Below are 288,358 nucleotides of genomic sequence, written 5' to 3'. Positions count from 1 at the left end.
CTTTTAGTATCTCTAGGTATTTAACTTCAGGTGTTTCTCATTCTACTATTCATTATTTGTATTCAGTCTCTTTTTTCTTCCTACTATTGCCAATTTATCAATTTTACTAATCTTTTCAAGGAACAAAGTTGTAACTTTGTTAACTTTTTCTAATATTGTTCTTTTTTTAGTTTCTTGGATCATTGATTTTTAAACTCATGTTTTTTACATTATATTCACATAAAATTACACATTTCCATTTAAAAAATGCCTTAGCTTCAACTTACACATTTTGATATTTTGTGTTTTCCTTTTCATTCAGTTAAAAATATTTTCTGACTCAAAAAGAAATGAACAATTGAAATAATCCTGTATATTAAGTTAAAGGAGACTCCCTATTCACAGGGTCCCCGCACAGTCCTCACAGAGGTTGCCAGAGGGAGTATCAAGTGGAGAAGGGGTCTTGGGCATGTGCCTCAGGTCTGGCAGCATGGGCTTTGGGGCTGACTGCTGGGCAGGGATAAGCCACAGATGTCCCCTGCTTGTTTGCACAGGAGAGGTAAGGGCTGCGTTTGTCTCCTATAGCTTCTGTAGCAGACCACCACACTTAGTGCCTTAAAACAGCAGGAATGTTCTTTCTTACAGTTCTGGAGACCTGAAGTCATTCATTGTCACCAGGTTGAAATCCAGGTGTCTGCAGGGCCAGGATTCCTCAGGAAGTTCCCAGAGGGAGTCCATCTGATGCTCACTTGTTACATTTTCTGGTGGTTGCTACCAATCCTTGGCTGTATGGTGGCTGTCTTGCTCTGGTTTTCAAGGTGAGTCTGTCAAGTAAGTCTCTCTGCTCCACCTGCGCCTTTTCCCCTGGGTGTGCCGCTTCTCCCTCTGCCTCCATCTCAGGAGGTTATGTGTGATTGTGTCAGGGACTGCCCTGAATCCTCAGCTTATGGTCTGGAACTTCATCATAGCTGCAAAGACTCTTCTTTCAAATCGGGTAATATTCATGAGTTCCAGGTGTTAGCACCTGATGTCTTTGGAGTTGTTATTCAGCCTTCCTGCAGAGGTCAGTGAGATAAGGCCAAGGAAGAGGATGTTCGACAGGACATAATCGGAGACCCACACCCTCAGGGGCCTGATGAGACTCACCTGGGGCAAGGAAGTCTAAGGGCCCTGCCAACTAGTAGAGGGTCCTGGGAAGGGGGGAGGATTTTTCTTAGGGGGCCTCATTCTTTGTGGTTTCACCAGTGGGATTCAAAACCTTGTCCAAGAGGGAAGCAACTTTGGAGCAAACTCAGAGTCCCCCAAGGAATTCAGGGCTGCAGAAGCACAGGTGTGAGGCAGGAGTTGTGAGAAAAGGCGGAGGAGGAAAAGGCAGCTCCAAGGTGTAATATTTCTCAGCATGGGTGGTGCCGCACCTCTAGCCCTGGGCTAGATGTTATGGAGCCATCCGAGGATGCTTTGGTTGAAGATGACCTGGGATCCAGAGTCCTGCTAAGCTCAGCTAACATCAGAACCACTGTCCATCGATGTGAACTCATACATGATTTCAAGACTTAAGTAAAAATAGACAGGTAAAACAAATTTTAACAATATATTTCATTTAACCTAGTATATCTAAAATATTTTCTGAACTTATATACTTGAACTTAAATCAATGTAAAAATCATTAATGAGATAGACTGTACTCTTTTTTGTCCCAGGTCTAGACCAACCACAGCAGCCAGCCACATTTTACGTGCTCAATAGCCATAGGTGCTAGTGACCCACGGCTGCCATATTGGGCAGTATAAGTTGAGGCCCTCACTCCATTTTATGTACAAAACTGAGTATCTTAGGAGTTTTAATGTACTTGAAGGTACCAGGAATGCTGATATCATACAAGTAGAGGCTTGAGACTTGATTGTATTTCTGATTTTTCTGAACTTTACCAAGATCTGTTCACTCTCCTGTTCAAAGTGTTTGAGTCCCCAACCCACAACACCCATCTGAATCAACTATGTTGGTCACTATGCACATGATAAAATTCTGTCTGTGGGCTCACACACTAAGTGCTTCACTATTGTGTTCTAGAAGCTTCTAGTGTACGTGCCTACTGAAACGCATGTTCCTTTATTTCTTCTTTATGTCATAGTGTATTATTACGTCGATTTCTAAAATTTATGTGCGAAGGTAGCTTATATTATGTATTACCTTAATATTAGGTTATTATAGGAGGTAGTTAAATAAATGTTACTAAATTAATATTTGGCTATTGTTAACATGAAATGACAGTTATAAGTAAAAATATTAGAAATACTAGTTATAAAAATGCTGGGGGCAAGGGAAGGTTGTTGGAGGACATTTAGCAGAGGAAGGGATCTGGATTGAGGTTTTAAATCTCTTTATCTCTTTAACACAACTGGTCTCTATTATAGGTATAGAGAAAAATAATTTGCTCTTTGATTACTTTTTCATGTCAAAGCCACATCAAACATTCTTAAAGTGTGGAAAACCTGAGATGCCTTCAGATTATTTTACAAGGCCTAGTCCTCCCAGCAAAGATCTCCCACCATGTAGGATGACTTTTTAAATGCCATTTTTTCTTAATAAGTCAAATATTTATTTTTAAATATCAGATCTTTACTCTTACCCATTTGCAATTCAATTCCTGGTCTTGATCTAATTACATCTTCTGAGTTCCCTCTGTTGAAGATTTCCCTCTAAGTCCTTTAAAGTATGGTGGAGCCATTAATGGTTTACCTAAAGATTCAAAGAATATTATACTGTTATAATGAAATGATTTCTAGTTATACAACAGTATGCTTCATAGGAAACTATATTCTATGCTGCTTTTAATCTTTCTTTCTTTCTTTTTGGTACTAGGAATTGAACCAGGGTGATTTGCCACTGAGCTACATCCCCATCCCCCACTTTTTTTTTCTTGTGAGACAGGGTCTTGCTAAATTCCTGAGGCTGGTCTCAAACTTGTAATTTTCCTGCCTTGGTCTTTTGAGCTGGGATTACATGTATGCATTACTGAGCCTAGCACCTGCCTTCTTATCTTTCTCAATACCAGTAAAAATAAAGAGAACCCCTTAGCTGGGAATTCATCTCAGTGGTAAAGAACCCACAGTGGTAAAGCATATGTGAGGCCCCAAGTTCAGTTGCCCTGTACTACAAAACCAAACCAAACCCTCATTAGTTGGAATGTAATAACTAGTAGGACAAAATGAAATTTATTTTTAGGATATTACAAATATAAATGCAGAAGTTTGAAGGCCCTTTAGCTAAGTTTCTTTCTCCTGTTCCTGTAACTTTCTGTTTTGTTTACAGTCTCTCTCACCTTCAACTGAGAGGCCTGGGAATAGTAGCCCCCAGTCCTCAGCACAAGGCCTGCCCCATGGCAAGTGACCAGTAAATATTTGTTGATTCAATTGCTCTGTTTGTCCTCTTCCTCTCATGCTTTGAGGGAACTGTAATGTCCACTGTTTGCCCAGCACTTTTTATGGGCCACGCCCTGTGCCAGGTGTTTGAATCCTTCCATCAACTCTTCAAGGTGAGAGTTATCATCCACATTTTACAGATGAGATGATTTATCTTTCTGTTTTCCACAGAGGCAGCCCTGGTGACTTACATGCAATCACTAACTAAAAATGGGTTGAACTAATTTAGGATTTAACCTCATCTGTTTTTGAAAACAATGGCCAATTCCGCTGTGCTAACCACAGGTCGGTGACCTCAGTGGGTTCCTCCTGGCCCTGCGTCTCATTCTGACCATGCAGCAAACATTTGTTGAGCACCTGTTCCATGAAAGGCCCAGAGCCAGGAAACACATGGAAGCCACCTGTGCCCTGCAACATGCAGTGGCCCAGGCTAGGATAACCTTGCTCCCCAGAGGCTGGCTCTGTAGCGGAGTGTGGTGTGACAGAGCTGCTCCGAGAGCATGGACCTCCACGCCTGACCTCCAACACAGGCCGGCTCCTCCTGCCCATTGCATATTGCAGTCACCTGGGGAGCCTTGGGCTCTAGCCTCAGTGACTGCAGTCCTTGGTCAGATTGCCTCCCCACACAGAACTTTAGAAGTCCCATCCCCCCAGGTTCTTCCAACATGCAGCCAGGGTTGAGAACTAGGGTACCTGGGTTGGGTTACGAGGTGCAGATGTTTGCCACTTAGACAATCGAATGAAACACGAACATCAGGTCTGGAAGGAGCGTCCCTAAGAAGTGCTCCGGTCACCTCCCTGCTGCAGCTGTCCCTGCCGTTTCTAGATCTGTTTCTTTTGACTGCTTTTTCTCCTGCTTATGGGTCACATTCTCCTGCTTCTTGGACTGTCTAGTGACCTTGACTGGATGCTGGATATCATGCTGTTGAGCGTCTGCATTTGTGGATTCCTTTAAGAGTGTTGACTTCATTTTGGTTGACACTTAAATTGCTTGCAGATCAGCTTGATCCTTTCAAGAATTATTTTTAAGCTGTGTTGGGATGAGAAGAGCCTTTATTCTAGGGCTGCTTTAGCTGTACCACGTAGGTGTGACCCTTCTGGAATTTTTACTGATATCTCAGGTGGTCAGGGAAGTTGTTGCTATGCTTGGATGGAATTCATGTGTCTCCAGCACTGAGCCTGCTCTGGTGACTAGTCAGCTTACAGATATGTGGTATTCCTTCCCGGGTGAAGTTTCGGCCTACACACACAACACTAAGTTTTTAGCAATGGATTTCAGGGAACCCCTTTCAGATTTCTGGAGCTCTTTCTTGGTGTAGATTTCTCCTTTCCAATTTTCTGACTCCTCAACTCCAGCCACGTCAGTCTCACCTAACTCTCTGGCTCCTCAACTCAGCAAACTGATGTGCTCCTCTTGCTTGCCCTCTGTGAGCTGTGACCAGAACATGCATCCAGGCCAGCCTTCCAACCGCTGCCCTCATTTGGTTCCCTTTTCTCAAGGACCCCAGCCCTGTACAGTGCCTGTTTCTACATGGGTGGAAGTGGAAACTCCTGAGCACTATTTTAAATTTTTTATCTTTTTTATTTTCTGTAATTGCAAACTCCATGGGCTATAAATGTTAATTTGTAAACAAGATCTGTAAACTGACTAGTCACCAGAGCTAGCACGGTGCTGGAGACACATGAATTCCATCCATCCTAGGTGTGTTTAGGCTTTGAAAGTGTAGAAAACGTGCTTTTTAAAATGATATGTCTATTACACTTTTGCAAAATGGAAATAATAAATCATGGAAGCTGTCTCAAAAACTAGAAGCTTAATGGAGAACAAAGAAAGCAAGGGAAAAGATGTGATTCCATTAATAGCTTAGGTAAAATAGGCATACAATTCATGAGTGAACCTGTATTACTTAAAAATTAAAAAAAAATTTCATCAAATCAAGCAATGCATTCAAACAAAGAATAGGTTGCAGGTCTTGATGCAGTAGTGCAGGGTTATAATCTGAGTTATCTCAGAAGCTGAGGCAGGATTGTAAATTGGGGGCCAGCCTGGGCAACCTGGTACACCTGCCCCAAATTTCAAAAATAAAAATAAAAAGGGCTGGGGATGTAGCTCGGTAGTAGAGAACCCCTGGGTTTAATCCCCACTTCCATCTTTTTAAAACTATCTAATATATACTTGGCACTACCTCTTAATATTTCTTTAGTTTCAAAATATTAATGAAAATTCTGATATATTTATTATTTCATATGAACTTCAGGTGTAAAGAACATTATATTAGGTTGTTGTACATAATCAAGTTAAATGTTAAAATTTTAAATCGGGTGCTGATATACTTACAGTTTGTTTATTTTTTAAATTCTTTTTGTTGTAGATGGACACAATATCTTTAATTAATTTATTTATTTTTATGTGGTGCTGAGGATCAAACTCAGTGCCCCACACATGCTAGGCAAATGCTCCACCACTGAGTTACAATCCCAGCCCTACTGTTCAGTTTTATTATATATTTGTATACCATGTATCTCATTTTAAAAGCAGTCCTAAGTAATATTTTATAATTTCTTCAAATAGGTCTTGAAAATCTTATTAACAAATCTTGAAATTATTGCTTATATTTTGTAGTTTTATCTCTATTGTGAATGGAAATATTGGTGAAATTAATTTTTTAAGTGTTTCTCTTTTTTGAAAGTTGTTCATTTTTATAGGCTTTTATAACCACTATTTTACTTAATTGCTCTTACAAATTTTTTATGCAGTTTTTTTTTGGGGGGGGGGTTGACATTTTCATCAGATTATTAATAATGATAATTTAATTATTATTATTATTATTATTATTTTTGCATTTGTCATCTGTAGGTACTGGGGATAGAACCCAGGGCCTTACACATGCTAGGCAAGCATTCTCCCTACCATTGCCTACATCCCCAGACCTTATTTTTTTATTTAGAGATAGGGTCTCACCAAGTTGCTCCCGCTAGCTTGGAATTATGATCCTCCTGCCTTAGTCTCCTGAATAGCTGGGATGACAGGCCTGGTACGAAGAAGAGAAACTCGCCCTGATTAGCCCATGTGAATAACAAAGTACCTTGAAAGGATGTGCTGAGACAGGAAGACAAAAGCTATGTGGAAACCAATCAGAGACCTCCATTTTCTTCACCCCCTTTCACAGTCCCCAGGATCTCATGGTATGCACATGGATCCACACCCCTCTTCCTAAGCATTAACCCATGAGAGGGTTCTGGACTAGCTTGATACTATCTCAAATGGAACTACCCTGTGGTAGTTACTGCATTGCCTAAACTTCTTTAAATTAAACTTCTTTAAATTTGGAAGGAAGATACCCATTTGCTCCCAGAATTAAAGAAATATCTAATATTTTATTATGCAGTATGATTTCCCATTAAGCTCTGTAAACTATCTTATTTTTAAATTGTTTCTTCATTTAAAATTTTTAAAAATCAAGAATAGATGCCATGACATATTTGATTTTTTGAATATATGAATATAGATTTCCAGAAAGACATTTCCCCAAAGATGGTATATGAAGGGCTAAGTACATGAAGAGATAGTCAATATCATTAATCCTTAGGAAAATGCAAATCAAAACCCCAAGAAGACACCCCTTCTCACCCACCAGGATGGCAACTATCATAAAAACAATAGACAATAGCAAGGGGTGACAAGATATGCATATACTTTATTTATAATTTTAAAATTTATTTATTCTAATTTGTATCCATAGCAGCAGAAAGCATTTCAATTCATAGTACACATATAGAACACAATTTTTCATTTCTCTGGTTATACACAAAATAGAATCACACCATTCATGTCTTCATACATGTATGTAGTGTAATGATGTCCATCTCATCCCACCATCTTTTCTACCCCCATGCCCTCTCCCCTCCACTCCCTTCCCTTTGCCCTATCCAAAGTTCCTCCATTCCTCCCATGCTCTCCCCCCGCCCATTAGGGATCAGCATCAGAGAAAACATTTGGCCTTTAGTGTTTAGGGATTGGCTTACTTCACTTAGCATGATATTCTCCTATTCTATCCATTTACCAGCAAATGCCATGATTTTATTCTCTTTTAATACTGAGTAATATTCTGCCGCAGTCTGGCTGGGCACAATCAGGAGCCACTTGTCAAAAGAAACTAACTTTATTTTTAGAACCAAACACGCCAAACAAACAGCCTCTCAGGAAAAACCCCTCAGAGCCTCAACTGCCACCACCGGCTTTCCACAAGCCTCTCTCTCCCCCCACAAGCTTCTCTCCACCTCCCACAATCCTCCTGCTCTTGAGGCCGATTGGCTGGGTCACGTGGGCAGAGCCAAAAAGTCCCCCAATGAGCAGCTCCGTGGTCTGAAAGGGCAGGGAAACAGTCCAATGAGCATCACCGCAGAGGAGCCAATCAGCTAGATGTTGCTGGGGCCGAGGAGCCAATCAGCTAGATGTTGCTGGGGCCGCTGTGAGCCAATCATCAGCCGGCAGCTGGATTGCTGGCAGCTGGAAGTTTGCTGGGGCCCCTTCGGCTGTGGCTCTCAACATCTCCCCCTCTCTGTTTAAACAACAAGCATGTGGCTTAGGGACCGTGCCTGTTAGGCAGTCCAATTCAACATATGGTCCTTACCCGTCATCGGATGAACTGACCTCTAGGCGTCAGCCTCCTGTCTTAGGTTGGTACCACTGCAATTGGATCATACCCGTCACTGACTACCGGTCCAGCATACAGCTATACTTGTGGATAGGCCTTTGCACCAGTGGGGGGGTGAGGTTCTTTGCCTCACCTCTGTTGGCCCCCAAATTTTAGACCATCACTAGTAGAGGAGGATGCAAAATGCCATGACATTAAGCCAATTGAGGGCTCCTTTGAAAAATTGTACCACCGGTGACATCATCAGCAAAAATACCCCAACACTACCACAAGTCGCTGCACCAACAGATAGTTCAAAATGCATACAGGTGAGCTCACAATGTGTCCAGGCAAGTTCTGCAAGCAGTTCAGTGATGGCTATTGTAGAAGGTGTAGATTGGTTTTATCTTTGACTTCACCAGCACTGGGATGAAGATAGGAATTCTGGCAATAATGGCTAAAGAAAAAATTATGTAACATTACAGAAGGCACTAAAAGAAAACAATTTTCTTAACAATTTACATTGTCTTCACCGGCACTGGGATGAAGATAGGAATTCTGGCAATAATGGCTAAAGAAAAAATTATGTAACATTACAGAAGGCACTAAAAGAAAACAATTTTCTTAACAATTTACATTATCTTTAAGAGAATTATTAAATATAATGAAAAGGAAAGGTGAAAGTAAACAAACAGATCTGTTAACCTTCTTTTTTGTTTACATATTAAAACAATCCTCAACAGTTGTTTACCCAATATAAATTAAACCATATAAATCACGTGAAAAAAAAATATTTGGATCCATTTTATCATGAGCGCTCATCATATATGATATATGGACATTCAAACATATAACACAAAACACAAGTGTGCACACATAACATAATACATACAACACATAACATTATAGTAAAGGCCTTATAACTTTTTACAGGTGAAATCTCCATTGCAATGTTTAAAAACTCTATAGTCAAAAAATAGAACTGATCAGCAAAACATTAACCTAGGTCTGTATGAGCTCAAAAAACAAAATAGAACTTCATGATATGGCAAAGGGCAATAATAAAATAGATATTGAAAAAAGCATCCTGGTTCTGTTGCAGATGTAAGAATAGCCAAACTGGAGTTTTGGATATCAGTTGTTATGGATTTGAGCCAAATCATCTTCTTTTTGGTCTGTAGAAATCGCTTTAGTTAATCTTTCTGGAATCCAAATCGGCTGCTGTTCTCCCTGTGGAAACACATAAACAGACCCCCGACTCCAGACAATCACTGGGTCAGGACCTTGGTTAATCTCTCTGGAATCCAAATCGGCTGCTGTTCTCCCTGTGGAAACACACAAACAGACCCCCGACTCCAGACAATTACTGGGTCAGGACCTTTCCATTGTCCTGTTAGAATATCCTTCCAAAGTACCTTGGGCTTATGTACATTTTTTGGACACACATGCCTTTCCGCAGCACTAAGTCCTGATGAATCCAAATTTAAAAAGTTTAGAGTAAAAAGGGTTATTTTAAGTTTATCTTTGGGGAATATATACCCCTTCCCAATTCCTTCTTTTTGCTTTAATAAGTACATTTTAATAGTTTGATGAGCTCTTTCAACTATGCCTTGTCCCTGTGGATTGTATGGGATTCCTGTTATATGAGTAATGCCAAATGTTGAGCAAAATTGTTTAAAAGAGGTAGAAGTATAACCAGGGGCATTATCTGTTTTTAACTGTTTTGGAACACCCACAGTGGCAAAATTTTGTAAGCAATGAGCTATAACATCTTTAGTTTTTTCTCCGGCATGAAGGGAGCCCATCAAAAATCCAGAAGAAGTATCAACTGTAACATGCAAATATTTTAATTTTCCAAATTCTGGCAAGTGTGTGACGTCCATCTGCCAAATATGGTTAGGTATCAATCCTCTAGGATTGACTCCAAGATTAACTTGTGGTAAAAAGGTCACACAATTTTGACATTGTTTTATTATTTGTCTAGCTTGTTTCTTAGTTATTTTAAAACGCTTTTGTAAAGTATTAGCATTGACATGGAACTTTTTATGAAAATTTATAGCTTCTTCTAGTGTAGAGAAAATATGTATGTCATGTGTAGTTTTATCTGCTAAATCATTGCCCAAACTAAGGGCTCCAGGCAATCCTGTATGTGCCCTGATATGTCCTATAAAGAATGGATCTTTTCTGTCCCAGATTAGACTTTGTATAGTGGAAAGCAAAGAGAAAACAGTAGAAGAAGGGGAAATCCTACCAGCATCTTCAAGAGATACTATAGCATTAACTACATACTGACTATCAGAAAATAAATTAAATACAGAATCTTTAAACATCACAAAAGCTTGTAAAACTGCATTAAGCTCTACCTTTTGAGCTGATTGTTTGGGTACTAAAAATGTAAAAGTTTGATCAGGGGTAACTACTGCTGCTGTACCATTATTTGACCCATCAGTGAATATATTTGGAGCATTCATGATAGGTGTTTTTCTTGTCATTTTTGGAAAAATTACAGGATGCAATGACCAAAAAGACAATAAAGGATTAGATGGTAAGTGGTTATCAAATGAAACATTAGATTTGCACATGATTATTGCCCAAGTATTTAACTCATTAGCTAACTCATCAATTTGATTCATAGTATATGGAGTAATAATTTTATTGGGAGAAATTCCAAACACTCCCTTTGCTGCTTTTATTCCTTTGAGTATTAATTGTCCTACAGCCTCAGGATACCTAGTAAGAATAGTGTTAGGAGAATAAGATAAATGTATCCATAATAATGGACCTTCTTGCCAAAATACTCCTGTAGGAATATTTTTTGTTGGTAGTACAATAAATAATAAAGGCAAACTTATATCAATTCTATCCAAATGCATATTTTCCATATATGTTTCAATGATTTTTAATGCCTTTCTTGCTTCAGGCGTTAACATTCGGGGTGAATTTGGATCTGATGGACCTTTTAGGATATCAAATAAAGGTCCCAACTCTCCTGTTGGTATACCTAAATAAGGCCTTATCCAATTTATGTCTCCTAATAACTTTTGAAAGTCATTAAGTGATTTGAGTTGATCTACTCGTATTTGAATTTTTGGTGGACGGACCATGGTTGAGGATAATAGAACTCCTAAATAATTAATTGGAAAATTTAATTGTACTTTATCTATTGCTATCTCTAGATTATAATTTTTTAATGTTTGTAAGTGTGGCATAACATTCTAGCAATGTGTTTTTATCTTTGTGTGCTAATAATACATCATCCATATAGTGAAATATTTGTAGTTCAGAATTTTGATTTCTAAGTGGCTGGATTGCTTTGTTAACATAAATTTGACACATAGTTGGGCTGTTAGCCATCCCTTGAGGGAGTACTTTCCATTCATATCTCTGATCAGGACCTTCATGATTCAGTGCAGGGATAGTAAATGCAAAACGTGGACTATCCTCAGGATGAATTGGAATTGAAAAAAAACAATCTTTAATATCTATAACTAAAACATACCAGGTTTTTGGCAAAGCAGACAATTGAGGAATCCCTGATTGAGCAGGTCCCATAATAACCATCTCATTATTAATGGCTCTTAAATCTTGCAATAATCTCCATTTACCAGATTTCTTTTTGATGACAAAAATGGGAGTATTATGGGGAGATACAGAAGGTTGTATATGTCCTTCCGCTAATTGTTGTTTGACCAGGTCATGGGCTGCTTGTATCTTTTCTTTAGTCAGGGGCCACTGAGGAACCCATACTGGTCTTTCTGATTTCCAAGTAATTTTTATTGTCACAGTGGCCCTTTCTGAAAATCCAACCCATGTCTGTCTGTTCCTTGATCTATTTGTATTGGTGCTGCTATACCTTGTTCTTGTTTTTCTAATCTTTTTCCTTTCCTAAAACCTTGTCTAGTCATAATAGTGGGTGCATTTTGGTTGATGTTATTTGTTAATGTCAAACCTAATTGATCTAGGACATCTCGTCCCCATAAATTTACGGGAAGATGATCCAATACATATGGCTGTATAGTTCCTTCACATCCTTCAGGATCCTTCCAATCTAATACCATTGCACTTCTATGGGGATTAGTCGCCACTCCTAGGCCTCGAAGCGTTTGAGTGGCTTGTTGTAATGGCCAATGTTTTGGCCATTCTTGACGAGAGATGATGCTAAGGTCTGCACCTGTATCCAGTAGCCCATTAAATTCATGTCCTTGAATATTTAGTTTTAGCATGGGGCGAGAATCTAAATTTAAAGAAAGCATAGCCCAATCTACACCTGTGGAACCTAATCCCTTGGAACCTCTTTCTACAGTACGACTGGAAAATTTATCATGTAGGCTGGGTATTATTAGTAACTGTGCTATTCTATCTCCTGGTGAAATTACTGATATACCCTTTGGAGAACTGGCTATAATTTTTATTTCACCTTCATAATCGGGATCAATTACCCCAGGACTTATCATAAGTCCTTTTAGAGTAGAAGAGCTGCGTCCCAATAATAAGCCTACTGTTCCTTTGGGAAGAGGTCCTTTCACCCCTGTGGGAATGATTTGAACTCCCATCTCTGGAGTTAGTACTGCTCTGGCGGAGGCACAGATGTCCAACCCTGCGCTCCCTCTGGTTTGTCTGATGAGGGATCTGATGGACAATGTGTCCTGGGCACTACCCTGATGGGGTTGCTGGGTTCCTCCAGTGCTCCGTATATTTGTGGTTTTGGGCCCCGGAGCATTGGGCCCCCTTGTCCATTTTTTGGCAATGGAGCCTGATGCCTTTCTCCACGATATCGTGGATAAACACCTGGTCCTTGTTCGTTTTTTGATAATGGAGTACCCTCTATGGTGGTTTGAGAACGGCATTCATTAGCCCAATGTCTCCCTCTACGGCATCGTGGGCAAATACCTGGTATTCTACTCCTTGGATACCTAGTTTTGTTAAACCCTCCTCCAATGGGGCAATTCCTTTTAAAATGTCCTGTTTGTTCACAATTGTAGCATGTTCTTGGCCTGGCATCTAAAGCCTGTTTTACTGCAGCTGCCACAATTTGCCCTTGTTCATTAATGTCTCTGGCATCTAAAGCCTGTTTTACTGCAGCTGCCACGACTTGCTCTTGTTCATTAATGTCTCTACATAATTTAATATATGTGTTTAAATCTTCATGTTTCCATGGTCTAATGATATCTCTGCACCAACGATTCGCTTGCTCATAAGCCAGGTGTTTTAGTAATGGCATTGCTTGTTCTGTATTCCCAAAAACTCTGGTAGCTGTTTGAATAAGCCTATCTACAAATTCAGCATAAGGTTCATTAGCTCCTTGTATTACCTTAGATAATTGACCTTGTAAACCTCCATGTCCTTGTAAAGTCTTCCATGCCTTAATTGCATCTGCAGCAATTTGTGCGTATACGCCAGGATCATATGCAATTTGTTGCTGCTGATCCTCATAAGGTCCCTTTCCTAACAACATATCTAGATTTCTCTGAGGATAACCAGCTGTTGCATTTCGCCTAGCCGTCTCCTTGCAAAATTCCTCATTGGCAACCTTCCATAACAGGTATTGTCCTCCATTTAGCATAGCTTTACACATATTAGGCCAATCTGCTGGCGTCATGTTCAAGTTGTTAATGGATTCGACCATGCTTACAGTGAAGGGTGCTTGAGGACCATAGGTTGTTACAGCCTCTTTTAGCTGCTTCACTGTTTTGAAATTTAAAACTTGGTAAAATCGCTGCCCTCCTGCCTCAAATACAGGGCATGTTAATATTTGAGATCTTGTCTCAGGATCCCAACTATCAACTGCGGGGGTTGGGGACCTCCCAGCATATGGAGGTGGCCTTGTTAGTTGGACACTTACGTCCTCTGGTGATAGAAAGGTGTTAGTAGCAGTCTCCTGTAGAGGTGGTGCTGTTGGTTGGACACTTACACCCTCTGGTGATAGAAAGGTGTTAGTAGCAATCTCCTGTTGTAACTTTCCCCCTGATGGCTTTTTCTGTTTTACACTTTCTTTCTCTGTCTGACTAACTTGAGAGGCCTTCTCTTTTACTTGAATCTTTTCCTCTGTCTGACTAACTTGAGAGACCTTCTTTTTTACTTGAATCTTTTCCTCTGTCTGACTAACTTGAGAGACCTTCTCTTTTACTTGAATCATTATGTCTTCTCCTTCCTCTACCATTGTCTGAACTGAAGGCTTTGGACTAAGCAAACAAGATACGAACGTCCACAATGGCAATGTGCCAACTGGCAGAGTCCCTGGGCTTTTCTTTTCTATTCTTTTTAAATCTTCACCATGATGGTTCCATTGTGATATATTTAACAACTCCTCCTTAAAAAGCCATGGGCTACATTTTTGTATTGTATCAACGTATGCCCTGACTGTTCTTGATTTTACTGAGATGCCTCCTTCCTCTAACAATTTACTTAACACTCTTTCAGTTTGTTTTTTACTAATTTCTGATCCCGTATTTCTACTATAATACAACCCAACAAGATGACGCCAAACAAAATCGAGACAGAATGAGATAAAAAGGGAACAACAAAAAGTCATTATAGCCTTTCTATCCTCCTGACATGTGCATCCGTCCTTTCTCCCTATCTGTTCCTCAGACGTAAATAGTTTTTCCTCAGATGTGAGTGGTTTTTCTTCCGTCTCACTCATCTCCAGGGACAGGCAACTTAAAACAAAAGTGAAACAAAATAACAAAAGAAGAATCTTAAAATGGCTACCCATCCTCTCGCCCTGCCCTCAGGGGCGAGCAGTTTCACTTACCCTCAGTCGCTCCCCGTGCGAGCCACCAAATGCCGCAGTCTGGCTGGGCACAATCAGGAGCCACTTGTCAAAAGAAACTAACTTTATTTTTAGAACCAAACACGCCAAACAAACAGCCTCTCAGGAAAAACCCCTCAGAGCCTCAACTGCCACCACCGGCTTTCCACAAGCCTCTCTCTCCCCCCACAAGCTTCTCTCCACCTCCCACAATCCTCCTGCTCTTGAGGCCGATTGGCTGGGTCACGTGGGCAGAGCCAAAAAGTCCCCCAATGAGCAGCTCCGTGGTCTGAAAGGGCAGGGAAACAGTCCAATGAGCATCACCGCAGAGGAGCCAATCAGCTAGATGTTGTTGGGGCCGAGGAGCCAATCAGCTAGATGTTGCTGGGGCCGCTGTGAGCCAATCATCAGCCGGCAGCTGGATTGCTGGCAGCTGGAAGTTTGCTGGGGCCCCTTCGGCTGTGGCTCTCAGCAATATTCCATTGTGAATATATCCCACATTTTCTTATCCATTCATCTATTGAAGAGCATATAGCTATTGTGAATTGTGCTGCTATAAACATTGATGTGTTTGTGTCACCGTAGAATGTTGTTTTTGAGTCTTTTGGGTATAAACCGAGGAGTGGAATAGCTGGGTCAAATGGTGGTGTCATTCCAAGTTTTCCAAGAAATCTCCATACTGCTTTCCAGATTGGTTGCACCAATACGCAGTCCCAACAGCATGTATAAGTGTGCCTTTTCCCCCACATCCTTGCCAATACTTACTGTTGTTTGTATTCTTAATAGCTGCAATTCTGACTGGAGTGAGATGAAATCTTAGAGTAGTTTTTGATTTGAATTTCTCTAATTGCTAGAGATGTTGAATATTTTTTCGTATATTTGTTGATTGATTATATATCATCTTCTGAGAAGTGTCTCCAGTTCCTTAGCCCATTTATTGATTGGGCTATTTGAATTTTTGGTGTTAAGTTTTTTGAGTTATTTATATACTCTAAAGATTAGTGCTCTGATGTGCGTGTGGTAAAAATTTGCTCCCATTCTGTAGGCTCTCTTCATTTCACTTATTCTTTTGCTGAGAGGAAGCTTTTCAGTTTGAATTCATCCCATTTATTGATTCTTGATTTTATTTCTTGCACTATAGGAGTCTTGTTAAGGAAGTCAGGGCCTAATCCAACATGATAAAGATTTGGGCCTACTTTTTCTTCTATTAGGCGAAGGGTCTCTGGTTTAATTCCTAGATCCTTGATCCACTTTGAGTTGAATTTGGTTCATGGTGAGAAATAGAGGTTTAATTTCATATTGCTGCATACAGATTTCCAGTTTTTCCAGCAACATTTGTTGAAGAGGCTAGATTTTCTCCAATATGTGGTCTTGCACCGTTGTCTAGTATGAGATAACTATATTTATGTGGGTTTGTCTCTGTGTCGTCTATTCTGTACCGTTGATTTACAAGTCTATTTTGATGCCAATAACATGCCATTTTTGTTACTGTTGCTCTGTAGTATAATTTAAGGTCTGGGATAGTGATGCCACCCATTTCACTCTTCTTGCTAAGGATTGCTTTAGCTATTCTGGGTCTCTTATTTTTCCAGATGAATTTCATGACTGCTTTTTCTATTTCTATGAGGAATGTCATTGGGATTTTCATTGGAATTGCATTAAATCTGTATAGGGATTTTGGTAGGATGGTCATTTTTTAAATTGTTTTAGTTGTTGATGAACCTTTATTTTATTCATTTATTTATATGTGGTACTGAGAATCAAACCCAGTGCTTCACACATGTGAGGCAAGTGCTATACCACTGAGCCACAACCCCAGACCAGTGTGGTCATTTTGACAATATTAATTCTGCCTATCCAAGAACAAGGGAGATCTTTCTTCTTCTTTAATTTGTTTTTTTAGCATTCTGTAGAGGTCTTTCACCTCTTTTGTTAAGTTGATTCCCAAGTATTTAATTTTTTTTTGAGGCTACTGTAAATGGGGTTGTTTTCCTTTCAAAGGGATTTGTCACTGATGTTCAGAAATGCCTTTGATTTATGGGTGTTGATTTTATATCCTGCCTCTTGGCTGAATTCATTTATTCTAGAAGTTTTCTGGTGGAATTTTTTTGATCTCTAGGTGTAGAATCATGTTGTCGACAGAGTGATAGTTTGAGTTCTTTTTTTCCTATCCATAAACTTTAATTTCTTCATCTGTCTAATTCTTCGGGCTAGAGTTTCAAGAACAATGTTAAATAGAAGTGGTGAAAGAGGGCATCCCTATCTTGTTCCAGTTTTTGGAGGGAATGCTTTCAATTTTTCTCCATTTAGAATGATGTTGGACTGGGGCTTAGCATAGATAGCTTTTACAATATTGAGACATGTTCCTATTTTCCCTAGTTTTTCTAGTGTTTTGAACATGAAGGGCACTATGTTGAATGCTTTTTCTGCATCTATTAAGATGATCATATGATTCTTATCTTTAAGAGTCTATTGAAGGCATTTGTTTATTTCTATATATTGAACCAACCTTACATCCCTGGGATGTCCCCACTTGATCTGGTGCACTATCTTTTTGATACGTTTTTGTATTCGATTTGCCAGAATTTTATTGAGAATTTTTATATCTATGTTCATTAGAGATATTGGTCTGAAGTTTTCTTTCTTTGATGTGTCTTTGTCTGGTTTTGGAATCAGGGTGATATTGGCCTCAGAGAATGAGTTTGGAAGTGTTCCCTCTTTTTCTATTTCATGAGATAATCTGAGGAGTACTGGTATTAGTTCTTCTTTGAAGGTCTTGTAGAACTCAGCCGTGTATTCATCTGGTCCTGAGCTTTTCTTGGTTGGTAGACTTCTGATGGCATCTTCTATTTCATTGGTTGAAATTGATCTGTTTGAGATATCATCCTGATTCAGTTTGGGTAAATTGATCTGTTTGATTGAGTTATCATCCTGATTCAGTTTGGGTAAATGATATGATTCTAGAAATTCGTTGATATCTTCGATATTTTCTATTTTATTGGAGTACAAATTTTCAAAATAATTTCTAAAATCTTCTGTATTTCTGTAGTGTTTGTCATGATATTTTCTTTTTTTCATCACAGATTTTAGTAATTTGAGTTTTCTCTCTCTTTCTCTTTGTTAGCATGGCTAAGGGTTTACCAATTTAAAAACCAAGTTTTTAATTTGTCAGTTTTTTCAATTGTTTTTGTTATTGTTTCAGTTTCATTAATTTCAGCTCTGATTTTAATTATTTTCTGTCTTCTTCTGCTTTTGGTGTTGATTTGTTCTTTTTTTTCTAGGTCTTTGAGATGTAGTGTTAGGTCATTTATTTATTGACTTTTTCTTCTTTCAAGGAATGAACTCCATGCAATGAACTTTCCTCTTAGTATTGCCTTCATAGTGTCCCAGAGATTTCAATATGTTGTATCAGTGTTCTCATTTACCTCTAAGAATTTTTAAATCTCCTCTTTGATGTCTTTTTCAACCAGTTGTTCATTCAATAGCATATTATTTAGTTTTCAGGTGTTGGAGTTATCTTCTATTTTTTATTTTATCATTGGATTTCTAATTTCATTCCTTTATGATCTGATAGCATGCAGGGTAGTATCTCTGTTTTTTATTTGCTAAGAGTTGCTTTGTGATATAATATATGATCTATTTTAGAAAAGGATCCATGTGCTGCTGAGAAGAAACTGTATTCACTCATTGATGGATGAAATATTCTATATATGTCTGTTAAGTCTAAGTTATCGATTGTATTTGTGAGTTCTGTAGTTTCTTTGTTTAGCTTTTGTTTGAAAGATCTATCCAGTGTTGAAAGAAGTATGTTAGAGTCACCCAGTATTATTGTGTTGTGGTCTACTTGAATCTTGAACTTGCGAAGAGTTTGAATGTAGATGCTACATTGTTTGGGGTATATATATTTATAATTATTATATCTTGTTGATGATGTATGGCTCCCTTAAGCAGTATGAAATGTCCTTCTATATCACTTTTGATTAAATTTGGCTTAAAGTCTGCTTTATTTGATATGAGGATGGAAACCCCTGCTTGTTTCTGCAATCCATTTGAGTGGCATGCTTTTCCCCAACTTTTTACCTTCAGTTCTGTGGGTGTCTTTTCCTATGAGATGACTCTCTTGAAGGCCACATATTGTTAGGTTGGTCTTTTTTTTTTTTTTTTTTTAATCCAATCTGCCAGTCTATGTCTTTTGATTGGTGAGTTTAGGCCATTAGCATTCAGGGTTATTATTGAGATACGATTTGTATTCCTAGTAATTTTTGTTTATTTTTGGTACTTGATTTATCCTTTGATTGGTTTTTCCTTTAGTGTAATACCTCCCTTTGCTGATTTTCTTTGTTGTTTTTTATTTTCTCCTCATGGAATATTTTGCTGAGGATATTATGTAGTACAAACTTAATTGTAAATTCTTTTAACTTTTGTTTATTTCTTCATCCAATTTAAAGCTTAATTTTGCAGGATATAAGATTCTTGGTTGGCATCCATTTTCTTTCAGAGCTTGGTATATGTTGTTCCAGGATGTTCTGATTTTCAGGGTCTGGGTTGAGAATCTGAATAGATCCTAATTGTTCCCCCCCACCATATGTAATCTGATTCCTTTCTCTTGTGGCTTTTGAAATTCTCTCCTTGTTCTTTTGCTAGGCATTTTTATTATAATGTGCCTTGGTGTAGATCTGTTGTGATTTTTACACTTGGTATCCTGAAAGCCTTTTGTATTTGATTTTCCAATTCATCTTCATGTTTGGAAAATATTCTGATATTATTTCACTGACTAGATTGTTCATTCCTTTGGTTTTTAACTCTATGCCTTCCTCTATCCCAATAATTCTTAAATTTGGTCTTTTTGTGTTATCCCCAAATTCTTGAATATTCTGCTCATGGTTTCTTATCATCTTCACTGTGTGGTCAACTTTATTTTCATGATTATATATTTTGTCTTCATTTTCTGAGATGCTATCTTCCAAATGGTCCACTCTGTTGGTGATTGGTTTTGATTGAGGATTCTGTTTGGGATTTTTTTCAGAACCAGTATCTCCTTACTGAAGTAATCTTTTACTTCCTGTATTTGCTTATGTAGCTCTACATTGAAATGATGTTTTGCTGCCTGTATTTGCTCTCTTATATCATCCTTTATTCATTCACAGAACGTTTTAATTCTGTACATCCTGAATTCCTCTTCTGTCATTTCTTCTGCTGTGCTGGCCATGGATTCTAATGATGTCATATTTGGTTTGTTTGGGGCCCGTTCATCCCTTGTTTTTTTCATGTTGTTCATGTGTCTTCCCTTCTAGCGCTGTGGATCCAAGGTGTTACACTTTTTACCCTGCAGGCTTATAGTGTCCTTGCAGGGTTCTAAACCTCTCCTCTTTAAGGGGAAGATGAATAATAACAGATCCCAATACAAACAATATTCAGCCTTAAACCAAATGGTTCCTCCCAAATCGTTCCTATTAAGATGTTTATGGTTTTGCCACAAGATACAGAAATGATGAGTTCAGTATTATCTAGAACATAAACAGTAGGTTTGCAAAAGGGTCTACAGTTTCTGATGGTGGACAAAGAGAGAACTTGGGGTGGGGTGTAGGATGAGATGTTAAGTAAGTAGGAGGTGAGGATATAGAGTTATTAGATTTTAGGAAGTGTGGAAGAGGAATATAAAGAAGTTGGCTAGTAGCAGGAGAAAAGAGAGAAAGTGATTTTGGGGAGAGACGTAAGTGGGAAGATAAAAGAGTACAAAAGACAAACAAAAATTAAATATGTAAAAATTGCATATAAAAGAATATACAACACCACTGTAATATTCTATTCAGACATCCCAGTCCTCAGTAGCCTATTTCATGAAAAGTACTTGGTTTCACAAATGGTGGGGGTGTGAGGATGGGAGAAAAGAGAGAAAAGAAAAAATAAAAAGAAAGAAAAATCTTGAAGGAAGAAACAAGGATAGTTTTTGTTGGAGATCAGTATCTTTCCTGCTTTTCTTCTCATCCAATAGGTGGGATTGTCTGTCATTTGCTGGTATCTCCGCCCTCAGGGTGATGAAGGTTATTAGGGTGGGAGGGTTGGTCTTTGGGGCAGAGCTCCTGGAGGTAAAGTATAGCACTTGCTGGTCCCCAATGGAAAACTCACCCCAAGGACCTCCTTTGGGGCCCCTTTGTGTGATGTGGTGCCTATTCTTATTTCCGTACATTGCCTGTAGACCTCACAATTCCTGGTCTCCAGTTGAATCTCTAAACTGTATCCCACTCACACCCTCCCTTTCTACCTCCCAATCAGGAACCTCTCTGGAGGTCTAGTGGGCTTCCCAATCAGGAACCTCTCTGGGGCTGTGCATCTGTAGCCAAGAGCTGTTTTGATTGGGCAGTTCAGGGCCAGGCTTTTGAGCTACAGACCAGCGGGTTAGCCACAAGCACTGTGCCAGGTTAATGACTGCTGGGGAAAAGGGAAAGCTGGGGACTATAGGTACCTTGATATTGCTTCTAGGCCCCAGTCGGAGTCCCAGCCTGGGAGTTGACCCAACTAAAGATGGTGACAAAGGGTGTCCCAAGATGGAGGTGGCTCCTTTCAGAGATGGGGTGTCAGGTTGGGTGGGGCCGGGTAGTGGAGTTGGGCGGTGTATTCTGAGATGCAGCTCTGCAGCAATAAGAGTTGTGGCTAGCGGCTGTTTCCAGACCCTGCCCTGGGTCCCCAGATGCAGGCTACCACATGGAGGGGATGATGGCAGTGGTTACAGTGTCCCAAGATGGAGGCAACTGGGGGAAACCCACATTGGTAGATGGGGATCCACAGGGAGTGGTGGCTGGTGGTCTTGCCTGAGGGAAGCAGCTGGGAGGTCCTACTCATGGGCAGTGGCTTTAGGGCCTGTGTGGGCGAGCGGCTGAGTGTCCTATGCTGACGCTGAGGCCTGGGGACCTGGGTGGGACGGTGGCCAGGATTCCTGCACGGGAGCAGCTGTCAGGGTTCCTCTTAATAACTCGCCAAGAAATGGTATTCCCACTGCTTGAATCCCAGGTCATAGAGCGACACAGAATGCAGCCTCCCTCTAGCCCGCCCTCTTGGCTCTCTTATACGTACACTTAAAACAGGTGAATTGTAACTCAATAAAGGTGTTAACAAAAAACAAGGTGTTGGGTATGATGTCATGTATGAATTCTTTTGTATGTGTCTGAAATTTGAAAATGGAAGTCAAAAGAATCTATACATCATGGCCATCTAGACAAACATGTGCTTCCTTCCTTAACCCACTAGTGTGCCAACCTTTTCTTAATAGATTTCCTTTAGCGATGAATGGTCCTTCATGCCTGAAATGAACCTCCCTTTTGGGTCATGATGTATTGTTCTTTTTAATACATTGGAAAGCCCACTTGAGAGTATTCATTTAGAATTTTAACAGTTTTATACTTCATTCAGCTCTCAGCAGTTAGCTGTCATCCACAGCGACTGTAGGTTTCTGACCGTGGTAACGGGGACAGGGTTACCAAAGCACACAGCCTGTTTGGTGACCTTCCTCCTCGCACCTTTTCTGGGTAATCGCACACGGACACCACGCGGGGCCTTCCTTATTCCTTTGGCCCAGCAGCTCTGTCGCGCCTGGGGTCGCGCGCACCTCTGGAGTCCCCATCTCCTTCTTGGCAGATGTCGACATCTTTCAGTGCGAGGAGCCGTTCTGGAAGCGCGCTCCGGGTCGCGACCTCGAGGACGGCAGAACCGCCTTCTTCTGGCCACCCTTCTAGGCGGGAGCCATCCCGCCAGGCCCCAGGCGGAAAGGGAGGCGCGGAGGACTGTGGGAGGGGAAGGCGTTTCAAGTCCAGCTTCCGGTCGCCCGCGGCGGGACGGGAGGTGCGGCCGGGGAAGGGGGGCGGCTCCCTCCTCCCTCGAGCAGGAGTTTTGCGGAGTGATGAGGGTGTGCGGTCCCTGGGTTTTGTTTTCCCTTCTTCTACACCTTGATTTCCAAGCTGGTCACAGACACATGGGGACACGCTGTTTTCCTGCCGCTGTGTGGCCAGGCCAGTCCTTGGTTGTAAGGTTCGGGCACAAGACAGAGGGCAGCTTCTGGGCGACAGGCGGCCCGTGGCCCTCACCCCACTCCCTTCCTCCTTCCCGTTCTGCTGCCTGGAGGTCAGATGTGCCATCGAGACAAGCCACACCATAGAAAAGGTGGCACAGTGAGCTGGAAGTCGCTGGGTCTCCAAGGACCTGGCATCTATTTTTAGTGCTATTTCCTTGATAATTATTCAATTGATTCTATTTACTCAGGTGTGTTATGGTTTAGATATGTAGAGTCCCCCCAAAGCTCATGTGTGACACAACGCAAACAAGTTCAGAGGTGAGAGGATGGGATTTTGAGAACCTTAACCCCATCAGTGACTCGCCCCCCTGAGAGGCATTAACTGAGTGGTAACTGAAAGCAGGTGGGTGGCTGGAAGCAGTGGGTCAGGGGACATGCCTTTGGGTTGTCCTTGTAGAGTGGAGCTCTTTCCTCTGCCACACCCTTCTGTCCTGAGCGCCTCAGGCACAGGAGTCAGCCAACTGTGGACTGAGACTTCTGAAACCATGACCTCCCCACATAAACTTTTCTTCCTCTAATTGTTCTTATCAGGTCTTTTGGGCACAGCAGAAAAAAAAGCTGACCAAAGCAGGTAGTCTATCTTTTCTAGAGTTACTATGCATTTTATGGAGGTTTATAAATTTATTAGCAGAGAAGGTACATATTATAAAATAATTTTAAAATCAAACTTCTGTTGTTCTTAGTATTAGATATTTGTTTTTATCTCTTTGTTTTGTTCTATTTAAAGATCTGCCAATTGGAGGAGTCTTTTCAAAGTACCAACTCATGGACTTACATATAAATTTTCAAGTGTTTTTGCCTATATATCTGTTAATTTTTGCTTTTAATCATTATTACTTCCTTCTTTATTTTGTTCTTGTTTTTCTATTTGATTTGAATGTCTAACTCATTAGTTTTCATTTTCTCTGGTGCAATAAAAACATTCAAGGCTATGAATTTTCCTCTGATTTCACCACTGGCTATTTTACAAAGCTTCTGCTATAAGTATACTCATTTTCATTAAATTTATCCTTTTTGAAAAATGTAATAAAATGTATGAGTAGTCATATTAAACTTGACTTTTCTTTTGGATTTTGGAAGAAATTTCTAATTTTATAATACTATAGTAGACTGTACAGCTTGGGCAATTCCTATTAAAATTTTATTGAGATTTTGTCAAAAGAATATATAATTGATTTTTACAAGATTTCCACAAATTTAAAAATACATATTTGCTATAAGAGATAAAGGAATATGGTGTGAAGATATATGCATAAACTTGTCTCTCGTCTATGTATGGATTTTGAATTTGGCTTTTGAATTTGGGTTAATACATATTGAGGTTGAAAACTTTTAAAACAAAAATGACTATATTTTGGGTTTTTGCTTTTTTTCTACCATCCTTCCACAGCTGTCTGAGAACATCCTTCTTTTGGTGTATTATGCACCAGTGTGTCTGGGTTGTTGGCCCAGCCTCTCCAGGTGATCCATCAGTGATTTCTCATTTGCAGAAAATGAGAAAAATTGGTCCTATTCCCTCAAGACCCAGCAGTTGTATCTAGTCTTCAAAGGTCTAGTCCTTGACCTAGATGAGAGGCAGTGACTCCTGAGAAAGGAAGTAACCACTTCCCATCTAATGGGATCCTTGCTGAGCAAACCCTACCTCTAGTGATTTTTTCCTCTGGAGTTTTCTTCACTAAGCCTCCCTGTGTTGAGCTTCAGCCTCAGCTGAATGTTTGTAAAGGGAACAAACAGAGGCACCAGCGTAGACCACAGGTGACCACATATCAAGCAGGTACTCTCCAGAATCAGACAACATCTTGCAGACAGGCACACATTGTGTCTTTGTACTTTTCTAAGTACTTATAATCTCTGCAGTATGGTTTTTAAATTTGATGTGCAGGGTTTCAGAGGGACTACCTGGGTTTAAGTATGCAGAACCCACAAAGTCAGAATGAGGGCATTCCCACTTGACCACAGACATTCACAGAAAAGTATAATAGTGCATCAGAGATCCTTGCCAAGTTTCAATTTCTGTTTGCCTTTTCCCTCCTTTCTCAAAAGGATGATACACTCCAATAACCTGCATTCGGGGTGAGTGTAATAATCAGCTTTGCTTCTATAAATTAGGTGCCCTTATGTTTCTTAGTGAAAGTCACATTCTCCGAACATCCTAGCTGGTCCCATAGTCTCAAATATAAATAGCTTTTCAGAGTGGAGAAGATACCGACCCAGGAGACCTACTCTCACCTCCGTCTCTTAGACCCACGTGCAGGATTTCCCACAACCACAGTGGTTATTTTGACAGGCCCAGGACCACAGAACACGTGTATTCAAAAGTCCTTACCTTCACAGAGTGTTTTCCCTGGTAAATATTTTGCTCTGTAATTTTTTCATCTTTACTCTGAATAAGAGTCCAGAAATAAGTGAGCTTGGATAAATACCATGAAAATAGATTTATTTGCATATAATTTTACTCTTGCCTTTTTGAAAATCAGCTGGAAACTACGCAGTGTCCTCAACAGTAGTGGTGCCCGTCCAGGAACGAGGCCACACCAGTGCTATAGCAAGGGTACTACAGTTCTCTCTCACTGGCCATGAAGTCAGGCTGGTTTGGGGAAAATAGCGACCAGAAATCAACTGAGCCACGTGGCTCAGGCACTTCCTCGCTTCTCCTTCACAGCTACAGAGTGGGAAAAACCAAGCCCTCTTAGGGGGCTGTGAGACTGAGAAACATTTCTGTGCTGATATTCTGCTCGGTGCCAAGGAGTCTGCACCAGAATATGATTTAGCTTGGACTTTGTGGTCGCTAGTCACGCACCTCAGTCCTAACTGGCTTCAGCTGCAAATGAGTTCCTTGGTCTCGGGACTTCATTTTTGTTTGCCTCCATTTTATCAGCTAAATCAATCAAAACCACAAGCAAGGGAAGCAGCGTCCCTGGCTCCTCTCAGCAGGTGTGGTGACACAGCTAGTAGCTGTCTCACACACGCAGGGGCAGCCACGCTGAAAGGCCCAGGAAAGCCCAAGCACAGGGCGGAGGGGAGGTGGGTGTCGGTGCAGGAGACGGTGCCTCCCTCAACACACTCCTGGGGGGCGTGTGTGGACAGGCACCTGGCAGAGTCACCCTCCTCCTGGGCTACAAACCCCCTACCTGTAAAACAGGGGTGGCAACAGTTCCCTCTCTGCAGGGCGCTGCCATAACTAAGATGGTAGACGCACAGCGCCTGGGTCAGGGCTGACCCAGAAGAACCACGCCTCACGCGAGTGCTCCTCAGTTAGCCCCAAATCCACAACTTGAAGCCACCAGTTGAGCTCCCTTGAGCAGAGCAACACTGTCAGTTGCCCTGGGCAAGAGGCTTTGGCCTCACTGAGAGGGGCACTCCTGTAAGCTTAGGGGACATGGGGACTGTCACTAGACGGCAGCACAACCCAATGAGCACACACCCAGCAGTGCCAGCTGCAGCGCTCCAGAAACGCAGGCTGCAAGGGCAAATTATGATTCGCATTACAATTTATTCTGGGTGCTAGATTGGCAGTTCTCTGGGAAATCCATGACTGACTCTTTAACCACCTTAACAGTGAGCAGCAGTGACAAGAGCCAGTGCCTTCCAGCTGGCCACAATTCCACTGGGAAGGGCAGGGCCAGCGGGGCTGAGGCAGTCAAGGGCAACCTACTGCAGCCCAGGAATCGCCATCAGCAAGTGGGGTAATTCCTACCCCCACTTATTAAAGGGCAATTCAGTCTAGGACAGGAGAATTCTGGTGGGGGCCAAAATGGACTGGAAGGTTCCATGGCCCCAGGGCTCCAGGACGGGTGAGTTCAGGACGCCCTTTCGGATGGCGCCAGGCTTTGGCTTCCTTTCACTTTCTCTCCCGGGTGAGGCTCTGCCTTTGCTCTGAACTCAACGTGGCTGAGAATTGGCACCAGGCTCTGTGGAGTCATCTCAGAGCCGAGCGAGCGCCAAGATGTGTCCCTGCCTCCATGGGCGCTTCCAGGAGCGCGCTTTAGACTCACTGTCCAGTCTTCCCTTCATCTCCCCTCCCTTCCTCCTCCTGGGTTTAACTGAGGCTCTGACAACTCTGAGCCCTGGACAGAGGCACCCTAACTCCAGGGAGCAGCTGCTGCCCATGACAGCCGACACCTGCGCTGTTCTGCAAGCTCTGATGGAGATGTGAGGGCCAGAGTGCGGGGAACGGCAGCTGGGGTGCTCACTCGGCTGCCCAGGCCTGAATGGAACCCTCAAGGTAGCTGGACGGCGGGCGGGCGGCTCTTCAGGTGATGACTTTCCTTATAGCACTCATCATGATTGTCTCAGTTTACTGAAGAATTATACAGCAAGGTGCACCCCAAGCCTCTTCTTAAAATTGTCTTTTAGCTTTTTTATTAAAAATGATTTATTCCTTAGAAATATGGCAGAAAGTAAAGGCTCTTTATTTCCAGCTACTCAGTTTAAACGTATCATCAAGGACAGATAATCTTTAGTTCATGTGCATATAAAAGATTTACAGAGCAGAAATGTGTTCTCTGGGAACCTACTTTCAGTAACTCGGATAAATCCCGCCAGTTTCACTGTAAAGTCCTAGGACAGGGCGGGGCCTCGGCCAGGCCAGGCTGCCATTCCTTCTACGCTGGACCTCCCATCTCTATCGTAGTTGACATAACAGAACTCAGGTGTTGGCTGTCGTGGGCAGGGCCTGGCTTTGCGCCAAACACATAGGGGACAGTGGGAGTGCAGCACCCCCACGCCTTCAGGAGGGCCCACCAAGGAAGGCCCCAGTTGCACAGCGGCATGGCTTATTTCTGAGGTCTTGCTAATTGTGGGCCAACAAACAATGGCAGGGTTTGAAGGAAGAAATTTATTGCAACAGACTCGCCAAAAACAGTGAACCATAATTCAAGGCTGAGGCAAAAACTGGCTGCATGTCAAAACACTTGGCTGAAAGCACAGGGCCCTCGGGTGGGTTAGGGCAGGCCAAGTCCATCAGCTCAAGGGTGTCCTCCTGGCACTACCCCATGGTGGGGCCTCCACTGCCCCGGGCACAGTCTCTTGCCACTCAGAACCTGCCCTGTAACAAGAGCAGCTCACCTGCATTTGCCTCCCACAGCCTTGCATCTTGTTCCGGGAATGTGGCAGCAGGGGATTCGTGCCAGTCCTGGACCCCAGCCCCAACCAGCGCTACCAGGTCCTCCCAATCCTGAGAGCAAGAGTGATTTTCCCAGTTCCCTAAAGCTTTTGGAGTTTATGGAGAAATGTTACAAAGAACTACAGACTCAGGTGGGACATCCTCCTGGGAGGGGTCCACAAACTCATAAGCAACGAGCATGCTAGTGGCTGTTCTGGATGTTACCTGGCTGCTGACCCTTTACTGCCAGGAGCCCCTCGCTATGTCTGTCCGCTAGCAAGTTAGGGGCTCCCTCTGTGCGCGTGACCTCACCTTCCAGCAAAGCCCAAACTGCAGGCACAGTGCTTTACTGAAACTGAAAGGAACAGGAACCGGGAGCCGGGTGTTCTCCTGGAGCATCTTCCATGAGGCGAGCCTGGGCGTCCAGAGGGCCTGCGAGCAGCACCTGCGTGAGCGGAGGGCCCAGGAAACCGGGGAGAAGGGGGGCACTCGAGGAGCCAGATTCGTTTCCAAGGCAGATCACAAGACACGTGTGCTGCCAGCGTGGCTCCGGCCCGAGTCAGGGGAGGAGCTGGCCTACCACCTGGCCACTCCGCTTTCCCGCCTCTGGCTACGTCCGGCAGAGCTTCAGCGGGAAGTTCTCTGTGATGAGGTGGTCGGCGTGAAGCAGCACCACGATGTTCACCTCGAACTCTGTGGAGAGAAAGGACGGGACTCGGCTCAGGAACAGGTAGTGGGCAGAGCAATGCCAACCTCAGAGGTGCAGCTCCACAGAGGGGGCCCGGCGCCACCTGCACAGTCTCCCCTGCAGCGTCACCCTGCCTTCCAGCCACCCAGGCCCTCGGGGCACACCTCTGCCTTGTCTGGGAACAGGGCTCTTGAGTCCTCACCTCTCTGTCCTCCTGTTCCAAACAGAACACCCTCGAATTCTCTTGATTAACGGATACTGTTTTTGCTTTATTTTCACCTTTCCTGCAATTCTTAAGGGAATTATCAAACTCTGAGTTGCCTGCAGCTGGCTGGGTGCCCCTCCAGTCCCCAAGTGATGAGCTTCAGGAAGAATGACCGTTTGTTATTCCTCTGGACGTTGCTAAACTCGCCTGAAGTGCTGTTTAAAGCTTGGCCCTCCCCTTTCAGCAAATAAGATTCTTTCTTCACCAGCTCTGTAGCTACTACGGACAAGCCTGACTGATCCCACAGAAGGGGTGCATGTGAGGCGGGTGCCTCCCCTGGCATCAAGAGCAGGGCAGGAAGGGCTCTGTGTGGCAGAGAAGTGCGCTGGGCCAAGGGGGCGCGCAGCACACCTGCAGAAGCTCGGCTCTGCATTTGGGGTCTGTGCCCCCGTGAGGTGGCTGCCTTCTCCCGTCATCAGTCACAACAGCAGTCAGGCACGCACTCTTTCCTTCCTTTGATAACTGACACTATAAGAAATGGCCTCTTGGCTGTCTTCTGAGCCCTGCTCACCACTAATCCCTCCAACTCCCCCAGTTGTCTTGTTGTGGCCCCCGGAGGGAGGAGTGTGAGGCTGCACAGACTGGTGCCCAGCAGGCAGGGGGCCTGTGTTCGGGGCTGGCACTGGCTTTCACTTTTAACTGAGAACACTTGGCAGAACAGCCGTTTCACCTAGGAGCTCCTGACGCTCTGAGCGCCGTCCCCCTGCAGCTCCTAACACTCCAGCAGGCCTCCAGATCAGGCCTGACCCTCACATTTGCAGCCACTTGTGGTTGGCAGGCAGAGGAGGACACGTGGAGATCCTGCCTTAATGCAGGACACAGTGCTCACACCTGACCTCCCTACCCGGAGGCTCCTGGACCTTTTCTGATCACTGTTCCTCTCCCTGAGAATTGGCCTGGCTTCTGGTGGCCATGCCTGCACAGTGTCCACACCTGCTTGGCAGGTGCATGAAGGCCAAGCGGTCCAGGGTCCCCGCTCCAAACTCTTCCCACAGCCAACAAGAAGAGGACCTTGGGGCTTCTGTGAGGCCACAGCTCCTTAACCAATGGTTACAGGTCACTTCTTTTCTACAGAGACCCACACTAACCACCTGCTACTCATTTTTAAGTTCTAAACCTGACTTGGCATCAGGCTGAGGACAAGAGAATCACTGATCTCCTGACTGGAGGACAGGCATTTTAAATATGTGTTGATTGATAGTTTCCTGGATTTGCTTCCTCTGAAAATTCTAGTGAATCTAAAAAAAAAAAAAAATTAGGCACTTAATATAAAGCACAGCAGAAAAAAAACAATTTTTGTACTTTTCTGCAGTTTATTTAGGAAAACCAAGCCAAGAATTCAACATTCAAGATCTTCTTCCTCAATTTAAATTTGAGGTATTCTGAAGTAGAAAACATTCTTTGGAATAACATGCACAGTGCCACAGAGTATAAAAGGAAAACCTGCCTGACACTGTCCTCCAGGAGGACACCAGGGGTCTGGGAGAGAGGCCGCCTCTGAGTGTGGAAATGGGGCTGTGAGGGAGGGGCCGCCGCCTGCCCCTCTGGCTTGGGCACCTGTGGATGTTGTGCCACGGGCAGGGCCATCTAATCGACAACCATCACAAGTGTGCTTTCGTAGTCAGCCATAGGGCCTTTGCATGGGTCAAGTCTGACCTGCGCAAGGCCTTTCTCCAGACTCTACTGCCCATGCGTCCTGGAGACAGTAGACTGACCCTGTGTCCTGACCCTAACAGGCTCTCACTATAATGTGACATCTCACAGAAGGACCCATAATTCTACAAATACTAAACTGTGCTTCCACCTGCACTGGCCAGCCCTGCCCTAGGGCTCACGTCCACAGCACATGCAAAGAAAATGCAAGTAGTGCTCAGTGACACTGTGGCAGGTGCCACCAACCTTCCCTCTGGTAATACAAGCTTGGTGAGGAAGCTACACGGACTTATGTTTTGAATTAAGTTATAATTAAGTTATAATTTAAACTCACGGTATAATTTTTAAAGTTCCTCATGGACTAATAATAATGCACAGTGACTCGGGGATGTGACATTAACACAAACATACTGGTCTTGGGGAAAAGTTCCCACTTCTCAATAGAGCAGAATAACAGCAAAAGCCATCACCAAAATCCCCTTGTCATACATGTTTGTCAGCGAGCCTCAGGCAAGGCTCAGAAGTGTTCCAGGAAAGCCCAGGGAACTCTTTGAGGTATTTTCAACCATCTGCAAAGTTGTGCCAGGAAGTGCTGAAGTCACTCGCAGACTCTCCTATGCTGTGTCTACCTCTTTAGAGTGGGTGACCTCCCAAATGAATCTTATCAGCATGACGATTCTTAACAGGAGGGACATGTCATTAAAATATCTAGTAGGACAGACAGACACACCTATGGTCCCAGCAACTTGGGAGGCTAAGGCAGGAGGATCACTTGAACCCAAATTTCAAGGCCAGGCTGGGTAACATGGCAAGACCCTGTCTCCAAAAAAAAGGACCCTCAAAACCAAAAAACATTTGGTAAAAAGACTTAAACCCACCGAAATGTTCATGATATGTTAAAGGAAAAAAAGTGGGATAGAACACTAGCTGGGACATGATTCGGATTGGTGGTCAAACATTCACACACGGATTCAGGGAAAATGCCCAGGGGCCTCCTGATGACTGACATTCATCCCAGGAGCGTCACTGTTCCCACCTGGCCCTAGCAGAGGAACTGACCTTGACGTCCCTTCCACACTACTCCTTCTGCCTGCCTGTCCCTCACAGAGCTTAGAGTCACCTGCCCTAGTCTGCAGAAACGTGGCTACCCACTGCTATTCCCCAGGCTGGCACAGCAGTGAGGTTTGGCTGAGGGACAAGGCCTGAGTGTCTGAGCTGCACAACCTGAGTGGCCCACACCTTCCCAGAACCCGGCCCAGCGGGGCTGAGGGAGCGCTACTTGCCCACTTTGAAGTTGGTGGTCTCCAGCGTGGGGCAGGTGAAGAGCCTGGGAAATACCATGTGTATAGGGACAGAGAGGCCCCTGCAGACGTCCCCATCGGCAATCTGAATGTTCTGGATCTCTGTGGCATCACGTGCATAGCCTTCTGCACACCCTGGAAACAGAGGAAACAGCAGATCACCAGTCCCCATCAACACTGCCAACCTGTATCAACACACTGGCCCACTTCTCCAGTTCTGCAGAATCCTAGAGGTCCACCTTCCATATTTCACTTTCCTCAAACACTCTGCAATGGTTAGGTGAGCAACTTAATGTCCCAAATTAACAGGTCAGTGGTATTTGGAGGTGGGGCCTTTAGGAGGTAGCTGTGCTGAGTGGGCTGTTGAGGGAATGGCTGTGTTATAGAAGTGAGTTATCTTTGGTATACTTGGTCTTTCTCGCCATTGAATGCCCTCCTCCTTGATAGGATGTAGCAAGAAGGCCTTCAACAGATGTTGGCATCATGTACCAAGAACATGAACCAAATTAGCCTCTCTATTCCTTATAAACTGCGTGGTCTCGGGTATTTTGTTATAGCAACAGAGAACAAACTAAGACACATTTATGGCAAAAAGAGACTAGATCTTATTTTGCCTCCACCCACATCATCTCTAGAGCAGCAGGCAGAGGCTGGGCGGTTGCAACCAGCAGGGCCTTACCACAGGTCTCCACGCGGACCAGCTGCAGCTCTATGCTGCGGATGGCGGCGTCCGAGTGCTCCACTACCAGCTCTCCTGTCAGTGGCTGTGTGATAACACAGTTGGTTGAGTTGAGATGTCCTCTAATGAGGAATTTGGGGAGCAAAGCTCTCTAAAACAAACAAAAACAAATATATCAGGAGTGTAAGGGAAAAGCCAAAATTACTAGATAGCTACTTTGGTGTAAATCCTGAAAACAAAGCTGAGTTACTGGTACAGGGTGCACGGAGTCCTGTTTTAGGAAACGGGAAGACAGGAGCAACACAACCACATCACTCATCAGCCTGCGCAGCAGGAGACGGGTTCATTCCACAGCTGCACATGTGCACACGGCACCTGAGCACCTGATGGACTATACAGAAGGACCCGAGGGCTCCACCCAGGCCGGCCTCCACTCAGATCCAGAAGTCTCCTGTCTCAGCCAGTAAGACATACAAGGTCTCAGGAAGTTGGCAAAGGGCATCCAGTCACCAAAAAAAAAAAAAAGGGGAAAGATCAACTTTAAATTGTTCCCTATATGGCAATTTTCAAAAAGCTAAGACATTTATTTTATTTCAAGGAATTTGGTTTTTTTCACTGCAAATTATTTTGCAGTACTGAGGACTGAATTCAGGACTTTGTGCATATTAAGAAAGCTGCTGGGCTGGGGCTGGGGCTGGGGCTCAGCAGTAGAGCGCCCGCCTCGCATGTGTGAGACCCTGGCTTCGATCCTCAGCACCACATAAAAATAAACAAAATAAAGTTATTGTGCCCATGTATAACTAAAAAAATATTAAAAAAAAAAAAAAAGGTGTCCTCCTTAAGGCCGGACAAACACTTCGGCTCTTTTCTCTATAAACAGAAAGCTGGCTGAGAGCAAGGGATGGTCACGAGGGATGGTCTTGTGGGAAACAGTCTAGAGAGTGAGACAGCTATTCCTGGCATCTGCACCTCTGCCATGTCCCAGTCACTGAGAGCATTTCAGAGTTTAGTACACCACTGTCCTGTAGAAATTCAACAAAGTCACAAATGTCATTTAAAATCACATGTGTAGCCAGGTGTGGTGGCATACTCCTACAATCCCAGTGCTCGGGAGGCTGAGGCAAGAGGTTTGTAAGTCGGAGGCCAGGCTCAGCAACTTTGTGAGACCCTGTCTCAAAATAAAATTAAAAAAAAAAAAAAAAAAATAGCTGGTGATGTAGCTCAGGCACACCCCTGGGTTCATTCCCCAGTACCAAAAAAAACTTTTAAAAGTAAATAAATAAAATTACACTGTAATTTTATTTGTAACTAATTTATAATTAATTACAAATAAAATTTGTAATTAGCTACATTATGTTGCTTAAAATTTTCTAGTAGCCACATTAAAAAGGCAAAAACAAAAGAAATTAACCAATATTTCCAAAATGTTATCATTTCCACATATAATCAATATAAAAATTTATCTATGATATTTTACATTCTCTTTTTCATACTGAGTCTTTAAAACTAGGCCAGTATTTTCAACTTCTGCTCATCTAAACTCAGACCAGCCATCGGAAGTGGCAATGGTCACAGGGGCGGGGGACCACCAACTGACCAGCACTTATCTCAAACTGAAGAGCAGGGAGCTCTCTACCTGATGGTTCCCAAAGATACAGCCTCTAAAAATGTCTTGGTTGAAGACAGAGTTTTAAAAATAACTACACATAAAAAAAAAAAAACAATTTGTTTGGAAAAATAAAAAAGCGGTAACAGTTCACATTAAAATTCTTTAAGGCAACTGATGAAATAGGAAAAGCTTTCTATGTCCACCTCAAAACACTCTTTTCCATCCTCCCGGTGGTGACATTAGCATCTGCAAACAAAAATCAATTTGCACTATTTTCTGAGTCTGATCTCCAGCCTTCCTGTAGTATCTGTGAGCCACCTTATCCTTCCAATAAATCCCTTTTCTACTTAAAAAACACCAAACAAAACCCACCATGGTATTTTTAAAACATTCTTTTTGTAGTTGTAGATGGACAGAATGCCTTCATTTTGTTTGTTTATTTTTATGTGGTGCTGAGGATCTAACCAGGTGTCTCACGCATGCTTGGCCAGTGCTCTCCCACTGAGCTACAGCCCCAGCACCCCACCATGGTATTTTATAAATAAGCAATTTTATTTTGATTTATGTTATTTTCTAACAACAAACATAAATGCTTCTGTCATAATGAAAGACGTTCTTTTTCATTTATAAATAAAAAGCAAAGAACCTTATACTAGTCAAGCTGCGAGGAACACCCCCTGGACTCCACCCAGTGAAGCATTTCCGTCAGATAAAAAGTGGATTATGGGGGTTGGGGTGCAGCTCATTGGGGAGGCTTGCCGAACTGCAGTGAGGCCCCAGGTCTGTCCCCAGCATCACAAAAAAACAAACACAAAAAGAACAAGTGATTGCCCAGGACACTGCAAGAGTGCAGGCACTGGGGCTGGGGATGTGGCTCAAGTGGTAGCGCGCTCGCCTGGCATGTGTGCGGCCTGGGTTCGATCCTCAGCACCACATACAAACAAAGATGTTGTGTCCGCTGATAACTAAAAAAAATAAATAAATATTAAAAATTCTCTCTCTCTCTCTCTCTCTCTCTTTAAAAAAAAATAATAATAATTTAAAAAAAAAAAAGAGTGCAGGCACCACAGACCTCCAGTTGGCGGAGAAGGCAGCATGCAAGAGTGCCCACTGGCTGCCTGTGATCACTGTGGGGGCCAAAGAGACATCTCAAGGTGACTCATCATAGGATGGGGAAGCAGTGAAGAGTTGGGACTTCCTACTTAGAAGACTCTGAGGGCAGATCAGGACAGGACAGGGCAGTGTCCCAAGTCATTTAAGGCCACAGTGTAGGTCAGCGAGCTCAACACCCAGAGGACAGGCTGCCTGCACACACCTCCCACTCCCCGTGTGACCCTCAGTGCAAACTCAGTGTGCACTTCTCCTGGGGAGCCTGATGCTCACTCAGGTGGGGGCAGAGTCTCCTTAACCAAGCCACTTACCAGGTCCTCACTCGTAAATTGGCAACCAAGAACCAATGAATTCCGGAGAATAAGAGCAAGAAAAAGAGGAATCTGCTCCACACACAGAGGAGCCACGAGAGAGGGAGGTGCAGCGTGAGCACTGAAGGGGCTGCCCAGGAGGACAGGGGCCTAGAGAGGGACCACGCTGCCGAGCTGGGGCACAGGAACCTGAATGGCCTCCTGAGCCACATGCTCCATTCTCTAAGGAGAAGGAGCCATGGAAAATGGCAGAGGAGTTGTGAACCTTCCAGAAGGTTCTGAAACCCATGACATACCACTTGCCTCATTTATACCTCCCCGGGGATGAGGTCATCCCAAACTTTCCCTCAACCCAGTTCTAATCTGTATTTTCCAGTGAGTAAAATGAAGAACTAGTCAAGAAGAAAGTTCTGTCCAGAAGGAGCTGTAGGAATTCCCTACTTCCTCAAGAAACAGATATCTTAAAAAAAAAGAAAAAAAAAACTGAGGAAAATTGGCAGCAGCGGATGAGTGCTGGTCCACGCAGGCCGAGGCAGATGGCCGAGAGCTGCTGTCTGTGAGTGCAGCCCTGCAGGGTCGGCTGGGCTGCTGCCCTGACTTCTGTGTGTCCCGGGGTAAACGCCCTGGTGTGGGGAGACTGCTGGAATCTTTGAAAAGCACTTGCCTCCTATTCTCTGCCTGCCGGGAATGCTGCTGGGAGAAACTACCAAATAAATATCAACAGAGGCTGACCAGAGGCCATGGGCAGGCAGACCTCGGCTAACCTGAGAAATGAAGGAGTAGGGGGTTTGGGGCTCGCGGTGCAGCAAGACTGAGATGACTACCCACGGTCAAAAGCAAGCTGGGGGTGGGCTTGTGGCTCAGCGGTAGAGCACTAGCCTAGCACATGTGAGGCCCTGGGTTTGATCCTCAGCACCACATAAAAATAAATAAAATAAAGGTATTATATCCAACTAAAAAAAAGGATTATATATATATATATATATATATATATATATATATATATATATATATATATATATATATAAAAGCAAGCTGGGCACCATAGGCCCAGCTGCTCAGGGGACTGGGGCAGGAGGATCACTTGAGCTCAGAGGTTTGAGGCCAGCATGGGCAACACAGAGGACTCCATCTCAAAAAGCAAGCAAAACCACAAACAGACAAGGAACTTTTAAACCACATTCTTCTCCTAAGCTGAGTTCAACATGAGATCAAACTGAAAGTACCAAATAATTAGTGTACAGAAACAATCAGGAATCCTCTCACCATGGCTCAGTTCCCAGCTAAAGAACAGTTGGTCATGGGGTCTGGTCACTAGGAAAACCCATGGCATCTGAGTGGAATGAGAGGAACCGGTTACCTCTTTGACGTTCTGTAAAGTTTCTGGGGTGATGGTGAAGTCCACAGGGCTCGGAGTCAATGTCCCCTTCTGAGGCTGGAATGGGAGGTAGAACTGCAGTCAGCAGGCTGAGGACCAGGGCTGAAGAGCTCTGCAGGCCCAAAGGTGTTGCCCTCTTTAAAAAACCAGGAGGGACTTGGTACTAAGGAAAAGACTTGGCTTCCAAACACAAACACAGCTCTGCAAAAAACACGGCTGTGCTCTTTGTCAAATTCCTCCGCCCCACCCAGCGTGAGGACTCATCTTTTCATCTGTAATATGAGAAGGGTGTCGAAATCTCTAAGGCGCTTTATGGGTTCAGAATGTTAGAATTACATCTATAAAGCAAAGCAGTATTCTGGGAAGTATCATCTTAAACCCTTCTCTGAGAAGGAGAGCTAACACTAGAGGGTCTACTGCGTGCTGAGTCTCATGAGGCTGTCCACTCCTCCCAGATGGTTACATCATACATGGGAAAGTGAGGCTCGGAGGTCGGTGCCCTGCTGGCTGCCTGTAGAGCTGTGAGTGGTGGTGGAATGAGGCACCTGGGCCAGTGCTGTCAGCCTCGGAGCTACACAGCCATTACCTGGAAGAATCAGACCTATAAAATGAACCGTGGATGCCACCCACATCAACTAACAGGGATCATCTCCACATTACATTCTCCAAGAATCCATCCACACAGCCATGCTGCAACCACGCTCGCCATGGGCTTCTACCAGGAGCCAGGATCCAAAAGGCCAGCAAGACCCAGGGAGTGGGCAGAGGAAGGGCAGGTCAGCAGGACCCAGGCAGCAGGGTGGGGCCAGGCACTGAGCAAGGCCAAGGTCACTCACTCACCATGAGTTCATGACAATGAATATTCTTCTTGAATACACTCTTTAACTTAACAGGTTCATGAGTATTCTTTAGTGAAAATACTCTTCTTTGCAGCATTTAAAGAAACATTGACCTTATAAACTATAGACCACAGTATGCTTTGGCCTTCTTCTGAAACCATTCACCCAAAAGACATGACACTTGAAGGCCACGTGGTGACAGACGGCCTGGAAGTACTCACTGCTACCCAGACAGAGCATGCCAGCAAAAAGGGCTCGGTGGTCTCAGTCTGGGGACTGGGGGAGGCATAACCTGGGGGCTGGCCCTGGGCAAGGAGCCACTTGGTTCATTCTTCACAAAACTTGAGACTTTTTATCAAGGACATAGAAGACTCTTTCGGGGAGGGTAATCCACATAAAAATTTTGTCTTGCTTCAATTTTAAGACTGGTGATGGAAAAAAGAGAAATAGCCATCTAAACCAAGTAACTTCCAAAAAAAAGGGAAACATTTTAAAAGTGTTTTATACAAATGTAACAAATGTATACAACATAGTTTATCACTGAAAGAGACTCTTAAGCACTATGAGTATTAAAAATTTAACAGGAAAGGGAAACTACAAAAGCTCTAAAAAAATGACAAAAAGAATGTAGGTGAACAGAGGACATCTGTGATTTTGCCAATCTCACACACAGCAGATTTAGGTCTTGTGTTTTTATTTACTACTTCAAAGATTCCATAGCTTGGTGCAGTGGCACATGCCTGTAATCCCGGTGGCTTGGGGGCCTGAGGCAGGAGAATCTTGATTTGAAAGCCAACCTCAGCAAAAGCGAGGTGCTAATAAGCAACTCAGTGAGACCCTGTCTCTAAATAAAATACAAAAAATAGAGCTGGGGATGTGGCTCAGTGGTCGAGTGCCCCTGGATTCAATCCCTGGTACCCCCACCCCCGCCAAAAAAAAAACCCAAACCACAGACATTTCATAATAGTGTAACAGAAATGCAAGCCCAAATTTTCTACAAAACCAAGCTGACTAGCCTGACACTCTGTGGTGGCCCCATTGGTTAAGGTGTGTGGCGGGGACTGTGGAGTGTGTGCAGGCTTCTGCTCCACACCAAAGTAGCCCTGGGAGCTGCAGCCTGGGGAGCTACGGCTCCCGAGCACTGCCCCGCCAGCCCCAGCCTGACTACAGCTATGGAAAGGGCTTTCCAGCTTCAAACAAAATTCCAGAGGTCTGAGCAGGGCACAGACCAGGGAGGGAGGAGGCATGGCCACTTCTATATGAGACAGCACTAGCAAAGCCCGAGAGAGTGCAGAGTGAGCACAAGTCTGTCACCATGTGTCACAGTGAGTATAGGCACTGATGGTCACTGCTGATTCTGCATGACCAAGGAAAAAAACTGCACTGTGAGGGTGAGGTGCTTATGCCACGGGCCACCTCTGACCAGGCATCTCCTGTCTTAGACTAAGTAGTTAACTTATCGCTTGTGCACAGGGTGCAATGCAGACCCGAGGAAAGCTTACAGCAGAGTGAACAATGAATTCACAGGTCTTTGTCAAGTCTTTGGCCAGCAGAGACCGCCTCATGTCACAGCGTAGCGTGTACTAGAAGGAAAAGTCAGAGAGAACAGAGTGTTAGTGGGCTTTGCACTCGTCTTGGCATGATATTCAAGGGGTAAAGGAAGTGACATATTTTAGGGAAACTTTGTCCAATGAACCTGTTTCATAAAGTAATGCACATAACGGGGGAAGTTAATGTTCAAATAAAGGCAAAAACAAAGAACAAGTAAAATCACTTCAAGGTTATTCCTCAGCCTGTTCCCACAGTCGTTCTGAGGCTGGGCCCCTGGAAAGCACACACGGTCTCCTTACCTACAACCTGGGCGAAGACCAGAGCAGGAGGACAGAAGAGCAATGGCAGAGGAGTGGAGCTGTCCCAGTGCAGCTGTCCACCGCGCTGTGTGAGCCCAGACACGTAACAACTTCTCTGAGCTTCCACTCGCCCCTCCATAAAATAGGGGTATCAATACCCACCTGCAGTGAGCATCAACTAGCTCACACATGGCAAGCACTGAGTGCCAGGCCCGGCACAAAGTGACATCTAGTAGAAAACACCAGAAATACCCGGAGCAGCACCCGGCACCTCCCAGCCCACAGCTCTTCCCTCACACTGCAGAGTGTGTGAGGCACCAGAGCCAAGTTCACAGTTCACACCTGTCACACCCGTAGGGGGCTTCTAGTTGACTAAAGAGAAGTAAAGGCAGAAGTAAAGATCCAGGACCTCAGGGATCCTAAAAATTAGCTCTTCACATCTTGATCTTAAGGAGGAATAAAGAAGGGGAAGTATTTTTAACATTTTTATTTTGAAACACTTCTAATCCATACAGAAGTAAAGGGAGGAGTTAGGGAAGCCCTATGTATCCACAAGCCAGCTCACTCGTGGCCAGCTCAGGACCATCTGACTTCACCATGGCCAGCAGCAGATGGCTGCTGCGGGTGAGGGACAGAGCCGTGGCAAAGAAATGCGGCCGCCGCACACCAGCTCTGAACCTGGCCGCTGGCTTCTCTGCAGTCCCTGGCTGGTTTTCTGAGCTGGCCACTGCTGGCTACTTACTGCAAAGGGGGCTTGTCCTCCCCAGACAGAGTACATAACAGGGCTGGTCACTGAGCTTGAAGCCAGCTTGGGACTGAGACAGCAACCTCACGTCCCTGTCCATGAACCTGGAGCAGCCTGGAAACAAAATTCCATGATATGATTACCTTCTTTTTGCTAGTCTTTAAAACAAAACCAGGGGGCTAGGGTGCAGCTCAGTGGTAGAGCTTGGGCAATACCCAAAGTCTGTCCCCAACATACCCCCAAATCCTACAACTTATGTTTAATAAAGCTAGCTGCTGCTTAATCATCCAGGAAAAATTTTAGAGTTACATAAAAAATAATTTCCATACCTAGGACCATATGCATAGTTGTGAATCTTGCATGAAATAAGTTCTTATATATCTAACATACTATGGGAGATTAGAACATTTTTTATAAGAATCATCCCTTGTCTGCAATGATCATAATATATATGTATGCAAATATGTATATCTTCTTTAACAAGATTTCAATCTAATCTCCCAGCCAGACAAGTTTAGTGAGGGCTGGTAGTGTGTTCAGGTGTGAGTGTGTGTGAGCGCGTGCCCAGAACTGGAAACTGTTCTACTGCTGTACATCCCACTCACTGTCAGGCACGAGCCACACTTCATTCTGGCTGGCCTGGACTCTGATTCTTTTCCTACTGCCAACTTCCCCTCCCTCTATCTCAGTCTTGGATTTCGGCTAGATGCCTTCCACTATCTCCCTACCTGGGGACAGAGTGAGCAGTAGGCCAAACCTCTTCAGAGACTACAGGAAAGAATTCTCCTCTGCTGAAACTGCCAGTCTAGTAGATTGCAAGCTGCAGCACCTATCGGCAGCCCACCTTGCCATGACAGGGGAAGAGCCTGCTTGAGGCCAAAGCTGGCACAGCAGAAGGCTGGCTAAGAAAGGGCTGGAGCCCTGGTTTCCAACCTGGACACACTGTTCCTTTGAAACTGCTGCTTCTACGATCCAATGTCTCTTTTGGGCCTAAGTTAATTTGAGTTGGATCTCTGTAACTTGTGAATGGAAGGGTGTGAATTACAGGCATCAACTTTGGCCGCTATTTAAGTGTGAAAGCATTAATTAGTAATTTAGGGCAGCTAGTGATCACTTGGAGAGGGGAGAAAGTAAAGAGGAAAATCTATGTTTGTTCTAGGAGAGGTGTCAAGTTCTTCTGCATGCCCTGTCCTGATGGGTCCTAACAATATTAATACAAGAACTACAGGGTACGTGTAGGGATAGTCATTAACTCATGTATCCATCACTCAGCAAACACTCACAGAGCACATTATGTGCCAGGCCCAGTGCCCAACTCTTCATCATTCCCTCATTAATCCCCTAGAAGCAAGATCAGGGAGGGCACTGGGGGGTCACAAAGGTGGGGTTTGAATTCACTCCCACCTACAGCCAAAGTCCACACTGAATCCTCCCACAACACCGAGGCGATCCCTCTCCTGGGAAGCCCGGACCTCATCTGACCACGATCTTTCCCAGGTGCTAGCTCGTCCATGTGGTTATGAGCTACGGGAAGTCAGAGGGCTCCAGGACAAAAACCTCAACAACACATTGAAAGGAGGTGCAAGATTGTCTTCTCTGATTATTGGTAAACAGGACACCAACAGCAATACAGAAAGATGCCGGTCAACAGTTTTAAAGTAGACTCCCGTAAAGGGTGTTTTTAATGTTTTAAGGAGGGCTAGAATCTCTGTAAATTAACCCCGAATGTGCCACATCAGCAGACTTGGCAGGGCTGGTACAGTCTGTGCTACAGTATACAATCCTGACAGTTTGTCCATAAGAGGGGAATATACATAATGAAACTTAACTATGATTTAAATAATTTTAAAATGAAAAGGCATTTGCACAAAGTGCAACTGGAAAGACTCATGGACTCTCACACGCAGTGCCTGAAAACGGAGGGGCACTTCAACGGAGCCAACCTGAGAAGAGCATGGGGCTGGGGATGTGGCTCAAGCGGTAGCGCGCTCGCCTGGCATGCGTGCGGCCCAGGTTCGATCCTCAGTACCACATACAAACAAAGATGTTGTGTCCGCCAAAAACTAAAAAATAAATATTAAAAATTCAAAAAAAAACAAACAACAAACTGAGAAGAGCAGGGCAAGCACCAGGCCTCCCTGAGAGGCAGCACCAATGGCCAGAGCGCCCAGGGAGCTGGGGGTTTAATTTGGACCGCATTCTAAACCCTTTATTGTCTAGTAATTTTTACATTATGTAACCACAATGCAGTTCAAATTATAAATGAAAACTTTATGTCTGTATGAGAAAGGTGATATTAAGGCTTAACAATAAAACTTTTATCCAAGCAATGTGCCTAAGTCAATATTCAGAGTGAGCCCAGTGAGCAATGGGAAGGGGTGATGGCCTGTGGACCCCTGTGCCAGGTTGGCCATGTGGCCCCAGGAAGTTGCTGTCCTCTCTAGGTGGCACTTACTGTACTACCGCTAGACAAGAAGACTAGAGAAAAACTGTCAAGTCCTTAAATCAAAAGAATGGAATAGAACAAAGAGCCATGATCCTACCTTCTCTTAGGCAGATTTGTTCAGAAGAACACCAAATGTGAATATAGAATGGGAATTAGATGACACTCGAGGATTTATGTTCATTTTGATAAGAATGAAAATGTTACCTATGATCTTGTAGGAGATGGCCTATTTTTTCAGAGATGGACATTGAGGTATTTTGACATGAAGTGTGTCAAGAATCTTAACTTTGAAATGATTCAGAAAAAATAAACACATATGGAAAAAAATGAGAGCAGGGCTGGGTGCCACTGAGTGGCAGAGCGCCTGCCTAGCACACAGGGCCCCAAGTTCTGCAGAATAGAGGATGGCCAAGTACCAATAAATGCTGAGCACGATAGGGTAAGCGTGATAAGCTTAATAAATGCAAAGTTAAACTAAGAAGAAATCTCATCTTTAGAATTTGTGAGATATTTGGAGACTTACACAATTCCCAATTACAGCATTCTGAGGTTAATCCTCAAATTGTCAAATCTGAGGACCAAAATAAAGAGGTGGGTAGGGGCAATGATTTCTTTCCTAGGAAATTTACCACCTGCTAACTCCCCTGCTGCATTTTTCTAAAATAATTTTTTAGTTGCCGATGGACCTTTACTTAACTAATTAATTTATTTATATGTGGTGCTGAGAATCAAACCCAGTGCCTCGCACATGCTAGATGAGCGCTCTACCACTGAGCCCCAGCCCTCCCCTGCTGCATTTTAAGCACCTTCTGGTTTACACACTCTGAGCAGGGACACAGCACAACTCTTGTGTGCACACCTGTATGTCTTTCTTGGCAACCTTTGGAAAAGAGTGAAATTTCTGATTCAAGTTTAAACAAGTTAACTTTTTAATAAATAATGATAAAGGAGAGAATAACAAGTATGACCAGTAAAAACCTGATCTCATTCCACTCAGTTTCTAATGGACATAACATAGCCTTAGAGCATTACATCAACACTGAGAGAACTACAAGCCAGTGGATAGTGACTCTGGATACAGAATAAAAGCAGTTTTCAACATGAAACACTCAAGATATTTCCAGTCTCCTTACATTTTCACTCACTTTCTTTCATGGTGGAAACACTCCCAGCCTAGAAAGCTGTTTGGAGCTCAGGTCTGGGGACCAGCAGCTGGTATGTGCATGCACCCAAGCGGCTGTCTCTGAACTGGACCCCATCACTGCTGCTACTCCTGAGGTCACCCCAAGCCTGTGGCTAGAGATGTATGTGCTGCCTGAAGCATGTACACTAACCATAAAGAACCACAGACATGTTTTTCCTTCACAGCAAGATGGAGTCATTGTCCTGCATATGTTTCTTCTTGACAGACCTCAGGCAGCTCAGAAACACATGCAGACCAACGATTGGTTACACCCTCCCAAGTGCTGGGAGAATTTCTGTTTTAAACTGGTATGTTTTCAGCAGGGCAGTGGTATCTACCAAGCCCAAATTATCAGCTAAACTTAAAAAATCAAACACATTCCTAACTTTCAACCCTTTTGTGCCTGGGCGAGACTGCAGAGTTTTTTGACTTCTAGGGAGAGACTGCTGCAAGGCACAGAGCAAAGTCCCTTTCTTCCTACTGAAGAAGGAAAGGCTCTTCCTCTCGCCTGGAGTCACCACTGGTCCACTCTGGAGACAACAATAGAACTGTGAAAGCCACCCGTCACCAGCAGAGGTGGACGGAAGTCACAAACTCACTTCCCCTCATTGACAAGGTTTGCTCAATGAAGAACGTGTGATTGTACTAAAGAAGCAGCCTTGGGGATTAAACAGAGGGATCTTTATAAGAGTAAAACAGACAATTAGTGCTGGTGCCAGAGAGAAGAGAGGGCATCTCTGTCACCTAACAATAAAAGTGACAGAGGTTGGTGCTGCCTCAAAAGAATGCTCAGGAAACAAAGGAATTTTAAGAAAGAAGTTATGGCTTGGGTCCTGTCAAAAATAATGGTCACACATGAAATGTAGTTAGCCAGGGGAAATGACTGAATTGTCAGAATATCCATGCAAGGACTCAGCAATAAGTCCAGTATGAAATTCTTGGATCCATTTATCAACTTTCAGTATAAACGACCAAGCCGATTTTCAGCAGAAAAATTCTGAAATCAACTGCATGGGATTCGGGAACTCACCTGAATGTTGACAAACACACCATGGTAGGTCTCGTGCAGGACTTTGTTACCCTTCACGTAGAGAGGAAATTCAAAAGGAATTTCTGTTTTGCCACTGGGAAACTTTCCTGGCTTCACCATTTCTATGGTGCTGTTGATAATCTGGATCGGCTGCAAACAAAGTCAGATGTCCCCTCCAATCAGAGCCGTCTGGTAATCATCTTAAAATATAGCACCCTGAGCTCCTGGACACTGCTGGGTCTGGAGATGAACAAGGAGTCTGTTCTTTTTTTTTTTTTTTAAGTCTCTTCCATGGATAATTCTTATTTAATAAAAATTTCAGTTTTGTTACAACATCAGACGTTGAGGGGCTTGGCACACAACAGGAACTAAGCCCACATGTTCCCCTCTTCTGCCCAAATCTCTCATCAGCTGTCCTCACAATCGCTATGTGCAGGATGCAGAGGGGGCACAGCACAGTGAAGCTGCCTGGCCATGGGGCACATGTGACCCACGGCTCCTCCTCATCAGGCTGTGTCCTCTCGGGTCACGCTGCCCCAGTTCCCATGGCCCTCTGGCCTTTGGAGCCTGGCGCTGCAGCTGGTGAGTGGAGCAGCCTCTTCCAGCCCTGGTTACCTACACACGACTTCTCTCTAGCCTCCCAGGAGGAAGGCAGCGCTGACTGCAGGGACTCGCTTCCTGTGCTTTGGTTCAGCAGTACCCTCAGAAAACTGAGGACTTAGGAAGGGAATCACTAAACAATAGTGACTTAAAAGAAGAGAACTGGGCAAAAAAATGGGAAACTCCTACGTCGGACCCCCATGTAGCACCCCCTTCCCTATTCACTCTTCTTCCTACATTAGAGTTAGTGTGGCCTTCAAGAAAGGGAAACTATAAGTCTAGAAAACAAGTTCACATTCTGGAACACAAAACTCTTCCCTAAGTGACAAGGAGAACTGCCACTTGCTCCATCTGCCTCTAACTTGGATGTCAGACCCAACAGGAGCAACATGCACAGCTGGGAAGTCAGTCCTGAATGAGGAAGGCAAGGGTGGCCATGGGCCACAGGCACCTTCTCAGAGGAGCTCCAATCTCTCTAATGGCTGAAGACAGTCCATGCATAGTTATCCTAACCCTATGTACGGAGTAGGGACAAATGCAAGCATACTTTGCATAAGGGGATAATTTTAGAAACAAAATATCTAAATGCTTTCATGCTTTGGGGTTGATTGGTAAGTATTGCAAGGGGGGTGACCCCCCCCCCTTGCAAGTAACAACCAATGCACCAATAAAGGCAGAGGGCAAGTGAAACATACCATAAACTTTCGAAGCCCGAGTTAAGCATTCTTACCTTAACAGAATTGTAAAATGCTTCGAACACTCCCACACTTTTGGCACTGAGCTGGAGGTTCACGGTTCCTTCCATGGTCAAAGACACTCCCTGGTGCTGGACGGAATCCTTACTAGAGACGACCACCACGCCTGAGAGCATTTCCTGGGGACAAGAGGCAGCCTCCAATCATATCAGAGCATCTCACCTCAATTGTTGGCAAAAGGAAGTCATCTTAATAATCAAATCATTCAAAGATTGGGAAGATCATGGAGACGTGGATTCCGGGATAGAGGGGGTCTGTCCCTAGGGAAGAAGGTGCTGAGGACAGCGACACAGCACAGCTGCACCCTCATCCCATGGCTGCCTGCCAGGCTGAGCTGGCTGGGGCAGAGCCCACTGTGGCTGACTCCAGAGTGCAACCCACCCTGCTGCGACAAAAGCATCCACAGTGTCCCTTCCAAGGGACTTCGGAAAGCACAGTCCTCTCGGCCTCCCAGAATGACTATTTCTGAAGTGACCTTCAGAACACTGTGTGGCTGCCATCAGATGGCAGAAAGCAGTTGACAAGAAACCAAAAAAGAAAAAGAAAAACAGCAGGAAGGAAAATCGGCATGCAGACCGACCATTTAAAAAACGTCTGCGCTGCTGGCGTCTGAACGTGCTCACCTCGAATTTCTCTAGTCACCCAGCAAAGTATCTCTCCCCCAAGTACTTATGTTATGTGAACTTTTGAGAGCAGGGAATATTCTGTGTGCCTTAAATGTGCTTCATGTTTTGTTCTGTGTCCCACTACCCACCCCAAAGCCCTGAAGTCTAGTTAGATGCTATCATTTCCATTTTAAGCCAAATTCAGAGAGAACTCATTTTGTTCCTAAACAACACAGAAACCTCATAAGCAGCAGATGAGAATTCCTCTGAAATAGCTTCTAAATTTAAATAAAATTAATTCTATTAACTTTTTGTACAACTCAAAAAGAAATTTAAATTTTTTAAAAATTTAAATCCACTAGTACATTTTCCAATAACTTAACTAGTATGTCCCAATGATTATGAATGAATACAACACTAGCAGATAGATTTGTTCCCAGGTAGCACAACATTTTCAGTTATTCTCCTGGGAACAGATCTCAGGCGGACTGCTGAGAGGCTGATTATAACTGTGGCATCCACACAGCCACCCTGGGGCGTTCGAAGGACAAAGCACTGGAGCACGTTGGGAGCGAGCAGGGTAAATATTTCATGATCTTGTTATTTTTTGAGTTAATTAAGAAACAATATAGTGGAGAAAATAAAAAATTTAATAATATATTTGTTGATAGGCATTTTCACAATATACAGGTCTAGTGAGTCCATACCAACAAAAAAAGAATATAGGATGAATCTAAGTGTAGCCCAAGGAGTTTAGAAGCAGAAGATGATTTGACAGAGTTAGGACCCCTGTTTGTGAAAAAGGACAATTCTTATTCTGGCAAAGGAGGGCAGGATGAACGTGGATGACTAAAATTAACAAAACCCCAAGACCTTACCAAGAACTTCCCCCTAACCTTTGTCTAGACTCAACAAGAAGAGAATAAGATATAAGGGTCGGGAAAGTACCAACACCTCACCCAACACAACAGGCAGGGCCTTCAGCTGGGGCCAGGACTCCAGGAGGGGGCACTCACAGACTTAAGGACACCGAGGAACCTGGAAATGAGAGACAGAAATCTCCACAGGTGCATGGCAGCTTGGGGGGAAGAGCCATGGCTTTTGACATGTAGCACATTGACATGTAGCACATTTCTGTCCTAAGAAAGGTGAGGCCATCAGAAGTCCTGTTGAGGAGGAAGGCAGGCCCCACACTGTGTGCTCTAGAAGACACTGAGGGGTGGCCCAAGCTCCAGACTGCACATCTCACCCCTATGCTGTTTGTCAAAGCGGCACTGCCGACACCTGGGACCCGTCAGCATTAGGAAGAGATGGTCCTGTCCTCTGGGCCAAGATTACCACGCAGCCCAGCCTCCAGCAGGGAAGCTCCATTCTCTGCCCCTTGCTAGGTGTGGGGCAAGGTTGGAGAGAAAGGTGTCTGTGAGTCCACCTTCTACCAGAGACCAACAGTTCACCCTGGGCACAGAGCACACCTGTCACCCCCCATCTCAGCATCACTGGCTATCTGGCAGAAAACTGCTACCAAGTTTGTCTGAAGGGTAGTAAAAGTGACTACATTTTCCAGTTTTGTCTTCTCTCCCTGTAAGAGGCCACTGCCAAACTGTAACATTTTTTCCTTTTTGTTCTGTGGAATTAAATGTCAAAAACATACTAGGATTTCAGGTCTGAAAACGAGGCATCAAGTCAGCATTCCCCGCTTGGCTTCCTGGAAACCATCCAAAAGAATAAGAAGCAACCACCAGCTCCATTGGGGCAGAGCTAGAGACAGTTCAACTCCACGAGACAGGTGGCAGGTCTGCTACAGGAGGTGAGAGGCAAGCAGGGCAGGAACTAGAAAAAGAAGAAATCTGCTTCTGGAAGCGAGACGCCTGTGGGAGCAGCTGAGCCGCACTCCAGGCTGCGTTCAGTGGGTGTGGAGCATGGTGACGCCTCTCCAGTTGGCCATCTTATGGGCTGAAGAAAGCCAACCTCAGCCTGCTAGGATGCTCCCAGCCAGCCTGGCCAAGCAGTGAATTCACCTGGTACAAGAAGGAGACACTAAAAAGAATCAGGGCTGGGGACGTAGCTCAGTGGGAGAGTACTTGCCTAGCATGAGCCAGGCCCTGGGTTCCATACCAGTCCCCCCCACACACACAAAAAAATCCAAACAAACAAACAAAAAACCAGCACAGGGACACATGACATAGAGTGGATTAAAAAAAAATAAAAGGGGAGAATGTGGGAGAGAGAGGAGGAGGAGAGAAATTCAAGTGGCAGATGATGACTGCAGAAAAGACAGATCATGTCTCCTGGTACTTAAAAGAACTCTAAGGGACGAGCCTCCCACTCAGGGTAAAAGCCAAATTCCACCTGAGGCCTGTCTGGCTCTCTCCTCACGTAGCCCTCTGAGATCCTCAGCTCCCCAATGGCCCTTTGCAAAGGCTTCAGTCACATCCTCGTGCCCCACATGCGCTCCCCCTTCCACCTGGATGCTCTTCCTCAGACACCTACCTGGTGTGCTACCTTATCCCCAAGTCACTGTCAAATGACAACATTTCAGAGAAGCCTGACTCCCTGCCCCCATTTAAAACTGCACCACCCCTCGCCAACACTCACTTCTCTCCTCCCCTAACGTTGCTCTTATCACCTTCTAAAATACTGCATAAGTACTTGTCCCCGGGCATAAACCCCACCAGGGTAGAGTGATGGGCAACAGCAGGCACTCACTGAACATTTACCGAATAATAAAGGATCATTCACCATAAAAAAAAAAGAAAAAATTGTGAATGTGCATTTCACCGTGAATCTTTAATATGTAATGAAGCAGCTACTTCTATACAGGGGTACACAAACACAGAGCTAAGGGCTGGGGCTGGGGCTGGGGCTCAGTGGTGGAGCGCTCACCCAGCACATGTGAGACACTAGGTTCGATCCTCAGCATAAATAAACTTTAAAAAAAAAAAAGAGCTAAGGGCTGAAATGTCAAGACCAAAAGAAGAGAGAAAAATGTTTATTTATTTTTATTTTTTATTTTTAAAGCTCAGAAAAGTAATGGAAGGAAACAAAACCACCAAAGAAAAGGTGATGAAATTTTTGGCCTCAAAATAAATAAAGAGAAGAAATTTTTTAAAACTCCAAATAAATTAAATAAAATTTATGGAAGATTTAAAAAGAACCACAAAGATAATGACAAATAGGTTAGAAAAGACGAGAAATACCACACAGATATATAATCAAAGTCCTAACCAAAAACTGAGATAATGGAAAAGAACAAATATTTACTAAGATAATTTTAAAATATTGAAAGGGCAAATAAATTAGGAATTATCAATGAAAACATACTGTAGTAAAATTATTATTTAAAAAAAGAAAGAATCTTTTACGAGTCAGGCAAAAAGATCAAGTTATTTATAAAAGGGAAAAAACCCAAATTTCTCTATGGAAAAGTATAATTAAAAATGAAAGGTGACTCTATGACCAGTGTGATTCTGCAATCTGTACAATTAGAAAAATGAGAAATTATACCCCAATGATTCAAATGTTTGAATTGCCAAGATCATTGTCATGTCATGTGTAGCTAATTAAAAAAAAAATTAAATTAAAAAAAAAAATGAAGGGCTGGGGCTGGGGCTCAGCGGTAGCGCCCTTGCCTAGCAAGTATGAGGCACTAGTTTCGATCCTCAGCACCACATATAAATAAATAAATAAAGGTCTATCAACAACTTAAATAAATATATATATATACATATATATATATATATACACCCACCCACACACACACATACATACATATATAAACTAAAGTGGAGAGCTGGGGTTGTGGCTCAAAGAGCTCACCTAGCATGCATGAGGCGGCACTGGGTTGGATCCTCAGCTCCACATAAAGTAAAATAAAGACATTGTGTCCACCTATAAGTAAAAAATAAATTTAAAAAAATGAAAGTCAAGTACTACAATGCTCAAGTGTGAGCTCAGAATTTTATATCTACCTAAACTATCATTCCAGTACAAAGGACACAGTTTTAAAAATGCAAACAAGGGGCTGGGGATGTGGCTCAAGCGGTAGCGTGCTCGCCTGGCATGCGTGCGGCCCGGGTTCGATCCTCAGCACCACATACAAACAAAGATGTTGTATCCACTGATAACTAAAAAATAAATATTAAAAAAAATGCAAACAAACAAAAACCAAAAAGTCTAACGAACCATACAAACCCCAAGCCCCAAGACTACTATATAAACATCCTTCTCCAGGAATTTACTGGATAGTGAAGTACAACTATGGAGAGATGACCGGAAAAACAATGTCAAATAACCAATTTGAGCATTAACTCCATTTAATTGTAAGAATAATTGTTCACAGTAGGGGATTAATATATAATGGCTAATACAAAAGATTTAAGATATAATAGAAAGTTTAAAGGGTGTCAATTAAGACAATTACAAAAGTCCATGACTATAAAATCATAAAAATAACATAAAGGAATTAAAATGGACTGTAGAGAGAAAAATGTTTAAAAACAAAAACCCAAATACCATTTCCACCAGGCTTGGTGGTGCACAGTAGAAACACAATCAGAGAACAAAGCATTAATGCTCAGAAAACAAAAGCCCCAGGAGATGCCAGGAGAAATGAAGTAGAGATGCTAGTGGAGGAAGATGTCAATTCACTCCTCTCAGGTGAAAAACACGCAACAAGGAGCAAAGCCATAGAAGACCTCGATCCACATCGATAAGTCAAGTGATTGGCATACACAGAACTTCACACCCCGAAAAGGACAGCAAACTGTTCACTAATCTAATCAAGAAAATAAAAAAGAGAAAAGCAAACATAAATATCCAAAAAAAAAAAAAAAAAAAAGGTAATCCCAGAGCTATGGAGGAGATCAAGTGATAAGAATATTCAACACTGTTCAATTGTGGATAAGCAAATTTAAAATGTTGATGAAGTGAATTATTTTTCTAGGAAAAGAACTCCAAAGAAAACATGAAATCTAAGCAAATCAATCACTGTTGAGAAAGATATTTATGAATAATTTCCTAAAAGCACCAGGCCCAAAGAGTTCTACAGATCATTCTGAATGTGTAAAGAAAACTCCATTCTATACCTGTATCAAAGAACATTTTTAAAAAATAAAATGTAACAATGATATCAGAGTAAGACACCATCTATAAAGAGAGAAAAAATATACATATTACAGTATTCTGACTTATAAACACCAATGCAAAGTCTTAAGCATTAGTAAATACAATCCAATGGCAACTTTAAAGAATAGTTAAGAAATCCATAACCAAGTGGGCTTACAGAGATCTATTTTGAGGGAAATTATATAATCATCTCTATAGATAAAAGACATCTGGTAAAATTTAGTTCCCATGCCTGATAAAATATGTGTAAAATAAGAAAAGAAAGTTTGAGGCTGGCCTCGGCAGCTTAGCGAGACCACAATAGGGTAAATGACTTGAATACAGAGTTCACAGAAAAGGAAATGAAAATTGCTTTTTTATCCTGTAAAAAAATGTTCAATCTCGACAAAAATATGAGAAACATTAATTAAAACAAAAATCAAAAAGTGTGATCACTCTGTGTTGAGGGTAGGGAGCAACAGGTATTCTCATATGTTGCTGAGGAGACCCTAAAATGTTATAAGAAACACTTGGCAACACCAAAACCACTTTAAAAACACATTGTCCCAGAGATACACCTGCAGATGGGAAATGACTTATTCAATGCAATACTGTTTACAACAAAAAAAGCTTATAAACAATTTAATTTCAACACGAGGAAAATGGCTTTTCCTTTAATAAGGTGCTGAAGATGATTCACATAAGCACATGTCAGGTGCAGGCTAGTATCCCTCCTTTTCATTCTTTTCAGAATTAATTTATTATTGCACATGAATCAGTTTGTCTGGTTTAGACTCCCACTGCCCACACGTGCCTCTTTTCTTTTTCTTTAGTTGCATACTGCACCATTTGGGAGAAAGGGGAGGACAAGGAACATTTGTACATATTTACTTGTACATGCATAAAACAACTTTAGAAGGGATCACAGAAATGGGCAGCTTTGCTTGTCAAGTAGGAGAGGACCCTGATGGGTGGGGTGGGAAGGAGGGAATGGTAGCTATCCAGAGATTCATGAATGCTGAGCCATGTGAACTGATGACCTGTTAGCACAATCAATCCATTTTTAAATAAAATAAAACCCCAAGGGGGATGAATCTAAATAAACAAAGCTCTAAATCTCTCAGATTTTGATAACACAAAGGTACAGTGGTCTTTCCTCAGGAAAAGAACTGTAGATGGAATGCTAAACAGTCACACTGCTCTGATTACTTCTTATTTTTTTAATATTTTTATCTATTATAAGTAGTTATACATGACAGCAGAATGTATTTCATAGTGTATACATATAGATCGCAATTTTTCATATCTCTGGTTATACACAAAGTAGAGTTACACCATTTGTGTCTTCATACATGTACTTAAGGTAATGATGTCCATCTCATTCCACCATTTTTCCTACCCTCTGCCCCCTCCCTTTCCTTCCCTCCCCTTTGCCCTATCCAAAGTTCCTCCATTCCTCCCATGCCTCCGTTATAGATCAGCATCCACTTATCAGAGAGAACATTCAGCTTTTGTTTGAGATTGGCTTACTTCACTTAGCATGATATTCTTCTATTCCATCCATTAACCTGCAAATGCCATGATTTTATTCTCTTTTAATGCTGAGTAATATTCCATATATACACCACAGTTTCTTTGTCCATTCATCTATCGAAGGGCATCTAGGTTGGTTCCACAATTTAGCTATAAACATTGATGTGGCTGCATCACTGTAGTATGTTTTTTTAAAAAAGTTGTAGATAGACACAATACTTTTATTTATTTATTTATTTTTTATTTTTATGTGGTGCCATGGATCAAACCCAGTGCCTCAGGCATGGTAGGCAAGTGCTCTACCACTGAGCCACAATCCCAGCCCTAGTATGCTGTTTTTAAGTCCTTTGGGTATAGACCAAGGAACGGGATAGCTGGGTCCAATGGTGGTTCTCTGATTACTTCTTATTTTGGACTTGGACATAATTGCAGAAGAAGCAAAAGCTTCTTACTTCAATGCCTCAGCCATTCTCTCTCCAGTCTCTTTCTTTCCTGCTGGTGCAAAGCAGGATGAGCCATGACAGCCACTGCTGTCCCTAGAGGCCTTTGCTCATCTAAACAAGTCCTTCCCTCCTGATGTTTCAGTTCTGTCCTCACAACCACCTGGTATTCTTAGACCACATTTGGTCTAAAGATCTTGTACACGATGGTGAAAGCTCTTTTATCTACCAATGGGGAATCAAATGCATTAAATAGTTAACTAACGTGAAGACGAATCATAGGTAAGTTACTGAGCCAAGTGGGAAAACAGGAATTAGACAATTAATTGCTTATTGAAACACTCTACTCTTCCTTAATAGCACTCAGAGACTCATTTGGGTTGGAAAATGGAGATCAGAGACATTGAAGAGATTTCAATGTGTTAGGTATCCCCATTTCCACTATTCTGTATAACAACTGTTTTCCATCTTGCTTGAAAAACAGAATAAACAATCACCAGATATTTCTCCACATTGTGAGTGATGGCCAATACTATGTGTATTGACTGAAATTCCAGAAAGGAGAGTTTTGTAGACAATGTTCCATCTCTGAGCTATCATTAAAACTGAGATAATGCTACCCAGCACTCCTATCCATGGATTTTACCCAAGTGAAATGAATGCTTATATTCACCCAAAAACCCCTGCACAAATGCTTCCAACAGCTTTATCCATAACCACCCCAACATCCTTATATGAGTGAATGGATGAACAACTGCAGTACATATACACTGGGTAGGCCACTTGGCAATGAAAGGTAAGAACTACTAACACACACAACTTGGGGGAATCTCACATGCATTAAGCTACTGACAAAGCCAGATATGCAGCAAATAGTCATATTCATGCTATTTATTTGACACTCTGGAAGAGCCAAACTCTAAGACTGATGGGGTTGATAGTAGTGGGAGAGACTGACTGAAAAGGGCACTAGAGAATTCTGGGGTGATGGAACTGTTCCATACCCAGAATAAGATGGTGGTTAGTATCAAAGAACTCAACACTGAAAAGGGTTCTCTATTATATGCAATTATGCCTCGTTTAAAAAAAATAACCATGGAGGGGCCAGGGCTGTGGCTCAGCAGTAGAGTGTTTGCCTAGCACATGTGAGGCATTGGATTTGATCCTTAGCATCACATAAAAAATAAATGAATAAATAAAATAAAGGTATCATGTTCAACTACAATGAAAAAAAAATCTTAAAAAATAACCATGGAGGTATCAAGCATAGAAGGAAATACAGTTATACTACCTTCTGGACATAGGGTCATTCTAAGTGACTAAGTAAAAAATCTATTTAAAAAATCACTATCAGTGGAACTGTAGCAAAATATCAAGCTATCAATTTACATGAGTTAGGCACACTGACTGCCCAGAAGATACAAGAAGTAATACAATTATTCATTCAGAAGCATTCTGGCCTACCCACCAGGAGGCAAGGACCTCAGGTGGCTTGGCATCTACCTACCCTCTCTTCTAAGCACAGCATAGAATAAGCACTGGGGAAAAACCCAGTAAAATGAGGTGGCAAAAAGCAAGGTTACTGTCCCCAGAGCAAGATCCCAAATTTCTAGTTCTGAAACATCTAGAGTCTGGAAAAGAAACCTGAGCCACTGGGTTAATGGTTGGGAAGAGGAAAAATAAAGATTATCAATACTGTTTACAAAAGTAAAAGTAAATAATGGGGTCTTTGTCAGAGGAGTATTAAATTCTAGTTCTGGTGTGTTGTGTGGTTTCAGAGGTTAGGTAACTAACTGCCTGTTAGCAAAATGACACATCACTAGAGATTACCTGAGTTTAGAGTTCAACAATATTAAACTTGCAGAGTGTAGAAATTGACATTGGGCCAGGAGCTCTGGTGCCATCTGTTATCCCGACAACTCAGAAAGTTGAGGCAGGAGGATCACAAGGCTGGGAATGTGGCTCGGTGGTTAAGTTGACATTGGTTGGAATTGCTGGCCTAAGTGCATGTGAAGACTCCAGACTAAACCAATAGCTCAGGAGGGCTCCAACTTCAGAGAGCTGGACAATGACATGCCAAAGTAATGACTGTGGAGAGAGAGAGACTCCGCCAAAGAAAAGCTTCCCACACCAGGGCGCACATTCTGACAGCCCAGCAGCCGTCAAAGGGAAATCCCAGAGTGAAATTACACATAAACAACAACAAAAGGGTCTACCATCCAAATCCAAGCCAGGATGCAGGCAAACTTCAGGCACAGAGGGTGAGAGGAGAGTCCAGCACAAATGAAGGGGACAGCCTGGGTGACCAGTCATGGGTAGCAAGGGCTCAGCTGGAGGGCACCTTGGCAGATCACCTGTACCACAGCAGCACCCATCAGGCTTGGGTTTCAGGCTCATCCGGAGGAGGACCCCATAGTGGGAGGCCAGGAGTGGTTAATGTTGGGGAGTGCTCCTGGGGTAGTAGCCGGAGAAGCAGAGAATGTTACTTTTCATTTGTTACTTCTTGGTATTACTTGAATTTTCTTAGCAATACATTGTATTCTTCCTCCTCTTTCTTCTTGCAGTGCTGGGATGAAACTTGGGGTCTCCTGCATGCTAGCTTTACCACCAAGCCACACCCCAGCCCTTATTTTTTTATTTACAAAACTACTTTAAAAATTTTTGAGAGATGTGAAACATATGGTCAGAATAACCTTTTTTAATGTACCTTTTTTAAATGAACAAAATTTTCACATTTCCCTGATTATTATTAAAGAAGGGAATTTCTGCCCTTTTACCCCTTAATTCAAGTGATGGGGCTTCTGTTCCTTTCCCAAAGATGATAATTTGGGTTCTAGGGTAACTGTCTGGAACAATCCTTTGTGATGAAACAAAAAAAGGGCCTGTTTTTTTGTTTTTTTTTTTGGCTGACATCATTCCTGGCATGTGAGTCAAACTGTTAAGTGTGAATAAGAACATCATCGAGGGGAGGAGAGGGGAGGCAGCATTGGAGGGTGCGGTGGACATAGCAGACTTGCCAGAGCACAGCTGGTATGGCCCTGAAGTTACGTAGAGGCAAGTTCTACCTGCACATCAATAACCAGGGTCAGGGCAGTTTGATGAAGTACAGGTTCCAATTAAGAGCCAGAGGACCACAGCCTTACCACCTTCTCAGCCCAAGTTCAAACTTGAGTAAGGATTGCAGCGAAGGTGGCTGGAGACTGCCCCCTCACACTGTGCACAGGCATGGACTCCAGTCAGGCAGTTACCAAGGAGAAAACTGGTAGAGACTACCCAAGGATGTCAATCAACTGGTGGTTTACATCCTCCAGTAAATGAAGTAAAAAGTCTTGTTCCGTGCTCTGTATTATTGCCTTGAACCTGGAAATTAATCCAACCTATAAATTCTGACGTGAGGCCAAATAAAATGGGTTGGAATGAAAAAAAAAAAAAAAACTTTAACCGTGCTAGCTGGTTCTGGCTGGTCATTATATCCTAGAACCAGAGCTTTTTTTTTTTTTTTGGTAGCACAGATGGAACCCAGGGCACTCTACTGCTGAGCTAAACCCCAGTCCTTTTTTGAGATAGGGTCTCAATAAATTGTGAGGGTCTCACCAAGCTGTAGAGGCTGGCCTTGGAACTTCCAATCCTCTTGCCTCAGCCTCCCAGTCACTGGGATTAGAGGTGGACACCACCAGGTCATACTGAACCTGTACTTTTCAAAGTGACCACTGGGCCAAGAGGCCTAAGCAGGCATCCATCTGAATAGTCACTTTAGGGTCTTGGAGTGCAGCAGGGGACTGGCTATCCTCACTTCAAACAGACCAGCTCTGGTTCATCAGTATGAGCTGTTTTGATGTGCATTATGTTCATAAAAATTGACATTAGAATTATATGTAAAATTTCATTTTATGTTTCATTATTTCAATTTTTTTCTGGTCAACCTTTACCCTAAATAATATTCATTTTCTTGAGCTATTTAGGGAGAAACATTCATTTGTAATTTATGGGATGAAAGGTGAATATATTTTCAATGGCCTTGAGAAAGAAGCCATTTCTCTTGAGCCTGAAATTTTTTTCTGCATATAAGAGAATAAACAGTCTCCTCACTGCAGACAATAAGAAAGCAAGGCAGTCTCCCCAGAGCTGCTCACCAAGAAAATGTGTCCAGAAAACCTTGTGTGCAAGGGACCTGGATGGCACCTGGAGTGAGGACTCTTCCTTCCACAAAGTGTTTACAACAAACCATTGTTAACATCTTTGTATGAAAACATGACAGGACATACCAATGAGAAGCTTTTACTTGATGTTTTATTTGTAGAAAAGTTTCAATTTTGCCATATATATATTTTAAAATGCAAATATGAGAAGAAATGAGGTTCCCCAAAATGTGGCCTGGGAACAGCTGATCTAGAAACCCCTCTAGAAGAGAAGGATCTGCACCCACAGGCCTGGCAGGCACTGAGCTCTGCATAGTGAAGGCTCTGAGCAGCCCTGCTGCAACCGAAAAGACCCCAGGTATACCCCCACCAGAGAGAAGAGGGCCAGGCACAGTCATCCACCACCACCAAGAGCAGAATCCCGACTTGGTCTGTGGCAGGTCCAGGCACTGACTGACCTCCCTAAGCCCTGGACACCCAAACAGGGCAAAGTTGATTTGAGCTTGGCCTGCTGCTGTCAGCTGCTGATTTGTTGATGCTCCTCTCAAACAGCCTGGCCTCGTGCACTCACTGGGAAGGGAAGCAGATGACCCCATAGCTGCTGGCTACCATGGCAGTCTGCTTTCTGAACAGAGGCTGATGCCTACAAAAGTAACGAAGGGAAATGGGGACTACAGCATGTCTAGGAAAAGAGGTGCATGCAGATAAAACAACTACCAGAGGAAAAGCAGGAAGAGGTGAAGAGCTACAAACCCTTCAGGTGTAGCTGAAATGAAAATGGAGAGGAAATGGAAACCCAGCTTCTCCATCCAACTTTTGGGAACCTTCCTTGCTAAGAGGTCAGCCATTGAGTGTGGGCAGAAAACTTCAGGGAAGGGAACTGAGGTGTGACACTGAGTGATGGGTATCAGAGGGTCTACCTCAGCCTAGTAGGATACATACTGGGAAGGGAGAAGGCAGCATTTTTTGGTGGGGGAAGGAGGGCAGCGGGAAAGTACAACAGCTATGAACTTGCTCAAATAGGCTGGGCACTGGGGCCACCTATAAGGAAAATCAGTGTTCACTGAAGTGGAAGATGAACATGGACAGACCAACTGGGCCACCAAGTGGGGAAGGAGCCTGTGAGGGGGGAGAACAGGACAAGAGAGGTGCCATCTCCCCAAACCTGCCGAACTGAGTGTCAGCCTGTGAGCGGCCCAGTGGGGCCATCAGCACTGGAGAGAGACAGCAGTGGGGTGGAAGATGAGGACCAAAGGATTCAGGCCACAGGGAGGGCCCGGCTGGTGACACAGCAGAATCCAGGAGGACAGGGCAGAAAGAGAGCAGCCCACCAGGTCACGAGCGTGTGGCGTGCTGAGACTTGTCCAGTCGCTGTGTCTGGAAGCAGACACACCCTGTTGTGGTGGAGCCGGCTCAGGCCAGCATGAGATCTGCTGCAATTAATAGAGAACTACAGGGACAGTTTTATTGCATCCCAGTTTCCAAGCAGGCTAGGATAATTCTGCAAATCCCCCTCATGCATTATATAAGGGTTAGATTATGATTTAGGAGACAAGCCTTTTCAGGAATATTAGTTTATCAGTGAAAAGAGACCCACTTATAATTCATTTGCTGAGAACTCAGTAGGACAAATAAAATAGTTAGGCTTTTTTTTTTTAATAGCACTTCAGCTTTGCAATTTTTCTTCATAATAATGAGCTGTTATGTACAGAGTTTCCACTCTTTATTTTTTTAAATAAGAAATTACATGCAAGCCAAGTAAGACAAAATGCAGATCTAGAGGTTTCTATGGTTATAGTAATCGGCCCACAGTACATAAATCCCCTGTCACTGGAACCTGGCTGCACTGGGAATAAATCTCTTATTTATGCATTTCACAACCATAATATTTAACAGTGTCATTTTCATGAGTACATGTGCCAGATTTAAGAATGTAAAACATTCTGAATTTATAAAAACAAATGAATTATATTTACATTACAGAAAGATTTACTGCAGGGTTCTTGTAACCAATAAGCTCCCCTAGTGCACTGAAGATGTAATTTCTAATGCATCTTAGTCAAACTTTTGATCAAGAACATATTACTATACCATGCAAAGAAGTATATAGCAACACCGAAATCACACTCAGCTTTGGGGGTGAAAAATGCTACAATATCTGTGTTCACTGACCCTCCTTCCTCCAAGTCCACAGTGGACGAGTATCTGACAATATGCAAATTGTCTAACAAGTACTTACTATGCCATCTGTGGGGTATACGAATGTGATTAAGGCATGGCACCCAAGAACAGTTCTTGTAGGTCAAACTGTCTCTGTGAGGCATGAGAAATGGAATAATATAACCACCCACCAACTGAGCCACCATTATGAGTCAGAATCCATGACTCTTGAAACATTAATTGAATCCTTCAACCTTTGAGTAGGAGCCATTTCCATCCCATAGATAAGAATGAAGATCCAGAGAAGGCACATGAGTCCTGGACTTGGAAATAAGAAGACACAGTTCAAATGTCTGCTCTCACCAGGGCCCAGGGTGTGTCACTGAACACTCCTGGCCTCTGTCTTCTCAACACATAGTGGGGCATCAGCACCTCCACAGAGCAATGGGAAGGATTAAAGCACTCGATGCATGTTCTCATAAGACAGTATTAGTTCAGTAACTTTTGCTGGAGATTTGAAATTAGGGAATTTTTATCATATTCCTGACTGTCTCATCCCAAACATGGTGCTTTGGGAAGAGGTTAAGTTTTTAGACTCAGTGGGAAGGAACTGTAGCAAGAAGGTGGCATGACAATAATGTTGGAAGTCTGAGGAAGGGTCTGTGCTCACCTTGGGCCCAAAGAGCTGGGAGGAAGACCCTGGGGAATCCAACTTTGGGAAACTATTATTTTCTATTCCTGAATGAGAAAACATATTTTTAGGATTTCTGAAATCTCTCCTCCCATATTTATTTTAATCATTCCCTTAAAAATGACTATTCTAGAGCAAATACAAGTAATGAGGGGCCCAATAGTTGCTTTGGGGCTAAGTCAAAATAGGAATAGTCTTACCAACATCTGTCTAGAACTGACACCTAGAATATTATTTATAATTACAAAGCAAACCCATAATGTACCTATAAGAAGAGTTCCCCCTTTCTGATTAATGTATTGGAAAAAAATATTAGTGTTAGAAATTTTGTTCAAATGTTTTAAGACTTCAAATCATCATTAAACAGTTTTTCAGCACTCTACCAAGTGGTAGGTACTGCCAGGCCTAGGAATACAAATATTAAAATATATATGTATTTTAATTGGGTAGACTCCTAATATACAGACAACAGAAGGCAATCCGTGCAATCGTGAAGGTATACACCATGAATGTTTGTAACTACTGGTTACAAGTGAATTATGGTAAACAGTCCCATATTACTGTCTTTCCCTGGCCATTCGACTTGACATTCCTCTTCTCCATCAAAATCTCATTTTCTTATTAGAGCTATAGTTTCCATAATTCTGCTCATAAGACTTTCTCAGGGCTGGGGTTGTGGCTCAGTGGCAGAGTGCTTGGCTTGCACATGTGAGGCACTGGATTCAATCCTCAGCACCACATAAAAATGAATAAACAAAATAAAAATTTTTTTTTAAAAAAAGAATTTTCTCAAATTTAAAGATGAGTCAGGTATAGTGATACATGCCTCTAATCCCAGCTACATGTGAGGCTGAAGCAGGAAGATCACTTGAGCCCAGGAAATTGAGGCCAGTCTGGGCAGCCTAGCAAGACTCCAGTTCTAAAAAGTTAATTAATTAAATAAAATTGAAATACTAATACCAGAAATTATTATAAGCCTGTGAGTGGCAGAGTTGTTGCCACATCACAAAGTAAAGCACAATAACTCATGTAAAAAAATTGTAACAAGATTAGAAGATATTTAAGTTGTACCATAATAAAAATACTACAAATCAAATCTTGCTGCAGACAATTTTGGGACATGACAGTACAGCATTTATGTTGGTGTCTTCCATGTTGCCACAGAGCAGGAAGCTACTCAACCACAAAGCTTCATCAGGGCCCCTGGAGCAGTGTCTGCTCCTAAATCTGAGCAGGTGATTCCACTTCTTCCAAATTCGTCCCATCTCTCCTGGTCCCCTGCCCCTTTCCAGGTGGACCAGATGGGGTTAAAGGTGTGTTCTTTATAATTTAAAAGCAAAAATTTTGTGGGATGCAACTTAGGTTCTCTAGTATCCATAAAAGTACTTAGTGGGAAATGTCTGCATTAAGAAGAGACATTAATATTACAATTGAATATGCTGAACAGCCAACTTAAGGAAGTATAATTCTTTTTTTAACATTTATTTTTTAGTTGTAGTTGGACACAATACCTTTATTTATTTATTTTTATATGATGTGAGGATTGAACCCAGGGACTCTCACATGCTAGGCGAGCACTGTACCACTGAGCCACAACACCAGCCCATGGAAGTGTATTCTTTTCTTTTTTATATATATCTTTATTTTGTTTATTTATTTTTATGTGATGCTGAGGATCAAACCCAGTGCCTCACATGTGCGAGGCGAGTGTTCCACTAGTGAGCTATGACCCCAGCCCATGGAAGTGTATTCTTAATAGAACAGAATTAACTTGAAGAAGAAATTGTTTGGAAAGACAATAAAGCCAAGTTGCATTAAAAAATATTGCTGTTGCTGCCAATTCAGATGAGGAAGAGTAACAGCAAAAAAACCTTTCACTGGACTGAGATCACGTCCCAAATGTCCACAAGTTCTGGTTCACTTTGCTGTCTACTCCTCCTGACTGAAGCCAACATGGAAATGGTTGTTATTCATTTCCCAGGAGCACTGTAAATTACACTGTGATATTTCAGTAAAAACAACAATGACAACAACAACAAAAATTGCCAAGGCTGGCCTTGAATTCACAATTCAGCAGCCTCAGTTTCTAAAGTAGCAGGGTTTAGACTCTGATTTAATACTTCATTTTCAAAATTAGCTTCAGTGAAGCTCCAGAAGAGCCCCAGATTCCTCTTCCCCAAAATGACTAGATCCTACTCTGTGTTCCTCTTTCATTTTATATATTTACTTATCTCTGCTTGACCTGCCGTCTTCCAGAGATCAACAGACATAAGTTGAATCTGAATGAATTTACTGCTTAAATAAAAATCCAAAAAAAAAAAAAAAAAAAGGGAGTAATGAAAATGTGTTGGTATGAAAAAAAAAAAAATCCCAGATAAGAATACACTATTAAGCAAAAAAGAACAAGCTGTCAGTTGCACATGGTGTGTATAAATGTTTGTAACAGTACACAAACCACCTGTGGATACCTCTAAGGGCAGGAAGGGAGTCCAAAAGAGCCTTTTCCCTTTACATCCTTCTTCTATGGCATGTATTGCACTTATATTTTCAAAGCTTCAAATTTAATAATTTTGTCAAAGAACATTGTTCTCCAGGAAAAAGAACCCAAATATCAATTTTAAATCCAAGTATAACTTAGGTTCTCTAGTATCCATAAAATCAAAACTGTTTTCAACTGCTTTCATAACTAAAAGTCTGAAAAACACAGTATCAGCATAATAGCAGGTGCAGTGGCACATGCCTGTAATCCTAGCTACCCTAGAGGCTAAGGTTGGAAGATTGAGTTCAAGGCCAACCTAGGCAACAAGCATAGTAAGAGTCTATACCTGCAACCCCCGCCCTCCAAAGTTAGAATCAGCTTATCTCCAGAATAGAAGCCATATCAGTCTTTTTTTTTTAATTGAAATATGACAATGTTATTTATAGCACTCCTAGGAAACAAATAACGGGCCCTTTCCATGTTACAAACTCCACCATTCTGCATAAAAATGGCCACTCCTGGGATGCAGTATAATAAGTACTGAGTGGACACAATTTGGAATCTGACTGATCTGAGTTGGAACCTAGCTCTGTCATTAGTTGGATGATCACATTCTTCAACCTGTCTCAGCCTCAATTTCCTCATTAGAAAAGTAAATGATACCACCTGTCAAAACCCCTAACCCATGTTTCCCAAGAACCTCCGCTGGGACATAAGATTGCTTTATATGGTTATATGGACAAACATGTTTCACTTGAATGATCTCAGGCCTGGGATGTTATTGCTTAGGGTCAGACAAAGGGGGTAACCAACGACAAGAATTGCATGGTCTTTAGTAACTGAATCTTCACCAAGGTGGATGGAAAAAATGGAAACTTCGTATGCCCTTAGCTCCACCTGCAGCCAACTGAAGCTGGGAAGGGTAGGAAAGAGGTGCTGCCCTTCCCTCAACCCAGGTGCAAACTACACTCAAAATATGCATTGTCCATGGTCACTGAGACCTTACCAAGCAACCAGCCAGCTCCAGGTCTTACACCTACATCTCAGGAAGCAGCCATGACAGTGCTGGCTGCAGAATCCACCTATTCTGAAGAGCAGATCCTGGGGTCTAGCACCTAAGTCATGTGTACACAGGGCCGGGTATATATTTTTGTCAACTGATTAGATCTATTGATTTAGTAACTTTTTCACTTTCTTTCTTGCCTTAAAAAACATAGGTGACCATTTAGTAGAAGTTAGGCTTTTCTTTACAATTATCACATAATAATCTCCTTTAAAAATACATTTAAACATAAAAAGTGACTGAAGATTGAGTAATACTGCTGTAAGCTAACTGGAGACTCTCCTCCTGGTAACAGCACCAAGGGATATGTTATGAGGCACAGCTGATCTCATCTTCAATTCTGCTCCCCACAGAGAACAGTCCTGGCTGCACAAGAGTTCTACTGGGGCAACTTCACCATCTCATTGCTTGCACCTTTTCTAAATGTACTTTTCATTACCGGTACATTAGTTTCAAAAAACATCTCAGCATCTCAGCAGGGGTAACATTTCTGAGTAAAATGTCAGACTTTTAAATGTACTTGTCATTGCCCCTCCTCCATTATTATTTAGAACAATTTCCAAGCTTCCAAAAAGATATATGGATACAAAGTATTAGAAAAATTGGGAACTTCAGATATTGCTGGTGCACCCTAAATGACTGGCATTTTTGAAAATAGTCGGCAATTCTTCAAAAAAAGCTAAACATAAAGTTACCAGGCAAAATCCACTCCCAGGAATATATCCAAGAGAAATGAAAACACGTTCACATAACAATTTTTACTAGACTGTCTATAACAGCATTATTCTTCAAGGTCAGAAGATGAAAATAACCTAAATGTCCATCAACAAATGAAAGGATAAACATGTGGTCTAGCCATACAAGGGAATATTATTTAGCCACAAACATGACTAAGGAATTGACACATAAAACTATATGCATGAACATTGACAACATTATGCTAGCTCAAAGAAGGAAGCCAGTAATAAAAAGCCACATCTTGTATTATTATTCCATTTATATGAAATGTGTAGAATAGGCGAATTCAGAGACAGAAAGTAAATTTGTGATTGCCAGGGGTGAGCAGGGAGAGGGAATGAGTGTAACTAGTAATATGTACAGGGTTTCTTTTGGGGGTAATGAAAATTTTCTAAAATTAGATAGTGTGGTGGATGCACAACTCTGCAAATATATATTAAAAACATCGAATTATACTGTAGAAGGGTGGATTTTAAGTTATTTGGATTTTATACCTACAAAGCTGCTGTTTTTTAAAGAATATAGTGTAGACCTACAAAGCTTTCAACAAGATCTGGCAATTTTTTAATATCTTACTACAATTGCTTTTTCTCTTTCTCCTGCACCACAAACAAGAACAGATACATGTGCACAATTTATGGTGGGACCATCTGAGATTTAGTTACTTTAACACTTTGCTTCTAAATACTGATGAGCATGTCGAATATTCTCCCATGTAACCAAAATACAAATAGCACACTGGGGAAATTCAACGCAAATAAAAAACATTATTTAACATATAGTCCACATTTAAATTTGTTTTTATCAAAAATTGTGCACAGTATTTGGTTCCCATGTTCCTTTAGGTGTGTTTTAATCTTGAAAACCTCTCCTGCCTTTTCTTTAGGACCAATGTTTCTGAGCTATTTTGGTCAACTGTTGAACTGAATGACCCTCAAGTGGGACATGCCTGGTTTCTTTATGAACCCATGCAGATTAAATATTTTTGGCAAGAATACTTCATAGGTGATTGTGTCCTTTTCAGTGCATCAGGGGTGTGTAACTTCAGTCAGTCTTGTCAGTGGTGATAGGAAGGTGGTGTTCTTGTTGATTTTGGTTCTGTGTGGTGACTAGAAGAGTCATCCATTATAAAGGTAGCATCTCCATTTGTTAAGTAATAACCTGAGAGGTGGTCATTTGAGTCTGTACAATTATTAGGTTTCCCCAACTCTTACCCAAACATTTTAGCATTCATTCAAGATCTTTGCCTGGTATTCTGCCCCATTTGACATCACTTTGCATTCATGTGACGAAGGAATGATATCAATTTTATTCCAAAGAGCATGGGAATAGCAATGTTCAACCCTAGCTCTTGAACATCAGCATCTCCCGTATCTCTGTAGTGGGACCTTGTCAATAATATTTTAAAATTCTCCAGAGTGACTGATTTTGACGTAGATAAGGGTTCAGATTCCAAGTTGAAGGAAACTTCCAATATTCTCATTTTGCAAATAAGGAAACCAAGGCCCGTGGGAGGCCAATGGCACAAAACTTGTTAACGATGTAAAGGTTTGCTTTGACTTGCTTTTAATATGCCATTCCTTCCCAGAAAAGGTGTAACTTGTATGTTATTAGAAGTGACCACTGCCTAAGTATGTTTCTACCAGATGTGCATACCTCTGCTTTCAAACTTAATTGTCCTTTTCGTTCATGAGCCCGCTGCGGCCACGTTAGGGGGTTGGGAAAGGGGCGTCTGTCTGATCATCAACTCCTCCGCCCGAGGGCTCCGTGTGACAGGTCAGGCCTGGGGACTTGCGGCGCACAGGACGTGCGAGGCCCGACAGCCGCAGCGCCGGCGCCGCGCCCAGGCCCTTGCGCGCCCCGCAGACGCCCTCCACGACCCTCACGCAGCAGTAAGCAGCGCGCGGGACACACCTGGCAGGAGCGCACCTGGCGGTGTCATTCCGCCTCGTTCAGGGTCGCCCAGAGGTGTGGGGGGCGCTAGAGACAACGGAATCCCCAGGCCCGGCCACCCCTCCACTTACCCCGGCGTGATAAACTTTATTCGCTCTTTTAATCTTGATGTCCAGGGAAGTCCCCATCTCAGATTCAACGGAGCGACCACCACTTCCGGTCGCGCGTGACCCGAAGGAGGGGTAGCCCCGCCCCCTCCCTCGTGGAGTCACGTGACTTCGCACTCTACGTCGGCGCGGCTCCCCAGATCCGATAGGGAGTAGGACCCACGCTTTCCTCCTTCCGGCGCAGGGGCGGGTCTGAGCGCGGGCAGCGGGACTCGCACCCTAGCCCCACCCCCGCCAGGAGTGGGGGGCGGTACTCAGATAGCCCCACCCCTTCCGCAAGGACTGTCTTTCTTCGGAAATACCCCTTTCTCCCTCCTTCAGGGAGGAAAGGGGGAGGTCGCCGCTCTCCCGGCGTGCCCCGCGGCAGGGGGCGGGGCCGAGGCCGTCTTGCCGGCGCGCCTAGTGATGGAAGGCCGGGTCTCCCATCAGGCTGTGCGGCACAGAGCTCTGCGCTGCAGAGGTGGCTTCAGGAGGTTACAGCTTAGGAATGCAGTCCTTCCTCACACCTGTTTCCTCCCTTCACTTCCAGCCTTCCCCCTCTTCCTCCCCGGGATTCTATGGAGCCGGCACCCGCTCTGCCCCTCCCCGGCCTGGCGCCATTCTCCGCCCTCCCACGGGAGCACCCCGGTCACCCGCTGGGGTGCGGCCCCGCGCTCGCGTCCTGCCCAGCGCTGATTGGCGGCCGGGCGCCCGCCCCGCCCCCGCCGGCGCCGGGCCAAGGTCTCGCGAAGCGCGGGGTGACCTCGGTCGGCTCGGAACCGCGGCGCTGGGTCAGCCGCCAGCCCACCTCCGCGCGCCGCGAGGGGTTGTGGGTATTCCCCAGGCGCGTGTCCTGGAAGCGGGTGCTGAATATTCAGCGTGCGCCACGGCGCGGGCCGCGACGGGGAGGGCAGGCACGCTCGCAGGCCCGGGCTCGCAGATTGGTTGGAACTGCACGATTCGAGCTGGAACAGACCTGCCTGTTCTCCTTTCTGTTCCCAGCAACAACTGACTAAAGTAGACAGCAGCTACTGGGGAATGGGGGTACTGCCTCCAGCCAGGGCAAGCAGTACAGTGTTGAGCGCAGACTACATTTATTGAAATAAGATCTCTTGTAAATGCTTACATAGAGATTTTCCCTGTAAGCGGAAGGTCAAATTTTGTTATTTTAACTGATTTAAATAATGTGAAGAAGTGGGGTTTTTAATAAATTCCTTGATTCTGATCTTTTTTAAAAAATGCATTACTTTTAAGATAACAGTCTCTCTATTAAATGATTTCATGAATTAATATCTCAGAAGATCCCCTCTTAAGCATTTAAAGTGTTTCTTGGGCGGACCGTGGTGGTTCTTTAGTTGCAATTGATTTTGAAGGTTACTAAATGTGGTGTTTCCCAGTGTTCAGTTGTCAGTGTTCAGCTCCTCTCAGCTCTCAGGGCTTCCCTCTTGTCTTAAAGATCTTTCCGTCGATTCAGACCCATCAATTCTAAAACAATTCATTAGGGACTTAATAATCACTAGTCTATATGCAATTCAAGAAATGGATTCCTCTTCACTAGACTCACCCATCATTTTTAAGTGATTAAAAAAAAAAACAACTTAGTAGTCTATGTAGAGAAATGGGAAAAGAAACGTAGCCACTTTCTAGGCTTGTTTTTTACAGCAAACCTACTTTGCTTAGTTTACAACTGTTCCTCGAGGACACCATATTTTACTTGTCTTTGTAAGTTGTACACAATGTTTGTGGAAGGCTGGTGCAATGTAAAGAGCTCTTTCCAGCAGTTAACAGTGTGACCTGTGGTGACCCCATTCCCCCAGTTCAGGACAACACTGAAGGTGCCAAACAGAACAGAACAGTCCATTTTTTCCCAATCACTGCTCTTCCTATCTTTTTCAGTCCTTAATCTCACCTTTGACATACCATAACTTTTGGTCAATTTCAGTTACTAAGTTATCATGCTATGTCAAAGTGTCAGCCTCATGGCTTTAATAGGACACCTATTCCTTTGGGTGGGAAGGGTGCAAGTTGTGGTTCTGGCTTTCAGACCTTCAAGGCCCCACTGCTGTTGAAGGGAAGAAGACGAGAGGAAATGAGGCAAGCATCCTAACTAGAGGCTGCTGGAATTGTCTCAGTTGACCTTGCTTATCTGGATAACTGGCCCCTATTTGAAACTTGATGTGGGGCACAGATGGGAAGTCATAGTGGGGCCCTCTTCCCTCCAGACAGTTCCATTGGAAATCAGTCTCAGCTTGATCTTTTCCAGCACCTAATGTCAGCATCCATCAGTACACCCCCATCTTAGATGAAGTTCCAGCAAAACAGTTTTGAACCACAAGAAATACACTTCTGCCATAGGAAAGCCTGGACTAAAGGCTGCCCTGTGTCCACCCTTATCTACTCTACCATCCTTCTTAAATCTTGTTCCTTTCTGAAGTACAGATGGGGAATCCTGATGAAACAGACCTGCTGGCAATAAATGGAATGCAGGCCCCTCCAGTGGACTTCACTGGCACCTTGGAGAGATCATTTTATGGCAGCTCTGCTATATCACTTCCCACCTGAAACACCACTGGGATCCACAAGGCCTGCCACCTCTTTTCATTTCCTCCACTGCCTTCCTGAATAGACTGTGACAGAGAGCACTGGCAAAGTTTTTGGTAGAAGCAGAGCCAGATCTGCAGCTTCTTATTGAGGTTTGAGGAGAGTGGCCCCAATTATAGGTATGTTATTGGAAGATGGAATACTGTGCCCTCAAGGTTCATTTGTAAGCCTAGGGTTAATTCTGAGACAACAGGAGATATCTCACTAAGCATTTTTAAGTGGATGCTGTGGGTTGTCTGTCCTGATCCTCACATTTGGTGAGCTGCTGGGAGTTTTAGTCTTAACTGCTCTCAGAACTTGCCCTTAGCACAAACTAAGCCTTGTCCAAGGTCATGATCCACCCCCGCTTTTTTTCTTTTCAAAAATGTGGAACACTTCACGGATTTGTGTGTCACCCTTGCAGGGCCATGCTAATCTTGTCTGCATTAGTCCAATTTTAGTATATGTGCTGCTGAAGCAAGCAAGTTCATGATCCCTTCTTACGGTATAGGGCAACCCATGTTTGATGACTAATTGTTGTAGAATATAAAGGCCATTTCCCCATTCCCCCAGTTCAGGACAACACTGAAGGACCATATAGGTGCCAAAGCTTTCTGTGTTATCAATTTGCTGTGTAACAAGTTACTTTAGCATTCAGTAGTTTAAAACAAATAATTACTATAGTGTCTGTGGGTCAGGAACTCAGTACCTACTTAACTGTGTGGCTCTGGCGTAAGGTCTCAGATAGTTGCAGTCAAGGAGTTGGACAGGGCTACATCATCTAAAGCTTAACTGAGGCTGGAAGATCCACTTCCAAGGTGGCCCTCGCTTCATCTCCACAGGCTGCTTGACAGTCCTCCCAGTATGGCAGCTAACTTCTAGACCAGGCAGTCCAAGAGAGAACAATTGGAGTTGTGTGGCCTTGTATGACCTAGTCTCTAAAACCTCATATCTACTCTTCTATTCATTAGTAAACAGTCACTAAATCCAGACCACTCAAAGGAATGGAGTTTGGTTTTTTTTTAACCTTTGGAAGGGAACATCAAAGAACTTGTGGACATAGTTCAAACCCACTCTCCTCCTCATTAAGTGTGGAGCCTTTGTTGTGATTGCATCACTGTTGAACTTATTCCTCTGTCCAATCATGCTTCCTACACCCCACCTCTCCATACCTGTTAAGAGTATCCCCCAATAAACTTCCTGCACATTAAATTTCTATTTCAAAGTCAGCTGCCTGGTAACCCTGAAATAGTCCTGAAATAATCCTGTTACCCTAGCTTTCTGACTTGACCTCCCATAACAATCTTAAGGTATAGGAGTAATTATTCTTCCCTTGTCTGTAAAATGGCAGCACTGAGGCAAAGAAAGATGAATGCACTTTCCTAAGGAGATGTAAAAACTCGGCGGCTTCCACCAAGAGTTCACATATAGGCTATCACTGTTCACGGTGCTGTGTACGCGTGCACTACAAATTCCTGGGCACATAAAACGAAGGGAGGCCACGATCTTAAAAGATCAGACAAAAGGGGACTGGGGTTGTGGCTCAGGGTAGAGTGCTCATCTGTTGTGTGTGAGGCACTCGGTTCAATCCTCAGCACCACATAAATGTAAAATAAAGATATTGTGTCCACCTAAAACTTAAGAATAAATATTTTAAAAATAAATTAAGCAAATAAAGACATTGTGTCCCTCTCTCTCTCTCTCTCTCTCTCTCTCTCTCTCTATATATATATATATATATATATATATAATTTTTTTAAACAGATCAGACAAAGGACTGCCAATCAAATGTGAAGGCAAACAGGAATGCAGTGTTAAAGGCAATTTTAAAGGAACAAATGGTGTGATTTTTAGCAACTGATAGTGAAGATAGAACATTAAAACCATTGAAGAATAACACAGTGCATTACTTTGCTAGGGGGGCCATAACAAAGTACCACAAACTGTGTGGCTTAAAGCCACAGAAATTTATTCTCTCATACTTCTGGAGGCTACAAGTTCAAACTCAAGACAGCAGAATTGATTCATTCGGAAGACTAGGAGGGAAAGATCTGTTCAGTCTTCTCTTCTTGGCTGTCCTCTCTCTTGTCTCTACCTGGTATTTTTAAATGTGTCTTCATGTTCACATGGTGTTCTTCCTGTTTTACTGTCTGTCTCCAAACTTTCCCTTTTTGCAAATACAGCAGTCATATTGTATTAGGTCACACTAATGACCTATTTTTAACTTGATTATAAACACTCTGTTTCCAAATACAGTAACATTCTGAAGTACTAGGGGTTAGCACTGTGAATTTTGCAGGAACACAATTCAACTCAGAATGTATAACAATAAAACATGTACAACAAAAGCCATAGAGATACATGTACTAAGACAGTTGATAGGAGATAAATAGAGTTTATCAGAGATTGGATAAAAAATAAAGACAGAGAATTTTAACAAAATAAGGGGTATAATTGGTTAATAAAACAGAATCAAAGGGAATTCACTTTTCAAGTGTCGATGATGTTTATATAAACATGATTGCTCATGAATTATGCTCTTCCCTCATGGATTGAGTACCCTATAAAAGGGACTGAAGGGACCTAGCTAATACTTTTCCCTTACATCTCTTCCTCCAAGTTAAAATATACAGTTTGGACCTTCCAGAGATGTTCAAAGAACCATCTTGGAAGCAGATACCTGGCCCTCACCAAGCAGCAAATCTACCAGTGCCTTGATCTTGAGCTTCCTAGCCTCCAGAACTGTGAGAAATAAAGTGTTTTAAAATAAATAATACAGTCTATAATATTTTGTTACAGCAGCACAAACGGGCTGAGACAACTACATACTGGTCACAAAGAAAATCTCAAATCCAATTAACTGAGTATGTTCCAGATACTTTAGCAAAACTTTAACCACTTGGCAATTAAGCTACACTTTCCCAAATATATCAGGTCAAGGAAGAAATAAAAAAAAATAATAAAGTGTGAATATTTGATACCCAAACCTCTGGAATACAGCCAAGAAAAGAAAAATTATTTGAAAAAGAGTTTGGCTAGAAGAGGAGTGTGGGGCAGTGGGAGGAGTTTTGGTTGGGACAAAGTGATAATCAAAGCACATGTTGGTCATTGTTGAAGCGGGGTGATTGGTCATGGTCTTGTGGACACTTGAATTTCATAATAGCAAGAGACAAGATAAATATACACCATAGGATAATATTTTGAAATATTAAGCTAACAGTTTTTTAATCCCTCAAAGTTCCTAATAGGTGCTTCCCAACTCTCCCTCTATCAGATTTACACCACCAAAACACAAAATGTGTGATAAAGAGCATTTTCTCAGATATGAAGATATCCACTATAGAGGAGGGGGTTTGGAAAGAGAGGAGAGCCAGAATAAGTGTTAGGGTGGAAACTGGCTACCCCTTTGGATTTGGGTCCCTGTCAGCAATGGAGATGGCAGAGCTGTGACCTGCAAGATTGAGTGAGAGATGACTCAGCCACAGGGGTTCTGGGCCAAATCTAGCAATCCCTGTAGCTTGTCTTGGTATGGCCTATGTGGAGAGATTGCAAACTCTCCAGCTGAGACTGTGGCAGACACCCATGGAGCACGACACTTAAACCACATGCCTCTCTCCACCCTAGACAGAATACTTTAGGTGAGGAGAATGGAGAAGTAAAAGACAAGTCTAAAACACTAAACTGAGTTCCACATGGATAGTAGGATTGATTCTCCCAACCTGCCCTCAGCAAAAGTGGTTGCTGGAGAGTTAGACTGGGCTAATTCATAGAAAAATAAAGACTGTTGATTTTTAGGCCATCTATGCATTGTGCCTGTAAATTTTAAGACAGTTACATATACAAAAATCAATAGGCTTTTCTATTTACAGCAATAACCCATTAGAAAATAAAATGAAGGTAGGGAGTGTCTTCTCAAGAGCAATAAAAATATAAAATATTTGGAGTAATTGGAATGTGATATATGCTTGTATCACATGGATAAAGCTATAATGCTGAATTTAAAAATATAAAATGTGAAAAATGGAGAGTTTTACAGTATTTCCAAATTGGGAATCAAAACAATTTTAAAGGTTCAGTGATATAAAATTAATTTTTAGGTCTAATTAATTCCTCTTAATATCCCAGTAATTTTAATGACAAAATTTATGAAATTATATTAAAGGAGCATTTTGAAGTGATGTATCTTTTTAAAAGTTGATTGTAGAGCCACCCTGCACACCTGTAATCCCAGCAACCAGGGAGATTGAGGAAGAAGGATCACAAGGTCTGCAACTTAGCAAGACTCTGACAAAAAAGAAAAGGGGCTGGGGATGTAGCTCAGTTGTAAAGCACCCGTGGGTTCAATCCCCAGTAACAACAACAACAAAAAAAGTTGATTGTAAGAAAAAAGGCCCTCCTAGAAGTAAAATACAGTAAGACTATAAGCATTAAAACAGCATCATTTTGACGTAAGATCAATGGAACAAAACAGATAGTTCAGAACAGATTTCAATATATTAGAGTATAAGATTTTGTTTTATTTATTTATTTTTGTATATATTTAAGTTGCACATAAGATTTTAATATATGATAAAAAAGGCATCACTAGAATAAGGGATTACTTGGTAAATTATATTAGACTAAGTGGTTTCATGTTTAGAAGAAAATTTCATTTAGATTTTACTATCATATCATAAATCAAAACAGACTGAGGGAGAAAGAAGAAAAGATCTAGTTGGATTAAAGAATTCAGGAAATAATAAAACATGTGAAGGCAGAGAAAAAACCTACATGAAAAAAACTGTTAAAGTCTTTAAAAGATGCAACAGTTGATTGAAACAGAAATGGAATAACATACCATACTTTTGGATAGGAAGACATCACATCAAAACAAATGTTAATTCTCCCCGACTTAATTTATAAATGTAAAACAGTACTAATAAATATATTGTCTTCTCTTTATATCTGGAGCCAGGTCAGTTGATTACAAAGTTTGTTTGGAATCATAAGTAATCAAAAGTAGCCCAAGAAAGTCCTACCTGGAGGTGAGCAGGTGAGGAGGGAAGTTCCTGGGCCATGTCCTGTGGATAGGAACGTTTGTGACCGGTTTCAACCAGCAGGGGTGAGAGCTCAGGACCCAAGCCCTAACAGGTGGGCAGCTTGAGCTTTTGCACTTTGGGGGCACCCTGAGCACCATGTAAGGAGCCCAGTGACCTTGATGGACAGACCATGTTGAAGGACCATGAGGAGAGGGAGCAGGGCAAAGTGGAGAGAGAAAAGGAAAATGGGGGATGACAGGAGGGAGAGAGAGGGAGAGAGAGACAGGGCCCCAGTGTCCCCACTAAGAATGGCCTTCCCTCCATCCCCACCAGGATCCAAAGTGAATGGAGCCACCTTGGAATTTCCGTCCCCACTGCCATGTGACTCCAGCCACAGGAATGAATTATAATGAGACCAGCTAAAGAACCCCCTGCTGAGCCTCAGCCAACCCACAGAACTATGAAAAATCATAAAATGGCTCTTTTTAAGCCACTAAGTTCTGAGGTGGGTTGTGGTGCATCAATAGATGACCAAATCAAATGATTGTTACCTTAGGAGAAAAGAGGACGAGATGGAGGGGGAAGCAATTTTAGAGCCATGTAAAAGTTCCTGTTAATTAAAATAACAATGTTAATTTTAAAAATTAAATTGCACAAAAAGCTAGAAAATGTAATTGAAATTTTACTTTTATGTTCCCCTCTGTTTTATTGAGGTATAAATTGACAAATAAAATTCTATACATTTAAGGTTTGCAATGGGATAATTTGTTATGCATTGTGAAATTTTCACCCAATCATAATTGAGTTTTTAGAACTTCAGTGGAACTTGAAATGAGGTTCTAACTGGAAATTGATAGAAAAATATCACAAAGGAAAAAAACAATCTATTAAATACATCCAAATTTGGACTATATAAAGAGGAAAATTCAAGATAAAAAGGAAAGAATATAATGGAAAATGAATGCAATAAATATGACAAACAAAGATACACACACACACACACACACACACACGAATATATGTATATTGTGTGTGTGTGAAGTTAGGGATTGAGTCCAGAGCATTCACTCTGCCCCTGAGCTATATCCCAGCCTTATAATAGCTGGATGACAGGGGATCTATTAGTTTTCTATAGCCAGGTAACAATTACCACAAACTTGGATACCTGAAAAAACAGCAGGTATGAGCTTGTAGTTGATCTGTAAGCCTGAGTGGGTTGCAATCAAGGTATCAGCCAGGCTGGACTTTTTTTTTGGTACCACGGATTGAAACCAAGGGTCCTTACCACGGAGCCACCTCCCCAATTCTTTTTATTTTTTATTTTGAAAAAGGGTCTCACTGGGTCTTACAGCTTCACTAAGCTGCTGAAGCCGGCTTTGAACCTGCAATCTTCTGCAGCTGCTGGGATTGTGGGCCTGTGCCATCACGCCTAGACAGGCCCCTCCAACATCAAGGCCAGCAATGGTGTGTTGAATTCTTCTCAGCCTTTGAATGTCCTTTTTTTGGGGTGGGGGCTGTTTACCAGAGATTGAACTCAGGGGCACTCGACCCCTGAGCCACATCCCCAGCCCTATTTTGTATTTTATTTAGAGACAGGGTCTCACTGAGTTGCTTAGCACCTCACTGTTGCTGAGGCTGGCTTTGAACTGAAACCCTTCTGTCTCAGCCTCCCTAGCCCCTGGGATTACAGGCATGTGCCACCTCACCCAGCTCAGGCTTTGAATCTCTTTGACTTCCTTTTCTGCCTTGCTTTCTGCTAACAGTCAAAGAAAACTTTCTGCATTTGAAGGAGTTATGATATTAGATTAGGCCCACCTGGAAAATCTTATTTCGAGGTCAACTACTACGTGTAAGTAACACCACATAACCTGGGAGTCGATAGTGCATCATACACACACCTTCTGCCCTCAGTCAAAGTGGTGGGGATGGTAAGAGGGTGAAGGCCAAGAGGGTCCTTCCTAGAGTTGGTGTGTGTGTGCTGTGCCTGTGGTACTAGGGATTGGGAACTCACCCCCTCACCCATGCTGAGCATGTGAGCGATACTCAGTCCTCATTCTTAGAATTTTGTCCCCAGAAGGGACAACATTCAAATTTATAAAAACTCTAAGACAAAAGACATGAATAATAGTTTCCAAAAAAGGAAGTCAAGTTGTAAGCAGACATATGGAAAAATGTTTAGCTTTAATAAAACACAAAGAAATGCCAGAAAGAATCTTCCATTCCACAGATTAACTTAGCCAAACATATTCACTATTGACAGGGACACTGGTGATGCAGGCATCTTCACTCACTGGTGTGGAGATGTAGATGATCCCACACAGGCAATGTGTCAATGTGCTATCACTGTCGCAAAAACTTGAGATGAACAATGAACTTAGAAGTAAGGAGGAAAGGTTTTGGCTCATGGTTTCAGGGATCCTAAAATCTCCTTAGGGACACTCCCAGCGACCTAACTTCTTCCAACTAGCCCTACCACTGGAAGGTTCCGGTGCCCCTCATAGTGCCACAGACATGAGGCCAAGCCTTCCACATACGTGTGTCTGGGGGATATTTCAGATCAAAATCATATCCTATGCCAAAGCCTTTGAAATGTTTATAATCTTTGGCCCGGTGATTTGACTGCTGAAAATCTATCTAAAGAAAATAATCTTAAATCTTCAAGCATACCCAGCAAACTATGAATAATGAAAAAGTGGAAACAATGTAATTAACAAAAAAAGCTTGGGTTGATACATTATACTTTCAAATCAATAAGATATTACACAGCCACTGAAAACGTTATGCTGAAAAAATAAAAGAAGATCTCATAAACAGAGAAACACTTCCCGGATATGGAGGGCACGCTTCAGATGCCCCTTTTCTCCCTCATCCAGTGATCCCAGCAGTTTTTCTTTCTTTTGTTCAAGAAATAAATAAATAAATATGCATATAGTAATGCAAAGCCAACATAATTTTGAAAACAACAAAGTTAGAGGGTTGAGGCTGTGTGACTTTAAGACCTAGTATAAAACAACAATGATCTAGGCTTCAAGAGAGACAAGTAAGGCAATAGAACAGATTGGAGAACTCAGTAATGAGCCCATATATAGGTGGTCAACAAGAATCAAACATGGCTTCCAACAAAGGTGCCAACGTGATTCGGTGGGGACAGAGAAGCCTTTTCAACACATGGTGAACAACTAGATATCCACACGGAGTAAAACGAGCCTTGCCCCTGACCCCACACCATATCCAGAAATTAACTCGAAGTGGATGATAGACCCAAAGGCTGATGCTGTGAGGTTTCTAGAAGAAGGTGTAGGATACTGTCTTCCTAATGCTGGGGTGGGCAAAAAGTTCTTAGTCAAGATCTAAAAATCATGAATTATGAAAGAAAAAAATCGGTAAATTATACCTCTACCATTCAAAATACTAAGAAAATGAAAAGATGAGCAGGAAATTTTAGCAGTATACTTATCTGACCAAGGATTTGTAAAATCTATATCTATATGTCTCTCTCTCTCTCTCTCTCTCTCTCTCTCTCTCTCTCTCTCTATATATATATATATATATATATATATATATATTATATACATATCATTGATATATAGATATAAATTACAGAGTCTATATCTATACATATTGATATATAGGTATAGACATACAGTGCTATATATAGATAGATAGATATCACAACTCATTAAATCAACCAAAAAAAACTAAAAATTGGTCAAAAAAGTTTAGTAGATGCTTACAAAAGCAGAAATGTGAGAAGCCACTAACATATTTAAAGATGACCAGCCTCAGAAACCAGAAATGCAAATTAAAATCACAATGAAATACACTATGCAGTCACTAGAATGGTTAAATTTTAAGTTTGACGATACCCAGACTAAATGGGACTCTGAAATATTGGTGGTGGCAATGCAAAATTAAACAGCCATTCTGGAAAATGGAGTGGAGGTTTGCTGTGAAGTTAAACATACACTACCCATATAGCTCCACAGGTTCACACCTAGGTATTTACCCAAGAAAATGAAAACAGGTCCACACAAAAATGTGTGTTCGAATATGCATGAGAGCAGTGTTCACAATAGACAAAAACTGGTAGATGCTAAATGTTCATCAAGCAATGAATGGACAAATTGTAGTCTAGCCATACAATAAACACTGCTTAATACCAAGAGGCAGCTACTGATATATAACACCACAGGTGAATCTCAAAAACATGCGCAGCAAAGAAGCCAGCTATGAAAGACTGCATCCTTAATATTGCATGTTCATTAGGTCCCAAGCAGGCAAAACCAATCAATAGTGACACAAAACGATCAATGGGTGCCTGAAAGGCATCCGCTGGGACCAACTGCAAAGAGCCCTGATGGAAACAATCTGTATCTCTCCTGGGGCGACAGTTACATGAGTGTATCCATTTGTCAAAACTCATCAAACTGGCTGGGTGGGATGATGGCTCTTCTGAAGTCCCAGCAACTACCTGAGGGAGGCAGATGTCTTGAATTCAGGAGTCTCAGGCCAGCCTCGGCAACATAGTGAGACCCTGCCTCAAAAGAACAACACACACACACACACACACACACAAAATCATCAAACTGTATAAAGTGGGTGTGTTTTATTTTATACAAATGATGCTTCCATAAGTTTGCCGGGTTTCTGTTCTCGAGACTAAAATGTTCAGGGGTCACTCTAGTTAAACTGGGCTAACTGGGCTGCACGAAATAACCACACAAGAGACACAAATACATTTTTCTTTGGGGTTGCTGTGACGGCTCCTCTGACCTTAAGGGTCCGAAGAAAGAGAGAGAGAGAGAGAGGGGCTGACCCCTTTTATTGAGGAGAAGCTATTCAAATGAGGCAAGGGGTCAGGTTTCAGGGGGCTGAGTCTATCTTCATGATGTCCACTGTCAGCAGGTTGACTGACACCTGGGTAGGCCACACCCCAGGGCACAGTAAGAGGAGGGGACACACACAAGGCACTTCCATGGAAGATTCTATCCTAAACAGGGCAAGGGGTTATATTACAAAGGAACAGGTGAGCATAGCTTCACCCATGGGGCTGTAGCAAGACACACCCATTTCTGTGACTGAGCGCCTCAGCACCCAGCTGGGGAGTGTAACTCAGTCACCCGTAAGGTTGGCCTCCCACATAAGTTGACTTCAAATAAATAAGAGTTGAAGACCATATTCTAGCTTAGGAAATGGTTGTATTAAAATAAAAATCTACCCAGGCATGGTGGCCCTTACCTATAATCCCAGTGACTCAGGAGGCTGAGGTGGGAGGATTGCAAGCTAAAGGCCAGCCTAAGAAACTTAGTGAGACCTAGTCTCACGATAAAAAATAAAAAGGGCTGGGGATGTGGCTGGGTGTTCCTTGGGTTCAATCCCTGATACTAAATAAATAAATTAATAAATAATTTAAAAGTACAAAATTACATCTACAATATGATTACAGATGTGAACAGCAGGCAAGAAACAAAACATAGGCAACTTTTAAGTCGTATGTGTCTCGCGGGGAGCCCAGGAGAAAAGAAAGTGACCTGGAAGGATGAACATCTGTACTGCGATGGTTAGGACTATGGCACTGGTTTTCTTTTTGTTCTCAACGTGGTGCTTGCCTGTAATCCTAGCAGCCTGGGAAGCTGAGGCAGGAGAATTACAAGTTCAAAGCCGCCTCAGCAATTTAGTGAGGCCCTAAGCAACTTATTGAGGCCCTGTCTCTTAATAAAATATTTTTAAAAGGGCTGGGGATATGGCTCAGTGGTTAAGTGCCCCTGGGTTCCATCCCCAGTACCAAACAAAGAAAAGAAAAGAAAGAAAACCCCCCCAAATGAATATGCATTATTCCCATTAAATTTAAAAAATGACCAAAGGCAGAATTAGGGTTTTTGGTTTTTTTTTTTTCAACTGCAAGAGCTAAAAACCAATTTAAATAATGATAAGTAGGGCACGGATATATTGGCTTTTCTTCTCTTTAGGAGATTATGAAGTGCTGGGGCTTGAACCCAGGGCCTTGCATGCAAGACGGTTTCTACTGCAGAGCTCAGCAGCACCCCACCAGCCACGGCAGGTTTGCTTTCTTAACTGAAGCCCAGGATCCAAACTGGAGTTGTTTTCAGCTAAGTTATGTACAAGTTCAATTTACTACTTTATGGATATTCTTCTATACAGAAGATCATCACCATTTATAGGGGACCTTTCAAATATCTCTCAAATAGGTAAATAAATGAAGACTACATCATAAATAGCTTCAGTATTAAATAAGCAAGGAAAAAAGGAAAACTGTATTTATTTATTTATTTAGAGGTGGATACTGGGGTTTAAACTCAGGGGCACACAACTACTGAGCCACATCCCCAGCCCTTTTTTGTATTTTATTTAGGGACAGAGTCTCACTGAGTTGCTTAGCACCTCACTTTTGCTGAGGCTGGCTTTGCATTCGGGATCTTCCTGCCTCAGCCTCCCAAGCCATTGGGATTTGAGGCGTGCACCACCGTGCCCAGTGGGAAACTTGTTCAAAGCATATATTTATCTGTTACATTAATTTCAACCTCACAGCTCATCCGTGACTCAGCTTAGGTAAAGTCGACATTTGGCGCCAGGTGCCCACTTTCCTAGTCAGTGTCGCTGGCTTACCCTCCTCTATCACGACACAGGTGGTGTTAATTTCCTTGAGCATATCCTCAGGACCATCGTGCCCTGAGAGTGTGTGTGCTGAAATTATTCCAAATTCTAAAATCTAAATCCACTAAGGAATGTCTTTATAATAAATGGAGCCTGAACTTACCAAAAACAAGTCTCCAAATTGTGTGCCATGGGAATCAAAGAATTCTGTAAAGACGTCACCGTGGGGAGAGTCACGGAGAGCAGCATGGTCTCCTGCCAGGGGTCACCAAGGTCTAAGAACGGGGCGGGGGTGCAATCAACCACAGTTTAGACGGGACAGTGCCCAGGTCTCTGTTCTGCTCCCGATGTGCCCAGGGCACGCTCTGGCTCTGCAGGATGCGCCCACTGTGGTGGTCGCTGGAGACACCAGTGCCTTATCAACCAGCTCTTGGCCGCACGCCCAAGTCGCCTCTGCTTTGGCTGCACCAAATCTTCTTTTTCCATTACTTCCAACTGCTCTTTGGTTCTCCTGGAATCCCAGAAGGCCCAGGAGGCAGGAGGTGTGAGGGGAAACCAGACCCGTTAAGAAAAGTCTACACGTGGCAGGATCCACCCAGTCTACACCCAGGATTATCTCTGTGGCCTTGACTGCGCAGGCCAAGTGCCCCAGGACTTGTCTTCCAGATGAGGTGTCCTTCAGTTCAATTCAATGGTGCTTTATTTCCTACACCATCACAGAACCTATCTTGGCTTACCTTAGTGGTTTCTATATTAATCCATAACTGAAGGCAAAATATTTTATTAGAATAGAGACAGAGAGAGCTGGGGACAGTAGTGCTCACTCCCATTTAATCCCAGCAGCTTGAGAGGCTGAGGCAGGAGGATTGTGAGTTCAAAGCTAGCCTCAGCAACCTAGTGAGGTGCTAGCAATTCAGCAAGTCCCTGTCTCTAAATAAAATATAAAAAAGTGCTGAGCACTGGGGATGGAGCTCAGTGGTTAAGTGCCCCTGGGTTCAATCCCCAGTACCAAAAAACAAACTGTTCTCTATCTATCTATCTATCTATCTACCTATCTACCTATCTATCTATCTATCTATACACACACATATGTATATATATAATATAGGCATTTATGAGATATATAAATAAATTTCAGATATATCTAAAAGTAGGTAAAAAAATTGCAATAAAGGAAATGGTAGATAACTTCACATGACTCCACTTTTAAAATTTCAGTTTTAAAGCTGTGAATACACATGATCCCAGTATCAACACACAGGGCCAAAGATGTGAATTCCAGGATCTTCATAGTTCATCGTACCAGGGACAACTACACAGACAAGTTTGCCAGGCAGTATGATTCAAAACTTGTAATTAAATAAGACAGATTAATGGACAGGTAGACATGTTGTAAAGCAAACAGTGTTAATTCTAGAATCTAGGTAGTAGGGATGTGCCTGCTCACTCTATGAGTCTTTTAGCTCCTCTACATGGTTTCATGCTTGTTTGTTTTTAATTTAATTTTATGAGGTTATAGATGAACAGCATGCCTTCATTTTATTTGTTTATTTTTATGCGGTGCTAAGGATCGAACCCTGTGCCTCACACATGCTAAGCAAGTGTTCTGCCACTGAGCTACAGCCCCAGCCCTCTGCATGGTTTTTTGTTTGGTTGGTTTTTGGTACTAGGAATTGAACCCAGGGGTACTCTACCACTGAGTTACATCACCAGACCTTTACATTTTTCATTTTGAGACAGTATCTCACGAAGTTGCTGAGGCTGGCCTTAACTTGTGGTCCTCCGGCCTCAGCTTCCCAAGTGGCTGGAATCACAGTCATGCACCACCAAGCCCCATTCCTCTCTTTGTTTGAAAGTTTAAAAATATAAGTTGGAGGTAGATATCATAAAAATTATTTATGAAAGAGCTCTCAGGGATTTTAAGAAGGGGTCATTTACTTGCTCAGGGGTTCCATATCCCTGTACTAGGTGCCAGTTAGACATTGTGCTGAATCCTAAAGAATCCCTGGTGAACAAAGCCAACATGTTCTTCCCTGGTTTAGCTGATGGTATGGAAGGGAAGGAACGGCGTGGAACCAGCAGCTGCAGTCAAGAGTTGTTGTGAGCACCAAAGTGTCTAGGCATTGGTCTCTTACTTGCCCTGCCCGTGACTTGAACTTGGGAGCAGAGTCCCAGCGGGCCGTTCTCACTGCTGATACTCCTCCTCCCTGATGGGGCCCCTCTACCAGGCCTCTGCTGGTTTCAAAGGGGAATTGGGACGGATGATCAAGGAGAAGCTCCAGTCCAGCCATGGTCCAGCTAGGTTTCTCTTTAATTACTGAACAGTGCTGTGCAAAACTACTACAATGTTTGTGGTTTACAACAAATTAAGTGTCTCAGAATTCTGGGGACCAGATGTCCCAATTCAGAGTGTTGGCAGGCCGGCTCCTCTGGGGTCTCTGAAGACTGTCTGTTGCATGTCTTCACCACCTTCTGGTGCGGTCAGCATTCCTGGGCTTCTTTAGCTCACGGACTTGCTGTATCTCTTCTTGAGTTTCCCACCTCCTTCTTCTCCGTGTGTCTTTCTTTTTCCTGTGTTATGAGTGTGAAGTCCACCCAGATAATCCAGGATGAACTCGTCTCAAGATCCTTAACTATACCTGCAGAGACCCTTTTTCCAAATCGTTTTACTTTCCAAAGAACACATTTTGGGGATTGGGAACCATTCAACCAGCAACAGGTATCCACAAATCACAACTAAGAGATTCACATAGTCTCTCCATTCTTTTTTAACAGGGTGGGGTCTTATTTTGCTAATGGGTATTTGCCTGGCTGAGTGTGATTTCTTCATTCAGTATCTAAAAAACATATTCTGGACGGATGCTGCCATCCTCCACAGTTTTCCTCTTTTGCCTGAATTTTTCTTCTGGGTAGCAGTTTATTCCTGTAGGTACAGAGAACTCTGGGAGGACCAGGAAGGTACTGTGGGATGAATGTGTCCCCCAAAGTCCATGCATTAGATGCTTAATCCAACACCAGGTATTGGAAGGTGGGTCTTCATGGGAGGTGTTCAGTTGTGAAGTTCCAACCTCAAGAATGGATGAAGGCTATTCTCCTGGCAGTGGGTTAGTTCCAGAGCAGATGACTTTGTTAGAAAGCTAACTTTCTCCTTCTGGCTGGTTGACACCATCCACCATGTCATGACGTAGCACAAAGAATCCTGACCTCTAGATCTAGAAGATAAGTTGGTGTTGTTTTAGGACACTAAGCTTTTTGTCGTTCGTTACAGCAGCAACAGAAAAACGTGTATACTTAAACTTGCTTCACTGACTGTGATTTTGTAATTTTGGATGCTGATTCCAATCCTAATACAGAACTCGTCATCTGTAAGTGGAAAAACATCCCTGACAAAACCTCACTTTTGGCATTGGTTTAGTGTGTAGATGGCAGGGACTCATATATTACAGGTAGGAAAAAATGGCAGCCAGTAGTATGAGACATTTGTTGCATGTTCCCAGGGTTTCTTGAGAAATGCTTGCTGACCAAAGCTGAGTGTTAGGGGAAAATGCTTGGGAAATTTCAGAATTTGGGGCACATTCCCCTGCTTTCTGTCATTTCCTGCAATGTCCAAGAGAGAGGTGAACTTGGGGAATCCGGCCAGTCTATGAACAGAATGGGGAATATTGTTTTGCCAAGGGAGCCCTCTCTGCCTGCAGGCTACAGGCAGATTTGACTGATCAACTGGTAACTTGGGGCCTTACTGGGTTGAAAAACCCAACTGCTTCCTGTGCCCTAAGTAAAGGCATTCTGGGCCAATGATTTTGCTGAGGTCTCAAAGTTTTACAAAGGGCTTCATATTTCAAATTTTTTTACCAGATATGGAGAACCAGTTTGGAGGCAAATTTCAGTTTAAGGGTGTTATCTTCTCAACTAAGCTCATCATTTCACATGACTTCAGGGAGCGACCATGAAATTGAAGAGAAAGGGGGTGGCCAGAGCACAGCAACCAGTAGCTCAAAGTCTGAAGTCTTCAGGAAGAAAAAAAAAAAAATCTCTTTCTAAGCAAGGATTTTGGCCCTGGTTACTCTAAAATGGACCAGGGTTGCCAAACCAAACACCAAATACCCAGTTGAATTTAAGATAAACAATATATAATTTTTTTTTAGTATAAATATGTCCAAAATATTTTTCTACCAAAGTATTATTTATTGTTCATCTAAAATGTAGGTCTAACTGAGCATTGTGTGTTGTCTTCTTTTCAATTTGCTAAAAGTGTCAACTCTCATGTGAAGCAGACTAGAAACAAACATATCAAAGCCTACTAAGTTTGTGAGGGTTTCAGAGTTATATTATTAGTTATATTACTTAGAAAGTCACACATTGGCCTGAAAATGCAGGTGACTAAACAAGTTGTAATGAGACTCCCAGCCCCTGAATCTGCTTAGCCCCCAATAAAGGTGTTCTCGCTAATGCTCACTTCCCACGTGACTTTGGTAGATAGATGAGAGACAAGGATGAGCCTCTCTCTCTCTCTCTCTCTGTTTTGTTATTGGTACCAGGAATTCAACTCAGGGACATTTAACCACTGAGCCGCCATATCCCCAGCCCTTTTTATATTTTATTTTGAGGCAGGATCTTGCTGAGTTGCTTAGGGCCTCACTAAGTTGCTGAATCTGGCTTTGAACTCGCGACCTCCTGCCTCAGCCTCCTGAGCACTGGGATTACAGGCCTGCACCACTGCTCCGGCCCCCAAAAGCTCATGTGAGAGGTAGTGTAAGAAAGTTTAAAGGTGAAATGATTGGGTTAGGAGTCAGTGCATTAATTCACTTAAATGGATTCACAGGGTGGTAACATAGGCAGGTGGGGTGTGGCTGGAGGAGGTGTGTCTCTAGGGGTGCGCCTTTGGGGTTGATATTTTGTCTCAGGTGGGCAGAGCGCTCTCTCTGCTTCCTGTTGCCCTGTCCTGAGCTCCCTTCATCTGCCATGCCCTTTGGCCTTGAAGTTCCGTCTCAGCTGGGCCCAGAGCCACAGAGTGGGCCATCCATGGGCTCAGACCTCTGAAACCGTGAATATGCCAAATAAGCTTTTCCTCCTCTAGGTAACTGTTCTCGCCAGGTTTTTTGGTCACAGTGACAAAAAGCTGACTAAAACATCCCCCTAAGCAAGGCTGTGGGTGTGTGCTACGCATGGGAAGAGAGGTGTGGGGACATCCGTGTGGCTGCCGGGGCAAGCTGTGGCGGTTCATGTGTCTCCTCCCACATTCCCCCCTGGTCTACAGAGAACCCCTGTTATAGCCGCAGCATGCTGGCGAGTCGTGACTGAGTTACAAGGGCGCTCAGATACTGCACCCTCAATCTCAGGGCAGACAGGTCAATCTCAGAGCAGAACACAGCCTTCAGGCCTGGTCAGCCTTGCCCTTTGGCTCCAGTGTGCTGTTCCAAGGAAATCACTGGGAGGCGCTGGAGTGAGAGTGAGCCCAGACCACACAGGATCCTGCTCTCCTCCTCCTCCTCCTCCTCCTTCTTTTTATTTATTTATTTTTAGTCGTCAATGGATCTTGATTTATTTGTGTGCGTTGCTGAGAATCAAAACCCGTGTCTCACACACCCCAGGTAAGTGCTCTACCACTGAGCCACGACCTCAGCCCCTCCTGCTCACTTCTGAGACCAGTTATAAGTTTGAGAGATTCCACAAACCACCCTCAGTTTCAGTGATTCACTAGAAAGACTCACAGGACTTCCTGAAAGCTGTTGTACTCACAGTTTTTTATGGCAAAAGGATGCAGGTTGAAGTCACCAGGGCAGAGGCACACAGGGCAGAGCTGCCATTGTCCTCTCCTTAAGAGGTCACGGACAGCATTAGGTGCCTGGCTTTAATGTGTGACAATGTAAATGGAGAATTGCCAACCAGGGAAGCTGAGCTCAGCTAGAGTCCAGGGTTTACTGGGACTCCATCATGTAGGGGTGACTGATTTCCCACATGGTTGGTCTCAGCCTCTGTCCTCTCTGAAAACTGAGATTTGCAAAACTTTGCCCATTTTTCACTAGATACCACCCAACTCATGCTCATACTATCAGATCAGGCCTTGTCTTTGTCCCTCTGCTGTAACCCTCACCCCTTTAGAAACTGCCTTTGTGCCCAAGTCTTTGTCGCATTCAGGCAGTTTATTTTTTCATTTGTAGCTGAGACATAAGGACAGGAAGGTGACTGTTTTCTGATTTAAAAATCCTCACACTTTTCATGGCTAACTGGCGATTTGACTGAACTTTTCATCTAAATTGATCAACATTCTATCTGAATTTTTGGGTCAGTTTTCTTGCTACACCTTAAAAAACTTTAAAAAAACCCATATTTTTAAAACCAAAGTAATATTTTAAAAAATCAAAATGAAGATTTATAGATCCTCTAAAAGCTGATACTGTGGTTTTATTCACATTTTGTTAAAATGTGCCGGTTTCCCTCTGTCCAGGTGTTTGGCATCCTTTTTACTGAAGACAGGGCAAACACCGAATCCCTGCCTTTGATCTTTGCTTTTTGGTATTTTCTCATTCTTGGTTCTTCACAGAGACCTTATTTCAACTTTTGCAAATATTTCTAAGAAATTAATCATTCAATTTAGAAATGCATCTACATTTTTAGAGATTTTAATCCTTCTTTCATTTAAAAATAGCAAGACACTGGCACACAGAAATCTCGAGATCTGTGTTGCCACCTTTACTGTTTATAGTCTTGGAGGCTGGGAAGAGGATGGAAGAAATGGCCAAGTTCTAATTGACCTCCTTAATGACTGGATTTTTCTATTTTCATGGCAAAGGGTATGTGTGTATGTGTGTATGTGGGTGTGTGTGTGTGCGCGCGCGCGCAAAGGAAACATTAAAAATAATTTTCTCGTTACAACACACTCAAAATCAATGTTTAAAACAGAAAAGTCATCAAGCCTTAGCAGGGTCACTTAACAGTAAGGAATCTGGCCAGGGACCTGTGTCCTCACTGGAAAAGTCCTTCTGGGGTGAATTGTCTCACTGATTCTTGTACCAGACCAGACTCATCAAACCAATGAAAGAAAGTCTCCCGGAGTTCATCAGCAACACACAGATCCCCCAAGGAATACTGCTGATCATGCTTCTCCCATAGGCTCTCAGGTCCTTGAAGATGAGAAACACTCCACTTGGGTCTCCAATGGCACCCACCACATAATCGGTGCTGAAATTTCTTTTTAGTGAGTGGAACATAGAAATCATAGCCTTAAACCCTGACATTGTGCTTCAAAAGAAGCACTAAATGACGTGTGTCTAATTTCCTGTGCTGTCAGAAATATTATTAAATCACACTGTTAAAAATAAATTAAAAAAAAAAAAAAACTCCAGGGCCCACTGAACTGAATTCTCCAAGCCACTAGATGCTCTTTCCTCTTTGGGCCACTCAGCTGTGCAGCCGGAAATGGATGGTGGGGAGAGAGAGGCCGTTCTTCTGCAAATACCCTGGAATGCTGGTTATGTCAGGAAGTGTTTGGAGAATGCCTGAGGAGCAGAAAAAGTATCTCCGAAGCAATATACACGCAAAGATATTTGAGGCAGAGAACATGCACTCTGAAATAGATGCATGGGGCACATTCACAGAATATCAAATTTTCACCAGGTTTGGGAGCTGCTGCAGCCCAGTAAAGAATTGAGGTAACTGTGAACCATGAATACAGCTGCAGACAGTTGTATTTGCAATATGTCGTTTAGTTGTACACTGATCTTCTTATGGAAAATACATATAAAACTGTGATTAAGCTCATAGGCATATTATAATTGCTGCCTGATAAATGACACTAGCTTGTTGCAGGAAAAAAAAACCTCGATAAACAATTACATCTTAAAAAAAAAAATCGGTGCAATGATTTCTTACTGGAACACAGATATTATTCATTGAGATCCACAGTGAGCTGAAAGCCAGGCACGATGGCGTATGCCTCTAGTCCCAGCTGTTTGGAAAGCAGAGGCAGGAGGATCACTTGAGCCAGAGAGTTTGAGATGAGTGTGGGCAAAATAGACTCTAAAAGCTGGGGCTGGGTGTTGAAGCAGACGGCAGCACTAAGACAACTCCCGCCGCTCCACAGCACACACCGTTAGAATGCCCAGAGTCTCCTCTATGCTGGCAACACCAGCTAGCCAGACACTGTCGAGGCTTGGGGTTTCTAGTCACAGGCAGCTCTACCCACACCCATGTGAAAAGATTTTAGTTCGTTTCAGAGAGTCAAAAGGGTAAATCAAGACATCAAAAGGATCCACGGATGGAATACCTCCTGCTAGAGCAGGGAATGAACCAGTGCCCTATGCCACGCCACCATTGCACTGAGAGAAGTCAGACACCAAAGACTATGCTGTCATTTGGATCTTGAACATCCTCCAAAGGTCCGTGTCTTAAAGCCTGGTCCCCAGGGTGGTGCTAATGGGAGGTGATGGAGCCTTGTAGAAGGATCTTTGGTCACTAGGGGTATGCTTTGAAGGGGATTGTGGGACCCCAGGCTCTTCCTCCATCTCTTTTGTTCCCTAGCTCAGGATAAGGTGAGTCGTTTTGCTCTGCCACGTGTTCCTGTCATGATGTGCTACCTTGCCACAGGCCCCCAAACAATGTGGCCATCTGACCATTGACTGGAACCTCCAAACCGTGAGACAATATTAACCTTTTCACTTTATAACTTTATTGTCTTGGGTATTTTATTATAGGGATGAAAAACTGTACCACACACTACATATTGGATGATTCCATTTGGGTGAAATCTACAGAAAAGGCAAAAGTATAGACTATGGTAGATCTGTGTGGTGGGGAATAAAGAATAACCACAACAAGAAGCTCTGGGGATGCAGGAAAGTGTTGGAAATCTGGTCCATGGTGTTGGTTCATGAGTGTGTTGGTTCACATGAAACTCATCAAGTCCTACCTTTACAGCAGCTGCTATTTATGGTCTGTAAATTATAATCAATAAAGCAGTTTTTTTAAAAAAATTAAAAGAAGGGATTTTTCCAAGACCAGCCTGAGTCTCCTTTGCCCAAATAGGTGGCGTCACCTCTAACATTCAGGGCAGCCTCCATGCCTTCCAAGGGTGGGGACTTTTCTGAGCAGGAGAACATGAGCTATGAATCTAGGTGCGCTTCTATTAAACCAGACCTGATGAAGTTTCAGAAATTAAGATCTGAAGTTTCTAAACCGTTCACAGTACCAATGCCAGGTCCAAGCATCTGAGTACATTAACCTCAGGGAGATGAACGGAGCGTTTTCTTCACTTGTGGGGCTGCTGTCATGACTGGGAGCCAACAAGAGTTTTGTGAGCTTTTCTTGAACAAGGCAGCTGTTTAGGGCAGCTCCTGGCACAGGGGAAGGTATTTAGGGTGTAGACTTAAATGCCTTCCCTAACAACTGTGGTCTTGCTGACGGCACATCACCGACACCACAGAAATGTGGGGAATTATATCAGGAACACTCATCTTGTTCGGGGGGCAAAAGAATGAATAGAAGGTTCTAAAACCAGCATTTCTGTCCACAGCAAGTGGTTCTCCAACTTGGCTGGGCGTCAAGATCTCCTGACCAGTTCAACAGACGGAATCCCGGGTCCCCAGGCTGTGGAACTGAATGCCTGGTCACAAGAGTCTGAATCCTTCCAGAGCCCCTGGGGTGACCGAGGTGATTCTTAGGTCCTCGGTGCACACTTGAAGAAACCCAGCTCTCCAGAAATACAGAGGACGGTACCAGCGAGACCTGCTCCTTAGGCACCAGTGAACCTGTGTCCCTTCCCTCCCATCCTCTGACCCCTGTCCACCTCTTGCTCTGTGCCGTCTCCTCTCTGACTCACAGGCTTGTTTTCGGAAGAGTCTTAGCAACAAATGGCTTCTGAAGAGCTTTCTCTTGGTGGCCCCCAACAGGGTGACACGAGAGGTGGATTAAGCCTCCACCCCCCTGGCCTGTGGAGTGGTTCTCACTTGAGGGTCACTGGGGAGGAGCTGGTCAGAGGCCTCATGGCTCTAACACTCTGCTGAGGTGGAAGGAAGCAAGGATGGGGTTGACTGGACAACCCAGCCCAGGACTGAGCCCTGAGAGGGAGAGGGGCAGGCCCTCCTGCCTGCACGTAATGGTCCACTCCATTCATGACCCCTTAGCCCCGGAGATGTCCCTACTTCAATCCTGGCAGCAGCAGGCTCATGAGCAGTGACCATGGGTCTTTCTCTGGGATAGCTACCACCCACCCAGAACCATCCAGACCCCAAGGGCACACCTGGGGCAGCCATATTGTAATCTGAGACCTCACCCCCTCCATCACGGTGGACTAGGCCAGGAGTGAACACTAACACACACTGGCCCAACCAGAGGCTCCGCTCCTGGAAATTCCTATCTCAGGGTGTTCTCAGGAATAGGAAGAATCCTGGGGTCTCCACACAGACTTTATATGACGCTCATAAAATGTTCCTTATACAAGTAAACACTTTAAGAGGCCACTGTTTAGGAGTAGGCACCTCCCCAGGGCCACAAGAGCCCAGACTGAGAATGGAATGAAGTCACCTGGGCTCACGTCACATCACCAACAGAAACTGAGTGGCTGACTTTCTGAGAGATCAGCCCCAATTCTGAACCAGGCCAGTTCCAATCCTGGGACAACACAGTTCCCTTGGCCTTAACTCCACATGAAAAAGGAGACCTCCTGCTCTCCCACCAGCTGTTTCTCTATGAGTCTTTCTCCCTGGCCCCCCGCTTACAAGGAAAGTGACTTTGAAATGACCAACGGGCTCTTTGTCCTTGTTTCCGCTTTTCCCAGCCCCTCTCTGCCACGCCAGCCTCTCGGCTCACCCCTCACTGCCCTTCCTTATTCTGTTTTATGGAATGAAGTGTTGCCCAGTTCTGGACTTGAAAATGAAGCCAACGAAGGTCTTTAAACTAAATTGCTGTAATTTTGTCCTATGACATAGCATAAAAATCTGGATGAGAAGGGGGAGGACAGAGTTCTGAGGTAGAGAGGGCCTCCTGGGGTGAGACTGACCCCTTCCCATCAGTCCCCTGCAGGCGGGCTGGCTCCAGGAGACACTCAGTAGGATGGAATAAAGCGAATAAAGCGTTTTTATTGTTGATGGAGCCAGCTGCGACCCGAGGTCAGAGTCCTCACCAGCACAGGACCCAGCACCTTGTCCTTTGCTGATTGTGTCCTCGTCTGAACAAGGTCGCCTTCTTCAGTGGACAGGGTAACAGACCACATCGCCTTTCTTAGGGTGCAAAGTGAGAACCGGACTCAAAAATGGATATGGGTTGAATCATTATTGGTGTTTGAAATTATCACCCATGTTTAGGTGCAAAAACAGAACTATGAAAATGTTTTACTTTTAGAAAGGGTATTTCTCTTTAGAGTTCCGTATTGAAATAGTTACTCCTGAAAAGATGGGACATCAGGATGTGTTTCAAATAATACCTGAGGATAGGAAGCCGAGGAGGGTATAAATAATGAAAGAAGGTTGATTTGGGGCAGATAATTGTTGAATCTAGGTGACCAGGTCTACTTTTGTATGTGCTTAAAATTGTTCATGATAATAAGTTTTTAAAATATTGATATGGAAGAAAATCTATGAAAGAATAGGCAACTAACTATCAGTTTTTGAAAAAAGAAGCATTTATTTTTACTTATTTTTGCTACTGGGGATTGACTCAGAGGTGCTTTACCACTGAGCTACATCCCCAGCCCTTTTTATTTATATTTATTTATTTAGAAGGATCTCACTAAGTTGCTTAGGGCCTTGTTAAATTGCTGAGGCTGGCTTTGAACTTGTGAATTCTCCTCAGCCTCCCGAGTTGCTGAGATTATAGGTGTGCTCTAGAGCTTCCGGTAGTGAGAAGCACCTTTCTACCTAAAAGTGTGACTTCCAAGGTAGGTAGCTACCCCAGGAGTCTGTGTCCAGCACTGCATGTGGCACTTGTGTGAATAAAAGCACACAAGGTTCCTTGGATTGAAACGAGCACTTGGTCTTTAAGTTCAATGCATTTCTCACCATGAGATCCAACGTAGAATATTCTAAGAGCTATAGATTTCTTCAAAATTATACACACACACACACACACACACAAACTATATGCTCCGTAGTTTTTATTTTGTTGAAAATTATTCGATTGATTAAAAAGTAAGAAACACTGTCTCAAAATGGAACATTGTCCTAATAGGCCAAGGGCGTGTGTCGGAAACCAAAGCATCTTGGGGATTCTCCAGCAGCTATAAAAAGCTCCCCATATCCACGCAGACCTTCTTCTCTGGAGTGAGAAGGAGGCAGGAGGTGACGGATGTTTGTGGAATCTTCTAGAACATTGGAGTGCATTTCTTAGGTACCTGTTTGTGATTAAAAGTGGCCTTTTCTGGGGAAATACTGGAAGTGTTCCTCTAAATTGTGATTTCCTTTCCCTCCATGCCCACGGTCCTCGGAGGGGCCAAGGTCTGCTCTCTGTATGAGGATCCATGACAAGCAGGCATCACATGATGACCATGCACGTCACTCTTAGGCCATGTGCGTCATTCTCAGGTCATGTGCACGCCCAAGGCCCACCTCGGAGTCCAGGAGTTCCCAGTGCCCCTCTGTGTCCGGGTGTCCACCTTCTAGCTGATGGTGTGCTTTTGCTGCATCGCCCCATTCAGCTGTTCTTTCCATTCGCACCCCACATTCCAGGGTGAGGCACTTGTACACTGATTCGAATGTCCTCTCCAAGATTCATGTCAAAATGTGACCACCACTGTGACAGTGCCGGGCAGTGGGTGCTTCAAGAGCTCCACTCATGAATGGATTATTGCTGGTATTATAGAAGTGGGCTTGTTATCTCAGGAGTGGTTTTGTTACAAGTGAGCTCTTTTTAGTGGCTGACCTGTCTGCCTCTCCCCTGTGATGCCCTCGGTCGTTTGATGATGCAGCAAGAAAGCCCTTGACCGATGTTGGCACCTTGATCTTGGACATCCAGCTGGCAGGACTGACAAACACATTTCTTTACTTTATAGACTTCACAGTCTGTGGTGCTCTCTTATAGCAGCAGCAAACAGGCTGAGACAGGCGCTTTGACTGGATTTGCAATGCTCCTCTTGTCTTTCTACTGTCATCTTTGGCCCTTAGAACACATTTGTATTCAAAGGAGGGCACCCCACTCCAAGCTGTGGCTCTCCTCTACACCTCATGGAGATAGGAGTTCACTGTGGGGACGGACCCTTTTCACCAAGACGTATTGGAGCAAAGAAGCCCCCATGTCTCCACTCACTGGTCCAATGCCCCTCTTCAAGGTATCTCCACATTTATGTGTTGAGGGAGACTGAAGATTTCAGAATGACAAAGGTTAGCCAGGCGCATGCCTGTGACCCCAGTACCTGAGGCAGGAGGACAGCAAGTTCAAGCCCAGTCTCAGCAACTTAGTTAGACCCTGACTCAAAATTAAAAAGTCAACGGACTGGGGACATAGCCCAGTGGTAAAGCTCCCCTGGATCCAATCCTCATACCAAACAACAACAACAACAAAAACCCAAAAACACACACACAAAAAAATGCTTTTGTTAAAATAAAATATTTATACTGAAAACAAACAAACAAATGATATAGCTGAGTCCTGGGCCAATTGATATCAGTTTTTCATGAAGCCAGGTTCTGTCATAGAGAGGGTAATATTAATAAGTAAACCCTAGGTCAGGTTAAATTTTAATTAAATTGCCAATTTGAGACATTAAAACAATGTTTTGGTTAAAATATTTTAAAGGAAAAGGCAAAGACCTTTCAAGCCATGATTTCCTGTGTGGGTTATATCTCCATAGACTAAGAGACAAAGAGCTCCGGTACAGCTGTTCAGGACGAACACTGCTAATTGCTTAAGGTAACACAACAAAATTCTGCAGAACTTATTTGTATGTTTAAACAATAATTTTACACATTAGGTAGATAGCCTTGGCATATTTTTGCCCATGACCTTCAGTAAGAAATGTATTTTATATAGCATTACAAAAACCTTGATGTACAAGCTATACAAGGAAGTATTTAACTTGCTACCTAAATATTCTGATATTTTCTATTTTATTTTCTTCTTTTTTTATTTTTTTTCTTGTATGGTGCTGGGTATTGAACCCAGGGCCTTGAGCCTACAAGGCAAGCACTCTACCAACTGAGCTATATCCCCAGCCCGATTCCTCTCTTTTTAAAAATATCTTGTTTTGACCCACAAAGATGATTTCACAATCCACTAACACACAGTGTGACCTACAATTTGGAGGACACTGCTTTATTAATAAATGACAGAATATTTAGTGACAATAAACGTCCAGGAAGTCACCACCCATTCAGTTTTAAAGATCCTAATATTTTACCATGTTTGCTTTCAAATATTTTTTAGATGAAATGAAAGTTTCCTCGCCATCCCCTCCCAGATCAAATTCATCTTCCACCCCCCCAGAGGCAAGATCTCTTCTGAATTTGGTGCTTATTGACCTCATACCTGTTTTTTATGTAATTAGCATAAAAGTCCGTAATCAATTAGTAACATTTAAAATAAATGTTATATTTATATGCAACTTATTTATTCTAATACATTGTTTTAAAATTTTATCAATGTTCATATATTATTCTAGTTCATTCATTTTAATTGCTCCCACGAAGGGGATCTTTCCTGTGGCTGTGTCAGCTGTGCCTACAGTGGGACTCTATCAAGGACCCCAGGGTCACTGATTCACTCTGTACCTTCTTGGCTGGGGTAGGTCCCTCCAGCTCACATCCAGATTGGATCTGTGGATTAGGCTTTCTGTAAACCTTCCTGCTCTGTAGGCAGGAAAGGTAACTCCAAATCCCAAGGACAACCCATACCTGCCAAGCTGACTCATTCGGCGTGGCAGGAGCCCAGGGTAGACCATTTGCTGCCTAGAGAGGGGCTCGTGGCCTTGAGGTGGTGGCATAGCAGGGCTCAGTGCTGGTCTCTTTTGCTGGCACTTGGAGATTTAGAGGTGGCAGTGGCTAGTCTGGCCTTGATAAGTGGGGGTCCATGCTGTTGGACCTCATGTAACCTTCACCTATGCCCAGGATGCTCTTTTTCAGGTTTCATTGCTATGGACTGAATATTTGGGTTCTTCAAAATTCATATGTTGACGTGTAGCCCCAAAGTGATGGTATTAGGAGGCTGAGGGCTTTGGGAGGCGAGAGGCTCATGAGGGGCAGCCCTCATGAATGGGATTGGGTCTCTTCTGAGAAGAGACAGGGGAGAGAACACCTCCTGTGTGCGTCTCTCTCACTCCACTATGGAAAAAACCCCGAGACACCACCATCAGCTAGGCAGGAAGAGAAGCCGTCAGCAGCACCCTGACCGTCAACTTCTCAGGTTCTGTAACTGTGAGAAAAAGACTTCTGCAATGTGTCACACGGCTGAACTGACTCAGACGTCCATCACGCCAACCCTGGAGTGGCCGCTAACATCGACCTGCTGGGGAATGTTGTCAAGGTCTTTTCCATGGAGAATGCTTTCCTCTTTTCTGCTCCAAAGGTTGATTGAGGTATAATTAATGTACCCCAAACCACGACTATTTGGAGTTATAAAAATGATGAATTTTTAATATGAATGTGTGTCTATGAAACCATCACCACAATCAAATAATGAACATATTCATCACTCCTAAAACTCTCATTGTGCCCTCTTGTAATCCCCTTCTCCAGCCTCAAAAACTTTTAAGGGCCACTTATTGAAACATATTTGTCATAGAAACTATCTTTTATAAATAGTTCAGAGAAACTGCCTGCTTTTCTATACCCTTGACACTCTCTCTCTCTCTCTCTCTCTCTCTCTCTCTCTCTATATATATATATATATATATATATATAGATATAGATATAGATAGCTATAGATATATATATAGATCACCATAATTACCTAGAATTATCCAAAAAGGTATTTTAAAAAATTTAAGAAGTTATAACTCACTACCATGAAATTCACCCCTGTTACATATAATAACACTTAGTGCACATTCACAAAGTTACGCAACTGTGACTATTGCAAATATTTTTATTATCCTCTGAAAGAAACCTCCATACCCATTAGCAGTCAGTCCCCAATTCCTTATCTTCCAAGTCCCTGGCAACCACAAATCAGCTTTCTGTCTCCATGGGTTTGCCTATTGTGAACATTGTATATAAATGTAATCATGCACTATGTGGCCTTTGTGATTGACTGGCTTCTTTCTCCTTGAAGGCTTTCCAGGGTCATCCCTGCTGTAAGAGGACTTTGCTCCTTTCTGTGTTGAACATCATTCTTCGGTGTGGATGTACCCCATTTTACTATCCGTTCATATGGTGATGGCCATTTGCGTAGTTTCTACCTTTTGGCTCTTATGAACAATGCTGCTATGAACATTCTTGTACATGATGGGATCATAGATTTTCAAGTCTCCAGCCTTTATACCTAGGAGTGAATGTAAGGAATTACATTATGTGGTATATACATGTTATATGGTAACTACATGTTTAACACTATGAGGAACTGTCAGGCTGTTTTCCAACACAGCTGCACCAGCTTACAGTCCCCCCAAAAGGCATGAGGGTTCCAACTTCTCCTTATCCTTTCCAGCGTTGGTTACTACTTCACTTGTTTATTCACCCATCCTCGGGTCACCTTTATTTACATTTTTCTAATAACTAATGATGTGCATCTTTTCATATGCTTACTTGACCATTTGTTTATCTTTGAAGGAACATCAATTTCTTTGGGAGGTGATTAGATCACAAGGGACATGAAATATCAACTTAAGGCCTTTGCCATGCAAAAAATTGAGATGTTTTTCTTTTCAATATTGAATTGTAAGAGTTATTTATGTATTCTATGTAAATGGCCCTTATCAGATATATGATTTGCATAGTTTTACCCCTGTATCATGGATTGTCTTTTGACTTTATTGATAATATTCTTGGAAGCACCAAAGATCTTAATTTTGATGGAGTCCAATTTATTTTTTCTATTGCTGCTTGTGCTTTTGGTATCAATCTGTCACCAAATCTAAGGTCTGAAGAGTCACCCTATATTTTCTTCTAAAAAAATTATAATTTATTCTTATATTTACCTCTTTGATCCATTTTCAGTTAACTTTTGGATATGACGTAAGCTAAGGCTAGTTTCATTTTTTTGCATGAGGCTATTCAGACTTCCAGCATTTTTTGTTGGATCTTTCTTTCTTTCTTTCTTTCTTTTTTGGTTCTAGGAATTGAACCCAGGGCCATATACATGGCGAGCAAGTACTCTAACACTGAGCTACATCTTCACCTTGTTGGATTTTCCTTAGCAATCAGTTTATCTTTTGAAAACCAATTAGTGTAATTCCTTACATAAATGGTTGAAAGGAGAATAATACAATATTAGACCAATAGAAGAAAGATAGCTAGAATCTAAAAAATACATTCGGACATTAAGGAAAACTCTTCTAAATAGCCAGTGGGTCAAAGAAGAAGTATAGAGAGAACCTTTAAATTATTTTGAACTAAGTGAAAATAAAACACAACTTCTCAAAATTTCTGGACTGCAGGGAAATTTATGCATGTAAATGCATATACTAGAATAGAAATCAGATCTAAGTATAATCTAAGCTTTCACTTTAGGAAAGCTAGAGAAATTAGAGAAAGAAGAGCTAAAAGTAAGCAGAAAAAATAAAAATTAGGTGAGAAATCAAGGCAATAAAAATAATGGAGAATACCAATAAATCCAAAAGGTGTTCTTTTGAAAAGATCAATGGAAGTGATTAAATTCTGGCCAAACTAACCAAGAAAAAAAGAGCAAACACATATTAATAATATTGGAAATGAAAAAGGGGGTTATCATTTTTGATCCTAGAAGTAATAAGGAAATACTATGGAGCTGAGGATGTGGCTCAAGTGGTAGCGCGCTCGCCTGGCATGCGTGCGGCCCGGGTTCGATCCTCAGCACCACATACAAACAAAGATGTTGTGTCCGCCGAAAACTAAAAAATAAAAAATAAAAGATTCTCTCTCTCTCTCTCTCTCTCTAAAAAAAAAAAAAAGAAAATACTATGAACAATTCCATGCCACAAATTTGATAACTTGGATGAAATGGGTGAATTCTTTAAGTATACAAATGGCCAAAACTCAAGGCAGAAGAAACAGACAATGAGAATAGTCTAATACTTATTAGAGAAAGTGAGTCAATGATCAATAAACTTTGTCCTCCCAAATACCAAGCCCAAATGGTTTCACTGGTGAGTTCCACCAAACATCAGGAAAAATGATACCAATTCTTTACCATCTCTTCCAAAAAATGGAATATACTAATGGTTTGTTTGTCTTTCCTCTTAAAGTTTGAAACATTTAAAGCTACAGAAAAGCACAACAAACAAAACAAACGCAAACAAAGAATGGAAGGGAAAAATCATAAAGCTTGATTGAGAAACGTAAAGAGATCTTAAATATATAGAAAGGTACTCTGTGAACCTGATTGGGAATATTTAATTTTGAGAAATAAATTTTCTTCCTGAATTGGTTTTTATTTTTTATATTAACTTCTATTATTAAGTTAATTGTTAATTAAATTTGTTGCGCACAGGTGTGAATTTTAATCGGAATGTAGAAGGCTAACTTTGGCCAAGACATTAGAAGAGAAGGTAGAAGAGTCTCAGTCTTGCTCCTCAGGGGTGGTAACAGTTTTAAAGGCAGAAAGAGAGCAAGCTGCGTCCCTTGGGCATTGCAAATCTCCACTTGTACCACATTTGCTCTGATCCAACTGAACCAAGCAAGCGGCACCCAGGGGCTGAGTTGAAGGAGACAACACAAAGGTGATTCAGACTGAGAGAAAGAATTTGTGGCCAGTTTCACAATCTGACACCAGGAGGTCCCACAGTCAAGGGGTGGGGAAGAGCAACTCCAAAGTGAATGGCTTTATCTAATAGTGACGCTATGTTCAACGTGGCAGTCACCAGCCACATGTGCATGTTTAAATTTAAGCTAAGTAAATTTTAATCAACTAGTGATTTACTTATCAAATAAAATCATCACATTTACCTTCTTGGTTACTCTAGCCATGTTTTGCGTGTGCTTGATACTGAGAGAGAGAATATTCCTGTCATCACAGAGTTGTGCTGGATGGCCCTGTTTCAGAATACACCACCCTCATGATGATACTGAAAGTAAGACTGCAGGTCACTGGGAGTCTTAACTCTGCTCTGTGAAGCCTGCATGCTCTTAGAAAACCTATGGAGTCCTAGAAAGTATGTAGACAGGCCTACCTGAAGAAGAATGCTCTATTACTGATATGAATACTATAATATGGCCACATATGAGCAATATGTAAGTGCTCCCTACCCAAAGGAACACCTGCATGCTGAAGGGCCATGCTGAAGGGTCTTTTCAAAAAGAAAAGGCATAGCTAAAGAAGGGGTCAGACGCTGGGTGTGGTCGTGCATGCCTGTAATCCCAGCGGCTAGGGATGCTGAAGCAAGAGGATCACAAGTTCAAAGCCAGCCTCAGCAAAAGTAGGGACTAAGCAACTCAGTGAGACCCTGTCTCTAAATAAAATACAAAATAGGGCTGGGGATGTGGCTCAGTAGTCGAGTGCCTCTGAGTTCAATCTCCGGTAGCCCCTGCCACCAAAAAAAGTATACCAATCAACGACTGAATGGATTTTGCATATTCTTAAAACTGAAAGTTCTGACACCTGAGACTACAAGCCCTGTGGTCTAGGTAGCAGTCATGAGCATTAATGGGATGTGACAAACACACGGTGCTGCTTGTTACACTCCAAGTCATCTCTTCTCAGTATCTTTCTTCTTAATGCAATTCCTGCAGAGACTGGGAAAGCTGAATATTCAGTTTCTTAGTCTCTCTTGAACCTTGTGGGTGGGCATGACATGGTTCTGACTCGTGAAATGGAAGTAGAATATATCAGTCTACAAGATTCAGTCAGTACATTTTACTGGTCTATAAAACAGAAAAGTTTTGGATATAGTCTAAACATCTTGTGGTTGTATGGGATTCCTTGTAACTAGAATATTGTAAGATGTATTTCTTATCTTTTGCTTCTATTTGGTTCAAAAACTTAAAGAAGATTTTGGGGGAAATAAGAATAGAACAGAAAAGAAAAGAAAAAAAAGTGGCTCTGTCATTTCTGGGTCTCTTTCTATTGACTGATTTTTTTCTTGGTCACATTTTCCCGCTTCTTTGCACATCTAGAATTTTTCATCTGAATGGTGGACACTGTGTTCGAGTCAGTGTCTGGATTGAACTGTCATCTTCTAAAGACTTTGTTGTGAGAGGCAGAAAGTTTACTCGAATAGATTTCAGGTTGTTATATTTAACCTCTAGGAGATGGGATGAAGAATATAGGAAGGGCTGGGTTGGTAGCTCAGTAGTAAAGCACTTGTCTAACATGTCTAAGGCACTGGCTTCAAATCTCAGCATCATATATAAAAAATAAAGATCCAGTGACAACTAAAAAATATTTAAAGAAAAAAAGAATATAGGAAGAGGGATTTTTCTTTATATATGCATATTAAATTTTTTTCAATGAGAATGCACTAATTTTTATAAAAGTTAATTTAAAATCTTTAATGAATATGAGAACATACGTGGTAATATGTTCTTCTTTTAGCTAAATCAAGTATAATTCAGTCTTTTTTGATGAGTCATCAAACTATGCTCTTTATGTTTTCATTTGTATGCACTTTCTCCTCTCTCTCTTTCTTTCTTTCGCTGTATTGAATCTATTCTGATGTGGAACATAACCTTAGAGGTTTTTTTAAAATCCAAACCCTTTGCAATGTGCTACAGTCTGGCTGGGCACAATTCAGGAGCCACTTGTCAAGCAGAAACGAACTTTATTTTTAGAACACACAGGCCACACCACATGAGCTCTTCAGGAATTCCCTCAGAGCCCAACTGCCACCACCGGCTTCCCACAAGCCTCTCAACCCCCCATTCCTCCTGCTCTTGAGGCCGATTGGCTGGGTCGTGTGGGCGGAGCCAAAAAAAAAGTCCCCCAATGAGCAGCTCCATGGTCTGAAAGGGCGGGTAAGCAGCTCAATGAGCATCACTGCAGAGAAGCCAATCAGTTGGCAGCTAGAAGTTTGCTGGGGCACTGTGAGCCAATCATCAGCTGGCAGCTGGAAGTTTGCTGGCAGCTGGAAGTTTGCTGAGGCCCCTTGGGCTGTGGCTCTCAACAGTAATGTTTATTGATTTCCCATTTGCTTCTCTTTTAAATACAGAATGTTTTTTTAAAGTTAATGTAAAAAAATCCACCCCCTAGGGTCATAAGAACATAAGTGTGCCTTCTTCCACTGACATTATTTAAAATTATTGTGGAAATTACAATCAATGCAAAAGAGAAAAACAATAGTGTTCTAGTGTAATAGTGTTCTCTGTTTAGAAAATCTGAAAGAATAAACTGAAAAACTGTTGGAACGAGCAGTAGAGGTCATAAAAACTACTATCTAAATACCTCCCATACCAACTAAGAGGGGAAAGAGTTACTACTTTATTAAAACATATTTCTAGCTGGGCATGATTTTGCACTCCTGAATTCTTAGACACTTAGGAGGCTAAGGCAGAAGGATTGCAAGTTCAAGGCCAGTCTCATCAATTTAGTGAGATCTTACCTCAAAATACAAAATAAATTAATAAAAAGGACTAGAAGAATGAAACAGACATTATTACTTTATGTATGTATGTGACTGTATGACCAATGTGATTCTGCAATATGTATACTCAGAAAAATGAGAAATTATATCCCATCTCTGTATGACATATCAAAGTATATAAGTGCATTCTACTGTCATGTATAACTAATTAAAACAAATAGAATTTTTTTTTTTTTAAAAAAGGACTGGAGACAAAGCTTAGTGGTAAAGTGTTCCTGGGTTCAATCCCTAGTCTTAATATTTCAGTATACTAGTAGTAACCAATTAAAAAGTATTCTTTAAAGGAAAAAAACTCCTTTCCCAAGAGCAACAAAAAAAGCTAAAAAAAATAAAAAAATAAAAAAAAATAAAACCCAGTAAAAGTTTAACAAGTGGTTTAGAACTCTAAGACCACAACTGTTAACCATCACTGAAAGACACTCTAAACATAGGACCAAGGTATATTGCTCCCAAATAAGCAGGTTATATGTATTGAGCACTTATTATGTGGCAGGCACTGTGCTATTCCTTTATATATGTTATCACGTTTAATTCTCACAGTAAGTCCACAACATGAGTGGTATTATTGCTTCTGCTTTAAAGAGAAAGAAACCGAAGATTCCTCAGATTAACCTGCCAAAACAGAAAAGCTGAATTTCCGGTGCCTGTCTTTTTAACAATAACTCATCATACTACCCTGTCATTTCTCCTCAAATGGTCATAGATTCAGTGCAACTCCTATCAACAACCCAACAGGAGGGTTTTAAAAATCAACTTAAAAGTCCATCTGGAAGAATAAATGCTAAATATCGTCAAGATATTTTGAAAAGAATAACAGTGAAAATGACCCTGCAAGGTATCAAAATGGACTATCAAAGTAATGAAATTAAAAGGGTCGGGCAGGAACAGACTCATGCCCCAGCGAGGTACATTGACATTTCAGCTTTGCAGTAAATTCAGTAAATGGTTTGGGGATGATTGGCAATCCAGTTAGGAATTGTGGAGAATAATAGGTTAGCATTTTTGTCACTAGGACAAAACACCTGAGAGAATCAACATAGAGGAGGACAGGTTTATTTGGGCTCAGGTTTCAGAGCTTTCAGTTCATGGTCAGATACCCCCATCACTGTGAGCCTTTGGTGGAGCAGAGCATCATGGTGGAGAGGAGCAGGTGCAGCCCTGCTGTTTACCTCAGGGTGGCAAGAAAGAGAGAGGAGAGAGGAGGGGGCCTAGTAACACGCTTAACACTTTAACACACTTTAACATTATTTTGATAACACATTGTCATAGATAGATAGATAGATAGATAGATAGATAGATAGATAGATATAGATATAGATTCATAACTTGTATTTTTGGTGGATTAAACCCTTGTCAATACATGGTATCCTCTTTATCTAATGTGCTGCCTCCAAAATCCAAATAGGCAGACTAGACATAGCCAGATGCAACCAACAGCTTTCCTTCACCCTAGAAGTGTACCTTGGCATGTCCCGTGACACTGGACTCAGAAATTTCACTGAGGCCCTTGAATTTTATTTGGATTTATTTCCCATCCTCTGATAATGCAAATGCTTCCCCAACAAGTCCAGGGTGGTTGCTGCCTGTCACTCACTCAGTCCAATCAGCATGATGCTCTCCATGCCACCGAGCAGCGGGGCAACTGGTGGAGGAGAGGCCATCAGCCTTCCTGCAAAGTGAGTTTTAACACAGGGAGGGAGAGTGGATGGACTCCCGAAGCAGGACAGGAAAGGTGTAGTTTTTGGCCTGGCCAGCTGAAACAAATGGCTTCTGGTGGGCTTTATGGACAGGGGAAGAGAAAAGGCTGGATCAAAGCGGCTACCAGGTGCCCGCAGAAGTGTTGACCTGCTCAAGCTAGGAAACTGCAACGGGAGAACCCACCGAGTAAGCTCACCAGAGGCAGCTGCCATTCTCCAAGATCCATCAGTCTTCCGCACAGGCCAGTAGGAAGGAGTTAAATAAGGAAGCCGTGGGAGGGGAGCCCGGTTGGTGGAAGCAGGGGTGTGTGTGAGAGGGTGCCTGGAAGAAACTCTTGTCCCAGACTCTCTCTGCTCCGTGGTGCTCCCACCAGGGTGTTCTGCCTCACCCCAGGCCCAGAAAGACAGAGCCAGCTGCAGTGGACTGACTGACACCTCTCAAATCATGGGGCAAAATGCATCTTTCCTCCCTTAAGCTGATTTTCTCAGGTATTTTCTTGACTAATACAAGTAGACAGCCACTTTACACACAAAAAATAAAAATAGAACAAAATGAATTAACATTTCAAACAAACTAATCAAGATAGGAAAGATAGGAACACATGCATAGGATAGTCTTATTAAGTAAGACATTAAATCCAGAAAAAAAAAAAAAAAAAAAACAAAGAAAACGGCATTCCTGAATTACATGAAATATTGACATTTCTGACTAGTATGGTTGGGGAAAAAGCTCAATTTCACTGGTGAACAGGAAAGTGCAACAAAAACAAGTAACTCACTTTCATCTATCAGATCAACAATATTTTTTAAGAAAAAAAAAAAGCCAATGTTGCCATCATGGTGCATTTTTGGAATCCTATCCACTTGGGAGGCTGAGCAAGAGGATTGCAAATTTGAGGCCAGCCTAAAATTTAGCAAGACCCTGTCTCAAAATAAATAAAAAAGGGCTGGGGCTGTAGTCAGTGACGGAGCACTTGCTTAAAATACATAAGGTTCTGAGTTTGATCCGCACAACTGCAAAATAAATAAATTAGAATTAAAAATTTTAAAAAAATTCTAAAGGCTATCTGGTGTCAGTGAAGAAAATGAAGAAAAACCCCACTATTGGTGGACATGTTAATTGGAGCAGGATTTTTTTCAGGAAAAATTAACATGTCTATCAAAATTTTAATACTGTTTCCTTTTTAATGAGCATGAATTAGAATGGTATATTGCCCATAAAATTGAACCCAATGCTGATAAAGAGAAAGTTCTCTTTCTTACTTCAACCTAAAAGGGTATTTTTAACATTATTTTGATAACACATTGTAATATATATATATATATATATTTTTTTTTTTTTTCATAACATATTTTTGGTGGATTAAATCCTTGTCAGTATATGGTATCCTCTTTATCTGATCATCAAATTGTATTTTATCTGATATTAATATTGCCACTTGTATTTTTTAGTTTATATATGTTTTTGTTCATTCCTTATTTCTAAACAATTTTTTGTCTTATGAATATCTTATTTCTGGATTAAAATTTTTTTTAATATTTATTTTTTAGTTGTAATTGGACACAGTACCTTTATTTTATTCATTTATTTTTATATGGTGCTGAGGATCCAACCCAGGGCCACGCACATGCGAGGCAAGTGCTCTACAGCTGAGCCACAACCCCAGCCCTTAAAAAAAATATTTTAATAGATTTTTTTTAGAGTGGTTTTAGTTTCAAAGCAGAAATTATAGAGTTCCCAAATACCTCTTTTCCTCCACAGGAGTAACCTCCCCCACTGTCAACATCCCATAACAGAATGGAATATATAGAGAGAAATCTATAGATACATATAGGAATATATGTATGTGGGGTGAGGTATTGTGGATTGAATCCAAGACCCTCTACCCCTGAACTATACCCCCATCTCTTTTCATTTTATTCTGAGATAGGACTTCATTAAGTTGCTGAGGCTGGCCTTGAACCTGGCCCTTCTTGCCTCACCCACCCGAGTCGCTGGGATTACAGGGGTATGCCACCGTGCCCTGTCCATCTTAGGCACGTTAATTGGACAGTGCAGGAATGTTAACTGTGTTCAGTGTGTCCATCCAACATCACCATCTAGCTCCAACGCCAACATCTTTACAAATGTTTCATCTCGAAAAAAGAAAACTCTTCACCCATTTAACAAAATCTCCCAATCTCCTCCCCCAGCCACTGACAATCACCATTCAGAGTCTTGTTTCTATGAATTTAACTGTTTAGGAAACCCCCAACCAGAGGAGACACAGAGTTTGTCTTTTTGTGACTGGCTGATTTCACTTAGACTGACGATCTCATGTTCATTGCTGTGAGTGGGGGGTCAGAGTTTCTGTCCTTTTTAAGGTTCAATAACTTTTCATTGTAGTGTGTACCACATTTTATTTATCCATTCACCTGCTGATAAACACTTGTGCTCTTCCATCTTTTAGGTATTCTGAATAATGCAGCAATGGACGTGGCTCTGTTGGCATCCCTTCAAGACTTGCTTTCAGTTCTTTTTTTACCCAGAGGTTGAACTGTTGGATCATATGGACACTCTCTTCCCAATTTCTGTACCTCCTTGCCAGCGTTTGATATTTTATGTTTTGTTGTTATTGCTGCTGTTTGTTTTAGTAGTCCTAATGGTGACTAAGTTTTTCTTTTCAGTAATGAGTTGAACCCATCATCTAATACAGTTAAGGATTCCTAATGTTTCATTTTTTTTTGTTGTTTACATTACTGTCAATCCTTTTCCTTTTCTATTAAATGTTTTTTCAAATTGACCCAAACTGCTGGGTGCAGTGGTGCACACGTCTAATCCCAGTGGCTAGGGAGGCTGAGGCAGGAGGATTGTGAGTTCAAAGCGGGACTCAGAAATTTAGCGAGGTCTTGAGCAACTTGGCGAAAGCCTGTCTCATAAAATAAAAAAGGGCTGGGGATGTGGCTCAGTGGTAAAGCACCCTTGGATTCAACCCTTGGTACCAATAAATAAATAAATAGACACAAACTTGTTTTTACTTCCCATTTTTTTTTTCCTTAGGGAGATTGAAATAAGTTTTTTTCCAACCATCTCTGGGTGTTTGAAAAGTTATACATACATGCTGCCTCTATTCTTATATCATCAGCCCTTAATTTTTTTCATCATTGCTAGAAGCTCATATTTATAGAATACCTACTGCGTTCCAGGCCCCACGAAGACCTTCTTATATTAATTATCTCACTTAATCCTTACAACAGCTCTCAGGGATTTTACTCTGTTTTTTAAATAGACTTTTTATTTTAGAATAATTTATTTTATAGTACATTATTTTAAAGTTGGAATAAATTTAAATCATTTAGGATAAATGATTTTATGTAGAATAATAATTTTAGAATTTGGATTTACAGAAAAATAGCAAAGATAGTACACGGAGTCCCTGTGTGCTCCAAACCTAGTTTCTCTTATTCGAATACTGTACATTAATAAGGCACATTTGTCAAAATTAATGAACCAATATTAAAACATTTTTATTAGCTAAACATCATACTTTATTCTCATTTCCCTAACTTTAGTCAAATGTCTTATCTCTGTCCCAGAACACTGTCACATTTAGGGATCCTGTGTCCTGAACTCCTGGCTGTGATAGTTTCTCATTCATCCCTTGATTTTGATGATCTTGAAAGGTTTTTGTTTGTTTGTTTTGTTTTTTTGTTGTTTGTGGAACAACCCAGTGGTGCTCTACCCCTGAGCTACATCCCCAGCCCTTTTCAATTTTTATTCTGAGACTGGGGCTCACTAGGTTGTCTCTGCCTCAGCCTCTTCAGTAGCGAGGATCACAGGCCTGCACCATCGTGCCTGGGTGCAAAATCTTATGCAGCTCACGTTTTGTAAGAATAATCTGAAATCTTAGTTCCAGATTATTGTTAAACAACTTTTTACCTTTCTTGCTTTTTAATTAAAAAAAAAAATCTCTTCCTAAATGTCTTGAGCAGAAGATTTCAGTATAAATTTTCTTAGTTTATTTTTCTTGCTACTTTTTCCATTTGGATTTCAGTCTCCTTCTTGGGTTCCTTGTTTATTCCTGAAGGGAATTTTTTTCAGAGAGGATAGGTGGGTGGTGAACTTTCTGAGTCCTTCAGGACCCTCCTTTCCTTGTAAGTAAAAAGGAGACCATAGTTCCTGCCCCACAGAGTTGCTGGATTAAATGAGACCAAACCTATGCTGTAGTGTGCCTTGCACTTGCCAAGCAATCAGTAAACACCAGCTCTTGTTACTATTGCAAGGAGCGCAGATGATTTTGTAATTATATATATAAAAAAAATATGCACAGACGTACACAAGGTAGGCAGAACCGGGACAAAGGCAGCTATAACAAGGACAGAGACTTGATAAAGCAAGAAGGGGTGACGTAGCCACTATTTTCAACTTGGTGAGTGTGGACAAGACCTGAGCCTCTTTTTGCCAACCAATGGAACCTGGCGGTGCTGGATCCATAGTCCAGAAAGCCACGTGGGTGCTCACAAGCCGAACAGCCCATCTGTCCCTTCAGAGGTCACTGGAGTTTATCAGCTGTTGTGTACCCTTAGCCATGAGTCAGAGGGTTCTGGGGACATGTCTTTCTAGTTACAAGGACCGATGATTTAGTTCAAAGATTAATACACAAAACACAACACTTGAAAAGCATATGTTGTGTCAAATGCAGAATGTGTCTTTCAGAGGGAAGGAAAAAGAAAAAAAAGCATCCAGTATTCTTCATACAGACCAAAATTTCTTTAATTGATTCTTTGTTATTTATGAGCAGGGGAGAGGGAACAAATTGTTATGCCTGACACCAGATTTCAGGACTGGAATTTTGTGGTGTGATTCATGTAGCTATATTTAATATATGCAGAGTCATTTGGTAACCCCTGTCAGAGCCCTGGGCAGCCCTCTCTCTGGGGCTACTCTGTCATCTGCCACCCTTGCTGTGCTTAGAGACCCTCGTGGGATGGTGTTGGTAGGACACATCATTCCTTGCACAATTGAATGGTGTCCTGTGACTCCATCAAGTCCGGTGTCTGCAAAACACACCAGGTCTTTCATATCAACTTAGGAATGTGTTATCCCTACAAAGATAAGGCATTTACTGCTGTTGACCTTGTTAAAGGTCTGTAACCCATTTTGAATCTTTAACATAAGGGTCGAATCTCTGATAGTTTCCTCTGTAGCCCAAGTACAGGGTGGTGGGGGGGAAGAAAATCAGATTTTAAAAATTCATGTTTGTGATCATTAAGGTAGGATATTGTGTTAAAATCTTCTTATAACGTACTTGTAAACGTTGATGGCATAGTATTTAAATAACAAAAGACATGGCTTCATCAATTTGTACTTTAAAAGCTTTCACAGGAAAGAGATAAAGGATAATGCAGCTAATAAAGGAAATGCTGATAAGGTATTAAAAAGAACAGAACACTTTTCTGATGGCTTCACACTCTGACTGGAAACACGGGAAATAAATGAACACCAACTAAAACAGTTGGGTGGACTCAAGGAAATAAAAGAGCCCTCCCCACCACGTTCCCCCAAGTAGAAACTAAGAGGGGAAATAAAATTGCTCCAACCAGATAGGGAACGTCTAATATTGTAAACAGACATCCAAGCAGAGTTGTCTCTGCAAAGCTAGAACAGGAAGTAAATCCTGAAGCATAAACTAAGAGACCCATAAAGAAGCTTAAAGTAAACAGTTTAAAAAAATAAATGCAAAACAACATAATCAAGACATTTTATCAGATGTCGTACATGGCGACAAATACACACAGCAGGCTTCTCCCAAGAGCAAATGAGAGATAAAGTACTTTGAAACTGCAAGATGTTATTGAAATGTGCGGCAATCTTAATGATATTTGGGAAAATAAAAGCATCAGGCTTCTCCCTTTCCCTGTTTCCCATTCCTTCATTTATCTTAAAACACAAGCGTTTACTTCTACCCAGCATACCTGAGGAGCTGCCTAAAGTTAAACAGAGCACGGAGATTTTGGCTTCTCCTTTCTCTCACATGGTTTGCTTGTGAAAAGATTTTTTTTTTCCTGATTGTCATTTAAAGTTTGTCATGGAAAACTTCACACAGATATAAAGTTTGATTTTGTTATGAACGTCAGGCACTTGCCCCTCAACTTCAACACCTAAGAGCTTTTGATCAATCTTATTCGTTACAGCCCTGCCCACTCCCCAACTTAAGCAAAAGCCAGACATCTTATCATTTCAGCTAGAATTCCTAAAGATAAGAACTTTTCAAAGAGCACATGCACCTTAAATCTAAGATGGCACCTCAAGTCAGCAGTACTTCTGTAGTATCACCAAAATATGACCAGCGCTCCGTTTCCCTGGTCATCCTATAACTTTCTAAACAAGTTGTCTGAATCAGGATCCCAAAAAGGTTTATTTATTGTGATTAATTGATAACTCTTGAGGTTTTTAAAATCTAGAGGTACTGCATTCTCTCCCTCTCCTTCATCTTTTTCCCCAGATCAGACCTAGGACCCAGGACCAGGAATAACCCCCAGGATCCATGACCAGGACCCGGAGAAGGACCAGAACCCAGAACCAAGACTGGGGATCCAGAAACCAGGACCCAGGACCCAGGATCAGGACCCAGGTGTCCACAGGACAAGGATGGGGACTAGAGCCAGACTGTAGGACCCGGAACTTTAGGCCCATAAGACTGGGGATCCAGGATCACCTGGCTCTTCTGCCTGGAAGGGTACTACAGGTCTCGAGTTACTTCCCCTTCTATTCTCCCCAGGCTTGAAGACTCTGAGGACTTGACAAAAGTTTTAGGATCTGGGAATAAATGAGAAAACTGTTTCAAAGCCTCCAAATCACTGCTGCGGTTTACTTTCCCTTAACCCTTAGTAAAGCCTGTGTTGATCACGGGTGTAAGAAGTGCCGAAGGCACTAGTGAGAATTCCTATTTAGATTCAGAGTCCTATCAAAAAAATTATCATTCCAGAGTGTCTGGGGGGGGGGGGAGATCTTTGCAAAGGAGAGGACAAACAAAACAGAATCAGGAGCAACTTAGGTTATTACCTTCAGGGTAAACATAATCTAAGCCAGATAATTGTTCACAGGCTCTGAAAACTCTGGAACAAGAAGCCCTGGCTATAAACCAGGAAAGAAAAAAGCAAAGTGGATGTTTTCTTAGAACTTACTGAAAAGAGGAAAAGTGACTAGGGGGTATACCCTGACCCTGTCAGAAGAAGAGAAGACTCTCCCTAAAGGTATCCAACAAGGTATTTGACGTGACCATAGTGCAAATGCTACAAAAAATAGTGTCTCTTGCTTTCCCCCCCGAAGTTTCAGAAACTGGCTCACTGTGTGTTTTGAGTAGCAGAGAATTTTAGAGATAACACAACTCGTCACACCATCTTCCCATCCTTTACCCGGTGACAGAACGCGGAGGCCTATGAGATGTGCCCAACCTGGAGAGCCCCTTTCCAGCATTGTGGGTGCTGAGACCAACTACCTGGTTCCTTTCATCCTTTCTCCCTCCCCCCGCCTTTTTTTTTTTTAGGTTTAGAGAGAGGATTTACAAAATATTTGCCATTATTTTAAGGAAAGAGCACCAGAGGTAACCTTCTGTCCCCAGTGGTCTTGAACCTGGAGTTTTAGGATGCGTGAAGTACTTGTTGAGCACTATTATGTTACAAGAATACTTGGAGGTTTCTTTTGCTTTCCACATAACCTGTTTCTCATATTATTTTCGTGCCGGCAGCTTGCTGTTGCATACTTTGCCGGGGAAGAGAGAGTTTTCTGTCATTGACCTTACCATCGGTGACCTTACACCATTCCCCCATATTTTCTCTCCGCCTCCCCAGTCCACCTCTTTCTTATCCGTCCCAACCACTGATTGACCCGTTTGTTCAGGGGTGGCCGTGTCTGGCTCTAGGAAGGTAGAGAGGCATGTCTACGGGTGTGTGCAGCCATCTGCCCTTGAACTCTTTCTCTTCTGCTTGCTTCAGAATCATGAATTGAAAGGTCCCTTTCATTATCAATTTGTTCTAGTCCCTTGTTTTTATAGATAAGAACACTGGAGCCTGGAGGGGCGGAGGGCTTGCTCAAGGTCACCTGAAGTATCAAGGGCTGCTCCAGGCACAGAACCCGGGACTCCCAGGTTCTCTGTCTTGGGATCTTGCTTATCACACAGGAGAATCGAGTCTATTCAGCTACCTAGGGATTGGTTCCGAAACAACTTCCATTTGTGGTTGAGATAACTGACAAGAATTTTCAGTAACAGGATTTCTTGGGTAGATGAGGGAATAAATCCCCACTGGGAACACATTTAAAATGAAAAGCTGCGAAAATGTATGCCTCCCTGAGAAAAGGTGTTTAACCTGCTTCCTGGAGTGACTTGTGTAAGGGAGGGGGTTGGGAAGCACATGCTGACCCAATTAACACGGGAAGGCACCCCGCTCCCGCAGCAGGCAACCTGAGACAGAGGGACGTTGCTTTTTAATAACTGTAAACAAATACCGATACAGCTTGGACTTGAATGTCCTCCAAAGGTCATGTGTTAAAGGCCTGGTCACCAGCGTGTGATGCTATTGAGAAACAGTGGACACTTCAGGAGGTGGGGCCCAGTTGGAAGAAGTTAGGTCATTGGAGAGTGCCCTTGCCCCTTCCTGCTTCTCTCTTTTTGCCTCCTGGACACAATGAAGTAAAGAGGTCTCATTCACCACATGTTCCCTGCCATGATGTATTGTGCCACCATAAGCCCAAAGCAACAGGGCCAAATGACCATGGAACACTAAGTCCAAATATACCTTTTCATATTTTTTAAATATTTATTTATTTATTTTAGTTTTCGGTGGACACAACATCTTTATTTTATTTTTATGTGGTGCTGAGGATCGAACCCAGTGCCCCGCGCATGCCAGGTGACTGTGCTACCACTTTAGCCACCTCCCCAGTCCACCTTTTCATATTTTAAGTTGCTTATCTCAGGTATTTTGTCACAGCGACAGAAGGCTGACTTACACAAATGCTGTATTTTCTTTTTTGATTTAATTTTATTTATGAAAGTAATATGCACATAGGAACAGTTCCAACAGAAACCCAAGTCTAATTGTGAGGAAACATCTAGCAAATAAACCATTTTACATGACTAGACTTTGGCTTCAAAAGAGTCATCATGAAAAACAAAAACGGCTTAAGAGCAAGGCATGATGGTTCACACCTATATTTCTCAGCTACTTGAGAGGCTGAGGCAGGAAGATCACAAGTTCAAGGCTAACTGGGCAGTGTAGTAAGATGGTATCTCAACATAAAATAAAAAATAGTCCTGAGTTCAGTCCCTAGACAGACATGCACACACAACACAAACACGCACACACAACACACACACACATACACTCACACACACACACACAGAGGGGACAGGAGCTATTCTGTATTTTAAAAGTCCAAAAGAACAAAACAAATGCAGTGTGAAACTTGTTTAAACCTGTTAAATGGGGGAAAAAAGATACATAAACTCCATTTAGGGGGCCATAAGGAAATTTGATAGTGGATAATATGTCAAATGATCATAGGGGATTGTTGTAGGTTCCCTCAATGTGAGGATGACATTCTGGGTATGCCAGAGCACGTCTTTGTTCTCGAGAGACAACCTCTGGAGTATTTATGAATGAAGCATTGTGACATTCTCAACTCACTTCAAATTGTTCAGAAAGAAAAGAGGGTGAGATAAAGCTGGTGTGAATCCAGGTCAAAGGATTGTATGAGTATTCATCATACTGCTTTCTAACTTGTATCTAGATTTAAAATTTTTCAATATAATAAGAAAAAAGTGCAGAGTCAAAAGGCTCATTGTGAACCATGTGGTTTTCTAGTCCCACCCCTTCCTCCTCCAAAGATTTCTGCCTTCATATTTAAATTTACCTCCAAACTTAAATATAAACACAGATTGTTATTTGTGGAATCCTAATTTCGGTGACAGCTAATGATTTTCTATTGTAGTATGGGGCCATTTTAACTCTTTATTGGTCCAGTTCCTTTCACTTATCTTCCAATGTTACTACGTCAAATTTAGTTATGACAGTTTCCTTGTTATAACTAAACTGAGTGGACAGTGGTCACAGTGTGTTTCGGATAAAACCTGCCGTTTTCCACTGGGCCTTGCTCCTCAGGGCCTGCTCTGCCTGTGCTGTTGTGAAGTGATTCCTGAAGCCCACTCACTACATTCTTCTAGGTGCCCTCTCCCAGGTCTGGGTTTTCTTGGGGATACCTGGCGTGGAGCCCCGAGGCCACTGGCTTTGGTTGGGACAGCACGCTCACCAGGTTTGCCCCATGGTCAGGACCTGGCCTGTTTCTTCAGCCCCCCATGGAGTTCCTGTGGCGCCTGTCCTGTGGATCCCTGGTTCCTGGATTGCAGGCTCTTTATGTGCTTGTTTATCTCCTGGCTATCAGTGTTTGTTGAGAAGCTGAATTCCATTCCAATTCCCGCCCCCTTTGGGGGTGACCTAGTCTATATCCCTGAAAATTCCTGGGATGTTTTCCTCTGTCTGATGTCCTGCATTTACTCCACCGAGTTCTTGGGTGTTGGCCTCTTTCACTCAGGGTGTTGGATGCTCAGTGGAATTTTTCATGGGGAGGTTCATGTTCTTGGATTCTGGGAAACTCTGTTAGGCTGAGTATTCAGAAATCTCCTTTCCATTCCTTCTGATCTGATCTTTCTGGGGCTCTTGTCAACCAGACATCGAGCTTCCACATGGACCTTTTAAATTTTTTATGATTTTAAAAAATTTTTTGCTGGAGGATTGTGTTATATTTGTTTTATATTCAGAGGCAAATCTTAAGCCCATTCTTGCCCATTCTTTCAGGTGTTTTATTATTTTTAAAATTTCTGTTATCCTGTTTTTGTTTGTATTGATATTAATCATGTGGTTTCTTTGCACGAGCTCTTTCCTTTCCGCCACTCTGTTCCATTTTAAGCACCCCTTTCTTGTTCCACAGATACAATATTTCTCTTATTTTTTTCTTGTGGTATATACTTTGGCTTTTTATCAAGGTTTAATTTATAGACAATAAATACATAAACTTTAATAAATTGACATATATTGTCATTATGTTCATATGTTTTTATGTGGCAAATGTCATGTGTTTATATATTTTATATTTACTTATAAGTTTCAAATTATGTCACTACATATAATACATTGTTTTATCATATATAATAAATCACATCACAATAAAATTATGTATATCATATATAACAAATGTACATATATATTAAATTAAAAATACCCACCACCCCCATCAAAATATGAGATTTCCAGCATACCAGCAGGCTGCTTATGCCTCGATCCTCATAAATTTACCCTATGAAATAACCACATTTATCATCTTTATTATATTATTCCTCTTTTTTCCTCTATTAACTTTGTGCATGTATGTGTGTATGTGTGTATGTGTGTGTGTAAGTGTGTGTGTGTGTGTGTGTGTGTGTGTGTCTGCATGTGTGAGGTACTGGGGATTGATCCCAGGAGCAAATCTACCACTGAGCCATATCCCCAGTCCTTTTATTTTTTGGTGGAGGAGGAGAGTACCAGGGATTAAACTCAGGGCATTTGACCACTGAGCCACATCCCCAGCACCATTTTGTATTTTATTTAGAGACAGGGTTCACTGAGTTGCTTAGTGTCTCACTTTTGTTGAGGCTGGCTTTGAACTCGCCATCCTCCTATATTAGCCTCCTGAGCAGCTGGGATTACAAGCATGCACCACCTTGCCCTGCTATCCCCCAATCCTTTTTATTTTTTTTTAATTTAACACAGATGTTTCTACGTTTCGGAGGCTGGCTTTGAACTTGAGCTTCTCCCCCCTCAGCCTCCAGAGGCTCTGGGATTACAGGTGTGTGCCACTGTGCCTGGCTTCTATTAACTTGTAAGCTGGATATTCTTGTATATTTATTGTGAGAGAGCATGCTAGGCATCTTTGACTTATTACAACCTCCTTTGAATTAGAACATGTACCACTTACAAACAATGCAAGAACCCAACGACATTTTACCTCTTTCATTCCCTCCCATGCTTTGTGCTTTTAGTGTCCTGCATCATACTCTTCTGGATATTATGGAACATATAAGACAGTATTATTAGTGTTACTGCCTTAAACACAAGGTTTTCATATTTCCCCATATTTACCCTTTGGGTGCTCTGCAACACTGTAGCAGTTCCACGCTTCTTTCAGTGACCATTTTACTTCAGTTTCAAGGTGTTCCCAAGGTATTTCATCAAGTAGATATCTGATGGCAGCTTTTATTTGTCATTTCTCAAAGGTATTTTCACTGGATATAGAATACCAGGTTGTCAAGTTATTTTCTCTCTTTTAACACTGTTAAGATACCTTTCCATAATTTTATGGCTTTCATAATTTTGTTGAAAAATCAGCTGTCATGTCTAATAGTAGCTTCTTGAAGATGTGTTTTTTACTCTCATTTTAAGATTTTTCTCTTTATGTTTGGTTTACAGTAGTGTGGATATATGAATTTCTTTGTATTTTTTTTCTGCTTGATGTTTGCTAAAATTCTTGAATCTGTAGTTTAATATATTTTGTTCTTAGACATTATCTCTTTAAATATGGTTTCTGCCCTATTTTCTTTCTCCTTTCCATTCAGGACTCTATTTTTACACTTATGAGAACTTTTGCTGTGTCCCACAAGTCTCTTATGGCATGTTCTGATTTTTTTTCCCTCAGTAAACTTCAGTTTCAACATTTTTGTACTAGTCTTTCATTCCATTCTATCTTTCGCTGTGTCCAGATGTCTGTTAAATTCTTCCCATAAATTTGTAACTTCAGTCATTATAATTTTCAGTCTTAAGAATATAAATTTCCTTTTATAAATGTTAACCTATAAATTCAGTTCCAGATTGAATTTCCCTCTTTTTCCATCCATTTTGTGCATTTTCCCTCCACTTACCTGTATATGTGATTACAGTTATTTTAAGGTCCTGTCTCTTAATTCCAATGTCTGGATTATCTGTTGGTCTACTTCTATTGTCTCTTTTACTTGTTATTGATTATATGGTCTTGTCTCTTTGAAATTTCTTTTTTAATTATATGGCAGACATTGACTATAAAAGAACTGCAGAGTCTCCAGATATCATTTTCCACCAGAGATGGCTTCATTTTTCTTATAAGAAGTGTATAGCGGGCTGGGGTTGTGGCTCAGTGGAAGAGTGCTTGCCTGGCATGCATGAGGCACTGGGTTTGATCCTCAGCACCACATAAAAACAAACTAATGTATCCACCTAAAACTAAAGATAAATAAATAAATAAATAAATAAATTTTTTTTTTTAAAAAAAAGAAGTGTATAGGATGAGGAGCTAATCACTTCAATCTAATTTTGTTGGGTTTTTTGGGTGTGTGTGTATGTGTGTGTGTGTGTGTATGTGTTGGCGGGGAGGTCCTGGGGATTGAACCCAGGGCCTTGTGCATGCTAGACAAGCACTTTACCAGTGAACTACATCTCCTGCCTTCCAGTTGGAAGTTGAGATGAAACAGGGCTGAGTTAGTTTGGGTAAGCTTCAATTCACTGCTGATTCATTCCTGAATCTTAGGTCATCCCCCAAAAGGACTTTCAGTATTTCATTGGTCTCTCTCATATGAACATTAAATTAACAATATGTGTGTGGTTGTGTGTGTGTGTGTATATGTGTGTGTGTGTGTGTTTGTGTGTGTGTGTGAGAGAGAGAGAGAGAGGGAGAGAGATTGAGAGAGAGAGAGATAGGGACTCTGAATTGATGCTCAATGAAGGTTTTCTTTCCTACCCAACTCATGAATAATTTGAAGCGAAATGAGTATTAAATCTCAGATTAGAGACAGGAGGATCACAAGTTTAAGACAAGCCTCAGCAATTTAGCCAGGCCCTAAATAACTTAGCAAGACCTTGTCCCAAAATAAAAAATGTAAAAAGTGTTGCTGATGTAGCTCAGTGGTAAGTTGCCTGTTTCAATCCCCAATACCAAAAACAACAACAACAAAAACACCTCAGGTTAGGCACACTTTCTTATCTAGTCCAAGAGTCCAAGAAATCTTAGCTAGGATGTGGTCTCCCTCATGGAATTCTGTCTATGCATGAGAACACAACAGAGAAAGTTTGGTTTAGGTAAGCAACTTCCTCCCAAGAAGCGGTAGGCAGAGACGTGCTGTGCACACTCAGTTATCTGCTTCCACTTTCCAGTCACATCAGTGGTTCTACTTCCCCAGATTTGGAGAATTAAACCCCCTCTTATTGTGGAAAATAAGAGGGGGAAGGTATTTCCTCTCTGAAAAACATGCCCTGGACTGCGTTCTTGACGGGTCTATAACACTGAGGTGGACCTCATGCTCCTCATTTGAGTAACCCCTTCCTGCATTCCCTTCCCACCTAAGGGCTACAGGATGCCTGAAAAGCTCTCATTTAAAGGTAGTCCTGTTGTTGGTCCTCCAAACATTCTCTTACATGAAGGGTTGGTGAACTGAGACATGTGTGCCAAATCTGGCCTGCTCCTTTTTTAGTACATAAATAAAGATTTTTTTAGAGGACCAGCTACATTCTGCTCCATCATAATGAATACCAACATCTGAAAATCTCTGAATGCTTCTGAAGGTTGCTTCTTGTTGCCTTTTATTTTGTTTTATTTGTTTATTTTTGGTACATCGAGATTGAACCCAGGAGTGCTCGACCACAGAGCCATATCCCAATCCTTTTTGTGTTTTGAGACAGGATCTCATTAAGTTGCTTAGGGCTAGCCAAATGGCTGAGGCTGGTTTAGAACTTACGATCCTCATGCTTCAGTCTCCAGAGCCACTGAGATAATATGCATGTGCCACTGCATGCAGCTTATTTCATTTTTTAAAAAACAATTCTTTTATTTATTTATTTATTTATTTATTTATTTATTTATCTAAATCTATCTTTCTATTTATTTATTTTAGTGCTGGGGATGGAACCCAGGGCCTCTTGCATGTTAGAAAAACATTCTTATCACTGAGCCACATTCCCAGCACTTATTTCTTTCTTTTAAAGAATATACAACACAGTTAGAAAATCCAATGCATGGTGTGGATCTAGGAGTTTGAAGGAAATAGGACTTCCACTATTAATGTTGTCTTTGGTTTCCCACAGGCAAGAGGTGGAGCAAGGGTGCCCATGAGTTCTCCATAGCAGCTCACGGCCGGCTGAGCTCAAACAAAGAGATGACCTTGGGCTGTTTCTGAAGCTTGATGATCTCACTTTGTGTGGGTCAGATTGATCTTTGTCCACATCTTCAAAATAGCTCTCCGATTTGGCTAGCGATGGCTTCTAGACTCTTTGGCAATCCCCTGACTCACTCAGCCAGGTAAACTCTTCAACATTAAGAGCCACGCTAGTTCAAATGTGCTGTTTCTCCTTCTGCAAAGAAAGCTGCTATTAGTTGTGGATCTGGGTATGGATTGGCCTCCTCAAATGTCTGCTTATACCAGCGTGAAAACAAGAACGCTAAGCATAGGAGTTACTCTTTTCACAAGTGGAAATATTACTTTTTATTATTAAAAAAATTTTTAAGTTATCAATGGACCTTTATTTAATTAACTAATTTAAATGCAGTGCAGAGGATTGAGTCCAGCGTCTCACACATGCTAGGCAAGTGCTCTACCACTGAGCTACAACCCTAGCCCCTCTACCTCTTATTTTAAAGTTATCCTTTCTCGTGGGTGTGGGAGATGTCACATGAAGGAGGCAGTCCCACAGACTGTGAGTAAAGAGGCAAATTCTCATGTGACATAGGCTCTGGCAGTGACCATAGCAGCAGAATCCATAAAGATGACATTACCTGAGTAGACCCAGTGACCGTTCAGTATACACATTGCCTCTCTGGTGGGGCTCATTCCCACAAAGACACTCCCCGCAGAGGATTTTCCTTCCCTTTTGACATCAGCGTTGGCCATATAACTTGTTCAAAGGAAAGCATGTCACATACAAGCAGAAACCTCAGGAGCTCTTTTCCCTCCACCTAGAGACTGGAATGTTTCATACACAAGTACAATACATCTTTTTTTTAATATTTATTTTTCAGTTTTCGGTGGACACAACATCTTTATTTTATTTTTATGTGGTGGTGAGGATCGAACCCAGCGCCCTGCGCATGCCAGGCGAACGCGTTACCGCTTGAGCCACATCCCCAGCCTACAATACATCTTAATATATAAAAGTTAGATAAATGTTGCAAATGCAAAGGAAATACCAATATATTTAAAAATGCATATAAACATATGTAAATATACACACATATATGCATATGTAATATATACACACTATATATAATTTATCATCTGATGCAGCATAAAATACTTAGCAACAAGGTAACTGGCAGCAATTATGAACCAACAAATTACTGAAGTACACAACATAGACATAGTGGGAAAAAATCTGGACACACAAGAGTATAGACTTTATGACTCCATTCATATGGAGCTCAAAAATAGGCAAAAATGTACTATGATGGAAAACAGGACAGCATGGATATCTATGCAGAAGATACAGGCTGGGGGCAGCCAGGAGGAAGCTTCCTGTCCTGAAAATGTTCTGTGTGCTGTTGTGAGTGATGGAAAAACAGATGTGAAACAGATGTAAAGATGTGAAAATCCATCAAGCTGCTCACTTGAAATTTTGCACAGACTCTGTGTAATTTATTCCTCAGTTTGAAAATAGCTTAAATTAACCTGCGCTTTGTCCTGAATGTTTGTGTCCTTCCAAATTCTTATGTTGAAATCTAGCCCCCGGTTTATTTTTGTATCAGGAGATAGCAACTTTGGGAGGTGATGAGGTTAGAAGGATGGGGCCCCCACGAATGGAATTAGTGCCCTGATAGAAAAGCATGAGAGAGCTTGCTTTGTTTCTCTTTGCTTTCTGGGATGTGAGGATATAATGAGAAGATGGCCATCTGCACACCAGGAAGAGGGGCTCCACCAGACACTGGTGATTGTGGACTTCTAACCTTCAGAACTATAATAAATAAATCTCCATGGTTTCAGTCACCCAGTCTATGGTGTTTTTGTTATAGCAGACAGAACTAAGACAATCTGTTTTCAGACCTACCAATGAAAGTCTGCCAGTGTAAGCACAGGGTGTTTTGTAAATGTTGATTGAAAAACTTATGGCCCCATTACTAAAACATTTAAAACAAGTATTTAAGTTCAACAAGTTTGGTAACAAATTGACACCCAATGGTGAAGCTAAACAGTTAATGGCACTAACTTGGTAGGACATGAGAAATGTCAGATTGCCAATTAGAAAGTAACCTTTATGCATTTTAAAATGTAAAAGCTCTTGTTGTCTCCCCAAAAGGATGCCATAGTAGAACTGGTAAAATTCAAATTCTGTGATCAAAGACTATATCCGGTTCCTTCATACATATGTAGAATATAGAGTGATTTGTTGAGATTGGGCAGTGTTAGAAAATGCTGTTGTAGTTTTATGTTTAAATCATGTGTCCCACAATTCACGATAGCCAAACTATGGAGCCAGCCTAGGTGTCCATCAAAGGATGAATGGATAAAGGAAAGATGGTATATATATACACAATGGAATTTTATTCATCCATAGAGAAAAACGAAATTATATCATTTGCAGGAAAATGGATGGAATTAGAGACAATTAAGTTAGGGAAATAAGCAAAACTCAGAAGGTAAAGGGTCATATGTTTTCTGTCATATGTGAGATCTAGAGAAGAAAAAGAAAAAGAAAGTTGTGTGGAGGGGTGGGTCTCCTGAAAATAAAAGGGAGATCATCAGACAAAAGGGATCAAGGGATGGCAGATGAGGAGGAAGGGGGGAAGATCTGGGCCAAATTATACTGTTAAACTGTGTGCACATATGAACAACAAATCCCATAATTATGTACAACTATAATGCACCAAAAAAATGTGCAAAGAGGAAAAAATTTATAAAAATAAATCATGTATGTGAAACATGTTTAGCTTAGTTAGTCAAATCTATTTGAAGTGTTATACTGGATAAGGAATGGATCTGCCTCAAGCAAAGCTAACCAGGAAGATGTGTCAGGTATCCTGTCCCGAATCCACTAATAGTGAAATTAGAATTTACTCAGAAAAAATGTGCTTAGAGTAAGATGATAGATGATGCCAACTGTAAGTCAGATGAGTGCAGTGCTGATGTATGTCACAGAGCAATTATCACCAAACTGGAGATGATTTGGAAAGTTTTCACAGGTTTAGGATTTGAATTTGACCTTAAAAGATGGGAAAAAATTCAAGTGGCCAGAGTTCTTCCAGGCAGGAAAGAGAGCAATGAGAACCAGAAGCAGAGGTGAGAAATTCCTAGGCAGATTTTGGCTATAGTCACAGTCTGTGGTTTGACCAGTGGGAATAGTTGTATAGGGCATGAAACGGGACCAGGCTAACAGCCTGGGTGCCAGCCACTGAGTGACAAACCCTAGAGTTTGGACTCTTCTGCTTATAGCATGGGATTGCAGAAGATTTCTGAATGATAAAAATGATGTTTTCAGGAGACCACTGGAGGCTGTCTACAGGCTTAATTGGACAGAGAAAAATCTTAGGATTCAGAGCACCCAAGCAGGAGTCCCAAGGTGCTCAGGAGGGTCTTCTGTTGTAAAGCCCACCTCAGGTCCAGGTTGGGTCAAGGGTGTTAGAAACCTGGCTCTACAGCAGCAGGGTGTTACGGAAATACCTCTCACTCATTTCTTCCTTGAATCTAGCAATTCTGTTCAAGTTACCCATTTGAAATCTTTAAGAGCCGATTTTTCTCATTTGTTCTTAGGGCTTCCAGATTGTGTTGTTGTCCGTACCCCCTGCCTGCCCACCTTCCTCAGCATGTACCCTGGGTTCTCTTTCCCTCTCTCTTTCCTCACACCTTTCTTATCTATCTCTGTGGCTTCAAGAGTCATTTGAGCACAGAGGTATTCATAAATTTAGTTTTAGCATACACAACTGTCTGTTCAACCTCTCCATTTGAATTAAATTGAGAAAATCCAAAATCAAACTAAAAAATGATGCCTTCACAAACGTCATTGCTCTCAACACGTCCTGACTCAGGAAATGGATCTATGTCTACCTGGAAGTCACGCCTGACAGTTTCTCCTTGACCCTTTCTCTTCTACCCCCAGCTGCTCCCCACCATAAAAGTCAATCACTGAGTGATTTCTCTGAGTTTCTCTGATCCTATCTCTCTATCTCCAGCTCTCCAAGTTAGTCACTTTGTCACATGGTTGGTTTGTTTCCACTTTGACTACTATTCCCAGAATCAATGCCCTTTTTCATTTTTTTTTTAATATTTATTTTTAATTTGTAGTTGGACACAATATCTTTATTTGTTCATATGTATGGGGTGCTTAGGATCGAACCCAGGGCCTCGCCCGTGCTAGGGGAGCGCTCTACAGCTGAGCCACAACCCCAGCCAACCCTTTTCATTTTTTTAAAGTACTTTTGGAAATGCTATGAACTGAATGTTTGTGTCCCCCCAAACTCATATGCTGAAACCTGAACCTCAATGTGACGGTGTTTGTGGGCCTTTTAAAGTTAATAAGTCAGGACAGTGGAGGCTTCATGGGATTAGTGCCCTTATAAAAAGACACACGTGAGTGTGCTTTATCTCTTTCTGCTCTGCTCCATGTGAAGATACAGATGGAAGGGACCTCCTTTGTCCTTTCACTCTGTGAGGTCATGGCAAGAGGCACCATCTGCAAACCAGGAAGCAGGTCTTCACTAAGCGCTGAATCTGCCAACACTTTGGTCTTGAAATTCCCAGCCTTCAGGACTGTGAAAAATAAACTTTTGCAGTTAATAAGCCACTCGGACTATGGTATTTTGTTATAGCATCTCAAATGGACTAAGAGAAGGGGCTTATTGGAGATAAAAACACAACTCAAAATTTTAAATGTTCTACAAACAGAAAGTAAGTTAAATCTTCTTTTCACTCTTGTAGCACAACCACCAGTTCCCCTCCAAGAGACAGTTTTTCTTAGAGATTTTCTGATGCAGCCTCCCAGAGGTAATCTGTGGACATAAGAGCATTTACCTATACACTTTTTCTTTCTTTTATTTTTTTCACTCACAGGTGGCATGCATTACAGATTTTTCTTCACTTGCTTTCCACTTTATACAGCTTGGGAATCTTCCCCTAAGTTATTTGAGCCATCCTTATTGTGATTGGTGGGAAGCATTGTACTTTATCGGTGTGCTAAAATTTATTTAATCAGAGCCTTGTTTATTTTTTCCAGTCTTCTGCTACAGTGTTGCAATGAAAACAGCTGTACATGAGACTTTATATATGTGTGACCATATTTCTGGTCTTGGGGCTGTCAGCTTTCTGTCACTACAACAAAATACCAGAATAATCAACTTTAAAGGGAAAAAGGTTTATTTTGGTTCATGGTTTCAGAGGTTTTAGTGTGAGGTCACTTAGCCACATTGCTCTGGGTCTTGCACCTCGTGGCAAGAGTGTGTAGTGATAGAGGGTACTCACCTCATGGAAGCTGGGAAGCAAAGGGAGGGGAAGCAGTCAGGGTCTCAGTATCCCCTTCAAGGACATGCCCCCAGTGACCTCCTTACCTTGCACTAGCTCCACCTCCTAAGGGTCCTTCCACATCCCAATAGCCTCTCAGGCTGGCTACCAAGCTTTTAATGGGTGGACCTCCAGGGACCAAAATCATAGCAGGGCCTTACAGACTTTTTAAAATTTTATGTCGTACATTTTCTCCATCTTCCCTTTTGTAGTTTTGGGGTTTTGTATTGTATTTAGAAAGACCTTCTATAGTCAAAAAGTTATTTAAAAATTCTTATGTATTTTCTTCTCATATTTATAAGGTTTGATTTCTCACTTCAAAATCTTTTATTCATCAATGATTAATTTTGGTGTAAAATTCGACTGTATTTTTAATCCAGGTGGCTCTTCAATTGTACCAGCATCATTAATACTAAGTCACTGGTTTTCTTCCCATTTAAAATTTGCTTGTTTGCTAAAAATTATTCCCATGCATGTAGCTCTGGACTCAGTCTCTCGTGTCTGTTTGTGCACTTACGCTGCACTCTTCATTGTTGTAGCTTTCTAATGTGTTTTATCACATGGCACACTAGTAGCCCCTTGTAACTGTCAGGATTTTCTCAGTCTTGGTAATGACCAATTATTTTATCTAAACTTTGGTATTAATTTAAGTTAAAAATACCATTTGAATATTTTATCCCTTAAACACACACACACACACACACACAACTTGAGGATGGATTTTAATTTTTATATTATTAAGCCTGCTTATCTTCAAATAAATTGTGGACATTCTAATAGCATTTTAAACATCTTATTTATATAGATCTTTCACATTTCATGGTGAATAAAATCTGAGCTGGAAAAGGAGAGACCATCTGGAGTGGGCATAAGCTTTGGTCCTCTTGTCCCGAGGAAGTCACGGGCTATTCTCTGCATGACGCTCTCTGAAGTGCTGATGACCTGGTATGAGTGCTTATCTGTTTAATTTTGTCTCCCTGCCAAGCTGCAAGCTCCCTGAGGACAAATATGACTCGTGCTCTTTGCCGTGGTCTGAGTACCTGGCCTTGTGCCGGACACACACTCAGGACTCACAACAGTGTTCCTGATTGAGAGAATGAGTGCTGTGGATGATGAAGGCCTACTCTGCCTTTGCCACTTAGCTCTGTAGCCTTGAACAAAGCACCCTGGTCTTGACAAGCGTCAGGCTTATCACCCATAAAATGGGCTGTTGTAAGAAACAGTCTTTATGAGCTCTTTTCTCCTCCTTTATTCTCATTCTCTACCAGGTAGTCCAGACCAATCTTACTGTTAAAGCCGTAGAGCACGAGTGGCAGATGAGCCCAAAAGAGAATAAAAGAGAAAAATTTCAGTCCATTGATCTGGGATTCTTCCAGACAGGGTTCAGCGGCTGCTTCTTTCCTACCCCATGATTTGTCATGGTAGTTGTTTCTGTTTAGTCTTCCTTCTGGCCTTCAGTCCTGCAGGGGGTGCCAATCACATGGTCTTGGTCCCCCAGCACGGATCACAGTGTCAAACACAGTGCAGCACTTATCAAATGCATGTGGAGTGAGTAGTTCTGCACTTTGCTGCAGGAAACCTGTAACTCGATTTGCAAAAGGCTGCGCAGGTTGTGGTCTGGAGAGGTGGCAGCTGCTTCCACGAGAGCAGCATCACTCCGACAGAGCCAGCTTACCGGGAGGAGAGCTCTGGCTTGGCTAGTAGAGACCTCTGGCTTTGGTTCCATTTCTTTGCCCATTGATGGGACATCCTTCTTGGAAAAACAACACCACCAACAACGAAAAACAACCCTCTGGCTGGCACATCATGCCTACTTTTCTCTCTCCAGAGCAAACTGTGCCAGTCCCTCTGGCTCTCTGAGATCAGAACATGGGCTAAACTCTAACAGGGATGTCATGGGTGTGGTGAAAGCATTCTACAGTAATATATCTTGGGACTTCAATGGCTTAAGAATCTAGCAAATTGCAACAATGCTGTCGTTCCTTCTAAGCTTGCCTCCTTAAAGAGAGGCGGTCCGCTCCTGCTGTCCGACTATGGATAGCCAGGGAGCTCAGATCAACAGCCCAGACGAGGCTGGAGGTGCAACTCTATCTTTTGTAATATGAAACAGAAAACAAGTCTGAAGAGGCAAGTGGGAGAAGGTGTCGTCAGAAGAAGACCCTAAGAGCTGTTCAAGTCCTTTGGGAAGGAAAGAGGTAAAGAGATCTGTCGGGCTCCCGGCACTCTGGGACTCATGAGAGTTCTTATATTCTAAAGCTTAAGGTTTTAGTCCAGTAGGTGAAGAACTATAAGGACACAGGCTCTATTTTTTCCGATTACCAATGGTCGATTACAGAAAGTTTGGAAAGGAAAAGGCCAAAGAAGATAAATATCACCCTTAATTGTACCACCCAGAGATAAATGCTACAACCTTTTATCTTAATTATTTAAAATCTTTGTTATAGACCTGAAGTGATACAAAGTACACTATTTTATAACTTCCTTTTGTCACCTAACAGACTGAACGCTTTTCTCATGTTGTAAAGAAAGCATTCTTCAGCATGTGTTCTATTTCCATAAATCGACATGGTGTATTTTTAAATTGAATCTCCATCACTGGACATTTAGGTTATTTCCAAGGTTTCACTACAGGTGACCTTGACAGGAGTCACACAGCATGTGGAGGTTAGGCCCAGGGAATATACTGGGTGAACAACTGTCTAAATGAAAGATGCTCAGCCTGAGCGAGACAACATTCTGGTATGAAAATCACAGTTTTCTTCAAATATTTAAAGGTTGTTGTTTGGAAGAGGATAAGATTTGATGTGTGCGGTCTCGAGTGGGGAAGATTTAGAATCAGAAGGTAAAACATGTGGGAAGATGGACTCATGGTAAGATGAATTTTCTGTAGTTATGAGCAACTGAAGAAGGTCTGGGCATCTTCAGGAAGTAGTGAGTTACCTGCTAGTGAAGAGGTTCAGGCATGGGCCAAAAAGTCCCTGAGGTTATCACAATGCGTCAAATACATAGAAGGACTTGTGTGTTCCTAGAACATGGAAGAAGGTAGACTATTTATTTACTTGCTTATGGAAGAAGAAGGGGTCTTGAAAAAGCTTTTAAAGTTAAAATTTGAATTTAATCCTCTTACTATTTATATCAGGACCCAATGTTTATGCAATGATTTACAGTTCACAAAGAATTATAAAGGAGCCCCCTTTAAAATTAAGGAAACAGGCACAGTGGTGTACACCTGTATTCCCATCAATTTGGGAGGCTGAGGCAGGAGGATGGTAAGTTCTAGGCCAGCCTGGGCAAATTACCTAGACACTGTCTCTAAATAAAACATAAAAAGAGCTGGGGATTTAGCTCAGGAGTAGAGTACCCCTGGGTTAAGTCCTCAGAACATAAAGGAAAAAAAAATTGGAAGGAAACAGTTTCAAAGGTTTCTAAACCTAGGTGGTTAAGACTAGGCTGGATCTCTGCCTTCTCTGATCCTACAACCATCCCCCCACCCAGTTGTTATTTATTATCATCAAAATCACCAGTCCTTTCTAGAAAATCCAGACTCATGGGATGTTGCTTGTGCCCTGCAAGAAAATATAATGTCTTCAATGACCAACGTGAACAAAATGTCACTGTACGGTTCTCAGGGAAGGTTTCCTGTGTGGACATTCTATTCTGTTCTGTCCCAGCTGCAATTTCATGAGTAGGATTTTTGACAGGTGAGGGTGGGCTCCTCCCAGCTCCAACATCTATGTGAGGTTCTGTGATGTTTCCAGGGCCTTCTGCTCTGAGCAGGGACTTCTTCCCTGGTGGTCTGAGAGCCTTGAATGACCACCTCCCAAGATGGTCCTCTGTGTTATCTGTGTCTCCTGCTCTGTCGGCTCAGAACCCGGGCTGTGAGCCTCCTGTCTACCTGTTCACGGGAATTTATTCCAGTGGCCCCGCTCCCCAGCAGAAAGACAACCTCACCTAGTGCTCCATTAAGCCTGCACCCTCTGCCTGGGTGGAAAACTCTCCCCTGAAGTCCCCTTCCTATCTGCAGGAAGCCGGCCTTCGCCAGGAAGGAGAGGGAGGCCGGAAGCAGATGGCCACCCCCTTCCGACCTGTGGTGAAGTGTATTCCTCTTGTTTTTAACCATTTTCTGGTTTTGGCTGCTTGCCTACTGCATCCAGCTCTTGTTGTTCTGCAAGTCTAGGGTGAGTCCATTCCTTAAAAAGCATTTATTTGGTGCCTACTCCACATCAGGCACTGGGCTAAGCACTGGGCAAGAAACCCAAGGGAGGGAAGAGGAGGCCTAGAGGAGCTTCCTTGTTTGCAGATGGAAAAGGAACCCACAATAAAACCCAGGGAGAGAAGAGCTTCAACACGGGAACGAGTTCTCCAGGGGAAGAGCAGCAGACAGGAGAGAGCAGTGGTGTTCCCAGCGCATACATGGAGGGATCCTCAGAGAGAAGGCCAAGCTGTCAGATGACAAGGGACAAGGGTGACAGACAAGTATAAATGTTCCACCCAAAGCAGTGAGAGGTCCTTGAAGCGTCTCAGCATGCAAAACTGTCAAAATTTTAGAGACAATCAGTCCCCTACCTCCTTGAGGAGCAGGGCAAAAGATGAAGGAGTCAGGGAGGCTGGGAGAAGGCTTGTACTTTTTATTTTTTATTCTTCCATGTTCCATTTGGATTTTCAAACCATGTACTTGAAAAAATTTTTTAACCTTAAAAGTAAGCAGTCATTAGCTGAGAAATAGTATTAGTGGCTCCTTCTATCTTACTCTTTTAAACTTTCTCATATATTAAGAAGGGAATGTAATGAATGGTTTTGGATTTTAAAAGTCTGGAAGTCAGTCAGACATGGGAATGAACAGATGTGCTTGCTGTCCTTCGTGAATAGACATTTTGCCATTTGACCCTGCCCCCAGGTCTCTAACAGTGTGTGCCCATAGAAGGCCATTGTTTTTGCCTTCTATTCTTGGGATGTAGAACTTAACGCACTGAGCCACTCCGAGGTCCTGTCTAGGCCTCTGTCCAGTGAGAATGACCAATTCTATAGTTTTTAAAACTGGATATTAGTTGGGACAATCTGCAGACTGTGTAGGGACATTTTGGTTTGAGAAACAAACCATAATCAAAACAGAACTCTCCAGCAACATGGAATCACTAAATTCCCTGTACCTCTTCAGTGGAACTTTTTTCTTCTGGCTTTGTTGACTACAACAATCTCCTCTGGCACTAGATAAATTTCATTTGAGTTAAGTGCAGGAAAAAAAAAATCCCTGCTTCTATACAAAACACTGGACAGTTTCCCGTAAAGTTTTGTGGTTGTGAAAAACCTGTAAATGTTGAAGGAAAATAGAAAACAAAAAAATAGCGGGAGCTCATGTTTCACTTAAAAATACAAAATAGGGCCAGGAGTGTAGCTTAGCAGTACATGCTTAGCATACATGAGGCCCTGGGTTCAATCCCCAGCACACATGCAAAAACACAAACCAACCAACAAAAATCTCAAACACACAGACACACACACACACACACACACACACACTTATAACACAAAACAGTACTTACAATATGCCAGATGTGGTTATTGTGAGATAAAGATGAGGATCCTAGTCCTTGAAAGCATTTATAATTTAGAAAGAGGCAGGAAAATACAAAGTAACGGAGTGAGAGCATTGCTATTGCCACATAAATGTATTTTGAATTCAACCAAAGCAAAAATAGGAAAAAGTTAAAGACAGTAGCAGTAACGTGCATGTTAATAAACTGTGGAAATTTTAAACGATGTCCACCACATTCTCAGATTAAAAAGCAAACACTCTCAAGAACGATTGAGCTAATGAGCCAAAGGAAGTGATTTTTGTAGAAGTCTACCTTCTGCCTGATTTAAATTTTTATTTTATTTGTTCTTTTTAGACATACATGACAGTAGAATACATTTTGGCACATTATACATACATGGACTATAAGTTATTCTAATTAGGATCCAGTTCTTGAGGTTGTACATGGTCGTATATTCAAATACAAGGCTAGGAAAGTGATGTTTGATTAACTTTACTGTCCTTGCAATTCCCCTTCCCCATCCCTTCCCTTCATTTCCTTTTGTCTAATCCAGTGGACTTCTATTCTTTGCTACCCCACCCTTTCTTAAGTGCGTTAGCAACTGCATATCAGAGAGAATATTTGGCCTTTGTTATTTGGGGACTGGCTTTTTTCATATAGCATGAAAGTCTCTAGTTCTATCCATTTACCAGCAAATGCCATGACTTCATTCTTCTTTATGGCTGAGATATATATATATATATATATATATATATATATATATATATATATATCACATTTTCTTTATCCATTCTTTCATTGAAGGGCACCCAGATTGGTTCCATAGCTTGACTATTGTGAACTGAGCTTCTATAAACCTTGACATGGCTATGTCACTGTAGTATACTGATTTTAAGTCCTTTGGGTATAGACCAAGGAGTGGGATAACAGTCAAATTGTGGTTCCATTCCAAATTTTCTAAGGAATCTCCATACTGCTTTCCAGATTGGTGCACCAATTTGCAGTCCCACCAGCAATGTTTGAGTGTGCCTTCCCCCCCACATCCTGGCCAACACTTACTGTTGTCTGTATTCTTGATAGCTGCCATTCTGACTGGGGTGAGATGAAATCTTAAAGTAGTTTTGATTTGCATTTCTCTAATTACTAGAGATGTTAAAAATTTTAAAATATATTTGTTGATCGAATGTATATCTTCTTTTAAGAAGTGTCTGTTCAGCTCCTTAGCTCATTTATTGAGTGGATTATTATTATTTTGTGTGTGTTAAGTTTTTTGAGTTCTGTTATAGCCTGGAGAGACCCAGAATAGCCAAAGCAATCCTTACCAAGAAGAGTGAAGCAAGAGGCATCACAATATCAGAACTTAAACTATACTACAAAGCTATAGTAACAAAAAATGGCATGGTATTGGCACCAAAATAGACATGTAGACCAATGGTTCAGAATAGGAGACACACAGACAAACCCATGTAAATACAGTTATCTCACACTAGACAAAGGTGCCAAAAACATACATTAAAGAGAAGATAGCCTCTTGAACAAATGTTGCTGGGAGAACTGGGAGTCCATATGCAGTATAATGAAATTAAACCCCTATCTCTCACCATGCACAAGACTCAACTCAAAGTGGATCAAGGACCTGGGAATTAGATCAGAGACCCTGTGCCTAATAGAGGAAAAAGTAGGCCCAAATCTTCATCATGTCGGATTAGACCCTGACTTTCTTAACAAGACTCTTAAAGTGTAAGATATAAAATCAAGAATTAATAAACGGGATGGACTCAAACTAAAAAGCTTCTTCTCAGGAAATGAAACAATCAACGGTGTTAAGTTTTTTGAGTTCTTTGTATAACCTGGAGATTGATGCTGTAGCTGAGGTGCAGGCGGTAAAGATTTTCTCCCATTCTGTAGTCTCTCTGTTGACATATTTTTAAAATTTTAATTTGTTCTGTTCATATTCTTGATTCTTTCCTTGGCAGTAAAGAAGATTTTTAGTTTGATACCATCCCATTTATTGATTCTTGATTTTACTGCTCGTACTTTAGGAGTTTTATCCAGGAAGTTAGTTCCTACACTGACATGATGGAGAATTGAGCCTACTTTTTCTTCTAGTAATTACAGGGTCTCTGGTCTCATGCTAAGGCCCTTGATCCACTTAGAGCTGAGTTTTGTGCATTCTACTACATGTGGGTCTCCAGTTTTCCTTTCACTATTTGTTGAAGAGGCTATCTTTTCTCCAATGGCTCTTTGTCTAAGTATGACATAAAGTATTTGTCTTCTGTTCTGTTCCATTGCTCTTCATGTCTGTTTTGGTGCCAATACCATGCTGTTTTTGTTACAATAACTTTGTCATATAATTTACGGTGTGGTATTGTGATTCCTTCTGCATAACTTTTCTTACTAAGGATTGCTTTGACTATTCTGGGCCTCTTATTTTTCCAAATGAATTTCATGATTGCTTTTTCTCTTTCTACAAAGAATGCCTTTAGAATTTTAATAGGAAAATGCATTAAATCTAAATAGTGCTTTTGGTAATATGGACATTTTGACAATATTAATTCTGCCTTCCAAGAACATGGGAGATATTTCCATTTTCTGAGTCTTCCCCAATTTCTTTCATTAGAGTTATGTAGTTTTTATATAGAGGTCTTTTCCTCTTTTGTTAGATTGATTCCCAAATATTTTTTTTTTGAGGCTATTGTAAAAGGGATAGGTTTCCTGATTTGTCTTTCAGCTATGTCATAGGAATGCAATTGATTTACTGGTGTTTATTTTATACCTTAATATTTTGCTGAATTTGTTTATGAATTCTAGAAGCTTTCTGATAGAGTTGAGTCTTCTCAATATAGAATCATGTTGTCAGCAAATAGGGATAGTTTGAGCTCTTCTTTTCCTATTTGTATCCCTTTAATTTCTGCCTTTTGTCTAATTGCTCTGGCTAGGGTTTCAAGGCCCATGTTTAATAGGAGTGTCCTACCTAATTTTCAATTTGATGTACTTGTTTTTCATAATTTCATTAGGGCATTTCCCTCAACCTGGTAATTTTCAGGAAACCATTATATATGTATGAATCAATATATGTAAAGGTGAACTTCTTTTCAAGGCTTGCCAAAATGTTGCAACATATAGTTTCAAGATATTATGAAATGGTGTGAAACACACCGTAACAATTTTATATTTTCTCTTCAGGCTTTATCTTACTATCACAGGAAAAGAAATGTTAATAATAATTTATGAAATGTTAGTGAACATGCTTACATGATAGGAAAGTAATGAACGTTGTCCTTATTTGAAAAAAATGGACCATATCTTGGCATAAAAAGACTTCATAAGCAACCTCAAGATGCTGAGAGATGTGGGCAGAGTGCTTTGTTCAGATGTATGGTTAAGAGGTAGGGAGGTGGGCTGGGGCTGGGGTGCCTGCCTTGTATGTGTGAGGCACTGGGTTCAACCCTCAGCACCAATAAAAATAAGTAAATAAAGATGTTGTGTCCATTTACAACTAAAAAAAAAAAGAGGTAGGGAGACTGAGATCAGGGAAGAGGTCTGGGCCAGAATGACTTGGAATAGAGCTGGCCACAGACGAGTTTGACTGGGGTGATGGATGCATGACATTGGTGTCTGTATGCTGATCTAACAGCATATGGCTCCCCCACTTTTCCTCTTTCTTTTTGGCAGTAAAATTTTTAAAAAATCAATAAAAAGATGATACTGTTGCCTGCATCTCCAAGTGGGCATCAGATATACACAAGGCAGACACAGATACCCAATAAACACATTTTAAGGACATTAAATGAGGCTGGAGGTGTATCTTGGCGGTGGAGCATATGCTCAGCATTCTGAACTCAATTCTCAGCACCTCCTAAAAAGAAACTGAATGGTCAAAGAAACGCTAATTAAACAAGAGAGTACACAGTAAGATGAAGGAAAAAGTTATTCTCACATACTACTTTCAGGAATGAAAATTGGCAAAATCATTTCTGAGGAATATTTTGGCAATATAAATTAAAAGCTTTTAAAGGATACAGGCCTTTATTCACAGGAAATAACTGGACAGGTGTGCAAATATATATATACACACACACGCACACACACACACACACACACATATACAGAGCATGTTTACACCACTTTGTCCTAACAACAAAAATGGAAAACTTCATTTGAAAATAGAGAATTGATTAAATGAATTGTCTCATTCAATGGATAGAAAACTAGTAGCTGTTAAAATTATCTAAATTCCAATCAACTGACATGGAAATGTGTTTATAGCATAACTGTAAGTAAAAAAAAAGAAAAAAAAACACACCTGTGTTGTGTGTGAGTAAACTCATGTCTCCCTGAGAAGCCTGGAAGGACATACACTAATATAGAATTGTAATAAGGTGTTTTCCTGGGTAATATCTATGAGTAAGCTTTACCTCTTTACTTTTTTCCATATTATAAAATTGTCTGTAATGTTACTTTTGTGTGTGTGCGTTCGGACCTCAGGTGTAGAGAATGAACGTCTGTGTTCATAGCATACTAACACTGTCAGTTTCTATAAGAATCCTCTCATTTTAATTAATTTTGTTTCATTTTAAACTGCTATATATACATAAATTACTTTAAAAACCAGAAGTCTATAAGAATGGCAGTAGCATCTGATTCTTGGCCATACCACCATGCAGGGATTAATGGTAAATTGTTCACCTTCTTACCTGGTGTGAGGGGCACAGATACATGTATTAGTTTGTCTTTGGAATACATGGTTTATAACTCCCAGCGGGATTCCAACCACTAAGCTTTAGGGCTTAACACAGTCTATCACCAAGAGTGGTTTTGAGGGATGGGGATCTATCAAATGAAATCATTGTCTTGGTGTGAATCTGTTTTCTTTGGTACCCTAATGACATACCAAAATGATGTGTGGCTTAAACAGTAGAAATTGTCTCAGAATTTTGGAAGTTATAAGTCCAAGATCAAGGTGTAAGCAAGGTTGGTATTCTCTCGTGGGTGTAAGCAGGAATGTTTCATGCCTCTCTGTAGGCATCTAGTAGCTTCAGACGTTCCTTGGTTTGTAGATGGCCATTTTGTCCCTGTGTCTTCACATGATCTTCCCCGTGTACATGTGTCTCTATGCCTAAATTTCTCCTTGTTATAAAGACACTAGTTACTGTGAATTAGGGCCCATGTAGAAATTGCACTTTAACTCAATTACTTCTATAAAGATCTTACTTCCATAAAATCTCTCATCATCATCGTGATATGGTGGAAAGAACAAGGGCTTTGCATTATACTTGGACTTAAATTTTGTCTTTACCACTTCCTGGTGGTATGACCTTGGGAATGTCATTTAACTATTCATGATTTGTTTTCTCATCTGTATATTGGAATGTGATGCTGCTGAGAGGAGTAGAGACACTGGAGAATGACCTGGGAGAAGGATACAATTTGGGTTTTTGCTTTTCCAAGTTAGCATCTGTGAACAGATAAATCTTGGTGAATCTGATGACAGCAAGGATTTAATCATTAAATTGGTATTTGTTCCAAAATTTCTATATGTATTCTGTTGTTGTGCTGGCCACAATTTACAGGTTACTTTTAGGTAAAGCCTATATGAAACCATTTAAATGCATTCCAACCAGCACATGATAGTTCCCTGATCAACTCTGGGTGAGGATCCCATGCTGGGGGAAAAGAGGTGCAACTCTGTAGATATGAAGACCAGCAGTGTCTTCTACTCCTGAATCTCCATAATCTCAAACTTTTGCATCACCCTGATAATTTCTGAGAATGTCATATTCTGCCCAGAAGATTAAGCAAGTTTCCTTCATTACTGGTAATAAAAATTTGACTCACATTTAATGTAGTGTTAAGGGCTGCAAATGCTAATAAGGGCTGACAGAAGTGAAGCCATGGCCACTGAGGCAGGGAGCTCAAAGAGGGGAAACCAGAGGAGGGAGGAAGGAGCTGGTTGTATAGGTGGAAGTTGGAGCTTGGGAGAAACAGGTAGCAACCTCTCCTCTGAATGGGGACTCCCTGGGCCACTTCCTCTTCCTCCAAAACAATTAAATTGAATGTGGACTTTAATTACATTAGCAGGGCAATTTTGAAAATGTCAGCAATCTGAAAGTACTTTTGTCCATCATGGCAATTTTTTGAAATCATGAAGAATCAAGTCTAAACCAGGTTCAGTCTGATTTCTTTCCCGGCCTGCGCTATTTTGAATGGTTGCCTTAGTGTAGGGAGGAAATTTTGTGGAAAGTCATTTAAAACAAGCGTCTATCTTGAACAACACCAGACAGAGACAAGTATTTTGGTTCTTTTAAACACCTAAGAGTTTATAAGAATTATATCTGTTGCATTTGTATTTGTGAACATCTGAAGGTTAAAAAAAAAACCCAAAAAACTGATATGGACACAAATAAAAGACAGCCAAACCAAACTAGGAAATCCAAAGATTAGTGCCTTTCGGTGTAAAAGAGTATATACACACTCCCTTTATAGCTATTCATCAACAGCCATTATTTTAAGTTGGTACAAAATACAATTTTTAGCTGGTGGCTCTCTACTAATTACAAAGTAGCCAGCACAGCAAACTTTGGTTTTAATGCCCGGAGAGCACACCCAGCAATATTTAGCCAGGCAGAAGGGGCAGACTGATTAAAAAAAAGAAAGCCATAATAGTTTCGATTGTGAAGGCCAAGTGGGCAAATTAAAAATCTGGACACTGAGGGTTAGGAAAGACAGAAACAAGGCAGTGAGCTGGACAAGGATACGGTAATAGCACACAGGATTAATTTAAGGGGCATTCCGATGGAGAAGGCTGGCGGCGCCCAGAAAGGTGGGGAGGGGCTCGCAGGAGATGGAAAGGCACGGGAGAGCGTGCACAGCTTAAAAAAGTTTTTATGATGGCTCCGTCCGTAATTTCGGAAGGCCGGGGCTGGGTGCTGGCATGATCTGAGCACGGTGGCGGCCGCAGGGACATCCCGGATCCGGGCGCAGCGTCCGGAATTCCTGAGATGTCTGAAACGCGGAGGCGGCCTCCTCCCCGCCCCCACCGCGGCCTCCGTGGGCATTTTCCGGCGAGGGGGGCACGCGAGCCCTTCCAAGAACAGTTTAAACGCGCGGACGACCGCGGCCGCGCGCCCCCCAGGAGAAAGGCAAGCGCCGCGCCGGAAAGCGGTGAGAACCCCCGACCCCGAGTGTGGGGTGGGCTCCCCGGGTCTTCGCCCGCGGCCGCAGCCCCGGCCCCTCCCCCGCCCGGCTGCCGCGCGCCCCTCCCCCCGGCGCGGGCGGGGCTGCGGGCGCGCGACGCGGAAGCGCGGGGCAAGGGGGCGGCGGCGCGGGAGGCCGCGCGCGCTCCCAGGGCCGCAGTCGGCGCGGGCGCGGCGGACGCGGGGCGGGGCGGCCGGGAGGCGGCCGGGAGGCGGCGGGCGCTCGCGCACAGACCAGCCGCCGCCTCGCCCCCCGTCCCCTTCCCCTTCCCTCCCTCGGCCGTCCGTCCCCCTCCTCTGCCCTCCCCCGAGCGAATCACGCGCCCTCCTCTGACACTCGTAGCGGGCCCGAGCTCCGAATTTATCCTTCACGTGACCTGAGGGGGTTGGGTGGTTGGCTGGGGACGGAGGGGAGAAGGAAAGGAGGGAACGGAATCTGCCGTTACCCGAGCAACAGGCCCCGCCCGCCGGCTTGGGGCCGGGGCGGGGGGGGGCGGGAGGAGGACGTCAGCACGTCAGCCGGGGTTTTGCGTTTTGATTGACAGTTGCTATAGCGACCGGGTCGGTCCGTCGCCATTTTGTTGGTTGGTTTTTTTTTAAACCCTTTCGCTTCCCGCCCGAATAATAATAAAAAGCCCCATTGGAGTGAGGCGGGGGTGGCGGCGGCAACCGCGGCGGGGGGATCCGGGGAGACTGCTGCCGTCGCTGCTGCCGATCGCGGCCCAGGTCGGGCTGAGGGAGCGGACACCCCGAGCGGGGGGTGCGGGCGCCGCCGCCGCCGCCGCCGCCGCCGCTGCTTCTGCTGCTGCTGTTCCTGCTGCTGCTGTTGGTGCCGCTGCCGCCGCCGGCGAGCGGGCGGGACCGGTGTGAGTGTGCGAGTGTGTGTGAGTGAGCGTGTGCGAGGGCGAGTGTGCGCGTGTGTGTGAGTGTGTTCGCGAGTGTCTGTCTGTCTGTGCGGGGACTCGGGGGCGGGCGGTTCGGGCTCTCCTGGCGGAGGAGCCGCCGCCGCCGCCGCCGCCGCCGCCGCCGCCGCTCGGGCCCCGGCGCTTCTCGCTGCGCAGGTTTGGAGCGCGCGCCATTTTGTGAGATTTACAAAATCCTCTTCGGGAAGAAGCCGCCAGGAGCGGCCGCCACTCGGCGCCCGGCCTCGTCGCCGCCGCCCTCAGCGCTGGGCCGGGCCGCGCGGCCCCGCCGCCGGGACTCGGGGCCCGGGGACTGCGGTATTTGCCGGGGAGGGGCTGTCGCCTCCCCGGCCCCGGGCGCCGCTGGAGCCGCGAGCCGGAGAGACACGGAGCGGGCTGCGGCGCGGACAGAAGCCGGGAACGCCGGGGGCGGAGAGAGCGGCCGGGGCGGCGCTGGCTGCGGAGGCCGCGGCGGAGCGAGGCGCGGGAGCCCGAGGCTGAGACTCACCGGAGGGAGCGGCGCGAGCGCCCCGCCATCATCCCGGTGAGTGTCCGGCCCGGCCGCGACCCCGCCCGGCCGGCGTCGGCCCCCGGCGGCCTGCAGCCGGGCCCGCGCCGAGCCCGGCCGGGCGGAGGGAGGGACCTGCCATTTTAGGAGGAGGCGCCGCCGGCCCGGGGCCGGCCGCCGGGGGAGGGAGCCCGCAGGCCGGGTCCCGGAGGAGAGGCGGGTGCGAGCGCAGGGAAAGTTGCGGAGGGCGGGAGCGGGGGCCGCGGCCTCCCGGGAGCCGGGGCCTGGGGGCCGGAGAAAGCGCCAGACCTTCACTGGTCGTCCGGGCGGAGGGAGGAGGTTGTCTTCCTCCTCCTCCTCTTCCTCCTCATCCTCTTCCCCCAGCTCCTCCCTCGTCCCTCCTCTCGGTCCCCACCAGTGTGGGAACCGCCGGGGTTCTTCGCAAGGACAATGCACGGGTTAAGAAAGATGGGGCTGGCTGCCGGCAGGCGAGGACGCAGGGCCGGGCTGGGCGCCCGCGAAGGTCGCCTGCTCGGCGGCCTCGGGGTCCGCGCCGGAGCGAGGGGACGCGGCGTGCTCGGAAGTTGGGCCGGCGGTGCGAGCCTTCCCGGCCCCCGGAGGTGCAGCGCTGACCTGCTTAGAGGCCGGGGGAGCTGGAGGCCGCGAGGGGAGAATTAGGATTGATACCTGTGCATTGCAACAAACTTCACGAGTCTATTTATAGGCACGATCCCACTCCGGCTTCGGAGCCACCAGAGCTGCTGCATATCTCAGCACTTGGCCAAGGCCCCTCCCTAGCCTGAAATAGTTAAAATGGCAAAATTAGTGAGTCAGTGACTTAAACTACTTGTGTGTGCCTTTTCGCCCAATCCTAGATAACACGAATCCTGTAAGATAGGTGCAGCATTTGAATGCCAGCACCATTTGGTTCTTGTTTTCTGTCCAAATTGTCCGAAAATACCTTATAACATTGTTTTCATACTCAACTTTAAAGATTAGTGGTAGGCACTCTCTTCAGACACACATCATAATCCGCTTAACCTATCAGTTGGAACTGTTACCCATTTTACAGATGAGGAGACTGAGCTTAGAGATGGGCAGTGACTCATCCAAGGTCATATAGCTGGGACTCTGAGAGCAAGGAGTCTGTAGGCATCCTGGGCTCCTGATAATAGGTTATAACTCGTTATAAATAACCTGCAAATTTTGGAGTGATTTGTGTGTGATGACTCAGGGTTCTAAACCTAGAGGTTGTTTCCACGTATAGTTTTTAGTATGAAGTTAACTTTGGTTTGCAGAAATGGAAAGGTTGTAGTAAGTTCTCTTACTGAAGCTTGTCAGGCGCCCCCAGCCCCAGGGAGGGAAAAAAAAAAAACAACCTATATAGTCAGTTTTTGAGAGGAAGGACTCAAAAAATATTACCTGGTGCATTTTATTCTTCACACTTAATTATAATTCTAATCATCCTTTGAGTACCATAAGAAAATTTCATGTGAAATTGCTTTTAGTCTTCAAATACTTAATTTCCTCCTGTGGTCCTTTATATCTTACTTCAGAATGTTAGGAATGAAAATATATAGTATTTTGATTTTGGGGTGTTTTAATAATTCAGCTTTTAGCTTTTGTTTTCTTAAATTTCTCATATCTTATTCTCTTATTTGAGCTTTAGGGTTATACATAGCAGTTGGACTCATTTATTCTTTAAGAAATAATTTTCAGATTAAATATGAGACTACAACTAAAATTTCATGCTAAGTTTCAAACAAGCATGGGTTAAGAAAAAGTTTACTTATAGTTAAGATTTTTCATTTACAAATGTACACTTCAAGGACCCCACTTTTAGAGGATTTGTTTGGCATAGGCATATGTCCTAATTTGTTTAGACTTCAAACCTTATCAGAAAGTTAGGGACAACTGTTAGTGTCTATACCAAGTTCTCTCCTAAAACTGGCTATAAGGAGCACATACTTACCTCAGAGAGGTAAGAAATTATTCTAGGAAGAAGGATCATTACCCCTGGTTAAGGTGAAGGCTTAACTCCTTTTATGCTGTGTGGGTTTTTAAGAGGGATTTCAGATTTGAAGGAATATACTTAAAAGGAATGATAATTTTTGGTAGGGGTTAAGAATGAACTGAAGGATCTGGGGAGGTGTTTGTTATTTTTTGGAATTTGAAGTTTAGGTATAAGATTATTGTTATTTTGTTTTTGCCGTGTTGGGGATTGAACCCACCACTGAGTGCATCTCTAGCCCTAGTTATGAGATTATTTAGTAAGCATTTTAAAGACATCTTGGTGGGACCTATTAGAAAATTAATATAGACAATTGCTGTGTGTTAGGAATTAAAAAGTTTAGTCCAGTTTGTAGAGGTGCTGACATTCAAGCAGATGAAGATATTCCATATTGGTATAGTGTCTTACTTGGGAATGTGGATAATAAAAATGGCCCTAGATTAGAGAATTTTTTTTCCCTTTGCAGTATTGTCTGAGGTCTGTTACTTAGTTCTGTTTATGGAGAGATATTGTATTTATGACTTAGCGAAATAGGGGTGGAGAGTGGTAAGCGAAACAACGTATTTAGAGACCTTAGGTTTTTATAAAAGTGGTGTGAATACTTGTCTACAAAAGCAAAATTCAAGATAGCTTGTTACAGATATGATATACCATTAACTTGGCACATGTTTTATAACTCTACAGACTAAATGTTAATTTGCATTTAATATTGAATATTACTTAAAAAACTTGGAAATTAGGCTCCCAGAGTTGTTTTTATGTGCATGTTATGGTTGATAGGTATCTAGTTATTGGAAGGAAATTTGGATAGCAGTAACTAATTATGAGCCAGAAGGAATGATCTTGTGCGTGACATTAAAAACAAAACTATAAGAAGATGAAGATTAATTTGTGAAATTTTTGGTATTTGTGATCAGGTGTGTGTCAGTTTGACTTTGCTTTGGCTATAGTTTTCCTCTTATTGCCAAGAGGGTTTTCATGTTATATGTGTGCTGCGTGAGCACCTACACCCACCCACCCACCCACCCACCCACCCAAGCAATTTTTCTTTTCTCCTACCCCAAGAATAAACTTAACTGTCCAAACCCAGCAAAAACCAAGAACTTCCAGAAAGTCTTTATCAAGTTCTTGATTTCCTCGATTTTATTAGTTTTATAATTTTGTGGTATTCCTGAACAGTAATTTAAACTGTGAGCTAAGACTGTTTTTACTTTCTGTTGAGGAGTGTTTTGGTGGTTTTACTATTGTCTGTTTTCAATTAAAAGTAAAGATATTACTTGAAACTATCAGACATGAAACTTAACACCACACATTTTGCCCTGTCAAAGTTAATTGTGCAACTGATATGGTAGCATTTTATATATATGGAATGGTTAGGTCTTTAGAAGGACTTCTGACTGTGGGTTATCTTGACCATCAGGCACTTTTTTGAGGCTAGAGAATTTTAGATTAAAAATTTGGGGGGCTTAAATTTTGTGTTTGATTGCTTGGGAAGAAATCATCAAATTCTTTTAAGTTGCCTAAAATCTCACCTCTATTGCTCCTAACTGAAGAAATGTTTTGAAATCTTGTCTCATGACAACTCTATAATGTTAAGCTGGAGTTTAAAGTTTACCATTGGGTGTGTGAAACTGAAACACACACTTATATGACTAAAATAATGAATATAAGGTTCATATTAGGTATTAAAGTCTAGTTTTGTTTAATATAGTGGCTACAGGTAACTTTGGTTCCATTTTTTTGAAATAAGAAAACAGTGACTTCGAAATATTCTGTTATATAAATCAGCTAAATATTTTTAAAAAGTTATTCTTTTGTTTTGAAACCCTTATTCCAGAGTTCTTTAACAAGTTAAAATTCTGTATTGGAGATAATATCTTCCGTGAAACATCTAAAATTATGTGGTTTCTTGTAGACATACTTTCTGCTAATATAGAACCATTTTGGTTTTTTGCTGTTGGTTCTTTCACCAGAGCTACGTTTCTTCTTCTTTAGAAAGTGATTTTGAAAATTTATATTACTGTTAAGTTTTGACAAGATTTATACATACTTTTTTGTTTGTATGCTTGAGGAACATATGCTTATATCTAACGTACAGTGAATAACAGTTTAAAATCTTGCTGATGAATCATTTTGAATTTTTTCTCCCCATAATTGTATTGCTTAAGTTGACTTTTTTTGGCTGGGGGCAGGGAGGAGTCCTAGTGAACTGGTTTGACATGGAACAAAACTGATTTTCAATATCAACTCTATAGCATCCCTGTTAATTAGGTAAACCCCCTTTTTTGTGTGGTCATAACATTTTTATTGAAAAGAGTTGATTTGATTACTAAAAATTTCATGGATGTTTATAGTTTGCGTCTTGCCACATGTGTTTGGACAAAAAGATGCTCAAACTGTGACAGCTATCCCAAATCTTCTTGATCTTTAGATATAGGTAGCAATTGAGGAAGCATGACACTATGGAGAGACAGCCTGTCTGCGAGGTGAGCAGAGATTTCCAGCTAGTCAGATCTGGAGTCTCTACAGGTCTGCTACTTTCTGACAGTGTGACTTTAGGCACAGCGATTTCACTAAGCATATTTCCTCATCTATGAAGAGAGGTTGATGGTAGTTACCATAGGGTTCTTGTGAACATGTCTTTCTCCCCTTTTCCCTCTCCTCCACTTTTTATTCATACTCATCCTTATGATTTCAGCATGAATACTACTTCAGAGAGGCCTTCCCCAAACCCCAGTCCAGGTAAGGTTCCTTGGCCATTCATTAATGTTCTAAGCAGGACCTTCTGGTTTTCTTTCACATCTGTTATTGCAGATCGCTATATAATCAATCAATTATGCTCAAATATAAAATTATTAATTTAATGTTTGTCTCTCCCTCTCCATTAGATTGTAAGGTCCATTGGGACAGCAGTAAGTGTTTCTTGTCACAGCTGTAACTCCAGTGCCTGTCACATAACAGGTGCAGATAAATGTATATGTTCATGGAAAGAGGAACCTGTGTACCAAATCCTGCCTCAGGACCACTCCTTAGCTGTTCATGGGCAAAACAACTTCTCTATGCCTCAGCTGCCCTACTCAGTATTTTCAGGATGTGAAATGAGATAGTTCAATGAGTGTTATTTTTATTTTAAGTGTAAAATGCTGTATAAATAGAAGATGGTTTAGTAGCAATAATCTTGGTAATGGGATTATCCAATAGGAAGCTTTATTTTGATTTAAAGTAAGAATTTATAATAAGAGGATAACTGAGTTGTTAGGGATTACTATTTTTTATAAATTAAACTTTGTATATGCGTAAGTTAGAATGCAGATTTAGGCCTGTGTTTGAATAAATAACGGCGACTTAAGCAAGAAGTTTACTTTCCTCTTATAAAGCAACAGTGTAAGTAATATGCCAGTACTGCGGTGCTCAACTGTAATCCCAGCGACCAGGGAGGCTAAGGTGGAAGCTCTCAAGTTCATGGCCACCCTCAGCAACTTAGCAAACCCTGTCTCAAAATTAAAAAAAGTAAAAAGGACTGGGGATATGGCTCTGTGGTTAGGTACCCCTGGGTTCAATCTCTAGTACCAAAGAGAAAACAAAAACCCAACAGTATTAGTAGGCCTGTAAGGTACATTGGTATTTTATGGCTCCATGATATGGGGAACCATGGTTCCATCTTTTTTTCGGTGTTTGAGGAGTTAGCCTTTCTTTATAGTACAGGGAAACGCTTACCAATCCACAGTCCAAGAACAGGTTATGGAGAAGGCCTATCTCTTCCCTTAAAGACAAACCTGCAAGTTGCATATGTGACTTTTGTTCACATCCTGTTGGGTATGATGTGGTCATATTTAGTCATGTGTCCATATTTAGCTGCAAAGGAAGCTGGGATATGTGGTTTTTGGTAGGGTAATTGGCAGTAGAAAATCTTTTTTACTGAAGAAGGGCAGGATGATGGGAAATTAAACATTGCTTGTCATACTTCCAAATGTTATGGAAGTAACTTTGAGAAATAAGTAAATTTATTGCATTAACTAGTAAATTTTATTTTCTGAATTTGGTTATTCATCTTTTGAACTGTAGTAAGCAAGTTCAGATAGATCACCAGTTATGCAATATGTATCTCTATAGACAGAATAGAAAAATATATCTATACTTTTTGAATAAAGGGATTTGGGGTCTAATAGCATATCGTCTTACACTTTATTTCCTGAGAGAACATAATTTTTTTTTTTTTCCAGTACTGGGATTGAACTCAGGGGCACTCGACCACTGAGCCACATCCCCAGCCCTGTTTTGTATTTTATTTAGAGACAGGGCCTCACTGAGTTTCTTAGTGACTCATCTTTGCTGAGGCTGGCTTTGAATTCAAAATCCTACTGTTTCAGCCTCCCTAACCGCTGGGATTACAGGTGTGCACCACTGCATCCAGCTAGAACATGATTCTTTATAGCTGGGATTATGTCATGGAAGTATTATTTAGAATCTGAGTTTTTGGAGTTAGTCTGGACCATAGTGTATATGTATTTCTGGTATCAGGTAATGCTAGACTAACACCTGAATCTAGTCAAGATTTCAGTAAATGTTGGAGTTACTGTGTGTTGTAAGAATAATAGCAGTGATGTTTAAAAATACATTGATTATCTAGAATTTTCCTCTAATTTCCATGAGTTTGAAAAAAGAAGATTTAGGATACCTTTGAAGTATGTTATTAGATCTAATAGGCAATTGGGAAAGTGAACGATTCTCAAAATTATCTTCTGGAGAACTTGTTAAAGTTGTGGAATTCCCAAGCTCAGATGCTTTTTTTCCCTATAGGTTTGGGATAGTGCTTTGGAATCTGCTTTCTTCATAAGGATCCCAGGTAATCCTGACGCAGAGGAACATTTTGAGAAACATTGATGCACTTCATTTCTTTCATATTATAGAATGAAATGGATGCAAACAAGCTAATTGACTAACCAATGTATTAGAATAAGTAGGCCTGGGACTAGCTGTTTTTTTTTCTTCTTTCTACAAAAGGAATAGAGTACAAGGAATATAAAGTGCATTGGGGTCTTTATAAGGGTAGCTGTTTTTCTAAAATCTGTTGCTTTTTATGATGTAATTCCTAGTGAATGGTTGGCTCACTTAATTGTTCTTTTAGTCCTATAGAAAAATAGCCTGAGTCAGTCAAATGAATATTTAAAGGTAAGAAATTGAAGGTTTTAAATAAGGTGTTGTTAGTGTTAGCACTATAGTGGGCAGCATTACAAGGTAGATGGATAGGTAGGTACTTGGCATGATTAGAAGGAACAAAGGCAAGTCTTGTCCCCAAATTATTACTTTCCTTTTTATCTGGTTGCTTGCAGTTTTCATTGTTGGAAAATCATTCCATTAAATTAAAGTAAGAGCTGAATTCCCTAAAGTGGAAATATTTCCAGAGGAATATTCTTTACCTCTTATAGGTCAACATTTTTATCAGTAAAAATCAGGGATTAGTACCTGCACTAAGAACTTTTGGGAGAGTGGGAGAGAAGAGTGAGGCACATGTGTCCTTTCCTGAAGAATGAAGGGTATGAGTAAGAATGATCAACTTTTGGAATAGTCATGAGAATGTTCACCTGAGGCTTTTCTGATGGCCCAAACTGGTAACATTAGCCTACCTTACGATGTTTCCTATCACTGAGTTAGTGAAGGCACTGAAGACAATTCTTTCAAGAACCCACCGGGCTCTGATTATTACTGTACAAATGGGAGTGTCCCATTTTTCAGCATCTTATTGCTTATTTAGGACTCCTATTTGACCAGTCTTACAACATATTAAACATAAAATATCAAGGTACAGTTCTGATCACCTACAAAACAATAGTTTTTTTTTTTTAATATTTATTTTTTAGGTGTAGATGGACACAACACAATGCCTTTATTTTTATGTGGTGCTGAGGATCGAACCTGGGTCCTGCCCATGCTAGGCAAGCGTTGTACTGCTGAGCCACAATCCCAGCCCCCAAAACAATAGTTTTTAAAGATCAATAAGTAATACATACTCACAGCTTTTATTTTTTTTTTTTAAAGTATCTCTATGGAATGATATCAGATTATCCCCCTTTCAGTCTCCATAGGTAATGACTGTTAACAGGTTTTCCTACTAGAAATGTTCTGTGCATATGCACGTGTAATTATATGTATAATATACTTTATATATATATATTGAGTTCCAAAACTGGCGTGATGATACTTTGTTTTTAAGCACATAGATTTGAGAGAGAGAGAGAGAGAGTGTGTGTTAGTTTATGTGTTTGTTTATGTACACAGTATCTATGCGCTTAAGACCAAAAGCATAATAAGTATACAGTTTTGCAACTAATTACTTGATCTATCTTAGAAATATTCCCTTATTAGCTGACAGAGCTTCCCTGTTGTTTTTAATGGTTGGGAAGTCTTTTCTCTTATTGGGTGTACCTTATTTTATTTAGGCTCCATTAAAGGGTATTTAAGTTTCCATACTTTTCTTCTTTTAAATGAAGCCGCAGTGTACTTTTTTGTACATATAATTGTAATTGTGACCTGTGACTATCAGCTGTGGGGTATATATTTATCAGGGAAACTGTGCACCTATGCCCATTTGAATATGTATTGCCAAACTGTTTTCCAAAAGATAGCCCCAATTTGTACTTTCACCACCAGTATCTGAGAGTGCAGTTTTCTCATTCTGACCAACACAGGTATTCTCAATGTTTTATATCATTGTCATTTTGATAGCTGAATAATGTCTAGTTGTTTGGATTTGTGTTTCTTTAATTCTGACTGATATTGAACACCTTAGATTGTATCATTAGTTTTTTGTTTTAAATAACAAAATACTCATTCTTTTTTTTTTAAATATGGTTTTAGTTGTAGATTGTCACAGTGTCTTTATTTTTATGTGGTGCTGAGGATTGAACCCAGGGCCTCACGCATGCAAGGCAAGTGCTCTACCACTGAGCTACAACCCCATCCCTCATTCTTTTTTTAAAAAATATTTATTTTTTTTAATTGTAGTTGGACACAATACCTTTATTTCATTTATTTATTTTTATGTGGTGCTGAGGATCGAACCCAGGGTCTTGCACGTGCAAGGCGAGTACTCTACCGCTGAGCCACAACCGTAGCTCCACAAAATACTCATTCTTGGTCAAATGTATAGTTAAAATATTTTCTGGTTTTCCTTTATTCTGTTGAATGAAAAACTGATGTCTTGATAAGTTGTTAGTGCCTGCAGGAAAGGGGACTCTTGTTCCTGTTGCAATTGAATAAATGGTTGCGTGTGCTGTATAAGATAAGTGAAATGGTGGTAGCTTTTGACTACAAGTGAGTGAGATTTGGGTACCTCTGATAAATGTGTGCTTACAGGGAAAATGAACACAGACAAGACCATGGCTGCTAATAGATAGAGGTGTTGACATATGAAGAACTAGAGCACAAGGTGGTAAGTCAGTTCTGGGAATTTGAGCATGGTTGTGAAGGAGTTGGGACTAGATGGTTGTGTGTGTGTCTTTTTTTTTTTTGTACCTGGGATTGAATCCAGGAGTGCTGAGCACATCCCCAATCCCTTTTATATTTTATTTAGAGACAGGGTATTGTTGAGTTGCCTAGGGCCTTGCTACGTTGCTGAGGCTGGCTTTTGCCTCAGCCTCATGAGCTGCTGGGATTACAGGCCTGCACCACAGCGCCTGATGGGACTAGATCTTGAAGAGCTTTTTATGGTAGAACCTGTGGACTTGACAGTCCATGGGGGAGGTAATGTGGGCAAGCTGTGTTGGTGGGGGACATAAAGAGTGACTTCAGAGAGTGACAGAATGTGCCTGGGGCGTGAGGAGGGTTGTGTACTCAGAAAGGGATAAGGGACAGTTGTAGTGGAAAATGAGAATGGAAGTTTCTCTGCAGGGGCCTGATGACAAAACAGTGGATTAGAAGAGGTGACACTAAGAAGGGAGGTTCAGAAGATGTAGAGGCACAGGGAATAACAAGAGGTAAAAAGATAAATAGGAATGCCTTCAAAATTCTTAATTATATTTTAATTTTCATCAGAAAAAAGTGAATATTTCTGGTTTAAACAGCAATGTAGCCAAGTTTCTGGAGGTGGAAAGGAAGGAATTAAGCTGGTGCATGCTTGTAGGCCAGCTACTTGGGAGACTGAGGCTGGAGGATTGCTTGATCCTGTTTGAGACTGCCTGGACAGTAGCAAACCCCTTCATCTTAAGAAAGAGAGAACTGAGCATTTGTGGTAGGATAGTAAAAGGTCCTATCTAGATGTGGTGGCACACACCTGCAATCCCAGCGACTTGGAAGGCTGAGGCAGGAGGATTCCAAGTTCAAGGCCAGCCTCAGCAATTTAATGAGACCCTGTCTCAAAACAAAAAATAAAAAGGGCTGGGGATGTAACTCTGGTAAAGCATCCTTGGCTGAAATCCCCAGTACCAAATAGTCAACAATAACAAAAACCAAACCCAAAACAAAACAAAACAAAAAATCCTAAAAGGTCCCAGAAGTGGGACAGTTGAGAATATTTCCTGCTGAGGACCTGAAGGAACCTATAAAGAACCAAAGATAGAATTTTTATTGTAGTTCAGGCCTTCCATTAGAAACAGAAACAATTTGCAGCACCATTAAGGATGAGCTGAAAAATGGGCAGTGGGAAAAGGCAATGTTCAAAGCTGTGAATCTGGAAAGGAAAAAATTGTATCATAATTTATGGTTTGGAAAATGTAGAGTAGTCAAGCATGTGAGCATGTAATTTATTCTGAATATCTTCGTATTTTCCTGAAAGACATATTTTGTTTATTTTTTACCTTACTTTTCATCTTATGGGGTGATAGAACTATTGTTGAGCACCTACTAACGTGGGGCTTGGGAATCAGTTCTAAAACAAAAGTTACCACGGTCTTTATGATCATGGGAGTTGTGTTCTGGTGGGTGAATATTTAATATCTCCTGTGTAGGCTTAAGGACCCAGTCTAGAGTAGACAATTAAATTCTCATTAAAGGGAACACAGAGTCTATGAAATTGGATAATTTTTGATGTTACTTTTTGAAAGTAAAAAAATGTTTGTCTTATTTTATAGTTCTTTTGATAGTTAATTTTGAGTTAAAAGCTTATTTGGAAATAAATAGGACTCTAGTTCTTTAGACAAATACTGTCTTTAAAAATTTGTTCTGATTTGATTATTTTCCCTTGAAAAGAACAAGTTTCATCACAGTGTTGATTTTTTTTACTTTACCTTTACATCAAGTACATTCATTATTGGTAGACATTACTTTTGTATTATAAAATATTATTTTGTAAAGTTTTTTAAAACAGCATTTCTAAGAAAACCAACAGAATCTCATTGAGTATTTTATAATACATTTTTATTTTTTTCCATTTTCTTATAACGGTTCTGTAGTACAGTTCACAACATTGTAATTCTAGGTAAATTTACCTAGGAATTGGCCTGAAGGCCTACAGTTCTCAGCAGTATTAGAGTCGGCTGTGCAGGAGGAAGAAATTGAAGGCAGGAGTTTAGGATTCATGGCAGTTTGGAAAAGGACTGCTTGCTGCATAAGACAAAGAGATAGACCTGTGAAGGATATGGGCATATAGGGAAGGATTGAATGAACAAAATTGGAAGAAGGATATGAGTTACTAGATGAGCAAGAATTCTCTGTTCTTAAGGAAAAACAAAAAACAAAACAACTCTTTAATGATTGATTATGACTTTCAGGGTAAAGACCAAACTAGGCGTAGAAGGTGTGAAGCCCCCTGCCTCAATGATCTGGCCTTTACAGTCTCATCTGGCAGGTCTCAGGGTCATGTGAATGGACTGGTTCCCTGTTTTTGCATGTGCTGCTTCCTTGGTCTGGAATCATCACCTCTTTTAACTGCTTCTCTCCTTCCACTTCAGCTTAGATGTCTTTGTCCGGGAAGGTTATCCAGCCTTCCTGAGTCAACTCTTAAAGTTTTTAAAATTTTATGACTCATTGTTCTCTTGCCTCTTAATGCTTTTTAGTTAGTAATATTTTAAGTGCTTATTTGATTAATCTTCTGCAGAAATGAGGGAGCAGTGATCTTTTGCTCTCTTTTGCAGTTTCAGGGGTTGCCAGAGTGCTTGACTTATAGTAAACCCTAAATAATCACTTGTTGGATGAATTGGTGAACTCTCTGTTTTGATCTTTATTATTGGTCTCATAGACTGAAGGACTTTAGCAGGGGGACATTAGCAGGGGGACATCTGCATTTGGAGTAAGAGCTGAATAGGGAATATGGGAGCCTTGAGGAAAAAGGAAAAGGTAAGACTTTTTAAAGACAGAATTAGAAAGCTCTGTGTAGTTTCGTAGAAAGGGAAAATTATTGTGGATTAACGTATATGAGTGTCTACAATACATTGGGAGCTAGCTGTTGTGAATGTGAAGTGGAAAGATTGTGCCATCTATATTAAAGGAGTACATCATTTTAGTAGTTTATTGAAATTGGTACAGGTCCTTAGTAGTCATTTGGAGTAGTTTTAAATTGTGGCAAGGGATCAGCTTGGATATCATACTCTTCATTCTTAGCCAACACAGCGAAGGTCATTCAGCGATTAGATCTGAAATGTAGATCCAGCATTTGCAGTAGCTCTCAGTTGCATATTTAGAATAAGCTCTAGCTTTAATTTCATTTAAAAAGTGACAAAAGGGCTGGGGTTGTTGTTCAGTGGTAGAGCACTTTCCTGGCCTGTGTGAGGCACTGGGTTCGATTCTCAGCACCACATATAAATAAATGAATAAAATAAAGGTCCATCATGGGCTGGAGTGGTGGCTCAGCGGTAGAGCGTTCGCCATTAAAAAAAATGAAGGTCCATCAGCAACTAAAAAGTATGTGTGTGTGTGTGTGTGTGTGTGTGTGTGTGTGAGAGAGAGAGAGAGAGAAGTTTAAAAAGTAGTTTGGATGTTTTTTGCTTTTACTTCCAAGTTCAGATGGCAGAGCAAGAATGAGGGAGTTTATTCTAGAGACAGGTTTTCAGAAGAATGAATTCTGCCACTGTAGTTAGAAAATTACTGAAGCTATTGATCTTGTCAGGTGAATGAGCTTTTTAAAAGCATGTAAGGGATTTGTTTCAATGTAGTTTCATAATTTTCTTAGCGACTAGTTTTTGTAATATTTGGAAATACTATACTATGTTCTGTATTTGGAAAAGCAAATATTCAGATAATTTGTTGAAGATCTCCCCTCTGTGGCCTGTCCCCATACTAGGCCTTTGGGACATGGCAATCAGGTGGATATATATAGTCCTTGCCATCCATAAGCTTTCAGTATAGTCAGAGCTTGCTGGAGAGAAATATAAGGAGGACATGGCTTGTGGCATAGATATGGTTCATTAATTAATTTATCCATTTTGGAACTTAGTTTTGTTGGCAACATTTTAGACTACTATAACCTACTTGTTGATTTATCTCTGGCACCTTGGAGAATGGGGATAACATTTGCAGTATCAAGGTAAAATAAAAACTTGGTTGTTCAGTTTGTTGGTAGTTTTATTTTTTTAAAATGTGTTCATGTAAATCTGAGTTTCTCTTCAAAAATAAGCCAGTATTTAGTAATACTAACAGTAGCTTCTGTTAATCAGTTACCTGCTATAGGCCAGCACTGCATATATTCATTATGGGTTATTTTTATATTCTAAATAACTTTACAAGTTGATATTATTTGTGTTTCAATATGCTAGAAAACTTAAGATTCAGGGAAGTATATTTGCTTTATGTTAATCAAAGTAGGTTGCATATTCTGCCTCTAGGAAATAAAAAGCCCAGTGAACAATTAATTGTCTGCAGTTAAAAACATTTAAAGAGAAAAGAAAGAGAAGCAGTAAGCTTCTGTAACCCATCAGTTGAAGAACTAGATTATTTTGACATGTTGGGATTGATGCCTTGTGCTACTTGTTGATTGGTCTTTTAGATGATATACAAAAATAACATTTTTCTGGATTTGGAAAATAATTTAGGAGTCTTGGTGGGGGGTAGAGATCTTCCATTATGGAAGTCAGTTGCTCACTTTATCTTCCTGTTAGGATGTCATCATGTGACCTGTGGTCTTTCTTCTCTCTTACCTGTGTCTTCCAACCTCAGAAGAAGGTGATTTGTAGAAGCAGGAAGAATCAGCTACATCTTTTTTTTTTTAAGAGGCGACAGTGACAGAGATTCCAGTTGCAACATTTTGTTTTTGATCTTAGTGGTATTAGTACAAACTGCAGTGACTGAATCTTGTGTTGTCTTCGCTGTACGAGATCTGAGTTTTGGGTGTTCTTGACTATGTAGCCTTCCAGCCTGTTTACATCATGGGGTTTTCTGTGAGTTGCCTAATACACTTTTATAACTTCCTTTTTGGTCTAAACAAAACCAGAGCTAGTTTCTTTTGTTTTGCAACTAGAACCTTTACTTAGATGGTGCTAATTTAGGTATTAGATGATTCAAAAACTCTGTAGAGTCAGACTTACCTGCATCTAATTAGAATTTATTAATGAGAAGAGTTCACAGCATATATTAAGTGAAATATCTAACAAAATATTTGGCTAATTGGTTTATTAATTTGCTGAATTTGAGTGCCTGTTGAAGGCCAGGATATATACTAGGTGAGGATACGGGGTGACAAGATAGACCAAGATCCCTGTACTCACAGAGCTTACATTCTATTGTAAGATGTAGAATAAACAAGAAAGCAGATATCATAATTAGAAAAAGTGACAAATGCTGTGAAAAAAATGAAGATGGGTTGATATTATAGATAATGGTGTGTGTTTAGGAGTTACATCTCATAAAACATTTAGTGTCAAGAAGTTGTGACTAGTCAGGCACGGTGGTGCATGCCTGTGATCCTAGTGGCTCCGGAGTCTGAGGCAGGAGGAACTCGAGTTCAAAGCCAATTTCAGCAAAAGCGAGGCACTAAGCAACTCAGGGAGACTCTGTCTCTAAATAAAATTCAGAATAGGGCTGGAGATGTAGCTCCGTAGTTGACTGCCCCTGAGTTCAATCCCCAGTACCAAAAACAGAACAAAACAAAACAGAAGTTGTGACTATAAGTTCTGAATTTACCCTCATAACACAAACATCTAGAAAACTGGTGGATGAAAACTGTTTTCAGATGTTGAATAATAGGTAGCATAGGACTGTGATTCTGACAGATGGCAAATGAATGAAGTGATTGCCCAGCTTTCTGTCTAGAGGCAATTTTCAGACCTCAGTGCAGAAAGGAGGGTGACCCCAAATATAACCATGTGGTTTTACTGAGTTGGGGGAACAAAAATTGGAGTTATGGGAGACCATGAGTTTCTATTTTGAGGAGCAAAGTTCTAGGGAGGAGGGAACTATGCAGAAGAATAGTTCTACGCATGTACTTAGTGGTCCTCTTGTTTGAGTGACTCTCAGTCTGCTCAGGTATTGGGTATGATTTCATAAAGGAACATTTTCAGGGGAAGCTGTAAGCAGTGCAATTCTTAGAACTTAAACAGGACTGAGGACTATTTGAGTATCTTCTAGCAACGAGGAAAGATCTCGTTAAATGCAGGGTTTGTTGAGACACCCCCCCCCCCCCCAGAAGGGCTAAACTAAAAAGCTTAAAAGTGAGCCTCAAAAGAAACAAATGAATCTGAAAATAATGCAGTTATGATATAATGTTCAACACTCTAAAGAAATATTATAGGGCCTAACACTCAGCCAGGCAACATATCCACCACCCAGTTAAAAATTCCTGAATATATGTAAAGAAGCAAGTTAATGTGACTCAGGAAATCAGTTAATCAACAAATCTAGAACTGACACAGATGTTAGAATTAATAGATAGAACATTAAGAAAGTTATTCAGAAAGTTAGGCAGAAACACGGAAGGGATGAAAAAAGGCCCAACAGAGTGGTAAAAACTAGGCGCACACAGCATGGCATGGCATATTAGATAGAAGAAAAGGTTAATGAACCTGAACATATAGAAGACTCAGTAGACACAGACAGATGACAGAGATACAGAACTACCAGATAAGAGTTGTTAAAACGATTATAAAATGCAGTATTAGGTCATGGTTAATGTTTTCATCTTGGTACATGATTTTTGCTTAAGAATAATTGTGTCTACAGCCTGAAGTTGGCTTGGTGTGTAGTTAGAGTGGCTGACAATAAGTATTCCAGCAGAATAGCAGGGTGTGGTGGAAGAACTTAATTATGCAACAGGTCTGTTTTTCTCTCACTGTATACCAGTATCACCACAAAGCTACTGGCTTAAAACACATACATGCATTTATCATCTCACACTTTTTTTGGCTTTGTTGGGAACAGGTTATTTGAGTCCTCTGCTTAAGAGTCTTTGGAAGCTGTAAAGATTTTGGCTGAGCCAGTAGTCTTATCTGAGATTTGATTGGGGAAGATCTCTTCCAACCTTGTGATGGTTGGCAGTATTCTGTTCATTGTGCATTATCAGACTGAGGGCCTCGGTTTCTTGCTGCCATTTGGCAGGTATCTGCCCTGAATTCTTTGCCATATGGTCTTTTCCTGCATGGCCACTTTATTTCACAAAGTCTGCGAAGGAGAGTCACCATGGCAATAGAGGTGTGCAGCCTGTGTCTCAGGGCTATGGAAATGATGTCCCATAACCTTTGCTATATTTAAAAGCAAGTCACAGGTTCTGCCCACACTCAAGGGGAAAGGTCTGAATACTAAAAGACAGGGTCTTGGAAGATACCAGAGAGTTTGTCACAGAAAGTGTTGTGTGGTGGGAAAGAGCACATCCTGTGGAGTCTGATCTCTGTGCCTGGCTTTGAATCTTAACCTCCCCCCCCCCCCCAGTTGTATAGACTTCTCTGAGCCTCAGTTTCCCCATCTGCCTAATAAGGATATTATTTTTTTCTTACTACTTATAATTGGCAAGAGTAAGTGAATACATATGATGTACTACTTTGTCCTCATCTTTAGATTGAAGCTGTCATGCTCAGGGAAATCTTCCTTGACTCTTCTTTGACTCCTCCTCTCCCCTTCTAGGTAAGGTTTCAAAGCACCCTGAACTTGTCTTTCTCATCACTTCATGCTCGTTAATTTGTATTTTATAGTTGGTAGGTTTATTTATTTGTTTCTGCTTTCTTTAGATCAAGCTGCTTGAGAGCAGGGTGTTTTGTAAATTGAAATTTGAATACAGACAATAGAGATCAAAATACACTTTAAAATTCATATTTGTACACATGGATTTCAGTCATGCTAGATTTAGATGTAGGGGTACGGACAAAGCAATATCAAATTTTGTACAGCTAGGGTTAGGATTCAAGAATTAAGATTAATATGGAGGTCTGGGGTGGTGGCTCAGTGGTAGAGCGCTTGTCTAGCGTATGTGAGGCACTGGGTTCGATTTTTAGCATCACATATAAATAAATGAATAAAATAAAGGTCCATCAACATCTAAAAAAAGGATTAATATGGAAAAGAGGAAGCATACCTAAGAATGTGCTTGTGAAAACATGTAAAAACATATATAAATATACACGATCTGACACAAAGAAGAGTAAAGTGTGAATTTTCTAAATGTCTGTTTTGTCAAAATGTTTTTTAGTTGTAGATGGACTCTAATACCTTTATTATTTTTATATGGTGCTGAGGATCAAACCCAGTGCCCCACACATGCAAGGCAAGCACGCTACCACTGAGCCATAACCCCAACCTCCAATAGCCTCTTCATAAGATTTTCTGTACAGTCAGACATATTAGATAATTAGTTGTTTTTTTCCCCCTCTGAAGAACTCTTTATGAAATTCTAGCTCTCTGGGCCTAATAGAATTATGTTGGCATGTCTCCAAAAGTTTTTGAATCTCCAGTTTCTTGGTTTGCTGGACTTTATCTTTTCTGTTTCTAGAGCACATCTTTCAATACATCCTGAGAAAAGGGTACATTAGGGAGACTCATTTTTTGAGACATTGTCTGAAAATATTTTTAATCTGCTTTTATTCATGATTAAAAGTTTTGACTCGGTATACAATTGCAGTTTGAATATCATTTTTTACTGAAAACTCTGTATTCGTGATGTTTTAGCTTCATATATCAGGTATAATTTGCATTCTGCATTCCATTAAAATAAAAATGATGGGTAAGCTAGAGTATAATAAATTTCCATGTACTCATTGGCCAGCTTTAATATTCACAGATTCATGACCTCTCTCTCTCTCTTTTTTTTAAAATATGTTTTAGTTGATGGACCTTTATTTATTTTTATGTGGTGCTGAACCCAGTGCCTTACACATGCTAGGCAAGAACTCTACCACTGAGCTACTACCCTAGCCCATGACCTCTCTTTAAAAAAAAAAAAAAAAAATTGCCAGGGCTCCTTGGTTAAGTGTCCCTGGGTTCATTCCCTGACCCATCCCCACAATAAATTGTTATTCCTATCTCCGTTCTCTGATTTTTTTTAAAAAAAAGAAACCCAGACATATAATTTCACTTTTGAATATTTAGTATCTCTAAAAGATAAGGACTCTAAACTATAATCCCAAGACCTTTGAAAGATAATTATAGAGCCAGGTATGGTGGTGGGCTTGTGCCTGTACTCCCAGTTACTTAGGAGACCAAGGAGGGAGGATCACTTAAACCCATCAGTTTGACATAGTAACATAATAAGACCCTGTCTCAAAAATACCAAAAAAAAAAAAAAAGAATATCATACCTCTAAAAGATTAACAGTTATTCTTTAAACACTCAATAAAAATTGCTTTAACTACATCATAATTGTATTTTAAAAATACATCTTATTTAAATCAGGATCCAAGTAAGGTCTATGAATTGTCATTGGTTGACACATCTGTTAAGTTTCTTTTAGTCTATTGTTTGCTCTTCTGATTTTTTTCCTTTGCAAATTATTTATTTAAGAAATTGCATAATCTGTCTTATAGTTTCCTATGGCCTGCATTTTTAAAATGAATATTCATATTATCACTGATTTGTTCCCTTCCCTTATATTTTCTGTTGCTTGGTAGTAAGATCTAGAGGCTTGATGAAATTAATTTTTCTTTTTTTAGGGGGAGCATGATTGGGGAGAATATATTAACAGGTGGCATATTACATTTGCTTTCAGAGGCACAAAATATCTGGCTCTGTTCAGTCAATAAATATGGCATGAATTTATTAGGAGTTTTGGGTTCTTTGTATGTGACCCCCTCTCTTTTTTCCTCATTTCTGGAACTTCTAAAGACCTTTTTCAAAAAGAAATTGGATCCATCCTTTTGCTTTGGAGGAACATATCTTTCAGTCCTGGGAAATTTTCTTGTATAATTTCCTTCATAGTTTCTTCTCTCTTGTCTCTTTCAGAGATATGCACTTTTGTTATTTTGTCTATTTCCTATTTGTTAATTTTTTTATTCCTGGGGAAATATTTTTCAAGTTTGATTTTTTTCAATCGGAGTATCTTTTTTGTTTTTTAATTTTGTTTTTTTTAGTTGTAGATGGACATAATATCTTTATTTTTATTTATTTATTTATTTTTAATGTGATGCTGGAGATTGAACCCAGGGCCTCATGTGTGCAAGGCGAGCGCTCTGCCTCTGAGCTACAATCCCAGCCCCTTGATTTTAATTTGGATATTGATAGACCTTTATTTTATTCATTTTTTTTTTAAAGAGAGAGAGAGAGAGAAAATTTCAATATTTATTTTTTAGTTTTTGGCGGACACAACATCTTTGTTTGTATGTGGTGCTGAGGATCGAACCCGGGCCGCACGCATGCCAGGCAAGCGCTCTACCCCTGAGCCACAACCCCAGTCCTAGACCCCATTTATATTATATAAAGACCCTTTTTTTGTTAGTGGCATTAGTTTATTTTTTTCTGGAATCTTTTTTCTGCTTGTCTTGGTTGTTGTCTTTTGTTTGTTTTTTTGAAACAGGGTCTTGCTATGTTGCCCATTCTGGCTTTAAACTCCTGGGCTTCAGTGATCTTGTGCCTCAGTTTACTGAGTAGCTGGGATGAATCTAGTGGACCAGGCTGTAGTTTCTGTCTTTGATATTAACACCTTTCCTCAAATATTTGGCCAGCTGTGGGCTAGTGGTGGGTATGTAGGTATAAGGCACCATAAAACTGACAACTGCTCTTTGTGAGGGTGAGGCTTGTTCACTGAAGGCTTAGTAGGGTGAGGACCCAGGAATATGAGTAACTCTAGCAGTTTACTGCAGGGCTTTTAGTGTCTCACTGAAAATTTAAATCCCATGTCTCAAGAAGAGGAAATGCATGTTCTGATATTCTGCAAAGAGAACTAGGGTATGGGGGATGGAACACACATTGCTGTTTAAAGACTGTTATTTACTTTTATTTTTAGTCTTATGCTGCAAACCTGTTTTGTGCTTGATTTCTCTAAGTACAGAGCTCTATATTCAACTTTTCCCCAGAGACTATTCCTCTAGTATGTTTGTGGCTAGGATATTTGCCAGCCTGTAGAGGGTTTGGGCTATATAATTTGGGGTCTATTGCATTTACGTGTTTTTGTTGAAATTAACTCAGAAAAGTTGCAGATGTAGTACAAATAACTTGTATTTTCTACATCATTTGAAAATTGTTGACATGAAGTCTCTGTTGGTTTGAATAGTATGGACCACATTTCCTACAAATAAGGACTTTTTTTTTTTTTTTTCCAATAACAGCAACACAACCAGTCAGCAATTCAACATTTGTACATTACTGCTATTTAATCCTGAAGATTGTTTAAATTTCTACGGTTCCCCAGAAGTGTTATTTCTAGGGAAAAGAATGCATTCTGGGGACTCTTACATATTTTGTTGTCATGTGTTTTTTCAGCTGTCTTATTCTAGGTCAGTTTATCAACTGTTTGTTCTTTTGTGATGTTGTTTTTGAGGAATACAGGCTAGTTATTTTCTGGAGTCGCCCTCAGTGTGCAATTGATGCTTCCTTATATTAGATGCGAGTTAGGCATCTTTGGCAGAAATGATGGTGTTTCTTGAATTTTAATGAAGCCTAATTTGTTAAGTTTTAATTTTATGGATTGTACATTTGTTGTCCAAGTTGAAAATTCTTTGCCTAGTGTGTTGGTTGTTTTTAATGGAGAATGGCATTTAAGAACCAAAATTTGAGCATTAGGTATGCTCACTGCTGTTAGTGTGTGGATATTTCCTCAGGTGCTCTGTGGACAGAGGTATGTATAGAATATGTGTGTGTCCTAAACCTTCCAATTCCTGAGCCTTTACAGGTTTGGAATACCCTAGCTAGTTCTCTCGACACCGGCACTATGGACACTAAATCTATGGCTTCCTTCTTTCTTCTAAATCTGTTACCACTGTGCTGTCTTCTTTCTGCTTCACAGTTATCTTTTTTGTTTTATTAGTTTTTAATTTCTTTACTGATTTTAGATGGGTTTTTGTTTTGAGTGCAGTTTTTTGAACAGAAATAAATGTGTGGATTACCCAGTATGTTAAATGTGTGCTTGTTGAAGCTTTAATATCCCCCCATTACATCAGTTTTTCAGTTTTATTCTTTAGTTGCATTATTATCTTCTACCCTTTTTATAATAGTTTCTCCCACCCTGGGTGTGCTGTTTTGCATCCTATAATTTGCCATGGTTCTGTTATTTTCATGAAATGAAAAATATGTTATCTGGGTAATTAGTACATAAAAGAAGTTTATTTCTCACTGTTCTGGAGGCTGGGAAATCCAAGATTAAGGTACTAGTAGGTTCAGTTTCTGGTGAAGATTTGCTCTCTGCTTCATAGATGGTACTTCTTGCTATGTTCTCATATGGTAGAAGGGCAAAGCAGTTCCCTTTAACCTGTTTTATAGGGCACTAATCCCATTCACTTCATTACTTACCAAAAGGCTCCACCTTTTAATACTTTTAGATTCTAACATAGAGTTTTGAGGAGTCTGCCAATATTTAGACTTTTTTAGTTTGTGCTGCTTTAACAGAATAACACAGACTGAGTAATTTGGAAACAAAAAAACCCCAGAAATTTATTTTCACAATTTTCAAGGCCGGGAAGTCCAAGATAAAATACTGGCAGGATCATTGGTAAAGGCCCAATCTTTGATTCCAAGATGGTATCTTGAATACTGCCTTTAACAGAGGGGAGGAGTAGTATGTATGTTCTTGCAGTGGTGAAAGATACAAAGGCAAAAGGGACTCATTCCCTCCATCCGGTTGTTTTATATGGCTATTAATCTATTCGTAAGGGTAGAGTCCTGGTGTCCTAAATTTCTCCTAGAAGGTCCTACCCCCTAATACTGTTGGATTAAGTTTCTACTACATGCATTTTGAGAGACACATTCAGACTATAGCAAGACCATAGTAAAGTCTTTGCTAATTGAGCTTCTCTGGGTAGGGACTGTCTTTTTTCTGATGTCTTGGATGCCTGACACATAGTAAATGCAACATTCACTAAATAAATTAGTGAAGGCTTAATTACCAATCTTGTAATTTACTAAGAGCAAGTAACTGTACTCTCCACTACTCGCTAAGGTCTTGGTGTAAGGACATAAACCAGTTTCAAAATTTCATTCTATTTTTAGTTAGAAGGGGATATTGTCAAAGAGGTCATCTGTGGGCAAATTTTTACCAAAGTTTAATAAATAAGCAGTTTTGTTTCTGTGTGTGTTTAAGTCTCTAGTCTGGAAATGGAGTCTTTGACCACTTCCCACCTCCCACCTTTTCTCCTCAGTATTAACTATCTGGTAGGAGTTATGAAATATTTTTTAAAGAATTATACTGGTACAGTATAAGAGGTCAGAACTTAAAAACCTCTTTTTGAAATGAGGAAATTATTTCAAAAGAGATAGAATTCTGACTTTAAAACATTTTGCAAACAGGTTTATGGTAATTTTTCTCATTTGTTAGTATACAAAATATTAAGGTTATTGCTGTTCAACAAACCATGGCAATACTCACTGGCTTAAAACAATAGTACTCATTTCTTTGCTCACAGTGGTATATTTGGGCAGGGCTTATCTTTATTCCACATGGCCTCTGCTGCTGCTGGACAATTCAAGATGGCTTATTTTCTCACATGAGTGGTGCCTTGGGCATCTTACCCATGTGGCCTTTTCACCTTGCTCTCAGGGGCTTTCTCACAGCCCAGTCTTGAGGAAGTTGAATTTCTTACAGGGTGACTGGTTTCCAGAAGTGCCCCAAATTGAAGCCACAATTTAGCTATTGTGAATTGTGTTGCTATAAACATTGATGTGGCTGTGTCCCTGTAGTATGCTGTTTTTTAAGCATACTTTGAGTATAGACCCAGTAGAGGGATAGCTGGGTCAAATGGTATTTCCATTCCCTGTTTTCCAAGGAATCTCCATACTGCTTTCCACATTGGCTGCACCAATTTGCAGTCCCACCAGTAATGTGTGAGTGTGCCTTTCCCCCCACATCCTCGCCAACACTTATTGTTGTTTGTCTTCATAATAGCTGCCATTCTGACTGGAGTGAGATGATATCTTAGAGTGGTTTTGATTTGCATTTCTCTAATTGCTAGAGATGATGAGCATTTTTTCATATATTTGTTGATTGATTGTATATCCTCTGCTGATGAGAAGTGTCTGTTCAGGTCCTTGGCCCATTTATTGATTGGGTTATTTGTTTGTTTGTTTGTTTGTTTTTTTGGTGCTTAACTGGAACCAACCTAGATGCCCTTCAGTCGATGAATGGATTAAAAAAAAGTGGCATATGTACACAATGGAATTTTACTCAGCAATAAAAGAGAATAAAATAATGGCATTTGCAGGTAAATGGATGGCGTTGGAGAAGATAATGCTAAATGAAGTTGGCCAATCCCCAAAAAACAAATGCCGAATGTTTTCTCTGATATAAGGAGGCTGATTGATTCATAGTGGGGTAGGGAGGGAGAGCATGGGAGGAATAGATGGAAATCTAGATAGGGTAGGGGGAAGGGAGGTGGCTGGGGGTTAGCAAGGATGGTGGAATGTGATGGGACATCATTATCCACAAAGTACATGTATGAATATATGAATTGGTGTCAACATACTTTATATACAACCAGATATGAAAAATTGTGCTGTATATGTGTGATAAGAATTGTAATACATTCCGCTGTCATTTATTTTTTTAAAAATCAATTAAAAAAAAGTTGAAGCCACAAGGTCTTCTTACACCTTATGCCTAGAACTGGCAATAAGGTCATTTTCACCAGATTTGTAGGTCAAAAGCAAGTCAAGGACCAGCCCAGATTCAAGAGAAGGGGGCTGGACAAGCCATGTGGACATTAGCAAAGATAATTTACTGGTGCTACCATGGAACACTTCCACAATGTGAACTAAGTGTTTTTCTGAAGGGGAAAATGGAAAAAGGTGACTTTCTTGTTCTTACTGAGCTATTCATTTTATAATGCAGTGATGTAGCTGTATAACTTTTTGCTGTAACTATATTGAAATAGCTGCATAATATTAATATAAATTTTCAAATTTGGTTAAACTGTGTATTTGTAATTTTGATAGGGTTCAAAAACACAGATTTGGGAATTGGGAAAAAGAGATAATGAATACTTTATGGGATACTTGGCTCCAAGTTGCACCCAAGTTAAAGTTCCAAAATATGAGATTAAAACCCTGAATATGTACTTGGTGAAATAAATGAGATAAGCCTCTTCTTGGAACATGTTACAGTCCATAAAATATTTCAAGTACTTCCACAGTGAGCCTGTTGTCTAAGTAAGGATGGTCTCACTCCCCAAGAGGGTAAAACTTGTTACTGGGAACAGGGTGGAAAATCTTCAATATTATGGTAATTTGTGGCTTTATAAAAGTCAGCCCTACCAGAAAAATCGTATTCCTTATAATTTGTGTAGATAAGTAGAAATTTAAGTTAAATTGTGAAACTTTGTTATTTTTCCTTCAGAGTGGACATAATAACAGACAAAATTGAGAAACATTGTCTTCTTAAGTATTACTCTGAGGCAGTCTTGGGTTCCCCTTGTAGAGGCTCAGATTTCTTTCTTTCTCTTACTTTACTAAAAACCTGTTACTTTGTTCTCTTCCTTTGTTTCCATGGATCTCATTCTGACTTAATACCTGCTCCATAGCACCTATGCCACTTTCCAAACTGTGTATAGTTTGTTATTTTGATAACAATGTTGGTTTTAATATTAAGATTTTACCTATATTAAATAAATATTTATTTTAAAATATTTAAGAAGGAGCGCATTTGCTTTTGTGGAATTTTGAATCCAAGCTAATGGATTTTTTTTTTTTTCTCCTTATGAACAAAGCACTGTTAGAAAAAAATTCTGTTCTGGAGTTTGGAACCTTTTATCTTTACAGTGGAATTGTACATGGAAAGATTTCACATTCTCCAAGTAGATAATGTACAGGTATCAGGGGTTCCTTTTTTTTTTTTTTTTTTCCTTTCCATAGAAAACACAGGAGGTATTCCCTCAGACTCATGCTGTCTCTCCTGTTCGAAAGGCCTGTCCACATGCATTGGTGTCCTGTACAGTCCAGGCTAGTGGGTGCAAGGGTAGAAGACAGGGCTCAAGTGCCTCAGTCCTCTAGGAAGGACAAGGAGTGTAGAGGAATATTGTTATCTGGGCTTGCTGTTTCTTTTTTTTCTTTGGGCTGGGTACAAGGAAAATGTTTATTTGGGGATAAATGGTTATTAGAGGGTAGAGGTTGTTAGTGGGAGAGGTCGAAGATAGGTTTCTAGTGGGAGAGGTAGAAGATAGGTTTCTACTGTGTCATCTTTTGTAAAGAAAATTTTGATTTATTTTTAGACCCTCTCAGGTAGTGTTAACTTTTTTGTCTTTGTTTTCTCTATAGTTTGTCTAGGCTCAGAAAAGTTCATAGTATAGTCAGAAAACTGAAGGCCTCTGTAAATCTCCATTCACCAGAAGATTCATTGCTTGGCAGCTAACATGCTGGGATAGATTGTTGAGTCAATGAATGAAATTAATCCAAGGGTTATTTTTAAAAATGTAATTCTTTTTTCTACAATTTCAGAATCTATTTTGAGGGCTGGAGATACAGCTCGGTTGGTAGAGTGCTTGGGTTCAGTCTTCTGCACCATGAAAAAAAGAATCTAGTTTGAGCTTAATTAACATCAAGGGAAAAATGAACTTGAGGTTACTGGGGTTGTGGCTCAGCAGTAGACTGCTCCCTTAGCACGTGTGAGGGCGCTGCATTTGATCCTCAACACCACATAAAAATAAGTAAAATAAATATTGTGTCCAACTATAACTAAAAGCAAAACAAAATAAAAAAAAACTTGAAAGTGAAGAGACCTATGGTTTAGTGTTCTTTCTACTTACTGTATTTTGAGATCTTGTTGGTCTTTAGTATCCTTGTCTATTAAGAAATCTGGTAAATGATCTTTTAAATGCTCTTTAGGATTCAAAATTCTGTTTATCAAATTTTGTTACCATGTTAGAATTGTCTTCACTTGATGTAGTTGTAAGAGGGAATTAGTTCCCCTGAACATGCAAAAGGTAGGATATTAGGGTCATGGCTGCAAGATCAGTCAGTCAGTCATCTTCAGAAGTATCCAGGTTGTTGGGGACAACTGCCTTACTTGGTCATACAGAGAAACATGCTCTTTTCTTCTTGTTGCTCTCTTATAGCCTAGGGTAAGGTCCTCATCTGTGTTATCCTTGCACCAAAGTGCAGGAAGTCAGAGGGACAGAGAAGTGCTCAGTTGGTGTCTGAGACCCAGAAGTGGAACTTTTCACTTTCCATCTGTGGGAACTTAGTTATACCCAACTGCAAGGGAGGCTGACAAGTTTAACTTAGTTGGGTTATAATGTGTTTGACCTGTTACCATTGAAGATGCCTAGTGTCTCTGACACAACTAGTATATATTTTCATTGTACACTTCTGGGGAAAGAGTTTTGCTTAACATTTTAGCAGTAAATTATGTAGTTAATGCAAAGTTCTATGAAGTTTTTTTGGCAAGTGATGGGTAAAAATGCTGAAAATAGTATGTTGAAGGACAAGTTTTGTAATTAATTAGAAATATACCACTAACTGGTCTTAACTGATTATGCTGTTGTCTCCTCAAGCTGCAAGCCAGGCAAAGAGGTGTTATAACTTTACTACACTTGATATATTCTTAGATGCACTTAGACATACATTTAGTCATGAACCACATCCCTCTTTTTCAGAGAGGTAGCCCATTGTTTTCTTCAGTAAACTAGTTGAGTAAAGCTTACATATTGTCAGTCCTCTTTGGGTCTGGATTCTTACCATAGATTCACAGATTTGGCCATGCATCAGAATTGCCTGGGGTTCTTGTTCAACATATTGTCAGGTCCTACCTTCTGGAGATGCTGATGAATCTGAATTTTTAACAAATTCCTCAGGGTGATTCTGATGCAGCTGTCAGCAGTAAGGGAACCACTTCCTTGGTACATGCCTCAGTGACCTCACATGTGAAAGTGCATAATTAACCTGCCTGGCTACCATACATCATAGGGTTCAGAGCGCATGAAATGAATTGTATTAGAAATTGTTTTATAAACTAAAAAATACCATAAAAATATCAGGTGATATTGTAAATCAGGTCTGTGCCAGGTATTGTGCTAATTTACACAATAGCCATAAAAGATAAGTGCTATTATTCCCATTTAGAAATAAACTGGGATATAATATGTAGAAATCTAGACTTCTTGATTTTGTATAATTGAGCAGGACTTAGAAAATGTACCAATAGCAGAACAAACCAAATAATACCCAGATACCTTTATTTTTACATAGTATGTAAGGTATCAGGTGCCTTGATGCTTTTGGTTAAATACATGTTCAGTGTTTTCTCTGTGAAAGGATATGGGCTTTGTAATTTGGTGAGGCAAAGCTGTGTAAGATGTAGTCTCCACCTGTAAGGAAGCTCCCATCTGATAGAGAAACTTATAAACAAGGCATGATAAGGTTCTTAAGAACTGTATATATATTTTTTTCTTTCCTAAGAAAGACAGGTTCTGAGTGTGATGTTCAAGTTCAGAGAACAGAGAGGCCATGTGAGGTGATCCTTTTGTGAAGAGCACAGCTTGAGACAGGAGAGACTTGCTTTAAAAAAAAAAAAGCCTCTAGAGAATAGTCTCTTGTCAGGTACTGGAGAATTATTCTCTCCCTAAAGTAGTTGCCAGGACCTCGTAGGCAAGTAAAATCATGGGGAAACTTGTATAAGTTGAGGGTACATCCCCTTCCTGAAGTAAATGGAAGCAGAACTAAAACTGCCCGTGCAAACCATGTGCAGGGTACTCTATGCATATCATTTTAATCAATCCTAAGATTTCACTGAGCTGAAAGAGGCAGTATCCTTTACTGGAAAGAGCATAGAGTTTTTAAAACCTTGGAGCAGTTGGTAATGTAGGAGTACAATTTGGAATGTGTTAGTTATATTCAGAATCGGTTGCTTTTTTGTGTGTGTGTGTGAAACAGTTGCTTCTTAAGCCTCATCAGATGACTCCTCCCTTTTTAGCATGTTAGGTTTGACTTGGTTTTGACAAGGACATGGCTGCTGCTAACCTATCATGACATTAGGAATAGAGATCTGTGGGTTCATTATCAAGAATTGTAGGCAGGGAAAGAGTAGTGTGCAAACCCCTGCAGCATTTGGTAGTAAGGGATCCTTACAGGAAATATGAAGGTTGATTTTTGTGGCAAATATTGTATCAGATGATAGCGATGAAGTAGTATAGAAAAACCAAATATGGTTTGCGCCTTCATGTCACTGACAGTCTTCATTTGGCTTTTTAGCCTATATTGTTTATAATAGAATATGTGAGAACTTTCTTGAATGATACAATTCATTGATACATTATTTGGTTTCACTGAGCATGATAGTGAAGGAGATTTTATATGTCTTTCAGTGGTTCTGTCTTTTTAAAGCTTGAAGGGACTCACCAAAAAGTAGTAAGATTGCAAATCATTCCAAAAGAGACACTGACATTAAGCATAGCTTTCTACTTAAGAATATAAGTCATCCAAGGATGTGAATAAAGGTTGGAGCAGTTTTTGTAAGTAATGCTTGTAGACTGAGTATATTTCAAGAAGATTTAAAAATATTTTTCTTAACCTTCTTGTGTTAGTTTCCTGTGGCTGCTCTAACAGATTGCTACAAACTTAGTGACTTAAAACAACCGATATTTAACTGGGCACAGTGGAGCAAAAGAAAGGCCGAGGCAGGAGGATTGCAATTTCGAAGTCAGCCTCGGCAATTTAGTGAGACCCTCTCTTGAAATAAACAAAAAAAGGGCTGGGGTTGTAGCTCAGTGGTAAAACTCTCCTGGGTTTAATCGAATCCCTAATACCACAAAACAGAACAACCCCTGCACCCCATGTCCAAAATTTATTCTCACAGTTCCGGCTGCTTGAATTCTGAAATTGGTATCACTGAGCCTCAATCAAGGAGGCTGCAGGGCCAGGGCCTTGCTTTCTTCCCCAGGAAGCTCTAGGAGACAATTTCTTTGACTTTTTAAGCTGCTGGTGGCTGCTAGCATTCCTTGACCCAATGGCAGCACCACTCCAATTTGTCCCTCCCTGGTCACCATTGCTTTCTCTTCTGTCTCTATTAGGTCTCCCTCTGCTGTTCCTTAAGGATGCTTGTGATGGCCTTTAGGGTCTACTTTGATAACATAGGATGATTTCTTCATCTCAGGGTCTTTAACTTAACATCTAATAGCCATGTTTCAGATAAAATCACATTAATAAGTTCCAGAAATTAAACGTGGATATCTTTTGGGAGACTCTTCAATTTGCCACATTCTATATACAAAGGTTGCCCCCCCCCCCTTTCTTTTTAGTAGTATTGGGGTTGAACCCAGGGATGCTTCACCACTGAGCTACATATCTAACTCTATTTATTTTTGGGACGTGGTCCAAAGTGCCTGGGCTGTCCTCAAATTTGGGATCCTTTTGTCTAAGCCTCCTAAGTAGCCAGAGTTACAGGAGTGTGCCACTGTGCCCCATAGAATGTTGCTTTTGAGGTAACTTTTAGGTGTATTATAAATAATGCTTCCCAGGGTTGAATTAATTCTGTATTTCACAACTTTTCATTGTTAAATTGATCCAGATTTCGGATCTGAATTGTGAGGCAGCTCCCAAAATTTTACCACCTTCCTTGTTATGGTTTGTATTTTTATTATACCTCAAAAATCTCGTTAACACAGAAATGCTTGGAGGTTCTAAAATGATTATATTACGAGGGCTGTAATCTCATCAGTGGATCAATCCATTTGATGGGTTAATAATTTGAAAGGACCATTCTGTGGTAATTGTAGGCAGGAGGTGTGTGATTGGAGAAAGTAGGTCACTGGGGGCGTTCCCTTGAGAATATCTTGTCCCTGGCTCCTTATGCACACATATTCTGCTTCCCAGCTGCTATGAGCTGAGCAGCTTTCCACTACCTTTTGCCATGTTGTCCTGCCTCAGCCTTTGGCCCAGAGCAGTGGAGTTGGTTGCCCACGGTCTGAACCTCTGAAACTCTGAGCCCCAAATAACCTTTTTCTCCTCTAAGTTTTCTTGTCTGGTGTGTTGGTTACAGCAACAAAAAGTAACATGTTATTTATAATAATAGATTTGAGCTATTTTTTCTTAAATAATGGAAGTTTCCTTTTTTTTTTTTTAAAGTCTGCCTTAAACTGGCAATGGTAATTTTTATCAAGTATTATTTTATCAAGTAATTTTTATCAAGTAAATTTTATCAAGTATTATTAAAATAAGTCTAAAATTATTGGATCTTGTTTTAGAATGCTAGGAATTTTAGTGACTCAGAAGAAGATTGCAGGAGAATATTGAAAAATACATTATACTTTTTCTTAATATATTGGTAGAATCAAAGATGAAAATACGTCTTGTAATTGAACTACGTTTTTCTTATGTTATATTCTAGGTAGATAATTTTGGACTGGCCTAATTGCTCCTTTTCATTAAGACGAGCATGCATTCAATGGTAGAGTTAAGAAAAGGAAAAGAGGTCCACATTTTGAAATAAAAGGTACCAATGGAGAGTTTTTGCAGTCATGAACATAATTTTGTATGTGTGTGTATCATGCTTTGTTTTTATTTCTCTAAGCATTCTAATACATATTTTGAGGTTCTTTTCAGATAGTTGCTATTTCTAGTTTCTTGGGTGTGAAATTTGATTGCTTGTTGATTCTCTTGTGATGGAGGATCTGTGTGTGTGTGTGTGTGTGTGTGTATGTGTATGTGTATGTATATGTGTGTGGTAATGACTATGAGCACTTTAAGATAAACTTCTGAAGGTGTTCTATATTGGAGGGACACATCTGTTTTCAAATATTTAGAATCAATTTTCTTCCAAGTCCCAGTTCACACTTGACATTTTACACTTGCCAGTCCCCACTTCCCAAATTTAAAAACCGTAAACAGTATTGACTCTCTCTAGCTGCCCCTCTCCTTTGTGCAATTTTTTCCATGTTTTGTATTCCTCCTTATATCTTACATTATTTTTTGACTTTAGCATGTTTTAAACAACAATTTATTTTTGTTTTAAACTGTCAGTTGTCTTTTTAATGAAATTAATGAAAGGCAAAAATGCTATTTGTGAATATTTACTCAACTATCTACAGTTCTGGCTCTCTTCATTCCTTTGTGTAGTTTTAAATTCTCCTTCAGTCTGAAGAACACTTTAGCATTTCTTGTAGTCCAGGTCTAGTGGCAAAGACTTTTCTCAGATTTTTTGTTCTTTAATTTAAAATTTTTTGTCTGCAAGTGTCTATTTCACTTTTAGGTTTAAAGATTATTTTCTTTGGATACAGAATTCTGGATTAAAAAAAAACAAGCAAAAAAATTTTTTCCCTCTAGTACTTTAATGGAGTTTTACTGCCTTCTGGATTTTTTTTTTTTTTTTAAAAGAATAAACTAGGTCTCACTGTGTTGCCTAGGTTAACCTTGAACTCATGTTCCTCCTGGGAAAACCAGAGTGGTTGGGATCACAGGTCTACACAGAACCACCTCTTAGCTTCTGTCTTTTCTGATGAGATGTCAGTGTTAATTACCATGTTTATTCCTCTGTATATAGAGAATCTTTTTTTCTCTTTGGCTGTTTTCAAGATTATCTCTTTTATCTTTGATTTTAAACTGTGGAACACTTGTGATTGGTTATAATTTGAGGTATTTTTAACTGTGATGGTTTCAAATATTTGTCTGCCCTTTTGTCACTTTCTTTTTCTTTGATTTCATTTACATGTATGTTAGAAAATTTGATACTGTTCCATAGGTCTCTAAGGGCCTCTTCTTTTTTCTTCACTATTTTAAATTGGATGATTTGTATTGGTCCATCTTCAAATTTGCTGATTTCTGCTATTATTCTGTTAATTGTATCCGGTACATTTTTTATTTTGGTTATTGTATTTTTCAGTTTTAAAAGTTTGTTTTATAATTTTTGTGGTTATAATTTTTCTGCTGAGATACCCTGTCTGTTCACACATTCAAAGATCATGTCATTTCATTAAATTCATTTTTTGAATATGTAAAATAGCTTCTCTAAAAATTTTTGTCTGCTAAATTAGCCTCATCGAACTCGAGATTGACTCGATCATATTTTTCTCTTTGCTTGCCTACTAATTTTTGATTGAATACTGTGTCTTCCTTCTAAGAGTGTTAGTTTTTGTACTTGAAGTCTTATTTAGTCATCTTGAATTTGTATAGGCTTGATTTTATACTTTATTAGGGAAGATCTAGGAAAAGTTCAAGGTGACTCATAGCCCTTTCCAGTATGGTCAGGCATGATTTCTATTCAAACTGAGTCTTCCTGTGAATGTAGTCTTGGTTTAATCCTGAAAAAGGGAAGGGAGTGTTAAGGAGGTGTGTGGTAGTTGGGGTTCTCCAGAAACACAGTAGTAGCAATAGAGGATTTATATGAATTTATTGTGAAAAATTGGCTCATGTTTTTATGGAGGCTGAGGATTCCCAATATGTAAACATGCACAGAATAATGGTTGACTAAATGGGGACCCTATGGCTCAGTCAAGTTGACAAATAAAATTGACTATTACAAGGTGTTTTTGAGATTTTTCCCACTCTGGCCTTAATATTTCTCAGTCTTATTTATTCTTCAGTTTTGTTCTGTTTTCAGCTTCTAAGCAGTTTATGCTAATCCTTAGGTGGTTTTACCCTGGTTATATGCACTCATGTCCTCCTCATGGGTTCCCTACACAGGCTTCTGGAGATGTCTTTCTACAGAATTCTCTTCTCTTTCATCCCCTGTCAAAGATTTCTAGCTGTGTCAGCTGCCTGGAATTCTATTCTTCACTTTCACATCTCAGCAGGATTGCTGTACTTTCCTTGGATGCTAGTCCCCTCCGCCATGTTGGGAAATTGTCTTTAGAGAACCAGGGCAGTCATAACCCCTTCTTCAGAGAGCATACTCTTCTACTGTCATTCGTCCTTTGTCAGGAGACATTGAATTTAAATGTTTTGTTCTGTTTCTTGTTTTTTACAGTAGGAGAGCCAGTCAGTGCTAGTGCTTTCTCATAGCCCAAAGCAGGATATCGAGGATTACTATTGCCTGTAAGGTGTACACTCCTTTGTAGGTGCCTGGAAGAATATATAAATTATCACAGTTAGGGGCCTTGTTGAGGAAGGTTGGGGTGGGACTGTGAACTGGGAATGTGTGGCTTCAGAAGGGTTCAATATTAACAAATATCCTGCCTCAAGATTCCAAGCTATGTTTTTGCTCTTATTGTGTAACCATTCTGAGCAAGTATAGAAGCTGAGGAGGTGGGGGAAAGCTCAGTGGAGGAGGCAGTTTTCTTTTAAATCTTAAGCTGTTCTCCTGATTATATTTTGTGGAATAGGCAAATTTTTAAATACAGATTGAACATCCTTAATCAAAAAGTCTGAAGTCCAGAATGCTCCAAAATCTGAAACTTTTAGAGTGTTGACATGATGCTGTAAATGTAATGATGGAGTACGCATAAATTTTGTTTCATGTACATAATTATTTAAAATATTATAAAAGTCACTTTAGGTTTTGTAAGATGCATATAAAACAAATTAATTTTGTTCTTAGGCTCGAGGCCCACCGTCTCTCATTATGTATGTGAAAATAGACTAAAATCTGAAAAATTTAGAAGTATAAATCACTTTTGGTCTCAAGCTGTTTGGATGAGGGATACTCAGTACATTAGTGAAATGGGTGATAACGCCTTTGAGTGAAAGGTCATGTTAGCTGAGTGGACTCATGGGGAATTGAATCCTGTTTCTCATCTAATGTTGGAATCTTGGCCAAAGTAGATGTTCTAGGTCCCAGGCTCTGCAGAGGTGACTGGGAACTGCCATCCTTGAAGCATCTGTCCCATTACTGATGCCTTTATTCTTTTTATTTATTTTCTACCTACTTTCCTGTAACATCATACTTACTCTTGGTTGTAGTTCTATCTTAAACTACAGGGAGCAAGCCTATTCACTCTGTTTACTATTCCATCTATAATTTGAAGGCATTGATTTACTCTTGTCTTGACTGAAGTGTCCCAGTTCTTCCAGATCCCTAATTACTTATTTTTTGGAAGTTTTAAATTTTCTTACCAAATGTTTTCATGTAGATCTGGAAATTAAAAGAATTGTGAAGCTTTATGTTAACCTTACCTGTAAAGTCCTGAGAAGGTTAGTTCTGATATTCCCTCTTTTTAAATCTAAATTGTTTTCCCTCCATGTTCTCCCCTTTGGCATTCTGTACTTAAGTTATACTCTTAGTACAGTTTGTAGTTACATATCAGTGTGATTGACACACACACACACACACTTCTGTTTCCTACATTGTACTGTGAAGTCTATGAAGGGAGGCATAGTGACAGAAAGTACCACCTCATGTCTTCAGTGTGTGGCATGTATTGTTGGAGAAGTGAATGAATAATTTAATATTTATTGTCATGGACATCATTGGTTTTTAGAATATTGTGTTCATTTATGTAAATTTGTCTCTCAGTTGAATCACTGGGCATGTATATGTTCTCATTGTTGAAGTTATTGAAGTGTAAATAGATGTGTGTCACCATCTTCTCTCTCTCAGCTCTTCCCTCATTCTTGTCCCATCATATCCATAGTCCCACTTCCTTGTCTGGAAATATTGCTGTTAAAGATCGATTTTAATCTTTCTTGAAATTTTCCTTAGCATTTTCATTTATATATATAAGGCTCATATTTTGGGGGGGAGGGGAGTACTAGAGATTGAACTTGGGTGCACTTAACCACTGAGCCACATCCCCAGCCCTATTTTGTGTTTTACTTAGAGATAGAGTCTCACTGAATTGCTTAGGGCCTCGCCAAGGCTGGCCTTGAACTTGCACCTTGAACTTGTGATCCTCCTGCCTCAGCCCCCTGAGGTGCTGGGGTTACAGGGGAGTGCCACCATGACCCACAGGCTCATACTCTTTATTGTACACACATGTATATTTACACATCTGTGTGGCAGTGTACTTTGAATACAATGTTGAATATTATTTTGCTTTTATCATTGGTTTGATAATCATACCTTTTTAATATTTGTGTAACTTTCAGATACTCATAAGTAAGGGACACAACCCTCTAAACCTCATTTCCACATCCGGTAAAAAGGATTGATCTGAATGAAGTGAAGTTGAAGGCCTCTTAGCTCTAAGTCTGATAATAAATTCAATATGTGTAAGTAATTGATATTAGATTTCATGAAGAATGTGCTATTCTGTGTAATGTGAGAACATGTGAAGCTAAAAATTGAATACAACTTTGGGTAACTAAAAAAATTGTGGGGGAAATTGTTAGACTGTGCAATTATTTTCCTCCAGGACTGGTTACAGAATTGTAAGCTGGTTCATATTGGTAGAGGGATTTATCTCTATTGTGGACTTTGGCACTAGGAAGTTTGAGTTTTATTGATCCTATAAAGCTAGCTGATGGTATCTGAATTTTACCTCAACTCTCTAAATTTTCATATCACAGTTCTACACTTGTAAACACATTCTAAGAAACTTACAGAAATCAAAGTGTACATAGGTATGTTTTTATTAATGACATACTTAAAAACAATATTTCATGGAAGTTAGTTTTCTAAGCAGTTTTCATCCTTTCCTCAGAAAGAAACAAAACAAAAACACTCCCACAGATTTTGCTCAGTCATAGTAAGTTTGTAAGTTCTCTCATCATAAAATTATTACTGAATTTCAAAAGTTTTTTTTTTTTTTTGTTAGCTGCTTTGGTCTGGTAGCCCCCCCCCCCCCCACCTTTGATTTTTAATTTTTGCAATGCTGGGGGTGCTCTACCACTGAGCTATCTGGGCCCACCCCCTCTTTGAATAATTTTAAAATTTGGAACAGGATCTCAACAAGTTACCAGAGGTTTGCCTTGAAATTCAGATCTTCCTGTTTGAGCCTCCCAAGTTGCTGGGATTTTAGGTGGAATTTCAGGCCTGCACCACTACACCTGGCGCTCTCACAGTTTGAAGATTGCTGTACTTCTAACACTTTTCTCATATTGCTTTAATTAAGAAAAAAAAAGTTTATGGCAAACTTAAAGCATATAGTAAAATATAGAGAATAATATAATGAGCTCTCATATCCCTCTCTTCTGCTCAACAGTTACTTATATTTTTACCCACCTGATTTTCTAATACTTTATTAGTAAGTCCACATTTAAGAATATTCTTTTCAGAAAATATGCTTGTTGCTTAAAAGAAAAAGAAAAAAGCCAAAGCATTTTCAAGCTTTATCTGATTACAAATGTTTATGTAGCATATAATTATATGAAATATTTTAAGGCTCATATTAACAATTATCCTTTAGCAAAAATACCAGCCTTTGTGCCATTTGCACTGGATTGAATTATGAGCCAAACCACAGCAAACTCATTCATTCTATCTTTGGGTTGCAGGTATCATTTAATTGTGCTTATTATAAAGGCTCATTATAAATATTTAAAAATTTAAACTGTTTAAATTGTTTTAGTGAGGCAACCTAAAGTAGATATTTTAGGCTCTGAGTTAGTTTGACAATTACATTTTCTTTTTATCCTTTACTTAGTATCAGCTGTAATTGTGGAAGCTGGGCTTTTGGAGGGTGAGGTGAACAGAGTTTCCCCTGCTTTCAAGGCTAGAACAGTTACAGTTCAGGGCAGAGTGGGGGTGATTATCATGGTATAAATACCATTATGTCAGGGTTTAGGAGACAGTCGTGTCTGTAAGTGTGTGGTATGGGACTTTCTGGGGAAGAAATCATTGATTGGCCTTGAGCTTTAGTGGGTATTGACAGGCAGAGATGGCTGTGGAATTCTCTGAGCTAAAAAATCTAATTTGGGGAATGAGACTTTGTCCACTGCAGCTCTACCATGGATTTGGGGAGAATGTGTAGTAGGAGATAAGACTGAAAAGGAGGAGGTAATAATATAAACTATAACAGCATACTGGGACTGATGAGCAACACAAGCTTGAATCGTTCATATTCATTTATCTGCAGAGGGTTTTTTGTTTTTTAGTTTAGATTTCTTAACAATTTGAAAATATCGATAAATGAGTAGCCTAGATATATTGGAAAATGTTAGTTGTGAGATCTTTGTAATGTACAACTTGCCCCCTTATGTACTGTGGTTATAAGAATTTAAATGATTTCATGGTATTTTATCATGTAGGTGTACCATAATCTTTGTTGCAGAGACAGAACATGAGGCAAAATAGAGTACAAATGGAACATAAAGTAAGTGCTACAGACTTAAGAATTATAATGGAGAAAACTATATAGAAATGTTAGTGTTGCCGACACTATATTTATATTGTGTACACATTTGGAGATCATAAATTGAGAATCAAAGCATAAGATTTGAGCAAAAACAGTTCAATGAGATTTATTAAGATGAAAGATTGAGGTTTGATGTTCAGTTGGAGAAGAAACCAAGGAATACGTCTGTGTCTCTGAAGAGTGTTTTGTAGACATTGTATAGCTATTTTCAGTTTTTGTTTGCCCCAGAGCATAGAACAAACAGCATAAACTTAAGTTGGTATAGAGGATTTAGGATATAATTTGTGACTGAGGAGTGAGAGTAGAATAATTTAACATGAGACTTATTCTTTGAAATGGATAAATTTTCACTGTATTTAGGTTTTTACTGTGCTTAAGAAGAGGGTAATTAATAATGGTGTTTTAAAGGTTTTCCAGGCTTTTTTACTCCTGAGACTTATTTTAATATTAATTCTGTTTTTTTCACCTATTGTGTCACTTCTGGTCTTATAAACAGTTATTGTATGTTTTTGGTCTATAGAACTGACTGAAAGGACAGCCCCACACAAAACAAAACCCTGCCTGTATTAATAGAGGAATAGCATGCCTGTGTGTAATTGATTTGCAAGATTGTAAATGGGGTCTCAAAAGTAGAATATTCTGTTTAATGAGACCACTGGAATTTGAAGTTTAAATGTGGGAATCTTGACATTAATAAATAAGTCATCTTGTGTGATTGATGATACAATATTATGCCAGTCATTCTTACAGAATTTCCATTGATCGAGAAGATTCTAGATGGAAAATTTTAAGGTTTATGTTTCTAGGTTTAAGAAAAAAAATGTTCATTTTTAGAAAATTTAGAAAATACAGAGGATAAAAATAAGAATTCCTTGCAGAATTCTCTCCAGAGATAACTACATTTTGTTCATAACCTACCACTCTTTCTGTGTATAACTTTTCTTTTAAAAAACAAATATCATATGGTATCTGTGTACTGCTTTATAACCCACTTTTCTACATAAAACAATATTTTCATTGTTTCTTTTCTACCATGACAGTCTGTTCACTGGGGTGAGTATGTAACATAAAGAGTTCACAAGATATAAATGCAGGTTCAGAGAAGAGGGTAGAGTGACTTTAAACTGGACTTAAGGTGATTTTGAAGAAGGGACAAGTTTTAGGTCGGGCTCAAATGACTTGAGCATTGATGCAGAAGGAGGTTAAATGCATTTTATGGAATGTCCTGTTGAACTCTTTGAGAACAGGGCAAAGAGGTTTGAATGAATGTCCCTAAATTATAGAGCTATTAAATACAGATTGAAAGCCATTTGTTTCAGGAAGATGATGTGTATTGGGTCAAGTTATAAGATGTCTTTAAGTACAGTAGTACTCAAGCTTGGCTGTGTCCAGGAATCATCTGGAAGTTCTTGTTATCTTTATACATGTTTAATGAATTAGGATCTTTGGAGTACAATCTCTCAGTTTTTTTCTCTGAAAAACCATCAGGCTTGGGAGACACTCATTTGTAATAGGGTGGGTGCAGAAAGGACCAGGAAGAAAGTCATTAAAATGGGCATGGAGAAAAACAGAAAGGCCCAAGGCATTTTGCAAATCACTAAGATTATTTAGTGTAGATAAAGACTGTGCGAAGTTATTGTAGAGTGATGGTCCTGGGAGTAGAAATGGGAAGTGGACTGTAGTTCAGACACAGTGAGTTGAGGTAGTAGCAGTAACATGGCAGCCAGCCTGCAGCTTATTGGAACTAGATATTGAGTGAAAAGTTAGGGGAGAGAATAGAGTTCAAATATTTCTTTTGGAGGGAGCGAAAAAAAGAAAGTGAAATGAATATAGAAACCAGGGGGCAGAATGGGAAGAAGTAACATCTGAGGTTAGTGCTGAAAGTGAAAGACATGGACTATTTGGAGGATAACAGGTGTCCTGAAATATAAGAATTTTTAAGAAGGTGGCCATTTTGACAATATTAGTTCTGCCTATCCAGGAACATGGGAGATCTTTCCATCATCTGAGGTTTTCTTCAATTTCTTCCTATAGTGTTCTGTAGTTTTCATTGTAAAAGTCTTTCACCTCTTTCATTAGATTGATTCTCAGGTATTTTATTTTTTTTTCTTTTGAGGCTATTATTAATGGAGTAGTTTTCCTAATTTCTCTTTCAGTGGATTCATCGCAGATATATCGGAGTGCGTTTGATTTATAGGTGTTGATTTTATATCCTGCTACTTTGCTGAATTCATTTATTAGTTCCAGAAGTTTTCTGGTAGAATTTTTTGGATCTTCTAGATATAGAATCATGTCATCAGCAAATAGTGATAGTTTGAATTCTTCTTTATCTATTTGTATCCCTTTAATTTCTTTGTCTAATTGCTCTGGCTAATGTTTCAAGAATAATGTTGAATAGAAGTGGTGAAAGGATATCTTTGTCTTGTTCCAGTTTTTAGCGGGAATGCTTTCAGTTTTTCTCCATTTTAGAATGATGCTGGCCTTGGGTTTAGCATATATAGCTTTTACAAGGTATGTTCCTACCATCTCTAGTTTTTCCAGTGGTTTTTTTTTTAAATATCTTTGTTTTATTTATTTATTTTTATGTGGTGCTGAGGATCAAACCCAGGGCCTCACACATGCTAGGCAAGCGTTCTACCTCAGAGCTGCAAACCCAACCTCTTTCTAGTGTTTTGAACATGAAGGTATGCTATATTTTGTCAAGTGCTTTTTCTGCATCTATTGAGATAATCATATGATTCTTGTTTTAAAGTCTACTAATATGATGAATTACATTTATTGTATCATGTTGAACCAACCCCGCATCCCTGGGGTGAATCCCACTTGATAGTGTTACCTTAAATTAGGTAGAAGGAAGTGATGCGAGGGGGAGTGTGGATATAGGAAGGATACTAGAATGAAACAGATATTATTACTGTTATGTATCTATGTGACTAGGTGACCAATATGATTCTGCAACATGTACACTCAGAAAAATGAGAAATTATATCCCACCTATGTATGATATATCAAAGTGCATTAATGTATTCTACTATCATATATAACTAATTAAAACAAATAAAAAATTTAAAAAAAGAAGGTGACATTTCTCTATAAGTTTTTCAAAAGTGTAGCAAGGTAAAGTAAAACTAAACTAATTTACTACTCTTAGTAATTGGCTTATTGGAGGAATGTAAGCTGTTAATGACTGTGTTTTTGATTTTTCTGGCCTTGTTATTTTTCTGTATTTCTGAAACTCAAGGATAATTAAAAGCAATGGTTTATAAAATTATATATAATTATACATATAAAAGTGTGTATAACCAACTAAGTATATGTATGGACACACAAATGTAAATTATACATAACATTTTATAGATAAAATTATACATGTGTGTATCTATTATACTTTAGACAATCCTATTTAGAAAAGTTAGTACTATTAGAAAAGAGAAACAGGGCACTTTCTTAATATGTATCTTATAAACTAATCATGAGAAAGGCTTGCAGGCTACTGAGTCCACATATTCTTCCTAAATATCTTTTGTCTGGTAGATACCACTTTGTTTAGGGAATGCATAGTAAAGTGAGAATACCCCAGATTTAAAATTAGGGAGGGGAATATAGTAGCAGATAGTATGAATTACTGCATTTGAACCTTGTTTGATCCCATAGCTCCTCAAGATCATCTGCCACTCTCTTAAATTCCTCGTATTGTCTAGAATTGATTTGAGTAATGGAAAGTTTGAATACATTTTGTGTAGGTGATGCAAAATAATACTTGTCAGTAGAAGAGATTTTGAAAAATCATGATGGCTTTGTATTTTGTTCATATCACTTTGCTCTTAATTTCTATTAGCATATGGTTAGAAGCAGATTCCAAGGTTTAAAATTCATGATAATGTAAATTTGGAAACAAAACACATCTCTCAATAGGTGTTTGCTCGAAAGACATTTACATCTGTGCAGTAGAGTACTAGGTACCCATTAAAAATAATGATTGCTGGGCACAGTGGCACATGTCTTCAATCTTAGCACCTTGGTAGGTTGAGGCAGAAGGAGTGTAAGTCCCAGGCCTGCCTTGACAACTTAGTAAGACCCTGTTGCAAAATAAAATGAAAACAAGGATGGGAATGCAGCTCAGTGGTAGAGTACTTGCTTAACATGCATGAGTCCCTTGGTTGGATCTCTGGTACTGCACCTCCCCCCCAAATCCCCCCAAACAAAAACCAGATGATGCAAATATAAATTGTTGATACACAATTTAAAAAGGAAAAAAAAAAAAAACATATAAATTCCACTGCCAGACTTTGGTAGAATTTTGTGTGACTTCGGTGTTTTATACCTATTTTATATCCTTTGGTTTCTTAAAAACAATGAGCACCTAATTTTTTATAATCATAAAATAGTGTAATTGAAATAAAAATGGTGGGAAAAATTTTGAAATTTTGAATTTGAAATGGAGAAAAGATTTATTGTTCAGCAATTCTAGCTTCTGAACAGCATAATTGCATATAATTGGATTGGAATGAATGTTCTAAAGGTATATAATTCTGATGAGAATGGTCAGTAATGGGTGAAGACTTGAGTCCAAATACGACCAGAATCTTGACCAAGATGGAATTAATAGAAGTGGAGTAATTGAGGCCAGTTTGAAAGACCTTTCTAAGGTGAACTCCACCATACGAATTTGTGAATGGATGTTGTACACACAAAAGGAAAGAGTCCTGGATGGTTAGGGCTGTAGCCCTAAAGTGATATTAGTCTAATGGTGACACTAAATAATCAAGTCTGAGAATACACAAAAGAGAAATGGCATTTCCCCTTTCTTCCTGGTCCTTCCTCCCATCTCCCCCAAGTATGGGAAACTATGGGTACATGGTAAATTCATTTTAACTTAGGGGCTGAGAGCAGTGGCTTTGGAGTTAAGTTGCTTTGATTTTTTTTTTTTCATATTTTTTTGGTTGTCAGTGGACCTTATATTTTATTTATTTATATGTGGTGCTGAGAATTGAACCCAGTGCCTCACAGATGCTAGGCAAGTGCTCTACCACTGAGCCACCATTCCAGACCTTGGATTTGATTCTGATCTCCTCTACTAGTCATGTGTAACTTGGCGTGACTTGTTTTCTCTGGGCCTTAGTTTTCTTTCCTTTAAAAAATGGAGATGATAGTTGTATTTATATAATTATGGAGACTAAGTGAGTTAAAGTAAAATATAAAGTGCCCATTAAAGATATCTAGGTGCAGTAGAACATAACTGGGACATGCAAGCTCAGTTCACTGAGCTCTTAGAAATGTGGGCGTGGAGCCCTTCTATGAGGGCTGGGCTAGAAATGAGGCCTCTGGGACTTAGGTTTACGTATGATAGACGTACTAACTAATATCTACTTTATATGATATACTCTCCAGTATTAGAAGTTAGTTGTACACATCATTATGAATGTTACATTCACTGAAAGAAGACAAAGGACAGCAAGCAAAATAGTTGACATATTTTGAAAGAATGACCGGGTTTCTGTATTATTATGTTACACTTATCCATCATAGCTTAGTCCTAGAAACCATGCAGTGTCTCCCCTCTGGTTGTGTAAAGAATATTTGTCAATGCATTATGCATTGAGATATTTCTCTCTTGAGTTCCTGTATTTTTGGGGATGTCCAAATACTTAGTGCTCAATGTAATCTTTTCTGGGTCCAGATGAGAGTCCAGAGACTGAGTAATAATTTGGTGGTTGAGATAGCAAATATTGTGGACAACATTTTATTTAACCCACTTAGTTGTTCTTTCTTTTTAAAAATATTTTTAGTTGCCAGCAGACTATTTATCTGTCTGTCTATCTATGTATCTATGTATCTATCTATTTATGGTGCTGAAGATTGAACCCAGGGCCTCATACATGCCAGGCAAGTGCTCTATCATTAGCCAAAACTCCAGCCCTAGCTGTTCGTTCTTAAACTTCTCCCTGGTGCTTATTTGGTTATATTAGTTCTTCAGAACATGATTCTATCTCCATTTAACACTCATTTCAGGTACTCCCCCCTTCCAAAATGCCATTGAAGTGCTATGATCTAAGACCTATGTTTATAATTCTTCATGATCTTTTCTCTTTCCTAAGGATTTAGGGCAAAAATGATTCTTCTGCTATTGATTTTTACCTTTCTCTCTCTCTCTCTCTTTTTTTTTTTTTTTGTGGTGCTGGGGTTTGAATCTAGGGCCTTTGGGATGTTAGACAAGTACTCTACCAACTGAGCTACATCCCCAGCCCTATCTTTTTTTGATTTATCTCCTTTAACATTTTGGGGGTGAGAGTAGAGGGAATATATAGCACACTGTTGTGGGTTGGAATCAAAATGTCTCTGTTAGACTAAATTCTCCCCCTAACTTCCATCCCACCCTCCCTCGTTCTTCCCATGTTGGGGATGGTTGAGGCAGAAGCATGTTCTAAATCAGGCTCAGGCATACTTGGATTTTTGCATCTTTTTAATGGTCTCTCATAGCCATTTTAGTGATCATTAATGGGGAGTATCTTGGGGAGGTGAACTTTGGTGTATTACCAGTTTGCAAACTGTGACCTTATTCTAGTTAGTTTCTTTAATCCCTGCTTTTCACATTGATGCAATGGAAGTAACACTATTTACTTTGAAGGCTCTTAGGAGATTACTTGAATGTCTTAGCTGAGTGCTGGGTGCACAATAAGTGTTTACTTTACAAATGTCCTTTGTCCTGTTGCTCTTATTAATAACTTTGGTTTGTAACCACATTCCAAAGTCTTGTGTTTTTTGCCATTTTTACCCCCTCTTAAAGGTTGTGACTATTCCCAGGCTTTTGAGGGGAGTAATAAATGTCCTTTGTTTTTAGAATTTCACTTGAAATCCCAGTTAATGCTATTGATTTTTCTGCAATGTAACTTGATCATCTTATAAGGAAGAATGAAGAATTTTTCTCTTGTATTAAATATTGAAAGCATGACACTTCTATATTTTCTTCCCTTTAACTCTTGCCTATTATAATTCTAGAAAATATGTTCCTAAAATTTCTACATGGGAAAAGACCTACTTTTTTCTCTTTAATCAGTTGGTGTAAATAAGTAAAAGCTCATAAGGAATGTTAGTCACAGAACATAATTTTTAGATAACTACAATGTAATTTTAATCCATAGAATCAGATTTTATATTTTTTATGCACTATTTCTTTTGATTTTATTTTTGTAGCTTTTTCTTTTTGGTCACTTATAATTAATTGACACCTTCTGAACTACCTAAATTGTCCTTATAAATCTCATTGTGCATTCAAATTTTTTCATGTAGGTTAAAAATTTTTAATTGTGAAATATGGATGATATTTCCAGGTGTCAGAATTTTGTGTGTATTTTACCTAAAGGTATTTTAAGCAGTAATGAAATAATCTTTTAATTACTAATATATTTTTTAGAAATATTTTTTTAGTTGTTGGCAAATTTTATCTATCTATCTATTTATTTATATGTGGTGCTAGGATAGAACACAGTGCCTCACACATGCCAGGCAAGTGTGCTACCACTGAGCCACAGCCTCAGCTCTCTAATAATTAAAAAAAAAATTTTTTTTTTAGTTATAGGTGGACATAATATCTTTATTTTTATGTGGTGCTGAGGATCGAACCCAGTGCCTCACGCATGCTAGGCGAGCGCTCTACCTCTTAGCCATAACCCCAGCCCTCTAGTAATTTTTAATAAAATAAAAAGAATACTGTTATTTTGTTCTGTTTCTAATGAAGAGCTTTTTTTTTTAAAAAAAATTAGTAATCCCATCTATTTCTGTTGAAACCATTCCAGCTGACAAGGTGTATGTAGCAGTCAGTATAACATTTTATAGGTGACAATGTGGTGTTGAGAACCTAAAGGATTTCACAATATATATAGGTCATAGTTAGAGACCTTTTTTTCTTTTTCTTCTTTTTTTTTTGGTAGTGGAGATTGAAGGCAAGGGTGCTTGATCACTGAGCTACACCTCTAGCCCTTTTTATTTCACTATGACAGGGTCTCTCTGAATTGCTTAGGATGGCCTTGAACTTGGGATCCTCTTGGCTCAGCCAGAGAGATGCAATCATAGGCTTGCGCCTGGCTCTGAATTGATATCATCTTTCCCTATGGTGTGCCAGAATTTAAAAGAAGGACTATTTTTTATTTGGTCTCACAAACTTGTCAAGGCTGTCCTTGAATTTGTAATCCTCCTGCTTCAAACTCCCAAGCAGCTGGGATTACAGGTGTGTGTCATCTTGCCCCAAACTGACTATTTTTGAGGGATTTTTTTTTTTTTTTTTAAAGAGAAAACTCTGATTTTGGAGTAAAAATGATTTAATCTCGATGACTGATGATTCACTTTATTTTTATAAATAAAGCTGTCCAGATGAGTACTTTTCTTTTTTTTTTTAATTAGTTACACATGACAGTACAATGATCTTGACAATTCATACATTTGAATCAAATGGGGTATAATTTCTCATTTTTCTGATTGTACAGGTTGCAGAATCACATTGGTCTTATAGTCACCTATATACATACAGCCATAATAATGTCTATTTTATACTGCTGTCCTTCCTATCCCCCCTTCCCCTCCCTTCCCTTCCCATCACATCTCTCTACCCAAATAAATGTGACACACTTTTTTTTTTTCTCCTTACAACATCAAACATGTATTCTGTATAATGATGAGGGTCTCCTTCCATCTTCCATGCAATTCCCCTTCTCCCTCCTTTTTCCTCCCACCTCTCTTCCCTATTTAGTGGTAATCTTCTTCTCATGCTCTTCCTCCCTATCCCATTTTGAGTCACCCCCCTTATATCAGAGAAGACATTCGGCATTTGTTTTTTAGGGACTTTTAATGTTCATTCATACATCCATCAATCCAAATACCTTCAAAACTGGGTGCTAGTTGGCTACAGTGGTACTTGATAGCATCAGAGCAGGAAAGATAGTTGTTCAGGGATGGAGTCTCAAATATAAGTAATGATTTCAGACATAGGCAATTCCTAATTTCAGAAAAATTCACTCATTTCATTCCTTCCCTGACTTTATCACTCAGTGAAGTATGTTCTGTTGCTTTACTGGGACTACAAAGTTGGGGCTTTTAAGAACTTTTTATTAAAAAGTAGGAGAAATAAGTAAAAAGCAGAAGTATGGAGGGGTAAATACAGATTTAAATATATATTATGACCCACTTGCCTAAAAATGTTTTTCTTCAAACTACCTGAATAGGTTTTGACAAACTTTTGCAGCACTATTTGGATTTTTACTAGTAAAAGCATCATTTGGGCTAATTAGCATACTAGTTGGAAATTGCAAATATTAATGTGAACTATTTCAATTTCAATTTCTTGTCTATAACTTACCAAAAGTGAACTATACTGAGGCAGTTGGAGTTTTGGATGGTAATTTAGGAGTGTGGAATAAGTTAGAGAAAAGGATTATTAAGCCTGGTGATTGGGATGCCATAGTATAAAGTGTAGGGAATTATAAGCATTGGTAATTGAGCAAGGAAAACAACGTATTTAGAACTTTTGTTAGAGGATCTAGAATTGTGTAAAGCTTCTGTATTTCTTTTGCAGGGTTCTTAGTGCCTATGACCAATAATAGCTTTTAGGATAAATATGTTTCTTTTGGCTAGCTTGGGAACTTGACCAACATAAGCAGCATTGTTTCTGATAGAATACTCATTGAATTTCAGTGTTTACTTAAAAAAATAACTTTTTTGACTCAATTCATTTGTAAGTTAGGGCTTAGCCTGTATTTGTCCCTGCCTTTTTGCTATTATCATGTGTTCTCAGTCATGAAATAACAGTGGAAGCAATAAATACGAAAGAGGAAAGTAGTGTAAGAGAATTATAATAAAATAAAAAGAAACCACTTAATGAGCAAGAGGGCTTGTGAACTTGGGGAATCAGTTGAGAGGTATCTTTGAACTTAATTTGCAAATAACATTGGTAGCTTGATATCCTACCAATGTTTCCTTTGAAGTAACTTTCATTATCTCTGCCTTGATTGTAAGTCACTATGGAAGGTGAATTTGCATACATATTAATTTGTGAATTGATGGAAGATTACAAAATGTAGGACCCCCCCAATTATATAGAATAATGGAACCTTCATGTTTATTTGATATCTAGAAATTCAAATTTTTATTGGTGGTAGGCACATTGTAAAACCATTTTTCTTTTCCCTGGCAGCTGAATATTTTGTGTTTTTATATGCAGTTGATTTTGATTAATGAAGATTAAGGTAAATTATTTAAGTAAGCCTAAATGATAGTAACCCAATTTCACAAATTTGAAGTGATTTTAGCTATGTGTTTTGGGGATTGTAGTTATATTAGATATCCCTCAGTTAGGGGGTAATTGTCTTGCATCATTATCTCTTATCATAATCTGTTTTTCTTCACACAGTGTTATAGTTTTGCTGCTGGACTCTTCCCTCCCTTCCCCCACCCCATCAGGATGATATGAGACTTGAAAGAAGACGATGCATACAGGTGACTCAAGTTTTGAAATACAGTAAAACTATGGTTATCTAAGAAAATGTGGGAAATGATGGTATATTTTGAATGGGGGAGCTTTCTGATAGGTGGTATTTAGTGTGTGGGGGAATTATTTAGTAAATGCAGAGGTAGTTGGGATATGTATTAAACTTGGATTTGGGACTCAGTTTGATAATTTTTTTTTTTTTTTTTTTTAAAGTAGCGGTGTTAATACAAACAGCTTAGTAATTGCCCTTGTTTAAGCTTTTAAAAAGTTGGCTAATACTTTGGCGGGAATTGGACTTTCAGTTAGTAAAATAAATATTCACTTTTATGGTTGAGTATATGTCTCCTTTCATCCTATTAGAACATAGCAAATCTCTTATAGGAGTTGATGCTTGTAGTGTATTTATTATTAAGACTGATGATGAAATTAAGAATTTAGCACTCGTGTATGATTCTCTTAAAAATGTGGTCTTTTTTTTTTCTTTCCTCATTCCCTCCTTCCCCACATTTGTTTCTGTCCTTTCCCCTCCTTCTTACCTTCCCTTTCATCCTCTTTTATCCTTTATATTTATATAGGAGAAGCAGTGTGAGGGCATTTGGAGGGATGTTTTTGATTGTTTTATAACTTATTGAAGTGATCTTATTTGTATATGGAAAATGGATGCTATTCTAAATGTGGATGTGTTTAAGGAACATTCTTGAAAATATAGTTTAGTTAATGGATAAAATGTAATTAACTTTTAAAGTTGTATGTTCTTAAATCAAGTAGATTGTGAGGCCTTTTGTTAAACTAGGAGACTTATGTTTGAGATGATCTTATTTGATTGTAAACTAAAGTCTGAAACTGGAAAAGAAGTAATTATAAACCTTGAAGAGATAACTAATTGAATTAGTGATGTAGCTATTTTTTTGTGATGGGTGTTTTCCTGGTACACATTTTCTGAATGAAAATAATTATCACATTTTTATTTTAGAGTGATATATTTAAAATCATATTTCATGTAGACTGTTTTATATGAAGAAATTTGTTAAATATAGTATTTGTACTTTATAGATCAAATAATATGTTACATTCTTGAGGGACTTACTGTTTGTAAAACTATTGCTAATTTTGGTGTAAGTCAAAGTGATTGATATCTCTGTAATACAGTTCTCTCACAAGTGCATGTAGAGAGGTGTGCACGTGTATGGTTGCCTGTACATACGGCAGGTATGCTAGGAACACAGTCTTCTGGCCCAATGGCTGATTGTTAAAATCAACATGATGCTGATGCTGAATCTCGCCATCATAGAAAATAAATAGAATTACTTATAGAAATAGTTTTAGAATTTTATGAACTTTTAAAAAATATTTTTAGTTATAGTTGGACACAATACCTTTATTTTATTTATTTTTATATGGTGCTGAAGATTGAACCCAGGCCCTCACATGTGCTGGGTGAGCACTCTACCACTGAGCCACAAACCTAGCCCCTTATGAACATTTTTTGTTGTCACATTTTATAAGTTTGAACTTTTGGTGCAGGAATGTCTAAGCCATGTGAGTTCTCAGATTGCTCCTTAGGCACTAAACTGCACATTGACTTTACCAAGTAGTACTCACTTTTCAGTGAAGGTCAGTAGAGGAACAAAGTATGTTTGGGGTGTCTCAGATTTATCTATGATGATTATGACTTTGGAGATTTCCTTCATGATAATTTGAAGTAGCAAACTTGCTGTTTATTCTCACAAGGTATGAGGGATTCCCAAGTAGTTTTTACTTGTGAAAGCCTTACAGCCTCAATGGAATTAAAAAAGTAAAGAAGAGTAAAAATGGTTTGTAAAAGTTATTTACTTAATTTTATAAAAGGTAGAACCTAGAAGAATTCTGTAGATTAAATTTGTGACATAATCCAGTTTCTTATTTAGCTTTATAAAGATTATCAACATTCATTAATTTTAACTGAGGTGATGGATCTGTTGATTAACTTGATTTTAGTAATCATTTCACACCATATACATTATCAATATCATATTGTATGCTTTATATATGTAACATTTTTATTTCCCAGTTATACCTTAATAATGCTGGGGGGGGGGGGGAAGAAATAGAGTTTTACTGAACCCAAGCTAAAGCCAAACTTTAATGTATCTCTAATTCACATGAATATAGATCTTCCTGCTGTTGTTAAATTTGAGAGTTTTTTCGCATATTTTTAAATGTAATTAAGAACACAAATGAAATGAATTTGGATTCATTTTTGATTTTTTTGAAGAAAAATCACTGTGAGCAAATATTTATTTGGCTAATGTTTGCTTTGTGTCATGTACTGTGATTGGTGGTCTGCAAGGATCCCTGTGCTTTTAAGGATCAAGCCACACTTTTCATTTGGAGGACAGGGTAGATATGTAGACAGATAAACTGCATTTATGGTAGATTTTAAAGACTTGAATTCAGTGCATCTAGAGCAACCCGAAAACTCTTCTGGGTAGTAGCATCCATTGTAATGGTGTCAGCTGACCCATTGATGTTCAAGTGGTAAAAGTGTTGTATGTCCTCTCCTCTCTGGAGCTCTAGACTCAAGTAACTGTCCTGGATGACTTTCCCATATAGTCCCTTCCTTGCCCATTTAATCCTCTTAGTGATGAGTGATATCATCTTATCTAAGGACACTGTCATTCTGTGAGCCTGGAAGTAACCAAGTTCAGTGTTTTTAGGATTTGGAATCATTCCCGAGCTTAGGTTTGGAAAAAGCACTACCTCGGAGATTACCAAGCATATTTACATAAAGGCTTCTGTGGGAAGATGCCTGCTTAAGCCAGCACTTTTTTCAGTTTATTTGAGTAAGAGATCTCCCTTTCTGTACTTTTTTACTTGTACCCACTAACATCTCATGGAACATTATTTGGGAAAATCTGTTGCAATGCAGTAGTTGATGTCATTCTTTGTTTTGTTGAAATAGCTTTCTTTAACAACTAAAATTGTTTTTAATTATAGTTATATGTTAGCCACTTTAAAATTTGGAATGGTTTCAGAGTATATATGTTTTATAAGTAACTATAGTAATTTTTAAAAATGTACTGATTTGGGGCTAGGGGTGTTGCTTAGTGATAGCTTTTGCCAAGCACATTTGAGGCCCTAAGTCCAATCCTTAGTACTGCAAAACAAAAACAAAAACTAACAAAAAACCATAACTGATTTGTTCACTGTCTTTGTCATCATTGTTATATGTGAATTTTAAGTGCTTAATACCATTTGGAACAGTTTTTAATATTGTATTCTCTAATTCATTTTAAAATGAATTTTGTAGGATAAAAATCTTCATTTAGAACAATTAGATTCTAATGAGCATAGAAATTGTAATATTTATTACAGAATAATTAGAAATTAGATCTATAAGTTTAAAAGATCCAATTTCTTTAATCCCATCACACACAGGGCATATTGGAAGAATCAAAGGGTGTGTACATTTTAATATTTTGATACCTGTTGTCAGTTTGCCTCCTTTTGGAATTTTTTTCCATATGCTCCTATACACCTCATCTTTTCCTGCATCTCTCTCCTTTTCTCTGGCTTATATCAGTTTTTCTCTTATTGAGTCAGTGATTTTTGTTTGTTTGTTTGTTTAGTAAATGATAAATCTACTAGATTTATTTTTAGCTCTCAGGTTTCTCCTTGTTTTATACTTAATACAAAATCAGTGAAATTTTTTTTTTTTTTGGAATTTTTAAACATACAGGTAAGTACAAGTAAATATAACCAGAGTTTTAGTCTTCACTGCACATGGCATATTTTTCCAGCTCTCCCTGCCCTTCATGCCGGTTTTGATTAATTGAGATTATTGTGAATAACCATTCAGGTTGGTGAACTGGTGGTAGATTACATTTGATGTCCTTATTGACTCTAACATATTATCAGTGCATAAATGTTTGGCAGTATGTCAAATTTTGTTATAATTGCTTCCTAGGAGTTTAGCTTTGGGTCATAGGGCTTGAAAATTTTTAAGAACCTTGATACAGAAAGGTGTTTGATTAATGTGTGCCAGTTTTTACTCGGTGGTATTACAAGATGTGTTTGGTATTAACTGTGTCGGCATTGACTGTTATAATGAAAAATAAAACTTAATTCTATAGACAAAAGATCTTCTGTTTCGAAAAATAGAAGTGATAGTGCATTCTCAGTGGAGGAGAAAGTTCAAATGCTTCATATATGTATAAAATAAAAAGCAGCAAGTACTTCCTTTTTCCAATAGTGTGGAAGTTATTCTTCTCTTAGAATTATTTCTTTCTAGCTAGTGGTTTTTACTTAATGCTTTTTCTGGCATTGCATATATTTACTTGGAAGTTTCAGGCCAGTCTGATGGTTCCTCAATGCCACGGGGCGCTATGGCTTACCTTCTTTGTATGCCCTTGGTCTAGCAGGATCCTTGGGATTTAGGAAGCACTTTAATACTTGCAAAAAAGAATGTTTTTTGCCACCGAACACCCAAAAATAAATACCTTAATCTGGATGCTTATTTTAATAAATTTATTCAAATGGGCTTAAGAGTTCCTCATTAACTTCTGTTCCTTCTTATCTTTCATGTTTTTATTAAAAAGCTTCTATATAGAAATAATTGATAATAATCATCATGTAATATAAATGAATGTTTGATTAAATTTTTTTTTTTTTTAGTTATAGATGGACACAATACCTTTATTTTATTTATTTTTTATGTTGTGCTAAGGATTGAATCCAGTTCCTCACATGTGCTAGGCAAGCACTCTACCACTAAGCCCCAGCCCCAGCCCCTAGAGTGTTTGATATTTTTGTAAAAGATAATGGGAAACTTTTGAGGTCCTCCCCCCCCCCCCCCTCCAGCCCCTTTGGTGCTGGGGATTGAATCCAGGGCCTTGTGCATACAAGGCAAGCACTCTACCAACCGAGCTCTACCCCCAGCCCTTGGTTAGCCCCATTTTAACACTGAATTTCGTAGGTATTAATTCCTTTATTCAAGGTCCAGGTGAAAGCAAATGTTAGCTTTTAGGGATATTTCCCAAGTGTACCTCTGAAAGAATGTCTGCATTCTAGGAAAATAACAGTGGACATAGTTTTCTAGTCTCTTTAGTTTTCCCTGAGATGGAGCATCTAGTTTGGTTAAAAAAAACTCATGAACAACATCTGTAAGATTAAGTGAACAGTGCTCTCAGAGATGTATACAAAAGTGTGTGGAAGCAAATCTTAGATAACTACAAGACCTGTGTGGTGTCAGAATTTGCTCAGAAGGAAGCAACAGGTGCTACGGATGGTCCTGAGACTAGAACCCCAAGCTAGTCCACCAAGACTCCCTGGAAAGTTTGGCAGGCAAGTTTGAGTACAGCAGCTGAAGCTGAGGAGATGTTTCAAGTTCCCTAGAGTATATAGTAAGTTCTGAAACAGAGCTGTTCCCTATGAATGCTCAAAACTAACCAGTTGGTGCTCCTTTCCTGGCTAAAACCCCACATTTAGGAGACACTGCTGGGAATAGAATCTGAATGAAGTGGTATGGAGATAGTCGGGGTAAAGGAAAAAAACGTCAGATGAAAGTGGGGAAGATCATATTCATGAGTCTGTAGTGTGGTATGCTTCATGAAAACAGAAGAGGACACTTATTAAAGTCAGAAAAGCTGCTTTCTCAAGAATTTTTTTATTTTACATAAAAATGAGTCACAGACAAGGATCACAGTCAAATTCCCACCAGAGTTTTTATAAGAAAAAAGAAGTAAGGAGAAGAAAATAATATTGCAGGTAGTGAAAGCATGCCAGAAAGAAATGCCCACAAAACAAATAAAACTTTTAACCCAAATGTTTCAGAAGAAACCCGGAGAGATTTAGAAAATGGTACAAATATGAAAGATCAACATAAATTTAAATAAGGAAAAATTAGAAATGTGTTGATAACTTTGAAAAGAGAAATAAAATTTAAAAAGTCTTTAAATGAAATCTGAATTAGAAGCTTGAATGTGAAAAAGAAAAATCAAAATAGAAAATTTCTTTAGAGAAATAGATGGTGAATAGCAGGAAAAGTTTAAACTAGAAAGAAATAAATACAGATCAAGTAGCAATTCAGAGAAAATGACAGCTATTAAAAAATAGGCAAAGAAATGTCAATACATAAAAGAGTTCCTGAAGAACTAAAGCAGCAAAACTGATACTACTAATTAGAATCAGGAAAAATTTCTAAAATGAAAAAGATTTGCCATTATGTTTGGAAAGGGTAGAGTGTGTAATTGGATAAACTGTTCCAGAATTGATAAACCTGTAGAAACTTCTATTAAAAATTACTGGACTTGAAAGAAGAAAATTGTTTGGGCATATAGACACAAAGACCCAAGGCATTATTGAGGGAGAATATTATGATCTGATTTTGATAGTGTTGCTTTATGCCAGAAGTAATAGAATAATGTCTAACATACTCAAGGGAAACCAGGGAGAATCAAAAATTCTATATCCAGCCAAGGATACCTAAAGTAAAGAAAAATGTCGAGAACATGAGTGAGAATTTTGGACTCTTGTTTCTATGATCACTTCTTAGAAAATCCACTAGAGAACAGAGTAAAGCAACCCAGACTGCAGGGACATCAAATAGATACTTAACAGACCCTAACGATGGCTGTCAATGAGTTTGGTATGTAATGGCTGCATTCTCTATAATCAAAGTGAATATACATAAAATACAAAAAAGTAGATGCAGTTGCTGATTGCTTTATAGGCATTAATTGGGACCAAAAGGATATTAGTTCAGATCTAATTCTTGAGAGAGTGGGAGACAAGGGTACTAATTGATTTTCAGTGTTGTTCCTAAGTAGGGAATCAGTAGGTCATATTCTTCTACCCTTAGTCACATTGCAAGAGCAAAAGAGAAGGCTTTGGGTATGATAGAAAAGTAACCAAGAAAACAAAAGTATGAAGTTCTAAATTTGTTTCTTTCTAGGGAGAATAATAGAATAAAGGTAATAATACCTCATATGTAATGCACAGAGCGTAATAGCACATACCCAGGAGAAGTGCTTTATTTTTATTCATATTTTATTATCTCCCCTCCTAGCTGTTACCAGACTATTTATACAAGTTTGGAGCTTGCATTTTCTTTAATTTCCCATTTATTTGAGAAACTACTGTCTTCTCAAATTATTTGTTTAATGTCCCAAATTTTATTTGCTCTGCCTGTATTATCAGTTATATTTAAGTTCAAAATCATATCTTGTTTACGTAATTTAAAACTTGTGTCACCTCATAATGTCATTTTCTTATGTTTTTATGTACCAGTTAAAGTAAATTACAAAATAAAATTTGTGTTGAGGCTATTTTATTCATTTGGTTATTAGAATTATGCTGATTTTTTATACTTGACCGCTAGTACTTTGTGCCTATGATTTGGATTTTAGCTTTGTTCATAAAAGACTTATAAGGACAAGGTTGGTAGGAAAAACCATGTGACCAGGGTGAAAGGTTTCTGGGAACCACATTAACTGAAAAGTTAGCCATTTTGTTTTTCATATGGATTTATTTGGACTTACTTGCTTCTATATGAACATAAGAAAATTTTCATATGGAATTATGCACATTTATTGTTAATACAAGTAAAATATTTTAAGTTTTCTCTGTCCCCATTAAGTAAAACCCAACATGTTTGTATCTTTTCCCCGTCTTTGAGGTCAAGCTTTTCTCACACATAACCTTTTCATAACTTGTATATATAAAACTTCCTTGAAACATTTATATACCATAAATTCACCCACAATTACAGAAATTTTATTTTTTAGTGAATGTATAGTTACCACCACAGTCCAATTTTTAATTTTCACTAAAAGTAATTCAAATTAGTTCAGATGTGATTTATATTATATTAAAAAAGGAAAAAACACCAATAATCCTAGTGTTTAGAGAATATCATTGTAGTTTTTTGGTGTATATATTGCTTACATAAATTAGTTTCCCTTGATGATAATGCTAATTTCCATGCTTGACTCAGCCAGAGATTAGGTAACCTGCCCCTGTTCACATAGCATGTAAGGGATGGAGCTTGAATGCAAACCCAGTATAACTTCTAGTGTTAACTCATGCTTTATTACTTACTACTGATACATTTTCCAGTTTGCATTTGTCAGTTTTGTTTATAGTATGTTATGTAGTAGCTTTTAAGTTTTTATATGGGAGTGACTAGGTCTTATAATAATTCCTGTAACATAATAGATTTTTAGATTTAGCCATTTTATATGTGTGTGTGTGTATTTTATATATATATATATATATATATATATATATATATATATATATATATATGAATAAAGCCATTGATAGTCTTTTGATGCTGATGACCTTTTATTTTGTGTTATATTTCTCCTTTTAAAGGGATTCCCAAGAATTACTTTATAAGTAATTTCCTCCCTGGTAATAAGATGTAAGTAAACTTATTAGCATTAGCTTTTTTGGGGAAAGTCTGGAAATAGTCACTTTTTTTTTTTTTTAAAAAAGGAACATGTGTTATTAAATAGGCAGATATGAATTTTGAAGATTGTATATTATTGACAGTGATTTGAGTCATTGAGTCAAGTGAAATAAAGTGTTCATTTGTTTCTAGATATAATTTGTTTTTTGTATTTCCAGGAAGTGGATACATATGGCCATTATTTATTGTAAAGTTTTAATTAATTTTTTTGCTTAAGAAATTAGATTCTCTAAAACAGAAAACCAGGGCAAGAAACCTGGTGTAAAAAGTTATGATTGCTTAAAGTCTGGATAGTATGGGTCAGTTTTTCAAAAGATGTAATTCAGGGTTTTTACTTTTCTCTAAGGGCTCTTTCTCTCTTTTCCTTTGGTGGCTTACATGAAACTACTTAGTGGTGCCTCTTTAGTTTGATTCAGACCTGGGTATCTCTTACTTTAGTTTTTAGAAAGTGTGGAGATTCATATTAATGGATCTGTGTTAGAACCAGAAATAAGTTCACTTCCATTTTTAGAAACCATCCATAAAATATACCTAAAAGGAATTAATTTTATAATATTTGTTAGCTCATAGAAGTTCTGAAAAAGGTACAGAATGGATGTGCTACCTGTGCTGGTTCTAAGCCATGGCTGACAATTCATGGACCACTCCTCATTAAAAGTGAAGTGTGATTCTCCTCCCCTTGAATTGAGGCCAGTCTTAGTAACTCTCCTAATGAACAGAATATGGTAGAAGAGATGTTGCATGGCTTCTGAAGGTAGGTGATACTGCTTCTGCCTGATTTTCTCTTTTCTCTCTGTTTCTCTGTACTCTGTGTCTGTCTCTCTTATTTTGTCTTTTGATGTTTGCCCTTGGAATCTTGCCTCCATGTTGTGAGAAGTCAAATGGCCACATGGGAAAATCATGCATAATATCTGGCCATAGTTCCATCTGAGCTACCAATCAACAACCAACATCAGCTGCCAGTCTTGTAGTGCCCAGGTTGTAGTAGTCCTAGCCACGCCAGCCTTTGAGCCACTTCAGTTCTGAGTGGAACAGAAGTGATTGTCCCTGCGAAGTTTTGCCCAAATTGTGGGTTCATAAGCAAAATAAACATTGCCAAACACAGGAGTGAGACAAGTAATAGAAACAAGTGAAGTGGTTAGAGTATTTGCAGGTCAGTCACATAAGAATGAAGTGATCCTCTTGAGTTTGGTGTGACAGTGTTATAACCAGAACAGCAGCCCTGTAGCTAGTAGGGTTGACCAAACAGTGCTGCAGGAGTGCTGCAATAAAGGTCTCAGGGCCACTCCTGAGACCCCCATGATGCAGAATGGGTTGCAGGACACCTCAGTCAGTGCTCAGTCTTCCCCTGCAGCTGCCACTGTTGTGGCCCTGAAGGGAAAGAAAAAGTCAGGGTCAGGCCATCTAGGTATACGTGTGCTGTCTGGAGTGGATGGCACAACTCTGCTGGTAACTAGCTTTGTGTCCTAACCACTCAGGGCCTCAGTTTCTCTTCTCTAAAGTGGGTTAACAGTGGTACTTAGTTCATAGTGTTTTGTGAGGATGAGACAAGTGGATAGAAGTGATGGCAACAGTGTGTGCACAGAGAGTGTTTTTTTCTACCTAACTTCCTCGTCACTCCGTGACCTTAGCAAATGTATTTATGAATTTGCGAGTTGGCTGTTCGCCCTCCTTCCTGTGGGGTTGTAGGCTTCATGCAGGAAGGGGATTTATTCTGATGTCACTGAGTCTTCAGCACCTGGAAGCGTGCAGGGCACATACCGTGCCCTCGGTCAGTGCTTGCTGAGCAAGTGGCTGAAGAGGATGATGATGTTCTCGCAAAGACACAACACAGTGTGCAGTGAGGCTGGGAGAAGGGCACAGGAAGCTGCGGGCCTCCCAGGACAGTGAATAAACCAATAGGGAGTTCTGGGAAAGGCTTTGGAGAAGGGGCCCCAGGGGCTGGGGCTCTGAGGAAGAGGATCTCGAGATGGAGGTGTGGTGGAGAATGTGGCTGAGGCGGAATGAGTGAGAGCCGAGGCTGGAGCAAGCTCAGGAAGTGGTCGGGGTGTCCTCGGGCTGGTCCCCAGGGACAGGGGGGCTGAGGTGATACCGACTGGCTGAGACTGTTGTTCCAGGCTCCCAGCATGTGCCACAGATAGTCCCAGGGTCCCAGGTGGGTTCTAATTCTGTGCCTGCACTTCCTGTTCAGCTCCAGCTGGTGTTTCCCTGAGAGCTGGGAATGACCCACAGTGAGGCCCTGGTGGCTGAAAGGGACCCAGTAGCTTTGTTTTTTCCAAGAATATAAAGTGTAGAGGTCGGATTTTCAGTTCTGAATTCTAAAGAGAAAAGATGTCTGACCCTTAAAGCCACAAGGTTCCTCCAACATCATAGGGCACCAGGACGAAAAAGCACATTTCCAAGAATGAGCATTACATATCCAAAAAGTCCAAATTCTTCTGGCTTATCAAAGGAAACTGCCTTATCAAAGTAGGAATGACTGGTAAAAAATGTGTTTCCTATCTTGTTAACACAAATCTAGGTCTTCCTTATACAAAAAATTACAAGGACTTTAAAAAAAAGTTGTTGAGGGCCCAGTTGATAGAATGCTTGCCTCACAGATGCATCAGGTCCTGGGTTCATCCCCAGCACCACCAATTACAACCAATGTCTTTCTCTCCTGCTGGTCATACTGACATGTGAAATTCAGATTTGTACCTTTCTTTTATGTTAAGCATTAATCACTCAAGCATGTTAATAAAATTTAATCCATTCTGGAAGTAATATATAAAACTTCAGTTTTCCTCAATCCCACTCCTAGGTGTTAACCCTTTTTAATCACTTCACATTCTAAAGTTTTCATAATTACTCCCAACACTGTAAGTACAGTGATTTGTTTATACTATTGACTGTCCTCTCTGAAAGGAAAAACCAAATAGTTCAGTATGCTCTTTTCCTGTAGATTTTTGTATTATTTCTTAAAGTTTTTCTGTTGATTATTATTAAAATTTTATAAAATTGATTTAGACCTTTCTTGACCCATTAGTTTTAGACCATTTCTCTTGATTTTTCCAAGATAGAAAATAAGAGCTTTGGAACTTCATATTTCTTTATACTTCACAGCATTTATCCATCAGTTACTTTTAATATTGTACATAGGTACATATGCTTAACATACATTTCAAAATTATAGTCTCATGTTTTTGTCTTGTATTCTTTTGAAAATTGGAAACTAATTTACAGGAAAAACACAATGTATTATATCACTAGGTTTGTGTCATTCATAGAAGAAGTTTTAACACTGGGAATGAGGTGACATACCATGTAATGATAGCTTTAAGAATGTCTTAATTGCATAATATGTGCTCAGCTTTTACTAGGAAAGTTTTTAAAAATCTCAGATGCAGAGTAATAGTTTATGGTGCTTATCATCTTTAGGGCTATGTATGCCTTGTTTTATAGAATTATAATAATAAATACCTGTGAACCCCTATTACTCCACTTAAGAGCCAGAACTTCCTCTGCTTTCATCTGCTTCTCTCCCAAGTGAGAGGACTCAGTGCAGATTTAGTGTTTGTGGATGAAACATTTGGACTGACAGTCTTCAATTGAGTGGGGTGAATTCCTGGCAGGAAGAATCCCTTATTTGCATTGCCAGGTTGAAGAGATCTTCTGAATAGAATGAACCTATACTGCTGCCTGTCTAGTCAGGTGGCTTAGTATGCTTATGGGCATGTCTTTGGACTCATCCTTGGGGGACTATTCATCTGTGTTTGAGAAACTGATGCTGTAGATATTACTTTAAAGCCATTGTGGGAGTCTGACCATGTTTGGGAGGAGAGGAAGGAAAAGAGAAAATTCCCTAAACATGAATTAGCTGACCCATAAGAGTAAAGAATAATCCAGTACATAAAAATTAATATCTAATATGAAGATTTGAATAATAATTTACCCTTTAGTTTTATAAGCAAGCAAATAAAAATAATAGGCAAAAACATCAGTATAGCTCTTAAGTTTGGGTAGTATAAGAACCTGTTGGGCTTAGTCTTTGGTAAAAAATGTCCAGTAAAACATGGTGGTAGCTGTCTTATTTTACAGAACAGGGTATCAAAAACTTGATGGTTGCCCACAATTTTTGGAGCATTTTTTCAAAGCATATGTCTTAAAAAAGGAAAAAGTATTTTTTATCCATTTGCTGTTTTTTCGAAACTACAAATACGTTGTATTTCACCCTAAACTGTGTTCTTGATTTGTCATTTGAGATAATCTTGGATACTGTATTACTGGACATAATAATAGCTTTTATACATTGAGAATACAAAGAGTCTTGTTTCTGTATTAATAGTAGGTAAGGTGTTATCAGTTCTAAAAATATTTCTTACAATATAGGGGAGAAAAGGTAACTGGACTTTTTTTTTTTTTTGGTTCCAGGTACTAGACCAGGGGCACATCCCCAGTCCTTTTAAATTTTTTTTTGTTTTTAATTTGAGACAGGGTCTTGATAAATTGCTTAGGATCTTGCTAAATTGCTGAGGCTGTCTTTGAATTTGTAATCCTCTTGCCTCACCCTCTTGAGCTAGCTGGGATTACAGGCACGTGCCACCATGCCTGACTGTAGTAGTATATTTTTAAAAAGTTAATGGTTAATTGCATACCTAGGAAAGTTTTTTAAATGAGGAAATTTTAAAATGTATATTTTATATAATGATTCTAATTCATCCTAATAGTGGGGTAATATTTTTAAACATCTTAAATGTTTAATTTCTGATTGTATAAGTAGTACTTTGATACTTTGCTAAACTCCACAATTTAAAAGGCTTTAAAAAGAATTGATGCTAAGTTGACAACATTTAAATTCAGGATGTTTTATCCGAGAGCATCTGTCACCAAGCAGATGATGTTTCCTTGTGTCTCGACTCCCCAAAGGAAAGTAGAAGTGCCAAGGTTTAATTTTTTTTCCATTTCATGGATGGAAAAATCTTGTGATCTGAAGAATATTTGAGAGGTGAACCAGGAACAGTCCATACTTGTATGGAAAATGCCCTTTTACTGCTGTGGTTGGAAGATAGGCTGAGTTTGGAGTGCTTTATCAGTGTTGAGGGCATAAGAACCTGGAAGAACTAACCAGAAAATAGAAGATTCATGGGTAAAGGTATTCATGAAATTGACTTTATCGTCTTTTCCTTTTTTTTTTCCTCTCGCCTATATCCTTTGGAATTAAAGGAGGTTCATAAAGGTTCCAAGTAGTTAAAACACAGGCCAAAATGATGTTGGAAGTTTGAAGTACTTGAGATTGAGTGTTTCAGGGAATGGATTAAATTCATGGCGTTAGAGAATGATTTTCAAATCTTTCTTAAGCTTTGATTAGTAGATGGAGGTGATAGCATTTGGAATGATTCTGAACTATCTTATTTGAACACTTAGATTTAAATACACTTTCATATGGGTAAGTAATCACTTGACTTATTGATACCTGACTGATTGTATTGATTTTTCATAAATGCTCTTCGAAGAGATTTTGTGAGGGCTTTTTATTTTTTTCTGTAGGATCTTTATATTATACACTGTGTTTCTAAAAATATAGTTTATTTGTAGAATGAGGAGTTATTATTTAATTTTAAATTTCCTTTTAGCTTTAAATTAGAAGTTTAGTTATTGATCCCTCTCCCTCTTTTTTATTTTAATATGTATATATTTTAGTTGTAGGTTATTTTAATTATTTAAAATAATTAAATAACGTGGTGCTGAGGATTGAACCCAGGGCCTCACCACAACCCCCGCGCGCCCCCCTAAGAAGCTGACTTTTTCAATCTTGGTTTCATGGGCTCTGAGAGATTCCATCTAGAATTCTTGAGAGAACATGGGAAGAAATTGGGGTATATACATGGTCGGTGGTTGGTGGAGACAGATTGAAGATACTGGAAAAGTGGCTTCAGTTTTCTTAAAGGGGAAGATAAATTGCAATGTTAGGGATAGGAAGAACATAACTTTCTCAGAATTTGATGCTCAAGATCTGATCTGTGTCTCAATTTTATTTTACATCTACTAGGAGTCTTTCTGGAGACATTTGCAGGATTTCTTTGGAAAAATTATTTTAAAATTCAGTTAACTTCTTTCTGATGTGGGATTAATCTGTACTCCATTTAGGTGGAGATAATTGCTAGGATAGGTGGAACAAGTTGATATATTTTAAAATAAAATTTTATCTTTTATAAGGCACAAATGGGAACTGTGTCTCCTTGACATGTTTTAAAGCATTTTTTAAAAAATATTGTGAGATTAAAGAAATTCTCACAACCACCAAGAATTGTCAAGAGCACTGATGTTCTTCAAGGCTATCTTTGTAGCTGTTAGTATGTATTGACAGATTTGGGGGGTTTAAATGTTTTATTCATTAATAGAAAATTTACATGTGAATGTAATATGTTTATATTATGGTTACATCTTAGTTGAATTTGGTTCCCTGACATGAGAATTATTTACTTGGTTCTAATCTGTATATTTTAAGCCCTGTAGGTTTAATACTTAATTTGGGTTTTAACATTTTAAAATTATTTTTGAAATTATGTTATATAGTTAATTATGATATAATACAATTATTTACTAAAAGGTGTCATAATAAAAGATAAAACGTTATTTTTTTCCAACCTGAGAAAGCTTGAGACTTTGAGGCATGCTTGCAGTTACACCTGCCCCTTTAGTCTTTCCACTGTAGAATAAAAATGGCTTTGTGGGGTTTCTCTACAATAATAATGTTTGAGAATGTATTTGAATATAGAAAGACATTTACATATGTTTTTGAGTAGGGGGACTGGATTGAAATGTTGATGGCAGCAGCCTAGAAAAAAATCTTATGTCTGTATATTAAAATTATAATAGATATACTACTTTTAGCTGTATTTTTGTGTGTTTTATCATTGTATTGTCTTTGAAGTAAAAAAGTGGAATATGATTCTAATTCTGTAGTTGCCGTTAATTTTGTTCTAAACCTGAAAGTGTTAACAGCAACTTGAAAATGTGACAAAGCTCAATTTCATTTCTTGTTTATTGCTTGTTTTCCTATTGGACAATTGGAAGTAGCTCTGCCCTGGCAACTAAAATAGGCTATTTGCATAACCTAGTTTGATTGGCTAGCATTCTGACTAACAGTTCCAATCATATGATGTCGGTTTAGTGGTAGGCTATGCTAATTAGCCGCTGTTGCTGGGGTTCAGGACCGTTTCTGTGTGCTATTCTGCTGCATTGTGTTGCCTGGTGAGAGACATTGATAAATGAGGGTTTAATGATCTGCAGCAGTTCCCACTCACTGCGGGCAGGCGGATTGTAGAACAGAAGTGGAAATAAGGATTTTAATTGCCCTGTTAAATACCTGTAACCAAAATATATGTATTAAATTATAGAAAATAAGTTGTACAGAATCTTTATTTAATTAAATACTTTATAACAATAAAGGGAAATAATTTAGCTTTGTCTCTTAAAATGTAACTCCCAAATAGCAGCACTATGCACAGGTTTTCTAAAACCCTGTTCAGTAAAGTTGATTGTTTCTAGATTAAAAATATAGTACCATTGCAATGAGCAGCATATTTGATTTTTCTACTGATTTTGATCTTTTATAAAGGTGTATATTAGTTTTTGTAAATTGGTACAAACTTTTGGGCAGAATTTATCATGTACTGCCCATGTAATCTAGCAAACAGGAACATGAACTTGGATCCATGGTTCTATTCTTCGGTTCAGTTTGAAGGTCATGTTATCCACTACGCTCAGTTACTATTATCTTTCTGTAATAAGTCAGATATTTTAACTATTGCTTGTACAGTTATCTTTGGTTTACAGTAAGTCTTTATTTAGTACTGGTAAGTGGAAGGTTCTATAGGAAATAGAAAACTCAGGTTTTTTTTCAAGAAAATATGAGGCGAAGAATAAATAACATACAATATTAGATTAAAATGCAAGACGATCATGTGGACAAGTACTATAAGGATTTATCTGGAAGAGTACAGGAAGAAAATCATTTGATGTTTTGATGATAGAGATGTAGGAAAAGGATGTGGTCTGGGAAAGGCTTAAAGAGGAATCCTTTAGAACTTGATGTTATGGTAAAGGATGACTTAAGATTCAGATAGTGAAGAGTTATGGAAAGGAAGAATGTTTTAGTGTGAGGCACAGATGAACAAAAGCAATGTTTATGGTATTATTTTTTTATTAACATAGGTGATAACCGTGATCAAGGCATTCAGTGTCTTAGATGTTTCTATGCCTGAGTTTCTAAGTCTGGTATCATTCATTACTTTAAGATCAGAACTGGTAGCTAGCATTGTCTTCGGCCTTTCTTCACTTGGTTTTTGTGGTAAATGGTGATCCTCACTTTCATTTTCTGTTTCTGTTGATTCAACATAGAACTTTTACCTTTTTTTTTTTTTTTAATCCTTTCTCTTGCCTGAAAGTCTTGAAACGCAGGCACCAAAAATAATCTGTGAATTTAGATATTTTTATCAAATATTCTAAGAAGTTGAAGTGTTGTGTCCTTAATTTAAGAGCCTAGTTAAATCAGATAAGCTGATTGGACAATCTTATAGACTTGTGAAGAATGAAAACAAAAATTAAACTTTAATACTTGATTATTAATAATACTTCCATATTCCACAACAAATTTATAGAAGTATTTTATTTAGCCATAGAGTCAAAGGGACCTAGATTTGGAGAATTCACAATAAAACAAATGTATGTGAGGTTTTATCTTTATGTACCTAGATGGAGGGTCCTTCAAGAGAGGTGGATATTCAGAGGAAGGCACTGTTTTTGGATGGGACTAGGGAAAGATTTTTTTTCTTTAATTCTTCCATATTTTTTTTTATTGGTGCATTACAGTTGTACATATGGTAGGACTCATTGTTACATGTTCATACAGGCACACAGTATAGCAGTATAATTCGACCAGTATCATCCCCTAGTATTTCTGTCTACCCTCCCTTCTTCCCCCTCCCTTATTATCTGGAGGAATGTCTAGGATTTTTAAAAGGTGATCCTGTAAGATTGCAGACTGTTGAAGGTATACCTGTAACATAAATACTAGAAAATTTCGATTACTAAGGTGGATAGAAAATGGAGACTGTTGTTCTTGATGGCTTTCTTGTACTAAGTGAGATTTTTGAGATGTCTATAGCAATGTTTCACAATTGTTTAAAAAAACATTATTTTAAAAATGCATGCCTTTTATAAATATTTGCATCTTTGAAAAGAGACATTTCCTTGATTATTAAGGTGGGAAAATATGATTGATTAATATCAAGGTGTTTGGTTTAAGCAGTGGGGGGTTTGAATTGCTTTCCCCTGTACTGGGATATGTTGTAGAAGATTTCATGGGGTAGATATACCTATAAAAGATCATTTTTTGAGCCAGATGTGGTGTACACACCTGTAATTCCAGTGACTCGGGAGGCTGAGGCAGGAGGATCACAAGTCCAAAGCCAACCTCAGCAATGGCGAAGTGCTTAGCAACTCAGTGAGACCCTGTCTCTAAATAAAATACAAAATAGGACTGGGGATGTGGCTCGGTGGCCGAGTGCCTCTGAGTTCAATCCACGGTACCAAAGAGAGAGAGAGAAATAGAAATAGAGATCAGTGTTTGAAAAACACTTAAAAACAACAACTGTTGTGTTAGATTTGGCATACAGTGGACTTCACATAACTGAAGTATACAGTTGGATGAATTTTGATACCTATCACCCAAGATATATTCACTCCCCCCCCCCCAATTTTCTTGTCCTTTTATGTAAAATCTGCCCCCCACCCTGGTTATGGGTACCTCCTGTTCTGCTTTTTGTCATGATTTATTGCTATGTCTTTCCTATAATTTTATATAAATAGAATGATATAATATGTTCTCCTTTTTGGATCTGGTCGTTTTCAGTTAGTGTAATTCTTTTGAGTCATCTGTGTTGTATTAATAGTAGTATTTCATTCCTTTTATTGCTGACTAGTTTTGCATTATATTATATACCAGGGCTTATCTGTTGAGGGATATTTGGGTTATTTATGATTTGGGACTGTTAGTTTTATGAATATTATCCACTCTTTGTGGATATATTTTTATTTCTCTTGGGTAAATATGAAACAGTAGAATAACTGAATCATAGGGCAGTTATATGCTTAAATCTGTGATCCATTTAGAGTTAATATTTGTAAATGGTGCTGCAAAATATAATTGTTTATTGGTACTAGGCATTGAGTCCAGGGGCACTTTACCAGTGAGGTACATCCCCAGCCCTTTTTATTTTTCATTTTGAGGCAGGGCCTCAACTAGGTTTTTTAAGGCTGGCCTTAAACTTGGGATCCTCTTGTCTCAGCCTCCCAAGTTGCTGAGATTACAAGTATGCACCACTGTACCCAGCATAACTTTTTAAGAAACTGTTAAACTATTTTCCAAAGTGGTTGTAGCATTAATCATAGGGCAGTTATGTACTTTTACATCCCCATTGGTGGTGTTAAGAGTTTCAGTTCTTCTGTCTTACCATAGATGTTGGTCAGTCTTTAATTTTAGGCATTCTAATAGTGTGTAGTGATGTCTCATGTTGTTTTGCAGTGATTACTGAAGTAGAGTGCCTTTGTATGTACTTATTTGATCTCATCTTTGCTGAATTGTTTCTTCAAAAAAAATTTCTTTAAAAATTTTGGTTGTTTCCTTATTATTGAGGTTTGAGAATTTCTTATGTATGTAGATACAAATCCTTTATCAGGTTTATGGTATGCAAAGATTTTCTTCTACTTCATGACTTGTCTTTTCATTCTCTTGAAAGTGTCTTGGAGATAAGATTTTTTTACTTTTTATGTAATCTCATTGATTTTGTTGTTTTACGGATCATGCTTTTGGAAAATTTTTGCCTAGTTGCCCCAAGATCAAAAAGGTTTCCTGGGGCTAGGGTTGTGGCTCAGTATTAGAGTGCTCGCCTAGCATGTGCGAGGCCCTGGGTTTGATCCTCAGAACCACATATAAATAAATAAAATAAGTGTTGTGTCCAACTACAACTAAAAAAATAAGTAAATATTTAAAAAATATTTCCACCTATGACCCCTCCACATCCAATTTATAGTTTCCGGTTTTACATTTAAATCTGTGGTCCATTTTAGAGTTAATGTTTGTAAATGGTGCTGCAAAATATAATCAAAGGCACTATTTTTGGATTGACAAATATGTAAGCAGTTGTTATAAAATCATTTGTTGGAAGGACTGTCCTTCCTTCACTGAATTACCTACTGATGTCAAAAATCAATTTTCCACATATGTGTAGGTCTATCTGTGGGCATTCTATTCTGTTTACTTAATCTATTTGTCTTTCTTGATGCCATCCCATATTTTCTCAATTATGATGAGCTTAATAAGTATTGTGTTAGGTAATGTTAATTCTACAACTTTCTTTTTCCTTTTCAAATGTGTTAGGACTACTTAAGGTCCTTTGCATTTTCACATGAATTTCCAAATCATTTTGTTAATTTACCTTAAAACAAAACAAAAGCCTGTTAGGATGTTGATTGGAGTTATGTTGAATCTACAGATAATTTAGGGAAGAATTGAAAAAGTATTGATTCTTCATATCCTTACATATGCTATATATTTTTTAATTTATTTGGATTTTTCTCTAATTTCTTCAAGTTTTCTAGTTTTTTTAAAATTTATTTTTTATATTGTAGTTGGACACAATAACTTCATTTTATTTATTTATTTTTATGTGGTGCTGAGGATTGAACCCAGCGCCTTGCATGTGTGAGGTGAGCGCTCTACTGCTGAGCCATAACCCCAGCCCCAGTTTTCTAGTTTTTAGTGCATAAATCTTCTATAAATTTTGTCAGATTTATGCTTTAAATATTTCATATTTTTGATGCTAGTATAAATGGTTTTTAAATTTCAGTTTTGATTATAGCAACTAATACATAGATAAATTGATTTTCATATATAGATATTATAATCTTCAACCTTACTATTAAAATCATTTATTGATTCAGCTCAGATACCATCAGATTTTCTATTTAAATAATCATGTTGCCTGTAATGAGGGACAATTTGCTTCTTTCTAGTTTGGTTGCCTTGTGTTTCTTTTTTTTTGCCTTATTGCACTGGTTGGAACCTCCATGGAACATAGAAGACATAACAACATTGTTAAATAGTAGTGGTGAAAGAACTCTAAATAGCAATTATGTCAAGTCTGTGGATAGTGTTCAAATTATCTGTCTCTTTATTAATTTTCTGTCTACTTGTTCTATCAATATTGAGAAGGAAAGATTAATAATTTTGCGTATCCTTGCAGTTATTTGTGGCTCCATGTATTTTAAAGCTCTGCTAATGGGTTCATAAATGCTCAAGATTAATTAAGGTTCCTAAAAGCTCTTGCTTGGGCCCTGGTAGGGCACGCCTGTAATCCCAGTGGCTTGGGAGGCTGAGGCAGGATTGCAGGTTCAAAGCCAGCCTCAGCAATTTAGCAAGACACTAAGCAATTTGGAGAGATCCTATCTAAAAGGGAGGGTGGACCTGGGGATGGGATGGTTTACTGTCCTTGGGTTCAATCCCTGGCACTCTCCTCCTTCCAAAAGAAGTTTTTTGGGTGTTTAACTCTTTTATCATTGTAAGATGGCCTTCATTCTTAGTGATATTCTTTACACTGCAGTTTACTTTCTTTGATATTAATATAGCCATTCGGTCTTAATTTTGATAATTGTTAGCATGATATATCTTTTCCAACCTTTGACTTTTATCCTACCAGTGTCTTCATGTGTTTTCTATAGGCAGCACATAGTTTGTTCTTGCTTTATGATTATTTGTATTCTAGGTCTAAAAATCTCTGCTTGTCAATTTTGGTATTATAGACCTATTGCATTTAATGAGATTATTTTATGTTTTGGTTTAAATCAATCACTGCTGTTTCATACTTGTTCCATCTCCCTATGGACCTGCCCCAACCCCTTTCCCTTTTTTACCCTGGTTTATTTGGATTAGTTTTTTTGTTTGTTTGTTTTTATAATTTGATTCTTTTTCTTCCCTTGTTGTCTTATTCATTTTAGCTATTTTAAAAAAAATAGTTATTGCTCTTTTTCTTACTACAGTCTGCTTACAAAAATCATTTATCAGTTCACATCTGATGTATTGACCATACCAGTTATACAGTTCATTTCTGTCCTCCTAATTTGTTTACTATTTTCTCATAGATTTTATTTGTACATTTTTATCAATTCCATACTATATTTTTTTTGCTTAACAAATTAATTAGATAAGCTTTAAATAAGAAAATTTCTCATACCATTAACTGTGCAGTTATATTCTCTGGTATTCTTCATTCCTTTGTGTAGGTCTATATTTTCATTGGTTTAATTATTCTTCATTTTGAATATGTCTTTTAACTTTTTTTGCAGTGCATGTCTACTGTTGGCACATACATTCATTCATCTTTTATATATCTGAAAATGTCTTTATTTTGCTTTTTGTTTTGACAGATATTTTCACTGGGTGTAGAATTCTAAGTGACTTTTTTTTTTTCTTTTAGCAGTTGAAAGATGTTTATTGTCTACTTGCATTATTTTTTGCAGGAAATCTTCTTTCATCCTTTTCTTTATTCTTTTGTATAGAATTTGTCTCCTTTTTTAAAGATTTTCTGTTTATCATTGGTTTTGAGCTTTTTGATTATGGTGTGCACTGATGTAGTTTTGTGTGTGTTCGTGTGTGTTGTGTGTGTGAGTGTACATGCACGTGTGCGTGCTTGGTGTTTATTGAGCCTCTGAATCTGTACATTTGTAGTTTTTGTCAGATTTGGAAAGTTTTTGACTGTATTTTTTAAAAAATATTTTGTTTTTCCTCTTCTCAAGAATTTTAGTTACATGTATATTTGGGTGTTTTAGATTCTCAACTTGGTAAAGGTCTGCTGATTTTTAGAAATCTTTTCCATGTGTTTGTTTCTTTTTTATCCAGTCTTAGTTGTTGAGTGGTCAGTTGAATTCTTAAGTTTTTATTGCTGTGGTTTCAAAATCAATACTCTTTTTCCCCCCCTGCATATCTGTTATGTCACTAATCTCCAGAGTGTTTTATATATTTGAGATGGTAGTTTTTCATTTCTGAAATTCACCTTGAGTGGTTTTTTTTTTCTTTTAATTTCAATTTCCTTTAAACTTTGAATACACACACACACACACACACACACACACAGAGTTTAATACCTCCTTTAAATAACTGTATCCGTTGATTTTAACAGCTATGCTAACCTGGATTGGTTTCTCTCTCATTCACACAATCACATGTTATGATTTCCTACTTTTTAGCATGTCTGTTAATTTTTGATTGTGTGACAGGCATTTGTGAATTTTTAGTTTGTTGAATGCTAAGTATTTTTGTATTCCTACAAGTTTTCTTAACTTTTGTCCTGCAGCAGTTAGGCTACTTAGAAATAGTTTGATCTTTTGAGTCTTAGTTTGATCTTGTCAAGTGGATTCTGTGCAGTGTTTAGTCTAACTGTCATTATTCTTCACTACTGAGGAGCTGCTGTGTGTGTAATTTATCTAATGCTCTAAATCTTGATGAATCCCAGTTTAATTGGTGGTCTTTCCTCTGGCTTCTGGCTGTTTTGCTGGTAGTCTTGGGTATTTCTTGGCTTCTGCTGCATCACCCTTAGGGGGCTCTTCCTTTGTGTATGTGAGCCTCTGTGTCCAGATTTCTCCATTTGTAAGAACACTAGTCAGATTGGCCTAGTGCCTAACCTAATGACCTCATCTTAATTAATTACATCTTCAGCTAAACAATTTCCAAATAAGGTCACATTCTGGGGTCCTGGGGCTAGGAGTTCAACAAGTGAGAGAACATTATTCAACCTGAAACTCCCTTACACACCAGCGGTGTTTCCTGGTGCCTCTTCTCTTTGTTCTTGGACACTTAACTCATTGTCTTCTTTCAGCTTGCAGTGCCCCTTTTCTTTTTTTCTTCTTTCTGTTTATCTTACTTAAAAGCCACTTAGTAATCAGAAGTAATCAGTAGAAGGTTTTTAAAAGTGTGGCTTTTATTAAAAGCATCTATGTGGCTATTTCCTGTATATACTTGCAATATTTTTGAGGAAGTGAGAGGATTTGTTTGTGGTATTGTGCCCCAGTTCATTGCCCCCTGTACACCTGTAATATTTAGTAGCTGATGGTTACTTGAATTGAATCCATAAATGAGTGTGTGACCAGACAAGTTGTGTAGGAATGAGACATATTAAGAATGATAAATAACATTAGGGAGGATTGGTGGTTTTAAGAATCTGGAGCCAGGGAATTCATTTTTAAATAAGGCATGCCTTAATTTTAAAGTTTGCCTACTGATTTTGGAATTCTTCACTGGGTGTTGGAAATTGACCTTTGATAATTTCATAATCTTGCTTCTACCCTCATGGGCCAGACTGAAGACTTATAGGGTAGAAGAATAAAGAAGATGTATAGAAAGAGTTTTCTTAAGGAATCCTATGGAACTTAGAAAACATTTATCATGCAGGGTAGAGGATGAATAAAACAAGAAGTGATGCCTAGATGAATGGAATTACATTGTTAGTAGAAATGGGAAGTCAGGTAAAGCCACTCTTTTTTGACTTTGCGGGGCAAGATGAATTAGTTTGCTTCTAGATAAGATGGGTAGAACATCCATGTAGAAATTATAGATTGGCCATTCAGTTCTTAATTTTCTGCAATCAGCAGTGTTGGTCTTGCTTTGCATGAGCAGTTAGTTGGGTAGAAAAGCTGATGGTAGACAAGAGAGGGATTTTTCTGGGCAGGTGGTGTACTGAAAATGTTGAAGAGCCAAAGTTTTCGGAGAACGAAGCAGTTGCATATTCATTTTCAAATGCTCATTTCCTACAAAATGAGGAAACTGGGTGACAAAGAACGGCCTCCAAAAACAGCTAGTAAGTAATAGAGCCAGAGTTCAGACCTAGATAGTATGGCACCAGAGTCTGTACTCTTAGGCTCTGCTTTCTGCTGCCTCTAATATTTTTCAACTTATACAACTTATGGAATGCATACTGAAAATGTTGTAATTTACTCTCAGTTAATAACTAAGGGATGTTTTGTTAAATGTCAGAAAGTACAGACCATGATCAGATGTTCTGGAAGATAAACAGCAAGTATTTGTTGAGCATTTATTGTGTCAGGTCTTTCCTTTTGGCTGGGGATCTAGTAGTCAATAAGAGATAGTTCTTGGTTTTGTGGACCTTATTTTCTGATGAAGTGAGATACACAGTAAATATCTAAAAAAGTAGATATTTGAGGGAGAGGCAGTTATTGCTAGGAAGGTTTGGGATGGTCATTCCAAAGACAAAGTTGGGAATTTAGCACTCTGTTTTTAACAGTATTAGGAGTTTTAACATTCTTATTATAATAATTCACTTTGGGGATAAGTATATATATTTTTGGTGTGCGCTGGGGGTTGGACCTAGTTCCTTGTGCATGCTGGGCAAGTGATGTATCACTGAGCTGCATCTCCAGCTCATAAGAATAAGAATGTAGTGGGAACACTGACTCTATTTTAGATGCTCAACTCTAGAATGAAAATAAAGCCAATTAAGACCTTTAAATCTCTCTCTCTCTCTCTCTCTCTCTCTCACACACACACACACACACACACACACACAAATGTCAGGATGCCTCAAACTAACTTGGCTTCCTTGAAATCCTCAAGATCCCAAATCCACCCTGTTGCCTCTTTTTGTAAAGAAAGTTTTATGGGAATACAGCTGTACTTGTTGGTTATGTATTATCTGTAGTTGCTTTGTGTTACAAGGGCAGAATTCATTAATGGCAGAAAGTATGTGCTCTGCAAAGTCTAAAACACACTCTGACCCTTTAAAAAAGTTTGCTGGTCCTTGTTCAAGATATTGCCAACCATTATGCTCAAAGATATGGGTCAGTTTCAGATCTAGAAAGTAAAATTTGATCTGAGTAACTAAATAGAAGTGGTAGGCGGTCAGAACTTTAGAGGGGAGTGGGTAATTCCCACCCTCTAGGTATGGGATCACTATGGTGGAAGAGCTTACGTAATCTTTCCTTGAGGTGTGGAACCTGTTGTGCTATATAAGAGAATGTATTATTGGTGACTTGTGTATGTGTATATAAACTAGACAGTGAAAATTACTCCTTTTTCCTTAAGTCCCAGGCTTGAGAGGCGTGATTTCAAAGAGATGTTAAGGGTCTCCCTTTCAAAGAAATGTTAAGAGATGGATTTTTCCCCCTCTAAGTATTCCCTTCTGCTAATAACTTAAAATATGTGTTGTGTTTTAGGTTATATTTTCTTAGATTGTGATCCCCTAAGCTGCCTTCTTCCCAGAAATGGAAAGAGTAGGGATTGTCCAGTTTGGTGTGTGTTGAATATAAGGTTAATTCAAGATATTTTAGAAAGAATTTTAATAGATTTTTCTTGTCAGTTGATGGGTTAGCAGCATTTGTTCTAAGTTTTAAAATTATTTTTTCATGCTAAATATTAGAATACTTTCATACTATATGCTTACTGTTTTAAATTTTAGTATATCTTAATATAATATCTTGTTCTGAGGGAATGGTCCATAATCAGAATCACCTGGGAAACCTCAGAAAAATGTGACCACGTGGTCTGTTTTAGAGTCAGCAAGTCCAAAACTCCAGGGGTCATGGTGTGTTTGATGTTTTTAGAAGCTCCCCAACTGAGCTGTGGAGTAGGTGGCATTTTTTTATAACATAACTTTGTTTTTATAATGAAAATTGGTGATAAAATAGAAAAATTTAATATGAATAATGTAGACATGTTTATGCTTCAAATATAGGTTATGATTTATGCTGAAACAATTTGTATACTGAGATTTTTTGAATTCAAATATTGAATGAAGGAAGGAAATACATATCAATTCTGGATTGTATAATTTTTGAAGCTTCATACCAAATCTCTCAATTTTCTTTTTCCTTTTCACTTTATACTTTGGGATCTCTTCTTGAAGAAATAAACTACCCACTTAAAACCAAAAAGCATGTTACTTAAATTTTGGGAGGTGATTTTGTATTAGTCGAAATTGTTTTGGGGGGGGTTGAGAAATAATAATTCTGTTAGGTATTGTTTCTAGGTAGACATTAATTTCTGTACTCATTAAAGTAGGCAAACTGGTATAGCAAATATACCTAACATGTCAGTCTTTCTAACATAATATCCATTGGTTGTTATTCAAGATGATAGTCATGTTTTATATAGTTACTCAGAGACTAAACTGGACATTTTTCCTATCTTAACCCATTTTCTTCCATTATCTCAGATGTGGAGCACCTATAAGAACTTTATATGACATTATTTACTAATAAGAATATAAGTGTGTTATATGTTAACTGTAATAGTATTAATGTAATACATAGAAGATCTAGATTATGATTTCCTATTTTAATTCACCTGTGTCAGTTTTATTGAAATATTTGCAGAATTGAAAACTTGGGACTTAATGTATTAACTATAAGTGTCCTTTAACTAATAAAGTGTTGTTCTGAATTTTGGCATTCAGTTGTTGAGTGGAGAAAGAACTGAGTGATGTACACAGGAGATTTTTATGAATCAGGCTCAGTAATGCTACATTTTACTTCTGTTGACATTCCATTGGTTAAATCTTAGTCACATGGCCATGCTAACTGCAAAGGAGACTGGGAATGTAGTCTAGTTGGCCCAGTGAATAAAAAGAAATGCCTTTGGCTATCAATTAGCAAGCTCTTCAGGTGGTAGAGTAGTCACCATAAACATCATCAGCAGGACACTGGCTTATCTGTAGTTAGCATATTTCTTTCTTTCTTTCATGTTCCTTATCTGATTTGTCCATATTTTTTGCAGTTACTCCCCCCCATATTATTTTTTTGGGGGGTGTCTCCCATTGCTCATTTACATGTACAGTCAAATCCCTTGGGTACAGAGATTCATCCCTGGCTAACTTGGGCTAAAAATGAATTAAATGGACAATTGTAAATTACTCCATAGAAAAGATTAGAAAACGGGAGACTATGCTAGAAAAATAAGTAGGGTCCTACCACAGTTTGAATCTTAAAAGTCTTCCACAGGTCCATGAGGTGAAGACTTACTCTCCAGGGGGGCTTTTGCGAGGTTGTGGAAACTTGAAAATTGGGGCCTAGTGGGAGTTCTTCAGGTCATTGGAGGCATGCCCTTGTAGGGGGTTGTGGGACCCTGGTCTCTTCTCTATTTTGTTTTCTGGCCGTTAGCCACCTTCCTATCATGATGAGCCACCACAGGCTCAAAGCACTAGGGTCAATTGAACATAGACTAAACCTCTAAGATTATGAGTCAGTAACAACCCTTTTCTCTTTAGAAGTTGTTGTAGTGAAGGAAAACTGACTAACACAGGACTAAAGTGCCAGGCAACTGGGGATACAGCTAGGATTGACATAGGATCAGTCTTCTTGGGATGACACATCTGGCATTTTGACTGGAAATGCTGTGTGAGCCTCAGCTTTCCTCTCTGCACTATGAATATCCTTTGTCTCTGTGTCTTGCAAGACTCACTGCTTACAGCTTTAAACTCTGAGCAGAAGAATGTGACTGTCCATGCTTTGGTCTATAGCAAAGCCCTTCTTCGCAAGGGGTCAGGAAGAGGAGATTTTTGTTATTTTTTGAGAGCACAGCAGAGTTTTGGGTGGAGAGAACAGTTGTGCCCTGGCACTGTTTAACGTTTATGGTGGGAGGCATGGCTCTTTTTTTTTTTTGTTATTATTATTTTGCCTTCTATGATTTCTGTGTGAAGGGTGTGCAGATATCAAATGGCCAAAAATAACAGATGCCTACTCGAGAGCCTTTTTTATCAGAAGTATGTTGTGGTGAGATGGGAGGCCATGTGTACAGTCTTGATTTTTGCCACTGATCTTTTTGGACAAATTGTTAAGCAACTCTGCATTGCACTTGCCTCCTTTGTAGAGTGAGGTGGGGGAACTGTGGATGTCTGGTAATGTCTGTTTATTCACTAACTCGTTAAATAAATATCTAGTGAGTATCTTTTATGTGTTGATATAAAAGGGTATGACACCTTTGCTTTTGCATAGTTGGGCGGGTGAGCAGAGAAATCATTCTCTTGCATGGTAATTATGAAGTGTTCAGATAGTTCCCCACAAGGTGTAGGAGCTTGGGAGGAATCTCTCACCAGTTTTAGGGGCAGTGTTAGGGGCAGAGATTCAGTGATCACTCTTCACTTCTCTCATTCATTGTGTCTATTTGAAACATTTATATTGTACTTATAAGAACACAAAAATAAATAAGACCAAACCTTTCCTCCAGGGCATCAGATTTAAGAGCGAGCGTGCTTGCTGGGGGAGCTGGGAATACAATGATAAGGGAAGGATAAAACAGGATTCCCTGTAAGATTCTTGGAAGGGTTCTTAGATCTTGATCTGGGTCTAGAGGTTTAAGTTCAAGGTTTCTAGGGGTTGGGAAGGGGGAGATGATGCCATCCTACCCTGGTCTTATTTTTCCTGTTTCATTTTCTTTAGAAGACTCATCTTTTATATTAGTCACATTCACTTGTTTATTGTCTGATGATTCTCCACAGAAAGGAGAAGAGCACAGCAGAGTTTTGGGTGGAGAGAACAGTTGTGCCCTGGCGCTGTTTAAGAATGACGAGGAGGTCAGTGCAGCCGAGGGAAAGAATGTCCTGGGGGGTGGACTGGAGACAAATGGTGGGAAATGAGGTGACAGAGGTATAAACATTTAGCCCAGAAGCTCTGAATGTTCAAACTGTTGATGATCTTGAGAGGTTTTTAAGAACATGAACTTTGACAACAGTGAACTGAACTCATGGAGACTAGGTTAAGAGACCCCTCCTCCCTCTCTTCCTCTCACCTCTTCTCCTTTTCTGGATTAAGATCTTGACAGAACATGAAAGTAAGCAGTGATTTGTGAGATATTCCAGATGCCAAAGTCTCAGAATGTAGTTAGATTGGTGTGTGTGTGTGTGTGTGTGTATGTGTGTGTGTGTGTTTTGGGGGTAAGGGTGTTGGGGAGGTGGAATAGGAAAGTGAATAAACCCAGGCAGTTTTTAGCTTGAGCGGATGGATGGGTGGAGATCCTGCTTATAGAACTGGGTCAAACTTGGCACTTCTGCCTGCTCCCAAGCCTGTGCAGACACAGTTAAATATAGCATGCTGTGCTTTCCAACTGAGACTGCAGTTAGCTTTGGAATCTTTTCTATAACTGAGTACTCCAGACAGCCACTGCTAGTCTATTGAGTTTGTACTGGAGAGGAAACCTATTTGCCTTGCCTGATGAAAATGGGGATGGGGAAGGGGGAGATGATGCCACCCTACCCCAGTCTTATATTTCTGTTTCATTTTCTTCAGAACACTCATCACAGTCACATTCACTTGTTTATTGTCTGAGGATTCTCCACACCACACATGCAATAAAGTACAAACTCTAGACCTAAGACTTTAGTCATCACCTTTGCATTTATGTCCTTAATGCTGAGACCATTGTCTAGAACACTGTCCAGTAGTGAGATAAGCCACTTATATAATTTAAAATATTCTAGCAGTCACATTTTAAGTTTTTTTAAAAAGAAAAGATTAGTTTTAGTAGTATGTTGTTTTCCCCAGTATATTTAAAATGTTATTTCAACTTCTAAGCCAAATTTTTAAATATTAATGAAATATTTCTTTTTTAAATTTACATATTTTTATCTTTATTTATTTTTATGTGGTGCTGAGGATCAAACCCAGTGCCTCACACGTGCAAGGCTGTACTACTGAGCTAAGCCCCAGTCCTGAAATATTTTGCTTTTATAGCACATTCTGAGTATCCACTTTTCAGGCACTCAGTAGTCACATGACTGTTGGCCCCTGCAGCAGACTGTGCAGGTTGAAAACTGAGCATGGACTCAGTATTTGTTTAATGAATAAATGAACAAATTAGAAGAAGGGTTTGTTGTAAAAGATTGCCTGTAGAATTGAAGAAGGAGTTTGCTTTCACTGTGAGGCAACTGAGCATATTTATTTTATTTAAGAAAAAACTAGTAGAGGGGTAGAGAGGGCAGGGTGGGGGGAGGTGAGAGCTACCTGTTCACTTCTACTTTGAAGAGAATATTCCTCAGTTTTATTTTAATAGAATCAAATCCAGTCTGTTGAGCTTAAATTTCTCATTGACTTTAGTTATAACTATTCCTTCTCATTGTTTACTGGCTATTAGGTGATTAAAGGCCATTTAAAAATCTTCAAGTTTGGTAATAGGTAGAGTATATGCTTTAGCATGTGCAAGGCCCTGGGTTCAGATTCCATGCACATGCAACCCCAACAAAGTCTCTTTTTAGGTGGTAACTAAGAAAAGTGTTATTGGCATGTACTAATATTTTTGATATTTTTATTTTAGTGTCATTCAGTTAATATTTTCTGTATTAAGAATTATTGAATCCATTCTTAGCATTATGATTATGTTTGAAATTATATAAAATTATGTACTGTACATAATCTGACTATAAAGTGAGCTTATTTCCTCAAAATTATTCCTCAATGTATGCATACTTGAGTCCTTAAAAGAGTATCTTTCATAGACTTTCATATTATGGGATGTTTTGACATTGCTCTACTTTGAATAATAAAGTTCTGTGTGAGGATGACAGACCCAGGCTCGAAGCAACCTTCCTTTAGCATTGTGTTCTCAGCTGAGGGAAGGATGGAGCGACCTTTTTCAGTAGTAGTTTTGGAAACTTATAGAGGCATTTGATGGCATGGCTTTGTAAAAGATGAAGCAAATAAATTTAACAAGTCTGGTCAGTTCACTTTCACAGCATTTATTCATCTATCTCTTTGCTTTCTGATAGTGACCTCCTAGGGGTTCTCATAGTACCATGGTCAGGCTGCTGAAGTAAGCCTCTGATTCATCTCTGTTTGTAGTCTCTCCTGGTCCAGTCCATTTTACATATTGTTTCTGTTATTTTGATGGGTCAGGTACCATTTTAAATTTATAATTTTCTTAATGTTCTTAAGGTTTAAGTTCTGCAGATATAGGGAGGCACAGGTCAGTGGACATGTCACACAGTAAGTAGATAACTAGTAAGTCACACATTGAATCCAGCCACACCAGTGTTTATTACTATAATTACAAATGCAAATGAAATTGTGTTTCTCCTTGTGTACCTTCCCTGACACCTTATTTGCTTGTTACACGAAATCCACACTCCTTAGTTTGTTTCTCTTAAGACTCTTTTGGGCCCAGCCTGCCTTTCTAACCCTGACCTGCAATGCATCTCTCTCTGTATTCTGTTCTTCAGTTGAACTTAGGTAACATTTAAGATGCTCTTTGACGGAGAAGTGGGAGCCAGGCAAAGCAATAAGGGAAAAATATTAAAGGCAAAGAGTGCAAGAGTATGGGGGAGTTGTGGATGAGCTGGGCCCAAGAAGAAGGAGGCTGCAAGTGCAGATGCAGGTTGAGGCCAGATTATGGCACACTTATAGTCCTGTTGTCTTCCATAGGACATTTTTGCAAGCAGACCACATGATTTGTTACTAGTTGTTGTTGTTTTTTTTTTTAATGGTCTTTCTAAAATTTGATTTAAAGTTCTTTTTTTTTTTTTTTTTTCTGACTCCCTTGTTTAATTCCATTCTTCTTTGGTCAAAGCCACCCAGTTGTTTATTTTCACTCAAATCCAAGCAGGTTGTACTTGGAAAGGACAACCTGTCTTCTGGCGCCACGTGTCTTTCCTGCTAATTCAGTTTGTCTTTATTCCTTAGTAGGGATTCACCAGTTTTGTCTCTTAGGAGGCATTGCTAATGTTCCTTGAGCACTTTCACACTTGTCTTTGAGGCATAGATCAAAGTACTAGTGAGGCCTGTTTCTGGAGATAGAAAACTGCTCTATCTTCTGGTGATACTGTTGGGCATACAGTGTCGACATGGGACACTGCAGTGGAGCTCTTTACCTTGGTGTCTTTTTATATAAAATGTAACAAATTCTGTGATAATATCTAATTCATGGTATATTTGTGCATATAAGGGCATACTGACAGTTGGTGGAATAACTACCCATAGATTTTCTTGTAAAGAGAATTAAGAACCTGTTTTATCCATAATATCCTTTATTGAGGATGGTCTTTCTGGTTTGGAAAATTTGCTTGTTTGAGAGGTAAAAATGAAATCTAATTGTTATTTACTTTTTGACTATTAGTAAGTTTGAAGGGTTTCTCATACACTTTTGATTTATGAGAATTGCATCTTTTACATGCATGGGGTGGAAAATAAGACAAGTGTTTTAAATCATTATTAGCTTGTTTCATATATTTAGGATTATTATATCACCCTTTGGACTGTAATATTTTCTAGGCTGTTCTGATTTGGTATAGAATTAAGGTACAAAGTCCCTCCCCCCACCAACCCCCCGTAGTGGTAATTGATCCCAGGAGCACCATACATGTTAGGCAAGTAGTCTACCACTGAGTTGCATCCCCAGACTCAGCACCCCCTCTTTTTTAAATTTTTAGTTATAGATGGACACAATATCTTTATTTATTTATGTGTTTATTTTTTTAAATGTGGTGCTGGGGATCCAATGCAGTGCCTCACATTTGCTAGGCAAGCCCTCTACCACTGAGTCACAACCCCAGCTCTAAGCCCTTTTTAAAAAGTTTTTTGAGGCAAGATCTCACTAAATTGCCCAGGCCGACTTTGAACTTGAGATCCTCCTGCCTCAGCTTCCCAAGTTGCTAGGATTACAGGCATATACCACCATGTCTGGCTTGTTAACTACTCTTACATAGAATATACGGGAGAGGGAAAAACAAAGAGGTTTATGTTTAATTGCTACATAAATATGCTTTTAATGAAGGGCTACGTTTTACTAAATTTTATAACCATTGAATAATTACTCTGTGCTAACCTTTTAAGTTATCTTGGGTCAGATAAATACCTTGTCTTTTGAGTGTTTTGTAATGGAAAATTTCTGTAAATATAGAGTGTTTTAATTGGAATCATGGAGCCAAATGATTGCCTTATTGAATAATTTTAAGTATTATGCTGCAATTCAATATAGATATCCAGTACTTTACTAGGCTTAAAAATATCCTGTGTATATAACAGCTGTTTGGCTAGAACTAAAAAAGATTGAGGAACATGTATATTGTTCTCCTATTTTTCTCCCTGGAATGGGAGGAGGGATAAAGATTTTTTAGAAAAGTTTTTTCCTCAGTTGCTGTTGCAGAGCTTGCTTTAGAAGAAGGCAGAGGTGAAGATCAGGGAAGGTTTGAGACAGCTTTCTTTCCAAAGAAACTTTTGAGTGCCTGAAACTTAGATGAATCTTTAGACGTCTTAACATTTCCTTTCAGGGCTTAGACGAAGGCCCGGTGGCTACGGTAGGTAGCATTTCTGTTCAGTCCCAGCTGCCTTTGTGTGTGTGTGTGTGTGTGTGTGTGTGTTCTCTTCTCTCCAGAGGGAAAAGCAGCTAAGCAGCCAACTTTCAGCTTTTTAATGGCTTCATAATATTTCAGTTTTTAGATGGGTTTTAATATATCGGTTTCTTTCCTTTAGTACTTTAAAGGTACTAGGAAGGCACCTTTAGTGAGCTTGTAGGTTCTGACAAAGTTATGGTCAACAGATATGAAGAAAAATCTGAGGGTTGGAGAGGCAACTCTGAGTATTCATTCATTCATTCATTTATTTTAAAGTATATATGGGGCTGGGTATTGCACAGTAGTTGTAGCTCAGCACTTAGTTAGCATGTGTGAGGCACTGGGTTCGTTCCCCAGCACCACATTAAAAAAAATAAATCAAATAAAGCTTAAATCCATCTACAGCTTAAAAAAATTTTTTAAAGTATATATGTGTGTGTGTCTGTATCATATATGATATACACACATACACACATTTGCATGTATGTAAATATGTCTGTACATATACAAGCGTGCATCACATGTATGTATATAACATTAAAATCTTTTTGGTAAGTGATATTTTGCTTTGTGTTTAAATTTTTTTTTTTTTTTTAAATGAACTTAAGTTGGAATCCCAACTACCATTTATATATATATTTTAAGTCCTAAAAGATTCCACATCTGGGATACAAGCTTTTCTGCCCCCAGCAAACTGTCTGTAACATTTTCCATGCATGGCAGTTAAAGGAAAGGAGTATTTGGATTTCTGTGATCAAATGTGATGATGAGTTGTCATGTGTCATGTACTGAGGAAGCTGACTTGGTTTGTCACTATGCTGCGTTGATGCTGGTGCTATGGCAAGCAAGAGATGCTCTTAAATTCTACCCAGTGTATTTCTATATAGCAAACTAAGCTTGCCAAATGGGTTTCTTGTTTTACCTCTTTTATAAATTTGTATGTTGCAGAGGACTCAGCTGCAAAAAGCAGCCCCAAGACCTATAAGTTACACCATCTAGACTGTTCCAGGGCTTTCCCATAACTGTCCAGTGTCCCACAATTGACTGTGGCCTGGGAGGAAGTAAATGAAGACCTAATTTTCTGACTAAAAGTGATATTTTTTTCAATGTACTTGTCATGTTAGTGACAGTTCTGCTGACATTTAACTCTTTCATGTGCTGACAACTATTACTACTCTACCTCAGGTGCCTGTAGTTGCTAAATCATAGGGAAGAATACACCATCTGATAGATATTAATGTTTGAGACAATTTTGAGATCAAGACTGTCTTGACAGCTTTGAACTATGTGGTAACTGGTATTATTTTCACTTCCTGAAATACCCTAGATTCTTAGGGTCTGGCTCACCTAATCTAGTCTGAAAGATAATACTTGCTTTAAAAAATAATTTATTATAGGGCTGGGATTGTGGCTCAGTGGAGAGCGCTGGCCTAGCACGGGTGGGGCCTGGGTTCGATCCTCAGCACCACATAAAAATAAAGGTATTGTGTTGTGTCCATCTATGCCTAAAAAATAAATTAAAAAATAATAATTTATTATATTTAGTACAGTGCGTCAACTTGAAGGACTTGAGTAATTGTTTAAAAACTTCTGATATGCATTTATGAAAGTTAAACTTATGGAAGGCTGAGTGACTTGCAGTGAAAGTATAAATCTTTTTTAATTAAACAAGTGGTTAGCTTATAAGCAGTTTACTCAGGATCCCAATGATTCGCTCATTTCCTTAGAATGTGTCCTGGAGTAATTGTCATTGTCCTATTTTAAGTTTAGCCTGAGTAGTTGCCTGCTGAATAAAAAATATTACTCTAGTATTCTGCTAGAAAGAAATTTATGTAATTTAAGTTCTGACTTCTATGCAGCATCGATTTTTGTATTAAGACACTGATACTACCAAAAAGGCTGTTTGAGCAACTGTTGTCTGGTGGACTCTCCTTGTGTTGTTATCCGGATTCTGCTAGTCTACAAGACAGCCTTTTCTACCTCTTTCAGGACTGTCCAGTGAATCATCTAAAATTAAACTTTTACCAGAAATGAGTTTACTCTTTGTTTCCCTAAGAGACTGGGATGGGTGAGTGAGTTTGAGAATGTATAAATTTAAGTGTAAATTCACAAATCAAACCAGCAAGGATCATGTGACTACTGTTGTTGAAGATAAATTTTTAAAAAACTGAATTGGCCTCAAACTTAAAATGTTTGTGAGCATTTTGTTCAAGTGACCAGTATTTCAGATGATTTATTAGATAATATTATTTTCTTTCTTAGGGAATTTTTTTTAGTATACTGTTTTCAGTTTTTCAGAAATTTTGTTGCAGTGATTTAAAATCCCCTATCAGTTAATTATAATTGTTATAACATGTAAAGATTCTTCCATTTTGTCCAGCCTTTCTGATTCTTAAGGACAGATTCACTTGTCTATGTGTTTTCTGTGTACTACCCATTGAGTCTGTTAGATGACAGATAATTTCTGAGCTTCTTTGTATGCTGGGGCTATTCTAATCCCTGGGAACTGACAAAGGGGTATGCTTGTCAGGTAGCATTTACCTTTTGGTAACAGTGCACTAGCAAGTGGACTTCTTCTAATTCAGTACCCAGCAGCCTTCAATTTAAAGATCCACTGATTATTATTTTAAAAATTATGTTTCATTTATTGATTTTTCTATCTTATCAAGTGGTTGGACTTCATCCCTTCAAAGATTTACTCTTGCCTCAGACTTCCTCTTAGAACATAGTGTGTCTTTGTTTACCAGTCTTGTTTTTAAGTTCTCTCCACCCCTCATTCCTAGATATGGGCACAAAGACTGCTTGATATTTTGTTTTCTCCTAAATGGGGAAAAGTATCTCTAGATTTTATTACTGTTTAAATGGCTTAAAATTATTAATACTGTAAGAAAAACAAAGTGTTTCTTTCTCCATTTGGAATTTTCACTACTGCTAATAACCCATAAAATACCAGGTGGTATTATCTGTCTTATTTATTTTTGCTGTTTAAAAATTCTGTATAATTTTATACTATGAAGGAAAATATAAATTTACCTATATTACATGTTGTTCTGTGAACATTGAAATAATTTGTGGAATCCAGCAGCAATATATCTTGGTTGACTATTTTAATCTTTTCCAAGTTCCAGATGCTGTTATTAAAAATAATTTCTTGGCTTTGCATTTCAGCTCTAAAAATTGGGTTAACTTCATAATTAAGAGTTAAGGTCTCATTTACTGTAATTTAGTTTTTGGGATAGTATAGTCCTTAAAAATTATAAGTGCTTGTTAAATATACAGTAAATGACTGAACACATTTGTATGGTAATCTCAAAGTATCATTCTGGTTGCTCATTAGTAACTATCTATGTCAGTGCTTTCTCTTGAGTTTATTGTATGCAACTTTTAAGTTATGCTGAGCTCTGCTTCCACTTTAGTATGCTTGTCCTTTGTGCCACCATTGTCATCTGCTTTATTTTTATGTATGTATATAAGCTCTACAGTACATTACTTTTGCTTTAAACAGTTGTCTTCTATCTTCAGTGGTTCCCCTATATGAAAAATCCTCTGACTGCTTTTGGTGGTATGTATATTTTTATCATTGGTTATCAGTCATTTGGTTGAATGCCTCAGTGTGATTTGTGTACTGTTAAGTTCCATTTCTCTATTAAGGTTCACTGTTTATTCCCTTATTTTGTCCATGTTTTCCTTTATCTTTTAAAACATTTGTAAGAGCCATTTTTATCTGCTGGTTTTATTATTTCTTAGTCTACAAATGGATTTTCCCCCTCTGGAGTATGGGTCTTATTTCCCTACTTTTTGGCCTAGTAAAATTTCTTTGGACATGGGCATTATGTGTACTAGGCTGTTGAGCATCTGGATTTTGTCTTCCTCTTTAAAGAGTATTTAATTGTGTCCTGATGGGCTAATTTACTTGCAGACTACCCTTTGAGGTTTGTTTCTCTCTGTTAGGAGAGCATTACTTTAGAGCCAGGTTAACCCTGCTCCTACCGCATGGGCTTTCTGGGGTCTCTGTTGGGTGTCCGTAGTATTTATCAGAGTTTCTCTATGCTACATGGTTGGAACATGTCATGTCTCCCAGGTCCATGTGATTTCTGATAGTTGTTTGGTCCACAGCTTCCTTGTAGTTTTTCTTTGCCTGACCTCATAGGCCTTTTCCCAGGGCCTGTGCAGTTTAGCATTAGACCAAAGAACCAGGAGGATCCCTGTGTTTAAATTAATAGAACTCCTTTCTTTTCTGCTTCTCATTTGATAAGTTCAAGCCAGTAGTATCTTTTGAATTTTGTCTCCTTAACTAGTGACACTGCCATGTTCTATTTGGTTTCCCCTTCTATAGAGTGTACTCTGGATATGCCTCCAGATATAAAGCCAAGGTGATTGTGGCTCACTGAGATTGGTTCCTTTTTCTCAGTGGTCACAAATTTGTACTCTCTTTGTCCAGTGTCTGAAAACAGTTGTTTCATGCTTATAATTGTTTATGATGTATGAGGTAGTCTGGTACCAGGGACTCTAAAGTTGTCAGAATGGAAGCCTGATATTATAGGCTTTTAAAGATACATGTTTTTATCCATATCTTATTGTTAACAATTCAGTATACTGATAAATGTTTCATACTAAAAAATCTGAGCCTTTACTTTGGTCTTTACATGAACCATTTCATCATGTCTGTACATAATTGAATTTTCTGTTTTGGTAATGGGTTAAGATTGTGTGTGTGTGTGTGTGTGTGTGTGTTTGTTTTATAACTGTCTGTGTTCTGTAATGACATATATCACCCACTAGAGGGTAATAAGTCATTTCATTCATCCTTGTCATTAGATCACTAACCTTAGACTCTGCAAAGTCACAGTTATTACAAAGTTTATTTTTAATACATGTTTTTTTAACACCAGCTCTGGAGCCAGGCATTGCGCTGTGTGCTTGGCATTATCAAAGCGAGTAACAGGAACTGACTGTTTATCAGTATAGTTCTAGCCTGCTCTTTATATCTAACACATGAGTCCATCATTTTAAAAACACTTTGCTCATCCTTACCACATTCAGCTTCTCCCTCCCTCCTTTTCTCAAGTGTTTCTTCATAGTATAAAATTTTCTGATGGGCTGGGCACAGTGGCACACACCTATAATCCCAGTGACTCAGGAGGCTGAGGCAGGAGGATCACGAGTTCAAAGCCAGCCTCGGCAACTGTGAGGTGGTAACCAAGTGAGACCCTGTCTCTAAATAAAATATAAAATAGGGCTGGGGAACATGGCTTAGTGCTTTAGTGCCCCTGAGTTCAATCCCTGGCACTCCCCACCACCCAAATTTCCTGATGGATTCAGTTCATTCTTTCATTGAATAAATATTTATTGAATGCAGGCCATGTGTCAGGCACTGTTCTTAGTGCTAGTGGTAAAGCCCACTTACTCATGGGCTTAAATTCAGTCACTTTCCTAATCCCATACCTTATTCAGTACAGCTGTATTTCTTTAATATTTTTTCCCTTCATTTTGATAACGGTCTTGCCGTTTTCTTGCCACATAAGCTTGGTTGCCCCCTTTGTTTCTTAGGGCGATTCTGTTTTAGAACCTCAGCCACATAAGAGTTTCCATATTTGGGTACTTCAATTTTAATTAACTTGAATTACTTCCATTTTTTTTTGTTTGTTTTTAGATTTATTTATTTATTTCGTATTTCATTTAGCTGTTCCCTTTAAAGTCAGATGTGGATTAATATTATTAACCGAGGGCTGGGGTTGTGGCTCAGCAGTAGAGCGCTTGCCCAGCACGTGTGAGGCCGAGTTCAATCCTCAGCACCACATTAAAAAAAAATAATAATAAGTAAAATAAAGATTATATTGTGTCCGACTAAAAAACACATATTTAAAAAAGGTAAACACAATATCTTAAAAAATATTATTAACGAATGATATCCCCATCAACACTTAATGATGAAGAATTCAAGATGGCTAAATAGTATATATTCAGACCTATGGTCTCTGACACATTTTTTTTTTTTACAATATTTTTTTAGTTGTAGATAGACACGATTTTTATTTTATTTTAATTATTTATTGATTGATATTTATTTTTTAGTTGTAGGGGGACACACTATCTCTATTAATTTTTATGTGATGTGGGGATCGAACCCCGTGCCTCACTTGTGCTAGGCGAGCACTCTACCACTGAGCCACAAACCCAGCCCTTATGTATTTATCTTTATGTGGTGCTGCAAATCGAACCCACTGCTTCAATGTGCCAGGCAAGTGCTCTAACATTGAGCTATAACTCTAGCCCTCCTAGAAGTCTTTTATCAGAGATTAAATGATTTGTTAGTTTTACTCAGGGTCTTCTCCCGTGCTTATTTGAACTTTACTCAGTGGCTACCTTTTGAGTTTTATCATGTCCCAATCTCATAGATCTGTTCATGAAATGTGTTTTTCCATAGAGTTAGTGCTTCTATGGTTTCTAGTAGTTTTCTTGCTACAATATAGTATCTTGACTAGACTGAGAAAAATCACTTCATTTTTAAGTTGTTAACAATTTTAATAAATTATTAAATAAGTTAATCATGCTGTTACTGTAAAAAAAAAAAATCTGTTCAGAAGGATATACAAAAAAACAAATCTGGACACCACATGCATACTTCTCTACAACTTGCCTTTTATACTTCTTGATAGTGACCCACAATAGTATTTTGGAATTGAACTCTGAATAGATTTTTGAGATAGTTTTGAATTACATATTATAGGTATATCATGAAATTATTTGATGTTACAGCATGTATTGTGGTACATTTTCCGCTAAAATACTAACAGCTAATTATTTGGGTGAATAAAGATTATATGTATATATAATGGTGGATGTCAGATTGACCCATATGAAAAAGGCATTTTCTAACCCAGATTCAGCCAAATATTAGCACTTTTGTATGGTTCACCCTAATACTTCATTATTTAGTCATCTCTGTCATAGGATGAACTGAAAAATTTCCCCTTAATTGAATTAAAAGAGAAGAAACTTAAGGAAAAATTAAAATATGGTGATTTGCTTAATTATAAAATGTGATTGACTGGAAGTACCAATATTAGTTTATCCTCTTGAAATATTACCGTAGGAAAGAAAAGAATGAGTGGTAACTGTAAACATTTTTGGCATCATGGGAGAAAATTGAACTTAATGTCTGAATTAATTGAGCTAAGGAGACAGTGCACATGTGGCAGACAGACATATACGTAGTACAGTTGCAAATCCCCACTAGTGCAGGGGGCCTAATTGTTCTTTCATTTCATGAAAAACTCATTTTACTAACAAATTATGATAGATGGTATAGGAAATAGCTAAAAAAGTCCTAGGAGTGAAAAATATATTTATTTCTTGTTAATACACATTCACAGATTACCCACAGCAAATTAAGAAAGAACATTAGAAATTCTTTGTCACCTAGCATACCATTCTTTTAAAAAAATATTTATTTTCCAATTGTAGTTGGACACAATACTTCTGTTTATTGATTGATTGATTGATTGATTGATTGTAGATGGACAGAATGCCTTTATTTTATTTGTTTATTTTTATTTGGTGCTGAGGATCGAACCCAGTGCCTCATGCATGCTCCGCAAGTGCTCTGCTTCTGATCCTACAGCCCCAGCTTACCTTTATTTTTCTTATTTGTTTGTTTGTTTATTTATATGTGGTACTGAGGATTGAACCCAGGGCATCACACATGCTAGGTGAGTGCTCTACCACTGAGCCACAACCCCAGCCCCTAGCTAGCATATCATTCTTATGCATGGAGTGTATATTGGTTAAAAACAAAACAAAACAAAACAAAAAAAACACCCCAAAATTTAGCAAATGGGAGATTTTCAGTATACCTCTGTTGATTACAGATATACAAGAACAGAAATATAAAACACATTTAAAGAGAGAATACTTAATATAATTAATAAAACTTTGGTGAAGCTGATAACAAAGAGAAAGCCTTCCTAGCCAATCATGAGGTGAAGGGGGAATATCCTGCTCACAGAGAAAACTTAAGGTTTAGAGGGTTTTTTTTGTTGTTGTTGTTTTGGGTTTTTTCTGTATCTGGATTGAACTCAGGGGCGCTCAACCACTGAGCCATATCCCCAGCCCTTTTTTGTGTTTTATTTAGAGACCGTATCTCACTGAGTTGCCTAAGCGCCTCGCTTTGTTGAAACTGGCTTTGAGCTCGAGATCCTCCTATCTCAGCCTCCCGAGCCACTGGAATTACAGGCATGTGCCACCGTGCTCGGCAAGATTTAAAGGATTCTACCAGTGAATCTACCACCAGAATATAATCATGACCAAAGCGTGCAGCCCAGGATTGCAAAGTTTGTTTAACATCCAGAAATCAGTGTTAGTTACCACCTTAACAGAGTAAATCTGAAAAGCCTTATCATTTCAATAGATGCAGGAAAGGGATTTAATAAATTCAGTATCCATTCATGAGGAAAAGGTCTTGGAAAACTATAAGTAGAAGGGGAACTTTGTTAATCTGATCATTATACTAGGAAACTTTTGAAAGCTTTCTTTCTGAGATAGGAAATAAGACATGGAACCTATGCATTCTGTAATCATCATCATAGTGGAGCTTGCATCAGGTGGAAAAAGGCAAGGTAAAGAATGAAAACGGGGGCTGGGGATCTACTCAGTTGGTAGGGTGCTTGCTTGCCTTGCATGCACAAGGCCCTCGGTTCAATCCCCAGAACCACGAAAGAAGAAGAAGGAAAAACTAAAACATATGGCTCAGTTAGCTATATTAATAGTGCAGATAAACGTATGGTTGCAGACTGTTCTGTTGGGCAGCACTGTTCCAACTAGATGTCCAATGTGGGTTTATTTTGGAAGATTTGGAGTTGATTTTGAAACTTACATGGCTACAAAAAGTCAAAATGTACTTGAAGAACAACAAAATTCTCTATTGGATATTAAAACTTCTAAAGCTATTGTGATTTAGATAGTGGTTCTTGAACAAAGAGGTTTAGGAATGTCTGTACCAGTAGAACTGAATACAGCATCAAAAAAATAAGTCTACACATAGGTGGGTACATGATTTGTGATAAAGTGGCATTGCAGAGCAGTGGAGAATGTTAACCTTTTTTTTAACATTTTATTTATTTATTTATTTATTTTAGTGGACCTTTATTTTTTTCAATGGACCTTTATTTTATTTACTTATATGCTGTGCTGAGACTCAACCCAGGGCCTCACACATGCCAGGCAAGTGCTCTCCCACTGAGCCACTACTCCAGCTCCAGTGTTAGCCTTTTCAGTAACTGGTTCTCAATCAAAATTGGATATCTACTAGAGGGAATATGAAACTTGATTCCTACCCTACATGTGTACAAAATCGAGATAGATTGCCAATCTAGGCGTGAAAGGTCATGTCCAAATTCTAAAAGATATTACATGGAATTTCTTCATGACTTTGGTATAATGAAAAAAAAAAATCTCTTAAACAGACACCACCAAAGTTCTAAACAAAGCAAATGTTGAAAAAAAAATGAAGAACTTCTGTTTTCAAGGAACATCATTAAGAGTGTGACAAGGAAAGCTACTTGTGCAATTAGGTGCTCCAATCTAGACTATTGCTTCAAAAAACAAAAACTCCTAGAACTTTGTAAGAAAAAGACTGCAATTCGATAGATGAAATGGAAAAACTGTAGAGAAGTAGTGTCCAGGTGGCCAGTATTCATGAACAGGTGCCTATTTTTACCAGGAAAATACAAGTGAAAACCATAGTGGAATTTCACTATACACCTATCATAATGGCTGGAATTAGACTGATTCCAAGTGGTAAAAGAGTGGGACTGTAGGAATTTTCATAGACTACTAATGGAAAAATAGATTCATTAAAGAAAGGAAAAAAACTGGAAAAAAGAGCAGAACACCTCTGTGTATGTGTATCGATAATTTTTTTAGAGAGAGAGAGAGAGAGAATTTTAGTTTTCAGCGGACACAACATCTTTGTTTGTATGTGGTGCTGAGGATTGAACCCGGGCTGCACGCATGCCAGGCGAGCGCGCTACCGCTTGAGCCACATCCCCAGCCCGAGAATTTTTTTTTTTTTTAACTGTCAATACTCATTATTGTCTTGCGGTGGAAATAATCTAGATGTTAATCAAAAGTAGAATGAATAGCTGAGTACTGTGGCACACACCTGTAATCCTGGCAACAGACTGAGGCAAGAGGATTGAGTTCCAAGTCTGTGCCAGCAATTTAGCAAGACCCTGTTTCAAAATGAAAACTAAAAAGGTCTGGGGTTGTAGTTCAGTGGCAGAGTGTGTGCCTTGCACGTGTGAGGCACTGGGTTCAATCCTCAGGACCACATAAAAATAAATAAAGGTACTGTGAATGTCTGTACCAGTAGTCCATCTACAACTAAAATAAATAAATGAATAAATAAACAAATAAAAATAAAGATATGTGTCCATCTACAACTAAAAATAATATTTTAAAAATCTGAGGTCCTTAAGACAGAGCTCTTAAAAACAATAAAATGATTAAGACTGTAAATGGCAGATTATTTACCACTCTAGATCTTAGATTTCCTATCTATAAAGCAGATATTATTATAGTAACCCAATTCTATAATTATATATGTATTTATATATGTAGATAAATATATATTAAAAATCTGAGATTTTTAATATATATATATTTTTTACCTGCTTTTTTGTTTTTAACATACAGATTTAAAGCTCCCCACATACACTATTTTACAAGTAGATTTCCTTTTTGTTTTTGCTGTGACAAATATGCTTAACAACCCTGAACATATTATCAGTTATTTTCTTAGGATAAATTCCTAGATAATTTTTTTTTAATGGAACAAAGTTTGCGTCACATATTGAATTGATTTGAGTGTATTTTTCATTATGAAAAATGAAATTTTTTAAAAAAAGTTATCCCATCTCTTTTACTTAATCGAAGCGTGCTTTTACTTAATCAAATAGTATTGATCAGTTAAAAATATGCCATACTGGGGAGAGAAACTGAAGTTAAGATCTGAAAGCAGTGCCAAGGGCAGGTGATAATTCAAATTAAATAGGAATGAGGGACTTGAAACTTGCATTTTAGATCATTCCAGCCATTTTTAAAGAAATACAGAGTTGCAAATGGGTAGATCAAGATAGAATGAGCTGTTAAGAAATCTGTTGGTAATCCTAAGTGAGCTATGTGGTGATGGAAATGGAAAGGAGAGGTTTTTGAGTGTCCTGTAGAAAATGGAATCAGCAAGATTGAGTGCCTATTTGCATGAGAGTGGGCTATTGGAGGAGAAAAGGAAAAAAAAAAAAAACAAAAAACCATGATTCTCAGAGTTTTGATTCTGGTTAACTGGATAGGAAGTGGTGTTATTAACTATAGTAGAAAATAGAAACAGAACTTAAATTTGGGGGTAATTGGGCTTTGTTCTCTTCAGTATGCAGAGTCTGTTGAGCAGCATTCAGTGTACACTGCAGAAAAATAGCACCATGCCTGTCATCTTTATTGTACATTACAGTATATTTAGTGTACTTGATTATATAGTAGTTACAGATAATATTGGTCATTTATTAATTAACAAAGCTCTACTTAACCTTCACAACAGCCTTTTCAGGTAGATATTATCAGGAAAAATGAAATGTACAAGGTCATGTTGTCAGTGAATAGTGGAGCCAGAATTTCAAATCCCACAGCCTGGCTGAGAGTCTCTGCTCTTCATGGTTGGGCTGATGCTGTTAGGTGTCTCTAAAATAGTAGACTTCAAGGGTATTCTGGAGCTGGACAGTATGGTCTGTTGTGTGGTGCCAGTTAGCTGGTTCATTGAGGAAGAAACAGTATTTTGGATCTGGGGTTTGTTGTTCAGAGTTTTTTTGCCTTGACTTTTGACTGCAGTCTTCAATTACAAGTTAGGTTGGACATAAGGAAGAAAAGTCTTTTTTCTTTTTCTTACCCTTCTTTCTTACCCTTTTTTTCCTCTTATTCCTTCTCCTTCTCTCCCACTCCCCCTAATCTTTTCCCTTAGCCAGTTACAATACTTCTGCAGACCAAAAGTATTAATATTCCGTATCTACCATGGATATCATGATCCTTATTTACTTGTGGAATGGTTATTGATTGTTCTGTTTTTGTGGTGAGTTTGCCATGTGTAGGTTCTCTTAGGACTTCATTGGAAGGGATTTGTTTCCCTGTTTGCATGATCAGCCTTTGATTACCTGTGTCATTGGAGAGCACCATTAGGACAGATCTTTGATCTGTGTTGGGGGATTCCAGAGATACTGTTTGCTATATATCTAGCAGGTGCAAAGCAGCATCTCAACAGTATTCTTTTGAGTTAGTTTGTGAGTAGCTATCCATTGGCAGAGTGTCTCTCAAGATTTCAGTCTGTAACTTATGGTTCTCAATTGATAAAAACCTCATAAGTGAAAGTAAGTTATAAAGGTTATTATAGTTGCTTTATTTTAAACTTTTCTTTAGATTTTCTCATTATAGATTTGATTTATAGATACTCATCTTAATATATATTTTATACCATTTAACGTATAACTGTGTCAAGTGACATACACCTGGTTGTAGTTATAAAGGTTTTTAATATTATTGAACATTCTGAAGTCCTTATTAAAGAACTTTCAGATCTGTCAAATGATATAAACATTAGGATATGAATACTTCCTTTAAACCTCACTTATCTTTTCATAGGAGGAGAGACTTCAGCATGCAAACCTTCATCTGTTCGGCTTGCACCGTCATTTTCATTCCATGCTGCTGGCCTTCAGATGGCTGGACAGATGCCCCATTCACATCAGTACAGTGACCGTCGCCAGCCAAACATAAGTGACCAACAGGTTTCTGCCTTATCATATTCTGACCAGATTCAGCAACCTCTAACTAACCAGGTAAGTTCATGAAGTATCAGAAATGATGTTGAAATTATAGTTTATTCCTTAAAAGTGTTAGAATATTAACTGGGAAAATAATTAACTAGTTTTCAGTTTTATATTTACATGGAAATCTGGATTGACAAAATGATGATAAGAAGTTTGTATTTAAAGTTCATGATTTTTATTTTTATTTTAATTAGTTAAAAGATACCCAGAAACATACCACTTTCTCATTCTGGAATAGAGAGGAACAGTTACTTCTAAAGAGTATTAGACAAAAATGAAGCTTATGAAAGTTAGTGAAGTTAAAAAAAAAGTTATAGGAAAGCAAGATTCCCATTACAGGAAAGTTAGAGGACTTGTTTTATAAAAAATAAAACAAAACTCCTTAAAATTCAAGAAAAAAAATATATGCATGTGAACAATGCTATTCATTCTAATATTCAGAGGAGAGATATTCATCATTATTAGGGGGTGTGATTATATATATTATAGTAAGATTTTTGTCTGCAGTTAGCTGGCATTACATTGATAAAATACATATGAGTGAATAGCATTCATGGTTAAATAGTTAATAAGTTGAATTGTGGCAAGACTTAAGAATTCATTTTATTCAGTGAGAAGTTTACTTTCACATTTGAGAATTGGAGCACTTCATCAAAATGTAAGTTTAGGAAGTGTTTACACTTGTGTACAGAAGAAAATGGTGGAACACCAATAAATAATAATGGCAAGATAGTCCATTTATATTATTGTACTTTGAAGAAACAGTATGTTTTGAAAAATTATTTTGCTTGTTCAAAAGCAGCCCATAAAACAGGTGCTGTTTTTGATCTATTTTCTAGCTAATGAGACTAAACCCCAATTTGTGACTTCTTCAGGTATATTTGTAGTAAATTCCTGGGTCCAGCCCTGGCTTCTTTCTTCTTAGATACAGTGCTCTCTTACGTCTAATGCTTGCCATATATGGAGGGCTAGAAAAAAATTCCTGTTGAGTATTTTTCTGGTTATGTTATTTTATTTTAGTAAGTATTGTTAGCAAAGTGCCTATTATTTTTAATATGCAGCTATCATCTTGTTTGTCTTTAGATCCTTTATAAAAGGTATTTTACTTAGGTTTTCTGTTTTAAATTGTGTTTTTTAAAAGATTGACAACACAGAGCTGGGGCTGTAGCTCAATGGCAAAGCGCTTGCCTAGCATGCGTGAGGCACTGAGTTTGATCCTCAGCACCACATAAAAATAAACAAATAAAATATAGGCATGCTGTCCATCTACAACTACAAAAAGAATTAAAAAGATTCATAAGACATAAAAAGACTGTCTTTTGAAGTAATCATTCTTGGCCAGATATTTCTGCCAGAGTCTATAAATTTCTGAACCAAGAAGAGAGTTGTATTAGAAGATATCTTAGAACTGAAGTGTTTTGTTGATGTGGCATGGAATACAGGACATAAGGCATGAGCTCAAGTCTTGGCCCAGGATTTGTTGTAGGGCTTAAAGTAGATCCCATCGATCTGTCAGATCTCTTCCTTGAATGTAAAATTGGAAATCTTAGATTGTACCCCCTAAAATGCCTTCTAGCTATAAACTTCTACAACTTTATTATGTGGTTTCCATTGTTTGGTAATCATTCTGGCAGAATCTTTTAAATAAGACTTACTATAAAAATAGTATATGAAATGAACTGGCTTTTAAGATTTTTGGTTCTAGTAGTTAATCTTTCCTGTATGAGTATGTGTTGGACAAATGTAAAATGTTTTTATTGAGATGAATTTAGGAAATGAGAATATAATAAAAGTAAGTGTGAAAGATTATGATTGACTGTATTAGAGTTTGATTAGACTGTTCTGGTTTTCACAGTACCTTTCATAGTTCTTAAACTCGCCAGGTACCCTGGATATATGTGATATGTACTATTTAGCTATATTAACAGCTCTAAAAAATAGAAGAAAGGCAGAATTGCATATGAAAATACGAGGTAAATGTAAATAAAATAGGTATTGTTACACTAATAAACAATTTTTTGACTAACGTCCTAGATCTTGCACTGTGGAATCTTTTCAGGGGAAAATAATCTTTTCAGTTAATGGTCGTTTTAGCTCTTAGAATTAGTTTAAGCAGGAGATGCAAACTTCTTCTGTTGAGTGATCTGTAGGAAGGGAAGGGGCAAGCATTGTGGTTAAGATGTTTCCAGCTCCCAGAGCCAGATAGCTGAGAGGCAGTATTATGACATTTCACCCACTTTCCTTTCTTCAGGTTACTCCCCTTTCAAAAGGGGCAACACATGCAGCTAGGCAAGCTCTTGGGTTCTTTGAATACCATTATCTTGCTTTCAGCTGTGGAAGTGGGGAGGAGCACTTGCTGCATTCCTCTCCATTCTCTTGGCACTGTGGATATGAGAAACAGGAAGTTAGGAGAAGGCATCAGATCTGCAGGGCTGGCCTTAGGGCTTAGTATACCTGTGTAACTGTGTGTCTTCTGATTCTTCATTTGTACTTAATGGCAAAATAGAAAATTTGGTTAACCTGAAACTGCAATGAAAGAAAAGGAAGTGTTACTTAGTAAAAATCAATGTGTTCTTCCAGTGTATTTTGAGCACCTCGGTACAAGGTTCTTTTTGAAGCACTGAATTATATGCTGTAGTCTGAGGCCAATTGTGTGTGTGTGTGTGTGTATGCTTGTTTCAGAAAGCTTTCTGTTTTATATATACAAGTGCTCCTAAAATAGTAACTTTTATTGTCAGAAGTAGATAAGAAAAATAAGGTACTAAGAACCAACTTGTTGACTTGGCCTTATGGGCAGAGTTTGAATGGTGGTCGTAAAGGTTATTGATAGTCTGTGAAGTGAAGCACACAGAATATCAATATTGAGTGCAGAAATTTGATTATTAGCTCATAGTTATGTGTTTGACTTCATGTATGTACTATACTTTCTTTTTTCCATTTTCTTATTTGTTCCCTTGAGAAGGGTTCTCACTATGTTGACTCAGGTTGGACTCACAGTCGAGTTCCTTTTTTTGTGAGCCTTTTGGATAGCTTGGACTGTACCATACTTTTTAAAGTTTTCTTGATTGACCATTTTGATGTTTTGAGTGAGCATAATTATTCCTAGATGTGGTTACTAATTCTTTTTTGAAATAACCAGTGGAATTGTGAACAGGCAAGGTTTTTTTAATGCATTTTAATAATTGCTCATGCTTAGTTCATGCATGCCACAATTATTTTGCCCAAAAATAACCTAAAAATGTCTCAGCTAAAAGGGTATTAAAAAGACCTAAAATTGACAGAGAGCTCCTGGCCCACTGTTGGTGTTAAGACCCTGAGTTAGGTATTGACCATCTCAGCTCTCAACCTAGCAGTACTACTACTACTACCACCACCACCACCACAGTTACTGGGGTTTGAACCCTGGGATACTTTACCACTGAGGTACACCCCTTGTCCTTTGTATTTTATTTTGAGATAATCTTGCAGAGTTGATAAGGTTCTTGCTAAATTGCTGCTGATTCTGGCCTCAATTCTGTGATCCTCTTGCCTTAGCCTAGGATTATAGGTGGTGCCACTACACCCAGCTTCCTAGCTGTATTTTTCAACCCCCTCACCCTGGGCTATATTCTTAACTGGCTTTGTGTCATTGGAATCTCAAGTTTCTAATTTGTAAAATGGTCATGGCAATAGCACTTACTCTCATGAGATTGTTGAAAAGATTATATCAGACATGTAAAAAATATGCATGTTAAAACAGTATTTTGTAAATACTGTATTATATTTATTATTTTACTATCAAGTTATTTAGTTTGCTTTGTGAATAGTATACTTTGTGCTAGTGTTAATTTTACTGGTAATGAAGCATTTCACTGGTTTATACTTTTTGAAATTTCACATTGAGGCTGCACTATAGCAGTTCAAGAAGAGGTTTGCTGATTAGATTACCTCCATGGCGGCGGGGGGTCCATGAACTTAAAATTAAAAAAAAAAAAAAAAAAAAAAACACAAAATTATGTTCTTTGGAACTTCTTTTATTACTGTTTATAGCTTTCATTCACATAAAAAGAATTGACATGTTTATTACCAATATTATCTATTTAGTAAATTAAGCCCCCAAGGAATGTTACTATGTGAATTTAGTTTTATCTACTGCATGTACATTTGTGTGGTGTGTGTGTGTGTATGTGTGTATTTTTTCCCCCCAGTACTGGGGATTGAACCCAGGACCTTGTATGCTAGACAAATACTGTACCATGGATGGAATCATGTGCCCAGCTACTACTGTTTATATTTTTTAAAAAGCAATCTGTTTTTTGAAAATTAATTCAGAATTTGTTAATTCTGATGATCACTTCAGACAAATAGTTTAGCCACTGAGATTCCTTCTCCCCACCCCACCTTATTTGGAACTTAAAAAGGGAGAAGGTCTTGAGAGAAATTAATTCAGTAATTCAGCAAATTTACCATCTGGATAACAATTTGAGAGTTTGAGTATACCTGCAGAAGAAACTTTTAATATTGGTTTATGAGAAAGTATGCTTCAGTAAATGCAGTGAGTGGATAGTAGTAACTCCATCTTTACAGACCACAGGGATGGGGATAATTTTTGTTTCACCTATAATTATAACTTTTCCTTCTTTTTCATTTGTGTGGGTTAGAATAATAAGTATACCAAGACTCCAGATGTTTCTATGAGGCCTTGGTATGATATATTTTCTGTTGCCCCTCAGATTAACTCAAATGTCCTTTGAGAGGGGCTTTGTTAGGGCTTTTGACTCAAATAAATTTCCCCTGGCATAAATGTCTATAAGAGAAGTCAGGAACACAAGGATGAGTGAGTGGTAATGACTATAGGTACCTTGATTTGACCAACTGGCTTTGAGGATTTGTTGATTGCAAGAAGCTCTGTGGAAGACGTTTGGCGGGTGATTGGTGCTCAAAGAGCAGTCCAGTAGCATTGGTGTGCTAGTTGCAGCCCTCATGGATATGTGTAGAGAGGGTCCATGCTCCTGCATTATCCTGTCAATAATTTAGTGAAAATTTTTAGCAGGAAACTCAAAGTTGAACTTCTTATAACCTAGAGAATGCTGAAGGGAGCCATGGATTAGGATTGAGTGAAGGGAAAAGGAAATGTGAGGGTAAAATGGGAGGTATTTAATGTGGATGGCATATTTTATTTCCTTGTGTTAAGGAAATGAATGAACATTTCAGCCTTGCTCTGGAGCAGGTACTTGTTAGGGAAAAGGGTCTGGTGGTGGTTAGAGCTGTGCTTCTAGAGCACTTTCCAACAGTTGGAGGCAGGGAGGCGTTGCTACCAATTCTTTTTGGTGCCACCAGGGTCTTGAAATCGTATCTTGGAAGCTATAGGTTGCCTCCAATGATTGGGTTTGTCTTTGCGAGCCAATTATAAACCAGCTCATCTTAGGAATAATTCTGAACAAATTTTGCTTTGGGCTCATTGTTTTAGAGAAGCCCTCTTGAGCAGCATTCCTGTGTCTCTCCTGGATCCAGGGGTGTGTCTATAATTCACCATTTAAGTGTGGGGAACACATTAAAAAAACCTTGGGCAGCTGGGCATTCCATCTTCTATTTAATTTATTTGTTCCAGTGGTTGTGTCTTCATTGTATTCCAGATGAAAGAGAAAACTTTGAGAGAGAATGTGTAATATTGTAATGTAGATATCTTTTTCAAAACAGATATACAGGTTACAGAAGAGGGAATTACACCCGTGCAGAATAGTTAAAGTGCTAGTCTTTTCTATTTAAGGTGATGCCTGATATTGTCATGTTACAGAGGCGGATGCCCCAAACCTTCCGTGATCCAGCAACTGCTCCCCTGAGAAAACTTTCTGTTGACTTGATCAAAACATATAAGCATATTAATGAGGTAAGATCATTGATTTTTTTTTGTTGTTCTTATATTAGCATCTGTCTTGTAATAGATCAAGGGAAGAAAGTTATTTTGTGCTTGTTTAAATATCCTAAACTTGTTTTATTCCCAGTGGTTGTCATGTTATAATTTTTATGAAGAACAGTAAATGAATGATTTATAGATATATAATTACAATTATGTAAAAGAAAAGATATTAACAAGGAATGCAAACATCAAAGAAAGTTGTGGATCACTTCCCCTTTTTCAAAATTGTATTTAATATGTTGAGTTTTTCTATAATAACTCTATCCCAAAACAAAGAAGGTGAATACTGATTGTATAAAAATAGACATATATTTGACTTTTGCTTAAATTTTGATTTATCTGTAACTTTTGCTCTTGGTGTTGAGAAGCTCTGAGATATATTTAACCCCCAGTTACAGGCATTTGGTGTACTTTATTTAATCTATTATTAAGTGATCTTTTCTGGAGAAGAGAAGAAGAGCCCATGCTTTCTTTCCTCTTTAATGGGGAATCCTGCATCCTTTCTGATCAAAGACTTATGCCCCTCCCATTTTAGAGCCACTTAACTACAAATGTCTGTATTTTTAAATATGCAAAATTTATAGCAGTTTGGTCCTGTTTATTGCCAGTATTATTATATTACTATGACATTGTGGTCAGATAAATTTAGAATTAACTCAATGAGGAACAGTTCTTAGATTTTGTACATGTTTATGTATTATAAAGGATGGACTGTACTAGCTTGTGATTATCTGAAAAATATCTCATAAATGGTTTCTAACAGTGTGTTGATAGCTAGTTTGTTTCTTTCTGATAAGTTGTTAATAAAATTATAGTTTAACTGTTCTTTATTGTAGCTTTGTTGAAACTTGTTTTTAAATGTCACCTTGTAAACTAGACTTTTTCATCTGTTCTATGGAATGCAATTTATAATGTCTTCAAAGTTAGTTACCAATTACTTGGACTGTTAATCTAATTTATCTTATTTTTATCAATCTTTGGAAACTATATTATAAGATAATATAATATATTATAAGATAATATAGGTGTTAAGAAAAATAACTTAGCCTGTGATTAAATATATGTTTAGGAATTTAGTGGGAAGTGAGGGTTGGGTGGGTTGGCTGTTTTTCAATAATTATTAGATTATCATCAGATTAAAAACTGGGTGATTTTAGTAAAACATTTATACTTCCATTTTTTAGTCTTTTTTTGCCTAGAACACAAAATATAAAGTTGGCATTGACTTGGACATATAAGGGAATTTGAACTTGAAGAAGATGAAACTTATTTATTTCATTTGGCATTTGTTGTTTATATCAATGTATGTATTTGTCACAATTCCTCATACTATATTTTTAAGATCGGTGCCATCTCATTTTATATAAATTTTACCCTAATTTATTAAATAAATATTTATATTCTTCTTGAATAGGATACTCTGGACCAATCATTTAACATCTCCTGTTTATAAAATATACCAACAACCCAACTATATAGTAAATTTCACTGTAGGCATTTTTCCATTGGTTGCATCAACATTATTTTCTAATTCAAATGTCAACTGCAGAAAATTCTTTTATTTTTTATGTTATAAAGAAAAAAATTCATCAATTTCCTTATAGATTTGTCATAATACTGTTTATTCTCATTTCAGGTTTACTATGCAAAAAAGAAGCGGAGACACCAACAGGGTCAGGGAGACGATTCCAGTCATAAGAAGGAGCGGAAGGTTTACAATGATGGTTATGATGATGACAACTATGATTATATTGTAAAAAACGGAGAAAAGTGGATGGATCGTTACGAAATTGACTCCTTGATAGGCAAAGGTTCCTTTGGACAGGTAATTGAATGAAAAATGCTGAATTTCATTAATTGGAAATTATTTGTGAATTATACTATTTCACCCTTTCCTCAAAAGCACATTTTTAAAATATTTGTAAATAGATTTTAATAATGGATATCTGAGTATCTAGATGATCATAGATCTCCAAAGACAAGAAAACTTCATCCTCTATAAAAACTCCATTAGGATTTTTTTTTTTTAACTTCATATCTTTGGCTACTATTTTTTTTAAACTTATGACTAAGTGGTTAATTTTAATAGCTAAGAGATATTTTTTAAAATAAGTATATTACCTCTTTTGTATGGGCTTTATATAGTCTGTGGATTGTTCATTATGTGTATTAGAGATGTTTGCATTTCTGTCTGTTTTAATTTCTTCAAGGAGAAAAGAACTACCATTTTCAAGAAATAGCAGGCATCTTCCCTTTTCTGGAGGCTCGTGTTGTGCTCTGGGTTTTCCTCCCACCTCATTTCCTAATTGCATTAGGCCTCTCTGAGTGGGCAGATAAGCTTCAAGATGTCCTTTTCTAGTCCTTAGGGCACCAGCATTACCCGTGCTCTGATTGGGGTAGTTCCTGGGGACCTGTGTTTTTCCTTTTTATTCCCAACCTGTTCTTTTCTCCCATAACTCTCCCCTTCTTAGTTGAACACCCAGCTCCATTACAGAGCACAAAACTCTAAAAACATGTCTCTTGGATCTGTTGCATCCAGATTCAAGAGCTCATTCCCATCCTCCTCCTCCTCCTTGTATAAAACTTTCTATGTTTCCCTGGCTACTCTTCACTTAGTAAATCCTCTTGGTTCTCTGAGTCATAGTGCTGTTTTGTTTGAGGTATAGTCCTTGCATGGTGAGTTAAATATTAACCTGAGATTCAGCTACTTCTGACTTTTCACTGACAAGGCTAGACTGAGAGTTTAAATTAAAGACTTCTTGAATTGTGCGTGTGTATGTGTTTTAAATTATGGAATATGTGTGTGCTTACTTCTCTGTTCCTGCCCTGACCTGAGAGCAAATTATATTCTCCTTTTTAGCCTGAGGGGAAAAATTCTATCCAATGTAACCATTCCATGGTCAAAAGTATACTGTAAGCCATTAACAGGCACAAGTGTAAACCCCCCAAAAACCTAAACTGTTTACACACATAAGGAAAAATGAATAAGCATGTTCAAAGCCTTCTGTATCTCCAGTGTGGCTTACCAGGTTCTGATGACACATGTACAGTGTATGTGCTCCTTCCCATAATGTGAAGGAACTTTTCCTTGATTTATAAACTCTCTTTCTTCTGAGTTGGGCTCAGTGTTTTGGGGGCCTGTCTTTATGCAAGTAATCCTGCTGTGTTGGAAGCAGCTTTTGCTTCTTTCGCAGTCCCTGAAAGAACGGCATTCTTGAGGCCCAGCTGTTAGCCAGAACTATAATCACCTTATAGTTGTAGAGATCGCGCCCTCTACTTTGAAAAGGGCACCAATATTTCGGCAGTTGCTCTCAATAAGACATTTTTCTAACTTTGTGATATCCAGTGTGAAATTTGTGGGCATATAGATATTCTCTAAACTTAGTTGTCCCTATTCATTCTTTCAGCGCATATGTTTTGCTCCTCCCCTTCACCTCAATTTGCTTATCCGCTAGCTCCTCAGAGCAGGTAGGCATAGTAAATCTGAAAATATGGGCCTGTTTGACCTCAGACTCCGTCATCCTGATATTTCTCAGGCAGAGATATGCAGTGTGTATGTTCAAGATTCATCACTCGTCAGAATAATTACTGTCTTCCATATTGACTTAGCCATACTTTCTCTAAAATTTCTGCCAGGTCCTTGTCAAATTCAGGGTCTTGCTATTTCTTTAGATGGTGGTTATGAGTCCTATTGCACATTGAAATTTCTGATGGAGCTTTTAAGAAAGGATTGATGGTAAAATCAGAATTGAGCCAAATTTTGGGCATCAATATTTTTTAAAACTCCCCATTAAATGTGTAATTCAGGATTGAAAACTACTACTTTAGTTTTAACCAGTTAATTATTTGTCAAGTCATTAAGTACTTGGCCCCCTGAGATTGGCCTTTGTCTTTGAGACTGTCAGGGATCTGAACACTGAACTACACCATTTTTGCCACACTCAGTATATTCAGGGAGGTAGAAGATTATCATACTACTTGATCACATGTTTACAAAGATAGCATCTGATCAAAAAGACAACAGACAGTATCTTTTAAAATTGGGTGAAAACAGAGATACTGTTCATTCCTTTCCAAATCTGATTTATAATTTAATTTTACAATATATTTAGCCTTAACCAATTTGGATCTTGTAGCCTATGTTCATCTCTGATCACTGGTTCCAGTCTTCACATTGAGATCATTTGGAGTTCTACCTCAATCCCCATGCTTTTTGAATGTATGAACTTTTAGTGTATGGTGGAACTTCTCTGGTAATTTGTGTTTTTTTTCTTAGCATAAATTAATTATTTTATAAACCTTTGTTTTTGTGTATCAGAATAAAGTTAGAAAGTTATCTGTTCTCTGAGATGCATCAGAATTTTTAAATATTTTATTTATATTCTTGGGATTTAAATCAAGTTTTTCTCATTCAAAGAATGGTGAGGTGAATTGTTTTATAGTAAGAAGAAATAGTTTTCAGTAAAAGAGGTTAAAAAAAAAGCCAAAGCATTTGTCAATATTCTCAATTTTATTTCTGAAGAAGGAAAAAAGTTAAGTCTAATTTTGTTAAGAAAGTTATCCATTTTGTAGATATATAGAAATATTAAAAGGATATAAAAATTCAAATTTAGTTCAAAAGATGGACTTAAAGTTATAGTCTTTGGGAAAGAGTAACTTTTATAAATACTGAATTGAAAGAGGATCTTTCCTAATTCAGAAGGTCAAAAAATATAGTTATATGAGAATTCAGTAGGTTTGCAATTGGGGGAAAATGTAAACTGTTGTGAAATTGTTGACATTAATGCAAATAATTACTTACCTTTCTTCTCTTTTAGGTTGTAAAGGCATATGATCGGGTAGAGCAAGAATGGGTTGCCATTAAAATAATAAAGAACAAGAAAGCTTTTCTAAATCAAGCCCAGATAGAAGTGCGACTTCTTGAGCTCATGAACAAGCATGACACAGAAATGAAATACTACATAGGTAAACAAATAGGCAATCATGCAGTGTACCTACTCTAGGCCAGAAAATTGAATCAATGGTTATTTTTGTATCAGAACATGTTGATTTTTATTTTAAAGTGATCAAAATTTTTTCTTTCATTTGGAGAGCATAAATCTGTTTCTTAATTTGAAATCTTTGGGAGTAGTACACTCCAGACATTACAAATGAGAATAGGACTTTTTTTTTTTTTTTAAATTACAACTTACAAGTTATATCTTTTTTTTTTTTTTTGCATTGATAGTTAATGTTCATCCACAGTCATCCTAGTAGTTCTATTCTAGCTCAGAAATTAGATGCAAGCCATTTGTTAGTTGTTGTAGAACCTTTTTTGGAGTGTCTGGACCAAGGTCTCAGGCACTTTGTCAGTTTGTCAGCATTAGAATTTGTTGTATTTACTATAGCAGAAAAGAGGTAGTAGCCACTTACTAAACTCCTGTCACATTCCTTATTATTTTCTTCCGTCATCTCTAATAATTATGACAGTCCTATAAGGAAGATGGTAGAGCATTTAAATTATAGATATAGAATAGTACTTATAGTGTTTTAAATAAAACTGTTTAAAATTGGCACCATGTGGAGGGGCATTGACAAAGGAAAGAATTGAAGGACCCAAATTTGTGGCAAATTCTGTGGCAGTTTTGAATTTAATTTCTGGGCATTGTCAATACTTGGATGTAGGAAAGGGAAATAACATTGCACTGTATTGTAAGTGAAAAATGCAATGTCTTAATCTGCATTTAAAATTGGAACCATTAAGAAAAGGCATGGGAATGTGTTATGATTCCGTAGTTCTCCCAGAATGGTAAAAATAAATAATGGCTGGTTACCAGCAAAGGCCTCAGATAGTTAAGGTCATTTCATTTCATTTATGAAATATCTCTTTTCACTTTCGTAAAAAGAAAAATATGAGCATGCACTTTTTTCTTCTTCCTTGGTTCCTTTGCAGATATATGATGTTATCTAAAATAAAGTGGTCTCTGTAGATACCTCATCCCTTCTTCCTCCTTAATTCTCAAGGATTAAATTTTGAATGTTTGCTTAAATAGCAGAAAAAAATGTTGGTAACTGTAACATTTTAATTCTGCTTTATTGAAAGAAAACATGGCTGGCCTAGAGAGACTACTCAACTTGTTAGGTACCTTATAAGGGCTGTCCTTTTGTTGTGGTGGTGGTGGTACCAGGGATTGAACCCAAGAGTGCTTTACCACTATAACTATAACCCTTTTTTATTATTATTATTTTTTAATTTTAATAAAAGGCTTCAGCCTCCTGAGCTGCTGGGATTATAGTGTGCCCACTGCTCCTCACTCCTTTTATTTTTAATAAACTGACTTTAATAACCAATAAATATATTCGTTATTGTAAATGCACTTTTGGGTAAGGATGATGATGATGATAATAAAAGAAGATGGTAAATGTAAAGGATCTCAAAAAAAATCATGAGGTTCTGTATTGGAAAACAACAATAAAAGAACTTTAAATAGAGGTATCTTTATTTAAAGTGTCTGAAAGTTGTGTTGCTTTTTCATAATATGATTTAATTTTAAGATGTTCGAATATAATTTATTCTGATGAGGAAGTATTTTAAATCTTTGTTTGAACGTTAAGAAAATATCTGCATATAGCATAATTTTAATTTTTAACTGACACCTAAAAATTATGTACCTTTATGTGATGTTTTGATAAATGTATACATTATGTAGTGTTCAAATCAGAGTAAACATATCTGCACATTTATCACTTATTTGTGGTGAAAACATTCAAAATCCATGTAATTATATTGAAATACACATATTGTGTAATAGTACAACAAAACCTTTTTTTTCTTTCCCTAACTCTCTCTCCCTTAAATAGCATAACTTCTTATTTGGGTTATTTGGTACCTCCCATTGTCTAATTAAGAGAAAATTCAATTTGGATCTAGAACAAAGTATTGCCAAACCTCCATTCTCCCACAAAACCAGCTTAAAAAGCTGGAAAAATAGTTTGAACTTTCCTTGACAGTGTTTTTAGTGCTTAGCACATTGTAGGTACTAAGTAATTGAGTTATGAATTGGGAGGTCAAGTGGAAGTGAGTAGATCTCTCATTGGAGGAACATTCTAATTGCAGAGTTTCTTAAAGGGATTTTTGTAATCACATTGGAATTCTGACATCAGTTATCTTTTGTATTCCTTTTGGTAGCTACTGCTTAACCTGAGATTAAAAATCCATGCATTGGCCATGTCTGTGAAGTGTCATGGAGTTGTTTGTAGTTTCAGACCTGTGAACCATAATGACTAAGTAGATGTTACACCTTTTTATGTAACCTTTTAAGGATTCTTTTTTTGTGTGTTTGCAGTGTCAGAGAGTGCTATAAACTCATGAAAACTATGTAGAAGTTTTAGTGTTACTTAGCCCAATTTTAGATCAAAAGCAATACTGATGCACATTGTTGGAAGGCAGGCAGCCTAGGGCTATCTCCAGGAAAACACAATGTCTGTGTAGTGACCAGATACTGAATACTGACAGTTATTCAGGATAAATTTGTAGAGAAACATGCTTTGGTGATACTATAAGACCAAAGTGAAGGTAGCCTTGTCATCCACTTGGTGTGGTACATGTAAGAATGTTTATAGCTAAAGGCAGCACTTTTTTTAATTGAATATTCTAATCTCATCTGATGTGAAGTAAAGTGTTAAGAACTAAGCACCATTTTTCAAGCATTTTAGTGATTATTAAGCCTTCTTAGATGGTCACCTAAGTGGTTTCAAGTTACGTGTTCTTGTACCATTTCCCCAGTCATAGTCCTGCTCATACTTTCTTCTTGTGGCTGAGCTTTATTTTGGTATTTTTCCAAACCTTCTAGTCTTGCATGAGATTTCCCTTTTATCAGTTTCATCAACATAATCAAATGACTTGATTATGGACTTCCCAATTCCTTACAAAAGCATGATTTTTAAACTCTTGCTTTAAGTACCAAGTACTTTCACAGTTGTTATGAAAATTACTAGCAAACACAGATTTTGTGTTTAAACAGGGCACTTTGCTGATACTTTTTACCATATATCATTTATTGATAGACATTATACCTTTTTAGTAGAAAATCAATTTAGATAATCTTTTTAACTGTAAAATGTACTGTTCATGTAGAATGGTGATCTCCAAAACTCTTCCTGGTTTTTGCTTTGCATTTTGATACTGTGATGTCATGTGTTGTTGAGTACATGTCATGTATTGTTGAGAGTACATGTATGTATATGTTACTTTCATTTTATGGATTTGTATAGTTGAAAATTAAACTTTTCTCTTTCAGTGCATTTGAAACGCCACTTTATGTTTCGGAACCATCTCTGTTTAGTTTTTGAAATGCTGTCCTACAACCTCTATGACTTGTTAAGGAACACCAATTTCCGAGGGGTGTCTTTGAACCTCACAAGAAAATTTGCGCAACAGATGTGCACTGCACTGCTTTTCCTTGCGACTCCAGAACTTAGTATCATTCACTGTGACCTAAAACCTGAGAATATCCTTCTTTGTAACCCCAAACGCAGTGCAATCAAGATTGTTGACTTTGGCAGCTCTTGTCAGTTGGGGCAGAGGGTAAGTATTTCAGAATTTGTGAATTAAAATAGAATTATAACAGAATAGGTCGACACTGAAATGTTGTTAATAATTTGTTTGTAGATTGAAGGCAATTATAGTATGGCTATTTATCTTTAAAATGTAGTACTTGAGTCACCTTGATACTGATCTCTTTTAAAAAGTGAGTAGCAGTACTTTGAATTAGAAGATGCTGAATTTTCAAAGTGAATGTATTTGAAACTGTATGTATACTTAAAAGAGTAAGAGAATAAGAAATAAAAGAAGTAAATATTAGGTGATTCTAGATATATTCCCAAATAGAGGTTTTAGTATAAATTTGGGGGGGATTCCAGTACAGTGTCTTGAATTTTTGCTATAGTATATTTCTCTGAATCCCAAGATTATTATTAATTTTTTTTAACCCTCAAAAACTGCCAGGTTGTGGCTCAATGGTAGAGCACTTGCCTAGCATGTGTGAGGCACTGGGTTCGATCCTCAGCACCACATAAAAATAAACAAACAAAATAAAGGCATTATATCCATTTACAGCTAAAAAAAATATTAAAAAAAAAAAAAAAAACCTGCCAGGTAAAAACAAATGCAGCGATCTCTGCATTAGTCATGGTACTATAGTATAGAAATTACAGTTGTTGGACATATTTGTTTTGATAATTGTTTAAATTTTTCCTTCTCTTCCCCACAAAATTATAATTTAAATAAATTCACACATGTCCAAACATGTTTTTTTTCACACTGTTAAAAACAGACGTGCCTGTAGTGATAAACAGACTAAGTGTAGCTGATGTAGGAAAGCAAAATTTTCCTACCATAAGTTAGTGAAATTTCCTGTCCTGTCCAACTTTTCTCCTCCAGGTTTTTTTTTGTTGTTGTTGTTGTTGTTTTGGTACCAGTGATTGAACTCCATTAATTGAAATCACTGAGCCACATCCCCGCCCTGTTGTGTAATTTATTTAAAGACAGGGTCTCATTGAGTTGCTTAGTGCCTCACCTAGTTTTTTATTTTGAGGCAGTGTCTTAGTAAATTGCCCAGGCTAGCTTTGAACTTGTGATCATCCTGCCTCAGCCTCCAGAGTATCTGGGAATAATAGGCCTGCCACTACCGTGCCCAGCTGTGAAGCTAGTGTATTGAAGTAATTTTTAAAGATTGGAGTAGGAAGCAGCATTTGCAGTTTCAGATGCCTCTGAAAGAATCAAGAGATACTCACAGCTAATACGGGATAAGGTATATTAGGAATGAAAAACATGCCTATTTTTAGAGTAATTTCAGTAGATTTTAAACTTAGAAATCCCGTCCACCCCATTTAAACCAAGTCTCATAATGTTCTGTCCTAATATCAAAAGTATTATCTCTGTCTAGCCAACTAACATTATTCCATTAGCTCAGTAAGTTTTTAACTCTTCACCTCTTTTGGTATTGCATGGAAGTCATTTCCAAGATAGGTATGTGTGGCCCTGCCCCCTGGATCTATTGATCAGAGTCAGAAGGTAGGGCAAGTGTATTTCAAGGAAAATTCCTCATGAGATTTTGGTGCTTAAACTGACAGGTGAAAGAACCACTTCTTTGAACAAGTTTGGATGGGTAGGTGACAGACTTTCTTGCAATAAGCTGTGAGGTGAGACCATCTCTCCATAGTAAGGAGCTTGGGGGTCAGCAATGTTATTAGCTTATAAAAACTTGGAAGTGTAGTACAGGTTGAAGTGCTTGCAACCAGAAGTGTTTCAGATTTCAGAGTCTTTTTTATTTTGGGATATTTGCAGTCTTTACCAGTTGAACATAACCCTAATTTAAAAATATGAAACCTGAAATGTTCCACAATCTTAAACTTTTGTGTGCTGTGTTTAAGATTTTGGAATATTTTGGATTTTCAGATTTAGGAGTGACCAGCCTATACTTCTTCCCAATTCTTTGTGTTAGGCTTTCTTCTTAGAATGCCTGAAGATTCTTGACTTGCCTACAGAGGCCTGAGATTGTTCTTTAAGACTTGGCTGGAGTTCTTAGTGGGAGTCACAGGAGAGTGCATGAGTTTGCATGGCTGAAGTGTTAAGAAGTTTTGTTAGAATTTTGTTTCTCTCTTTAAACAAGTTTGTTTGCTTTAATAATCTAGTTATAAATTTATAATAGAGAAATCATGCATTTCAAGATTTTATTTCCCTAAGAAATCTTGAATTGAGGTGGAGAGGGCAGGGTAAAGAAGTGATTAGTCAGAAGTATTCCCAGTTAAATCTTTTTAAAACAGCATTTTGTCTGTGAGACAGTGGAGTACAAATGTCTGAATTTTAGGTTTTATAGTATTTGAGAGTTATATGACCTTTTAATGCTGAAATTCATTGTTTTGATTGATTTAAATACAATTTATTAAAGTAATGGTAAACCCAGTTGCTAACCATAGCAGGAAGGACTAAATTGATAGGGAATGTGTTAAATTTTTTTTTTCTAATGAGGTGTGATTATTTGTTTTGAGATTTATCTTAATTACCATTTAGGAGTAGACGACATGAAAGGGTCAAATTTTTATGTATTTTACATTTCACATTTGGATTAACCAGTCCTTTGAAATGTTTAATTCTTTAATCAATATTCAAAGTTTAATGTTGAAATTTTCTTTTAATCCATTGTTGACCGTAATTATAAACAAAATTCATATTGAACTAATACTATTTTGAAATGTGTTTCAGATATACCAGTATATTCAGAGTCGCTTTTATCGGTCTCCAGAGGTGCTACTGGGAATGCCTTATGATCTTGCTATCGACATGTGGTCCCTTGGGTGTATTTTGGTTGAAATGCACACTGGAGAACCTCTATTCAGTGGTGCCAATGAGGTATATGATTTATTACTTGTAACAGTTATGATTCTGTTTTCATCCATGGCAGTGTAATCTGAAAGTTTTTTTCAGGGGAAGACATCTAAGGACCTGTGTAGTCATTCAAACGTGAGGTCAATTTTGAACTTTTTTTTTTGTACTCTATTTGTCTGTCAGTTGTTGTATAATGGTGAATTTAGAATTACGAGATGGTGATTAGGATATTTTAATCTACTAATGAAGGAGAACAATCAATTAGATTAGAAAGAATTAAGTATAACACCCCGTTCACTTTTACTGGTCTTAAGTATAATAACAGAAAGCTTAAACACAATAATGAAGGAATGGGGGCCATCCTGACAAGTGGAGTAACATTACTATAAATTTTGAGACTCTGATATAGAATTAAAAAAATAATGACCAGTAGGGTTGATAGATATAGTGTCTGAATAATTTAAAGTAAACTAGGATTATAGGGTCTAGGGCTATAGAATCTACAAGTCTGTGGTGCCTGGGTTTTTAGTCTGTGTTCCTAGGAGGATTTTTGGAAGTCAGAAGCAGTAGCTGGGAGTGCAAGGGAGAAGCAAAGACTACTGCAGTCAGAAGAATTGAACCTTCATTTGTTTTAAAACTATCTACTTGTGGAGTAATATTTGTTAGTTCTAAATAAAAGTTGATCATTGTGGATCTTGATCAGAATATTCACTTACAAATAAAAAAGGCAAAAGACAAGTGACTTGTACTAGATTTTATAGTTGTTAATGGTAATGTCAGAAACTCCTCCTTTCTATCTCTCTGTTTAACTTATTTCAACTTCAGCTAGTGAGCTCTTCCATGGCAGCAACTACTATAGGATTTGTTTTTGTTATAGTATAAGTAATAGTACCCTGTGAATTAGTAACTTTGCGGGGCTTAAATACTATGAGGATCACTTGAAAAACACCAGAGTCCTTTGAAGCATTCACACATCCTTCTGATATAGTTATCTCTGCACTATCTTTTCTCCCCTCCCTCTCCCCCCCATTCTCTGGTCCAGCACACAGCCTTCTCTGTTGTCTCTTGAAAATACCAACCACAGGCCCATGTCAGGCTCTTCTCGTTTGTTCCTCCAGGCCTGAAAGTCTTTCTTTCAGGTAGTACTTGGCTCCTTCCCTCACCAACTATAAATTAGTGAGCTCACATCACCTTTTCAGTGAAATCATGTGTAATACTCTGTTCAAAGTTGCAGCACCCCTTCTTCCTATTCCTTTTTAATTTCCTCTATACTGCTTATCATCATCTGATAGAACTTATTTAATTACTGAGAGCCTTCCTATTTGTAGGTTCATATCCTTGGATTCAACTAACTGCAGGTCAAAAATATCTGGGAAAAAATTGTGTCTGTACTGAACATGTATAGGCTTTTTTTCGTGACACATTTCCTTAGAGGATACAGTATAACTATTTATACTGCATAAAACATTTACACTATATTAGGAATCATATGTAACCTAGAGGTGATTTCAAGTATATGGGAGGATATGCATAGTTTCTATGCAAATACTGTATCATTTATTTAAGTGATTTAAGCATGCATGGATTTGAGTAGCCAGGGTTGGGGGATAGGGCTTCCCTGCCTGGAACCAATCCCCCAAGGATGCTGAGGGATAGTGATTTGTTCCTTGTTAGTCTCTCCCCACTGAAATATAGACTTCTTTTTGAAATATTTTGTCTGTTTATTGATATATTCTATTACTGAGCATAGTTTCTAGCAGATAGTAGACACTTGGTATTTGATGAATGAGTCTGTACTTTAAAAAAATACTATAAAACTTTTATTGGATCCACACTTTATTCACCTGTGAGATTTTTATTGATTACTTAAAACTCTCCAAAAACGGAAACTAAAACATCCATCCTTTCTTATTGTTCATTGTATCTAGGACACTTAACACACTACACATTACAAATTCATGTGTTTGTTAATTGCCTCCCTTCCCTGCTGTGAAGTGTTTGGCTCCAGGAGGGTAGAGAATTTGATTCTGTTTGGTCATTATTATATATTTAGTACCTGACAGATAGGAGATGCTGTTTATATATTTATGAATGAATTGATGAGAAGAAGTAGGATGAACAGTAAAAAATATATAATTTATTTATTTATTTTTAATACAGGTAGATCAGATGAATAAAATAGTGGAAGTTCTGGGTATTCCACCTGCTCATATTCTTGACCAAGCACCAAAAGCAAGAAAGTTCTTTGAGAAGTTGCCAGATGGCACTTGGAACTTAAAGAAGACCAAAGATGGAAAACGGGTAAAATAGGGATTCAGTTTTTGTGGCGTTTTCTTCCATCTTCCCTCCCCCACTTTTCTCTATTGTTTTATAATCTTTTGACTTAAGTGTTAATAGTCAACATTTTTATTAATTTATAGATATTTCGTTCAGAAGTTTGACCTGAACTATCTATATGGACCAATGTGTTTGGTTAATCATCAGGATTCTCTTTCCAGCTTCATTTAAAAAAACCCCCCAAAAAACTGTATGCGTGCATTTGGATACAGCTGACCAAATCACTATGTTTTGTTCCAATACTAGAATCAATATGTTTGATGTTGAGAGCCACAGCCAAAGGGGCCCCAGCAAACTTCCAGCTGCCAGCAAACTTCCAGCTGCCAGCTGATGATTGGCTCACAGTGGCCCCAGCAACTTCTAGCTGCCAACTGATTGGCTCCTCTGCGGTGATGCTCATTGGGCTGTTTCCCTGCCCTTTCAGACCATGGAGCTGCTCATTGGGGGAAAGTTGAGAGGCTTGTGGGAAGCCGGTGGTGGCAGTTGGGCTCTGAGGTTTTTCCAGAGGAGCTGTTTTTGGCGTGTGTGGTTCTAAAAATAAAGTTCGTTTCTTTTGACAAGTGGCTCCTGAATTGTGCCCAGCCAGACTGCGGCATTTGGTGGCCCATACGGGGAGATACAGAAGGTTGCATATGTCCTTCCGCTAATTGTTGTTTGACCAGGTCATGTGCTGCTTGTATCTTTTCTTTAGTCAGGGGCTACTGAGGAATCCATACTGGTCTTTCTGATTTCCAAGTAATTTTTATTGTCTCAGTGGCCCTTTCTGAAAATCCAACCCATGTCTGTCTGTTCCTTGATCTATTTGTATTGGTGCTGCTATATCTTGTTCTTGTTTTTCGAATCTTTTTCCTTTCCTAAAAGCTTGTCTAGTCATAATAGTGGGTGCATTTTGGTTGATGTTATTTGTTAATGTCAAACCTAATTGATCTAGGACATCTCGTCCCCATAAATTTACGGGAAGATGATCCAATACACATGGCTGTATAGTTCCTTCACATCCTTCAGGATCCTTCCAATCTAATACCATTGCACTTCTATGGGAATTAGTCGCCACTCCTAGGCCTTGAAGCGTTTGAGTGGCTTGTTGTAATGGCCAATGTTTTGGCCATTCTTGATGAGAGATGATGCTAAGGTCTGCACCTGTATCCAGTAGCCCATTAAATTCATGTCCTTGAGTATTTAGTTTTAGCATGGGGCGAGAATCTAAATTTAAAGAAAGCATAGCCCAATCTACACCTGTGGAGCCCAATCCCTTGGAACCTCTTTCTGCAGTACGACTGGAAAATTTATCATGTAGGCTGGGTATTATTAGTAACTGTGCTATTCTATCTCCTGGTGAAATTACTGATATACCCTTTGGAGAACTGGCTGTAATTTTTATTTCACCTTCATAATCGGGATCAGTTACCCCAGGACTTATATCATAAGTCCTTTTAGAGTAGAAGAGCTGCATCCCAATAATAAGCCTACTGTTCCTTTGGGAAGAGGTCTTTTTACCCCTGTGGGAATGATTTGAACTCCCATCTCTGGAGTTAGTACTGCTCTGGCGGAGGCGCAGATGTCCAACCTTCCTCCTAGCCAGACTGCGGCAGTTTGACCTTTATTTTTCACAGCCTGGGCATATAGTGAAGCCACGGTTAATTAACAGCACCACAGCTGTGAACAGAAGTCATAATTGCAGTAAATTTTTTTTTCTTTTTAATAAAGTTGGTAAAATATGTAAGAAAACTATTGGGCATGAACAATTTGTGATTTTTCAAGGATATGAACTAACCAGAGGGTCCTTTGATAGATTTTGGATTCCCAATTTAGATCTAACTAGCAAGAATTTCAGCCTGGTGTAGTGGTGTACACCTGTAATCCCAGCAACTTGGGAGGCTGGGGCAGGAAGATCAAGAGTTCAAACCCAGCCTCAGCAACTCAGTAAGACCCTGTCTCTGATAAAATATTAAAAATGGCTGGGGATGTGGCTTGGTGGTTAAGCAACCCTAGGTTTAGTCCCTGGTACCCCTCCACCCCCCAAAATCAAAATCTGTGAAAGTGAGGCTTTAAAATGTTTACATTTGTTTTCTATCCAAAGACTTCTTCCTGATACTTAGAGTATATCCATTTAATTGAATAAATGGTGGTAGTGTTACATCCTGACTTATACTTTGTTTTAGATATCTATAAATTACCATGCATCTTGCAATCTATGATGTTTTTGTTTTAGTTAGTTTTTTTTAATTTCTTATTTTTTCCAATTAGTTATACATGACAATATAATGCATTTTGACACATCATACATAAATGTTAGTTAATATATTATCCTTGCATTTTAGTGGTGCTGCCACCAGGTGTCATATTTAGTGAACTGAAGATGATGGTTGTTCCCTTTAATTCACTTCTACTTAGCTGTGGGTCTTGTAACATCAGATGATTCTTAGAATACCTAAGAATATATTTGTAACCATTTGTTTCACAATTGACATCTAATTTACTGTACTCTGCCTTATTTTCTAAAATTGTAGACAGTGTGATTTCCAGTTGCTAAGTTAGGCCTATTTCACACAAGGAAGGGATGAAAGTTACCAGGCAGACCCTCACAGAGTCCCTCTTTTACATTTATCCACATAGCTTATCATTCACAATATCCTGTTGAGCCAGTATATAGGCTTGTCATTCCGCTTGTTATTTCTATTATCATATAGTTAGTTAAACAGACAAATTTCATATACATTAGAATCTTAACAGTTTTTATTATTTTGTTTTCATTAATTTATCAAAACATTATTTTGGAGGACTCGTTTGTATTATTATGCTTCAGGACTTACTTTGTTGCTTTGTAGTATTTCATTGAATGACTGTCTATATTTTCTATATTAGGCCGGGAGTTGTGGCACATGCCTGTAATCCCGGTGACTCTAGAGGCTGAGTCAGGAGGATTGCAAGTTTGAGGCTAGACTGGATAGGTAAACAAGACCTGGTCTCAAATTAAAAAGGGGCTGGGGAAGTAGCACCCCTGGGTTCAATCGCCAGTACCAGATAAATAAAATAGTTTATCTATATTCACTGTCAGTAAATATCTGGGTTGTTTCTAATTCTTGACTATTTGAATAAGGCTTCTGAGAACATTCCTGTATACGTAAGTCTTTCTACCCATAGTTTTTTTTCCTTCGGTGGTACTGCCTAAGAGTAGAATTGCTGAACCATAGGGTATATGTATGTTTACCTTCATAAGAAAATACTAAACAGTTCTGCAAAGTTTTTATATTATTTTATATTTTCATGATATGATAATTCCGGTTGCATGGCATCATCCTCACTGTTTGAAATCTGGGTTTCAGCCATTCTAGTAGATATATAGTGGTTTGTATTTGCATTTCTGCATGATTCGTGTACCTGTTTATGTGCTTATTTGCCATTTGTATAACAAGTCTTTCTAGTCTTTTGCCCATTTGTTATTGGGTTGTTTAATTAGAGTTTTAGGAGTTTCTTACATACTCTGGATGTAAGATCTTTGTCACATATGTATGTTAGTATGTTTTCCTGGACTCTGGCTTACTTCTTTTTATGAATGTGGTATCTTTCAATGAGAAGCAACTTCTAAAATTTGTCTATTTTTTTTTAATAGAAGTACTTTTTAGATCTTAAGAAATATTTTCCATCCTCAAGTTTGTGAAAATGTTCTTACAACAACCCCCCCCCCCTTTTAAATTCTTACTTGTGTGGTTAGGATTCTGTGTTCGTCCTGAATTTTTAACTATGAAATAAAAGTAAAGGGTTTAAAGTCGGCATCATTTGTTGAAAACAGTTCCCTTTCCCTGTTGATTTGATTTAGGACTTTTGTCAAAAATGAATTTATCATTTATTTGTTCATATTTGAATTATATTCTTTTCCTTCTCTAGCCTTAAATCTATTCCACAGTATTGATTACTGTAGCCTTTAGTAGACCCTGAATTCGAGTAGTTTAAGTCTTCTAGCTCTATTGTTCAGTTTCAAAGCTATTTATTTTCTATTTTCCATCCTTTCTATTTATATATGAATTTTTAGAAATCATCTCATACATTTATACCAAAAAAATCCTGCTAGAGTTTTGATTTGAGTGGCATTGAGTTTCCATTTATGAGAATGGGCAATTTTTATTTATTTTTAAATTTTATTTATTTATTTATTTTAAATTTTTCATTGCTAATACACAGAAATACAATTGAATTTGTATATTGACTTTGTGTCCTAAGACCTTGCTACATTCCCATGTTCTAATATTTTGTTGTTGAGAACTGAGTTTTCAGCGTTTTCTACTTAGACAGTATCCTGAATGAATGAAGGCAGTTTTATTTATTTATTTTTCAGTTCTATTTCTTCTTATTCTTGGATTATCATACTAAGAGATCTATATGTTGAATAGTAACAGTAAGAGAAGACATTGTCCTTGGCTTCTAGTCTTAGGAGAAAAGCACATGGCCATTTAACATTAAGTGTGATGTTAGTTGGCATAGTTTTTTGTAGATGTCCTTTATCAGGTTGAAGGATTATTTTGTCTGTTTTAAGAGTCGTTTTAGATATTTAAATGATGAATGGACATTGAATCTTATCACACAGTGTTTCTGTGTCTATAGAGATGATCATATGATTTTCCTTCTGTAATATAGTTAAATGCATCAATTAATTTTTGAAATGCCAACCCATGATAAACCATGCTTTGTGTTGATATACTGTTCTCTTTTATATATTGCTGAGTTCATTTCACTAGTGTATTAGTAAGGAATTTTATTTCAGTGTCATTATGAATATTTATAGTTGTCATTAGGGTTTGATCTCAGGATTATGCTGGCCTCACAAAACGGTTGTTCTTTCTTAATTTTCTGAGAAGATAAGTATAAGATAGGTTGGCATTATTTTATTTTATAAATGTTTAATAGTGTTCTTTGATAAAATCATAAGAAGCTATCATCCTTTTTGTTAAATGGTAATCTATTATGATTCATGTCTTTGAATATAAATATATGGCTATCCAATTTTTTTTTTTTTTTTGGTTTTGAGTTAGTTTTGACAAGTTGTGTATTTCAGGAAACTTTCCTTCTCACTTAAGTTGTTGAAATTATTAATATAAAATTATCAGTAACATTTATCTTTTAAATTTTTGGAGGATCTATAATGACAGTGACTGTTTTATTCCTGATATTCATCGTATGTGTCTTATCCTTTTTCCCCAGTAGTCTTGCTAGAGTCTAACTTGATAATGTCCCAGTTATCAAGTTTATTAATCTTTCCAATAATAACTTTTGACTTAGGGTCATCGCCAGTCCCTTTTCTCCTGCCAATCTTGGTCTAGTTATTGTTGTGTTCATTTTTGTTCTTTATTGTGTCTTTTACTTTGAGTTGAATTGGCTCTTTTTCTGGTTTCTTAAAGACAAAGCTTAGATCATTGATTCCTCTTATTTTCTTATAGTACTTATGTTATAAATTCTCATGTAATCACTGCTTTAGCTGCATCCTGCAACTTTTGACATGTTGTAACTGTCATTTATTTTGAACTATTTCTCTTGTGATTTCTTCTTGAATTCACATTTCAATTTTTAACTTTTTAAAGTTGTTGGTAGACCTTTATTTTATTTATTTATATGCAGTGCTGAGGATTGAATTCAGTGCCTCACACATGCCAGGCAAGTGTACTACTGCTGAGCCACAGCCCCAGCTCTCACAATTCAGTTTTTTTCTTATATAATTTCAAAATATTTGAGAGTTTTTCTGAACCATTTATTGATTCCTAGTTCAATAGCTTTGTGATAACAAAACATATTTTAGTCCTTTAAAATTCACTGAGAATGCCAGACACAGTGATGCACAGCTATAAGCCCAGCAACTCGGGAGACTGAGGCAGGAGAATCAAAAGTTCAAAACTAGCCTCAGCAAATTATTAAGGTCCTAAACAACTTAGCAAGACCCTGTCTCAAAATTTAAAAAGGACTGGGAATGTGGCTCAGTGATTTAAGTGCTCCTGGGTTCAATCCCCTGGACCTTCCCCTTCCCTCCAAATCCCTGAGACTTGTTCGGTGGCCTAGCACACATGTGCTCTGTGCTTTTGATGAATGTTTTATGTGTACTTGACAAAAATTATATTTTTTGTTGTGGTCTATAAATATACATAATATAGGTCAAGTTGTTTGATATTTTTCTTCACAACTTTTGTAAGCTTGCTGTGTGGGTGTTTCTGTGCATGTGTATCTGTTCTGTCAATAACCGACTGAAGAGTATTAACCTTCACTGATTAATTTTGAATGTCTTAGTTTCCCTTTCATTGCTTCATAGTGTTTGAAGCTTTGTAAATGGATGTATACCAATGTGGTATTGTTATGATTTCTAATAAATTGATCATTTCATCATTATGAAATGTCCCTCTATATCTTTGATAATGTTTAAGTCTACTTTAATATTACTGTAGCCATACTAGCTTTCTTACTCTTAGCATTTACATGGTATTTATATTTTTCTCCATTTACTTTAAATCTGTTCATACTTTTATATTTAAGATGCGACTTTTTATTTATGCAATATATGGATGGGGCAAGTTTTTTAATCTAGGTTGATAGTTTCTTTTATAATGAATAATTATTTAGCTTAATCACCTCATGGGATTTAAGATTTACTTTACTTGGGTTCTTTTTGTTTTACATGTTTCTTGTTTCCTTAAGTGTTTTTAACCACCTTTTATGTTTATTGAGTACTTTTTGGTACTTAATTGACTTTACTTGCTTGGCTGCTGTCTATAATTTTTTAATGTTGCTCTTATAACATTCAACTTTTATAGCATTTTTATTTCAAATAATATTATATCACTTGATAAACAATGTAATAACCATGTAGTTCTGTGTAACTCCTCCTACTTTTTGTGTTCTTGTCATTTTTACTTCTGTGTATAAGCCTCACAACATATTATGGACCATTTAAACAAAAAATTTAAAAATTAACTTTTAAGGATATTTTAAAACATTAAAAAGATAATAGATCTTTTATGCTTATTCTTTTATTTGCCCTTTCTGGTATTCTTCACTCCTAACAGTTCTTGGCTTCTATTTGGTATTGTTTTCCTTTTTGGGTTTTTAGTTTAGATAATTTCTTTGTTTTTTTCTTCTAGTTCATTGATTTTTTTTTTTTTTTTTTAATTCCATGTTTGGTCTACTATTAAAGCCACTAAGTAAATTCTTCACTTTTGATATTTTAATTCTAGCATTTCTATTTGTCTTTTTTTTTTTTGGTATTGGGAGTTAAACTCAGGAGCACTATACCCACCGAGCTACCTCCTCAGCTTTTTTATTTATTTTGAGAGAGTCTCACATGCCCAGGCTGGCCTTGAATTTGGCAATCTTCCTGCCTTAATCTCCTGAGTAGCTGGAATTATAGACATATGCCACCCTGTTTGGTTATCCCTTTTTTATTTTTTCCTCCTTTAAATTTTTCTTTTCTGAAATTTCCCATCTGTCCATGCCTGTTTGTCCACCTTTTGAACCAAATTCCTTAAACTATTCATTAATTTAAAATATCTCCTTCTCAGTTTCAACATCTCAGCCACTTGTTAATGTGGGTCTCCTGTTATCCTTTTTTCCCACTTAATTGTGGATTCCTTTGTTTTAGTTTTTGTGTCTGTAACTTTATATATGCCAAACTTTTCTGTATTTAAGAACAGTTGAGGTAGAAATAAATCATTTCCCATTAGAAACAGACATTCTTCTCACTCTGTCAGGCTTCCTGTTAGTTGGGTTCTGAATCAATCTTACTTGTACTTCAGCTGAATCTGGTCTTTGTTTATTTGACTCAGATTCTATTCATCACTGTCTGAGATATTCCTCAAAGCAATTTTTGTGTCCTAGGTCCCAGGGAGACTCTGTATCCATTACTAACCCACCCACATCTAACTCTCTCGCCTGGGAGATCTTTCTTCCTTCTGCTGCCCTGTACCTTCCTTCTGCCTGTCAAAGGTTGGGTCAGAGCTGGATTCTTCTTACTCATGTCTATGGCAGGCTGGCTCTTCCTCCCATCATAGATCTCTTCTCTCCTGGAAGAGGCTTTTTTTTTTAAGAATTCTATTATTTCTGATTCCTTTGGGGCCCTCAATTCTCTGATAGCTTTCTGTTTGGATCTCCCCCCCCCAACCCCCAAATCAGTACTGGGGATTGAATCCCAGGCCTTATAAGTGTTCTACTACTGAGTTATATCTCCCTGTCCTTTTTATTTTATTTTGAGATAGGGTCTCTCTAAATTACCCAAGCTGGTCTTGAACTTGCAGTCTTTTTCCTTCAGCCTCTTAAGTAGCTGATATTATAGACATGCACCCACACCCAACTACTGATTTTGGTCCAGTAAGATGTCACATGCCTGTAATCCCAGCAATTTGGGAGGTGGAGGCAGGAGGATCACAGTTTCAAGGGCAACTTCAGAAATTTCGCTAGATGCTGTCTCAAAAAATGAAAAATGCTGGGGATAAAGTTCAGAGGTAAAGCACCCCTTTGTTTAATCCCTAGTATCAAAAAAGGTGGGAAGGGGGTAATGATTTTGTAAATTATCTGGCTCCATCTTGCTTTTAGAGTAGAAAGAAGTCTTGAACAAATTTCTACATTGTTTTTAGAAGCCAAAGTCAAGGGTTGATATTATAAATCAATTAAATATTTATTTAAAAAATGAATTTTTAGAAAATCTCAACACATCAAGTAATTTATTATTAGACATTTTTTAAAGGGGGAGGCATTAGTAATTTGCTTAATTTATGTCCTGTGAGCAGGTTGGGTTAGACCAGGGCTGCTTTATGGGCACAGTTGGAGTGATTGTCAAAGCTTTGGTGAACTACTGCTAGAAGGCAGTGCAGCAAGTTGTCAGATGCAGCAGCAGAAAAGGACTTCCTACTACTCCCTGCTGTGTGCGGGTGGTGGTGGGGTGTCATTGTTTTGGGCTTCATAGGCCTCTGTTGCATATTCTTGTATGTTTTGGTTTGCTTGATTATTTGTTTTTATAATTTAAAATTTTTTTTTTACTTGTAGTTGGACACAATACCTTTATTTTTATGTGGTGCTAAGGATCAAACCCAGCGCCTTGCACGTGCTAGGCGAGCACTCTACCGCTGAGCTATAACTTTTAAAAAATGTACAGAACATTTCTAGCTGGAACTGTGAAAATGGACTCTGGGTTGAGCTATAGTTTGCTGACCCAAGGCTTAGATGATCTTCATGGTCAATTTTGGACTCAAAAATATGTTGGAGTTCTCTAACCACAGTGCTTTCAAAACAGTAATGTGTGAAAAGGCAGGAGAACTAATGATAAAGTATCCTTCATATAAATGCCTCAACATAGTATATTTAAATTTACTTGTAGTTAAATTATGTGAGCTTTTACACATTCCAACACATTTAGATAAAGTCTTTGATCCTTTTTCTCTTATAGGAGTACAAACCACCAGCAACCCGTAAACTTCATAATATTCTTGGAGTAGAAACAGGAGGACCTGGTGGGCGACGTGCTGGGGAGTCGGGTCATACGGTAGCTGACTACTTGAAGTTCAAAGACCTCATTTTAAGGATGCTTGATTATGACCCCAAAACTCGGATTCAACCTTATTATGCCCTGCAGCACAGTTTTTTCAAGAAAACAGCTGATGAAGGTACAAATACAAGTAATAGTGTATCCACAAGCCCTGCGATGGAGCAGTCACAGTCTTCAGGCACCACCTCCAGTACATCGTCAAGCTCAGGTCTGTTCTTTGAATATTCGGCTAGGCTTGCAAATAATTTCATGTTTCCTTTACAAAGTGGAAATCTTTTGAACTGTTTATAAAAGTTTGTAAATCGGGCAGGGTTAAATTACTTTAGTTGAATCTGTTGTAAGTTATTAGTAGTAAATTGATTCCCTCCAAGACTCCCACAGTTTAATTGCACATCTAATGGTCTGTCTGTAGGAGGAAACAAGTATTTATTAACCAGAATTTTAAATTACTTTTTAAAATGGAATGATTTGCCCACTTGCTTGAGTTTTCCCTGCACCTGACCAAACGTGGTTTTATTTAGTTCACTGGCTGATGTGAGAGAACTTGTTTTAGTCAGAGAATCCAGTGACCTTGTGATATACATTGTTGGACAGAATCAACTTCAAACTAACAGGTTATACTGTATTGTGATATTTAAGGTGGATCATCGGGGACAAGCAACAGCGGGAGAGCCAGGTCAGACCCGACGCACCAGCATCGGCACAGCGGTGGGCATTTCACGGCTGCCGTCCAGGCCATGGACTGTGAGACACACAGTCCCCAGGTATGCTCTCACATGGTGCTCGTTAACCTTTCCTGCTCACGTTTAGCAGTATTGGATGACATGTCATTTATTCTAAAGGTTCATAGTGTCTTTATTTCTAAGGAAATATAGCTTTATTCTAACTAAAGAAGCACATTCTAGTAATTTCAAATACCTCTCTAAAATTGTTCCTACTGTGCTGCATCATGATGCCTTTTTTTTTTTTTTTTTTTAACATCATGATGCTTTATCGTGAGAGGCCAGTGTGTTTAATGGATGAAATATACCTGATGGTGATTAGTATTACCATCTTATGACTAGGCAGCCCAGTGTTGCTGGAGAAGATCTAAGACACAGCTGTTTGTTAATATTCCCAGCTTTTACTGATTGATCTTACATTTTTCTCCAGTTGTCCCATTTTTCTCTCATTAATTATTCCAGACTTTTCTTCTCTTAATAGAAATTTTGGCTTCTCCTTCTGTTTCCACTTACTCTTGGTTTATAAGGAAGTCAGTCTTCAGACAGGAACCCCCTCCACTTTGTATCATTAAAAACGCGGTCCTGCTGGGCCCGGTGGCACACGCCTGTAATCCTAGTGGCTTGTGAAACTGAGGCTGGAGAAACGTGAGTTCAAAGCCAGCCTTGGCAATGGTGAGGTGCTAAACAACTCAGGGAGACCCTGTCTCTAAATAAAATACAAAATAGGGCTGGGCATGTGGCTCAGTGGTTGAATGCCCCTGAGTTCGATCCGTGGTACCCCCATCTTCCAAGTGCAGTTCTGCCTTTGTGCAAATTCATCTAATTCTCCTCCACCTCCTTTTCATTAGAAGCAGGGCATTTCCACCTAAGGCCAAGCCCACCTGGCCCTCACCTCCTGCTCTCTAAAGTACCTTGCCCTCTGGCATGTATCTGCAGCCTCTTCTTCCCTCTGGACCCTTCCTGACCAGGGGCATTTCATCACTCTCAGTTCTCTCCTGTATCAAGCAAAATCTTTATATATTCCCCTGTCTTTCTCACCCTACACTCTGCTACCTGAGATCTCTTTTCTTCACTCTTTGGAAGAACACTCTGGTCACTTCATTTAGCTTCCTGTCCCTAGCCCTGGTGCCAGTGCAAGTGATAATCTTCACCTGTGAGTCCAATAGACACTTTGATGCTTTATCTATATTTATTTCTTAACTGCATTTGACAATGTTGGTTCTCCCTGCTTTTTAAAACACTTTCTGGTTTCGTTAGTAGTATGCTTCCCCATGTCCCCATTTCTCTGACCTTTCCTTTACTGTCTTCTCTATTGGATTCTCCTACTCACCATGAAACCCCAGTGTGCCTTGAAGTGTGACGTGTCCTGCCTCTTCTGACTTTGCATACTTCCTGGATGACTTCAGCAACTCTTCCCAATGATAGCACTCATCATCTTTATATTAGGCCTTCCTAAATCTTTGTTTTTTCATTTAGATTTCACTCCTGAGCTATAGGGCCTTTATTTTTAATTATTTACTACAAACATTACTTAGGAAAATCTCAACAATATGATTCTGCAGGTGGATCACATAAAATGATACTGACATTTTCACCCCCAGCCCAATTCTTGTTCTATCACCTATTCTTGGTTTAAACAAACAAACAAACAAACAAACACCCTAAATTCATTCATGTGCTCAAGTCATAAGCCTGAGGACTGGGAGTTCATTATTGATTCCTTTTCTTCATCTCCCACACTAAATTGAACAGTAAATTATTTGGAATCTCAACATCTAAATTTGTTTTTAATTTTCTCCACTTAACCTCATTCTGCAGCATCTCTCCCCTGTCTTACTATGAAGAATATCCTGGTCTTCCAGTGTCCCATTCCATTCACCTGTCAGCACCATTCTCTTCTCTGCAGCCAGGTGAACTTAAAGTGTCTGATCTTACTATTTCCCTGACTTTATACCAGTTTTTGGCTTGACATTGTATTTAAAATTGAAATTCAGACTTCTTACCAAATTCATAATGATTTCCATGATATAGCCTCCATCTTTATCCTCTGCCCTTACTCTCTTAATATTGATTCTCCCACCACCCCACACACAACTTTTTTGGAATATGCCACCTCTCTTCTCTTACTTTTCTTACATTGCCTACGCTCTTAGCCTAGAACACTTTTTTCTCCACTCTTACCTAGTAACTGCTGTTTAGACTTCAGATCTTAAGTGTAGCTACTCCTAAAGGCTGTCCCAAATTCTTTAGACTCTCCTTCCTTCCTCTCTTCCAAATGGGATAACATAAGGCCACCTGTGCTTGACAGAAGTCAATATTCTGCTTCAAATTCTTTCCTTTCCCTTTCCCTTCCTTTCCATTCCTTCCCTTCTCCCTCTTCATCTCCCCCTCCTTCCCTTAACAGGGTCTTTCCCAAGCTGGCTTTGAGGCAGTGATCCTTCTGCCTCACCCTCCCAAGTACCTGGGATCATAGGTGTGCACCATCCTTGCATATTATTTAATTTTGAATAGTTGTATAATCACATGGTTGAAAAAACAAGTAAAATATAAATGGTCATTTCAATGAAAAGTCTTCCCTTTCATATTCTCTAGCCATCCAATTTTTAATAAAAACTGATGTTATTAGTTTTTATATCCTTTGTAAAATATTTTATGCATATACAAGCAAATACAAATATATTCTTCACCCAACATTTGTACACAAATAGTAGACCACACACACTTTTACCTCTTCTGTTTTCTAACATTTGGCATATATTTTAGAGGTCTTCCTATATCAGGATATTGAGAGTACCTCTCTTCCCTTCAGTTTCATGGTGTTCCATTGTTTAAATATTCCATAATTTTATCTTATTAATCCCTTATTAGTGGACATTTAGTTATTTCTAACTCTTTTTACTAATGGTATAATAAATAATCCTGTACATATATCATTTGTACATATACAATTTGTCTGTGATACAAATTCCTGAAAATAATTGGAAGTAAAATGGCCAAGTGACTTGGAATTTTGATAACTATAACCAAATTGTCCTCCAAGTGACTTTACAGTTTATTAACTTGCAGCTTTACTTTTAGTTATCAGATCATCAGTCTCAACACTGCTTATGTTTAAGTAACCCTTATTATTATACTTGATAATGATCTCAAAGCACAAGAGCTGTGATGTTGGCACTTGAGATACACCAAGAGCAGCCATAAGATGATTTCTTTAAGCAAAAAGGTGAAAGTACAATAAAATATTTTGAGAGCAACAATACTGACACAGCTTTCATTATATTATATCATAACAATTATTCTGTTATTGTTGTCAGTCTCTTATTATGCCCAATTTATAAATTCACCTGTATCACAGGTATGTATGAATGAATGATCAACTGCAAATGAACATTTCTTGTCATTATTCTTTAAACAATATAGCATTAACAACTATTTTCATAGTGTTTAGTTTATATTAGGTATTTTAAAATAATCTAAAGGTAATTTGTGAAGTAGAAGGGAGAGTGGGCATAGGTTATACAAGTGTTAACACTCTTACATAAGGAACTTGAACATCCATGGATTGTGGTGTCCCCAGGGGCCCTAGAACCAGCCCCTGCTGATTATGACAAGCAACTGTATGGTTCAGTGCTATCTAGGGTTTTAGATATGTGAGTTTAGAGTTTTTTAGATTGTGTAATGTCTACAGAGATTTTATCAGCTGAGTGTCCTAATATAAGGATTTCAAAGAATTTTGAATTAAGGAATCTCAACCTGTATTTTCTTTTCTTTTTTCTTTTTTTGGTGCTGGGGTTTGAACCCAAGGCCTAATGCATGCGAGGCAAGCACTCTACCAACTGAGCTATATCCCCAGTCCTATATTTTATTTTTTGAGAACTCTGCCTATTTTTCCTATTGGATTCTTGTCAGTAGTACCTCTTAAGGTTTACGTCTCAGATCTTCTTCATTAAATAAATACTCCATGGTTTGTGCTAGCCATTGGCGATAGTCTTTGCCTTCCTGGAGCTTACAATGATACAAATAAACACAAAGAAACATGAATAAAAATTGCAAGTAGTATCCTGGTATGGTGGTGTGGGCCTGTAATCCCAGCTACTGGAGAGACTAAGGCAGGAGGATTGCAAGTTTGAGAGCAGCCCAGATAACTAAGCAAGTTCCTGTCAAAAAATAAAAAGGGCTGGGGATATACTCAGTAGTAGAGCATGCCCAGGTTCAGTCCCTAGTATAGGTGTGTGTTGGGGGGTGGGGGTTGTAAGTAACATTAACTGTTAAAAAAAAAATTGGGACTGGCAGTGTAGCTCAGAGGTATCACACTTGCCTTTCCTGGCATGTTTGAGGCACTTCGTTTGAAAAAGTAAGTAGTAAAGGCTAATGTGATAGATAATGAGTTAATTTGTTGGATGAGATGAGTTACTTACAGCAGGCCAAAAGTCTGATGATAGACCCTCGACCCCCACCCCCACAGTATGGTAGGTTAAAAATTGGGTGGCTTTTTGCAGGGAGGGGTGGTCCTTATTGAGCTGCTAAGGCTGGTCTCAAACATGCAGTCTTCCTGCGTCACCCTTCAGAGTACCTGGAATTACAGTCATGTCCCACTGCACCTTGCTGGGTTTTTTTTTTTCTTATATAACAGTGCAGAGTGTGTGTATTGAGTTAGTGGCATGGCTGTCTTCTGCATCCTGATCTTCTGTCTTCTTGTGGCTCCACCTTTCCCAAGGTGGAGGGAAACTTTACCCAGGGCCTAGTTGCCCACTATGCAGTATCCAGCAGGCAGAAGGACTTGGGAGGAATTCTGTATGCCAGGCTAGCAGTGACATTGACTCTCTCATTCCACTGATATTTTAGTCACATGGCCACGCCTAAATATAGGGGAGGCTAGAAAGTGTAGTGCAGCCATATGCTCAGGAATGAGAAGCACTTTTTGTGGATAACCAGTAGCCTGTGCCACACAGGATGGGGGCAACATTGGCCAGAGTGGTTAGGGAAGACTCTGGAACTGAAATGATAAGAGGCATCCATGCAGAGATTAGAAACAGGAACATTCTCTGCTGAAGGAAACAGTAAACATGTCATGAGGCATTTGAAAGATCTTGGGTTGTGGAGGGATGGAAAGAAGATCCTGTGTGGTTAGAATCCATGGGGCTAGAGAAGGAGGTTGGAGAAAGGCCATTGGACAGATGATAAAGACATAGTAGGTATTTTGCACTATTTTGTTTTTCTCAGTGTGTGGAGAAGTCATTAGAGAATTCCAAATAGGAAAGTGGTTAAATTTGTGTTCATAAAAGGTATTCCTGCCACTCTTTGCAGGAGGAGCGGATGGAAGCTGGAAATTCACTTTGGAGGCGTTTATATTAGGCAAGAGGTTCTAGTGGCCTGATCTAAGTGGTATTGGTGGAATTAGGGAGAAAAGGCCAGGTCTGGGATCCATTTTGAAATGTAAACTTATTAGTCTATGATAGAAAACACGAGTTTGATTCATTGATTTAAAATAATGTCGGTATCCATTTTCCTGTACGTAACATAATTTCATTCTTCTATTCTATTTCATTCTTCTATTCTAAACTCTATTGTGTGTGTATACATCACATTTTCTTTATCCACTCATTCTTTGACAGTCACCTAAACTGGTTTTATAGTTTGGCTAATTGAGAATTGTGTTGCTATAAACATGGGTGTGCATTCATTACAATAGTATGCTGACTTCATTTCATTGCAAAGGAGTGGCATAGCCGGGTCATATAATGGTTCTATGCCTAGTGTTTTGAGAAGCCACTATACTGATTTCCATAGTGATTGCATTAATTTACAGTCCCAAAATGGTATAAAGGTGTTCCTTTTTCTCCACATCCTCTCCAGCATTTATTATTGTTCGATTCTTAGTTGCCATTCTAACTAAAGTTTATGCTAAAGAAGTTGAACACTTTTTCATGAATTTGTTAGCCATTTGCATTTCTTTTGAGAGGTGTCTTGTTTAGTTCATTTGCCCATTTATTAACTATGTTTTTCTTAAGTTTTTATTAAGAATATGTTAAAAAGTTGAAATAATAATCGTCGGTCAGAGGAGTAGCTTGCAAAAATTTTCTGCCACTCTGTAGATTCTCTCATGACATTCTTAATTGTTTTCTTTGTAGACTCAGCAGTTATGACTGGTGGGTTGGATGGAGAAATTGTTGAGCAGCTAGAATGATAGTAACCCTTTCACTTTAACAACAAAGAAAAGAGAAGGGAACTTAGGGGGAAAATAAAGAATTTCTCTTAGACCCCTCAAAAATACTTATGTATTTGGTTCTTACAGAAAAAGTTTAGCACAGACAATGCTCCTAAGGAAAGACAGTGGCTAGTGAAATATATCAGCCTTTTGTACTAATATAACTTCCTAAAAAATTGCCACTTTCATGGTAAATTCTCTTTTCACTCTGGAACATAATTAGAATTTTGTATTTCAAGAACTTACATGCTCAAAGTTTGAAAGACTCTCCCTAATTGAAGCTATGGCATGAGAACATTTACATCATCAAAGATAAGTTTGAAAACGGCATTCTGAATAATTCTTTCAAAATGTGTTTTTTTATAGGTGCGTCAGCAATTTCCAGCTCCTCTTGGCTGGTCAGGCACTGAAGCTCCTACACAAGTCACTGTTGAAACCCATCCTGTTCAAGAAACAACCTTTCATGTAGCCCCTCAGCAGAATGCATTGCATCATCACCATGGAAACAGTTCCCATCACCACCACCACCACCATCACCACCACCATCACCATGGACAGCAAGCCTTGGGTAACCGGACCAGGCCAAGGGTCTACAATTCTCCAACAAATAGCTCCTCTACCCAGGATTCTATGGAGGTTGGCCACAGTCACCACTCCATGACATCCCTGTCTTCCTCAACAACTTCTTCCTCGACATCTTCCTCCTCTACTGGTAATCAAGGCAATCAGGCCTACCAGAACCGCCCAGTGGCTGCTAACACCTTGGACTTTGGACAGAATGGAGCTATGGACGTAAATTTGACCGTCTACTCCAATCCCCGCCAAGAGACTGGCATAGCTGGACATCCAACATACCAATTTTCTGCTAATACAGGTCCTGCACATTACATGACTGAAGGACATCTGACGATGAGGCAAGGGGCTGACAGAGAAGAGTCCCCCATGACAGGAGTGTGTGTGCAACAGAGTCCTGTAGCTAGCTCGTGACTACATTGAAACTTGAGTTTGTTTCTTGTGTGTTTTTATAGAAGTGGTGTTTTTTTCCAAAAACAAAGTGCAAAGCTGCTTGAATCAGAAGGAGATTAACACACTGAACCGCTACAAGAGGGCAAAGCTGACTTTTTTTTTTTTTTTTTTTTAACTTGAAAAGATTGCAAAGGGACAATGAAGTTTTTAAGAGCCATGTCCAAATCCATCTTCACGGATAGCTCAGAGGTATCCTCTTTTTGCCTCCCCCATTTAACTTGCCACCTCCTAGTCATAGTGGTTTTTTTTGTCTTTCTATTCAACAAAAAAGTTAATGTTCAGATGTTGGTCTTGGTCATTTGCCAACTAATTTTGAAATAAAAAGGCACTGCACATAATTTGCATAGGGCCCCATTAGGGTGTTTTTGTTTTTTTCCTCCTCCCCCCCCTTTTCCTTTTTCTTTTTTTGTTTTTGTTTTTGTTTGGGTGGGGGTGGGGTGTGGATTTGGGTTTTTAAGTCCTCTAAATACACTTGGGCACCGAAATGCAGTACTGTAAGGAAGAGGGACCTCCAGCTTACACAAACATCATCTTCAGCTGTATGAAAGGGACGATTGTGTTGAAGTTTGTAAGGCACATTAAGCATGCTAAGTGGCGGGGATCAGAACTCTCCTATCTGAACCTACTGAGGAGCAAAGCAGCAATTACGTGGGATCCTGTGGGCCTCCTGTTGTGGAGGCCACAGGAAGATGGGAGTGGAACGTGACTGGTCTCCTAACCAAGGTGCACTGAGAAGCAATCAACGGGTCAGTCGTGGCCAGTCCTGGGGAGGTCTGAGTGGTGGTCTTTGGGATAACCTTTGGCCTTATGGATTTGGACTCGAAATCAGAAGAGCCTACCATTTCAGATGCAATCACTTGTGGACATGCTTTTGCAGACAGTCCTTAATGCTGAAAACACAGAGAATGGGTAATTCAAGAGGCCTTTCTTTTAAAATAGACTTTTGTGACCCACTAATTGTAAGGTATTGCAAGGTCACTTTGCGTGTGTCATAAAGTTGACTTCCTTATTGGTTGAAGGTCACAGAAGTAGTGGTTTGCTTTGATGGAAATAGCTACAGCTGTGTCCCTTCCTGCTTTTTACTTTTTCTTTTGCTTTTTCTCGGCACGTGGTATCTCCACCATTTCTTCTGCACAAAGATGTCTTCTGTTCATCCTGAACATTTTTAAAAAATGCAGAATTTTATGTGACTGCTTTTTTGCCTCACAATTATGCTGTGAATTTTACAAAAATTTATTTTCTTTTTTGATAATTTATTGTACCAAAGCTGTTTTTATAGCACATAGATGTCTGTAACCAATAATGTAGCAGTTCTGCACTTTGACACAAGGTGTAACTAGACCATTTTTAAATGTCAGTTGAAAATTATGGCTGTACTATTGCTTAAACAAAACTGGAACTGTTGTTGAATCCATAGCCAATACATTTACAGCAATCTGTGTACTGAACATAATAGATTGACATCTAATTCAAGATTACAACATCTGTCACATTCTAAATGTGTTCAGGCTTCTGAAGGTAAAGGGACACTGGATCCAGAAGCTATGGAGCCAGCAGTTGATTCTTGTATTCCTGATTAACCTACTTGTAAACTTGAACGCAAGACCTTGATTGCACCAACAGGTCCAAACTAGGAGCAGGAGTAAAGCAGAACTCTGAGCATGACCTGAAGTGAACAGGCTGGTATTTAACAGGTGCCTCGTTTTGAGATTATGCTGCCTTAATGTAACACAGTCTGGCAGTTGCTAAATTTGTGTTCCCATTTTAAATTGACCAATTTTAGGGTGTTATACTTTTGAGCGGTTAAATTGGGAGAATGAAGATGTAGTAATTTACCTGTCCAGGATCAAAAGAAGCCTAGAAAAGAAGCAGTAATCTACCTCTGCCGATAACCCTGTTCGAAACAACTCAGCAGAACACCACGTTACTTTTTATTGGTCAACTCCATGTGGCTGACTAGGTCAATTTTTTCTGAACAAAACAGGTTTTTATATGTAAACAGTGACAAAAGAAAGGCTTAAAACTATGTAAATGTGAATGGAAACTTGGAAATATCCATTTTTATAAACCACAAAAATTTTTTTGTTGTTAATCAGGAAATCCATATTTATTTTGTAATTAAATGTCAAGCCTGTGGATGATTTTTTTGAACTTGATAGTTCATAAAGGTTTACAGTGAATAAAAGGATATCACCTTGAGTATAGCAATATCAAACAGAATCCAGTAGTTACTGCTGTTTAGGAATGTGGAACGTGAGGTTAAAACACTATATGGGTCAGGTCATTTTTTTTTTCTGTGCTGGTTGCCACATCTTAGCAAGCACCAAAAAACAAACAAACAAACAAACAAAAAAAAAACCCAACAACAAAAAACAAACCACAAAACCCCCTAAAACAGTTTTTAAACCAATATTTACATAAAGTAAGTCATAAAATCCAATGCTTCTGCATACTGTGTTATGTTACAGTCCAGTTTTGTGTGCTTTACTACACAGTTTGGTTACAGGACTTCTGTGCATTGTAAACATAAACAGCATGGAAAAGGTTAAATACCTGTGTTCAGATTGTAAGATCTAGTCCGGACTTGCTGTGTATATTGTAACGTTAAATGAAAAAGAACCCCCCTTTGTATTATAGTCATGCGGTCTTATGTATGATAAACAGTTGAATAATTTGTCCTCAGACTCTTTACTATGCTTTTTTAAAATTAATTTAAGAAAAAATGTAAAGATAGTAAAAATCTTCCTATGCAATTAACCTGATCCAGGTCTGGTAGGTATACTGAGTATAAACTTAGTCAAATGTGTAAAAAGGAAAATATTTGAGTTACATCAACATAGGCTTTAAATATCTCAAAGTAAAAATTGGAGGTTTAACAGATCATTTGATTTTTAAAATTTTTTATCTGAATGATTACTTATATTCACACAATTTCTCTGGTTCCAAGTGCTGATACTATAGTTTGTAGTGTTTCAAGTGGATGTTAACAATTAGGTGGTTTTCTGCAATTGATGTTTTTTTCTAATAGATGAAGGAGAGAATATAGTTATTGTTATTCCTCCTCCTCCTCCTCCTCCTCCTCCTCCTCCAGGTCCTCATGGGAACATAACAGGGACTTTTTCTTACACAAATTCTAGAATTCCTTCCACAGTGAGTCAGTTTCTAACCTAAAGTCTTCTCTTTTTATGTTAACCTACATAAGCATTTATTAAGGTGGCCTTCAGAAGGTAAGAAACTTGTTTTAAAGTTAAATATGATTTTGTAACATTCAGGTTGGGAATGTAAAGTTGAACTCACAACATGAAAAAAAGGGAAAATCCCTTCCGTTTTTGTCTTAGGGTATTAGAAATTTACTTTGATGAATGGCACATTTTGTGATACTGGACTCAGAAAAACCAGGACTTGTTTTTATTTAATGAATTCACAAATACATACAAAAGATCATTTAAGTCTGCAGTAATTATAAAGCCCCCCCCCCCCAAAATGACATTTGTGCCTTTGCCTCTGTACTCTCTCCCAGCTGGTAGGGAAGTACATTCGTAAATCCCACACGAAGCTGAGGTTGCAAACATTCCAGGTCAGTCCCCCAGTTTCCAAGTTAACTTGCTTTTATTTTCTTGGTCCCCAGAAGATAGGTTTGGTATATCATTTTCATTCTGTTTTTGTCATAGACCATGTGTAATAGGTCAAATGGTTTGTTCCAAATATATGACTTGGCTTTAATGTCACCTCAGAAAAAAGTATGAAAATTTAAAGGGGCAGGGGCTGCGCACAGCTGTGGTGTGTTGAGACTGTGTTCAGATTTCTTAAGATCTACTTGCCACATTTGGGCAAACTTGATGAGCCTCTGAGGGAGTCTGAAAGGAGAGGGTAGAAGTTCCCTTTCTCCTGACCATGACTTCTTCCTTACTAGTTGTTTCCTAGAATGGTAATATATATCAAGGGATCTTTTGAACAGAGAGTAAGAGTCGTAGAAACCATAACAGCTTATCCTATCAGAGGCACGCTTTTTTAGTGCCTTGCAGTATTTCGTAAATGCATTCACAAAGAATCATCCAGTGAGAGCCACCTGGGCCTTCACCCTGAACTCGGTCTTTCCTATATTCCTGTATTTAAATCGGGAGATAATTGTTTTGTGGAAAACTTGTTCAGTGATCAGTGTTTGATCACTTCTGTCTTTCTCCTTGTTACTGCCAAGGTCCTGGGTTTCATGCTCTCAGTGAAAATTGGTAAAGAACTAGGTTTTCTTCTATCGTGAGTTTTTTTCTAAAACAACATTTACCCAAACACTGAAAAGCACAGGCATTTTTCACCTATTTAAAAAAAAAAAATTTTAACCTCAAATCTTCAGAAACAAAGATATTTCTCCAACTGAACACTGATTTAAACATGGTAACTAGGTACCTAAAACCCCTCGCATCTCTTTTCAACATGTAGCTTCTTCACTTGGGTGCCTTTTCCCCTCATGCATCGCCCTAGCCCTTCAGCATATGGCCCTCTGTAGGCATTACCGGGTGGGGTTTAATGTGGGTGTGTTGGTTCAACTTTGCAGGAATCTCCTGCCATGCCCAGCAAAACTCTACCTTAGAACAGCGAGAAGGGGCAAGCTGTTCTCCTAGCCACTGCCCTTTCCTTGGCCAGGCAGTGGTGTCTGTCTCCTTTGGGTTCTGAAGGAGCAGAGTACTAGGGTAGGGGTTGTGATGGCTAACCCAGTGCACCTTCATGTTTGGGCTGGGAACAAGGTGGCACAGGTTCATGGAGAAAATAAGGCAGAAAAGTGGAACCCAGCTCTATTCATAGGAGATGAGGCCAGTAGGTGCTGATCAGTGGACCTGGCCCACCATCCTCTCATAGCTAGAAAAGTCCTCGAGGGTTTTTCAGCTTACAATATGTAGCGAGGCTGTGTAGGTATTATGCTTTGTTTGAAAGGCCATAGTTTGATTTTCTTTTCAATTAAATTTTCCCAAAACTGCTATTATTTTTTATCCTAATTTTATTCTTGCAAACTTTTGCTCTCCGCAGCTACTCATTATTCACTGTAATTGCCCCTATTTTTTTTTTTTAAGCTGAAACCAGTTTAAAAACAAAAAAAAAACGGGATGGGTAGATTTGTACCCAAAGCAAAATATAGTTAGGCACTGGGTGTGGGTAGTGATTTTTCTCTGGGTGTGGGCATCAAGCCAGCCTATCAGGTGTGGCTGGCAGGTGGCAGGTGGTCTGAACACTTCCCAAAGCAGAGATGTTGAGTTGGCTAGGGCATCCTGGAACGCAGCCTGCTGAGGGTCTTTCACTCAAGGTGGCAGAGAAACACTGCTTAGTGGAGTTCACTGGTTCTAAAACTAAAGGGGTTCCTTCTGGTGATGTGAGGTAGCGCAAGGAGAAAGCGTCTTGACGGACAAGCCTCAGTCTGCTGAAGACATGGTGTGATGTAGTTCAAGAGAGTGAACCCCAAGTTTTTCAGGTGATTCTGAACCTGCAGCCAGAAGAGGGCATGGGTTGATCTGACACTGAGACCCTAAATTTGAGAACACCTTACATGAGATTTTATTATTGATGTGTGTGGGTTGTTGGGGATTGTGAACCCACCGGTTCTTGACTACTAGGATCCATTCCCAGCTCATATTTTGAGATGGTCTCACTAAATTGCTGAGGCTGGCCTTGAACTTGGATCTTCCTGCCGCTGGGATTACAGCCACTGCGCCTGGCTGTAATTGAGGGTTACATGCATAAAAAAATTGAACTAGTAAAACTCATATTGCATTACAACGAGTTATAAACAAACCTCTAAAAAAGGCAGAAATTGCCAGATGTAAGTATACAAATGGTACACAATTCGTTGCTTCTGCCATCTTCCCCTATGGAAGTTTTTTGATGTCTCTCAAATGAAGAATGGTGTGTGATAAATTTATTTCCCCAGCAGTGGGCTTCGGATTTGCTCCTCCATACCCCAGGCTTATGGTCTTTTGAAGATCATGGAAAAGCTTCCTAGATCACCAACACTCCTCTATTAAGTGGCTACAATCTCTAGCTCTGGAATTGCAGAGATTGAAATCCTGTCTACTTGCTAGCTCCACTGTCTGGGACAGTTCCCTTTCCTTCTCCAGGCTTCACTTCCCTCTTTGCAAAATGGAGATGTTTGTAGTGTCCAGTTAGAGGATTTTGCGTGGCTTCACATTATAGCATAAGTATTTTAGCACATGCTTAATATATAAGAAGTGAGAGCTTGGTTCCACAGCATAAATGAAATCTGTTTGTTTTTTTTTCCATTGATACGACAAACATGATTGTGGGGAAATTAAGTGAGTAGTGTTTTCCGTGAATAATTAAACAGGATTATTTTGCAGTTTACTTTTATTTCTGGAGAGTATGACTGGATGTTAACATTCCTTTGCGAAGTTGGTTCTGCTACTGCACAGACCCTGTATTATTTTGAGAATTTTGAAGGGTTTTGCTAGGTTACTTTGCCTTGATACAGTGTATACTTAAATGTTATAAAACATTTCAGATGATATTTCAGCAGAAATTTTCCCTAGACCAAGGAGGCATCTGGAAGATCAGATATGGTGAGGAGAACAATGTTTCTCATCTGGTGTTTGGTTAGGCCCTGGGAATCACGTGTCCATTGCTCCCCAACTTTCCACCGCAAGGCAGACCTGTTAGGTGTTTATCCTTCAGAAGGAGAGTTGACTTAGATTACAGAAGAAAGGTTATAAATCAGTTGATGCAATAGGGAGATTTAGAGAACTTAAAAGGTTATAATCCACATTTTGAAAATAGTAAAGGGCTAGCTTTTTCTTTTTTGAAATATTTACTTGGTTGACATCAGTTTGGCTTCCAGCAGTGTTATCCCCTTTCTTTCCTAAAGGAGCCCTCCTTGTATCAAATATAAGGACAAAAGTGTTTCAGAATGCAACTCTACTCATTTGCATTAGAATGCATATGATTTCCATTACAATGGCCTGTGGCTTTGAATGAATAAAACAAGAGCTGACCTAATCTTGGATTTGATGTTCACCTAAGGGAGATGAGCTACTTTCTGGGAGGTAGAGTTCCCCTGCTCAAAACCTAAACCTCATGGCCTCTGCTTGTAAAGCAAATTGGTCTAGTTGTTTCTTGGTCTTTGCCCTGCTTGGTTTGCAGATCTCTTGACCCTGAGGGTGAGGATTGCACTGGAGGTGCATCTCCAAGGCCCTGATGACATGATTCCATGTAGGCATGAATAATGCCGTCACTGGGGACAGTACTTAATGTGGGATTCCTTTAATTCTCACCTTCAGACAGGTACCACCTTCACCCTGGTCTTACTCCCCATGCAGGGACATGGGTGCTGGTGAGACGGGCCTCCTTCCCACAGTCATACTTCTCTGAAGGCCTCTCTGCTCACATCATAGCAGTGACTTGTCTTCAGGAGTCTAGTGGAGCTCAAGGGAGGAGCTTATCAGGCAAGACCTCCAGGGGGTATTCTCTGGCCATGGTCTTTCTCCCCACCTCAGGTTGTCTGCCGCTTAGAGACCTGCCTGCTTCACTAGAAGCAGAGGAACCCACAGTGGCCAGGCACAAGGCAAACAGCAGCTCCCCCTTTCCTGGCAGGATTAAAATAGAGTGAAGGAAGATCAGCCCTACTTCCTGCAGAGGGCACTCAAGAAAGTGGTCAGAACTAACCCAGCAAACAGAATTTTTTTTAAGTGAATGGATAGTTCTTCTCTGAAGAAAACATGTCTTATCAGCAGAGGGCCTTGGAGCCTCTGGCATGAGGACTGTACTAGAGAAATGGACAGCAGCTGGGACCTGGGGATGGGAGCCAAAGCATGCCACTGTCCTCCTGAGTGGGGAAGGCCCACAGCTCAGTGAAAAGCAAACCTCGTGTTTTAAGAGTTGGCCTGTGAGCTGGTGTGGTCCGGAGAGGCCAGTTTTCCCAAGGAGTGGTATTGAAGCTGAAGTCTCAAGGGTGTGAGGGCCTCGCTGTTGCAGGTGGGCAGCATCCAGTCTGTTCAGGAAGGAGCTCCTGAGAAGTGGTGAGGACAGCAGGCTTCCAGATGTTCTTGGGCAACACGGTGGGTGCCATTTTCTGGTGTTGGTGTATTTGAGTGGAGCGGTGTGCCGAATGTCATGAGTTCCCTTCTAGGACTTTGTGAAGGTCTTGTAGGAGATGCCAGGTAGGTGGTTTGACATAAAAATGGATCAAAGGCGGGTGGGGAGTCAGGCCTGGACAGGAGATGTTTTTGCCCTTCTATATATACAAATAATGGAAGGTGGGATGATCTAAGGGCTGTGTCAGCCTAGGACACTTTGATAAGAGAAACCTGCATGCTCTGGAAATGAATACTTCCTGCCTTCCTTGACCTGAGTGTGATTTAGGTCTCACAGGGGGAATAGAAGATTTTCTGTTCTTAACCCCTGGGAGTTCCCAGGCCCCAGCCCACACCTGCTCAGTCAGAACTTGGCTTAAACAAGTTTCCCCAAGTGATTTATGCACACTCTGAACTTTGAAAAAGTGACCAATATTCTTTAGATTTAAGAAAAGCTGTGTTGGCAACTTGCTGAAGATGACCCAACTGACCCTTAATCATCTCTGGCTTCTAGTTAAGGCCTTGACTTTGGAGACCACAAACCAGACCCTTCAACCAAACAATCCCTCCAGCTGTGTGTCCAGAAGAAGTGTTCAGGGCTGAGTGACTTGATGTCCACAAGCACAGGCTTTCCCAGTGGGCTAGGGAGCATTTAGATATGAACACTCTACTTCCCAGTGAACCATCATGGTTCCTAAAATGTTTTTATTTTGACAACAGTCATGAAATTGGCAATGTTGAACAGGACTATCTGATTCTGTGCTCACTTAGCTATGAAAATAGCTTCTCGTGGTGGGGGGCTTTGGAGAATCAACACCAAGAGGTTCTGCTGTGACTGCTCCTGCTTCCTCCTCAAATCCCACTCCCTTATCCCCTTCCCTTCTTCCTGGCAGTCTTTCTCTTCCCTTTTAGTTTCCAGAATACATTATCCATTCCTAGTCCAGTCTCCACTTTTCCCAGTGGGATTTCATTGTCCTTCATGTGGCAGCACTGTTCCCTCCTGCCTGTCCTACATATTAGTCTTCATATGTTACTCTCCATCCAGATGAATTTTAATATAGACCCTTTTCATGTGAGAGGGCCTTGGGCCCTACCTCTTGATTAAAGAAATAAGGATAGGAGGGCTAATGGTGTAGCTCAGTGGTAGAGCTCTGGTCTGTCATGTGCAAGGCCCTGGGTTCTGTCCCCAGCACTACACAAAACAACAAAAGAGAACTAAGGAGGCTTACTACAACCCTGAGCAAAGGTGGAAATTTGGGTTGGAAATGGAAGAAAACAATAAGGGATGGTTTTTTTGTGTGTGCAGTGACAATCAGATCTTTTTGGGTTCCCTGAAACATCCAAACTTGACTTTCCTAATCTTATTACTTGCAGCAAAGCTCTTTGCATGTCCTTTCAGGATTGTGGGCCCTTCAAGAACAGTAGGGTCCAGGAGGAGCAAGAATGACCTTGGCTTCTGCTTCCTGCCCATTGCAATAGATGAGGCATCTGCTAATTATAGTATAGCCTACTCTTTTGTGTGGTCCACCAAACTCAGAATGGTTTTTACAGTTTTTTTTGTTTGTTTGTTTTGTTTTTTTGTTTGTACCAGGGAATTGAACCCAGGGGTGCCACATCCCCAGCTCTTTTTATTTTGACACAGAGTCTTGCTAGGTTGCTTAGGGCCTCACTAAGTTGCTGAGGCTGGCTTTTGAACTTGCGATCCTCCTGCTCAGCTTCCTGAGCTGCTGGGATTACAGGCTTGTGTTTTTTTTTTTTTTTATTAAGTAGCTGAAAAACATCAGTATTTCATGACATGAAACTTACATGAAATTTGAACTTTACTAACCACAAGTGAAGTTTCATGGGAACACAGCCACATTCATTTGCTTGTTGTCCATGGCTAGTTTGGGGCCACAGCAGCTGATTGGTTCCTGCAGAAACCATATATGTGGCCACCTCCTTATTTTGCTTTGCTGTTTGGTGCTCTACAAATTATGGTGATACAGTCATAACTCAACAGCATTTCAAGTGCCACTTGTATTACTATGCTACAACATTTATGTTTTATTACCTGTATGTTCCCATCATGTCAAAACAAAAAAAGTGGATTTTGTCACTGTGCTTTTAAGGTTCAGTAGAATATGGATTATTTTGTCACTGAGTTAGATGGCAAAGTACAACACAGCAGTTGTCATATTGTAAAGGACACAATATTATGTTGACATTACAAGCACTCATTAAACTATCTAATTTACAAGAAAACAATCAAAAAATTAGAAAATTTAAAATTGAATATCTTATTACAGAATTTATTCACACACACACACACACACACACACAAAGAAAGCTACAACCAAACCATATGTTAGTCAAGCAAGGAAAATCTATTAGCCTTTCCACAATAATAGTCAAGAGTTGACATTAGGAGCAACATCAGCCATCAATAAAAAACAAGGCAAATGACTAAGTGATTTTTCCCTACATGTTGTTACAACAGGGTCAACATTACTAACTGCTCAGTTGTTGCTGTTTGAGAAGGCAGAACCAAGTTGGAAATAACTAATTATTTTCTAATTTGGAACAATTACAGGCAAAACAATTTTAAAAGTTGAGAAAAATAATTCACTACAATCTGAAGTGGAATCTGCTAAGATATGTTGCAACTGATGGTTGTAGAAATATGTGTGGTATAGAAAAGCCTTTGTTTGACAAACTTACAGAGCTTCTGATAATATAAGGTGTTAAGGCCTATGGTTAGCCACTGTGTTATTTAAATCAACAGGTGCTTTGTGAAAATGTTTGAATCAATCATGTTATTGAACCAGTATTATCACTAGTGAGAGTCATGTGGTCTTTACTACAAATAGAGATTCTATGGTCTTTACTACAAATAGTTCCATGATATTTTTTCCTCAGAAATAGTAGTTGAATATATTGACATGGTTTATAATATGATAGTAGTTCAGCAGTTTAACAGTGAACAAGTTTTGGTTTAAATTTTGAGCTAAGGACCAAGATTGAAAAAAATTTTTTTTTGAAATGGTCCTCAACCATTATTATCAAGCACTGAATAGCCTTGGAAATCCACTTTTGATGCAGACTTCATAATGTTTCTTATCATCAGGCAAGCATAGTGTTTATGTAAAACATACTGTGGAAAAGTCATGTGGACAAGAACCAATATTTGAATCATAGCTAATATTAAACTGCTTCATCTACGGCCCTTACTGAAAGTTAAAACAAGAAGTAAGAGCTCCCTTCCCATACACATTTGCATTATATACATAATCTGAGCTGATGCTTCAGTTCCAACAGTGTTTATGAACCTCAATGCAGATTCCAAAGAAATTTCTGTATCTTAAAATCCATTTAACTGCAACAGAGGAGCTTCCACCTAACTTTAAGTTGGAAGTGATTAATTTGTTGAAAGAAAATCAAATAGAATTTTACATAAATCCATAAATGCTTTTCAAATAATAAATATACAAAGTTGAAAATCCTACGCTTAGAGACCAATAGTAACATTGGGAAGTATCTATACATAAGAATATATTTTCAAAGATAAACTGTGTAAAGTCTCATTACAAACCAGCATTAATGGATAGATATAGGCAATTGAGTTTGGATTGGCAGCACTAATTTGAGCCCCAATTAAGAAAATTTTATTCCCCCCAAAAAGGAATTCCAATTCTTCTCATTGGTAGATCTTTGTTACAAAAAATTCTACTCAATTATTATATTTGAATTTTATCAATTAAATTTTTTCAGAATTTTTCTCTCCTCTGGTATAACTAACTTTCTAATATCCTAGATTTATGACTCTTAAGCCAGAAAACCTAAAGCATTTGACATTTGGCCTCTCAAAGTCTCCAACAGATGAAGCAAAGGAGGAGTAAATGGATTTAGTCCCCCAGGTCAGTATCCCAAAAGGCAAGTTGGGGGCAGGCATCTAGATCTTCTCAAAATCTTTGGACCTCTAGGAGAAAGGCCCTGTGTGCATTGGTCTGTTGGCTTAGCTGCATGCCATGACGCAGAGAACCACCTGGAGGACCGCTGGGGGTCCAGTGGGAAGAAGTGGAAGCCAGGTGTGATGCATGCCTGTAACCCCAGCTCCTTGAGAGGCTGAGGCAGAAGGATCGTAAGTTCAAGACCAGCCTGGACAACTTCGTGAGACTCTGTTTCAAAATAAAAGAAATGGGGATGTAAGGCAGTGGTAGAGAACTTGCCCAACACGTGTGAAGTGTTAAGGTCTGGGTGCTGGTGTCTGGGTTTAGTCCTAGTACTGCATTGGGGAAAAAGAAAAAGAAAGGAAGGGGGCCCAGAGGCCAGTTTACAGGCCCAGAGCTTGTCTCCGGTTCCTGTCTTCCTTCATCAGTTGGCCTGCGTGAGGCGGCCAGCATTCAGAAGCGAGCTCTGCGTGTGTTCCGCGTGTAGTCTTGTTTAATGCACACAACAACCTTATAGGAGATGGTACTGGCTCTTCTCGCCTTTTCCCAGATGGAGAAAATCGAGGCCCCAAGGGAACAGCAACTGGCCTGAGCACCCATCAGTTGCAGTATCGAGGTCCACTTTTGACCCCAGACAGACCCTCTCACTCAACTCTCATTCATAAGGACTCTGTGAAATCAATGCCCTGGGTTGAGAGGCATTTCTGTATTATTAGCACAAAGCAAGTGCATAGCAGATTTGATTGGGAGTCTGGTAGGCCCCATTTTAAATCACAGATCCATCTTACACTTGCTGTGTGTCACTAAGCAAGCAGTTTAGCCTCTCTGAGTCTTGTTATCCCTATTTTAGAACCGAGGAAAACTATCTTGGATCATCCCTTGTGCTGGATACTAGTCACCCCAGTGAGATGGTGAGAAAACAAAGGGTGGTACTAGGATTGTGAGAGGTCCTGTGTGGCCCAAAGGCCCAGCCCCAGCTACTTGTGTGTTATGGTACCAACTGCTATGGTAGGCAAGTGCCAAGGACCCCCAGACGGACTGATTCACCTCAGGCCTCACTGGTCTAGGGTGAGGGAGGTGCTGCGCACCAGTCCATCCTTGACCTGATGCGCAGTCTCATATTTCCCTCTTCCATTTAAAATCCCATCCCTCCCACTGCCAAGACCAAGCTCTGACGCCCCTTCAGTCCTGCCCATCCTCCACCCCTACACTTGGCCTCCTTAGCCCTTGCTCCTGCTTGAGCATCTGCGATTCTCTTTTGCTTCTCACCAGCACCACCTCCCTCTGTGACCTAGTGGTCCTGTCTTTGCGGCTTGGCACCTTGTGTATATCCCAATGACCACACCTTGGTTTTTGAAAAATGACCAAGTTCCTTTGACTCTTTGGAAATTTAGTAAAGAGTTATATGATGTATAAATTCAAATTGCCAAAAAATTAGCAATGGTGAAGAGTTTGGGGTTGAGCAGCATGCACTGTTAGGGTCCTGGGGAGTAAGCAGACCCTGGGACAGAGGTCCAACCCGGCTGCCTAGGCCTTACATCAAAATGGCAGCTTGGGGGACTTAAGAAGAAAATAACTCCTCTTCAAGATTAAACACGTAAACCTCATGTCGTGAGGTGACCGCAAGTGTCAGTACATTGTCAAAGGAAACTTCTAGAAGCCTAAAATTACTTCTAGGACATGGACCTGCTCCATCTTTCTAGAAAGGCCCAGGGCTGCGGGGACCAGCTGGCTGACCACCTGCAAGCTTCGCCATGCTGTCTGTGCTGGGAAGAGGTGAGTCTGGGTCTTCTTTCCTTCTAACTTGGACCAACCTCAGCCTGGAGGAGGGGTTTGTTCTTGTGTGGACCAAGTCCTTGCAGCTGCACCAATCTGGGAATCCAAACAGGACTGTAGTGTCAGGACGAGCTCCTCTGGTCCCACACCACGCCTTCTCCACTTGCCCTCGCCCTCTGTTCCCTGCTGCCTCCCTGGGGTGCCAGCTACTTCTGGGTGGCCTGGCTTTTTGGTATTCTGGTCGGCTCTGCAGCAGGGCCCTGCTAAGGCTTGAGGTTTGCCATGTTGAAGTTGGTCTGCCGCCATGAAGAGGTGGGACCTTTAAGAGACCATGAGGTCCCTAGGAGAGATTACGGCATTTCTCTGTCCCCTGATATTTGGTTGCTGTAGGAGGGCGTCTGCCTTCCTTGGCCTCCCTCTTGCACGCCCTGGTCTGGGCTTTCACCCTTTGCCAAGTTGCCGTGTCCTCACCAGAGACAGTGGTCATGCATGCCCTTAGACTTGCCAGGCTCTAGAACCTAGAGCCAAGTAAACCTCTGTCCTTTAAATGGCCCAATCTCTGGTATTATGTAATAGCAACAGAAAGAACAGAAAAATGGTACTTTCTTCCCTCGTTTTCCTCCCTGTCCTGGGCCTCACATCTGTAGAGGTCAGAAAGTGGAGCACAGCCTCTTGCCACCAACCAGGCCTTGGGCACATGGCCCAGGGCACAGCTCTGACCACACCTCCCTCAGGGCTGGCGGACAAGCAGCGGACCCTGTGTCTTGGCCCTGGCTGCTGGGCCCCTCTCTCCCCTCAAAAGATTTTTAACTTCTTCTCTTGAAAGTGTCACCTGTAGCTACCTGGCTGGCTCAGCCCTGGGAACCCTGGGGCCCCAGATTATCAAAGGGCAAAACCCTTGTGCGCGTTCGCTGGTGAGAGTTTGATTTGGGTGCTCTTTTTGGTATTTTCTAGCATAATGTTTTCTCTGACAAAATTCAGTCTGTCATTTGAAATCTGCAATGAAGATTCTGTTTTCCTGATAATTGATGAGCTTTCCAGTCTAGAGGTATTCAGAAACTCTTGGAGTTACCACTATATACCAATGTCCCTTGAAATTTATAGGTTTTTGTTATTGTTGTTTTTGTTGAAAACATATTTCAGACAAAATTAACAGTAACTCCTTATAGACATCAGAAACCTGGTCCATATTCAAATTTCCCTATTTTTCTCTAAACGCATGTTACTGCTGGTTTGTTCAAACTAGGATTTTTATTTATTTATTTATTTAAGTTGTAGATGGACACAATACCTTTATTTTTTTATTTGTTTTTTATTTTTATGTGGTGCTGGGGATCGAAGCCAGTGCCTCACACATGCTAGGCAAGCGCTCTGCCACTGAGCCGCAACCCTGGCCCTCAAACTAGGATTTAATCAAGGCCTGGCTGTTGTGTGTAGTTGTTGTGTTTCTTGAATTTCCTTAGATCCAGCTCAGTTTGCTGTCTCTATTTCGGATAATAGCTAGAAAAGTTTTCCCTATTCTATTATTTTTAATGGTTTTGATTTTCACATTTGAATCTTTATTTCCTTGTCTGTTATGAGGCACTGATTCAATTTTATATTTTCCCCAGTGGCTCTCTGGTTGTTCCAAACCATTAAGAAGTTTGCCCGTGTCTGTTCGTTAAAGGTGCAGCACTTCCCATTGATCGCAGGGTGACTGTCATGGTTACCTTTGGTCTTGAGGACTGTGGAGTGGGTTGTGTTGGTTTGAAGCCTGCTCTCAGCCCACTGCCGCAGTTTCAGCTGGAGAGGCTCCGAGGGCATTTTAATATTGGCAAATGTTCTGGTTTGGATAAGAGGTGTCCCCCAAGTCTCCTGTGTTGACTCAGGGATGTTTGGAGAAGTGGTTGGAGTGCGAGGATGGTAACCCAGTCCTAGTCTGAATGGACTGACTGGGTGGGAAATCGAGGCAGAAGGGTGCACCCTGGAAGGGCGCTTCTGCCCAAGCCCCCTCCCCATCTCTCCTTGCTTCCTGGACACATGTGCAAAGCAGCCTTCCGCCACCTTGATGTTCTGCCTCTCCTTGGGCCCAGAACCACAGACTCAGGCACCGCGGACTGAACCTCTGAAACCATGAGCCAAAAACCCCTTTTCCTCCTCTAAGTGACTGCGGTCAGGTGTTTGGTCCCAGTGATGGAGAGTTGACTCACACAGCAAGCTGCTGTTCCAGTTCCACCACTCCTCTCTCCAGGGTTTTCTTGGTGCCTTGCTTGTTTTTCCCCCCATATAAATTTTAAAATAAATACACCTAATTTAAGAAGAAAATTCTGTAAATTATAAATTGAGTTTGGAAAACTGACTTTTGATCTCAAGTCAGCTTATCCATGAATAGGACATGTCTTTTCATTTATTGAATCCACTTTTGTATCCTTCAGGATTGTTTTGAAGTTTTTCTTACAAAAGTTTTACACAGTTCTTGCCAAGTTCAGGCTGAGGTATTTTTGTTCTGTTTTGAATGGCTTTTTCTCTTCTAATTGCCTGGCATATGAATGTATGAAGGTTTTCCAACACTGGGGTTTGAACCCTGCGGTGCTCTGCCACTGAGCTGCATCCCAGCCCTTTATAATGTTCTATTTTGAGATGGGGGTCTCGATAAGTTGCCCAGGTTGGCCTTGAACTTGCAATTCTCCTGCCTCAGCCTCCTGGGTTGCTGGGATCACAGGCATGCACCACCATGCCAGGCTACAGCTATTAATTTTTATGTTATTCCACATCTTACTAAATTCTCATTGGTTTTAGTGGTTTGTCTATGGAGTCTTTTTGCATTTTTTGGGTGGGCAATGATATTATCTGCAAATAGTGGTATTTTATATTTTCTTTGCAACACCGGACGTTTGTTGCTCTTGCTTGTCTAGTTATATTGGCTAATCATCCCGATGCATGGTGAAGTGATAGAGGCAAAGTGGGTGTCCTCGCTCCTGACTTTAGTGGGAATGTGTGATATTGAAACATAATTAATATTGCGATATATTTGGTCTCTGTCTTCAGCTCCTGGCATGGAGCTCCTAAGACCCTTGGAATTTTGAGCAAGGGGGTGGGAGGAGT

The 288,358-nt window shown here is 39.4% G+C and overlaps 2 protein-coding genes and 1 pseudogene across 6 annotated transcripts; 1 reads left to right on the top strand and 2 right to left on the bottom strand.

The window, feature by feature from the left end:
* Positions 1 to 27,246: 27,246 nt before the first annotated feature.
* On the bottom strand, positions 27,247 to 67,521 carry Vps26c (VPS26 endosomal protein sorting factor C). Its single transcript, XM_027929026.2, has 8 exons — positions 67,379 to 67,521; positions 46,379 to 46,522; positions 45,049 to 45,198; positions 39,297 to 39,377; positions 36,938 to 37,012; positions 32,548 to 32,698; positions 31,851 to 32,003; positions 27,247 to 28,654 (listed from the first exon to the last, which is right to left on the bottom strand). The coding sequence occupies exons 1-8, from the start codon at positions 67,433 to 67,435 to the stop codon at positions 28,572 to 28,574; spliced, it is 894 nt and encodes a 297-aa protein (XP_027784827.1). The 5' UTR covers positions 67,436 to 67,521; the 3' UTR covers positions 27,247 to 28,571.
* Positions 67,522 to 70,354: 2,833 nt separating this feature from the next.
* On the bottom strand, positions 70,355 to 70,454 carry LOC114087837 (U6 spliceosomal RNA; annotated as a pseudogene).
* Positions 70,455 to 137,886: 67,432 nt separating this feature from the next.
* Positions 137,887 to 274,174, top strand: Dyrk1a (dual specificity tyrosine phosphorylation regulated kinase 1A). Of its 5 annotated transcripts, none has more exons than XM_071615033.1 (12): positions 137,887 to 138,160; positions 187,661 to 187,746; positions 234,236 to 234,432; positions 240,173 to 240,292; positions 241,959 to 242,147; positions 245,140 to 245,287; positions 248,602 to 248,888; positions 251,568 to 251,714; positions 253,851 to 253,991; positions 263,446 to 263,752; positions 264,184 to 264,308; positions 270,841 to 274,174. In XM_071615033.1, the coding sequence occupies exons 2-12, from the start codon at positions 187,737 to 187,739 to the stop codon at positions 271,459 to 271,461; spliced, it is 2,292 nt and encodes a 763-aa protein (XP_071471134.1). In that variant the 5' UTR covers positions 137,887 to 138,160; positions 187,661 to 187,736; the 3' UTR covers positions 271,462 to 274,174. The 5 variants fall into 5 exon arrangements, with proteins under 5 accessions (XP_071471134.1, XP_027784908.1, XP_027784909.1 ...); XM_027929107.2 differs by lacking the exon at positions 137,887 to 138,160 and adding an exon at positions 138,609 to 139,638; XM_027929108.2 differs by lacking the exon at positions 137,887 to 138,160 and adding an exon at positions 138,612 to 139,638 and having other exon boundaries at positions 240,200 to 240,292.
* Positions 274,175 to 288,358: the final 14,184 nt, after the last annotated feature.

This window comes from Marmota flaviventris, chromosome 8 (assembly GCF_047511675.1).
Source record: "Marmota flaviventris isolate mMarFla1 chromosome 8, mMarFla1.hap1, whole genome shotgun sequence".
NCBI classification, from domain to species: Eukaryota; Metazoa; Chordata; class Mammalia; order Rodentia; family Sciuridae; genus Marmota; species Marmota flaviventris.
Note: the sequence above shows the minus strand (reverse complement) of the source record. Positions and strands in the feature narration are given on the sequence as shown.

Bases quoted from the DNA above. Each gene is read 5' to 3' on its own strand.
- Vps26c (XM_027929026.2), bottom strand. From the start codon at position 67,435: ATGGGGACTTCCCTGGACATCAAGATTAAAAGAGCGAATAAAGTTTAT. The intron at 39,378-45,048 runs GTGAGTTCCCGA...TTTTCCTTCTAG, and splicing joins GTGTGTTTGTCAACATTCAG to TACACGCTACGCTGTGACAT. The intron at 28,655-31,850 runs GCAAGTAGCGCT...TTCTCTCCACAG, and splicing joins GACCACCAACTTCAAAGTGG to AGTTCGAGGTGAACATCGTG.
- Dyrk1a (XM_071615033.1), top strand. The intron at 245,288-248,601 runs GTAAACAAATAG...TTTCTCTTTCAG, and splicing joins AGAAATGAAATACTACATAG to TGCATTTGAAACGCCACTTT. The intron at 264,309-270,840 runs GTATGCTCTCAC...GTTTTTTTATAG, and splicing joins GTGAGACACACAGTCCCCAG to GTGCGTCAGCAATTTCCAGC.